General features: G+C 43.5%; 4 protein-coding genes, 1 non-coding gene and 2 pseudogenes across 27 annotated transcripts; 2 read left to right on the top strand and 5 right to left on the bottom strand.

Moving 5' to 3' along the window:
• Nucleotides 1–1,864: 1,864 nt before the first annotated feature.
• Nucleotides 1,865–7,103, bottom strand: RAB13 (RAB13, member RAS oncogene family). The gene is made up of 8 exons (XM_003817127.6): nt 6,313–7,103; nt 4,919–4,979; nt 3,725–3,785; nt 3,424–3,501; nt 2,924–3,013; nt 2,740–2,805; nt 2,596–2,649; nt 1,865–2,389 (listed from the first exon to the last, which is right to left on the bottom strand). The coding sequence occupies exons 1-8, from the start codon at nt 6,434–6,436 to the stop codon at nt 2,312–2,314; spliced, it is 612 nt and encodes a 203-aa protein (XP_003817175.1). The 5' UTR covers nt 6,437–7,103; the 3' UTR covers nt 1,865–2,311.
• A 3,827-nt stretch (nt 7,104–10,930) lies between these two features.
• Nucleotides 10,931–12,397, top strand: RPS27 (ribosomal protein S27). 2 transcript variants are annotated; one of them, XM_008970323.3, is made up of 4 exons: nt 10,931–11,048; nt 11,361–11,469; nt 11,814–11,924; nt 12,313–12,397. In XM_008970323.3, exons 1-4 carry the CDS (start codon nt 11,043–11,045, stop codon nt 12,339–12,341), a joined length of 255 nt encoding a protein of 84 aa, XP_008968571.1. In that variant the 5' UTR covers nt 10,931–11,042; the 3' UTR covers nt 12,342–12,397. The 2 variants fall into 2 exon arrangements, with proteins under 2 accessions (XP_008968571.1, XP_024785908.1); XM_024930140.3 differs by lacking the exon at nt 10,931–11,048 and adding an exon at nt 11,061–11,280.
• A 552-nt stretch (nt 12,398–12,949) lies between these two features.
• Nucleotides 12,950–174,037, bottom strand: NUP210L (nucleoporin 210 like). 13 transcript variants are annotated; one of them, XM_034936263.3, is made up of 40 exons: nt 173,763–174,032; nt 171,793–171,929; nt 162,489–162,620; nt 160,469–160,562; nt 158,844–158,994; nt 157,146–157,278; nt 154,843–155,001; nt 148,343–148,411; nt 146,370–146,476; nt 145,390–145,530; nt 138,141–138,278; nt 137,193–137,348; nt 123,456–123,654; nt 119,857–120,002; nt 114,784–115,005; nt 109,308–109,481; nt 90,110–90,302; nt 81,444–81,532; nt 80,790–80,894; nt 80,388–80,489; nt 78,411–78,539; nt 77,934–78,061; nt 76,667–76,799; nt 74,703–74,765; nt 74,161–74,340; nt 66,219–66,299; nt 65,999–66,130; nt 49,904–50,062; nt 47,543–47,634; nt 45,590–45,764; nt 43,176–43,351; nt 42,184–42,401; nt 38,999–39,135; nt 32,326–32,452; nt 30,216–30,365; nt 21,992–22,242; nt 21,108–21,312; nt 15,336–15,440; nt 13,264–13,338; nt 12,950–13,184 (listed from the first exon to the last, which is right to left on the bottom strand). In XM_034936263.3, exons 1-40 carry the CDS (start codon nt 173,963–173,965, stop codon nt 13,084–13,086), a joined length of 5,667 nt encoding a protein of 1,888 aa, XP_034792154.1. In that variant the 5' UTR covers nt 173,966–174,032; the 3' UTR covers nt 12,950–13,083. The 13 variants fall into 13 exon arrangements, with proteins under 13 accessions (XP_034792154.1, XP_054969430.1, XP_054969433.1 ...); XM_055113455.2 differs by having other exon boundaries at nt 66,219–66,302; nt 173,763–174,031; XM_055113458.2 differs by lacking the exon at nt 173,763–174,032 and adding an exon at nt 173,421–173,537.
• Nucleotides 15,835–16,374, top strand: LOC134730572 (large ribosomal subunit protein eL34-like; annotated as a pseudogene).
• Nucleotides 18,333–18,416, bottom strand: LOC117978159 (small nucleolar RNA U3; annotated as a pseudogene).
• Nucleotides 59,859–59,965, bottom strand: LOC112438278 (U6 spliceosomal RNA). Its single transcript, XR_003026733.1, has one exon. It is a non-coding gene; the product is annotated as a U6 spliceosomal RNA (small nuclear RNA).
• A 1,231-nt stretch (nt 174,038–175,268) lies between the features above and the next one.
• On the bottom strand, nt 175,269–204,494 carry LOC100977130 (tropomyosin alpha-3 chain). Of its 10 annotated transcripts, none has more exons than XM_034936310.3 (9): nt 201,816–202,054; nt 194,978–195,111; nt 191,962–192,079; nt 191,786–191,856; nt 190,905–190,980; nt 189,525–189,587; nt 189,276–189,345; nt 188,183–188,261; nt 175,269–176,627 (listed from the first exon to the last, which is right to left on the bottom strand). In XM_034936310.3, the coding sequence occupies exons 1-9, from the start codon at nt 201,945–201,947 to the stop codon at nt 176,624–176,626; spliced, it is 747 nt and encodes a 248-aa protein (XP_034792201.1). In that variant the 5' UTR covers nt 201,948–202,054; the 3' UTR covers nt 175,269–176,623. The 10 variants fall into 10 exon arrangements, with proteins under 10 accessions (XP_034792201.1, XP_057158467.1, XP_008968563.1 ...); XM_057302484.2 differs by lacking the exon at nt 190,905–190,980 and adding an exon at nt 190,290–190,365 and having other exon boundaries at nt 201,816–202,047; XM_008970313.3 differs by lacking the exon at nt 175,269–176,627 and adding an exon at nt 177,516–177,955.
• Between the last annotated feature and the right edge of the window lie 939 nt (nt 204,495–205,433).

Here is a 205,433-nt window from a genome sequence, read left to right as displayed (position 1 = left end):
ATTATATATTATATATAATTATATGTTATATGTTTATAAACATATATACATGTTATATATGTTTATTATATATTTCATATATATTTAATATATAATATATATAATTATACATTGTAATATATAATATATAATATAATATATATATACTTAAGGATGCTGTGCATCAAGCCTGAATTTTTTTTTTTTTTTTTTTTTTGAGATGGAGTTTTCGCTCTGTCTCCAGGCTGGAGTGTAATGGTGCGAACTCTGCTCACAGTAACCTCTGCCTCCTAGGTTCAAGCGATTCTCCTCCCTCAGCCTCCCAAGTAGCTGGGATTACAGGCACCCGCCACCATGCCCAGCTAATTTTTTTTGTATTTTTAGTAGAGATGGGGTTTCGCCATGTTGGCCAGGCTGGTCTCAAACTCCCAACCTGAAGTGATCCACCCACCTCGGCCTCCCAAAGTGCTGGGACTACAGGCATGAAACAACGTGCTCGGCCCAAGCCTGAATTTTCTTTTGCATTTCCAGTAGTTTTGCCATCTTTGTTATTCAGTAAAGAGATGTTTTTGTTTTCGTTTTTGTTTTTTTGAGACAGAGTCTGGCTGTGTCACCCAGGCTGGAGTGCAGTGGCGTGATCTCAACTCACTGCAACCTCTGCCTCCCAGGTTCAAGTGAGTCTCCTGCCTCAGCCTCCCAAGTAGCTGGGACTACAGGCGCCCTCCACCACTCCTGGCTAATTTTTTTTTTTTTTTTGTATTTTTAGTAGAGACGGGGTTTCACTATGCTGGCCAGGCTGGTCTTGAACTCCTGTTGTGATCCACCATGCCCAGCCAAAGAGCTGTTTTTGTTAAAATTTGCTTGTCCCAGGCTGGGCGCAGTGGCTCACGCCTGTAACCCCGGCACTTTGGGAGACTGAGGCAGACTGATCACTCGAGCCCAGGCGTTCAAGACCAGCCTGGCCAACATGACAAAACCCTGTCTCCACTAAAAACACAAAAGTTAGCCAGGTGTGGTGGCACGTGCCTGTAATCCCAGCTACTCGGGAGGCTGAGGCAGGAGAATCGCTTGAACCCGGGAGGCAGAGGTTGCAGTGAGCTGGGATCATGCCACTGCACTCCAGTCTGGGCGACAGAGCCAGACTCGGTCTTAAAAAAAAAAAAAGTCCTTGTCCCTCTGCTTGTAAGTACCACCAAAGGGCTATATTAACTGACTATTGTGGCCAGGCATGGTGGCTCATGCCTGTAATCCCAGCTACTTGAGAGGCTGAGGCAGGAGGCAGAGGTTGCAGTGAGCTGAGATCGCACTATTGCACTCCAGCCTCGGAGACAGAGCAAGACTCTGTCCCTAAAAATAAATGAATAAATAAATAAAATAACTGACCATTGTGCCTGGCACTTAGTAGATGCTCAATATATATTTAAATTGCTCAATATACATATATGAATAAATGAACTTCTCATTTTCCTCACTAATAAAAGCAGATATTAATGCCTATCAAATAACTAAATGGATTGCTGGCAGAATCAAAGAAGCTTGCACAAATCACTGGATAAATCACTAGGTGCAGTTATTTCCCTGAGGCTAGGACTGTTAGAGTTCTTCTCGCTGGGAATTTCCTGTGCTCAGGACAAGGTTCTGCCCACAAGGGCATCCGGACCCCATGGCGGAAAGAGGATATCCAGACCTTCAGATCACTCTACCTCCTGCTCTTTGCTATTTTCCTTACCAACAGAACAGCTAGGGAAGAGACAGCAGTAGGATTAGTCCTGGTTCCACAGAAACCCAGCCTGATTTGGGTAAATCAATCACTTTGAAGACACAATAATTGGATTTGAGTGGAGAACAATTCTGACAATAATCCAAGTTACCCAAAACAGGAACATTTGTGCAAATGGTGGCCTTTAATACCAAGAAAGACCATGACAAGTGACAGAACAGGAGCAAATTCCCTAGTGTAGTGCCGAGCTAGCCCTTTGCAGGACCCTAAAACCTGATCTAGTAACAGAATAAATCAGTGTATTTACATTTATGTTTGCCCTCAAAACCCAGGTAAGGTCTGAAGCCTGAGGCATCTCTCCTTCCTTTCCTCCTCCCTCTCTTCCTACCTCCTTGCCTTCTTTCACTTCCTCAATTCATTCCTCTCCCTTCTCCCTTCCTCTCTCTTCCTTCTTTTCCTTTCTGCTTTTCCCTTTTCTCCTTTTTTCCTCATTCTCTTTACCATCTACCTATGTGTCCCTCCAAGCCCCTCTGCTATTTCTCCCCTGCTCACTCCCTCTGCTGTTGTCTCCCTCAGGTTCAGCTTCCGGGGTGGGGAGGCAAGAAAGGATCCTCAGCCCAGGGAGCACTTGTTGGTGTTCTTCTTGTCACAAGTTTTCAGGTCAGTACTGGGAGGCTTGTTGCCGTTTCCCTAGAGGGAGAAGGGCACAGGGGTCATGGTGTGAATGGATGGTTAGGGTAGGAGGGTATAAACTGTTTAAAGTAAATGCACCCTCATGAGAAATCTTAGCATTGCTCCCCGTTTTTATCAACACCAACACACACACACACACACACACATACATACACACACACACACCCCCCAGAGTTGTACCTAGTCCAGCAAAACCAACTTACTGATCTCCGGCCTCCTGACTTGAGCAAGATGTCCCGGGCCAGGGAACTAAAAGCCTAAAGTGGGGAACAGAGTCAGTTTGGAGGGAGGAGAATCTACCTTCTAATACTTCCTCTCTTGGTCGGGGATGGGGGTGTGGATCTCACCTCATCCACATTCATACTGGATTTAGCACTAGTTTCGAAAAATCGGATTCCGTGCTCTCGAGCCAACTATAAGGGGTGAAGTGGGAAGAGAATTGAATTAAGGACAGCAGCCAAGTCCTCTGCAATGCAACCTATCTTGGCCCTCCCAGCCCAGTTCTAGAACATTGCTCAGCCTGGCCCTCACCTTATCGGCCTGCTCCTTCTGCACCTTCCTCTTGGCCTCCATGTCACATTTGTTCCCCAGCAAGAGGCGCTCCACCCCAGCCGAGGCATTCTGGGGGCAAAAGACAAGTAAAAGTTAGGTCCTGCCGGCCGGGAGCGGTGGCTCACGCCTGTAATCCCAGCACTTTGGGAGGCCAAGGCGGGTGGATCACCTGATGCAGGAGTTCAAGATCAGCCTGACCAACATGGAGAAACCCCGTCTCTACTAAAAATGCAAAATTAGCCGAGCATGGTGGTGCATGCCTGTAATCCCAGCTACTTGGGAGGCTGAGGCAGGAAAATCGTTTGAACCCGGGAGGCAGAGGTTGCAGTGAGCCGAGATCCTGCCATTGCACTCCAGCCTGGGCAACAAGAGCAAAACTTCATCTCAAAAAAAAAAAAGTTAGGTCTTGCCTATCCTGATGGACCCCTTCATTCTCCAGGTTCTAACCAGTTTCCCCATCTCTTTTGGAGGGTCCTCACCTCCTTGATGCTTTTCATCCAGTTCTGAATATTCTCGAAAGATTTCTCATCCGTGATGTCGTATACTAGGATAATGCCCTGGGAGATGACAAAATTCACCTTGGACCATGTTCCCATTGAGGCTTCCCACTGCCCTGTAAGTGACCCCGCATCCATGGGTCTAAACACTAGGCCATGTTGGGCCCTCTGCAACCCACACTGCACCCTCCCATTTTTACCTGCCCCAACCCCTGACCCTTTGTATTCATAATATATTCTGTAGCCTCATCCTTCATCCTTTGTTCACACCCACACTTCATACCATGGCTCCACGGTAGTAGGCAGTAGTTATTGTCTTGAACCGCTCTTGGCCAGCCGTGTCCCTAAAGAAGGAGAAGGTTTCATGGGATGGAATAGAGGGAAGAATTCTCCAATGGAATAATTCTTCCTCTCTCACAAGAATTTAGCTTTTGTAACATGGTGGGGCAACAGAATAAGGAAACAGTAAAGGGGAACGGGATTAAAGACAGTTGAGCTGATTTCCAGAGATGGTAGTGGCCCAAGAAACAAGATGTCTTTGCTTATTCATTGAATGTTTGCTATGTGTCAAGCACTGTGTATGTATCATTTTATCTAATCCTTACTCTTTCCTTGTAAGACATGTATTATTGTCTCTATTTTAAAAATGAGGAAACACGCCAGGTGCCGTGGCTTGCGTCTATAATCCCAACACTTTGGGAGGCTGAGGCGGGTGGATCACCTGAGGTCAGGAGTTCGAGACCAGCCTGGCCAACATGGTGAAACCTCGTCTCTACTAAAAATACAAAAATTAGCCCGGCCTAGTGGCGGGCACCTGTAATCCCAGCTACTTGGAAGGCTGAGGTCGGAGAATCACTTGAACCCAGGAGGCGGAGGTTAAAGTGAGCCTAGATTGTGCCATTGCACTCCAGCCTGGGTGACAAGAGCAAAACTCTGTCTCAAAAAAAAAAAAAAAAGAGGAAACAGATTTGGATAGGCTGAATAATTAATGAAGGTCAGGCAGGAGATAACTAAAAGAACCAGATTTGCGCACCAGTCTGCTCTTATATGTCATAGCATAATGCCTCCACTAAGCTTCATACCACTTAAACACCTTCAGGGTCTATATTTGGCTCTCTGGGCTCACCATATTTTGGAGAAAACACTAGACTTAGAGTCAAGTCTTAATTCTGCCTTTGCCATTTAACTGCTCACAGCCTGTTTCCATGTTATGGCTGAACAGTTGTTTGTTGTCAAATTAAGAGGATGCTCTGCAGCCAGAGGAGGCAAGAGTTACAAAAGAGTTGCAACTAGTTGGGAGAGCAGGAAGAGAGATGGAAGGACAGCTGAGTGCATCCGGAGAAATGCCAGAAGTGCTCCTTCTAGCACTTCTAGAAGGAGCAATGGGGAAAGGAAGAGAAATGAAACAAAATAGAAGGAAAAACGTGTAGGAGGTAAATGGGGAAGTCTGGCGAGGCATCCCAGAGGACTGACTTACCAGACTTGTAGTTTGATCTTCTTCCCCTCTATATCCACAGTGCGGATCTTGAAATCAATTCCTAGGGGTGGAAGGTATGCACTGAAGTTGAGACATGCATGCACACATGTAAAACTGTGTGATGGAAGGGACAGGAACGGAGCAGTGCTGGCACCAGAAATTCTGCAGGGGAGGCACTTGGGGAGCAATCTTGTTGGAAATGCCAAGCTAGGAGAATTTTCCCAAAGCTGTATTTGTATAGCAAGAATACTATTTTTACGTACATTTTATGGATTTTGGGAGGGAAAAGGTGACGAAAATTCTGCATGGAGGCTTAAAATCCTTAGGCTGCCTCTTGGGTCCATTCAGTTATACCAGCTGACAACTCTCTGAATTCAGTCTCTGTCTCCCCCCAGATATTACTTTCACATTCCTCTTCTCTGTTTTCTTAGAGCCCTCTACTCTTGGTATCCCACCTACCCTCCTAGTAGAGAGTAAGGAAAAAAGTAGCTGAAGCCAGTCTATGTGAATTAACTAGTGGGCCAAACTTGGCACTAGGAAAGTCTGAGGCTAAACAGGATTACTTTTGAGACAATTAGGAGAGAGGGGCATTTTTCCTTTTCCTTTGTAACCAGAATTGTCGTGAGACTCTTCCTGTCTATTTCCCAAGCCAGAGGAGATGAAGAAAGAAGAGAAGGGAGGAGGGGAGACAATGTTCTTCTTAGTAGAAACTTGGGCACCTCCCCCAAGCCTGCTGGGGGCCCCTGGGAGGAGGATGAGTCACCAGGCTGACTCAGAGACCCCAAAAGTCCCCTCATTTCCACGTTCCTCACCAAGCTGGCTGCATATTCATGATCACAGTCCTTGGGCCACCCTCCAGCACAACCAGCCACCTTGTTCCACCCTTCCCAAACCCTTGTTCAGCTGAGGTGCAGGGAGACTGGGGCAGGGAACCTGGGAAGTAGATGGTGAGGTGGGGACACAGTGGGAGAGTTTGAAGCTCAGCAAGACAGAAAGAGGCTAGCGGATCGGATCGGGAGAAAAAGATGTGGCGGACAGGGATACAGGAAACATGGAGAGTGGATCGAGAGAGTTCTAGGTGGTGGGGGTAGGGGAAGAGGGGAACAGAGAAAAATAGAGAAGAGTTCTTGTGGATTCGGGGAGACTAAGGCGATGGTACCAAGAAAATGAGGAGCTGGCAGCAGTTGAAGAGTTACCTGAAGGCCTCAGAGAGGTGAGAGGTTTGGTTACTATACAGAGACATGCATGGGGGAAGGGTCAGAGCCAGGGGTTGAGGGACTAGAATTTAGAAGCCTTACTCTAAGGGGACTGAAAAGTGGGGTCACTAGTAATCCGGGAGCCGGAGAAGGAGGTCACAGGAGAGTCGGGGTCTGGGACATGGCCAGCGGGCTCACCGATGGTGGAGATGTAAGTGTTGTTGAAGTTGTCCTCTGCAAAGCGAATGATCAGACAAGTCTTGCCCACCCCCGAGTCCCCGATCAGCAGCAACTTGAAGAGGTGGTCGTAGGCTTTGGCCATGGCGGACACCGGGGGAGCCGGGGGAGGGGTGGGGAGCGCCCGGCACTGGTAGGCGGGACTGGACGGTTGGCAAACAGAGCGGCACGGAGCCCAGGCCAGGAAGAAGTTTTCCTCCCTCTCCGCCCAGGCTCCGGGAAAGAGGAGAGGCGGCACCCCTCCGGGCTCCACCCCCTGCCCGCCCACCCTTTTGAGCAGGCCAAGGCTGCCAGCCCGGCCTCTGTTCTCTCGGTTTTCCCTTCCTAGCTTAGGCCGGCCTGTCTCTCTCGCTATTTTCCACAGCCTTTCGGTAATTGTAGCTCCCCTCTTAGGACCTTACTCTTCCATTCTGAGGCCAGAGAGGCTGGGGTGAAGGGAAGTAGAGGTTTAACCACGACGACCAGAAATTTTAGAAGAGAAATTTTAGAGGGATTAGGGGAAGAGAACCAAGAGTTTTGGGAATAAGGGTGAAGGTAGGGAGAGCACTAGAAATTGAAAAAAAAAAATGGGGCTGAGTTTTGGAGATGCTATTCAACGAAGCTAGAAGATGAGTTATCATCGGTTTCTGGGGCTGAGTAAAAGGCAGTCCTAGAATTTTACTGTTAGTTGTCCAAGCCCTTAGTTCTATGGGTCCCAATTCACTTTGAAAAAAGCGGGATGCGCAGAAGTAGGTTATTTGTTGAGTCAGTCTGCCCCCTGGTGGAACAGGGTGAAAACGTAAATTAGTTATACAGAATCGGCCCCACCACCCCAACACACACAGCCTACCTAGACACATCCTGGGGCTTCAGTTGGAACGATCTCTCTTATGGGGACCCATGTGTGATTTCTCTGACCAAATAGCTTAGGAAAACAGAGATTTGAACTAAAAATGTCATTCTTCATGTGGATCTTTTAATATGGCCCACTTAAGGTGCAGTACTCCTGAAATCTCACTCAATCGGCCATGAATGTGCAGCCTTGGTAACCAGGAAGCTGAAATGTGAACAACACGGGTATAAAGAAACAAGTTTGCCGGGCGCGGTGGCTCACGCCTGTAATCCCAGCACTTTGGGAGGCCGAGGCGGGCGGATCACGAGGTCAGGAGACCGAGACCATCCTGGCTAACACGGTGAAACCCCATCTCTACTAAAAATACACACACACACACACAATTAGCCGGGCGTGGTGGCAGGCGACTGTAGTCCTAGCCACTTGGGAGGCTGAGGCAGGAGAATGGCGTGAACCCGGGAGGCAGAGCTTGCAGTGAGCCGAGATTGCGCCACTGCACTCCAGCTTGGGCGACAGAGCCAGACTCCGTCTCAAAAAAAAAAAAAAAAAAAAAGAAAGAAAGAAAGAAAGAGAGTAAAAGAGAAACAAGTTTATCTCTGCCTTTAGAAAAAAATTATTCTTGCTATATGTGTGCTGGGGGTGGAAAAAAATACGAAACACGAAAGAAAGAAAATATTATCTAAGACCTGTTGCGGTGGCTCACACTTGTAATCCCAGCACTTTGGGAGGCCAACGTGAGAGGATCCCTTAAGCCCAGGAGTTCAAGACCAGCTTGGGCAACATAGTGAGACTGCTTCGACAAAAAAAAAAAAAAAAAAAATTAGCCATACATGGTGGTGTGGCCTGTAGTCCCAGCCGCAGCTACTTGGGGGACAGAAGTGGGCAGATCACTTGAGCCCAAGAGTCCAAGGCTGTAGTGAGCCACGATTATGATGCCACTGCTCTCCAGCCTCGGTGATAGAGTAAGATCCTGTCTCAAAAAAATTTTTGTTTATTTATTTTTTAATTAATTAATTAATTAATTTTTTTGAGACAGAGTCTTGCTCTGTCGCCAGGCTGGAGTGCAGTGGCGCAATCTCGGCTCACTGCAACCTCCGCCTCCCGAATTCAAGCGATTCTTGTGCCTCAGCCTCTGGAGTACCTGTAATCCTCTGGGATTACAGGTGCCCGACACCACGCCCAGCTAATTTTTGTATTTTTAGTAGAGATGGGGTTTCACCATGTTGGCCAGATGGTCTCGATCTCTTGACCTTCTGATCCGCCCGCCTCGGCCTCCCAAAGTGCTGGGATTACAGTCGTGAGCCACCACGCCTGGCCCTATTTTTTTTTTTTTTTTTTTTTTTGAGACGGAGTCTTGCTCTGTCGACCTAGGCTGGGGTGCAGTGGCGCGATCTCGGTTCACTGCAAGCTCCGCCTCCTGGGTTCACGCCATTCTCCCGCCTCAGCCTCCTGAGTAGCTGGGACTACAGGCGCCCGCCACCACCCGGCTAATTTTTTGTATTTTAGGTAGAGACGGGGTTTCACCGTGTTAGCCAGGATGGTTTTGATCTCCTGACCTCGTGATCTGCCCGCCTTGGCCTCCCAAAGTGCTGGGTTTACAGGCGTAAGCCACCGCGCCCGGCCTATTTTTACTTTTATTTTTTTAATTTTTATTGTTTATTTTGAGGTGGAGTTTCGCTCTTGTTGCGTAGGCTGGAGTGCAATGGTGTGATCTGGGCTAACCGCAGCTTCCGCCTCCCTGGTTCAAGCGATTCTCCTGCCTCAGCCTCGCGAGTAGCTGAAATTACAGACACCCGCACTACCCCCTGCTAATTTTGTATTTTTAGTAGAGACGAGGTTTCTCTATGTTGGTCAGGCTGCTCTCGAACTCCCGACCTCAGGTGATCCACCCGCCTCTGCCTCCCAAAGGCCTGGGATTACAGGCGTGAGCCACTGCGCCCAACCTTTGTTTTTATTTTTATTTTATTTTTTGAGACAAAGTTTTGCTCGTCACCCAGGCAGAAGTGTAATGGCTGAATCTCTGGTCACTGCAACCTCCGCCTCTTGGGTTCAAGCGATTCTCCAGCCTCAGCTTCCCAAGTAGCTGGGATTACAGGCGCCTGCCACGACGCCCAGCTAATTTTTTTTTTTTTTTTTTTTAGTCGAGACGGGGTTTCACCATGTTGGCCACGCTGGTCTCGAACTCCCGACGTCACGTGATCCGCCCGCCTCAGCCTCCCAAAGTGCTGGGATTACAGGCCTGAGCCACCGCGACCGGCAAAGAAAAAATTATTATTATTATTATTATTATTATTATTATTATTATTATTATTATTATTATTTGAGACGGAGTCTCGCTCTGTCGCCCAGGCTGCAGTGCAGCGGCGCGATCTCCGCTCACTGCAAACTTCGCCTCCCGGGTTCACGCCATTCTCCTGCCTCAGCCTCCCGAGTAGCTGGGACTACAGGCGCCCGCCACCGCGCCCGGCTAATTTTTTGTATTTTTAGTAGAGGCGGGGTTTCACCGTGCTAGCCAGGATGGTCTCGATCTCCTAACCTCGTGATCCACCCGCCTCGGCCTCCCAAAGTGCTGGGATTACAGGCGTGAGCCACGGCGCCCGGGCAAGAAAAAATTATTCAAGGGAGTCTCTCTCGAGCCTATTCTGGCTGCCTATAAAAAATTAAAGGCTGGACGCGGTGTCTCACGCCTGTAATCTCAGCACTTTGGGAGACCGAGGCAGGTGGATCACGTGAGGTCGGGAGTTCAATACCAGCTTGGCCAACATGGTGAAACCCCGTCTCTACTAAAAATACAAAATTAGCCGGGCATGGTGCCGCATGCCTGTAATCCCAGCTACTCGGGAGGCTGAGGCAGGAGAATCGCTTGAACGCGGGAGGCGGAGGTTGTGGTGAGCCGAGATGGCGCCATCGCACTACAGCCTGGGCAACAAGAGCAAAACTGTGTCTAAAAAAAAATAAAAATAAAAATAAAAAAAAAGAAGGCGTCTTTCACTTATCCCCATCACCTTCCGTGTCCATGCTTGTCCCTTCTCAAGCTAAACTATTCAATCTCTTTTTGTCCATTCTCTCACCTCTCATTATCTCCTTGAGTCTTCCCTATTTCTTTTCACTGACCAAACCATGTCTCCCCTGTTTATTTATTTATTTATTTATTTAAGACAGAGTCTTGTTCTGTCACCCAGGCTGGAGTGGATCTCGGCTCACTGTAACTTCCGCCTCCCAGGTTCATGCGATTCTCCTGCCTCAGCCTCCAGAGTAGCTGGGATTACAGGCACACGCCACTACGCCTGGCTAATTTTCGTATTTTTAGTAGAGACGGGGTTTCACTATGTTGGCCAGGCTGGTCTTGAACTGCTGACCTCAGGTGATCCACCCGCCTTGGCCTCCCTAAGTGCTGGGATTACAGGCATGAGCCACTGCGCCCGGCCTAAACTGTTAAATTAAACCAATACAAAAAGAGTTAAGAATATAGGTATTTAAAAAATAGGACGGAAGTCCTGGATATGGCTCCTTCTCCCTGGTGTTTTCCTCAACCTTTCCTATTTATTAGGCTCCAACTGTCAAGGTATGGCACAAAATTTTAAAAGTGTCCATTTATCCCTGGATAGTGATCAAACGCTGACCTCAAATTAGCAAGGTAACCCTCTCAACATGGTGACGCATATGTGTCACAACTAACAGTTAAAGACCTTCCGAAAATGGCAGCTCCCTTGTCTCCCCACTGCGGCGGATCAAAGTAAGACCTTCCAAACATGGTGGCACAAGATCCTTGCGTCATTTCCTGTAGTGTGCTCAATATAAGGGGCAGGATTTCCGCTTTCCCTCCTTTCCGGCGGTGACGACCTACGCACCCGAGAACATGCCTGTGAGTGCTTTGGTCCAGGTTTCGGCGGAGATCTCGCTGTTCTGTCCGAACTCTCCCCTCACGCTGATTTCGGATCGTAGAGGGTCCTCATTTACCCACTGCACTTCTTAGGACATTAACTCCAGGGACCGCAGCGGCCCACGGGCCACCCGCATAGACGGGAGCGGAGAGGAGATAAGATGGCGGCCCAGCTGCGCAGACACCAGGGGCGGCGAGGGGCGAGCTCTCCCCGGTGTGTGACAGTGGGGGCTATTTTCGACCATCCCATTTTCGCTGTTGGTTTCTAAGTCTCTGCATTTCTGTCCCTCTTAGCTCGCAAAGGATCTCCTTCATCCCTCTCCAGAAGAGGAGAAGAGGAAACACAAGAAGAAACGCCTGGTGCAGAGCCCCAATTCCTACTTCATGGATGTGAAATGCCCAGGTGAGGAGACGGCTTGCTGTAGTGGTGAAAGCACTGGACCTCAACAGTTGGAAAATGTTGTAGTGTTAGCTGTCTCGTATCCTTGAAGCTGTGCAGCAGCTTCAGTTTCTTCGCCTGTGGAAAATATTTTCCCTGATACTCTTAAAATTTGAATGTATGAGACTGGCAAAGTTTTGTATCTTAGGAGGAGTGATTCATTTCACCGTGATCTCTCATCACATTTCACATACAACCCCTACGTTTTTTTGTGTTGGGAAACAATGTAATGGAAGATGAGTTGGGCGTAAGTGCAGGAAAGAGACGGGTGTAATAGAGGAAAAAAATGTTATCTGCTTTTCTTTCAGGATGCTATAAAATCACCACGGTCTTTAGCCATGCACAAACGGTAGTTTTGTGTGTTGGCTGCTCCACTGTCCTCTGCCAGCCTACAGGAGGAAAAGCAAGGCTTACAGAAGGTAAATGGTTTACTAATGTGATTTGGGGCTTTGAGTTTGCTTTTTAGAAATGGAAACATTTCTCAGGATTTTTCGGTCTTACAGTGACAGGGATCATCTATAATGTAAATTTTTAGACAAGAAGTGTTGGATTTGGTTGTTTAGATACTACCAAAAGCTATGTATTAATCTCAAAACACTACTGTCTAAAGCGGGGATAAATGGGTGATAAAAGGGCTTAAGTTGATAGGAAGTAACCAAAGTGATACAAATGCGCAGGTAGCTAAGAGTTGAGAAAAATAAAAGATGTAGCTTTCTGTGGGTGGATCATCATGCATCTGCTTTTTTGGGAGAGGTGGGCAGAATACCTGTACTGATGACAGCTAATCTCTGAATCTTTTTCCTCCAGGATGTTCCTTCAGGAGGAAGCAGCACTAAAAGCACTCTGAGTCAAGATGAGGGGAAACCATCTCAATAAACACATTTTGGATAAATCCTGTTTATTGTCTTGTTTAAGTGTTAGGAAGTTCCTGTCTCAAGTATTCTGGGGCAACCAGGAAGAGGAGAATATTAGAGTCATTTGGGGCACGTAAGTGGCCAAGTACTTTAAAAGTCCCTTTGGGGGCATTTTTAACCACCTAGGCTCATTGGATAAATTTGTTTCTGTTTTTTTTTTAAACTGTGATACTATCTCAAGTGTTGTGTTTGGTGTTTTTGTTTTTTTTTTTTATAAGAGAGATGGAATCTTGCTCTGTTGCCCAGGCTGGAGTGCAGTAGCACAATCTTGACTCATTGCAACCTCTGCCTCCCAGGTTCAAGTGATTCTCCTGCCTCAGCCTCCTGAGTAGCTAGGATTACAGGTGTGTACCACCATGCCTGGCTAATTTTTGTATTTTTAGTAGAGACGGGGTTTCACCATGTTGGTCAGGCTGGTCTCAAACTCCTGACCTGGTGATCCGCCTGCCTAAGTGCTGGGATTACAGGCGTGAGCCACCGCGCCCGGCCGACAGTTAACTCTTTACAATACAGTCTGACATACCAGTTTCAAGAAACAGCTTAGGATGCTTTATTTATAGTTCTCAGAAGCCTTATCTGGAAACTTAATGTAGAAGTTGCTGTTAGGCTTCTTGTCGAGGACTAGAAATCTTCATTCCCCTGCAGGAACTTGTCCAAGCAGAGGTTAGTGCTTTATACTCCATAACCAATGTTGCAGCCGACTTTGGGCCAATGGAGGTTGTAGACTCATGAAGTGAGGGGGAGAACTTGTGGAGTTAAAAAAACCTAGAAGAAGAGGGAAAAGTTGAGTGAATTAAACGTGTGTATCTGAGCTTTTCAAAGATGAGGACAGAGGCTTTTTTACCTGGCTGTGGTGTTCCTAGAGTTGGTACATACACAACTGGAACTGTTTGTATCTTGTTTAGGAAGGCGTTGTATGCTGGAAAAAGGACAAAGGAAATGTCACAAGGCATATCTGAGGAAGGCCTTAAAGGGCAAAGTCAACTCTAGAATGAGAATATTGCTAAAAATAATTCTTAAAAATAAGTAATAGTAATGGCACTATTACAGGAAGTTTTTATCCCAATTTAACCCATTTTAGAGTTACTTTCAGCTTTTGGCTGAAAGGGGGGAAATGGCCGGGCACGGTGGCTCACGCCTGTAATCGCAGCACTTTGGGAGGCTGAGGTGGGCGGATCACGAGGTCAGGAGATTGAGACCATCCTGGCTAACACAGTGAAACCCCGTCTCTACTAAAAATATAAAAAATTAGCTGGGCGTGTTGGCGGGTGCCTGTAGTCCCAGCTACTCAGGAGGCTGAGGCAGGAGGATGGTGTGAACCTGGGAGGCGGAGCTTGTAGTGAGCTGAGATCGTGCCACTGCACTACAGCCTGCGCGATAGAGCCAGACTCCGTCTCAGAAAAAAAAAAAAAAAAAGTGGGGAAATGGAGTAGACAATAGTGTTGTGTTAATTTTTTTTTTTTTAGGCTGTGTGTGGTGGCTCACGCCTGTAATCCCAGCACTTTGGGAGGCCTAGGTGGGCAGACCACCTGAGGTCAGGCATTCAAGACCAGCCTGGCCAACATGCCACTAAAAATAAAAAATTAGACAGGTGTGGTGGCGGGTGTCTGTAATTCCAGCTACTCGAGAGGCTGAGGCAGGAGAATCGCTTGAAACTGGGCGATGGAGGTTGCAGTGAGCCAAGATTGCACCACTTCACACCAGCCTGGGTGACAATGGGACTCCATCTCAAAAAAATTTTTTTTTAGACACACAGTATCACTGGAGTACAGTGGCACAATCATGGCTTACTGCCACCTTGAATTCCCTGTCTCAAGCAATCCTGCCTCAGCTTCCCTAGTAGCTGGGACTAGATGTGTGCCACCACCACACCCAGCTAATTTTAAAGTTTTTTTGTAGAGATGGAGTCTCTCTGTGTTGCCCAGGCTGGTCTTAAATTCCTAGACTCAAGCCATCCTCCCACTTTGGCCTCCCAAAGTGCTAGGATTACAGGTGTGAGCCATTGCACCCAGTCTGTTGTGTTACTTGAATTATCCCTAACTATGAATTTCAGCAAAAGTAGCTGTTATACCTCAAGATTTAGTAGTGGTTTCCACTTCTGAGTGGTGTTTGCCAAATCCAGTTTGTTGCTTCTTGGTAGTAAGTTGAGGACCTTTTTTTTTTTAAACGGAGTCTTGCTCTGTCACCCAGGCTGAAGTGCAGTGGCACGATCTTGGCTCACTGCAACCTGTGTCTCCTAGGTTCAAGCACTTCTGCCTCAGCCTCCCGAGTAGCTGGGATTACAAGCATGTGCCACCACACTGACTAATTTTTGTTATTTTTAGTAGAGATGGATTTTCACCATGTTGGCCAGGCTGGTCTCGAACTCCTGAACTTAGGTGACCCACCTGCCTTGCCCTCCCAAAGTGCTGGGATTACAGGCATAAGCCACCATGCCCGGCTGAGGGGGACCTTTAATCCACCACGTTACTAGGACTAGCAAGGCTAACTTAGTTTACACTGCTTGTTAAAATTATATGTGATAAGTGGCTAATTTTCATCCTTATTTGTGAAATAAGGCAGTTTCCATCTGGGCGCGGTGGCTCACGCCTGTAATCCCAGCACTTTGGGAGGCCGAGGCGGGTGGATCACGAGGTCAGGAGTTCAAGACCAGCCTGGCCAAGATGGTGAAACCCCATCTCTACTAAAAATACAAAAATTAGTCGGGAGCAGTGGCCGGCGCCTGTAATCCCAGCTACTCGGGAGGCTGAGGCAGGAGAATTGCTTGAACTCGGGCGGCAGCGGTTGCTGTAAGCCAAGATTGCGCCACTGCACTCCAGCGTGGGCGACAGACTTAAACTCCATCTCAAAAAAAAAAAAAATAAATAAAGGCAGTTTTCATGTCAAAGTCTACGTTATTGAATATAAGGACTCTACCTAGGAAGATGGAAGCTGTTGATGCCAGCACTGCAAAGAGGGTCAAGAGCAGGATCTGGTAAGAGCCAGTGAACCGCTTGAGGATGGCGGAATCTTCACAGTGATCTATACATTGGCCATAACAAAACAAGATAATAGTTAATAGCAACCATGGGCAGATGCTGCATTTTTTAAATTTAATTTTTTTTGAGACAGAGTTTTGCTCTCACTCTGTCCCCCAGGCTGGAGGGCAGTGGTGCGATCTCAGCTCACTGCAACCTCCAGCAGATGCTGCATTTTAAAACTTATGACTAAAAATAGTAATAAGAGTATCTGCCAGAAGTATTCAAAACCCAGCCTTCTTAGTAAGAGAGAAGAGAGCTTCAGATGTGAACTATACTTGGCTCAACCGCGTCTTTTTGACTTCTTCCTATCTCCAGAGTAATACAACTCTCTAATTCTTGAGCTTGTTATTTCTTCCTCTTAGATTTCAAAGGATGCTTTAAATCCTCTGCTACTTTAAAATGCTGGTTACCACTTCTTCCTCTTCCGTGGACGTTGTCTGCAGGCACTCAGAATGGTCCAGCGTTTGACATACCAACGTAGGCTTTCCTACAATACAGCCTCTAACAAAACTAGGCTGTCCCAAACCCTTGGTAATAGAATTGTTTACCTTTATACCAAGATGGATGGGAAAGCACCAAAATCTGCATGTGGCATGTGCCCAGGCAGACTTCAAGGGATTCGTGCCGTAAAACCTGAAGTTCTTACGAGATTGTCCAAAACAACATGTCGGGTTCCATGTGTGCTAAATGTGTTCGTGACTGGATCAAGCGTGCTCTCCTTATCGAGGAGCAGAAAATTGTTGTGAAAGTGTCGAAGGCACAAGCACAGTCAGCTAAATAAAAAATGAAACTTTTGAGTAATAAAAATGAGGAGACTTAAAAAAAAAAATGCGGCCTGGCGTGGTGGCTCACACCTGTAATCCCAGCATTTTGGGAGGCCAAGGCGGGTGGATCACAAGGTCAGGAGATCAAGACCATCCTGGCTAACATGGTGAAACCCCGTCTCTACTAAAAATAGAAAAAATTAGCTGGGTGTGGTGGCATGCACCTGTAGTCCCAGCTACTTGGGAGGCTGAGGCAGAAGAATGGCGTGAACCCGGGAGGCGGAGCTAGCAGTGAACCGAGATCTCTCCACTGCACTCCAGCCTGGGTGACAGAGCGAGACTCTATTTCAAACAAAACAAAACAAACAAAAACATGCTGTTTACCTTTCCCGTGCACTTTAACCCCAGGTAACATGCTTCCCTTCACTAAACTTGTGATAGTATGCTGATTCCATTTATAATTGTAATCTCTATCTTGAAACCTTTTCTTTTTTTTGAGAGGGAGTCTCTGTTGCCCAGGCTGGAGTGCAGTGGCGCCATCTCAACTCCCTGCAACATCCGCCTCCTGGGTTCAAGCAATTCTTTTGTCTCAGCCTCCCTAGTAGCTGGCATTACAGGTGCCCACCACCATGCCTGGCTAATTTTCGTATTTTTAGTAGGGATGAGTGTCACCATTTTGGCCAGGCTGGTCTCAAACTCCTGACCTCAGGTGATCCACCTGCCTTGGCCTCCCAAAGTGCTGGAATTACAGGCATGAGCCGCTGCACCCAGCCAAAACTTTTTTTTTAGGTCATCAGTGACCACTTAAATCCACAGTACCTTTGTCCTACTCAGGATGTCATTTTTTGGGAGCACTCTGATTTGTATCTAACCTTATCCTCAATAAAACTGTAGACTTGCCTTTTTTTTTTTTTTTTTTTTTGAGACAAGGTCTCAGGCTGGAGTGCAGTGGTGCAGTTATGGCTTACTGCAGCCTCCTAAGTAACTAGGACTACAGGTGCACACCATCATGTCCGACTTTTTGAGATGGAGTTTCACTCTTGTTGCCCAGGCTGCAGTGCAATGGCATGATCTCGGCTCACCGCAACCTCTGCCTCCCAGATTCAAGCAATTCTGCTGCCTCAGCATCCTGCGTAACTGGGATTACAGGGGCCCGCCACCACGCCCAGATAATTTTTGTATTTTTAGTAGAGATGGGTTTTCACCATGTTGGCCAGGATGGTCTCGAACTCCTGACCTCAGGTGATCCAACCACTTCGGCCTCCCAAAGTGGTGGGATTACAGGCATGAGCCATCGCGCTGGCCTTTTTTTTTTTTTTTTAACACCTGGATAATTTAAATGTTTTTCTTTAACTTTTAATTTTTGTTAGAGATGAGGTCTCTCTATGTTGCGCAGGCTTGCCTTGAACACCTGACCTCAGGTGATCTGCCCACCTCAGCTTCCCAAAGTGTTGGGATTACAAGCGTGAGCTACCGCACCTGGCCTTTTGGCTGTTTTTCTTTTCTTTTCTTTTCTTTCTGTTTTTTTTTTTTTTTTTTTTTTTTTCCTGAAACAGCCTTTCTTTCTCACTCAGGCTGCAGTGCAGTGGTGAGATCTCAGCTCACTCCATCTCTGCCTCCCAGGCTCAAGCGATCCTCCCACTTCAGCTTTCAGAGTAGCTAGGACTGCAGGCCATCACACCTGGCTAATTATTTTGTATTTTTTGTAGAGATGGGGTTTTGCCATGTTGCCCAGGCTGGTGATTACTGTATTTTTTTTTTTTTTTTTTTTTTTGAGACAGAGTCTTGCTCTGTCCCAGGCTGGAGTGCAGTGGCGCGATCTCGACTCACTGCAACCTCCGCCTCCCCGTTCAAGCTATTCTCCTGCCTCAGCCTCCCGAGTAGCTGGGATTACAGGTGCATGACACTATACCTGGCTATTTTTATTTATTTTTTTTTTATTTTTTATTTTTAGTAGAGACGGGGTTTCACCATGTTGGCCAGGCTGGTCTGGAACTCCTGACCTTGTGATCCACCCGCCTCGGCCATCCAAAGTGCTGGGATTACAGGCATGAGCCACTGCACCTGGCCAATTACTGTAATTTTTAAGAGAAATATTTTTTAAATCTGGCAGTAGGAACATGAATATATCTGTGGATTCTTTTTTTCTCTATACATTCTGAGAAACTTCTCTAGTAATGAACTATAGAAATGATCCCTGAAAGTATAGTCAATGAATTCTGTTGGTGACAAAAGCACACAATACTGCTGATATTATGGTGGCTTGCTGCCTATATTAATAATCAGTGGAAGTGCTAACTTTAAGTTAGTGGTCAATTGAAAATAAAGATGCACGGCCAGGCACAGTAATTTACGCCTGTAATCCCATCATTTTGGGAGGCCAAGGTGGGTGGATCATTTGAGATCAGGAGTTCGAGACCAGCCTGGCCAACATGGTGAAACCTTGCCTCTACTAAAAATACAAAAATTAGCCGGGCGTGGTGGCGGGCACCTGCAATCCCAGCTACTTGGGAGGCTGAGGGAGGAGAATTGCTTGAACCTGGGAGTGGAGGTTGCAGTGAGCTGAGATGGTGCCACTGCACTCCAGACTGGGCGACAGAGTGAGGTTCTGTCTCAAAAAAAAAAAAAAAAGGAAAGAAAAAGATGCAATTTTTCTCCACTTGGGTAATGGACACCTTGAATTCTATCTATGGACCTTTGTGGGGATCCATGGTCTCTAGATTTAAAAACTGTGTTCCAATACATTCTGTGATAGTATCTAGAGATCCTTTTTTTTTTTTTTTTTTTAATTCCTGAGACAGGGTCTCGTTCTGTCACCCAGGCTGGAGTGCAGTGGTGTGATCATGCCTCACTGCAACTTCAACCTCCTGGGCTTAGGCAATCCTCCCACCTCAACCTCCTGCTAGGACTTCAGGTGCATGCCACCATGCCTGGCTAATTCTTTTGATTTTTAGTAGAGATAAGGTCTTGCTGTGTTGCTTAGCCTGGTCTTGAACTCCTGAGCTCAAGTGATCCTCCAGTCTTAGCCTCCCAAAGTGCTAGGATTACAGGTGTGAGCCACTGCGCCAGCATCTCAGTTTCCTCAGCTCTTGGGGAAAAATACCTACCTCCTAGAGTTATGAGAATTAAACCAAAAGCATATAAATGTGCTTAGGATAATGATCAATACAAACCAGATGCTCACGTAAACATCAGCAAAAACCTATTTCCCATTAGGAGATATACTATAATTTAGCTTAGATCGTTCCCAGTAATTAAGTAGCTTCCCTTGAGGGGTGGGGAAGCAGGCGTGACAAATACAATATAAGGAGACTGATGGTTCTCTAGCTTTTCTAACACCTTTTCGTAACTATTCCCATCCTATCCAATGTGGCATTATTCCTAAACTAGGTAATGCCGGGAATCAGGATTTGGGAAAGCTAAGTCTTGGTTCTAGGGTCAACATTGGCCCATTGCCTGATGCAAAAAGATTTAAATACTTTTGAAGACAACAAAACATTTATCAATAAGATTGGCCGGGTGCGGTGGCTCATGCCTGTAATCCCAGCACTTTGGGAGGCCAAGGCGGGTGGATCACCTGAGGTCGGGAGTTCAAGACCAGCCTGGCCAACATGGTGAAACCCCATTTCTACAAAAATACAAAAATTAGCAGGGCATGGTGGTGTGTGCCTGTAATCCCAGCTACTCAGGAGTCTGAGGCGGGAGAATCGCTTGAACTTGGGAGGTGGAGGTTGCAGTGAGCCGAGATCACGACATTGCACTCCAGCCTGGGTGACAGAGCAAGACTCTCTCAAAAAAAAAAAAAAAAGTTTAAAATAGGGCAAATAATATACTTACAAAGCTGGCAAACTCGTGTTAAACTGACTATTCTTTTTCCTTTTTTTTTTTTTGAGACAGGGTCTTGCTCTGTCACCAGGCTGGAGTGCAGTGGCACAATCACAGTTCACTGCAGCCTTGAACTCCTGGTCTCAAGCAATCCTCCTGCCTCAGCCTCCCGAGTAGCTGGGACCACAGGTCCATGCCACCATGCCCAGGTAATTTTTTTTTTTTGTACTTTTTTGTTGATACAGAGTTTTGCCTTGTTCCCCAGGCTGGTCTTGAACTCCTGAGCTCAAGGGATCTGCCCACCTCGGCCTCCCAAAGTGCTGGAATTACAAGGCATGGGCCATCATGCCTGGCTGACAACTATTCTTAAATATATAAGTTAAATATAAAATTTAGGTAGTGTTAAGAAAGCTACCTAAAGGTTGAATTTTGGGTAGGTTTGGAAGATTCATGCCTCAACTAGTTTGAGTAATCTTGGTCAAGTGGCTGAATGTTTCCCATTAACTAAACTGTGATAACATCTGTCCCCCCATATCTGTGGGGAATATGTTCCAAGACCCTCAGTGGATGCCACAGATAATATTGAACCCTCTACGTACTATGTTTTCCTTACTGAGTTGAGAACTTCCACTTTTTCACTTAAAGGAAGCACTTTCCAGCTTCTTTTTGGCATACCCGAATTGCAGGCATCACCACTCTTGTGCTTTGGAGCCATTATTAAGTAAAATAAGGGTTACTTGAAACAAGCACTGCACTGTGATACCTTGATACCAGTTGATTTGATAGCAGAGACTGCTCCTAAGTGACTAAAGGGCTGATAGTGTATACGGTGTGAACATGCTGGACAAAGAGATGATTCATGGTTGGGGACCAGAGCAGGACAGTGTGAGATTTCCTCATGCTATTTGGAACAGTGCACAATTTAAACTGTTTATTTCAGGAGTTTTTCGTTTATTTTTGGACCGTGGTTGACAGTTAAGTGAAATGCGGAAAGCAAAACTGCAGATGGGGGGTACTAATGTAATACATTCTTTCTTCTTTTCCTCTCTAGATTATAAATAGGAATCTCTGATGCTTACCTGCACCCAACTTATCTTTCATAGCCCTCACTACCACTGCCTCACTTTGACTGGTGAGTACACAGGAAATATTGATGAAAACAGGTGATGCCATTTGCTGGAAGGAAGTGAAGTTGACCACTCTTACAGAGTAGATGGCCAGGCCAGGAGTGAGGGGAGAGTGGCTATGGCCAGCGACCACTAGAACTGGGGAGCTGGAGATGACCTTGGAGAAAAGATAAAACCTTTTATTTAAAAGAAGAAAAATCAACTTTGTATCAGTATGTTCCAATCTGAAACATATACAGTACAATAATTGTCAAGATCTGGATTTCTAGCTAGCTAGCCGACAATCAAATCATTTACTTTTTTGTTGTGGTTGTTTTGAGAGGGAGTCTCGCTCTGTCACCCAGGCTGGAGTGCAGTGGCGCGATCTCAGCTCCCTGCAACCTCTGCCTCCCAGGTTCAAGCGATTTTCCTGCCTCAGCCTCCCGAGTAGCTGGGACTACAGGTGCCCGCCACCACGTCCAGCTAATTTTTGTACTTTTAGTAGAGAAGAGGTTTCACCATGTTGGCCAGGATGGTCTTGATCTGTTGACCTTGTGATCCACCCACTTTGGCCTCCCAAAGTGCTGGAATTACAGGCATGAGCCACCGCGCTCGGCCAATCATTTACTTTTTTTACTCCTTTAGGTATGTTGACAAAGCTTATGACCTAGATTTTGGACTCTGGGAGCCTGCCTGACATTATGAAGGAGATGGGTTTTCTTCATTTGATTTTGTCATTTCCTATGGTAATTTTTATTAGGTCACTCAGTAACTTCTTTTGCCCTTGAAGTGAGAATGAAAACTATCTTTTCAAATTCCTGATCTCTTGTTCTGTTTTGGTTCAGTTCTTAACATACCTCTAGCTTCCTAAGAACTCTGTCCACTCCCAGTACTCTTATCTCCCCGATATCTTGTTTGTGGCTAAGAACCAATTCTGACTGGTTAATATAAAAGGCTGGGATGAAAGGAATGAGGATTCGTTGCATTCCATTCTTGCTACGTTCACTGACCAGTGTAGCCCACCCATAGACTGAGGTGTCAGCCACACTGAGGGCCTGTAGCAGCTCCTCTGACTGCGGTCGAACCTTGATTATGCAGACATAAACCCCTGGAAAAAAAAGGAGGAAAAACTGAGCAGGAAGGTTCAGAGGCTCTATTGAGCCAACTGAATTAGGATAGGAAGGGAAAATTGTGACATGCAAATTCAGCAAAAGAGAAAATGTGAATTTAGTTTTGAGTATTCAATATCAGCACAATATTGGCCACTATGAGGAGGATGCCAAATAAAAAGAAAAATACTCCTAGAGAAACCACAACTAAACTTGTTTACTGAGAATACCATTCTTTCTTTTTTTTGGAGACAGGGTCTCGCTGTGTCGTGCAGGCTAGAGCACAGTGGCGTGATCATGGCATTCTGCAGCCCGACCTCCCAGGCTCTGGCGATCCTCCCACCTCAGCCTCCCGAGTAGCTGGGATTACAGGCATGAGCCACTGTGCCTGGCTAATTTTTGTATTTTTTAGCTGAGGTGGGTGGATCACAAGGTCAAGAGTTCGAGACCAGCCTGGCCAACATGGTGAAACCCCCATCTCTACTAAAAATACGAGGATTAGCCGGGTGTGATGGTGGGTACCTGTAATCCCAGCTACTTGGGAGACTGAGGCAGGGAAATTGCTTGAGATGGAGGTTGCAGTGAGCTGAGATCGCACCACTGCATTCCAGCTTGGGGACAGAGCAAGACTCCGTCTCAAAAAAAAAAAATTATATTTTTTATAGAGATGGGACTTCATTATGTTGCCCAGGCTGGTCTCAAACTCCTGGGCTCAAGCGATCCTCCTGCCTTGGCCTCCCAAAGTGCTGGGTTTACAGGCGTGAGAAACTGCTCCCTGGCTAAGAATACCATTCTTATTCAACATGTCAGGGAGTATTAAATGATATAACACAAGCAGGGCAATTAAGAGCTGGGGATATAGAATGAAGTAGTCAGTGCTGGTGAACTCAGGAAAGGGTTTGTGAAAGACAGACAAGCTTTGAGCATCATTAATAACTTATGTATCAGACCACCTCTTGGTGTCATTATTTTTATCAATGGTAGGAACTGTTTTTCCAGTTACCCATGATTAATCCTTAGCTGTCTTTTTTTTTTTTTTTTAAAGAGACAGAATTTCACACTGTTGCCCAGGCTGGAGTGCAGTGGTGCAATTCTACCTCACTGCAGCCTTAAACTCCTGGGCTCAAGTAATCCTCCCACCTCAGCCTCCCAGGCAGCTAGGACTCCAGGCATGTGCCACCATGCCTGGCTAATTTTTAATTTTTATTTATTGCTATTATTATTATTTTATATATATTTTTGAGACAGAGTCTCGCCCTGTTGCCCAGGCTAGAGTGCAGTGGCGCAATCTCAGCTCACTGCAAGCTCTGCCTCCCAGGTTCACGCCATTCTCCTGCCTCAGCCTCCCAAGTAGCTGGGACTACAGGCGCCTGCCACCACATCCGGCTAATTTTTGTATTTTTAGTAGAGACGAGGTTTTACCTTGTTAGCCAGGATGGTCTCGATCTCCTGACCTCGTGATCCTCCCACCTCAGCCTCCCAAAGTGCTGGGATTACAGGCGTGAGCCACCATGCCTGGACTATTTATTATTTTTGTAGAGACAGAGTCTTGCTCTTGCCCAGGCCGGACTGCAGTGGCACAATCACAACTCACTGAAACCTTGAATTCTTGGGCTCAAACAATCTTCCTGCCTCAGAGCTAGGGCTACAGGTGCGCGCCACCATGCCTGGCTATTTTATTTTTTGAGAGACAAGGTCTTGCTATGTTGCCCAGGCTGGTTTCAAACTCCTGGGCTCAAGTGATCCTCCCACTTCAGCCTCCTAAAACATTGGGATTATAGGCATGAGCCACTGCACCTGGCCTTAGTTGTCTTTACATCCTTTCCTTCATCCCTATATCCAATCATTTCCAAATCTTGCTTACTCCTTCTCTGAAATGTCTCTGACATCTGCCCCTTCTTAGTATTTCTCTATTAGTCTGGTCTAGACCCTTATCAATGCATGCTAGGATTATTGCAATTGGATAATTATGGATAATTAGTCTGGGCTAGACCCTTACTAGTCTGGTCCAGACCCATTAGTCTGGTCTAGACCCTTATCAATTCATGCTTGCATTATTGCCCCTTCACAGGTATCCTTGCCTGTTTTTTTGTTTTTTTTTTGAGATGGAGTCTCACTCTGTTGCCCAGGCTGGAGTGCAGTGGCGCGATCTTGGCTCACTGCAAACTCCACCTCCTGGGTTCACGCCATTCTTCTGCCTCAGCCTCCCGAGTAGCTGGGACTACAGGTGCCCACCACCACGCCCGGCTAATTTTTTTGTATTTTTAGTAGAGACGGGGTTTCACCATGTTAGCCAAGATGGTCTCGATCTCCTGACCTCGTGATCCACCTGCCTCAGCCTCCCAAAATGCCAGGATTACAGGCGTGAGCCACTGCGCCTGGCCGTCTTTTTTTTTCTTTTGAGACGAAGTCTCGTTCCGTCGCCCAGGCTGGAGTGCAGTGGTGCAATCTCAGCTCACTTCAAGCTCTGCCTCCCTGGTTCAAGTGATTCTCCTGCCTCAGCCTCCCACGTAGCTGGGATTACAGGTGCCCTACTAATTTTTGTATTTTTAGTAGAGGCAGAGTTTCACCATGTTGGCCAGGCTGGTCTTGAACTCCTGACCTCAAATGATCTGCCCACCTCAGCCTCCCAAAGTGCTGGGATTACCATGCCCTGCCGTTATTCCTCTTTTCTTTCTTTGAGACAGGTTCTCCATCTGTTGCCCAGGCTGTAGTGCAGTGGTGTGATCACGGCTCACTGCAGCCTTGAACTCTTGGGCTCAAGGGATTCCCCCACCTTGGCCTCCTGAGTAGCTGGGATTACAGGCATGAGCCACTGTGGCCAGGCTATTCCTCTTTTCTTTTTTTCTTTTCTTTTCTTTCTTTCTTTCTTTTTTTTTTTTTGAGATGGAATCTCACTCTATCGCCCAGGCTGGAGTGTAGTGGCGTAATTTTGGCTCACTGCAACCTCCACCTCCTGGGTTCAAGCAGTTCTCCTGCCTCAGCCTCCTGAGTAGCTGGGATTACAGGCGTGTGCCACCACGCCCAGTTAATTTTTGTATTTTTAGTAGAGACAGGGTTTCACCATGTGGGTCAGGCTGGTCTCAACTCCTGACCTTGTGATCCACCCTCCTCGGCCTCCCAAAGTGCTGGGATTACAGGCATGAGCCACTGTGCCCGGCCTCCTCTTTTCTTTTTCTTATCCATTCTACATACTGCCACTAAATCCTTAAAAACTGCCTTCATTCTTTATTTATTTATTTATTTTTTTGAGATGGAGTCTTGTCTGTCGCCCAGGCAAAATGGAGTGCAGTGGTGCGATCTCAGCTCACTGCAACCTCCGTCCCCCGGGTTCAAGCAATTCTCCTGCCTCAGCCTCCCAAGTAGCTGGGACTACCCAAGTAGCGTGAGCCACCAGGCCTGGCTAATTTTTGTATTTTTTGTAGATTCGGGGTTTCACCACGTTGGCCAGGCTGGTCTTGAACTCCTGACCTCAGGTGATCCACCGCCTTGGCCTCCCAAAGTGCTTGGATTACAGGCGTGAGCCACCGCGCCCAGTGTTTGTTTGTTTGTTTGTTTGTTTGTTGAGATGGAGTTTTGCTCCTGTTGCCTAGGCTGGAGTGCAGTGGTGTGATTTCAGCTCACCACAACCTCTGCCTCCCGGGTTCAAGTGATTCTCCTGCCTCAGCCTCCCGAGTAGCTGGGATTACAGGTATGCACCACCACGTCTGGCTAATTTTGTATTTTTGTATTTTTTTTCTTTTTTTTTTTGAGACAGCGTTTTGCTCTTGTTGCCCAGGCTGGAGTGCAATGGCGTGATCTCAGCTCACTGCAATCTCCGCCTCCCGGGTTCAAGTGATTCTCCTGCCTGAGCCTCCTGAGTGGCTGGGATTACAGGCATGTGCCACCACACCTGGCTAATTTTGTATTTTTAGTAGAGACGGGTTTCTCCACATTGGTAAGGCTGGTCTCGAACTCCCGACCTCAGGTAATCTGCCCACCTCAGTCTCCCAAAGTGCTGGGATTACAGGCATGAGCCACCGCGCCCCGCCCTAATTTTGTATTTTTAGTAGAGATGGGGTTTCTCCATGTTGATCATGCTGGTCTTGAACTCCCAACCTCAGGTAATCCACCTGCCTCGGCCTCCCAAAGTGTTGGGATTACAGGCGTGAGCCACCGCACCTGGCCAAAAACTGCCTTCATTTTTATTTTATTCATTTATTTATTTAGACAGAGTCTTGCTCTGTCACCAAGGCTAGGGTGTAGTAGCATTATCATGGCTCACTGCAGCCTCAACCTCCTGGGCCCAAGTGATTTCATCTTATCTTTGGAAAAAAAACCAAACCAAACCAAAACTAAAACAAACTTCTCTAGGGCCCTATATTGCCTGGAATGTCCTGTTCTCTTCACATCTAGTTCACTCTTAGTCATACTTCTAAAGGTCATTCCCTCTGTAAAACCTTACTTATTTTTGCCTCTAGGTTTCATGTAGATACTCCTCCTTTCTTTCTGCTTTATTTTTATTTATTTATTTATTTTTCTGAGATGGAGTCTCACTCTTACCACCCAGGCTGGAGTGAAGTGGCACGATCTCGGCTCACTGCAACCTCCGCCTCCTGGGTTCAAGCAATTCTCCTGCCTCAGCCTCCCGAGTAGCTGGGACTACAGGCATGTGCCACCACGCCCGGCTAATTTTTGTATTTTTTAGTAGAGATGGGGTTTCACCATGTTGGCCAGGCTGGTCTCGAACTCCTGACCTCGGGTGATCTGCCTGCCTCGGCCTCCCAAACTGCTGGGATTGCAGGCGTGAGCCACCATGCCTGGCCTCTTTCTGCTTTCTTACCATGCCATATATATACATATACACACACACACACACATACATACATACACATACATATGTATACACATATACATATACATATATATACACATATACACATATGTCTGTGTGTATACATATATATATATATATATATATATATATTTTTTTTTTTTTAAATGGAGTTTTGCTCTTTCACCCAGGCTGGAGTGCAATGGCATGATCTTGGCTCACTATAACCTCCTCCTTCTATTTCAATTGATTCTCCTGCCTCAGCCTCCCAAATAGCTGGGATTACAGGCGCCCGCCACCATGCCTGGCTAATTTTTGTATTTTTAGTAGAGACGGAGTTTCACCATGTTAGCCAGGCTGGTCTCAAACTCCTGACCTCAAGTGATCTGCCCCCCTCGGCCTCCCAAAATGGTGGATTACAGGCGTTAGCTACTGCGCTGGGCCTATATATATATATTTTTTGAGACAGATTTTCGCTCTTGTTGCCCAGGTTGGAGTGCAATGGTGCCATCTTGGCTCACTGCAACCTCCACTTCCTGGGTTCAAGTGATTCTCCTGCCTCAGCCTCCCTAGTAGCTGGGATTACAGGCATGTGCCACCATGCCTGACTAATTTTGTATTTTTAGTAGATGCCAGGTTTCTCCATGTTGGTGAGGCTGGTCGTGAACTCCCGACCTCAGGTGATCCACCCGCCTCAGCCTCCCAAAGTGCTGGGATTACAGGCGTGAGTCATCGCACCTGGCCTATATATTTTTTCTATTTATTTATTTATTTATTTATTTATTTATTTATTGAAACAGAGTCTCACTCTGTTGCCCAGGCTGGAGTGCAGTGGCGTGATCTCGGCTCACTGCGCTCCACCTCCTGGGTTCACGCCATTCTCCTGCCTCAGCCTCCTGAGTAGCTGGGACTACAGGCGCCTGCCAACACGCCTGGCTAATTTTTTGTATTTTTTTAGTGGAGACGGGGTTTCACCATGTTAGCCAGGATGGTCTCGGTCTCCTGACCTCGTGATCCGCCTGCCTCGGCCTCCCAAAGTGCTGGGACTACAGGCATGAGCCACTGCGCCTGGCCTTATTTATTTATTTTTGAGACGGAGTCTTGCTCTGTTGCCTAGGCTGGTGTGCAGTGGCATGATTTTGGCTCACTGTAACCTCTGCCTCCTGGATTCAAGTGATTCTCCTGCCTCAGCCTCCCGAGTAGCTGGGGCTACAGGTGCCTGCCACCATGCCTGGCTAATTTTTGTATTTTTAGCAGAGATGGGGTTTCACCATGTCGGCCAGGCTGGTCTCAAACTCCTGACCTCAAGTGATTTGTCCGCCACAGCCTCCCAAAGTGCTGGGATTACGAGCGTGAGCCACTGCACCCGGCCTGATTTATTTTTTCATCAATAAATTGAAGTCACAAACATATATGTGTCTACCCTGTAACTCATCACCTGGTAGGGTAACACTAAAAGTTAAAAGCTTTAGGCTGGACATGGTGGTTCATGCCTATAATCCCAGCACTTTGGGAGGCCGAGGTGGATCACTTAAGGCTAAGAGTTTGAGACCAGCCTGAGCAACATAGGGAGACCCTGTCCCTACACAAACAAACAAACAAGCAAACAAAATAAAGAAACAAAAATGGCTGGGCATGGTGTCTAACGCCTGTAATCCCAACACTTTGGGATGCTGAGGCAGGCGGATCACAAGGTCAGGAGTTCGAGACCAGCCTGACCAACATTGTGAAACCCCATCTCTATTAAAAATACAAAAATTATCTGGGCGTGATGACACGCGCCTGTAATCCCAGCTACTCAGGAGGCTGAGGCAGGAGAATACCTTGTAACCGGGAGGCAGAGGTGTAGTGAGCTGAAATAGTGCCACTGCACTCCAGTCTGGGAGACAGAGTGAGGCTCTGTCTCAAAAACAAAACAAAACAAAATAACAAACAAACCAAAAATTACTTTGCTTTTCTTTGTAACTTCACATCTTCTCCTGCTATCAGGTATTATAAACAGTTTGCTGAATGAACCTTCCTTCAGTGGTTGCTCATGACCCAAACCATTCAGACTGCCTGATCTAGCATTAGAGGTTCTCTCATGATGAAGCACTACCTTATTTATACCTTACATTTTTTTTTTTTTGAGATGAAGTCTTGCTCTTTCGCCCAGTCTGGAGTGCAGTGGTGTGATTTTGGCTCATTGCAACTTCCATCTCCCGGTTCAGGCAATTCTCCCTGCCTCAGTCTCTCCAATAGTTGGGATTACAGGTGCCTCCCACCACGCCTGGCTAATTTTTGTATTTTTAGTAGAGATGGGGTTTCATCATGTTGGCCAGGCTGGTCTCCGAAGCCCTGACCTCAGGTGATCCACCTGCCTCGGCCTCCCAAAGTACTGGGATTACAGGTGTGAGCCACTGCGCCTGGCCCTATACCTTACATTTGATATGAATCCTTTCATTTTTAGATAAGCTGATTTACATAAAGTCATCCTAACATCATGCCTATTTCCACTTTCCACTTGTTAATCCTATTCTTTTATTTGGAATATCTTTCAATTCAACAAAACATCCAAACACTGTGCTACATGCTGGGAATGAAAGATAAATGAGACACAATGCAGAGCCTCACAGAGTGAATGGGGACTAGCAAGAAAATAGTAAATTATAATAGAAAAGCACAGGATAGTCTAGGAGGCATGTGTTAAAACTTATTTGAATAGGGCTGGGGGCAGTGGCTTAACACCTGTAATTCCAGCACTTTGGGAGGCTGAGGCAGGAGGATTGCTTGAGGCCAGGAGTTTGAGACCAGCCTGGGCAATATAGGAAGATCACGTTGCTCTTAAAAAAAAAAAAAAAAGGCATGATGGCATGTGCCTGTAGTCCTAGCTACTCAGGAGGCTGAGGCAGGGGGATTGCTTGAGTCTAGGAGTTTAAGGTTACAGTGAGCTATGATCACACCATTTCACTCCAGCCTTAGGCAACACAGCAAGACCCAGTCTCAAAAAAAAAAAAAAAAAAAAGAGTTGAACGGGTTGAACAAAAATGTTGCCTGACAAAGATTCCACAGTTATATATCGGATGAAACTACAGATATAAATGCAATCCAATAAGAATGGGACAATTATACAAATAGATAAACAGAATGGGGAAACCAGATTCAACTGGTGTAACTTACCTTTCTCCATACTGAAATCTGAATGGACCTGAAAGACTTTACTTGCTGGAATGTCTAGCAAAGTATTACTGAACTGTACATGGCACAGCGTGAGGGTCGCTGGAAGAAGTACTTTTGTAATGGCCAAGGCCTGGTTTGGGGTACAGAATCCTGAAAAGCAGAAAAGAGGTAAATAGCTTTGTCACTAACAAGAATTTGTAAAAAGAGAGACCATTATATGGAGGCAATTTTGAAGCATAAAAAAAATAAGCAAGAAAGAGGGTCAGTTGTGGCTGGTTTGCCCACCTCTGCTTCAATCAAGGTGAAAGAATAGTGTGAGACCCTCGCATTCTAATTTGTGAATGACTACAGTGGGGCTTCCATTATCAATGTCATACATAGGTAGTGTCTTTTTTCAAAGATTTTTTTTGAAAAATCTTTGAGATGAAGTCTTGCTCTGTCGCCCAGTCTGGAGTGCAGTGGTGTGATTTTGGCTCATTGCAACTTCCATCTCCCGGTTCAGGCAATTCTTCCTGCCTCAGTCTCCCCAGTAGTTGGGATTACAGGTGCCTCCCACCATGCCTGGCGTCAGTGGGAGTAAGATAGATTACAGGGAAGTTAGAAATCTATTAAAAATAGGCCAGGTGCGGTGGCTCACACCTGTAATCCCAGCACTTTGGGAGGCCGAGGCAGGCGGATCACCTGAGGTTGGGAGTTCGAGACCAGCCTGACCAACATGGAGAAACCCCGTCTCTACTAAAAATACAAAATTAGCTGGGGGTGGTGGCTCATGCCTGTAATCCCAGCTACTCGGGAGGCTGAGGCAGGAGAATTGCTTGAACTCAGGAGGCAGAAGTTGCAGTGAGCCGAGATTGCGCCATTGCACTCCAGCCTTGGCAACAAGAGCGAAACTCCGTCTCAAATAAATAAATAAATAAATAAATAAATAAAAATAAAGCAGTACAGTTGGGAGGTAGCTTTTAGGTCTAGGAGAATTTGTTTTTCATATACAATGTTGTAATACAATTACAATATAATTCAAGCCCCAAATCCCTAGAACTTCATCACAAGTGGTGCCTTAAGAGGAATCATATAGACAGCAAGAAGTGGACTGTTGTTATCATTGGGTCAGCTGCAATGAGTGGCATTCTTGAAAAATCTTCAGCAAAATCAAAGGGACTGATGCATGAGGTTTCTCAGTAAAATAAGTAGTGATTTTAGAAAGATTCTGGGGAATAAAACGTCAGTCTGTTGGCCAGGCACGGTGGCTGGATTTTTTTTTTTTTTTTGAGATGGAGTCTTGCTTTGTCGCCCAGGCCAGAGTGCAGTGGCACAATCTCAGCTCACTGCAACCTCTGTCTCCCGGGTTCAAGCAATTCTCCTGCCTCAGCCTCCCGAGTAGCTGGGATTACAGGCACCCGCCACTGCACCCGGCTAATTTTTGTATTTTTAGTAGAGACAGGGTTTCACCATCTTAGCCAGGCTGGTCTCGAACTCCTGACCTCATGATCCATCCGCCTCGGCTTCCCAAAGTGCTGGGATTACAGGTGTGAGCCACCGCGCCTGGCCATCTCTGTTTTTTTTTTTTTTTTTGAGAGATGGGGTCTTGCTTTGTTGCCCAGGCTGGTCTCAAACTCCTGGCCTCAAGCGATCCTCCCACCACAGCCTCCTAAATAATTGGGATTACAGGCATGAGCCACCACTCCAGAGTCCTAAAATTATCTTAAGTTTTTTTTTTGTTTTTTTTTTTTTTTTTGAGATGGAGTCTCACTCTGCCGCCCAGGCTGGAGTCCAGTGGTGCGATCTCGGCTCACTCTAACCTCCGCTTCCCGGGTTCAAGCAATTATCTTGCCTCAGCCTCCAAGTAGCTGGGATACAGGCACACGCCACCACACCCAGCTAGTTTTTGTATTTTTAGTAGAGATGGGGTTTCACCATGTTGGTCAGGCTGGTCTTGAACTCCTGGTCAGGCTGGTCTTGAACTCCCGACCTCAGGTGATCTGCCTGCCTTGGCCTCCCAAAGTGCTGGGATTATAGGTGTGAGCCACCGCGCCCAGCCAAAGGGATAAATGAATTGAGGGAAAATGAGAAAGATAGGAACAATCACTGAAACCATGAAGAGATTCCTGACCTTTAAGATTGACACCATTTCTGCCAGTGGTGATGAAGAGCTTGAATACAGTTGAATTGAGGGTATTGGTGAGATAAGTCTTGAGGTCATAACTGAGCATTAATCTTGATGATGCATTGACCACCACCTGTCAGCAAATCAAAGGAAAATCTGCACCTAAGTTCCTAGAGAATCTGACTCCTTCCAGATCCACCCCTCATAACTTATTTAACCAAAAGTATCTGTTTCACACATGTACAAATTCCATCTCATGACCACATATTTGAGAACAACAAAATCTGTTTGCCTTTGAAGACAAAATAACTTTTTTTTTTTTTTTTTTAACCAGGGTCTTGCTCTGTCACCCAGGCTGGAGTGCAGTGGCATGATCATGGCTGACTGAAGCCTCAAATTCCTAGGCTCAAGCAATCCTCCTGCCTCAGCCTCTAGAGAAGCTGGGACTACACGTATGTGTCACCATGCCTAACCAACAAAAGACGGGGTCAGCCGCGCGCGGTGGCTCACGTCTGTAATCCCAGCACTGGGAGGCCGAGGCGGGTGGCTCATCTGAGGTCAGGAGTTCCAGACTGGCCTGACCAACATGGAGAAACCCCACCTCTACTAAAAAAAACACAAAATTAGCCGGGCTTGGTGGTGCATGCCTGTGATCCCAGCTACTCAGGAGGCTGACGCAGGAGAATCGCTTGAACCTGGGAGGCAGAGGTTGCAGTGAGCCGACATTGCGCCATTACACTCCAGCCTGGGCAACAAGAGTGAAACTCTGAATCAAAAAAAAAAAGACGGGGTCTTGGCCAGGCGTGGTGGCTCAGAGCGAGACTCCGAAAAAAAAAAGACGGGGTCTCACTATGTTGCCCCAGGTGGTCTAGAACTCCTGGCCGCAAGCCATCCTTCTACCTTGGCCTCCCAAAGTGCTGAGATTACAGGCATAAACTACCATGCCTAGCCCAAAATAACATTTTTTCTAGAAGGAAGTCTTGGGTCCAATTATTCCTTCAGACATATCTTCCCTTTGTATGACTCCCTATTAAAATGCCTTTGAGGCCAGGTGTGGTGGCTCATGCCTGTAATCCCAGCACTCTGGGAGGCTGAGGCGGGTGGATCACTTGAGGTCAGGAGTTTGAGACCAGCCTGGCCAGCATGGCGAAACCCCACCTCTACTAAAAATACAAAAATTAGCCAGGCATGTTGGAGCATGCCTGTAATCCCAGCTACCAGGGAGGCTGAGGCAGGAGAATTGCTTGAACTCGGGAGGCGGAGTCTGCAGTGAGCTGAGATTGTGCCATTGTACTCCAGCCTGGGCGACAGAGTGAGACTCCATCTCAAAAAAACAAAACAAAACAAACAAAAACAAAAAAACACACACAAAAAAACAAAACAACTGCAACTTTCTTTAGGACATTTTCTCTTTGTCTCTAGTTGCACATAATCTCAATCTTTTCTGAAACTTCAAAGTACATTGTTTTTTCTCAAGAATACTTGTACTATTCTGCCTTATATTGTAAGTTTTTTTGTTTGTTTGTTTGTTTGTTTTGAGATGGAGTCTTGCTCTGTCACTCAGGCTACAGTGCACTGGCGCAATTTCGGCTCACTGCAGCCTCTGCCTCCTGGGTTCCAGCAGTTCTCCTGCTTCAGCCTCCCAAGTAGTTGGGATTACAGGCACGTGCCACCATGCCTGGCTGATTTTTGTATCTTTAGTAGAGACGGGATTTCACCATGTTGGCCAGGCTGGTCTCGAACTCCTGACCTCAAGGGATCCACTGACCTCGGCCTCTAAAAGTGCTGGGATTACAGGTGTGAGCCACCATGCCCAGCCCTTAATATTTTAAATTTAAATGCAATATACTCTACATTCTCCTTAGTATTACCACAGGTTTTTTAAATTCAAGAACCTTAAAACCCAAGTTAGTTACATTAATGGCTTAATAAGGAAAGGAATTTTGTCTTTTTCATATTTGTATTTCTGGAGGCCAGCACAATGCCTGACACTTAATAGGCTTTAATGAGTATCTGCTAATTAGTGAATATTAAATGAGGATTCGATGAAGTACACAAATTAGAATAGGAATGACCTTTTGACTTCCCTGTAGCATCTAACACCACAACCATTTCCTCCTTTGCCTTCTATGACACTGTTTCTCTTTGCTTTTCTGGTTCCTAATCCCTTCTCAGTCTCTTTTTCTAGTACTCTTTTCATGCTACCTCTGTCCTTGAACCTCTTATCTGCTTATAATACAAGTTCTTTTTGGATGTTATCCAAATTTTCCCTCTCTGCCCTTATTAATTTTGTATTGAAGTTGCCCTGATTTATTCATTAGTCTTCAAACACAACATGCACTTTTATTTGCCTATTGTAATTATTTGTGCCATGTATGTAATTGTTTATGTCACCACCAGACTATGAGCTCCTCAAAAGAAGGCACCAGATACCATGTGCACACATATTGAGTAACTTACTCATCTATAAAGTTGGGGCCGGGTGCAGTGACTCACATCTGTAATCCCAGCACTTTGGGAGGCTGAGGCAGGCAGATCATTTGAGGCCAGGAGTTTGACACCAGCCTGGCCAACATGGCAAAACCCTGCCTCTACTAAAAATACAAAAATTAGCTGGGTGTGGTGGCACACACCTGTAGTCCTAGCTACTTGGGAGGCTGAGGCACGAGAATTGCTTGAACCTGGAAGGTGGAGGTTGCAGTTACCAGAGACTGTGCCACTGCACTCCAGCCTGGGCAACAGAGTGAGATTCTGTTATAAAAATAAATAAATAAAATAAAACAAAGTTGGGAAAATACTTTTTTTTCTTCAACTTTTATTTTAAGTTCCAGGGTACATGTGCAGGATGTGCAGGTTTGTTACATAGGTTAATGTGTGCCATGGTGGTTTGCTGCATAGATCAACCTATCACCCAGGTATTAAGCCCAGCATCCATTAGTTATTCTTCCTGATGCTCTCCCTCCCTCCATGCCCCACATATTTATTTTGCAGAGTTAAAAGTAATACAATTAAAAGTGATAGGTGTACTGGATGTTAAAAAAAGAAAAAAAAAAAGACTGGGCTAGATGTGGTGGCAAACACCTGTAATCCCAGCACTTCAGGAGGCTGAGGCAGGTAGAACACTTGAGCCCAGGAGTTCGAGATCAGCCTGGGCAACAGGGTGAAACCCCATCTATCCAAAAACACAAAAAATTGGCTGGGCACAGTGGCTCATGCCTGTAATCTCAGCACTTTGGGAGGCTGAGGTGGGCAGCTCACTTGAGGTCAGGAGTTCGAGACAAGCCTGGCCAACATGGTGAAACCCTGTCACTACTAAAATACAAAAATTAGCTGGGTGTGGTGGCAGGTGCCTGTAATCCCAGCTACTTGGGAGGCTGAGGTAGGAAAATTGCTTGAATCCAGGAGGCAAAAGTTGCAGTGAGCTGAGATTCAGCCACTACATTCCAGCTTGGGCGACAGAGTGAGACTCTGTCTCAAAACACACACACACACACACACACACACACACACACACACCACAAAATTAGCTGAGTGTGGTGGTGTGCACCTGTGGTCCCAGCTACTCAGGAGACTGAGGTGGGAGGATCACTTGAGCCTAGGAGGTGGATCTGAGTGATCTGAGATCACACCACTGCACTCCAGCCTGGGTGACACAGCAAGACCCTGTCTCAATAAATAAATAAATAAAAATAAAAAAAATAGATGGCCAGGCGCAGTGGCTCATGCCTATAATCCTAGCACTTTGGGAGGCTGAGGCAGAAAGATCACCTGAATCTACGAGTTTGAGACCAGCCTGGACAACATAGCGAGACCCTGTGTCTGCAAAAAAATAAAAATAATTAGCCAGGTATGCTGGCACACACTTGTGGTCCTGCTACTTTGGAGGCTGAGGCAGGAGGATGGCTTGAAACCAGGAGTTTGAGGCTTCAGTGAGCCATGATTGCATCATTGTATTCCAGCCTGGGCAACAGTGAGACACTGTCTCTTAAAAAAAAAAAAAAAAAAAGATGAGAAGTGCCAAGCCCATAGTAGATACACAAAAAGTTGTAGCTACCATGTTTGAGGAATGAAAAAAGAGGAACAAAGAAGTGCTTTGGGCAAAGAGGAAGGAGACATTACATATATTTAAGAAGGGAATAGAAAATATTTCATTAAAAAGATCCCTTTATTGTTTACCTATCTCACCTACTCAAGAATATTACTCCCTCCAGCAATCCTCTGACTTACATCAAATTTTCTGTTTCCACTGAATCATTCCCAATCCACTATTTCTCTCCTAAAAAAAAAAATCCACAAAACAAACTCTTAACCCCAACTCCTTAAAAGAGCTTTCTATATTCACTGTCTCCAAGTCCTTTTCTCCAATTCTCCAATCAAACATTCATTCAGGTCACTCTGTCTGGGCGCAGTGGCTCACGCCTGTAATCCCAGCACTTTGGGAGGCCGAGGCAGGCCTATCACTTGGGCTCAGGAGTTCGAGACCAGCATGGGCAACATGGTGAAATGCCATCTCTATCAAAAATACAAAACAAAACAAAACAAAACAAAAAAATTAGCTGGGCATGGCGGCATGCACCTGTAGTCCCAGCTACTAGGGAGGCTGCAGTGGGAGGATAGCTTGAGCCCAGGAAGCAGAGGTTGCAGTGAGCTGAGATCACACCACTGCATTTCAGCCTGGGCAATAGGGCGATACTCCATCTCAAAAAAAAAAAAAACAAAAACACACACACAAAAAAGCCTGGGTGCAGTGGCAGCTCATGCCTATAATCTCAGCAATCTGGGAGGCGGAAGCGAGCAGATCACATGAGGCCAGTAGTTCGAGACCAGCCTGGCCAACATGGTGAAACCCTGTCTCTACTAAAAATACAAAAATTAGCTGGGGGTAGTGGCACGTGCCTGTAATCCCAGCTACTCAGGAGGCTGAGGCATGAGAATTGCTTGAACTCAGGAGGCAGATGTTGCAGTGAGCCAAGATTAAACCATTGCTCTCCAGCCTGGGCGACAGGGCAAGATTCTGTCTCCAACAAAAAAAAAAAAAAAAAAAAGGGCTCAGGTCACTTTGCTGAAGCTACTCAACAAAGTCACTAGCACCAGAGTCTCCATACTGCAAAAACCATCAGTCATTTCTCAATTTTCAGCTTAACCCATTAATAGTAATGATGGTTGATCACTCCCTCTTTCCTTGAAATACTTTCTTCATTTGCCTTCCAGGATACACATATCTCTAGATTTTCCTCCCATTTCACTGGTTGTTTCTTTCTTTCTTTTTTTTTTTTTTGAGAGAGTCTTACTCTGTTGCCCCGGCTGGAGTGCAGTGGCGTGATCTTGGCTCACTGCAACCTCTGCCTCCTGGGTTCAAGCGATTCTCCTACCTCAGCCTCCTGAGTAGCTGGGATTACAGGTGTGTGCCACCACGCCCAGCTAATTTTTGTATTTTTAGTAGAGACGGGGTTTCATCATGTTGGTCAGGCTGGGTCTCGAACTTCTGACCTTGTGATCCACCTGCCTTGGCCTCCCAAGGTGCTGGGATTAGAGGCGTGAGCCACAGCACTAAGCCTGGTTGTTTCTTATAAGTCTTTCTTATTGGTTCTTCTCTCAGAGCTCCCTTTTTCCCTTTTGTTTCTTTCTTTTTCCATTTGCCACTAATCAAAAGGCAATCAGAACTCTTAAGATTGAAGTGCTCCCAGAACTTAGTACTTAGGTCTTTTTTCTCTTTTTTTTTTTTTTTTTTTTTTTGAGAGCGACTCTCACTCTGTTGCCCAGGCTGGAGTACAGTGGCTTGATGTCAGTTCACTGCAACCTCCACCTCCCAGGTTCAAGAGATTCTCGTGCTTCAGCCTCCTGAGTAGCTGGGACTACAGATGTGAGCCACCAGGCCCGGCTAATTTTTGTATTTTTAGTAGTGATGGGGTTTCACCATGTTGGCCAGGCTGTTCTCGAACTCCTGACCTCAGGTGATCCTCCCACTTTGGCTTCCCAAAGTGCTGGAATTACAGATGTGAGCCACCGCGCCTGGCCTTTTTTCTATTTTACATTCATTCTTTGGTGATCTAATGGCCTTAAATATCTCTATTCCAATGACTCCCAGACTTTTATATCCAGCAACCTCAACATATCCAGTTGACATTTAATAGACATACCCAATTTTACATATCCAAAGCTGACTGCTTTTCCCTCCAAGACTGTTCCACCTACAGTCTTCCCCATTTCAGTTGACGGTAATGCTGTCCTTTCAGCTGTTCAACCAAAAACCTGAATCATTCTGGATTTTCTTATGTTCTAGATATAATCTGTGAGGAAACTGTATTGGCTCTACCTATAAAATATACCTAGAATCTGATCAACTTCTTATCACCTCCTCTGTCACCACCCTGATCTGCCAACATATGTCACCTGGATTACCGCAGTAGACTCCCAAATGGTCTTTCAACTTCTACCCTGGTGTCTACTGTCTAGTGCCAACCAGTACCCACTGTGATCTCTTAAAACACAGGTAGTCATTCTGCTGGTTAAGAATCCTGAGCACTGTTTAGCTTTGTGTTCCAGTAAAGTTTGCTGGCTGGCTTTATATCTGTTTTATGAGTGTATTTCCTTTCCTAGGATGTATTTTCTCTATGCATATCCTCATATGTGGCAATAGTCACCCTAGTCTCTTAAACTCTGATACAGTTATGTTTACCTCTCGATATGTTTTCACTACTCCTGGGATGTCATGAAAAATCATTGCAGTCCCCGGACTCCTGGCCACTCCTACTCCAGTGACAATGTCTGTCTGTAGAATATTGTTGGCAGAAATCATCCATATCCCAGGTTCACCTAGGAAAAGACAAGAGAAAACACTTGGCTGAAGCCTTTGATATAAATCACTCTGGACTTATTCATACTCCAAATCAGTAAATTTTTCAAGCATGCAGATATCTCTTCCCAGGAGAAACAGCCAGCTTTGAAGATAACTGTTTTCTCAGTGTCAGGTTCCTCTTCGTATATCATGCCAGCAAAATAAAGAATCATAAGAAGAGCTACGTAGTTGGAGAATGTAACTGTTCTCCTTAGGAAAAAGAAAAGCTCTTTTTACATACAGGGATAACTTTCTGAATAAATTTTGTTTAGAAGCTACTAAGGACAAATTTGCTTTGATGACAGCAAGAAGACTGCAAAAAAGTGACCATGGCAAGAGAAAGGATTTGTTTATTTTGGCTTAAGTCTAAAGATGGCCGAGGAATGCCAAATACTGGGTTAGAGTTTGTACTTAGCCTGCAGGATTACTGATCCTGGCATATGGCTCTTTCCTTCATCACATGATGAAGCCTCCCAAAATTCCAGATTGTTAGACTATGGGACAATCCTGTCAAAAATCTAGCTAAAAAGAATAAAAAATAGGCCGGGCATGGTGGCTCACGTCTGTAATCCCAGCACTTTGAGAGGCCGAGGCTGGAGGATCACCTGAGGTCAGGAGTTCGAGACCAGCCTGACCAACATGGTGAAACCCCATCCTACTAAAAATACAAAAATTAGCCAGGTGTGGTGGTGCATGCCTCTAGTTCCAGCTACTTGAGAGGCTGAGGCAGTAGAACCACTTGAACCCAGAAGGCGGAGGTTGAAGTGAGCCGAGATCACACCATTGCACTCCAGCCTGGGTGATAAGAGTGAAACTCTGTCTCAAAAAAACAAACAAACAAACAAACAAAGAGAGGGTAAAAAATACTCTGCTTCATTGACAAGGGATTTATAATCAGGGGATTGTAACTCTCATTGCCAACCTTAAAGTAGGTTTAGCTCATTGGTCCTGGATTGCATGTTGGTAGTGGTTGTTTGCAAATCAGCTGTTATAGCATTGGGGGATTCAGCTGTATAGAGCCCCTTTGTATCAAGGTCCAAAATACGTATTAATGTTAAAGTCAGGTCCAACATTTACATCACTTTACCTAAACATATGTATCCATAGTTACCAGAAGAGGCTGCAAAGCCAAAACCATACATTACTACAAGCAGGTCTTACTTGGTTGGATGTATACATCCAGGCAGTGTACACCACTTTGGGATATGATATTTGGAAACCCGAAGAATTCATACTCATTTCCTAACCAAAGAATGATTTCCTTTTCTTTTTTTTGAGACACAGCCTGTCATCCAGGCTGGAGTGCAGTAGTGCGATCATAGCTTACTGCAGCCTTGATCTCCTGGGCTCATGCTATCTTCCCACCTCAGCCTCCCAATAGTTGGGACCAGAGGCATATGCCACCACACCGGGATAATTTAATTATTACTATTATTATTATTTTTGAGACAGAGTCTCGCTCCATCACCCAGGCTGGAGTGCAGTGGTGTGATCTTGGCTCACTGCAACCTGTGCCTCCTGGGTTCAAGCAATGCTCCTGCCTTGGCCTCCCAAGTAGCTGGGACTACAGGCACGTGCCACCATGCCCAGCTAATTTTAGTATTTTTAGTAGAGACGGGGTTTCACCATGCTGGCCAGGATGGTCTTGAACTCCTGACCTTGTGATCCGCCTGCTTCAGCCTCCCAAAGTGCTGGGGTTACAGGCGTGAGTCACTACACCCGGCCTTAATTTTTGTATTTTTAATAGAAACAGGATTTCACCATGTTGGCCAGGCTGGTCTCGAACTCCTGACTTCAGGTGGTCTGCCTGCCTCGGCCTCCCAAATGTTTTCTATGATTTTATTTTATTTATTTATTTTTTGAGATGGAGTCTCACTCTGTTGCCAGGCTGGAGTGCAGTGGTGTGATCTTGGCTCACTGCAACCTGTGCCTCCTGGGTTCAAGCAATGCTCCTGCCTTGGCCTCCCAAGTAGCTGGGACTACAGGCGTGTGCCACCATGCACAGCTAATTTTTGTATTTTTAGTAGAGATGGGGTTTCACCATGTTGGCCAGGATGGTCTCGATCTCTTGACCTCGTGATCCCGCCACCTCAGCCTCCCAAAGTGCTGGGATTACAGGCATGGGCCACCGCACCTGGCTTATGATTTTATTTTTAACTCAGTACTTAGGACAGAAATGCTTTGTTTTCAAGAGTATAGTTGGCCAGGGGCCAACCCCTTGTATAAAAAATATAAAAATTAGCCAGGCATGGTGTTGTGTGCCTGTAGTCCCAGCTACTTGGGAGGCTAAGGCAGGAGACTCGCTTGAACCCAGGAGTCAGAGGTTGCAGTGAGCCGAAATCATGTCACTGCCCACTGCCCTCCAGCCTGAATGACACAGTGAGACTCTGTCTCTAAAAAAAAAAACAAAAAAAAGTATAGTTTATCTGGGTAAAAGAAAAAACCTTATTACAATGATGATATGTTAGGACTTAGGCCTTCAAATGTGCCTCACAAAATAGCGTACACATAACTAGTTCTTAGAACTAAAGCCTTATTGCCCTTTCCTTCCTGTTATCCTTTACTGTCCTTCAATATAGTAATTACCCTCCTTCAAAAGCTGGGAATGGAGGAGAAGACACAGTACCCTGCACTATCTACATAATATAAAATAGAGCTATGTATCCAATAGACTCTTGATAAATATTACTGGCTGGCTTCTAATTGGCTGGCTATTGAGTGAAACAGGCATTAAGCTAAAAATTATCAGTAACATTACAAATAATAAAATACTCAAAATTATTTTCTTTCTCAGAGAGTCCCTCAGATTTTAGATAATTTGGAAAAAAATATTCTAGGGGATTAATTGCTTTCTTGAACTTCTGGCCTTAAGTGACCTCTCCAGCTTGGCCTCCCAAAGGGCTGAGATTATGGGTATAAACCACTACACCAGTCCAAGGGATTAATAACTGCTTTTTTTTTAAATAACTGCTTTTTAATCCCCACAACTATCAATTGTAAGTTTGAGAAAGGGAATGTATACATACCATGCTGGCTGACAAGGTGAGTACTGAAGCAGATGATATCTCCAACAAAGGTAAGCTTGGTGTCTGGCTCAATGGCATGCTCTACAGCAACAGGAATATAATCTGCCATGCCTGGATGTCTCCAGTCCCAAAGCCCCACAAGTGTCAGCCCTCTGTTCACAGCCTGGGCCATGTAAGTATAGTTCTTATTCCCTGGTCCAATATGCAGCAAGTCATCTCTGCAAGTAGACATTAAAGGTAGAAATCTTTAAAAAGAGACAATAGTTAGAAAATAGTTCTGGGGAACACCCTACCACATTTTATATTCAACAGCTCAGAAGTTCAGAAGGAATTCCACAATAAAGAGTAAGTAAGTATGGGCCAAGGATCAGTCTATTACCTTCATACGTATAGTTCCCAGGAAGGCTTTTTTTTTTTTTTTCCAGTAAAGCCTTTTGATAATAATACTCCAGTTAGCTCCCTATGGATCTTTTAGTGAATTAGAACTTGACAGATTTAAGATATCCTGCATTTTTTCTTAAGTGACAACTAATACTATTGCCTAAGTCTGGTCTTTTTTTTTTTTTTTAAGACAGTCTTAATTGGTCACCCAGGCTGGGGTGCAGTGGCGCAATCTCTGCTCACTGCAACCTCTGCCTCCTGGGCTCAAGTGATCCTCCCACCTCAGCCTCCCTAGTAGCTGGGACTACAGGCACACGCTACCACACCCAGCTAATTTTTGTATTTTTGTAGAGATGGGGTTTCACCATGTTGTCCAGGCTGGTCTCGAACTCCTGGGCCCAAGTGATCCTCCCTCCTCAGCCTCCCAAAGTGCTGGGGTTACAGGTGTGAGCCACCCACCTGGCCTCACTTAAAAAAAATTTTTTTAACAAAAGAAAGATCAACTTCCAAATTCAGAATGTGAGAGGAATTTACTGGAGCTGCTATATAATACTAGCCTAATATGCAAGATTTCTACCATAGTGTCAGTACCATTCCTTTGACTTCCATACCTGTTCAGAGCCAGATAAAGCTGGGTATTGTGTGTGTGGAATTTCTCTCCGATACTATTATAAAACTGAACAGTGAAGGTAAGAGACATGCCCAAGGGAAATGCTGACAGGGTCCTTCCTTGGGCTGTGTATAGCTTGGGTTGGCTGCTCACTCGCAGGTATGTCACCGGTGCTACCTGTGGGAGACAAAACCTACTGGTACAGAGAAAGATGCACTGGAGAAGTGCTGCAACCATATTCTGAGACTTATAATCAATGATAAAGAGTGATGTTTCTTTTCTGTAGGAAATAGCTTTTGATGTGAGATGACTTAAGTCAGAGTGAAAAGAAATATGACAGCATAGCAGCATAGGAAATTCTTTTCTTTTTTTTTTGAGACAGAATCTCACTCTGTCACCCAGGCTGGAGTGCAGCGGCATGATTTTGACTCACTGCAACCTCTGCCTCCTGCATTCAAGCAATTCTCCTACCTCAGCCTCCCAGGTAGCTGTGATTACAGGCATCTGCCACCACGCCTGGTTAATTTTTGTATTTTTTGTAGAGACAGGGTTTCACCATGTTGGCCAGGCTGGTCTCAAACTCCTGACCTCAAGTGATCTGCCCGCCTTGGCCTCCCAAAGTGTTGGAATTATAGGCGTGAGCCACTGTGCCCGGCTTGAAATGGGTTTTTAATTTTTTTTTTTTTTTTGAGACGGAATTTTGCTCTCTCGCCCAGGCTGGAGTGCAGTGGTGCAATCTCAACTTACTGCAACCTCCGCCTCCTGGGTTCAAGCAATTCTCTGCCTCAGCCTCCTGAGTAGCTGAGATTACAGGCGCCCGCCACAATGCCCGGCTAATTTTTTGTATTTTTAGTAGAGATGGGGGTTTCACCATCTTGGCCAGGTTGGTCTTGAACTCCTGACCTCGTGATCCACCCGGCTCGGCCTCCCAAAGTGCTGGGATTGGCGTGAGCCACTGTGCCCAGCCGGGTTTTTAATTTTTAAAGCTGTGGGAATGTGAAGAGAAGCTGGAGCTTTATGAGGAAAGGACTATAATTCATCCATTTCATGCAGAGTGCTCAATATTTATGGTTAAATAATCAATTACTTATCAGGAACACAATCTATATTGTGTTTTCACACTGTAAGAGAGCTGCGATACAGTAAGTGAATCATAGCTTTATCATTTCATAGCCTCATGTAACTTTTCTGGGTCTCAGGTTTCTTATCAGTTAACAGTTAGATGGGGATAATAATGCCTACCTCATAGGGCTTTTGTGGTAGTTAAAAGAGATAATATACATACAATGACCAACATAGTATATAGTAGATGTTTAATGTCTAAAATTTTTTTTCGTGTTAAGACTAACTTATCTCTGAGGTCTTTTCTCAATTTTTTAATTCTTGTAGCAAAGCTTAATTTTTTAAAAAGAAACAGATTGTTGCTTTGTTTTCCAGGCTGCAGTGCAGCAGTTCAATTGCAGCACACAGCAGCCTCGAACTCCTAGGTTCGTGTGATCCTCCACCTCAGCCTCCCAAGCAGCTAGGACTGCAGACATGTGCCACCAAGCCCGGCTATTTTTTTTTTTTTTCCATTTTTTGTAGAGATAGGGGTCTCCTTATGTTGCTCAGGCTGGTCTTAAACTCTTGGCCTCAAGTGATTCTCCTGCCTCAGCCTTCCAAAGTGCTGGGCTTACAGGCGTGAGTCACCCAGCCCAGCCAATTTTGATAGCAATCATTCTACACTCCTCCGATACCAACCCTTTTGCCAAAGCTGCTAGGAAGACAATCATATAAATTTAGGCTGATCTGTTTTTTTTTGTTTTTTTTTTTGTTTTTTGTTTTTTGTTTTGAGATGGAGTCTCGCTGTCGCCCAGGTTGGAGTGCAGTGGCGTGATCTTGGCTCACTGCAGGCTCCGCCCCCCGGGGTTCACGGCATTCTCCTGCCTCAGCCTCCTGAGTAGCTGGGACTACAGGCGCCCGCCACCTCGCCCGGCTAATTTTTTGTATTTTTAGTAGAGAAGGGGTTTCACCGTGTTAGCCAGGATGGTCTCGATCTCCTGACCTCGTGATCCGCCCGCCTTAGCCTCCCAAAGTGCTGGGATTACAGGCGTGAGCCACCGCGCCCGGCCAGGCTGATCTGTTTTATAACAAGGGCTCTAAAGTTCATTTTAATTTTATGGCTTATAACCATGTCAAGACTGGCCTCTTATAGGTTCATTTCTGACTCCCAGAGAGTTTCTTCTTCTTCTCCTTTTTTTTTTTTTCTGGTTCATGGTCTCTCATGATACAGAAGTTTCTAATTCTTTTCTTTTTCTTTTTTTCTTTAATGGCATGATAAGAAAATTTCTAGTTTTTTAAAAAAGAAACTCTGCTTTTTAAGGCCAGGGTATGACTTTTATTTATTTGTTTTTTTTAGTAAGTCCATGAACTCACCTGGACCCCAGTTATGGTTGTTTGGTTGACTCCAAAAGGTTCTATAGAAGTGACTTCCAATACAGCAGTACCTGCAATGGAACCAGCTTTCAGGAGCCCTTCACCATCCTCCTCAATGACGGATGAATTAGGGAAACACTTGAGAACACGAGAACTCACGAAGGCAGCTCCTTCCCTAGGGAACAAGGAAAGGAAGTGGCATCTTTTGGGGGTCCTGTCTGACCAGAGAGAAAAGAGTAAAAATTTCCAGGATTACTGTTAGGGGATGTACTCGAGAAAACTGCTTGCCATTCTCCATGTGTGTAACTATTTGTTCCTCAGGTAAAAGTCTGCCTTTGGATTATGCTTATTTCTTTAAAATCAAATCTTATTACATATTTATAATTAAAAAATTATTTAGGCCGGGTGTGGTGGCTCATGTCTGTAATCCCAGCACTTTGGGAGGCCAAGGCGGGAGGATCACCTGAGATCAGGAATTCAAGACCAGCTTGGCCAACATGGTGAAACCCCGTCTTTACTAAAAATACAAAAAAAAAAAATTTTTTTTTAGCTGGGCATGATGGCGGGTGCCTGTAATCCCAGCTTCTTGGGAGGCTGAGGCAGGAGAATGGCTTGAACCTGGGAGGCTGAGGTTGCAGTGAGCCGAGATGACACCATTTGCACTGCAGCCTGGGGGACAAGAGCAAAACTCCGTTTCAAAAAAATAATTATTCAGCCAAAACAATTGAAAGCAGGTATTCAGGTAAATACTTGCAAATGAATATTCATAGCAGCACTATTCACAATAGCCAAAAGGTGAAAACAACCCAAATTTCTTTTTTTTTTGAGACGGAGTTTCGCTCTTGTTGCCCAGGCTGGAGTTCAATGGTGTGATCTCGGCTCACTGCAGCCTCCGCCTCCCGGGTTCAAGTGATTCCCCTGCCTCAGCCTCCTGAGTAGCTGGGATTACAGGCATGTGCAACCACCCCTGGCTAATTTAGTATTTTTAGTAGAGTTGGGGTTTCTCCATGTTGATCAGGCTGGTCTCGAACTCCCAACCTCAGGTGATCCACCTGCATTGGCCTCCCAGAGGCCTGGGATTACAGGCATGAGCCACTGTGCCCAGCCCCAAATTTCTATTAGGAGATGAAATTATAAACTAAATGTGGTATTTCCATATAATGGAATACTATTCAGTCATAAAAAGGAAGAAGTACTGATACATGCTACAACATGGATGAACCTCAAAAACATTATGCTAACTTAAAGAAGCCAACACAAGGCTGGGCGTGGTGGCTCACACCTGTAATCCCAGCACTTTGGGAGGCCAAGCCAGGCGGATCGCCCGAGGTCAGGAGTTCAAGACCAGCCTGGCCAACATGGTGAAACCCCATCTCTACTAAAAATACAAAAATTAGCCAGGTGTGGTGGCAGGCACCTGTAATCCCAGCTACTCAGGAGGCTGAGGCAGGAGAATTGCCTGAACCTGGGAGGTGGAGGTTGCAGTGAGCTGAGATTGTGCCACTGTGCGCTGGCCTGGGCAACAGAGCGAGACTGTCTCAAAAAAAAAAAAAAAAAAAAGCCAACACAAAACGTTGTATACTGTATGATTCCATTTATATGAAATACATTCAGGATAGCTAATACCGTACACAGAAAGCAGATTAGTGATTGCCAGGGGCTGCGAGGAGGAAAGAAAGAAGAGTGACTGCTTCACAGGTATGGGATCTCCTTTGGTGGTGATAAAAATATTTGGAACTAGATAGAGATGCTGAATACACAATATTGTGAATGTACTAAATGCCACTGAATTTTACACTTTACAATAGTTTTACATTATGGGAATTTCACCTCACACAAAAAATTATTTGGGAAAAACCTCCTAGAAGGCAAAAGTGTTCTTTCTATGTCAATGTTTTACTGAAAATACTTAAGCTTAGATCCTGGCACTTCCTTATTCTCCCTTTTCCTTACCTGTTGGTATGGAGTTTGAGCTGAGAATTTATAGGCATCAGAATCTGCTCTGGTTGGCACTCTGGAGAGAAGAGTTGGAGTTTTTCAAACACCTATAATGAGAAAATGTTTTCCTCATTTTTGGCAAAGACAAATTATGACTTTTACTTACATATAGACTTCAGTATAATCTCGAAGAGATTACATGCAAATAAATGACAACTAGGAATCAACAGTCTGCCTAACTTCTAATTAGTCTAAAATCGTCCACAATACTCCTCTCCAAAATGAACCAGGCACTCAAAACGTAACTAGATATTCTAGAAGATATAACCTAATGTTAGCCCTGTTTCTGACTCTGAGGGACTCAGCATGTAGCAAAGCTTACACTTACCACATCTTCCATATTGCTTAGATATTAGGTATAAAAATACTTTGAAATTTCTAATTTTGGCTCTGGTAAAATGACATGAAGTTTGGGGAAAAGAACTTATAATATTAAATTAGCATGAAACAACATCCAGGTCTTCCACCTTCTAGTAAAGTGCTCTTTCCTCTACTTCACATGGAATCAGAGAACCAAAGCCAAAATAAAGGAAAAAATAAAACAGGAAAAGAAAAAAAAAGTCTCAAAATCAGAGGCAGTGAAACTTACTCGACCCATATAAGTGATAATTTGTTTTTTGAATTCTAAAAACAACAGAGCCATTTAGCTTTTAGCCCAAGAATATCTGTAGAAACTATTCATACTCTTACACCTTATCAAAAGTTAGAATTATGTTTTATCCTAACTGTGAATATATTTAAATGGACTTATATCGGCTGGACGCGGTGGCTCATACCTGTAATCCCAGCACTTTGGGAGACCAAGACGGGCAGATTACCTGAGGTTAGGAGTTTGAGACCAGCCTGGTCAACATAACGAAACTCCATCTCTACTAAAAATACAAAAAGTAGCCGGGCATGGTGGCGCATGCCTGTAATCTCAGGTACTCAGGAGGTTGAGGCAGGAGAATCACTTGTACTTGGGAGGTGGAGGTTGCAGTGAGTCGAGATCATGCTACTGCACTCCAGCCTAAGCAACAGAGTGAAACTCTGTCTCAAAATAAATAAATAATTAAATAAAAATTGTTAATGGACTTATAATATCTATGTCAGGTGGAGTGGATCAGAAATGAATCCCTCTCTAGTTACTAAGGTGTTCATATCCTGTGTTCCTGATATGGGGAGTTGAAGGGAGTGTGTGTGCTACAGTTTCTTTTCTTTTTTTTCCAGACTACTCACCTGCAAGTACTAATAGTTTCTAATGTCAATAGTATATAAAAGCGGCCGGGCGTGGTGGCTCACGTCTGTAATCCTAGCACTTTGGGAGGCCAAGGCGGGTGGATCACTTGAGGTTAGGAGTTTGAGACCAGCCTGGACAACGTGGCGAAACCCCGTCTCTACTAAAAATACAAAAATTAGCCAGGCATGGTGGTGCACGCCTGTAATCCCAGCTACTCGGGGGGCTGAGGCAGGGAGAATTACCTGAACCCTGCAGTGAGTGGAGATTGTGCCACTGCACTCCAGCCTGGGCGACAGAGTGAGACTCTGTCTCAAAAACAAAAAACAAGCCAGGCATGGTGGCTCACACCTGTAATCCCAGCACTTTGGGAGGCTGAGGCGGGCGGATCACGAGGTCAGGAGATCGAGACCATCCTGGCTAACACAGTGAAACCCTGTCTCTACTAAAAATACAAAAAATTAGCCGGGCATGGTGGCAGGCACCTGTAGTCCCAGCTACTTGGGAGAATGAGGCAGGAGAATGGTGTGAACCTGGGAGGAGGAGCTTGCAGTGAGCCAAGATCACACCACTGCACTCCAGCCTGGGCAACAGAGCAAGACTGTCTCAAAAAAAAAAAAAAAACAGGCCAGGCACAGTGGCTCACGCCTGTAATCCCAGCACTTTGGGAGGCCGAGGCAGGAGGATCACTTGAGGTCAGGAGTTTCAGACCAGCCTGACCAACATGGAGAAACCCCGTCTCTACTAAAATTACAAAATTAGCTGGGCTTGGTGGCACATGCTACTTGGGAGGCTGAGGCAGGAGAATTACTTGAACGCAGGAGATGGAGGTTGTGGTGAGCCGAGATTGTGCCATTGCACTCCAGCCTGGGCAACAAGAGTGAAACTCCGTCTCAAAACAAAACAAAACAAAAACAAAAAACAAAACTATATACAAGCAATTAGCAGGAATGATAAAGATCTAGGAAGTACAAACCTGTTCCAGGAATCGCTCTAACAATTATCTGTCTCTATCCAGACTAAGCTCTTTGTTGATGGTAAGAGAATATAACTTTCTTATCCTTAATATACGAAAATAAGATTTAGATTTGGAAGCTTACCAGGATCTGTACTTCATCAGAGAGTTCCAACAAATTCCCCTCAAACTGCCCAGAGGAACTGTTCATGCAGTGAACAGTGACCTTGATACTGGTCCTGCCTGCTGCTTTTGTATGGACAACCATGGCAAAGTTATGCTCTACTGGGAGCTGTAGAAAAACCTAGACAGTGAAGGGATAGATTAAGAAATATTCATCAATAAACATGGTGTCCTTCCTTTTTTTTTCACTTTTTTAATATTAAATTTTTTTTTAAATTAAAAATAAAAAGTCAGGAAAGGGTGGGAGGGGGCGAGGGATAGAAGACTACAAATAGGGAGCAGTGTATACTGCTTGGGTGATGGGTGCACCAAAATCTCACAAATCACCACTAAAGGGCTTACTCATGTAACCAAATACCACCTGTACCCCAATAACTTATGGAAAAATTAAAATTAAAAATTCACTCAGCCTGGAGTGCAGTGGAACAATCTCAGCTCACTGCAGCCTCAACCTCCAGGGCTCCAGTGATCCTCCCACCTCACTCTCCCTAGTAGCTGGGACTACAGGGGCACACCACCACACTCAGCTAATTTTTGTATTTTTTGTAGACATGGGGTTTCGCCATGTTGCTCAGGCTGGTCTTGAACTCCTGGCCTCAAGCGATCTGCCCACCTCAGCCTCCCAAAGTGCTGGGATTACAGTTAATTTTTTGTTTTTATTTTTAATCTTTGTGGCTACGTTGTAGGTATACATATTTATGGGGTACATGAGATACTTTGATACAGGCATAGAACCTGTAATAATCACATCAGGGTAAGTGGGGTATGCATCACCTCAAGCACACTTTAAGTTGAAACCTTTTTTGTTTTTTTTTTTTGAGACAGGGTCTTGTCCTGTTGCCAAGGCTGGAGTGCAGTGGTGAAATCATGGCTTCCTGTGGCCTTGACCTCCTGAGCTCAAGCAATCCTCCCACCTCAGCCTCTCAAGTAGCCGGGACCACAAGCATGTGCCACCATGTGCCAATTAGCCCAGCTAATTTAAAAAAAATTCTTTTTTCTAAAAACAGGGTCTCCCTACATTGCCCAGGCTGGTCTCAAACTCCTGGGCTCAAGTGATCCTCCTGCCTCAGTCTCCTAAAGTGTTGCAATTACAGGCGTGAGCCACTGTGCCCAGCTGCATTTATCCTTTCTGTGTTACAGACACAATTATACTCTTTTAGTTATTTTAGTTTATTTTGAGATGGAGTCTTGTTCTGTTGACCAGTTTGGAGTGCAATGGCATGATTTCGGCTCACTGCAACCTCCGCCTCCCAGGTTCAAGCAATTCTCCCTGTCTCAGCCCCCCAAATAGCTGGGATTACAGGCGCCTGCCACTATGCCCGACTAATTTTTGTATTTTTAGTAGAGATAGGGTTTCACCATGTTGGCTAGGCTGGTCTCGAACTCCTGACCTCAGATGATCCACCCACCTTGGCCTCCCAAAGTGCTGGAATTACAGGTGTGAGCCATTGCACCTGGCCTAGTTATTTTAAAATATACAATAAGTTATTGTTGACTGTATTCACCCTGTTGTGCTATCATATACTAGATCTTATTCATTTAATCATTTAATCTAACTATATTTTTGTACTAATTAAGCATCCCCACTTCCCTCCCACCCACCCACTACGCTTTCCAGCCTCCAGTAACCATCATTCTACTCTGTCTCCATGAGTTCAATTGTTTTCATTTTTAGCTCCCACAAATAAGTGAGAACATGCGAAGTTTGTCTATCTATACTTGGCTTATTTCACTTAACATAGTGTCTCCAATTCCATCATCCATGTTGTTGCACATGACAGGATCACATTCCTTTTTTTTTTTTTTTTTTTAGACAGGGTTTCGTTCTGTTGCCCAGGTTGAGTGAGTATAGTGGCACAATCATGGCTCATTGCCACCTCAGTCACCAGGGCTCAAGTGTTTCTCCTGCCTCAGCCTCTCAAGTAGCAGGGACTACAGGCATGCACCACTGCACCTGGCTAAATTAAAAACAAATTTTTTTTTTGTAGAGACCGAGTCTCACTATGTTGCCTAGGTTGGCCACAAACTCCTGGGCTCAAGCCCTCCTCCCACCTTGGCCTTCCAAAGTGCTGGGATTACAGGTGTGAGTTACGGCGCCCAGCCATCTCATTCCTTTTTTATGGCTAAGTTGTACTCCATTGTGTATATACACCTCATTTTCTTTATCCATTCATCTGTTGATGGACACTTAAGTTGCTTCCAAATCTTGGCCATTGTGAATAGTGCTGCAATAAATATGAGAGAGCAGATACCTCCTTGATATAATGATTTCCTTTCTTTTGGGTATATGTCTAGCAGTGGGATTGTTGGGATCATATGGTAGTTTTATATTTAGTTTTTTGAAAACCTCCGAACTATGCTCCATAGTGATTGTACTAATTTACATTCCCATCAACAGTATATGAGGGTTCCCTTTTCTCTACATCCTTGCCAGGATTCATTGTTGCCTGTCTTTCAGATATAAGCCATTTTAACTGGGGTGAGATATCTCACTGTAGTTTTGATTTGCATTTCTCTGATGATCAATGATGTTGAGCACCTTTTCATATACCTGTTTGCCATTTGTATGTCTTTTTTTTTTTTCGGTAGGGGTGGAATACATTCTCCCTCTGTCACCCAGGCTGGAGTGCAGTGGTGTGATCTTGGCTCACTGCAACCTCTGCCTCCCAGGTTCAAACGACTCTCCTGCCTCAGCCTCCTGAGACATACAGGCCAGGTGTGGTGGCTCATGCCTGTAATCCCAGCACTTTGGGAGGCTGAGGCAGGTGGATCACCTGAGGTTAGGAGTTCGAGACCAGCCTGGCCAACATGGCAAAATCCTGTCTCTACAAAAAATACAAAAATTAGCCAGGTGTGGTGGCATGTGCCTGTAGTCCCAGCTACTCCAGAGGCTGGGACAGGAGAATGGTGTGAACCTGGGAGGTGGAGCTTGCAGTGAGGCGAGATCACACCACTGCACTCCAGATTGCGCCACTGCACTCCAGCCTGGGCGACAGAGCAAGACGTCTCAAAAGAAAGAAAGAAGAAAAGAAAAGAAAGAAAGAAAAAAAGAAAGAAAAAGAAGGAAGGAAGGGAAGGGAAGGAAGGAAATATCTATTCCAATCTTTTGCCCATTTTAAAATCTGATTGTTATATTTTTTTCCTGTTGAGTTGTTTGAGCTGCTTATATAATAGATGTTAATCCTTTGTTAGATGGATAGTTTGCAAGTATTTTCTCCCATTCTGTGGGTTGTCTCTTCACTTGGCTGATTGTTTCTTTTGCTGTGCAGAAGCTTTTTAATTTTATATGATCCCATTTGTCAATTTTTGTTTTGGTTGCCCATGTTTGTGGGGTATTACTCAAGAAATCTTTGCCCAGTCCAGTGTTCTGGAGAGTTTCCCCAATGTTTTCTTGTAATATTTTCATACTTTGAGGTCTCAGATTTAAGTCTTTAATACATTTTGATTTGATTTTTGCATATGGCGAGAGATGGGGTGTAGTTTCATTCTTCTGCATATGGATATCCAGTTTTCCCAGCACCACTGACTGAAGAGACTGTTTTTTCCCCAATGTATATTCTTGGCACCTTTGTTAAAAGTGAGTTTCCTGCAGGTGTATGAATTTGTTTCTGGGTTCTCTATTCTGTTCCATTGGTCTATATGTTTGTTTTTATGCAAGTGTCATGCTGTTTTGGTTACTATAGCTCTGTCATATAATTTGAAGTCAGGTAATATGAGTCTTCCAGTTTTATTCTTTTTGCTGAGGACGGCTTTGACTATTCTGTGTCTTTTGTGGTTCCATATAAATTTTAGAATTTTTTTTCTATTTCTGTGAAGAATGTCACTGGTATTTTGATAGGGACTGCACTGAATCTGTAGATTACTCTGGGTAGTATGGGTATTTTAACAATATTGATTCTTCCAATCTATGAACATGGGATATCTTTCCATTTTTTGTGTGTCTTCTTCATTTATTTTATTTATTTATTTTTTTGAGATGGTGTCTAGCTCTGTCCCCCATGCTGGAGTTCAATGGCATGATCTCAGCTCACTGCAACCTCTGCCTCCTGGGTTCAAGCAATTTTCATGCCTGGCCATGAATAATCTTTTTAATGTGTTGTTAAATTCAGTTTGCTAGTATTTTCATGAGGGTTTTTGCATCAATGTTCACCAGAGATCTTAGCCTTTAGTTTTCTTTTTTTGATAGGTCTTTGCCTGTTTTTGTTATCAGGGTAATACTGGCCTCATAGAATGAGTTTAGTTGTATTCTCTCCTCCTCTATTTTTCAGAATAGTTTGAGTAGGATTGGTATTAGTTCTTCTTTAAATGTTTGGTAAAATACAGCAATGAGACCATTAGGTCCTGGGCTTTGCCTTGGTGGGAGACTTTTTTCTTTTTTTGAGATGGAGTCTCACTGTGTCACCCAGGCTGGAGTGCAGTGGCATGATCTTGGCTCACTGCAACCTCTGCCTCCTGGTTCAAGTGATTCTCCTGCTTCAGCCTCCCGAGTAGCTGGAATTAGAGGTGCCCACCACCATGCCCAGCTAATTTTTGTATTTTTAGTAGAGATGGGGTTTCTTCATGTTGGCCAGGCTGGTCTGGAACTCCTGACCTCAAGTGATCCACCTGCCTTGGCCTCCCAAAGTGCTGGGATTACAGGAGTGAGCCACTGTGCCCAGACTGCTTTGCTGGGAGACTTTTCATCATGGCGTTGATCTCATTACTTGTTATTGGTCTGTTCAGGTTTTGGATTTCTTCATGGTTAAATCTTGGTAGATTGTATGTATCTAGGAATTTATCTATTTCTTCTAGGTTTTCCAATTTATTGGCTCATAGCAGCCTTAATGATCCTTTGAATTTCTGTGGTATTGGTTGTAATGTCTCTCTCTCTCTCTCTTTTTTTTTTTTGAGATGGAATCTTGCTCTGTTGCCCAGGCTGGAGTGCAGTGGCACAATCTTGACTCATTGCAACCTCTGCCTCCCAGGTTCAAGTGATTCTCCTGCCTCAGCCTCCTGAGTAGCTAGGATTACAGGTGTGTAACACCATGCCTGGCTAATTTTTGTATTTTTAGTAGAGACAGGGCTTCACCATGTTGGTCAGGCTGGTCTCAAACTCCTGACCTTGTGATCTACCCGCCTCGGCCTCCCAAAGTGCTGGGATTACAGGCGTGAGCCACCACGCCCGGCCAATGTCTCTTTTTCCACCGCTGATTTTATTTATTTTGGTCTTCTCTTTTTCTTAGTCTGTCTAAAGGTTTGTCAATTTTGTTTATCTTTTAAAAAAATGACTTTTTGTTTTGTTGATCTTTTGTATTCTTTTTCATTTCAATTTCATTTATTTGTTCTGATATTTATTATTTCTTTTCCTCTACTAATTCTGGGTATGGTTTGCTCTTGCTTTTGTCGTTCTTTAAGATGCTTCATTAGGCTTTTTATTTTAATTTTTTCTACTTTTTTTTTTTTGAGATGGAGTTTCACTCTTGCTGCCCAGGCTGGAGTGCAATGGCACGATCTTGGATCACTGCAACCTCCACCTCCCGGGTTCAAGCGATTCTCCTGCCTCAGCTTCCCGAGTGTCTGGGATTACGGGCACTTGCCACCACGCCCAGCTAATTTTTTGTATTTTTAGTGGAGACGGGGTTTCACCATGTTGGCCACACTGGTCTCGAACTCCTGACTTCAAGTGATCTGCCCACCTGGGCCTCCTAAAGTGCTGGGATTACAGGTGACCGGCCTCTACTTTTTTTTGATGTAGGCACTCTTTGGTATCAACTTTTTTCTTTTTTGGGGGGATGGAGTCTTACTTTGTCACCCAGGCTGGAGTGCAGTGGCATGATCTCGGCTCATTGCAACCTCTGCCTTTCAAGTTCAAGCAATTCTCCTGCCTCAGCCTTCCAAGTAGCTGAGATTACAGGTACCTGCCACCGCGCCTGGCTAATTTTTTGTATTTTTAGTAGAGACAGGGTTTCACCATCTTGGCCAGGCTGGTCTTGAACTCCTGACCTCGTGATCCACTGGCCTCGGCCTCCCAAAGTGCTGGGATTACAGGCGTAAGCCACCGCGCCTGGCCTATGAACTTTTTTCTTAGTACTGCTTTCACTGTATCTCATAGGTTTTGTTGTGTTTCCATTTTCATTTGTTTCAAGAAATTTAAATTCTTAATTTATTCATTGACCCACTGGTCATTCAGGAGCATATTGTTTAATTACCCTGTGTTTGTATAGTTTCCAAAATTCCTCGTTACTAATTTCTAGTTTTATTCCATTGTGGTCAGAAAAAACACTTGATATAATTTCAGTGTTTTTAATTAATTAAAAAATTTATTTATTTAATGTATAGGACAGTTGGAACGTGTGTGTGTGTGTGTGTGTGTGTGTGTGTGTGTGTGTGTGTATAACTTTTTTTTTTTTTTTTTTTTGGAGTTTCACTCTTGTTGCCCAGGCTGGAGTGCAATGGTGCGATCTTGGCTCACTGCAACCTCTGCTTCCTGGATTCAAGCAAGTCTCCTACCTCAGCCTCCTGAGTAGCTGGGATTACAGGTGCCCACCACCGTGCCCAGCTAATTTTTGTATTTTTAGTAGAGATGGGGTTTCACCATGTTGGCCAAGCTGGTCTCAAACTCCTGACCTCAAGTGATCCACCCGCCTTGGCCTCCCAAAGTGCTGGGATTACAGGCATGAGCTACCGTGCCCAGCCAGAACATATATATTTTTAAGAGACAGGGTCTCGCTTTGTTGCTCAGGCTGGAGTGCAGGGGCACCATTATAGCTCACTGCTGGCTTGAATTTTTTGGACTTTTTTTTTCTTTTGAGACAGGGTCTCACTCTGTCACCTAGGCTAGAGTGCAGTGGTGCAATCTTGGCTCACTGCAACAACCTCTGCCTCCTGGGGTGAAGCCATCCTCCCACCTCAGCCTCCTGAGTAGCTTGGACTACAGGTGCATGCCACCACACCCAGCTAATTTTTGTACTTTTTGAAGAAATGCGGTTTTGACATGTTGCCCAGGCTGGTCTCAAACTACTGAACTCAAACAATCTGCCCACCCTGGCCTCCCAAAGTGCTGGGAATTACAAGCAAGAGCCACAATGACTGGCCAAAATTTTTTTAATTTTTAAAAACTTGTTTTGTGGCCTGTCATATTGTCTATTCTTGAGAATGAGCCACGTGCTGAGGAGATGAATGTGTATTCTGCAGCTGTTGAATAAAAGTTCTGTAAATATCTATTAGATCCATTTGGTCTATAGTGCAGAGTAAGTCCGAAGTTTCTTTGTTGATTTTCTGTCTGGATGACCTGTCCAATGCTGAAAGTGGGTTATTGAAGTCTCCAGTTAATGTTGTGGGGTCTGCCTCTCTCTTAAACTCTAATATTATTTGCTTTATATATCTGGGTACTCCAGTATTGGGTGCATATATATTTATAATTGTTATGTCCTCTTGCTGAATTGACCCCTTTATCATTATATAATGACCTTCATCTCTTTCTATAGTTTCTGTCTTGAAATCTATTTTGTCTAATGTAAATATAACCATTCCTGCTCTTTTTTGGTGCCCATTAACATGAAATATCTTTTTCCATCTCTTTATTTTCAGTCTATGTGTGTCTTTATAGGTGAAGTGTGTTTATTGTAGGCAACAGATTGTTGGATCTTATTTATTTATTTTTTAAATCCTTTCAGCCACTCTATGTCTTTTATTTTATTTTATTTTTTGAGATGGAGACTTGCTCCTCGCCCAGGCTGGAGTGCAGTGGCGTGATCTCAGCTCACTGCAGCCTCTACCTCCTGGGTTCAAGCGATTTCCAGCTAATTGTTGTATTTTTAGTGAAGACAGGGTTTCACCATGTTGGCGAGGCTTGTCTCGAACTCCTGGCCTCAAGTGATCCACCCAACTCGGCCTTCCCAAAGTGCTGGGATTACAGGCATGAGCCACCATGCCCAGCCACTCTATGTCTTTTAAATTGGAGCATTTAGTCCATTTATATGCAATGTTATTATTGATAAATAAGAACTTTTCCTGCCATTTTGTTATTCATTTTCTGGTTGTTTTGTGGTCTTCTCTTCCTTTTTTCCTTCCTTCCTGTTTTCCTTTTTGTGAAGGTGATTTTCTCCAGTGGTATGTTTTAATTTCTTGCATTTTATTTTTGTTTATCTGTTTTGGTTTATTTTATCTTTTGAGACAGGGTCTTGCTATGTTGCCCAGGTTGGATTACAGTGGTGCAATCTGGGCTCACTGTGACTTCTGCCTCCCAGGCTCAAGAGATCCTCCCACCTCAGCCTCCTGAGTAGCTGGGACTAGAAGTGCACACCACCATGCCCAGTCAATTTTTGTATTTTTGTAGAGACAGGGTTTTTTCTTTTTCTTTTTTTTTTTTTCTTTTTGAGATGGAGTTTCGCTTTTGTTGCCCAGGCCAGAATGCAATGGCACAATTTCAGCTCACTGCAACCTCCGCCTCCCAGGTTCAAGCGATTCTCCTGCCTCAGCCTCCTAAGTAGCTGGGATTACAGGAATGCACCACCATGCCTGGCTAATTTTTGTATTTTTTTAGTAGAGACGGGGTTTCACCATGTTGGTCAGGCTGGTCTCAAACTCCTGACCTCAGGTGACCTGCCTGCCTTGGCCTCCCAAAGTACTAGGGTTACAGGCGTAAGCCACCATGCCCAGCAGAGACAGGGTTTTTTCATGTTGTCTAGCCTGGACTTGAACTCCTGAGCTCAAGCAATCCACCTGCCTCAACCTCCTAAAGTGCTGGGATTATAGGTGTGAGCCAACGTGCCTGGCTTCTTGTAGGTTTTTTTGATTTGAGGTTACAATAATGCTTGCAAATAACATCTTATAACCTGTTACTTTAAACTGATGACACTTAACACTGGTTGCATAAACACACAAACTAACAAACAGGAAAGAGAAAACTAATAAAAACTCTGCACTTTATCTCTCCTGTTTTTTAACTTTTTGTCATTTCTATTATATCTTATTATATTGTCTTTGTCTTGAAAATTTGTAGTTATTTTTAGTAGGTTCATCTTTTAGTCTTTCTACTCAAGATACGAGTAGTTTATACACCACAATTACAGCGTTATAATATTCTGTGGTTTTCTGTGTACTTACTATTACCAGTGAGTTTTGTATCTTCAGATGATTTCTTACTGCCCATTAATGTCCTTTTCTTTCAGATTGTAGTATTCCCACTAGCATTTCTTGTAGGACAGGTCTGGTATTGATGAAATCCCTCAGCTTTTGTTTTTCTGGGAAACTTTTTTTTTTTTTTTTTTAGATGGAGTCTTGCCCTGTTGCCCAGGCTGGAGTGCAATAGTGTGATCTCAGCTCACTACAACCTCCGCCTCCCGAGTTCAAGCGATTCTCCTGCCTCAGCCTCCTGACTAGCTGGGATTACAGGTGCCTGCCACCACACCCAGCTAATTTTTGTAGTTTTAGTAGAGACGGGGGTTTCACCATGTTGGCTAGGCTGGTCTCGAACTCCTGACCTCAGACAGTCCACCTGCCTCGGCCTCCCAAAGTGCTGGGATTACAGGCATGAGCCACCGCACCTGGCCTGGAAACTCTTTATTTCTCCTTTGAAGGATAACTTCACTGGATATACTATTCTAGAATAAAAGTTTTTTCCTTCAGCACTTTAAATATGTCATGCCACTCACTCTTGGCCTATCAGATTCCCACTGAGAAGTCATCTGCCAGACATATTGAGCTCCTTTGTATATTGTTTCTTTTCTTCTGCTTTAGGATCCTTTCTTTATACTTGACCTTTGGGAGTTTGATTATTGAATGTCTTGAGGTAGCCTTACTTGGGTTAAATCTGCTTGGTGTTCTATAACCTTCTTACATTGGAATATTGATATCTTTCTCTAGGTTTGGGAAGTTCTCTGTTATTATCCCTTTGAATAAACTTTCTACCCTGATTTCTCTATCTCTACCTCTTAAAAAATATAGAACACTTCACGAATTTGCAGGTCATCCTTGCGCAAGGGACATGCTAATCTTCTCTGTATCATTCCAATTTTAGTAGGTATGTTGCCAAAGTGAGCACTACTATTTTTTTTAGAAACGGGATCTCGCTCTATCTATCACTCAGGCTGAAGTGCAGTGGTACAGTCATAGGTCACTGCAGCCTGGAACTCCTAGTCTCAAATGATCCTCCTGCCTTAGCTTCCCAAGTAGCTGGAACAACAGGCATGCACCATGATGCCTGGCTAATCTTTCCTTGTTTGTTGTAACAATAAGGAAAATGTATGTTGGAAATAGCTTTCTAGAAGAACTAGAGGAGCTGGGTGTAGTGGTACACCCTGTAATCCCAGCTGCTTGTGATGCTGAGGCAGGAGGATCGCTTGAGCCTAGAAGTTTGAGATCATCCTGGGCAATATAATAAGACCTTGTATCAAAAAAAAAAAAAGAAGAAAAGAAGAAAAAAGAAAGAATAAAGGAGAAAGAAGGAAGAAGAAGGAGGAGCAGCAGAAGAGGAGGAGGAGGAGGAGAAATAGTGTACAAGAGATTGTTTTCGTAGTGATTTCTTTTCATAGTCCCAGCAGCATAATTACCCCTAAAGTAACCTCTGTTTGTAGTGTTCAATTAATTCTGGCAAGCCTCCCTAAGATTCTTTCTTTCTTTTTTTTTTTTTTTGAGATGGAGTCTCACTCTGTCGCCCAGGCTGGAGTGCAGTGGCGTGATCTTGGCTCACTGCAAGCTCTGCCTCCCAGGTTCACGCCATTCTCCCGCCTCAGCCTCCTGAGTAGCTGGGACTACAGGCGCCCGCCACCACGCCCGGCTAAATTTTTTTTTATTGTTTTTACTAGAGGTGGGGTTTCACCATGTTAGCCAAGATGGTCTTGATCTCCTGACCTCGTGATCCGCCCGCCTCGGCCTCCCAAAGTGCTGGGATTACAGGCGTGAGCCACCGCGCCCAGCCAGATTCTTTCTTATGTTACCTCAAAGTCAAATTTTTTTACGAAAGAAGAATGGAAATGGTGGAAGCAGTTTCCTTTTTGTGCCTTTTTTTGAGAGACAGGGTCTCACTTTGTCTTCCAGGCTGGAGTGCCGTGGTGCAAACGCAGCTTACTGCAAACTCAACCTCCTGGGCTCAAGTGATCTTCCTGCCTCAGTGTCCCAAGTAGCTGAGACTACAGGTGTGTGCCACCACACCTACCTAATTTTAAAACTTTTTTAACAGATGGGGTCTCATTATGTTATCCAGGCTGGTCTCAAACTCGTGGGCTCAAGTGATCCTCTCACCTCAGCCTCCCAAAATGCTGGGGTAACAGGCGTGAGCCACCGAGCCTGGCCTTTGCCCTACTTCTCTCCTATCCCAGTTTCTACTGTCTGAACCAATTTTGTTTGTTTGTTTATGTATTTATGTATGTATTTATTTACTTATTTTATGTGACAGAGTCTCTGTCACTCAGGCTGGAGTACAGTGGTGCAATCTCAGCCCACTACAACCTCTGTCTACCAAGTTCAAGTGATTCTCATGCCTCAGCCATCTGAGTAGCTGGAATTACAAGCATGTGCCACCGCACCTGGTTAATTTTTTTATTTGTAGTAGGGACGGCATTTCACCATGTTGGCCAGGCTGGTCTAGAATTCCTGACCTCAAGTGATCCACCTGCCTCGGCCTCCAGGTGTGAACCACTGCGCCCAGCCCACACAGAAATATACTAAATGAAAACTAAAAAAAAAAAAAAGAAAAGAAAAGAAAAAAAAAACTGGCTGACCATCTTCCCACTTGCCTCTCTTATCATTACAGGCTAGACTGGATAGCGAGGATTAGAACTTGATAGACTTCTGATAATAGGGAAGGCAGGACCACCACTAAGGCAAATATTGAAGTAGGCATTTCAGGTCCTGTGTTCCCTGCCTTCTTGCTGTTCACAACCCTCAAAACTTTCCTTCTAGTGCTCTAGAATTACGACAAAGTCCCATGTTCCAAAATCACCTTTCCCCAGTCCCCTACACACACAAAAAAATCCCATTTCCTTTGTGCAGATTTCAATCAGTTATCTGGAAGAGTCTCATGCTAAAAAATGAGTGGTTTATAATTGTTTAATCCAAGTGAACCTCTCAATGTTGGCATTTCCACAGTGTAGGAAATCTACCCATTGGAGCAAGAAGGCCTTTCCCTCTCTCTCTCTCTCTTTTTTTTTTCTGAGACAGGGTCTCACTCTGTTACCCAGGCTGGAGTGGAGTGGTGCGATCACAGCTCACTGCAGCCTTCACCTCCCGGGCTCAGGTGATTCTCCCACCTCAACCTCCCTAGTAGCTGGGACTACAGGTGCATGCCACTATGCCTGGCTAATCTCATGTGTGTTTTTTGTAGAGACAGGGTTTCACTCTGTTGCCCAGGCTGGTCTTGAACTCCTGAGCTCATGCGATCCACTCACGTCGGCCTCCCAAAGTGCTGGGATTATAGCTGTGAGCCGCCGCACCCAGCCCATGAAGGCCTTTTTGTTGTTGTTGTTGTTGTTGAGACGGAGTCTTGCTCTGTCGCCCAGGCTGGAGTGCAGTGGCGCAATCTCTCCTCCCTGCAAGCTCCGCCTCCTGGGTTCATGCCATTATCCTGCCTCAGCCTCCTCAGTAGCTGGGATTACAGGTGCCCGCCACCATGCCCGGCTAATGTTTTTGTATTTTTTAGTAGAGACGGGGTTTCACCATGTTAGCCAGGATGGTCTTGATCTCCTGACCTCCTGATCCACCTGCCTCGGCCTCCCAAAGTGCTGGGATTACAGGCGTGAGCCACCGCGCCTGGCCTTTTTTTTCTTGAGACAAGGTCTCGCTCTGTTGCCCAGGCTGGAGTCCAGTGGTGCAATCTCGGCTCACTGCCTCTTGGGTTCAAGGAATCCTCTTGCCTCAGCCTCCTGAGTAGCTGGGATTACAGGTGCATGCCACTATGCCCAGCTAATTTTTGTATTTTTGGTAGAGACGGGGTTTCGCCATGTTGCTCAGGCTGGTCTTGAACTCCTGGGCTCAAGTGATGCACCCACCTTGGCCTCCCAAATTGCTGGAATTACAGCTGTGAGCCACCACACCCAGCCCATTAAGACCTTTTTTTTTTTTTTGAGACAGGGCCTTGCTCTGTTCCCCAGGCAGGAGTCAAGTGGTGCAATCTCAGTTCACTGCAACTTCTGCCTCCCGGGTTCAAGGAATCCTCCTGCCTCAGCCTCCTGAGTAGCTGGGATTACAGGTGTGCGCCACTATGCCCAGCTAATTTTTGTATTTTTGGTAGAGACGGGGTTTTGCCATGTTGCTCAGGCTGGTCTTGAACTCCTGGGCTCAAGTGATCCACGCGCCTCGGCCTCCCAAAGTGCTGGGATTAGAGGCGTGAGCCACTGCACTCCGCCTTTTTTTTTTTTTTGAGATGGAGTTTCACTCTTGTTGCCCAGGCTGGAGTGCAATGGTGTAATCTCAGTTCACCACAACCTCCACCTCCCGGGTTCAAGCGATTCTCCTGCCTCAGCCACCCGCGTAGCTGGGATTACAGGCATGCGCCACCACACCCGGCTAATTTTGTATTTTTAGTAGAGATGGGGTTTCTTCATGTTGGTCAGGCTGCTCTCGAACTCCCAAACTCCCGACCTCAGGTGATCCACCTGCCTTGGCCTCCCAAAGTGAGCCACTGTGTAATTACAGGCGTGAACCACTGCACCCGGCTTTTTTTTTTTTTTTTGAGATAGAATCTCACTTTGTCGCCCAGGCTGGAGTGCAGTGGCGTGATCTCGGCTCACTGCAACCTGCACCTCCTGAGTTCAAGCCATTCTTCTGCTTCCGCCTCTCAAGTAGCTGGGATTACAGGTTTGTGCCACCACACCCAGCTAAATTTTGTATTTTTAGTAGAGACGGGGTTACACCATGTTGGCCAGGCTGGTCTCAAACTCCTGATCCCAAGTCTGCCTCGGCCTCCCAAAGTGCTGGGATTACAGGCCTCATGAAGGCCTTTCTATTGCCCATTTCATTACCCAATTTGCCTATGCTAGATCTGAGGCAGGAAAAGAAAAAATCTGTGTGGCTCTCAATTATTTCTTCTGCTAGAGAAAAGAGTGATGCTTTACATAAAAAAAATTAAAGAAAGGGAGAAGCAGAATAGAGGCCAAGGCCTAGCCATTCCCTCCTTTCACACACTCCTGTCTGTTATTCAAGAAAAAAGCCCGCTGGGCATGGTGGCTCGTGCCTGTAATCTCAGCACTTTGGGAGGCCGAGGTGGGTGGATCACTTGAGGTCAGGAGTTTGAGACCAGCCTTGCCAACATGGTGAAACCCCGTCTCTACTAAAAATACAAAAAATTAGCCGGGCCTGGTGGCAGGCGCCTGTAATCCCAGCTACTCAGTAGGCTGAGGCACAAGAATCGCTTGAACCCAGGAGGCGGAGGTTGCAGTGAGCCGAGATCGTACCATTGCACTCCAGCCGGGGCAAAAAGAGGGAAACTCTGTCTCAAAAAAAAAAAAAAAGAAAAAGAAAAAAGCCAAATCCTTACATTAAATTGCATCAAACTAAGTACAGTTCCATTCTTCCACAATTCCAGTATAACTAGACTCTAGGAAGTCACAGACAGAAGATCTAACCACTAGAGTTTCCTTAAATTATAGATTAAGGATATTTTTAGAAAGATTACAAATTTTTTTTTACTTTTTCCAAAGTTCTCTTTTCTTTTTAGCTGGCTACCGAAATATCCTCCTAATTCTAGCTCCTGTAACCCCTCTATTATCTCCCAAGATATAACTCTAATTCTTTGTTCTCATGAGCACTGAATTGTGACCTACTGGGTATCACGGCCCCATGTCCTTTTTCCTAAGGTAAAACCCAGACCTAGCTGGTTGCCACTGTACTCAGACCACCTTGGGTGAGTTTCATTTAGGTAAAATTTGTCGGCAGCAAACTTTACATAGTTTCTGCCAAACTTGCTTTTTTTTTGTCTTTTTCAGGTTTCAGTGTGAGGTTTAATACTACATGCATCAAAACATCAAAGCTTTTTTTCAGAGAAATATACTCTCAAGTTGAACTGTGGATATCCTAGATGTCTATCCTGAGGTCTTCTGTGGTTCCAGACACAGCAGGTAGTGAATTGGGAGGAGCCAATACCACCAGATACCAAAGGGAACCACGGAGGGGCAGTTTAATTAATCACTGTTCTTAAATTTGTCGTTGATATAAGACACCCAGTCCAGAATCAGCTGCCCAGTTGATAGGCGACTACAGCTCCGTGGTACCCATGGTGCCTGACATGGGAATCCAGTTCTTCCCCAATTCCAAGTAGGGTGGGCTGGGAGCGTGCTAAACAAAGCAATGCCACCTACAGCCCTCTACATTTGCTTTTCTTACTATTAATGTAATCACCCAGCATGTAGCACAACCATGATTATGAATATAATCAAATGTGTCTGAACATGATAAAAAATAAAAATTGTATATTTAAACTCTATGCATATACTTTATATTCATAGTGTTACTCATCTAACATAGTCATCTGCTCACAAATACAACATTACAACAACATTAATAAATACAATATTAAAAGAAAGATCACTTTTGAGAGCTCTTTCCAGCAAAAAATAAAAATAATCATACAGTATTATCTGCATACTCAAATTTGGATTCTTTATTGCTTTGCAGGTTTCCAGAGTTCAGAGTTCAGAGAACAGTAGGAAAAGTAAATAAGTAATAATATTGTGTAGTTTAGGGAGTGAGTAATCAGTCTAAAACTTATGATAGGGTGAGCATGGTGGCTCACGCCTGTAATCCCAGCACTTTGGGAGGTCACAGTGGGTGGATCACCTAAGCTCAGGAGCTCAAGAACAGCCTGGGCAACAAGGCAAAACCCCATCTCAACAAAAAAATACAAAAAATTAGCCAGGCATGATGGCATGTGCCTGTGGTCCCAGCTACTCGGGAGGCTGAGGTGGGAGGATCACTTTAGCCTAGGAGGTGGAGGTTGCAGTGAGCTGAGATTGCACCACTGCACTCCAGCCTGGGGGACAGAGTGAGACCTCATCTCAAAACAAAAAGAAACTTATGATAAATTAAAATAAATTTAATATCAAGATCCCTAAGATAACACAATAAATAGGCAAATTCTTACCTCTGAATGCCTGGGCACTAGATCCAATACATCCCTTTTGCTCATAGACCAGTGGAATGTGAGCCCAGGATTAGCATTGCTGAAGGAGAAAGGGGTCTGGGTACTGGTTACTCCCATGACATAAACTGGCATCTGAAAATAAATAGCAGCATTGTGCTATATATTCTGCCCAGTTGCAATTATCAGAATAATGAGCCCTGAACAGAGCCATCATACTGACCTTGGTAGCTGTGATGAGCCGAGTTGCAGCTGCAAGGATCCTAACAGCCCTTAGCTGAACAACTTCAATCTGTACTTCATCCTGCTTAACAGGGTGGAGAGCAAGCTTAGGCTAAGAGGGAGTTTCTGTGGGGTGGACAGAGATGCTTTTGATAACTAGTTTGCTATTGTTTTTAACATTCAGTAAAAAACCTTGCCCATGCTTATTGCAGCACTATTCACAATAGCCAATATTTGGAGCCAACCTAAGTGTCCATCAACAAACAAATGGATAAAGAAAATGTGGTACATATGTACAACAGAGTACTATTCAGCCATAAAAAGAATGAGATCCTGTCATTTGCAACAACATGGATGGAACTAGAGATCATTATGTCAAGTGAAATAAGCCAGGCATAGAAAGACAAAGACAAACTTCACATGTTCTCACTTATATATTTATGGGAGCTAAAAATTAAAACAGTTGAACTCATGGAGATAAAGAATAGAATGATGGGCTGTGCATGGTGGCTCACGCCTGTAATCCCAGCACTTTGGGAGGCCAGGTGGATCACTTGAGGTTAGGAGTTCAAGACCAGCCTGACCAACATGGTGAAACCCATTTCTACTGAAAATACAAAATTAGCTGGGTGTGGTGGCACGTGCCTGTAGTCTTAGCTACTTGGGAGGCTGAGGCAGGAGAGTCATTTGAATCCGGGAGGCGGAGGTTGCAGTGAGCCGAGATCATGCCATCGCACTCCAGCCTGGGCAACAAGAGTGAAACTCCGACTCAAAACAAACAAAAAAGTAGAACAATGGTTACCAGAGGCTGGGAAGGGCAGTGGGTGGGTAGGGGGGCTATGGGGATGATTAATGGGCACAAAAATATAGTTAGAATGAAAAAGGGCTAGTATTTGATAGCACAGCAGGGTGACTACAGTCAACAATAACTTATTGTTTATTTAAAAATAACTAAAAGAGTATAATTGGATTGTCTGTAACATAGAAAGGATAAATGCTTGAGGTGGTGGATACCCCCCATTTACCCTGATGTAGTTAATATGCATTGTATGCCTATATCAAAATAACTCATATACTGTTGGGAATAGGCCCCCAAATCTGGCCATAAACTGGCCCCAAAAATGGCCATAAACAAAATCTCTGCAGCACTGTGACACATTTGTGATGGCCATGATGCCCACACTGAAGGTTGTGGGTTTACCAGAATGAGGACAAGGAACACCTGGCCCACTCAGGGTGGAAAACTGCTTAAGGCGTTCCTAAGCCACAAACAATAGCATGAGCAATCTGTGCCTTAAGGACATGTTCCTGCTGCAGATAACTAGCCAAAGCCCATCCCTTTGTTTCATGTAAGGAATGCTTTTAGTTAATCTATAATCCATAGAACCAATGCTTATCACTGGCTTGCTGTCAATAAATATGTGGGTAAATCTCTGTTCATGGCTCTCAGCTCTGAAGGCTGTGAGCCCCCTGATTTCCCACTCCACACTCTATATTTCTGTGTGTGTGTCTTTAATTCCTCTAGTGCCACTGGGTTAGGGTCTCCACGACTGAGCTGATCTCGGTAAGTGGTGCCCATACGTGGGGCTCCAACCTAGGTCAAAGGGTCATTGGAGCGACGGTTGGAGAACATGGAACTAAGCTGGAGGACACCTGAGTACTCTTAAGCAATCCCTGTGGTGAGTAAGAAGGGGAGCTTGGAAGCATCAGGGTAACAATGGAACAAGTGTGGGCTCTAGTTTGTTCCACCTTGGAACATTTTCACACTGATGATGTGGAGGAAGGAAAGTATATCGAAATAACAGAAGAGGTGAAAGAGCAGGTTTGTTTGCCAGCTAAAGCTAAAGTGGCAAAGAGGAAGAGGTTCATCCCTACCCTTCTGCACCCCCTCCTTATTTTGAAGAAAAAGAGTGGCCTGACCCTCCAGATCTTTCTTTTCCGGAGGACACTGGGCAAAAAGTAGTTGCCCCAGTGACTGTTCAAGTAGCGCCTCAAGCAACCGCTCTCAGTTCTATTCAGGCAGGAATCCAGCAAGCTAGAAGAGAGGGTGATATAGAGGCTTGGCAGTTCCCTGTTAGGATACACCCCCCAGATCAACAAGGAAATATTATAGCTATGTTTGAGCTTTTTCCTTTTAAAATACTTAAAGAGTTTAAACAGGCCATTAATCAGTATGAGCCACGTGTATGCCCGAAGTGTAAAAAAGGAAAACACTGGACTAATCAGTGTCACTCTAAGTTTGATAAAGATGGGAAACCGATTTTGGGAAATGCCATGAGGGGCCTATCCCGGGCCCTGTTCCAAACCAGGGCATTTCTGGCTCAGGCCACTCCCTCACCCCTGTACAATGTCTGTCCCCCACCACAGCTGGTAATGCCGCAGTAGATTTATGCTGCACAAAAGCTGTGAGTCTTCTGCCTGGGGAGCCCCAGCAAAAAGTACCTACGGGAGTCTGTGGACCCTTGCCAGCGGGGATGATAGGATTACTTCTAGGTAGATCTAGTTTAAATTTAAAAGGAGTGCAAGTACATACAGGAGTCCTTGATTCGTATTACAGTGGGGAAATTCAAATTGTTATATCTACTTCTGTTCCCTGGAAAGCAGAGCCAGGAGAGTGTATAGCACGGCTCTTGATTGTGCTGTATGTGGAAATGGGGAAAAGTGAAAAACAAGAGGATTTGGGAGCACAAATAAACAAAGCAAAGCAGCTTACTGGGTGAATCAAACTACTGATAAACATCCTCCCTGTGAAATAACTATTCAGGGAAAGAAATTTAAAGGTTTGGTAGATACAGGAGTGGACATTTCAATCATTTCTCTACAGCACTGGCCATCTGTGTGGCCAATTCAACCCGCTCAATTTAACATAGTTGGAGTTGGTAAAGCCCCTGAAGTATATCAAAGTAGTTATATTTTGCATTGTGAAGGGCCCAATGGACAACCTGGGACTATTCAACCAATTATAACTTCTGTACCTTTAAATTTGTGGAGAAGAGATTTATTACAACAATGGGGAGCACAAGTTCTAATTCCAGAGCAATTATATAGCCCTCAAAGTCAACATATGATGCATGAAATAGGGTATGTCCCTAGTATGGGACTAGAAAAATATTTGCAGGGTTTGAAGGAACCGCTTCAAACAGAAAGAAAAGTTCCTGCCAAGGGTTTAGGATATCATTTTTGATGGCAGCCATTGTTAAGCCTCCAGAATCTATAGCTTTAAAATGGTTAACAGACAAGCCAATTTGGATAGAACAATGGCCGTTAAGTAAAGAGAAACTGGAGGCTTTAGAGGACTTAGTTACTGAACAATTAGAAAAAGGACACATAGCTCCAGCATTTTCCCCTTGGAATTCTCCAGTCTTTGTTATTAAGAAAAAATCAGGTAAATGGAGAATGCTGACAGATCTTAGAGTCATTAATTCAGTTATACAACCTATGGGGGCATTACAGCCAGGACTGCCTTCTCCTGCTATGATTCCAAAAAACTGGCCTTTAATGTCATAGATTTAAAAGACTGTTTCTTTACTATCCCCTTAGCTTAGCAAGACTGTGAATGGTTTGCATTTACAATTCCTGCAGTAAACAACCTGCAGCCTGCTAAGCGTTTTCATCGGAAAGTGTTGCCAGAAGGCATGTTAAACAGTCCAGCAATTTGCCAGAAGTATGTAGGGCAAGCAATTGAACCTACTCATAAAAAATTTTCACAGTATTACATTATTCATTATATGGACGATATACTTTGTGCTGCCCCCACTCGAGAAATATTACCCCAATATTATGATCATTTACAAAATTCGATTTCTTGCACTGGTTCAATTATAGCTCCTGACAAAATTCAGACTACTACTCCTTACTCCTACTTAGGGACCTTAGTAAGTGACACTACAATAGTGCCACAGAAAGTAACCATATGTAGGGATCAATTGAAAACATTAAATGACTTTCAAAAATTACTAGGGGACATTAATTGGATATGACCTGCTCTAGGCATTCCTACCTTGCCATGAGTAATCTATTTTCTATCCTTAGAGGAGATCCTAGTCTCACTAGCCCTCGACAATTAACAAAGGAGGCTGAGGCAGAGTTACACCTGATTGAAAAGCAAGTCCATAAAGCTCAAAAGATAGAATAGATCCAGAGAAGACTCCAGATTTGCTAATGTTTTCAACTCAGCATTCACCTACTGGTGTTATTGTCCAAGAGCAGGACTTCGTAGAATGTTTTTTTCTTCCACATACTAATTCACAGACTCTAACTCCTTATTTGGATCAAATTTCTACCTATGATAGGAAATGGGAGAACTCAGATTGTCAAATTACATGGATATGATCCCAGAAAAATTATTGTCCCTCTCACGAAGGCATAAATACAGCAAGCTTTTATAAATAGTCTTTCTTGGCAAATCCATTTAGCTGATTTTGTGGGTATTCTCAATAATCATTTTCCTGAAACAAAATTATTTCAATTTTTGAAATTAACTAATTGGATTCTCCCTAAAATAACTAAATTTAAACCAATTGAAGATGCTGAAAATGTCTTCACAGTTGGGTCTAATAATGGTAAAACTTCTTATTCTGGCTCAAAAGGTAAAGTTTTTCAGATGCCCTATACTTCAGCTCAAAAAGCAGAGCTTGTAGCTGTAATTGAGGTATTGACTGCTTTTGATATGCCTATTAATGTGAGTTCCAGTTCTTCATATGGGGTACATTCTACACAGTTAGTTGAAAATGCTCAGCTACAATTCCACACTGATGAGCAACTGATGACTTTATTTACCCAATTGCAAATAGCAGTTAGGAGTAGAATGCACCCTTTTTACATCACTCACATTAGGGCTCATGTAACTCTTCCAGGACCTTTAACTGAAGGGAATCAAATGGCTGATTGCCTAGTTGCTACTACAATATATAATGCTAGACATTTTCACAATTTTTTTTTTGAGATGGAGTCTTGCTCTGTTGCCCAGGCTGGAGTGCAGTGGCGTGATCTTGGCTCACTGTAAGCTCTGCCTCCTGGGTTCACACCATTCTCCTGCCTCAGCCTCCCAAGTAGCTGGGACTACAGGCACCCGCTACCACACCCAGCTAACTTTTTTATTTTTATTTTTAGTAGAGATGGGGGTTTCACTGTGTTAGCCACGATGGTCTCGATCTCCTGACCTCGTTATCCAACTGCCTCAGCCTCCCAAAGTGCCAGGATTACAGGTGTGAGCCACTGTGCCTGGCCGATACTTTCACAATTTAACCCATGTTAATGTCTCTGGTCACAAAGCACAGATACAGCATTACCTGGAAAGAAGCTAAAACTATTATCCAGCGATGCCCAACTTGCCAGATGGTACATTTCTCATCTTTTACAGCAGGAGTTAATCCTCAAGGATTGAAAACTAATTCTCTTTGGAAAATGGATGTCACACATGTTCCCTCATTTGGGAGACTAGCTTATGTACATGTATGTGTGGACACCTTTTCTCACTTTTTCTGGGCTACAGGCCAATCAAGAGAGTCTTCTGCCTCTGTTAAACATCACCTTTTGCAGTGTTTCCTGGTGATGGGCATTCCAGCTTCTATTAAAACAGATAATGCCCCAGGCTATAGTAGCCAAGCTCTAGCTACATTTTTCTCTATATGGAATATTAAACACATTACTGGTATCCCATATAATTCTCAAGGACAAGCCATAGTGGAAAGAATGAACCTCTCCCTAAAATAGCAGTTGCAAAAGCAAAAGGGGAGAAACAGGGACTACGGGACCCCCGTATGCAACTGAATCTAGCATTATTGACTTTAAATTTTTTGAGCCTGCCTAAAGGCCAGATGCTATCAGCAGCTGAACAGCATCTACAGAAACCAGCTGCAAAGACAGAAGCAGAACAATTGGTTTGGTAGCGAGATCCGTTAGCAAAAAGTTGGGAAATAGGTAAAATAATAACTTGGGGTAGAGGTTATGCTTGTGTTTCTCCTGGACCAAATCAACAGCCGATTTGGATACCATCACGACACCTGAAACCTTATCATGAGCCAGATGCTGAAGAAGAGATTCTGGGAGAAACCCGAGGATCCCCTGGTTGCAGCCATGTCAAGACTGATGCTGAGGAGGACCCCAACTGTCATGAGCAACACCCGTCGAACACAGCCACCTACCCGGGGACAGATCAAGAAGCTGTCAAAGATGGAGGAAGAAAACCTGAGGAAAGTGGGACAACCAGTCACAATGAGTAATTTAACAATAGCTATGATAGTGGTGATCACCGTTGCTGTGAGTATTCCTTCAACAAGGGCTGACACAGAGAACAATTATACTTATTGGGCATATTTATCAATCTTGGCTGGCAATAATACCTGGATGTAATCACTCTATGACGCAGTTATGCATGCTTTCTGATCTCAGTATTTACCATAATAAATCTGCTCCTCTAATTGAGGCATACCGCCCTCAAAAACCTATTCGTAAACGGAATTGAATCTGGCCAGAAATAATGAATGTACTTGTTTGGGAAGATTGCACTGCAGAACAGGCAGAGATGCTGCACAATCATTATTGATTGGTCCCCAAAGGGGATGTTTAGCATGAATTGCACCTCCCAGTCTGTGTGCCATAGCCACACTATGTTCAGCTGGTCTGAACAAAATGGTCAGATGGTAGAAATGATAAGAAGTATGGCAAGAGTTCCTACTATCTGGAAACATGGCAGTATAGTGGCACTTCAACCTCAAATGATATGGCCCGCTCTAGGGGCTAAACATAAGGATTTGTGGAAACTATTAATGGCTCTTAGTAAGATCCAAATTTGGGAAAGAATAAAAAAGCATCTAGAAGGACACTCCGCAAACTTGTCTTTGGATATTGCAAAATTAAAAGAACAAATATTTAAAGCATCCCAGACACACCTGACCTTAATGCCAGGAACTGGAGTGCTTGAAGGAGCTGCAGACAGATTAGCAGCTGGTAACCTGTTAACATGGATAAAAACACTTGGAGGCTCTGTGATTTCGATGATGATTGTGCTTTTAATCTGTGTTGTTTGTCTTTGTATAGTCTGCAGATGCAGATCCTGACTTCTGCGAGAAGTAGCTCACCATGATAAAGCCGCCTTTGCTTTTATTGTCTTGCAAAAATAAAAAGGGGGAACATGTTGGGAACAGGCCCCCAAATCTGGCCATAAACTGGCCCCCAAAATGGCCATAAACAAAATCTCTGCAGCACTGTGACATGTTCGTGATGGCCATGACGCCCACACTGAAGGTTGTCGGTTTACCAGAATGAGGGCAAGGAATACCTGGCCCACCCAGGGCGGAAAACCACTTAAGGCATTCCTAAGCCACAAACAATAGCATGAGCAATCTGTGCCTTAAGGACATGTTCCTGCTGCAGATAACTAGCCAAAGCCCATCGCTTTGTTTCCCGTAAGGAATGCTTTTAGTTAATCTATAATCTATAGAAACAATGCTTATCACTGGCTTGCTGTCTCTAAATATGTGGGTTAATCTCTGTTCATGGCTCTCAGCTCTGAAGGCTGTGAGCCCCCTGATTTCCCACTCCACACTCTATATTTCTGTGTGTGGGTCTTTAATTCCTCTAGTGCTGCTGGGTTAGGGTCTCCACAACCAAGCTGGTATTGGCAATGTACCCCATAAATACATATATTGTTATGTATTACAAACATTTGGAAAAAACTTATTAGATAGACATATTTGTTTTTCTCTTCTTCAAAGCATTCTTTAAGGATGGGGACCATATCTTATAACAGTGCCAAGTACTCTGTGGGGTTTTCACTAAAGATGACATTTTCCATGCCTGGTTGACAGAATGCCAGGTGGGGGCACTCTAAGGCTTTTCCTGGGCTGCTGACACCCTCCTCATTACCACTGCCTCCCTATCTCCCACAGTATGGTTCCTCAATAGAAGAATAGAAGCAGAGCAGAGCAAATAACCAATACCTGAGAAAACACAATGACTTTGCCAGTATCTTCATTTACTGTCTGGATGGTGCCATGAACCACAGCTGTGCCAACAATCTTCCCTGTAACTTGCCCCCTCCTATTAACAACAGCCACGGTCTGATTACTGATGGAGAAGTGAATGATGGATTGGAGCTGGGGGCCACCTTCAGACATTACCTGGAATTTAAATATACCATTGAATGCCTAGAACATGAGGGAGAAATCATGTCTCTTTTCCCAAAATTTTGTCCAAGCAACTTGACTTCTTCATCTTCCCCCATTTCTTGAACAACATATCCCATATCAACTCAAACGCAGAAGAAATGGAAGTAGTGCAAATGATCCATGGGATTCCAAGAGAGTTTTTATATGATGTACATCATAGGTCAGGGAAAATACTAATCTTGTTCTTTATCAGATCCACTAGTACTTGGGTGAGAGTAAATAAGAGATCAATAGGAAGAGAGGTGTGTGTGTGCGAGAGAGAGAGAGAGGTAAGGAGAAAAGGTAAATCTTATTTTTTCTGCCTGTAAGTTCACCTGCATCATATTCATTGGAATCAGTGTCATTTTCTCTGGAAGAAGTCTGAATGGAGCAAACACCTTGAAGGAGAAAACCAAAAGGACAACAGTAACTAACTAGAGTCAATTTTATAACATATCATGGTCATTTAAATTTTTTTTTTTTTTTAGACAGAGTCTTGCTCTGTTGCCCATGCTGAAGTGCAGTGGCATGATCACAGCTCACTGCAGCCTTGAACTCCTGGGCTCAAGCAATCCTCCGGCTTTGGCCTCCTGAGTGGTTGGGACCAGAAGTGTGCACCACCATGCCTGACTAATTTCTTTCTTTCCTTTCCTTCCTTTCCTTCTCTTTCTTTCTCTTTCTTTCTTTCTTTCTTTCTCTCTCCCTCTCTCTTTCTTTCTTTCTTTGTCTCTCTCTCGCTCTCTTTTTTTTTTTGAGAAGGAGTTTCGCTCTGTCACCCAGGCTGGAGTGCAGTGGCGAGACCTCAGCTCACTGCAACCTCCGCCTCCCAGGTTCAAGTGATTCTCCTGCCTCAGCCTCCCAAGTAGCTGGGATTTCAGGCACCTGCCACCATGCCCAGCTAATATTTTGTATCTTAGTAGAGACAGGGTTTCACCATGTTGGCCAGGCTGGTCTCAAACTCCTAACCTCAGGTGATCCACCTGCCTCAGCCTCCCAAAGTGCTGGGATTACAGGCGTAAGCTACCACGCCTGTCCATGCCTGACTAATTTCTTAATTTTTTGCAGACATGGGGTCTCCCTATGTTACCCAGGGTGGTCTCAAACTCCTAGGCTCAAGTCATGCTCCTGCATCAACCTCTCAAAGTGCTGGGATTACAGGCATGAGCCACCAAACCCAGCCCATCATGATCTTATTCTAAGGAAAACTCTTAATTATCTACCAAAAAGTTACACACAAAGATATGTAATTTTATGTGTAATAGCAAAAAATTTAAAAGTATTTAAGTAGGAATACTTAAATAAGTTATATATCTACTCACTAGAGTAAAAGTGATCATTAAAATTATGTTTACAGTTAACTTTCTTTTTTTTGAACACATATAAAAGTAGAACAGCTGGGCTGGCGCAGTGTCTCACACCTGTAATCCCAGCTACTCAGGAGGCTGAGGCAGGAGAATCGCTTGAACCCAGAAGGCAGAGGTTGCACTGAGCCAAGATCGCGCCATTGCACTCCAGCCTGGGCAACAGAGCAAGACTCTGTCTCAAACGAACAAAAAAACAATGGTTGCCTCTAAGTAGTGAAATTACAGGTGATTTTCATTTAACACCTTTAAAATTTGTGCTTTCCAAATTTTCTTTTCTTTTCTTTTTTTAAGAGACAGGGTATCATTCTGTCACCCAGACTGAAGTGCAGTGGCACGATCATGGCTTATTTCAGCCTGGAACTCCTCCTGGGCTCAAGTGACACTCCTGTTTCAGTCTCCCAAGTAGCTGGGACCACAGGCATGCACCACTACACATGTTTTTCCAAATTTTCTATAAGAACTGTTTTATACAGAGAGACAAAACCCAAAAATACTGCATGTTGTGCAAGAGTTAGACACTATCCTTTTTTTCAGTCAAATGATTTTTTTTCTTGAGACAGGGTCTCTCTCTGTCACTCAGGCTGGAGTGCAATGGCACAATCACAGCTCACTGCAGCCTCAACCTCCAGGGCTCAAGTGATCCTCCTACTTTAGCCTCCTGAGTAGCTGGAACTACAGGCACACCATGTCTGGCTAATTTATTTTATTTTATTTTTATTTTTGTAGAGACAGAGTCTCACTATGTTGCCCAGGGTGGTTTCATACTCCTGGGTTTAAGTGATGTTCCCACCTCAGCCTCCCAAAGTGCTCACATGGTGGTGTGAGCCACTATGCCCAGCCAGTCAAATGATTTTTAACTTGTATAAACTAACAGAAAAAGACAAATGATGTTAAGCAAGAAAAAGTACAAATTTTGGATGAGATAATTTCCTTACTTCAATGTGCCGAGGAGTTGATGTGTATTTTCTTCCCATCTTGTCCTTGGCAATAGCCACAAGTGTGGTTTGCCCAATAGTGGTAGCTCGAAGAATATAATTTTCAGAGTATTCGTCCTGTTGCTCCATTGGTCTGCAAAAACCCATGTATTTTCAGGTGAGAAAGATTTTTGTTTTGTTTCAAGACAGGGTCTTACTCTGTCGCCCAGGCTGGAGTGCAGTGGCATGATCTCAGCTACATTGCAGCCTCAACCTCCCAGACTCAATGTATCCTCCCACCTCAGCTTCCTGAGTAACTGAGACTACAGGCACATACCACCACTCCTGGCTAATTCTCTTATTTTTTGTAGAGCCGGGGTCTCACTGTGTTGCCCAGGCTGGTCTTGAATTTTGGATTCAAGCAATCCTCCTGCCACAGCCTCCCATCATGCTGGGATTGCAGCATGAGTCACCACGCTTGGCCAAGATTAGCTTCTGAAAGTGGCCAGTGGTGCATCTTTCCAAGGTGCTTAACATTTTCTGCTCATTTTAACTCTGGTTAGGGGGAATTGCAAGAAAATAAATTTCCAGAGTGAAGACAAATTTCAAGGGAATGGTGGAAGGCTCCTGAGAGGCAAAAATTTGTTCTAAGGCTCCAGAGGAATAAGGGCAATATAAAAATAGACTGGTAAAATTGCAAATACTAAATTGCCTGAAATTCCTGAATTTCTCCTTTCTCAGAGGGGAATACCAGTATGTCTGCCTCTAAATATATTTTTAAAGGGTCCTCTATCCTGAAGCATCCCCAAAAGATATCATCCAAGGAGAGGTTTCAGAAAATGGAAATATTAATGACATGTGACCTTAGCCCCCAAACAAGGCATCTGAGGACCTCGAATGTGTGTGTGTGTGTGTGTGTGTGTGTGTGTGTGTGTGTATTTTAAGAGATGTAGGCCTTGCTATGTTGACCAGGCTGGAGTGCAGTGGCTATTCACAGGCACAATTATATTATAGTGTGCTAGAGCCTCCAACTCCTAGGCTCAAGTGTATCTCCTGCCCTAGCCTCCTGAGTAGCTGGGACTACAGGCATGTACCCTCACGCCAGGCTCAAATGGATATTTTTTAGAGAGCTGAATATGGGAAGAGTGTATGGGCTGAAATGTATTCTAACAGAAAAGGAATGGAGAAAATCTGAAATAAGCTAAGGTAAGGGAAAGCTGACCAGGTCACTAGGAGGGAGAGTCTTATGATATGCATAGTGGGAAGGAAGTATTGAAATGGTACTTACGTCAGGGTGACAATGGCAGAAGCCAACTGCAGTTTGAGTTCCATGTTTCTGAAGTATTTATTTTGGAATGGGCATTTGGAAGAGCCAAGAACCCTCACAGTCACTAACACAGTTTTGTCTATTTCAACCTAGTAGTTAAAAAGAAAAAGATTTTAGCAAAGGTGTCTCATTCACCAATGGCAGTCTAACTCTTAGAGGGCAGTGTACTTTTTTTTTTCTTTCATGCTAAATGATCCTGGTCAGCCTTCAATCAAATAAGCTTAATCTATGTGTATTGTTTTAAGTTGGTTTTTAACAGTCTATTTATCTTCATCTGTTTAATGTTGAAATGTTGTTCTTTAAGGGCAGGTATTTCCATTAACATTACCAGAAGTCCTGGTATACACACACAGTAGCTGAGCAGAGACTATATTAAGGAATGCTGGGGAGTGAGAATAAGGCTTGCTTAATTTCTGAGATAAAACAAACATGTCTCACCTTATCAATCAGATCAAGCTCCAGCTCTTGTATGTCTGACACCCTGAGGTGGGCTGTTGCTGGACCCAAGAAAGCCAAACAAAGATCATAGACCTCCAAGGTAAAAAATCCAGGATGTAATGGAACTAACTGGAAGTAAGAAGATGGTAGCTGGATAAAGAAGCAAACATGCTCCAAGCATAATCAAAGCAACTATTTTCACCCAAAGCAGAATAGAAAACATCTTGCTTTCTTTGAACTGGGAACTCTCAGACGTCACGTAACATTATTCAGGCATAGCATAATATGTACACTTAATGTGATGTTTCCGATTATGGCAAAATCTGTACTTTAACAAATATAGGTTGGGCGCAGTGGCTCACGCCTATAATCCCAGCACTTTGGGAGGCTGAGGCAGGAGGATCACTTGAGCCCAGGAGTTCAAGAACAGCCTGGGGAACAAAGCAAAATCCTGGTCTCTATAAAAACTTTTTTAAAAAATTAGCAAGGCTGGGCGTGGTGGCACATGCCTGTAATCCCAGCACTTTGAGAGGCTGAGGCAAGAGGATTGCTTGAGCCCTGGAGTTTGAGACAAGCCTGGGCAACATGGTGAAACCCTGTCTTTACCCAAAACAAAACAAAAATTAGCTGGGCACGGTGGTCCGTGCCTGTAGTCCCAGTTACTCAGGAGGCTGAGAGAGGATCACTTGAACTTGGGAGGTTGAGGATGCAGGGAGTTGAGATTGTGCCACTGCACTTCAGCCTGGGAAACAGAGTGAGACCTTGTCTCAAAAAAAAAAAAAAAAAATTAGCTGGGCATGGTGGCACACACCTATAATCCCAGCTACTCAGAAGGCTGAGGTGGATCACTTGAATCTAAGAGTTCAAGGCTACAGTGAGCTATGATCATGCCACGCACTCCAGCCTGAGCAACAGAGTGAGACCCTATTTCTACTGAACAAAACGAAACAAAAACAAATAGTAAAGAGCAGAATTTATGTTGATTGAATTCAAGCAGAATCCAACATACGTATTCAGCTTCTCAATTATAAATAGGGAAAGGATGTCATGAAGAAAAATCGCGTGCATTTATGCCACAATCACTAGTAGGGGGAGAAAGCATTAGGCCAACTAACACTGTTTTTTCTTTCTTTGTGCTACAGTTCCTGCACAATAGCATGTTTTTTTCACATCATTTGTACCTTAGTCTTCCCTTTTTAAAACATACATTATGACTAGGGTAAGTTAAATTACTTTAAGCTGTTAGAAAGGAACTATATACATATATTAATAGATGGTATTATTTTTATTACTATAAATCAACTAAAAACAAATCCTTTGGCATACTGACTATGGAGTTAGGTTAATGTTTTGAGTTGTCATGTCCTGGCTGAAAACATCATATATTCATGTTATAAAGTCAACAGTGGCCTGGCGCAGTGGCTCACACCTGCAATCCTAGCACTTTGGGCAGATCACTTGAGGTCAAGAGTTCAAGACCAGCCTGGCCAACATGGTAAAACCCTATCTCTACTAAAAATACAAAAATTAGCCAGACATGGTGGTGGGCTCCTGTAATCCCAGCTACTCAGGAGGCTGAGGCAGAAGAATTGTTTGAACCTGGGAGGTGGAGGTTGCAGTGAGCCGAGATCGCACCACTGCACTCCAGCCCAGGCAACAGAGCGAGACTCTATCTCAATAAATAAAGTCAATAGTATATTTAAATATTTAAGTATCTACACAGATGTGTGCTTTGAAACTTATAAAAATGAAACTTATTTTAACGGAAATCTTCTAACTGAGATCTCTTATACTGTCTCTGTTCAACCAGAAGCAAAAAAAGCACTCCCTTTTGGTTGAAGAATCTATATAGGTTAAAGAAAGAAAGGAAAATGTTACTTCTGTAACAAGTTTTAGACACAAAATGGAATTTTTCCAATCTCCTCAGAATGAGCTTTGGCCTGAGACCATCAATCTGGGACTGTCTCTAGAGCTCACCTCAACAGAGCTTTCTGCTTCCATGTAAGTGATGGTGACAACACCCTGCTCACTGCTGTTGACTAAAAAATAACCAGATCCTTCCACAAGGCTAAATGTTTCCTATGGAAAAATCAGACAAACAATATTCTGTTTGCTTCAGTTTATAAATAGCTCAAAGGAAATAATTTCTACCTACCTAAGAAAGAATATGGGATAAAAAGATTAAAGTGAATAGACAAAAGACAAAATACAATTATTAAAGTACAATTTTTAAGGACAGTGCAACTATTATATATGTGTTTTACATATATGTATCAATTATTTTCAACACATAAGTAAGTTTTTTAATTGTTATGCTATTAATTTTAATAACTTCCCCTCCAATATGATTCCATTTAACTAGACTCATACAGCTTCTACCTTTACATCAGGGTGGTTATAGATGGTGGCATTCTCAGGCACTACAGTTACATCATCTACCAGGAGCAGTTCCACATCTACAGATCTGGGCAAGTTGGAAATTTCCTAGAAATATAATAAGAACCACAAAAGTGAATATAAACATCTAATTCTTGGCCGCCCACGGTGGCTTACGCTTGTAATCCCAGCACTTTGGGAGGGTAAGGCAGGCAGATCACCTGAGGCCAGGAGTTTGAGACCAGCTTGGCTAACATGGTGAAACCCCATCTCCACTAAAAATACAAAAATTAGCCAGGCATGGTGGTGGGTGTCTGTAATCCCAGCTAGTTGGGAGGATGAGGCAGGAGAATCGCTTGAACCCGGGAGGCAGAGGTTTCAGTGAGCCAAGATCATGTCACTGCACTCCATCCTGGGTGACAGAGCGAGACTTCATCTCAAATAATAATAATAATAATTAATAATAATAATAATAATAAAGTCAATGTCCAATTCTTCAGCTCTATGGAAGAAGTTTCCAGGACTCTCTCAAGGGCCAAAATAACAGAATTACAGAGGTATATAGTCTCAGCTTTATGTAAGTTGTACAACTTTTAAAGAAGAGCTTTACATTCCAATTATTTAATTTATATTTCTTATATTATAATCTCCACTCACGTTTGGGCTTTTCTTCTCTGAATAGCCCACAAAATTGACTCCAATCAGTACAGTCCCTTTTATCTGATGTACTTTAAGGATCTGATGACCTGGAAACATGCAGAAAAATACCCTGTGAGAAACAATAACATGTAGAATACGCAAGTGTTTCTAGAAAACCACATTCTGCCAGTTTTTCCAAATGGTGCTTTATTGCAGGGGAGGAAAAACTCTCAATGGGGAAATACATAAGAAAAAACTGTTTTTTGTTTTTGTTTTTGTTTTGAGATGGAGTGTCGCTGTGTTGCCCAGGCTGAAGTGCAGTGATGTGATCTCGGCTTACCACAACCTCCCGGGTTCAAGCAATTCTCCTGCCTCAGCCTCCCAAGTAGCTGGGACTGCAGGCGCGTGCCACCATGCCTGGCTAATTTTTGTATTTTTAGTAGAGATGGGGTTTCACTATGTTGGCCAGGCTGGTCTCGAATTCCTGACCTCGTGATCTGCCCGCCTCGGCCTCCCAAAGTGCTGGGATTACAGACACGAGCCACCACGCCCGGCCTGAAAACTGGGTTTTTGTGCTGACCATGCCAATATGTACCCGTATGACCCTGAGCAAACACTTTATCTCTTAGTTCCTTTATTAAATGAGGGACTGGGCCAGGCGAAATCTAAAATTCTTTCTAGCTTTGATGGTCTATGAGTCCAAAAATAGGCTGACAAGTGTAATTTTTTGTCCAATTTACAAATGGAAGTGAGAAAGGGATAGTCCTTTGGGATCTTTCATCTTTCATTCTCCTAAATTGTCCTCTACATTTACATGTCATGTAAGTCACTTAGCAAAGTGTTTAAATGGCTAACTGTTCTTAATTAGATCAATCCAAACTCCTTAAACTTGTATTTGAAGGCTTCCATATTCTGACTCTGCTTTAATCATTCATTTTTCTTTCTCCTTCTTTTCTTTCCTCTTTCACTCTCACTCTTCACCTTTCTCTCTCTTTTCTTTTTCCTTTTTTTTGTGTGTGTGTGTGTGTGTGTGTGTGTGTGTGAGTGACAGGGTCTCACTCTTCACCCAGGCTGAAGTGCAGTGGTGCAATCACAATTTACTGCAACCTCTACCTACCCGGCTCAAGCAGTCCTCCCACCTCAGCCTCCCAAGTAGCTGGGACCACAGGTGCACGTCAACATGCCTGGCTAATGTTTTGTAGAGACGGGGTCTTGCTATGTTAACCAGGCTGGTCTTGAACTCCCGAGCTCAAGTGATCCTCCTGCCTCAGCCTCCTAAAGTGCTGGGATTACAGGTGTGAGCTACTGCACATGGCCTTTTTTTCTTTTTTTAATTTAACAAACATGAATCTGCCACTTCACTTAGGTCAGTTTTAATTTTGTCCTCAATATATAATCATGCCTAAATCTGTGAGGCAGTTTCTTGTGATGCCACATTCATTCAACAAATATTTATTGAGGGCCTACTACATGCCAGGTGCTATGTTAGGTAATTAGAATACAGAAATTAAGAAGAAAACACAATCCTTGCCTTCGAAGAAACCCATAGTTTAGTGAGGGGAGACTGAGTAGTAAACCAATCAATGCAATACAGTGTGATAAGTGCTATTATAGAAGTATGTACAGAGCACATATAGTATATAAGAGCACAAAGAAGGAATATTTATTTTAGACTGGGAATATAGAGGGACAGAAAACTCCTAGGTTCCCTAGAGGAAGATTTCAGCCCAGTGAAGATGCGAGAAAAGCATGTTTTAAGAAAATAGAACATATGCAATATATGCAAAGGAAAGAAGAATGACAAGCTTTGTCATAGTTAGGGATCTAAAGTTGTTGAGGGTGAGAAAAATATAGGATATGTGTGGATAGTAATAAGAGGTGAAACCAAAGAAGTAAACAGGGTCAGTCTGTTAAGCTACAACATACAAATTTTACCCTGAAAGAATGGGGAATCTCTGAAGACAATATGGTGACAGTATAGTCAGCGGTCAGGACTACAGGCTTTGATGTCAGGGAGTTTGCTGCTTCATCTATTTACCTTTGTAATCTTAGGTCCTAAAACTGAGCCAATTATAGTAAGAACTAAATAAATGTTTGATAAATCAATAAATTCACAAAATGGGGATAATAATACCAATCTCTCATGGTGGTTAGAAGATTATGTGAAAAAGTCTATAAAGTAGTTAGTGCAGTGCCTGGCATGTCATGAGAGCTCAGTAAATAGCAACCAAAAAAAGATTTTAAGAGAGATATTCAGACTTGTATTGTGAAGAAGAATCATCTTCCAGTGTAGAAGAAAGGGGTACAAAAGCTAACTTTTAGATTTCCGGGATGAGCATTTGGGTAGATGTAGAACCATTCAATGGAATAGGGAGCACTAAAGTACATATATTATATATATGTATGATATGGTATATTATACATAATATGTATATATTATATATAAATTATATAACATGTCTACATATTTTATATGCATAAATATATTAAATAATATTTTATTATTTTTTAATAGAGGTGGGGGGGGTCTCACTATGTTGCCCAAGCTGGTCTTGCACTCTTGGGCTTAAGTGATTCTCTTGCCTCAGTTTCCCAAAGTGCTGGGATTACAGGCATGAGCCAATGCACCTGGCCTAAACAGTTATATTAATGGTCCACAGTGAATCATGCCTGCTGGTATCCATGCCTTTGTATAGTCCCACCCACCTTGACTCTGGTTTTTGTCAGGTGACTTACATTAGTGAATGGGACATCAGCGAATGGGACATCAGCAAATATGACACAAGCAGAAGCTTAATAAGCACTTGGGCATGAGGGCTTGTTGCCTTTTTAGAACCTCATCTATGCCTCGTGCCTCTCTGACTTAGTCTCACTCGCCTTCTTAAGCTCATTCTTGCTATTTCCTCTTCCTGTCACCACTCCAGGTCTCAGCATAAATGTCACTTTCTCAGGGTAGCCTTCCCTGTTCAAGACGAGGTTAGGTCTCCCTGAAGCTCTCAAGTCTTCCTGTATTTGCACTTAACACAGTTGTAATGTTTAAAGTCTGGTTTCTCCAGCTATAGTCTGCCTTAGACTATAAGTATATGAGGGAAAAGCCATGTCAATCTCATTCATCATCTCCAGTGCCTAGCAGAGGACCTTACATGTAGCCTTTCAATAAATATTTATTAACAAATAAATAATATTAGGAAAATAGTAGGCAGTCAATACATTTTAAAATTGAGTCAGGCACTGGGCGTGGTGGCTCATGCCTGTAATCCCAGCACTTTGGAAGGCCGAGGCAGGCAGATCACTTGAGGTCAAGAGTTCGAGACCAGCCTGGCCAACATAGTGAAACCCTGTCTCTACTAAAAATACAAAAAATTAGCCAGGTGAGGTGGTGCAGGCCTGTAAGCCCAGCTACTCGGGAGGCTGAGGCAGGAGAATCGCTTGAAACCGGGAGGTAGAGGTTGCAATGAGCCGAGATTGCGCCACTGCATTCCAGCCTGGGAGACAGAGCGAGATTCCATCTCAGTAAATAAACAAATAAAATAAAATAAAATAAAATAAAATCAGGCACAATGGCTCATGCCTGTAATCCCAGCACTTTGAGAGGCTGAGGTGGGAGGATCACTTCAGGCCAGGAGTTTGAGACCAGCTTGGGCAACATAGTGAGAACCTGTCTCTACAAAAAATTTAAAAATTAGCTGCTCTTGGTGGCATGCACCTACAGTCCTAGCTACTAGGGCGGCTGAGGCAGGAGGATCACTTCAGTCCAAGAGTTTGAGGTTATAGTAAGCTATGATCTGCTCTACTGCTCTCCAGCCTGGGAGACAGAATAATATCCTGTCTCTAAAGAAAAAGAAATATATTTTAAAAATAATTTAATTTTATGTTCTTGTAAGAAATGTTGGCCCCTCAGCCCTAGCTTTGTAAACAAGGAAAACTACCTTCACATTTTCTAAAAAATACAAGAGTCAAAGATAAAAGGTGATACGTGATAAAATCTAAAATAAAACTCTTGCCCATAAGAAAATATTTAGGGCTGGGTGTGGCAGCTCATGCCTGTAATCCTAGCACTTTGGGAGGCCAAGGCAGGTGGATTGCCTGAGCTCAGGAGCTCGAGACCATCTTGGGCAACATGGTGAAACTCGGTCTCTACTAAAATACAAAAAATTAGCTGGGCATGGTGGCACATGCCTATAGTCCCAGCTACTCAGGAGACTGAGGCACAAGAATTGCTTGAATCCCGAAGGCAGAGGTTGCAGTAAGCCGAGATAGCACCATTGCACCCCAGCCTGGGCAACACAGTGAGACTCTGTCTCAAAAAAAAAAAAAAAAAAAAAGAAAGAAAGAAAGAAAATAAGTGTAGAAACACTCAGATATACGATTAAAAAACTCACTCAAAATCGCACAACTACATGATGGAAACTGAACAACCTGCTCCTGAATGACTACCGGGTAAACAACGAAATGAAGGCAGAAATAAAGATGTTCTTTGAAATCAATGAGAACAAAGACACAACATACCAGAATCTCTGGGACACATTTAAAGTAGTGGGTAGAGGGAAATTTATAGCACTAAATACCCACAAGAGAAAGCAGGAAAGGTCTAAAATTGACACCCTAACATCACAATTGAAAGAACTAAAGAAGCAAGAGCAAACAAACTCAAAAGCTAGCAGAAGGCAAGAAATAACTAAGATCAGAGCAGAACTGAAGGAGATAGAGACACAAAAAACCCTTCAAGAAATCAATGAATCGCTGGGCGCGGTGGCTCACGCCTGTAATCCCAGCACTTTGGAGGCCGAGGCGGGCGGATCACCAAGTCAGGAGATTGAGAACACCCTGGCTAACACGGTGAAACCCTGTCTCTACTAAAAATACAAAAAATTAGCCGGGTGAGGTGGCGGGCGCCTGTAGTCCCAGCTACTCAGGAGGCTGAGGCAGGAGAATGGTATGAACCCGGGAGGCGAAGCTTGCAGTGAGCTGAGATAGTGCCCCTGCACTCCGGCTTGGGCGAAAGAGCGAGACTCCGTCTCAAACAAACAAACAAACAAAAAATCAATGAATCCAGGAGCTGGTTTTTTTGAAAAGATCAACAAAATTGATAGACTGCTAGAAAAACTAATAAAGAAGAAAAGAGAGAGGAATCAAATAGACGCAATAAAAAATGATAAAGGGGATATCACCACCAATCCCACAGAAATACAAACTACCATCAGAGAATACTATAAACACCTCTACGCAAATAAACTAGAAAATCTAGAAGAAATGGATAAATTTCTGGACACATACACCCTCCCAAGACTAAACCAGGAAGAAGCTGAATCACTGAATAGACCAATAACAGGCTCTGAAATTGAGGCAATAATTAATAGTCTACCAACCAAAAAAAGTCCAGGACCAGACGGATTCACAGCTGAATTCTAGCAGAGGTACAAGAGGAGCTGGTACTATTTCTTCTGAAACTTTTTTCCAGTCAATAGAAAAAGAGGGAACCCTCCCTAACTCATTTTATGGGGCCAGCATCATCCTGATACCAAAGCCTGGCAGAGACACAACAAAAAAAGAGAATTTTAGACCAATATCCCTGATGGACATTGATGAGAAAATCCTCAATAAAATACTGGCAAACCGAATCCAGCAGCACATCAAAAAGCTTATCCACCAAGATCAAGTTGGCTTCATCCCTGGGATGCAAGGCTGGTTCAACATACGCAAATCAATAAACATAATCCATCACATAAACAGAACCAAAGACAAAAACCACATGATTATCTCAATAGTTGCAGAAAAGGCCTTCGACAAAATTCAACAGTACTTCATGCTAAAAACTCTTATTAAACTAGGTATTGATGGGATGTATCTCAAAATAATAAGAGCTATTTGTGACAAACCCACAGCCAATATCATACTGAAATGCACAAAAACTGGAAGTATTCCCTTTGAAAACTGGCACAAGACAGGGATGCCCTCTCTCACCACTCCTATTCAACATAGTGTTGGAAGTTCTGGCCAGGACAATCAGGCAAGAGAAAGAAATAAAGGGTATTCAATTAGGAAAAGAGGAAGTCAAATTGTCACTGTTTGCAGATGACATGATTGTATATTTAGAAAACCCCATCATCTCAGCCCCAAGTCTCCTTAAGCTGATAAGCAACTTCAGCAAAGTCTCAGGATATAAAATCAATGTGCAAAAATCACAAGCATTCTTGTACACCAATAACAGACAAACAGAGAGCCAAATCATGAGTGAACTCCCATTCACAATTGCTACAAAGACAATAAAATACCTAGGAATCCAACTTACAAGGGATGTGAAGGACCTCTTCAAGGAGGACTACAAACCACTGCTTAACGAAATAAAAGAGGACACAAACAAATGGAAGAACATTCCATGCTCATGGATAGGAAGAATCAATATCATGAAAATGGCCATAGTGCCCAAGGTAATTTATAGATTCAATGCCATCCCCATCAAGCTACCAATGACTTTTTTCACAGAATTGGAAAAGTTCATATAGAACCAAAAAAGAGCCCACATTGCCAAGACAATCCTAAGCAAAAAGAAGAAAGCTGGAGGCATCACACTACCTGACTTCCAACTATATTACAAGGCTACAGTAACCAAAACAGCATGGTACTGGTACCAAAACAGAGATATAGACCAATGGAACAGACCAGAGACCTCAGAAATAACACCACACATCTACAACCATCTGATCTTTGACAAACCTGACAAAAACAAGAAATGGGGAAAAGATTCCCTATTTAATAAATGGTGCTGGGAAAACTGGCTAGCCATATGTAGAAAGCTGAAACTGGGTGGGGTGCAGTGGCTCATGCCTGTAATCCCAGCACTTTGGGAGGCCGAGGAGGGTAGATCATGAGGTCAGGAGATCGAGACCATCCTGGCTAACATGGTGAAACCTCGTCTCTACTAAAAATACAAAAATTAGCTGGGTGTGGTGGTGGGCACCTGTAGTCCCAGCTACTCGGGAGGCTGAGGCAGGAGAATGGCGTGAACCCAGGAGGTGGAGCTTGCAGTGAGCCAAGATCATGCCACTGCACTCCAGCCTGGGTGACAGAGCAAGACTCCATCTCATGGATGAAATTGGAAATCATCATTCTCAGTAAACTATCGCAAGAACAAAAAACCAAACACCACATATTCTCACTCATAGGTGGGAATTGAACAATGAGAACACATGGACACATGAAGGGGAACATCACACTCTGGGGACTGTTGTGGGGTGGGGGAAGGGGGGAGGGATAGCATTAGGAGATATACCTAATGCCAAATGACGAGTTAATGGGTGCAGCGCACCAGCATGGCACATGTATACATATGTAACTAACCTGCACATTGTGCACATGTACCCTAAAACTTAAAGTATAATAATAATAAAATAAAATAAAAAAGAAAGAAAGCTGAAACTGAATCCCTTCCTTAGGCCTTATACAAAAATTAATTTAAGATGGATTAAAGACTTACATGTTAGACCTAAAACCATAAAAACCCTAGAAGAAAACCTAGGCAATACCATTCAGGACATAGGCATGGGCAAGGACTTCATGACTAAAACACCAAAAGCAATGGCAACAAAAGCCAAAATAGACAAATGGGATCTAATTAAACTAAAGAGCTTTTGCACAGCCAAAGAAACTACCATCAGAGTGAACAGGCAACCTACAGAATGGGAGAGAATTTTTGCAATTTACCCATCTGACAAAAGGCTAATATCCAGAATCCACAAAGAACTTAAACAAATTTACAAGAAAAAAATCAAACAACCCCATCAAAAAGTGGGCAAAGGATATGGACAGACACTTTTCAAAAGAAGACATTTATGCAGCCAACAGACACATGAAAAAATGCTCATCATCACTGGTCATCAGAGAAATGCAAATCAAAGCCACAATGAGATACCATCTCATACCAGTTAGAATGGCAATCACTAAAAAGTCAGGAAACAACAGATGCTGGAGAGGATGTGGAGAAATAGGAACACTTTTACACTGTTGGTGGGACTGTAAACTAGTTCAACCATTGTGGAAGACAGTGTGGCGATTCCTCAAGGATCTAGAACTGGAAATACCATTTGACCCAGCCATCCCATTACTGGGTATATACCCAAAGGATTATAAATCATGCTACTATAAAGACACATGCACACGTATGTTTATTGCAGCACTATTCACAATAGCAAAGACCTGGAACCAACCAAAATGTCCATCAATGATAGACTGGATTAAGAAAATGTGGCACATATACACCATGGAATACTATGGAGCCATAAAAAAGGATGAGTTCGTGTCCTTTGTAGGGACATGGATGAAGCTTGAAACCATCATTCTGAGCAAACTATCGCAAGGACAGAAAACCAAACACCGCACGTTCTCTCTCAGAGGTGGGAATTGAACAATGAGAACACTTGGACACAGGGCAGGGAACATCACACACCAGGGCCTATCATGGGGTGCGGGGATGGGGGAGAGATAGCATCAGGAGAAATACCTAATGTAAATGACAAATTAATGGGTGCAGCAAACCAACATGGCACATGTATACATATGTAACAAACCTGCACGTTGTGCACATGTACCCTAGAACTTAAAGCAAAAAACAAAACAAAACAAAACAAACAAACAAACAAAAAAACACTCAGGTATATGAAAAGACTTGTATATTTTCACAATACCATGTAACCGGGTCTGCCCACTGCCATCATCTTTTGCTACCATTTCCACTGATTTATAATCTTCGAAATGGGCTAGTGTTTCATTGGAGGATTTCCATTCTAGCATTAGTGAACTGAAATTATCAAACTTTCTCCTATGTTGATCAAACACTGCTAGTTCCAGGACTGTGTCCCTCAGTCTTGATACAGGAATCTGCATTAAAATAAAAAGTAATAAAACAACAATTTAAAAATCAATAGCCTAAGGGGTAGTAAGATATCTCTAAAGCTAGGAATCGAGTTTTCTCTCAATATTTTTACCTTAAAAATTTGCAAACTTGTAGCTATTGAAAGAACAATATAATAAATACCTATATACATACACTTCACCTGGATTCACCAGTTCTTAATATTTAGTTACATTGCCTTTTCTCTCTCTCCCTCTCCTTCCTCACCTTCCATATATGGCTGTTATTTTGTTTTGTTGATGTAGGCATCATTGCACTTCACCCCTAACTATTTCAGCATGTATCCTAAGAATACGAGAACATTCTGCTATGTAAGAAACAGGATATCACACACAATAATATTAACACTAATTCAATGTCAGCAAATGTATAGTCAATATTTCCATTCCCCAAAATGTCGCCCCAAAATATTTTTATATGTTTTTTAGTTTAGATCTAGAAGTTAATCAAGGTGTATGTATGCATTGTATTTGATTGTTTAACTTTTTGGTATATTTTAATCTAGAAAAGGCACATTTGCCCTTTTTTGTTATTGTTTTTCATGATATTGAATTTTTTGTAAAGTCCAGGCCAGTTTTTTTTTTTTTTTTTTTTTTTTTTTTTTTGAGACAGGGTATCTCTCAGTTGCATGGGCTGGAGCATAGCAGTGTGACCATGGCTCATTACAGCCTCAACCTTCCAGGCTCAAGCCATCCTCCCAATTCAGTTGCCTGAGTAGCTAGGACTACAGGTGCGTGCCACCATACCTGGATAATTTTTTTTTAATTTTTATTAATTTTAATTTTTAAATTTTTTTATTTCCGTAAGTTTTTGGGGAACAAGTGGTATTTGGTTACAAGAGTAAGTTCTTTAGTGATGATTTGTGAGATTCTGGTGCACTCATCACCCAAGAAGTATACAGTGGACCCAACTTGTAGTCTTTTATCTCTTACCCCCCTCCACCTTTCCCCCTGAGTCCCAAAAGTCTATTGTGCCATTCTTTTGCCTTTGCATCCTCATAGTTTAGTTCCTACTTATGAGTAAGAGCACACGATGTTTGGTTTTCCATTCCTGAGCTACTTCACTTAGAATAATAGTGTCCAATCCCATCCAGGTTGCTGCAAATACCATCAATTCATTCCTTTTTTTTTTTTTTTTTTTTTTTTTTGAGATAGAGTCTTGCTCTGTCACCCAGGCTGGAGTGCAGTGGCACAATTTCGGCTCACTGCAACCTCCGCCTCCTGGGTTCAAGCGATTCTCCTGCCTCAGCCTTCCAAGTAGGTGGGATTACAGGTACGTGCCACTATGCCCGGCTAATTTTTTTGTATTTTTAGTAGAGACGGGATTTCACCATGTTAGCCAGGATGGTCTCAATCTCCTGACCTCGTGATCTGCCCACCTCAGCCTCCCAAAGTGCTGAGATTACAGGCATGAGCCACCACGCCCGGCCCTAATTCATTCCTTTATATGGCTGAGTAGTATTCCATACGTGTGTGTGTGTGTGTGTGTGTGTGTATCACAGTTTCTTTATCCACTCGTTAATTGATGGGCATCTCAGTTGGTTCCACATTTTTGCAATTGCAAAGTGTGCTGCTATAAACATGTGTGCAAGTATCTTTTTCATATAATGACTTCTTTTCCTCTGGGTAGCTACCCAGTAGTGGGATTGCTGGATCAAATGGTAGCTTTACTTTTAGGTCTTTAAGGAATCTCCACACTGTTTTCCATAGTGGCTGTACTAGTTTACATTTTCACCAGCAGCATAGAAGTGTTCCCTGTTCACCATATTTACACCAACATCTATTATTTTTTGTATTTTTTTATTTTAATTATGGCCATTCCTTTTTTTTTTTTTTTTTTTTTTGAGACAGAGTCTCGCTCTGTTGCCCAGGCTAGAGTGCAGTGGTGAGATCTCGGCTCACTGCAAGCTCCACCTCCCGGGTTCATGCCATTCTCCTGCTTCAGCCTCCCGAGTAGCTGGGACTACGGGCGCCTGCCACCACGACCGGCTAATTTTTTGTAGTTTTAGTAGAGACGGGGTTTCACCGTGTTAGCCAGGATGGTCTTGATCTCCTGACCTCATGATCCGCCCGCCTTGACCTCCCAAAGTGTTGGGATTACAGGCGTGAGCCACCGCACCTGGCAATTATGGCCATTCTTGCAAACAAAAGCATAATGTGGGGAAATGACACCCTATTTAACGAATGGTACTGGGATAACTGGCAAGCCACATGTAGGAGAATGAAACTGGGTCCTCATCCCTCACCTTATACAAAAATCAATTCGAGATGGATCAAGGACTAAAATCTAAGACTTGAAACTATAAAAATTCTAGAAGATAACATTGGAAAAACCCTTCTAGACTTTGGCTTAGGCAAGGATTTCATGACCGAGAACCCAAAAGCAAATGCAATTAAAACAAAGATAAATAGCTGGAACTTAATTAAACTAAAGAGCTTTTGCGCAGCAAAAGGAACAGTCAGTAGAGTAAACAGACAACCCACAGAATGGGAGAAAATCTTCATGATCTATACATCTGACAAAGAACTAATATCCGGAATCTACAATGAACTCCAACAAATTAGCAAGGAAAAAACAAACAACCTCATCAAAAAGTGGGCTAAGGACGTGAACAGACAATTCTCAAAAGAAAATATACAAATGGATAACAAACATATGAAAAAATGCTCAGCATCACTAATGATCAGGGAAATGCACATCAAAACCACAATGTGATATCACCTTACTGCTGCAAGAATTTTTTTATTTTTTGTAGAGACGGGGTCTCACTGTGTTGCCAGGGCTGGTCTTGAACTCCTGGGCTCAAACAATCCTCCCACCTCGGCCTCCCAAAGTATGAAACCCACATCCCTACAAAAAATAAAAAAGATTAGTCACATATGATGGTGTGCACCTGTAGTCACAGCTACTTGAGAAACTGAGGTGGAAGGATCGCTTGAGCCCAAGTTCAAGGTTACAATGAGCTATGATTGCACCACTGCCCTCTACCCTAGGTGACAGAGTGAGACCATCTCAAATAAATAAATAAATAAGGGCCAGGCATCGTGGTTTATATCTGTAATCTCAGCACTTTGGGATGCCAAGGCGAGCGGATCACTTGAGGTCAGTAGTTCGAGACCAGCCTGGCTAACATGGCGAAACCCTGTCTCTATTAAAAATACAAAAATTAGCCGGGCATGGTGGTGCATGCCTGTAGTCCCAGCTACTCAGGAGGCTGAGGCACGAGAATCGCTTGAACCTGGGAGGTGGGGGTTGCAGTGAGCCGAGAATGGACCACTGCACTCCAGCCTGGGTGACAGAGTGAGACTCTGTCTCAATAAATAAATAAATAAATAAATAAATAAATAAATAAATTCAATGGTATACTGGAGCAGGCTCATAGGTAAGCTGATTGTTAGCATCTCTTGACAACTCTGAATAGTGATATCATATTGGTAACCTGAAATCGGCCATGATGGGAGTATTAACACCATAGAATTTGGCACATGTTACAAATTGGGTCCCCCTCAGTTTTTTTTTTTTTGTCGTTGTTTTTTGTTTTGGAGAGTCTGTTAAAAATTTACTTGCACATAATATCAGGTTGTACCACTATTAGTGATGCCAAATTTGATTATCTGCTGAAGGTGGTGACTGCCACTGGAGATCTCTCCAGTATAAAGGTATGGTTTCCCCTCTGTGGGTGATAATTTGAAATCTTAAGACTATCCCATTTCCCAACAAGCTTTCACTTACTAGTCTTAATATCCATTGATGATCTTTGCCAGGATCAATTATTACAAGGAGGATTACAAAATCATAAATTTCTAATTCTATGATTCATTTTATATAAGCTGGTATTTTCCTGGAAAAGAGCATCCTTTTTTCTCTTCCATCCCTCCTTCTCTTCCTTCCTCAATTTATTCTTCTTCTCTTTCTCCCTCCTTCTGTCTCTTTCTTCCTTCATTTTTCTCTTATAACCTTGAGCATCACTATGGGATCACGATTTTTTTTTTTTTTTTGAGACGGAGTCTCACTCTGTCACCAAGGATGGAGTGCAGTGGCATGATCTCGGCTCACTGCAACCCCTGCCTCCCCAGTTCAAGTGATTTTCCTGCCTCAGCCTCCCTAGTAGCTGGGACTACAGGCACCCGCCACTACGCCTGGCTAATTTTTTGTGTACTTTTAGTAGAGACGGGGTTTCACTATGTTGGCCAGGCTGGTCTCAAATCCTGACCTTGTGATCCACCTGCTTCGGCCTCCCAAAGTTCTGGGATTACAGGCGTAAGCCACCGCACCCCGCTGGGATAATGAATTTTAAGTTGATATTTCTGTCATTATTTTTTAAAAGATATATTTAAGGGGTACAAGTGCAGATGTCTTACATGCATGTATGACACAATGGTGAAGTCTGGGCTTTTACTGTAGTAAACATTGTACTCAACAGGTAATTTTTCAACCCTCTGCCATTATTTTTTGGATGCTCAAATTATCTACAATTTGGAGAGTAGGGGTCCCTTCAAGCCAGCTGCTTTTTGAGAAGTCACCATTACTCTTTGAGCACTTCTTTGTTTTCTAACGCAAGTTGTTTGAGACTCATTGTTCACTTTCCCTACTGAGCTGGAATCAACTAGTTCTCCAAGAGGCTCTGATTCCTTTAAATGGGGACTAGTATTTAGAAACCCAGATGTTTGTACATCACTATTGGGTTATAGGCCCTTTCAGTGAACAGAGCTTGTAAATAAAATTTGTTTTAAAAAAGTATGAGTTGTACAGCAATTTTAAAACATGTCTCTAAGCTCTCATATATATGTGAGACATACCCACGTATACATATATATACACACACATATACACATTCTTTGACAAGATAACTCAATGACTCAACATCATAAATATTCCACTTACTCCAAGTTAATAAATAAATTTAACATAATCTCAATAAAAATACCAGGAACACAAATAAATATTTGCCAATAATTAGCTGACCATGAAGCTAACTAAGCAGAGACTTTTAGTGGCCACATAGGTCAAAGAGTACAGATGTTACAGAACTAGTTCAGAAAAGACACTAAATAAATGTTCTCAGCAAAAACAAAAAACAAAAGCAGCCACAAAACCAGGGGAGGAGAAGAATCTGATTTCAGAGTTGCTACATTATATTATATAAAATGTTGAGTTTTTAACAAAAGATTATTAGAAATGTAAAGAAATAAGTATGGTCCATACATGAGAATAAAAGCAGTTTCCATAGAAACTGCCTTGAGAATGCCCAGACATTGAGCTTACAAGACAAATACTTCTTTTTTTCTTTTCCTTTTTTGAGATGGAGTCTTACTTCATTGCCCAGGCTGGAATGCAGTGATGCAATCATAGCTCACTGCATCCTCTGCCTCCTGGACTCAAGCAATCCTCCCACCTCAGCCTCCCAAGTAGCTGAGACTACAGGCATGCACCACCATGCATGGCTAATTTTTGTATTTTTGCAGAGGTGGGGTTTTGCCGTGTCACTCAGGCTGGTCTCGAATTCCTGGACTCAAAGGATCCGTCCACCTCAGGCTCCCAGAGTGCTGGAATTACAGGTATGAGCCACCATGCCTGGGCCAGACAAAGACTTCTTTTTTTTTTTTTTTGAAACAGAGTCTCACTCTGTTGCCAGGCTGGAGTGCAGTGGCACGATCTCAGCTCACTGCAACCTCCACCTCCCAGGTTCAAGCGATTCTCCTGCCTCAGCCTCCCTAGTAGCTGGGACTACAGGCGTGTGCCACCACGCCCGGCTAATTTTTGTATTTTTAGTAGAGACAGGGTTTCATCAGATTGGCCAGGATGGTCTTGAACTCCTGACCTCGTGATCCACCCACCTCAGCCTCCCAAAGTGCTGGGATTACAAACATGAGCCACTGTGCCCGGACAGACTTCTAATTAACTTTAATGTCCAAAGAACTAAAGGTATTCATGTTTGAATAACTAAAGGAAAATACAAAAGTGCTATCACATTACACAGAGAATACCAATAAAGAGATAGAAGTTATAACAAAAAAGAACCAAAAAGAAATTCTGAAGTTGAAAAGTACAATAATTGAAATGAAAAATTAACTAGAGGAATTCAACAGCAGATTTGAACAGGCTGAAGAAAGAATTGGAGAACTTGAAGCTAGGTCAACTGAGATTATCCAGTCTGATGAATAAAAAGAAAAAAGAATGAAAAAAAAGAACAAACATCAGAGACCTGTGGGACACCATCATACGTACCAGTATATGCAAAAACGGAGTGCTAGAAGGAGAGGAGATAGAAGAATAGAGGAAGAAAGAATATTTGAAGAAATAATGGCCAAAACTTACCAAATTGATGAAAAACATTAAACATTCAAGAAGCTCAAACAACATCAATCCATCAACATCAAGCAGAATAAATTCAAAAAGATCTACATCTAGACACATCATAATCAATCTGTCCAGAGTCAAAGACAGAATCATAAAAACAGAAAGGGAAGGGATTCACCCCTCATAAGGGATCTTCCATGGGATTAATAGCTGATCTTTCATCAGAAACCATGAGGACCAGAAGGCAGTGAGATGACACATTCAAAGTAAAAGAAAAAGGGCCAGGTGCAGTGGCTCGCGCTTGTAATCCTAGCACTTTGGGGGGCCGAGGCAGGTGGATTGTCTGAGCTCAGGAGTTTGAGACCAGCCTGGGCAGCATGGTGAAACCCCGTCTCTACTAAAAATCCAAAAAATTAGCCAGGCGTGGTGGTGTGGGCCTGTAGTCTCAGCTACTCAGGAGGCTGAGGCACAAGAATTGCTTGAATCCAGGAGGCAGAGGTTGCAATGAGCCGAGATCATTCCAGCCTGGGTGACACAGCGATACTCTGTCTCAAAAAAATAAATAAAAATAAAATAAAATAAAATAAAATAAAAAGACTGCCAGCCAACAATTCTATATTGGGCAGAATAATCCTTCAAAAATGGAGAAATTAAGACATTCTAAGATCCAACAAAAATGGAGAGAATTTATTGCTAGCAGACCTGTCTTACAAGAAATACTAAAGGGAGTCCTTCGGGCTGCAATGAAAGGTCACTAGACAATAGCTTGAATCACCATGAAGAAATAATCTGGAAAAGATAATTACATAGGTAAATATAAAGGACAGTATAAATGTATTTTCGGTTGTAATTATTCTTTTTTTCTATCTGATTTAAAAGAAAAATATATGGCCGGGTGCGGTGGTCCACGCCTATAATCTCAGCAGTTAGGGAGGCTGAGGCGGGTGGATCACCTGAGGTCAGAAGTTTGAGACCAGCCTGACCAATATGGTAAAACCCTGTCTCTACTAAAAATACAAAAATTAGCCAGTCGTGGTGGCATGCATCTGCAGTCCCAGCTACTTGGGAGGCTGAGACAGGAGAATTGCTTGAACCCAGGAGGCGGAGGTTGCAGTGAGCCAAGATCATGCCACTGCACTCTAACCTGGGCAACAGAGTGAGACTCAGTCTCAAAGAAAAAAGAAAAAAATATTTATAAAGTAATAATTATAGGCTGTGTGGTGGCTCAAGCCTGTAATCTCAGCACTTTGGGAGGTCGAGGTGGGCGGATCGCTTGAGCCCAGGAGTTCAAGACCAGCCTGGGCAACACAGCGAGACCTCATCTTTACAAAAAAAAAAAAAAAAAAAATTACAAAAATTAGCTAGGCACAGTGGCGTGCGTGTACCTGTAGTCCCAGCTACTAGGGAGGCTGGGGTGGGAGGATCCTTTGAGCTGGGGAGGTGGAAGTTGCGGTGAACCATGAATCAGCCAGGAAAACAGAGGAAGACCCTATCTCCAAAAAAAAAGGCCAGGTACAGTGGCTCATGCCTGTAATCCCAACACTTTGGAAGGCCGAGGTGGGTGGATCATTTGAGGTCAGGAGTTCAAGACCAGCCTGGCCAACATGGTGAAACCCTGTCTCTACTAAAAATACAAAAATTAGCTGGATGTGGTGGCACACACCTGTAATCCCAGCTACTCAGGAGGCTGAAGCAGGAGAATCACTTGAGCCTGGGAGGCAGAGAATGCAGTGAACTATGATCACATCACTGCACTCCAGCCTGGGCAACGAAGTGAGAATCTGTCTCAAAAAAAAAAAAAAAGAAAACAATATATATATTTACTGGTTTGATGGGCATAGTATATAAAAATGTAATTTATATGACAAAAACAGCACAAACAAGGGACAGGAAATGGGTCTATATCGGAGCAAAGGTTTTACACACTACTGAAATTAAGTTGGTATGATGCCAAACTAGGTTACTAAAGATTAAGATGTTAATTGTAATCCTTAGGGCAATAATTAATAAAATCACTCAAAACAACACAGCTCCCTAAGCCAACACTAAACAAGAAGGCCATGCAGTTCATCATGAAGCCCAGTGATGAAAAGCTGAGTAAGTTTGAGGCCAGCATTGCTCAGGCTTTTCTTATTTATTTATTTTGTAAGGAAAGAACTTTGGAGTACTTCCTTTCTTTCCTTTAAACAAAAATTTTGGCTGAGCATGGTGGCTCACGTCTGTAATCCCAGAACTTTGGGAGGCCAAGGTGGGAGGATTGCTTGAGGCCAGGAGCTCAAAACCAGCCTGGGCAAAAAATAAAAATTAGTCAGGCATGGTGCCTCATGCCTATAGTCCTAGCTACTCAGGAGGCTGAGGTGGGAGGATCACTTGAGCCGAAGAGTTCAAGGCTGCAGTGAGCTATGACTGCACCACTGCACTACAGTCTGGGTGATAGAGTGAAAACCTATCTCAAAAAAAAATTAAATAAAATAATAAAAATTTTACATTAAAATTTTTTTGAGAGGGGTCTTGCTATATTGCCCAGGCTAGGAGCAAACTCCCGGGCTCAAGCAAGCTCCCACCTCACCTTCCAACTAGCTGGGACTACAGGTGTCCGACACCATACCTGGCTTCTCAGGCTCTTCTTTAACCTGGAAATAAACTGGGACCTTAAGGCTCAGCTAAGGGAGTTGAATAGAACAGCAGCCAAAGAAATTGAAGTTGGTGGTAGTCACGAACTATCATAATGTTTGTCCCCATATCTCAACTGAAATCTTTACAGAAAATCTAAGTTCTAGCTAGCATGTGAATGGGAGAAAAAGTTCAATGAGAAGCACATTAGCTTTATTTGTTAGATGAGAATTCTGCCTAAGCCAATTCAAAAAAGCCATACAAAAAAAAAGCAAAAATGTTCCAGGAGGTGCATTCTAATAGCTGTACACAATGAACCATTGATCTTGGTCAAGGTCAAGATCTCTTGGTCAAGGTCAAGATCACTTGGTCTTCCCATGTGAAACTATGGGCAACAGAATATGAGCAGCGGGCTCATAAAGGTTCATCTGGACAAAGCATAGCAGGACAATGTGGAACACAAGGCTGAAACATTTTTGGTATTTATAAGGAAAGCTCACAGGCAAGGATGCTAATTTTAAATTCCTAGAGTTTCAGTTGTAAACAAAAGTGGCTAAGTAAAATATCATTCACATATACACAAAAATATAGTAAAAGAAAAAATAAAGCAGTTAAAATAGTACACTAGAAAATGTCTAACACAGAAGAAGGAAGAGGCGGGGAATGGTGGCTCACACCTGTAATCCCAGCACTTTGGGAGGCCGAGATGGGTGGATTACCTGAGGTCAGGAGTTTGAGACCAGCCTGGCCAACATGGCAAAACCCCATCTCTACTAAAAATACAAAAATGAGCCAGGCATTGTGGCGCATGCCTGTAATCCCAGCTACTCGGGAGGCTGAGGCAGGACAATCGTTTGAACCTGGGAGGCGGAGGTTGCAGTGAACCAAGATCATGCCATTGCACTCCAGCCTGGGCGACAGAGCAAGACTCCATCTCAAAAAAAAAAAAAAGGAAGAAGAAGGAGAAAGAAATGACTGGGCGCAGTGGCTCACACCTGTAATCCCAGCACTTTGGGAGGCCAAGGTGGGCGGGTCACTTGAGGTCAGGAATTCAGGAATTTGAGACCAGCCTGACCAATATGATGAAACCCTGTCTCTACCAAAAATACCAAAAAATTTCCCAAGCACGGTGGTGTGCACCTGTAGTCCCAACTACTTAGGAGGAGATTCTGAGGAGAATCACTTGAACCCAGGAGGCAGAGGTTGCAGGGAGCAGAGATGGCACCACTGCACTCCAGCCTAAGCGACCGAGCGAGACCATCTCAAATAAATAAATAAATAAACAAATAACAACAACAAAAACACCCAGAACTTTGGGAGGCCAAGGCAGGTAAATCAGTCAAAGTCAGGAGTTTGAGACCAGCCTGACCAATATGATGAAACTTCATCTCTACTAAAAATACAAAAATTAGCTGGGCATGGTGGCATGTGCTCTTGGATTCCCAGCTACTCAGGAGGGTGAGACAGGAGAATTGCTTGAACCTGGGAGGTATAAGTTGCAGTGAGTCGAGATAGTGCCACCATACTCCAACCTGGGCAACAGAGCAAGACTGTGCTTCCAAAAAAAAAAAAAAAAAAGAAAAGAAAAAGAAGGAAGAAATGGAAGAAGAGGAACAGAAAAGACATATGACATATAAAAAACAAATAGCAAAATGGCAGACATAATGCCTACCTTATCAGTAATTACATTAAGTGTAAATAAATTTTATGTTCCATGAAAAGTCTGATTAGCATAATGAAAATTTTAAATGGCCCAGCTATATGTTGTCTGCAAGAGACACTCATGGGTCACAAGTATAAGGATGGAAAAAAAAAAAAGATGTATCATGCAAACAGTAGCCAAAAGAGAGCTGAAGTAGTTACACTAACATCAGACAAAATAGACTTTAATACAAAAATTGTTACTAAAGAAAAGGTCATTTTATAATGATAAAATAATAATTTATAATAAAGAGGTTGTCCTCAGTTCCTGGGAGGTAACCCCTAAACCTTTGGAATTTCTTGAGTAATAGGATTGTGTCTGTTATTTATGGTGGCCCCCTTGGATAACATTTGAGTTTATGCTAATGAGATGACTCAGGATGGAGTTGGATAAGGACAGAAAGACCAATCATGTGATTAGAAGGATGAGGTTTTGGGTCAAGTGATAGCAGCCCCACCTCCAGGGAAAAGAGGAGGGCTGGTGATAGAGTTTAATCACGTGGCCAATTATTCAATTAATCATGTTTACATAACCATGTTTACATAATAATATCCCAATAAAACGCTGGAGCTGGGCATGGTGGTTCACACCTACAATCCCAGCACATTGGGAGGCCGAGACAGGAAGACTGCCTGAGCCCAGGAGTTCAAGACCAGCCTGGGCAACCCAGTGAGACCCTGACTCTACAGAAAAATTTTAAAATTAACTGAGTGTAATGGCACAGACCTGTGGTCCCAGCTCCTCTAGAGGCTGAGGTGGGAGGATCACTTAAGCCCAGGAAGTGAGGCTGCAGCAAGCCATAATCACGCCATTGCACTCAGCCTGGGCAACAGAGTGAGACCCTGTCTCAAAAAACAAAAAACATTGGACACCAAAACTCAGTGGGATTTCCTGTTTGGTAAACACATTGATGTGTTCCACCTGTTATGTTTTCACCAGATCCTAATCCCATGGAGAGGGCATGGACGCTGCGTGTCTGGGACTCTCTGAAGATTTTTCTCAAAAGGATACAAAATTATTTGTATCCTTTATAACAAAACTGTGAGTCATTCTGACAAATTACCAAACTTGTTGGTCATAAGAGTGGGTAGCCTGTGAGTCCCCCCATTTGCAACTATCATCTGAAGTGAGGGCAGTCTTGTTGGGAACTGTGCCTTTAAAACCGTGGAGTCTGAGCTAACTGCATATTGGTGTCAGAATTGCATTGTGGTATTGCCAAAGGTCAATCTATTAAAAAGATGTAACAATTGTAAATGCGTATGTACCTAATAACAGAGCCTCAAAATACATGAAGCAAAACCTGACAGAATTGAGGAAGAAATAGACAATTCAATAATAGTTAGAGCTTGTAGATAGTTGAACAGGTGGAGATTCCCAGAGGATGGCATGCTCAGTGAGGGCATGGAAGCTCCACGCCCCATCCCTATATCTCACCCTATGTATCTCTTCATCTGTATCCTTTACAATATCCTTTATAATAAACTGGTAAACATAAGTAAATATTTCCCTGAGTTCTATGAGTCACTCTGCTTCCGTAATTGGTTCCTTCCGGTGGGTTCCTGACCAATTACGGAACTGGTCAGAAACGGAGTTTGTTCCTTCAGATGTGTCCAGAGTTCCTTCCTTCTGGTGGGTTCCTGGTCTCGCTGACTTCAGGAGTGAAGCTGTAGACCTTCGCCTTGAGTGTTACAGCTCTTAAAGGTGGCACGTCTGGACTTGGTCATTCCTCCCAGTGGGTTCATCATCTCGCTGGCTTCAGGAGTAAAGCTGCAGACCTTCACAGTTAGTGTTACAGCTCTTAAAGGTGGCACATCAGAAGTTCTTCATTCCTCCTGGTGGGTTCGTGGTCTCACTGGCTCCAGGAGTGAAGCTGCAGACCTTCGTGGTGAGTGTTACAGCTCATGAAGGTAGTGTGGACCCAAAGAGTAAGAAGCAACAAGATTTACTGTGAAGACCAAATGAACAAATATTCCACAACACAGAAAAGCAACCAAGCAGGTTGCCACTGTCGGCTCAGTGGCCAGCTTTTATTCCCTTATTTGGCCCCGCCCACATCCTGCTGATTGGTCCATTTTACAGAGCGCTGATTGGTCCATTTTACAGAGTGCTGATTGGTCCATTTTACAGAGCGCTGATTGGTCCATTTTACAGAGTGCTGATTGGTCCATTTTACAGAGCACTGATTGGTCCATTTTTACAGTGTGCTGACTGGTGCATTTACAAACCTTTAGCTAGACACAAAGCGCTGATTGGTGTGTTTTTACAGAGTGCTGATTGATGTGTTTACAATCCTTTGGCTAGACAGTAAAGTTCTCCAAGTCCCCACCAGACCCAGAAGCCCAGCTGGCTTCACCTCTCAACTTCAGCAAATTAATTGAACCCAAAGAGGTCAGGGGAACCCCAACTAGAGGCCAGTTGGTCAGAAGTTCTGGAGGCCTGGATTTGCAACTTGTGTCTTAGGTGTGGGCAGTCTTGGTGACTGAGCCCTCAACCTGTGAGATCTGACAGTAACTCCAGGTAGATAGTGTCAGAATTGAATTGGAGAACACCCAGCTGGTGTCTGCTGCTTGATGTGTGGGGAAAAAAACCCATACGTTTGGTTACAGAAGTCTTCTTTTTTCTTCTTCCCTCTCTCATATTTTTCATGAAACAGAAATCTTCTGTGTTAACGATTGTTGTGGTGGTGTGAGGGCAGAGGAAAAACACAGTTTGAGAGTTTTTCCTGAACAATTGGTGTGATTGAGGTGGGATTTGATAGAATGGCACTGTGGCACAGAAACGGTGGTTTGGGATGAGAAAGGATGAAAGGGTGGGGGATGAGGAACCTTTAATTCCTGGGTGGCTACCTTGTCATGCATGGTATGAAACTGCAGCTGTGCTGTGTTCAGTTACTAAGGGTAAAAGTTAACCAGTGCAATTTAGAGATGGTGGTAGACTCAACAGGGTGGTAAACCCTGTTGTTTTTTCTTTCCTTTTCCTTTCTTTTTTTTTTTTTTTTTTTGAGACAGAGTCTCACTCTGTCACCCAGGCTGGAGTGCAGTGGCGCAATCTTGGCTCACTGGAGCTTCCACTTACCTGGCTCAAGCAATCCTCCCACCTCAGCCTCCCCAGTAGCTGGGACTACAGGAGCACGTTACCATGCTTGGCTAATTTTTAATTTTTTTTTTTTGAGACACAGTCTTGCTTTGTTGCCCAAACTGGAGTGCAGTGGTGTGATCTCGGTTCACTGCAACCTCCATCTCCTGGGTTCAAGCGATTCTCATACCTCAGCCCCCTGAGTAGCTGGACTCACAGGCATATGCCACCACATCTGACTAATTTTTGTATTTTTAGTAGAGATGGGGTTTCACCGTGTTGGCCAGGCTGGTCTTGAACTTCTGACCTCAAGTGATCCTCCCACGTCAGCCTCCCAAAGTGCTGGGATTAGAGGCATGAGCCACCGCACCCGGCCTTAAATTTTTTGTACAGACAAGGTCTCACTATATTGTCCAGGCTGGTTGAGACCCTGCTTTATTTTTTAAAAATTTTTGTCTATTTATTTATTTATTTATTTTGAGACCAGGTTACAAGACTGGCTAATTTTTGTATTTTTGGTAGAGATGGGGTTTTGCCATGTTGCCCAGGCTGGTCTCCAACTCCTGGGCTCAAGTGATCCACCTGCCTTGGCCTTCCAAAGTGCTGGGATTACAGGCATGAGCCACTGCATCCAGCTGGGACCCATATTTCTTTAAAAAAAAAAAAAAAAGGCTGGGGTTGGGGGGAGGATTTAAATTTAAAAATATGTTCTCTAATCACAGTGGAGTGAAATTAGAAATCAGTAACAGGAAATCTGGAATATTCACAAATGTGTGGAAATTAAAAACACTCCTAAATAACCAATGAGTTACCAGCCACAGTGGCCAGGCTGGTCTTGAACTCCTGACCTTAGATGATCCACCCAATTCGGCCTCCCAAAGTGCTGGGATTACAGGCGTGAGCCACAGCACCTGGCCTAAAAATAAAACTAAAGGCCAGGTGCAGTGGCTCACTCCTGTAATCCCAGCACTTTGGGAGGCTGAGGTGGGTGAATCATGAGATCAGGAGCTTGAGACCATCCTGGCTAACAAGGTGAAACCCTGTCTCTACTAAAAATAGAAAAAAAAAATAGCCAGGCTTGGTAGTGGGCGCCTGTAGTCCCAGCTACTCAGGAGGCTGAGGAGGGAGAATGGTGTGAACTCAGGAGGCAGAGCTTGCAGTGAGCCGAGATCGTACCACTGCACTCCAGCCTCGGCGACAGAGCAAGACTCCATCTCAAAAAAAATAAATAAATAAAATAAAATAAAGAAAAAATTCCAATTATGATAGCATCAAAAAAGCAAAATATTTAGGAATAAATCTAATGAGTATAAAACTTGTATACTCTAAACAGGAAACATTGTTGAAAGAAATTAAAGATACCAATAAACAGAAAGATATCCATGTTCATAAATCAAAAGGCAATATTATCAAAATGGCAATACTCCTCAAACTGATCTACAGATTCAATGCAATCCCTATCAAAATCTCTGCTGGCTTTGACAAGCTGACCCTAAAAATTTATGTGGAAATGCAAGGGACTCAGAATAGCCAAAATAATATTGAAAAAGAACAAAGTTGTAAAATTCATACTTCCCAACCTCAAAACTTACTACAAAACTACAGTGATCAAGACAGTGTGGTACTGACATAAAGATGTATAGATTAATAGAATAGATTTTAGAGTCCAAAAATAAACTCTCATGTTTATGGTTAACAGATTTGCAACAATAATGCCAAGACAACTCAAGGTATAAGAAATAATCTTTTAAACAAATGGTGCTGTGTCAAGTGGATACCAACATGTAAAAAAAATGAAGTGAGGCTGGGCACAGTGGCTCATGCCTGTAATCCCAGCACTTTGGGAGGCCAAGGCGGGCAGATCATTTGAGATCAGGAGTTTGAGACCAGCCTGGCCAATATGGTGAAACCCTGTCTCTACTAAAAATACAAAAATTAGCCAGGCATGGTGGCGGGCACCTGTAATTCCAGCTACTGGGGAGGCTGAGCCATGAGAATAACTTGAACCCAGGAGGCAGAGATTGCAGTGAGCCAAGATCACACCACTGCACTCCAGCCTGGGCAATAGAGTGAGACTCAGTCTCAAAAAAAAAAGAAAAGAAAAGAAAAGAAAAAAACAAAACAAAACCAAAACACAATAATGAAGTTAGATCCCTACCTCACACCATAAAAATGAACTGAAAGTGGATCAGAGAGCTAAATGTAAGAGTTAAAACTATAAAACTCATAGAATAAATCAAAGGCATAAATCTTCATGCCCTTGGATTAGGCAATGGTTTCTTAGATTAGATATGACACCAAAAGTACAAACAACAACCATAGTAACAAAATTGATAAATTGGAATTCATCAAAGTTAAAAACTTTTGTGCTTCAAAAGATGTCATTAGAAAAGTGAGGCCAAGCATGGTGGCTTATGCCTGTAATCCCAGCACTTTGGGAGGCCAAGGCTGGAGTATCATTTGAGGCCAGGAGTTTGAGACCAGCCTGGGCAATATAGTGAGACCTCATCTCTACAGAAAAAAAAAAATTAGCTGGGTATGGTGGCATGTGACTGTAGTCCCAGCCACTTAGGAGGCTGAGGTGAGAGGATAGTTAGCTTGAGCCCAGGAGTTGGAGGTTACAGTGACCTATGATCATGTCACTGCACTGCAGCTTGAGTGAAAAGTGAGACCCTGTGTCTTAAAAAAAAAAAAGTAGAAGATAACCCATGTGATGAGAGAACATTTTTGCAAATCATATATCTGAAAAGAGACTTGTATGCAGAATATATGAAATGAAGAACTCTTGCAACTCAATAAAAAGACATATAGTTCAATTAAAAATTGGCAAAGGATCTGAATATACATTTGTCAAAAGAAGATATACAAATGGCCAATAAGCACATAAAAAGATACACAACATAGGCCAGGCAGAGTGGCTCACGCCTGTAATCCCAGCAGTTTGGGAGGCCGAGGCGGGTGGATCAGTTGAGGTCAGGAGTTTGAGACCAGCCTGGCCAACATGGTGAAACCCCGTTTCTACTAAAAGTACAAAAATTAGCTGGGCGTGGTGGTGCATACCTATAATCCTAGCTACTCAGGAGGATGAGGCAAGAGAATCATTTGAACCCGGGGGCTGGAGGTTGCAGTGAGCTGAGATTGCACCACTTCACTCCAGCCTGGGCGAAAAGAATGAAGCTCCATCTCAAAAAAAAAAAAATGTGCAACATAATTAGACAGTGGAAAATACAAATCAAAACCACAATGAGATACCACTTTACACCCACTAGGAAGGCTATAATCAAAATGACAAATAATAGTAATTGTTGGCAAGGATATGGAGAACCTGGAAGCCTCACACACTGCTAGTGGAAATGTAAAATGGTGCAGCCACTTTGGAAACAGCTGGAAGTTCTTCAAAAGGCTAAGCATGGAATTAACATACAAACCACCAATTCCACTCTTAGCTATATACTCAAGAGAAATGAAGACATATACTCACAAAAAAACTTGTGAGTTCATGGCAGCATTATTCATAATAGCCAAAGGTGGAAACAACACATATATCCATCAACTGATGGCTGGATAAACAAAATGTAGTATATCTACACAATGGAATATTACTTAGCCATAAAAAATGCACTACTGATACAGGCTACCATATGAATGAAACTTGAAAACATGCTAAATGAAAGAAGCTAGGCACAAAGGACACATAATTGTATTATTCCATTCATATGAAACGTCAGAATAGGCAAATCCATAGAGACAGAAAGTCTATCAGTGGGGTTGCCGGGGCTAGGAAATGGAGGAAATAAGGAGTGACTGCTAATGGGTATGGAGTTTCTTCCGGAGAAAATGAAAATGACCTGAAGTTAGATAGCACCGATGGTTGCACAACTTTGATTTGAACACTTTAAAAGGGTGATCTGCTGGGCGCGGTAGCTCACACCTCTAATCCCAGCACTTTGTGAGACTGAGGTGGGTGGATCCCTTGAGCCCAGGAGTTCGAGACCAGCCTGGGCAACATGGCAAAACCCCATCTCTACTAAAAATACAAAAAATTAGCCAGCATGGTGGCACACACCTATAATCCCAGCTAACTGGGGGGTTGAGTTGGGAAAATCACCTGACTGGGGAAAGTTGAGGTGGCAGATGGTGCCATGTGCTCCAGCCTGGATGACTGCAGTGAGATCCTGTCTCAAAAAAAAAAAAAAAAAAAAGGGTGAATATATGCTAGTGTATGTCAATAGGGTGATGGAGAATCATGTCTGTAACTCACTCTCAAATAATTCAGGGAAAAAAGTTCTTTTCTTGCAACTTGCCTGTAAATTTGAATTATTTCAAATGAAAAGAAAAATGCCATTGAATGACAATGATGTTATAGGGGTAACTTTTATTCTACTCCACTCAGAGTGCTTTAAAAAAATAGTAACTCCTTCATAAACTTCAAATAATATTTGATGTGAAGTCTGACTCAAAAAAATGGGTTCACAACCTGTAACATCCCATACTGTTGTTCTTCATAATAAAAGGCAGTATGGCATAAATAACATGTACTTTGGAGTCAGACAGAATGTGTTCCTTTCTAGCTTTATGACTGGGAAAATTAATCGACTTTTAGGAGGCTCGGTTTTCTCATCCAGAAAATGGGAATAACTAATTGTTCTGTATAGGTTAAGTAATGACTTCTATGCTCCCAAGCTTGGACCTGTACTCAACATTGTTTATTATATAATATGATGTTCTACTTTCTAGGATAGATAACTCATTTATTTTTCATACCCTGTTGCCTACTTAGTAGCTACATTATTGTTTATCACTATTCTTCATGATTGGTTTGGAGAAGAGGTAAATTTTATTATTTATTAATATTGTTAATAAAAGATTTGGTAGCGAAGGATATCAGCAAAATTTGGAAGTTATGTAGTCAGATCTCAAGTGTCTATTGCCATTATCACAAGCTGATTATGTACTTAAGTATAGTAAACAAGTGTAGCCAATTCTAATCAGTTTAATCACCTCTCCTCAGACACTATCAGAAAATGAGTAATGAGTAAAATAGTTCATTCAATGTTGATAAGTGGAGAAATGGGAACCCTTGTGCACTGTTGGTAAGAATGTAAAATGGTACAGCTGCTGTGGAAAACTGTATGGCAGTTCCTCAAAAAATCAAAAATAGAATTACCATATGATCTGGCAATTCTACTTCTGGATATATACCCCAAAGAATTCCAGACTCTATCTCTAAAGCACAGAAGATAAAAGTGCCAACTTAGTTGGAAACATACTCTGTACTTACCAGCCATTTGTTGTGCTGTGGCAGAGGACATGGCTGGGCACCAGCTGGCACCTTGTATACTGGAGTTACTGACATACTGGCAGGGTGGGCACAAATGAAGCGAACCTGCAAAACCTCTACAGCTGGACTAGGGTTCAGGACACCTGGATGATTTCCAATTCGGAATGTGAGAACCTTTAAGGAAGTCACAGAGGAAGAGATAATTGTGGGTAGATACTTGATGTCAGTCATGCCAATATAAATGTGTTAGAATTATTCAAATTCCAGTATAGAGAGTCCCTTTCACATTATAATCCGTCAAATCCCTTAAAGACATTATAGTTCTTAATTATCTATGCTAAAGGGCATTAATAATATCATGAAAATTTGAAAACAACTGGAACATTAAAAAAATCTAGGTCAGGCACAGTGGCTCATGCCTATAATCCCAGCACTTTGGGAGGATCACGAGCCTAGTTCAAGACCATCACATAGTAAGACCCCATCTCTACAAAAAATCTAAAAATTAGCCAGGCATGGTGGTGCACACCTGTAGTCTCAGTTACTTCGGAGACTGAAGCAGGAGGATCGCTTGAATCCAGGAGGTCAAGGCTACAGTGAGCCATGTTCATGCCATTGCACTTCAGCCTGGGCAACAGAGTGAGACCCTGTCTAAAAAAAAAAAAAATCTAACTTTGACTGGGTGTGGTGGTGTGTACCTGTAATCTCAGCTGGTTGGAAGTCTGAGGCAGGAGGATTGCTTGCGCCTAGGAGTTCAAGACCAGCTTGAGCAACATAGTGAGACACTGTCTCAGGAAAAAAAAAAAAAATCTAACTTTGACCAATTATTTCAGTCTTTTCCTCCACCAAATATTTTGTTACAAGTTGATAAGTGAAAAAACTAATTTGTGTTTCCACTCATCTCTAGTAGAAGTAGTAATGAATAACAGAATGTGGAAACAAAAAGAAGTTAGGAAACTTCAAATGAGGGTTAATCAGACCTGAAATTACTAAATAGCTCACTCAAAAAACTAGGAAATGAAGGAAACTATCTCAACATGATAAAAGCCTTACCACAGTTAACATCATACTCAATAGTAAAAGACTGATTCAAAAAATGGGCAAAGGCCCAGCGCGGTGGCTCACACCTGTAATCCCAGCACTTTGGGAGGCTGAGGTGGGCAGATCACCTGAGGTCAGGAGTTCAACACCAGCCTGGCCGATATGGTGAAACCCCGTCTCTACTAAAAACACAAAAATTAGCCAGGCATATTGCCACACGCCTGTAGTCCCAGCTACTTGGGAGACTGAGGCAAGAGAATCACTTGAACCCGGGAGGCGGAGGTTGCAGTGAGCCAAGATCATACCATTGCACTCCAGCCTGGGTGACAAGAGTCAAACTACATCTAAAAAAAAAAAAAGAAAGAAACTGAAAATAACAAGTGTTGGTGAGGTTCTGGAGAAATGGGAACCCTTGTGCACTGTTGGTAGGAAAGTAAAATGGTACAGCTGCTGTGGAAAATAGTACGATGGTTCCTCAAGAAATTAAAAATAGAATTACCATATGATCAAGCAATTCCACTTCTGGGTATATATACCCAAAACAATTAAAAAGCAGGATCTTGACAGATAGCTGTATTTGTTGACAGCATTATTATTATTATTGCTGTTGTTATTATTATTATTATTATTTGAGAAAAAGTCTCACTCTGTTGCCCAGGCTGGAGTGCAGTGGCATGATCTTGGCTCACTGTAACCTCCGCCTTATGGGTTCCAGAGATTCTTGTGACTCATCCTCCTGAGTAGCTAAGACTACAGGCACGTGCAACCACACCCGGCTAATTTTTGTATTTTCAGTAGAGACAGGGCTTTGCCATGTTGGCCAGGCTGATCTCGAACTCCTGGCCTCAACTGATCCACCTGCCTCAACTTCCCAAGATGCTGGGATTACAGGTGTGAGCCACTATGCCTGCTCAACAGCAGCATTATTCATGATCACTAAAACCTTACTCTAAGCAACCCAAGTGTCCATCAATGGATGAGTGGATAAGCAAAATTTCTTTTTCTTTTCTTTTCTTTCTTTCTTTTTTTTTTTTTTGAGAGTGACTTTTGCTCTATTGCCCAGGCTGGAGTGCAATGGCATGATCTCGGCTCACTGCAATCTCCACTTCCCAGGTTCAAGCGATTCTCCTGTCTCAGCCTCCCAAGTAGCTGAGATTACAGGTGCCCACCACCACGCCCAGCTAATTTTTGTATTTTTAGTAGAGATGGGGTTTCACCATATTGGCCAGGCTGGTCTCGAACTCCTGAACTCAAATGATCTGCCCGCTTCGGTCTCCCAAAGTGCTGGAATTATAGGCGTGAGCCACTGCGCCCGGCCACAAAATTTCATATATACATATATATGTATATAATTTTATATGTACATATTTTATATATACATATGCAGCCTTAAAAGGAAGGAAATTCTGACATATACTACAGTGTGAATAAACCTTGAGAACATTATGTTAAGTGAAATAGGCCAGTCATAAAAAGAAAAATACTACATGATTCCATTTATGTGACGTACTTAGAGTTGCCAAAATTACAGAGACAGAAAGTAGATTGGTGGTTGCCAGGGACTGGGGTGAAGCAGAAATGGGGAGCTATTTTTTTTTTTTGAGACGGAGTCTCGCTCTGTCACCCAGGCTGGAGTGCAGTGGCATGACCTCAGCTCACTGTAAGCTCCGCCTTCCGGATTCACGCCATTCTCCTGCCTCAGCCTCCTGAGTAGCTGGGACTATAGGCACGCGCCACCACGCCTGGCTAATTTTTTTTTTTTATTTTTAGTAGAGATGGGGTTTCACCGTGTTACCCAGGATGGTCTCGATCTCCTGACCTCGTGATCCGCCTGCCTCGTCCTCCCAAAGAGCTAGGATTACAGGCGTTAGCCACCGCGCCCGGCCTTTTTTTTTTTCACGCAGTCTCACTCTGTCGCCCAGGCTGGAGTGCAGTGGCGCGATCTCAGCTCACCTCAACCTCTGCCTCCCGGGTTCAAGCAGTTCTTCTGCCTGAGCCTCCTGAGTAGCTGAGATGACAGGCACATGCCACCATACCCGGCTAGTTTTTTTGTTTTTTTTTTTTTTAGCAGAGATGGGATTTCATCATGTTGGCTAGGCTGGTCTCATACTCCTGACCTCAAGTGATCCACCTGCCTCAGCCTCCCAAAGTGCTAGAATTACAGGCATAAGCCACCACACCCAGCCAAGAGTTATTCTTTAATGGGTATAGAGTTTCTATATGTTTTGTTTGTTTGTTTTTTGAGATGGGATCTTGCACTGTCACCCAGGCTGGAGTGCAGTGACTAGATCATAGCCCACTGTAACCTCAAACTACTGGGCTCAAGTGATCCTCCTGCCTCAGCCTCCCAAGTAGCTAGGACTACAGGTGTCTGCCATGACACCCAGCTAATTTTTTCTTTTTAAGTAGGGACAGGGTCTCACTATGTTGTCCAGGCTGGCCTTGAATTCCTGGCCTCAAGTGATCCTCCCGCCTTGATTCCCCAAAGTGCTGGGATTACAGGCGTGAGCCACTGTGCCCAGCCTTTGAGTTTCAGTTGTATAAGATGAAAAGAGATGGATGGTAGTGATGGCTGCACAAGATTATGAATGTACATAATACTATTGAACTGTACATTTTAAAAAAATGATTAAGATGGTAATTTTAGGCCGGGTGCGGTGCCTCATGCCTGTAATCCCAGCACTTTGGGAGGCCGAGGTGGGCAGATCACCTGAGGTCAGGAGTTTGAGATCAGCCTGACCAACATGAAGAAACCCCATCTCTACTAAAAATACAAAATTAGCCGGGTGTGGTGGTGCATACCTGTAATCCCAGCTACTCAGGAGGCTGAGGCAGGAGAATCACTTGAACCCAGGAAGTGGAGGTTATGGTGAGCCAAGATTGTGCCATTGCACTCCCACCTGGGCAACAAGAGCGAAACTCCATCTCAAAAAAAAAAGATGGTAATTTTACCACAATAAAAGATTGAGGACCAAAATAAGTAATTAGCCCTGAAATTACTGATAGCTAGTTATATATACAGTAAAGTTCACTACAAATATTAGAAAGAAACCTATGTAGTGAGCTACGATTGTTCCACTACACTCTAGCCTGGGCAGCAGTGTGAGAACCTGTCTCTAAAAAATAAAAATAAATAAATAAAATAAAATAGAATGAAGTTCAATGGATTACAGCACAGTTCTTATCAAGTTAAAATCTTACATTGATTCCCTTATGTGCTGGTTAGCTGTGCTGTTTCACAGTCATACCTTGAATTCTCAAGCCCAGTAAAACTGCAAATCTTTGTTACTGATTTTGATAGAAGTACAGCACAGCTGTGAATGAAAACTATGCAAATCCATCAGTACCTCTAAAAATAATTAAAACTCAGCTGGGTGTAGTGCGTCATGCCTATAATCCCAGCACTTTGGGAGGCCAAGGTGGGTGGATCACTTGATTCCAGCAACTTGAGACCAGTCTGGCCAACACAGTGAAACCCTGTCTATAGAAAAAAACAAAAATGGCTGGGCATGGTTGCTCACGCCTGTAATCCTAGCACTTTGGGAGGCCGAGTTGGGCAGATCACAAGGTCAGGAGATTGAGACTAGCCTGACCAACATGGTAAAACCCCATCTCTACTAAAAATACAAAAAATTAGCCAGGCGTGGTGGCGTGCACCTGTCATCCCAGCTACTCAGGAGGCCGAAACAGGAGAATCTCTTGAACCCGGAAGGCGGAGGTTGCAGTGAGCTGAGATTGCACCACTGCACTCTAGCCTGGGCAACAGAGCAAGACTCCATCTCAAAAACAACAACGACAACAACAACAAAAATTAGCTGGGCATGGTGGTGTGTGCCTATAATCCCAGCTACTCAGGAGGCTGAGGCATAAGAATTGCTTGAACCCGGGAGGCAGAGGGTGCAGTGAGCCGAGATCGTGCCACTGCGCTCCAGCTTGGGCAACAGAGTGAGACCCTGTCTCTAAATAAATAAATAAAAATAATTAAAAATAATTCAACTGATAGAGATAAAATATATTTATTATTCGTATCAGTGTAGCTCTAATTAGTTCCTCAAAATTGCTAACCATAGATGATACTTCAAAGTTTCCCTTCCTTGAATTCTTAAAGTTGGGAAACCAAATATCCTAAAGTCTACAAAACAAGGAAGTGAATATAATGATAATGTGATTGCAAATAATGTGAAATAAGCTCATTACTACAAAAAGATCTTGTTAATTCGTGAACTGCTGGAATTCTTGGATGAGCAAATTGAAACCTCTGGGTATATTTTAAGGATAATAAGGTTTTAGAAAAAACAATCATTTGATCAATAATTAGAATTTTCCTATTTAGTCCATAAACTAAATTCAGCGGAATCTGAAAAGGAATGGCTGGAAGTACAAAGGATTTGGAGTATTACACTAAAGAAAATGTTATAAAAAACTGTTTTCCTACTTGTTCCCCTAAATCCAGGCATTGGATCCGGTAGATGTACTGGTTCTGTTTTCTCTTAGATGGCAGCCACACTTGTGCTATTCCAATCTTCTCTGTCTTCTCCGCATTCAATTCCAAAAAAAATCGGGAGGGCTCCAAGATCCATGGACGAGGACCCCCTTCAAATACCATTTCCTTCACAGACTGCCATGTCACCAATGCCACTTCCACAGGATTTAAAGCCTGATGATATTTAAAGAAATTAATTCCTGATAGGTTAGGGAATTCAATAATTTTCTAAAGTGAAACACTAGTTATCTGAATATGCTGCAAATGACATTAAACTTAATTCCCAAATTAAGAGATATGTATGCCATGCCTCTCACTTGGAATGCTTCTCAACCTAATTTGGATCCTACCTATCATTTGAACCTAACTATTATGTTACTTTATCCATTAATTTGTGTCCAGTCATTCTAGACCACACCACTTCTGCATCCTCTAAGCTCTTACAGTATTTATCTGTACCATTCATTTGTACCCTGTTCATTTCCTAATGTTATTATATGTGTGTCAAATGCTATGTATAAATCTAATAATTTTTGTTGTTTTCTCTAGTTATATAAACTCCTTAAGAGGAGTCAGTATCTTATACCTAATTTGTTTTAGTATTTCTCTTCTTCACTGGGATTTAGTACAATGTTGTGTGCAGAAAAGGTATTGTATAAATAACTGCATAAGCATTTTTTTCAGGCTAAAGAGTGAAAGATAAGATGCATAAGCATTTTAAACTGATATTTTACTAATGTATCAAAGAACTTCTGCCCTAAAAATATAAAAATAATACATCTATACACTTCACCATATTTCTCCAAGAACTTTATAAGCTAAGAAGTAGACAAGATAGGTATTACTCAATTCAGTATAGAGAAGTTGTATCCCATTCACAGATGAGGAAACTGGCATTAGGGGAATGAAGTATTCTCAAAGTGTAGGTTATTTTTGTATGGCACACAATGTCCACAACAGTGACTAATTTTTTTTTATTTTACTTTAAGTTCTGGGATACATGTGCAGAATGTGCAGGTTTGTTACCTAGGTATACATGCGCCATGGTGGTTTGCTGCACCCATCAACCCATCATGTACGTTAGGTATTTCTCCTAATGCTATCCATTCCCGAGGCCCCACCCCTTTACAGGCCACAGTGTGTGATGTTCCCCTCCCTGTGTCCATGTGTTCTCATTGTTCAACTCCCAGTACAGTGACTAAGTTTTAAAACGAAGTAGAGAGTTGAAGCAATTATTCTAAAAATGTAAGCAAACTATGCTTTCTTTTCAGAACTGTTCAGTCATATTTATTATTGAGTACTATTAAAACTGAACATTTCTATCCCTGATGGTAGTATTCTCTTAAATAATGTATATATAATTCAATAAATATTCACTTATGAGGATACAGTAATAGAAATCCAAATAAAGTCTTGTCTCACAGGGGAGCTCACAATCTGGGAGAGACAGACTTAGAGTAGGTAAAGAGTATAATAAGTGTTACAAAAAGACATGTGGCCAGGTGCGGTAGCTCATGCCTGTAATCCCAGCACTTTGGGAGGCTGAGGTGGGTGGATCACTTAAGGTCAGGAGTTTGAGACCAGCCTGGCCAACATGGTGAAATCCCATCATCTCTACTAAAAATACAAAATTAACTGAGCATGGTGGTGCACGCCTGTAATCCCAGCTACTTGGGAGGCTGAGGCAGGAGAATCAGTTGGAGGCAGAGGTTGCAGTGAACCAAGATTGTGCCATTGCACTCCAGCCTGGGCAACAAGATCAAAACTTGGTCTCAGGAAAAAAAAAAAGACATGTTACACAGTGCCATACAAGTTTTTGGCCAGGTGTGGTGGCTCATGCCTGTAATGCAAGCACTTTGGGAGGCCAAGGCAGGCGGATCCCTTGAGCCCAGGAATTCGAGACCAGCCTGGCCATCATGGCAAAACTCCATATCTACTAAAAATACAAAAATTAGCTGGGCATCATGGTGTGCACCTGTAATCCCACCCACTTGGGAGGCTGAGGCACAAGAATCGCTTGAACCTAGGGGGTGGAGGTTGCCGAGATTGCACCACTGCATTCCAGCTGGGGCAACAGAGTGAGACTCTGTCTCAAAAAAAAAAAAAAAAAAGTTTTTGACAGAAGAAACGAATGGAAAAAATAAACACAGAGGTCTCATAGATGGCCTTTCTGAAAAAGCAAAACAAATGATTCCTTTTTCTTAGATGTATAGTCAAAAACTAACCAGATGAACCGAATTGAGCTGATAATATAAAAGGACAAATTGAGAACTGTACCATGTACTGAAACATAGTAATGATAACAAGGGTAGAACACACATATTTTTAAACAATTTGTTTTTCATCAGGCAAGGGGAAAGACACGTGACTAACATACTAGGTAGAAAAAGAAAATCATCATCACTTCCTTTCCTTTAAGGACGACTTTCATTCAGGGGAGATCTGATTTGTGGACACTCAATATATATAAAATAAGCCTAAGGACAATGATAAAAGTAAGAAAAAACCTAATGGAACTTTACAATGAGCCACAGCCAAGCACTTGCATTTAATTAGGCAAGAAGGAGGATTCACCCACCCAGGGAACTAGTGAAATATACTTGAACCATATATTTAATATATATGCTACACAATGTACAATGAGGCCAACTTAAAATGCAAATTTGAATGAATAATTTATCTTTTTTCTTTTACCTTACTTTACTTCTTTCATTAGTGTTAACATTTTTCCCTGTGGGTGCTCCTTATTCCAAGAGGCATTGAGTCAGGATTTGTCAGTATCTATCAGCAAGAACTTGTAGATACCAATTTTAGCTACTGCTGGAATCAAATAGGATGTAGAAACCATGCCAGTCTCTATCTACTTTTATTTTGAACTGTTGCAGGATCCTTAGGGTGTCGCTTTTCTGGCTGGAAACCTCTGTGGCTGGTGGCACCTTTGCCCAAGTTTTGTTTGGGCCCACTGGGCTCATTCCATCCACTCGGCCTGGCAGGCTGTGCTTGGCTCATGCTACCAGCCTGGATCTCACACCTGCCAAGGGTGAGCCAGGCATGGAGTCAAAACAGGTGTGTGAGTGAGTAAGCATGGGGTCCAGCCACTGCAGTCAGGCACACCAGTTGCTGCAGTGGGACAGGCAGCTCCAGGTGCCGGCATGGGCACTGGCTCTCTGCAAGCCTGTGGCTAGATCAGGTGCACTGCAAGCAGCTTCCACGCTGCTACTGGGGAACACAGTGGTGCCTGGAAGCTTAGAGACTCCAGGAACCACAGGGCCCCAAAGTGGGAGTCACAGCCCTGGCTTGGGGAGCTCCCAGGTCTCGGCTCCCTGAAGAGTCACAGTTCTTCTCTCCTTCTCTTCACCCACAACGTGGTGAGCAAGGGGCATGTTTCAGCCCTGTTTGTGTTATAGCTCTTTCAGCCCTGCCATTGGGAAGGTCCCAAGTTCTTGTCCTGCATCCAGGAAGAATAAGATATGCAGAACAAGTGGAGGGTGAGCAAGGTGAAGAAGAGCTTTATTGAGTAACAGAATAGCTCAGAGGAGGCCCTGGAGTGGGTAGTACCTCTCTGCTGCTGGTCATCCCAGTGTCTGCAGCTCTCAGCAGAGAGGAGGCCCTGGAGTTGGTAGCTCCTCTCTGCAGCTGGTTGCCCAATGTCTTCTGCCCAGCTCTGGCTGAGCCTGGAGCTTTTATGGGCATCAGAGGGGAGGAAGTCCACACTGATTGGTCCATGGGCAGCCATGGCTGGGTCTGGAAAAGGCATCACAAGTTCCCACTCTGGTCTGCGGGACTGGCAGCCTGGACCCCAGGCTTCAGGCCCTACCTGGCCTGAAGGTAGGGCCTCACCAGGGACTGCACCTTCTGCCCAGGAACTTGTCTGCCTCCTGCCGCTGTTCATGGCACCGAGGCTGTAGGTGCCAAGGGGCACCTGCGGGCCAGTGCCGAGCTGCCCTCAGCTCCTCTTTGGCTTCCCTCCTATGCTTATTGGTGCCCAAAGTCTGGAGGGGGCCAAGGCAGCAGGGGCCTGGCATGTTAAAATTGCCCCAAGCATGTGCTCATCTGGCCAGATTGTGACAGCGCCCAGGATTGGCCCAACTTTGTTCTGAGATTGGAGTTGGTGCTGACAGCAGGAAGAAGCCAGGCAGCGGGAGAGTGCAGAAGGGGCCTTCCTGGGTTCCCAAGAGTACAAGGATGCCTGGGTCCACAGCTGCCATTTGAGTAGCTGCAGTTTCATGGCAAGGGGGTAGTGGGGCTGGGGCAGGGGTGCATCTCCTGCCTGCTCGGTGGAGCAGGAGGCCTGGGTCCGCAGTCATGACTTGGGCAGCCAAAGCTGCACCCAGGGAGCTCCCGCCCCACCAGCTCAGAAGGAGTGGGGCTCCTGGGGCTCCCACTTGGCGTCGGTTCCAAACGGCTCCACGGAGTGTGCAGCCCCAGCTGCATCTCCCTGCTGCAGCTGGTGTGATGGCAGCAGCTGCTCCAGACAGGCTGCCACTGCCATCAGAACCACTTATCACACTATCTTCATTATAATGAACCAGTCCTTAGGGCTCAATATAATGGCTTCTGTGCTTAAAATCCATAAGTATATAGGGTAAAAGATGATTGACTTCCTTCCATAGGACAGAAATTATCTTTCAGGGTTCTTCAAAAGAGAGTACACTAATATACTAACTTTGGTATTTACAGAGATATATGCACATGTAAAAATTCAGATAGCACCTTAAGATTAGTGTACTTTATGAACTTTTCTGTACATATTTTATACCTCAGTAAAAAAGAAGAAAGGAGAACATCTAAAACTTTCTGATACAACTTAAAGATATTCCTGTGACAGAAGCATGAGGGAGTAAACTCCCTGGAGACTTAGGTTTGAGGAGAGAGCTGTAGATCTAAAAACAAAAAAGTGGCAAGTAAAGAGAACATAAATGTCATTGATCCTTAGTAGGGACCACAGATAGCTAGTAAGCCCATAAGCAGACATAGTTGAGTCCATTAAAAGAAATGCCAGTTCCTTACCATGAAATATCTTACCTTTAGGGGTTCATAAGCAGCAAATGTAGCACTGCTCTCCAAGTACTTGTCACATTCATTCACACTTACTGTTACCAGAGTATGGCCGAGAGATTTAGCTGCGATATGTGTACTGGAACAATGCATTGGTCCAGGTCTTTGAATACCTGTGAATCAAAAACCATGATTTTGGCAGGGCGTGGTGGCTCAGGCTTGTAATCCCAGCACTTTGGGAGGCCAAGGCAGGCAGATTGCTTGAGCTCCGAAGTTTAAGACCCGCCTGAAAAACATGGTGAAACCCCGTGTCTACAAAATATTAAAAAAATTAGCCAGGCATGGTGGCGTGCACCTGTAGTCCCAGTTACTCAGGAGGCTAAGGAAGGAGGATCACTTGAGCCCAGGAGGTCAAGGCTGCAGTGAGTCATGATTGCACCACTACACCCCAGCCTGGGCAAGAGTAAGACCTTACCTAAAAAAAAAAAAAAACCCAAAACAAATATGATTTCAGTGGGGTAACAAGCAGTTAGTTTTTGGTTTTGTTTTTTTTTTTTTTTGAGATGGAGTCTCGCTCTTGTTGCCCAGGCTGGAGTGCAATGGTGCAATCTTGGCTCACTGCAACCTCAGCCTCCTGGTTTCAAGCGATTCTCCTGCCTCAGCCTCCTGAGTAACTGGGATTACAGGCACCTGCCACCATGTCTGGCTAATTTTTTATATTTTTAGTAGAGACAGGGTTTCACTGTGTTGGCCACGCTGGTCTCGAACTCCTGACCCTGTGATCCACCCACCTAAGCCTCCCAAAATGCTGGGATTACAAGCATGAGCCACCGCACCCAGCCACAAGCAGTTAGTTTTAAAGGAGATTAAGCTACGAAAATATAAGAATTTTAATATATTAAAAATACCATCTTGGGCCAGGCACAGTGGCTCATGCCTATAATCCCAACACTTTGGAAGGCCGAGGCGGGTGGATCACCTGAGCTCGGGAGTTCGAGACCAGCCTGACCAACATGGAGAAACCCCGTCTCTACTAAAAATTCAAAATTAGCCAGGCGTGGCGGTGCATACCTGTAATCCCAGCTACTCAGGAGGCTGAGGCAGGAGAATCGCTTGAACCCAGAAGGCAGAGGTTGCTGTGAGCCGAGATTGCGCCATTGCACTCCAGCCTGAGCAACAAGAGTGAAACTCTGTCTCAAAAAAAAAAAAAAAAAAATTTGGCTGGGGGCGGTGGCTGATGCCTGTAATCCCAGCACTTTGGGAGGCTAAAGCAGGTGGATCACCTGAGGTCAGTTCGAGACCAGCCTGGCCAATATGGTGAAACCCCGTCTCTACTAAAAATACAAAAATTAGCCAGGCGTGGTGGCAGGCACCTGTAATCTCAGCTACTTGAGAGGCTGAGGCAGGGAGAATTGCTTGAACCCCGGAGGCGGAGGTTGCAGTGAGCCAAGACGTGCCATTGCACTCCAGCCTGGTGACAGAGTGACACTGTTAAAAACAACAGTTGTATGTACAGTGGGAATATATATATATGAGCAAAGATCATGACCTCAAGCATTCATAGTTTCAAGGGGAAAGTGAACATGTAAATAATTCACTTAAAACATTAATAGAAAGTGGTAAGTATTATAGAAATCTAGAAAATAGAAAGATTATTTCAAGCTGGAGAGATCAAGGAAAGTTTAAAGTATCTTAGGCTGAGAAAACAGAATGAACAAAGAAATACAAATGAGATATAAATGAGAATATGAGAGATATATATGAGAGAATTTAAAGTAGTTGATTTAGCCAGGCATGGTGGCTCACGCCTGTAACCCCAGCACTTTGGGAGGCCGAGGCAGGTGGATTACCTGAAGTCAGGAGTTCCACACCAGCCTGGCCAACATGGTGAAACCCGGTCTCTACTAAAAAATTCAAAAATTAGCCAGGTGTAGTGGCACGTGCATGTAGTCCCAGCTACTCAGGAGGCTGAGGGACAAGAATCACTTGAACCTGGGAGGTAGAGGTTGCAGTGAGCCGAGATTGCACCACTGCACTCCAGCCTGGGTGATGGAGTGAGATTCCATCTCAAAAAAACAAAACAAAAATTAAATAAAAATAAATAAATAAATAAAGTAGTTAATTTAGCTAGAACCACATATGAAGCAAAAGTATGAAATAATGAAAAGTAGGTTGGGTTATACTGTAGAGTGGTCTTGAATACCAAACTAAAAGGATTTTGGCTCCATTCCACTGACAATGAGAAGTCTCAAAACTTTTGAGCAGAAAAAGTAATACCAAAGTTGAGTTCATGAAGCGCCATCTGATAGCCACGATGACCAGAGGTAAGAATAGTCAGGAGGATTTTGTTGTCCTACATGGGAAATAAGGGGCTAAAAATTAAAATACTCTGAGAGGAGGGGAAAGATCACTTGAACCCAGGAGTGAGGGTGTGTCTATATGTATGTATGTATGTAGTATAATGAGCAAGGGCAAAGCAAAAGTCCAATTTGATACCAAGCTTATAGATATAAGAATTAAATAGTTAATGTATAAAAAGTATTCAGAACAGAGCTTGGCAAAGAGTAAATGCTAAGCAAATCTTAGGTGCCACTACTGTCATTATATTGATGAAAAAACAATGGGGATCAGGATCAAATAAGAAGTTCAATAGCAGGAAAGGATGTTGACCGTTATTCATATTTTCTGTTTTATTAGAAAGAGATATTTTATCCTTTTTCAATAAATTGAATGTATGCATATATTAAATGGCTCTACATTCCTCTTAAAAGACATATGATATATATATAAGGGGAAGAAAGAAGAAAAGAGCTTGAGGCTAGAAATGGAAAACCTTACTGTGAACTAAAATCTGATATTGACCTTGCACTTGTAATCCCAGCTACTTGGGAGGCTGAGATAGCAGGATAGCTTGGGCCCAGGAGTTCAAGGTTACAATGTTCTATGATTGCACCACTGCACTCCAGCCTGGGTGACACGGTGGTGAGACCCTGTCTCTAATAATAATAATAATAATAATAATAATAATAATAATAATAATAAAATAAAAACTGGCTGGGCGCAGTGGCTCACGCCTGTAATCCCAGCACTTTGGGAGGCTGAGGCGGGCAGATCACCTGAGGTCAGGAGTTCAAGACCAGCCTGGCCAACATGGCAAAACCCTATATTTACTAAAAATACAAAAATTAGCTGGGCATGGTGGTGGACATCTGTAATCCCAGGTACTTGGGAGGCTGAGGCAGGAAAATCGCTTGAACCCGGGAGGTGGAGGTTGCAGTGAGCCGAGATCGTGCCACTGCACTCCAGCCTGGGCAACAAAAGCGAGACACTGTCTCAGAAAACAAAAACAAACAAACAAAAAACTGATATTGGCCAGCTGCAATGTTATTCAGTTTCTGTGCCTGTGTTTCTACATCTGTAAAATGAGGAGTATAACACTTACTACAAGGCATTTGACAAAATAAAGTATTATAAAGAAAAGTAATATGTGAACTTAGACTATAATTGGTAGTTTCTGAATTGTTGATTGCTTCCTTAAAGACAAAGAAAGTAATCTGTCACAGTGGTAGAGTTAAAGATAAATAAATAAAGACAAAGGAAGGAGAAGATAAAAAGGCTACTTTTACCTTCTTTGAGAAGAGTAAAGACTCCTTGTTTATCCATGTTCAGATCCAAGGATAAATGAGAGCAGTCTGTGAATGCCATGGCTTCTTTGGTCTCTTTATTTATGTGATACATTGCAATGGGGATTTCTATAATCTGGCCAATCTCCACATCAGCATGAAATGGTAACAGTTCCATTTTGTTCAGTTTCAGGACATGTATCTGGAGGGGAAAAATTCATCTTTCAAGAAAGTTATGTTAAAAAAAAGTCTTAGGAGGAGGAGAAGCAAGATGGCCAAATAGAACCCTCCAGTGATTGTCCTCCCTGCAGGAACACCAAATTGAATGACTATCCATACAAGAAATCACCTTCATAAGAATCAAAAATCAGGTGAGCAATCACAGTACCTGGTTTTAACATCATATCAAGGAAGGAGCCACTGAAGGGGCAAGAAAAGAGTCTAGAATTGCCAACATCACCTCTCTTCCTTTCCCAGGCAGTGGCAGCAGCCACATGGGGCAGAGAGAGAATCTGTGCACCTGGGGAGTACAGTGATTGTGGGACTTTGCATTCCACAATCACTGCACTCCCCAGGTGCACAGATTTGGAGCTCAGTGCTGCCTACTACAGTGGAAAGCAACACAGGGCAGAATTCAGTCAGTGCCTGTGGAAGGAGCATTTAGACCAGCGCTGTGGAAGGAGCATTTAGACCAGCACTAGCCAAAGGGGAATTACCCATCCCAGTGGTCTGAACCTGAGTTCCAGCTAACCCCGACACTGTGGGCTAAAGCACTCTGGGGTCCTAAATAAACTTGAAAGGCTGTGTAGGCCACAAAGACTGCAATTCTTGGGCAAGTTCTGGTGCTGTGCTGGGCTTGAAGCCAGTGGACCTGGGATGCATATGACCTAGTGAGACACCTGCTGGGGTGGCCAAGAGAGTGCTTGTACCACTCCTCCCCACACCCCAGGTGCACAGCTCATAACTCTGGGAGAGTTACTCCTTCTTCCGACTAGAGGAGAGGAGAGGAGAGGGGAGAGTAAAAAGGACTTTGTTTTGCAACTCGGATAATAGCTCAGCCACAATAGAGCATGAGGCAGAGTCACAAGGCCCCCATTTCAGACACTAACTCCCTGAAAACATTTCTATACACACCCTGGGGCAGAAGGGAACCTGCTGTCTTGAAAGGAAGGACACTGTCCTGGCAGGATTCAACACTTGCTGATTAAAGAGCCCTTGGGCCTTGGCCGGGTGCAGTGGCTCATGCACGTAATCTCAGCACTTTGGGAGGCTGAGGTGGACAAATCACCTGAGGTCAGGAGTTCAAAACCAGTCTGGCCAACATGGCGAAACCCTGTCTCTACTAAAAATACAAAAATTAGCTGGGCGTGGTGGCGGGCACCTGTAATCCCAGCTATCAGGAGGCTGAGGCATGAGAATTGCTTGAACCCGGGAGGTGGAGGTTGCAGTGAGCCGAGATCACGCCACTGCACTCCAGCCTAGGCGACAGAGCAAAAATCCATTAAAAAAAAAAAAGAGCCCTTGGGCCTTGAATAAACATTTGGTGGTTTCCAGTATTTGATACAGGCCTTAGGTGACATTCAGTGCCATGCTGGCTTCAGGTGTGACCCAGTACATTCCCAGCTGTGATGACCATGAGCAGAGACTTCTGCTTAAGAAAAGGAAATGGAAAAGTAAAGGGGACTTTGTCTTACAGCTTGGGTACCAGCTCAGCCATAGTGAGGTAGAGCACCAAGTGGGCTTCAGGGGTCCCCAATTTCAGGCCTTGGCTCCTGGATGGCATTTTTGGACCTGCCCTAGGCCAGAGGGGAGCCCACTTCACTGAAGGGAGAGACCCAGGCCTGGTAGCATTCACAAGCTGACTGAAGAGCCTTTGGACCTTTAATGAACATTGGTAGTAGCTAGTCAGTATTTGCCACGGGTCTGGGGCAGTTGTGGCCACAAAGAGAGACTCCTTCAGTTTGAACAAAGGAGAGTCAAGAACGAGAAGGGGGCCGGGTGCGGTGGCTTACACCTGTAATCCCAACACTTTGGGAGGCCGAGATGGGTGGATCACTTGAGGCCAGGTGTTTGAGACCAGCCTGGCCAATATGGTGAAACCCCATCTCTACTAAAAATACAAAAATTACCCGGGCGTGGTGGTGCATGCCTGTACTCCCAGCTACTCGGAAGGCTGAGGCAAGGGAATCGCTCGAACCCAGGAGGCAGAGGTTGCAGTCAGCTGAGATCATGCCACTGCACTCCAGCCTGGGTGACAGAGTGAGACTCCATTCCAGAAAAACAAATAAATAAATAAATAAAAAGATTGGGAAGGGCTTTGTCTTGCAGCTTGGGTGCCAGCTTAGTCGCAGTAGAATAGAGCATCAGGTAGATTTCTAAGGTTCCTGACTCCAGGCCCTGGCTCCTGAATAGAATTTCTGAACCTGCCCTGGGCTGGTGAGGAGCTTCCCATCCTGAAACGAAGGCCACAAGCCTGGCTGAATTTGCTACCCACTAACTGTACAGTCCTTAGGCCTTGAGTGAACACTGGCAGTAACCAGGCAGTGGTCACTGAAGGACTTGGGCAGGACCCAGTGCTATGCTAGCTTTGGGTCTGACCCAGTGCAGTCCTAGTGGTGGTGGCCACCGAGGGGCTTGTGTAACCCCACCCCCAGCTCCAGACAGCTTAGCAGGGAGAGAGAGAGACTCTGTTTGGGCAAAAGAAAGAGAAGGAACAAGAGTCTGCCTGGTAATCCGGGGAATTCTCCCGGATCTTACCTAAGACCACCAAAGCAGTACCTCTACAAGTCTGCAAGAGTCACGGCTTTACTGGGCTTGGGGTGCCGCCCAATGCAGATATGTACTGCAGTGACCAAAGACTTAGATCACAACACTCAATTCTCTCTGAATACTTGGAAAGCCTTCCCAAGAAGGATGGGTACAAACAAGCACATTGTTCAAAGACTACAATTAATACCTAACTTTTCAATGCCCAGACATCAATGAACATCCACAAAGATCAAGACCATACAGGAAAACATGGCCTAAATAAGGCACCAGTGACCAATCCTGGAGTGACAGAGCTATATGACCTTACAGACAAAGAGTTCAAAACAGCTGTTTTGCATAAGTTCAATGAAATTTAAGAGAAGGATTTCAGAATCCTATCAGACAAATATAACAAAGATACTGAAATAATTTTAAAAAGCAGAAATCCTGGAGCTGAAAAATTCAATTAACATACTAAAGAAATCCCAGCACTTTGGGAGGCCAAGGCAAGCAGATCACGAGATCAGGAGATCGAGACCATCCTGGCTAACACGGTGAAACCCCGTCTCTACTTAAAAGTCAAAAATTAGCCGGGCGTGTTGGCGGGCGCCTGTAGTCCCAGCTACTTGGGAGGCTGAGGCAGGAGAATGGCGTGAACCTGGGAGGCAGAGCTTGCAGTGAGCTGAGATTGCACCACTGCACTCCAGCCTGGACAACAGAGTGAGACTCCGTCTCAAAAAAAAAAAACAAAACTAAAGAATGCATCAGTCTCTCAACAGTAGAACTGATGAAGCAAAAGAAAGAATCAGTGAGCTTGAGGACAGGTTATTTGAAAATATAGTCATGGGCCAAGTGCAGTGGCTCACACCTGTAATCCCAGCACTTTGGGAGGCCAAGGTGGGTGGATTACTTGAGGCCAGGAGTTTGAGACCAGCCTGGCCAACACAGTGAAAGCCTGTCTCTACTAAAAATAGAAAGAATAAGCTGGGCATGGTGGCGCATGCTATAATCCCAGCTACTTGGGAGGCTGAGGCATGAAAATCACTTGAACCTAGGAGGTGGAGGTTGCAGTGAGCAGAGATCATGCCACTGCACTCCAGCCTGGGTGACAGAGTGAGATGTGGCCTCAAAAAAATAGAAAAGAAAGAAAATACAGTTAGCAGAAACTAAAGAAAAAATAATAGAAAAGAATGAAGTTCTAGAAAATGGCCACAAAATGGCAAATCTAAGAGCTACTGGCCTTAAAGAGGAGGTAAAGAGAGAGATTTAAACTACTGATACCTTGAGTAGAAAGACTAAAAGAAGAACCTATAAAAAGGAATAACTATAACAACTATTCAAGACATAGACAGTATAAGATATAAATAGAAACAACGCAAAGTTAAAAAGCAGGGGAATGAAATTAAAGTGTAGAAGTTTTTGTTTTTGTTTTTGTTTTGAGATGGAGTCTTGCTCTGTCACTCAGGCTGGAGCGCAGTGGCGTAATCTCAGCTCACTGCAACCTCGACCTCCTAGGTTCAAGCAATTCTCCTGCCTCAGCCTCATGAGTAGCTGGGATCACAGGCATGCACCACCACACCCGGCTAATTTTTGTATTTTTAGTAGAGACAGGGTTTCACCATGTTGGCCAGGATGGTCTCGAACTCCTGATCTTAGGTGATCTAAGGTTATCCACCCACCTCGGCATCCCAAAGTGCTGGGATTACAGTCATGAGCCACTGCAACCAGCCTAGAGTTTTGATTAGTTTTCTCTTTGCTAATTTGTTAGTTTGTTTATGCAATCAGTGTTAAGATGTCATCAGTTTAAAATAATGAGTTATAAGATCTTATTTGCAAGCGTCATGGTAACCTGACAAAAATAAAACACAAGAAATTAAAACATACCACCGGAGAAAATCACCTTCACAAAAAGGAAGAAGGCAGGAAGGAAGGACAGAAGGAAGAGAAGACCACAAAACAACCAGAAAACAAATTAAAAATGGCAGGAGTAAGTTCTTATTTATCAATAATAACATTGAATTTAAATGGACAAACTCTCCAATCAAAAAAGATAGAGTGACTGAATAGATTTTTTTAAAAAAGGCTGAGCACAGTGGCTCACGCCTATAATCCCAGCACTTTGGGAGGCCAAGGCAGGCAGATCACCTGAGATTGGCAGTTCGAGACCAGCCTGACCAACATGGAGAAACCCCGTCTCTACTAAAAATATAAAATTAGCTGGGCGTAGTAGCACATGCCTGTAATCCCAGCTACTCGGGAGGCTGAGGCAGGAGAATTGCTTGAACCTGGGAGGCAGAGGTTACGGTGAGCCGAGATCATGCCATCGCATTTCAGCCTGGGCAACAAGAGTGAAACTCCATCTCAAAAACAAAAGCAAAAACAAAAACCCAACAATCTGTTGCCTACAAGAAACACGCTTCACCTATAAAGACACACGTAGACTGAAAATAAAGAGATGGAAAAAGATTCCATGCCAATGGAAACCAAAAAAGAGCAAGAATAGCTATGCTTATATCAGACAAAATAGATCTCAGGACAAACTATAAAAAGAGAAAAAGAAGGCCATTATGTAATGATAAAGGGGTCAATTCAGCAAGAGGATATAACAATCATAAATATATATACACCCAATACTGGAGGATCCAGATGTATAAGGCAAATATTATTAGAGCTTAAGAGAGCTATAGACCTCACTACATTAATAGCTGGAGACTTCAACACCCTACTTTCAACAATGAACAGATTATCCAGACAGATAATCAACAAAGAAGCATCAAACTTAGTCTACAATGTAGACCAAAAGGATCTAATAGATATTTACAGAACTTTTCATTCAATGGCTGCAGAATACACATTCATCTCCTCAGCAAGAATGAGTATTCTTGATCATATTCAAGAATAGACTACGTTAGGCCCAAAACAATTGTTCAAAAATTCAAAAAAATTGAAACTATGTCAAATATCCTCTCTGACTACAGTATACTAAAACTAGAAATCAGTAACAAGAGGAATTTTGGAAACTATACAAACACATTGAAATTAAACAACTTGCTCCTGAATGACCAGCATATCAATGAAGAAATTAAGAAGGAGATTTTAAAATTTCTTGAAAAAAACAAAAATGAAAACACAACATAACAAAACCTATGAGATACAGTGAAAGCAGTACTAAGAGGAAAGTTTATAGTAATGAATGCCTACATCAAAAAAGTAGAGGCCAGGTGCGGTGTTTCACACCTGTAATCCCTGCACTTTGGGAGGCTGAGGCAGGTGGATCACCTGAGGTCAGGAGTTTCAGACCAGCCTGGCCAACATGATGAAACCCCATCTCTAATAAAAATACAAAAAATTAGCAGGGCATGGAAACGTGCACCTGTAATCCCAGCTACTCAGGAGGCTGAGGCAGGAGAATCACTTGAACCCAGGAAGCACAGGTTGCAGTGAGCCAAGATCACGCCACTGCACTCCAGCCTGGGAAACAAGAGCAAAACTCTGTCTCAAAAAAAAAAAGGTAGAAAAACTTGAAAAAAACAACCCAATGTTGTATTTTTTTTTTTTGACAGTCTTGCTCTGTTGCCAGGCCAGAGTGCTGTGATGCAATCTCAGCTCACTGCAACCTCCGCCTCCTGGGTTCAAGCAATTCTCCTGCCTCAGCCTCCTGAGTAGCTGGGATTACAGGGGCACGCCACCATGCCTGGCTAATTTTTGTATTTTTAGTAGAGACAGGGTTTCACCATGTTGGTCAGGATGGTCTCAATCTCTTGATCTTGTGATCCACCTGCCTCGGCCTCCCAAATTGCTGGGATTACAGGTGTGAGCCACCGCACCCAGCCGAAGTATCTTAAAGAACTGGAAAAGTTGGCTGGACACAGTGGTTCATGCCTGTAATCCCAATACTTTTGGAGGCTGAAGCAGGTGGACTGCTGGAGCCCAGGAGTTCAAGACCAGCCTGAACAACATGGTGAAACCTTGTCTCTACAAAAAATACAAAAATCAGCTGGCGTGGTGGTGTTCACCTGTATTCCCAGCTACTTGGGAGACTGCGGCGGGAAGATAACTTGGGCCTGGGAGGTAGTGGCTGCAGTGAGCTGTGATCTCACCACTGTACTCCAGCCTGGGCAACAGAGCAAGACCTTGCCTGAAAAAAAAGAAAAACAAAACTGCAAAAGCAAGAGCAAACCAAAGCCAAAATTAGTAGAAGAAATAATAAAGATCAGAGCGGAAATAAATGAAATAAAAAAATACAAAAGATCAACAAAATGAAGAGTTGGTTTTTTGAAAAGATAAACAAAATCGACAAACCTTTAGCCAGACTAAAAAAAAAAAAAAAAGAGAGAGAGAGAGAGATGACCCAAATAAGTAAAATCTGGCTGGGCACGGTGGCTCATGCCTGTAATCCCACCACTTTGGGAGGCCAAGGCCGGGAGATCACCTGAGGTCAGGAGTTTGAGACCAGCCCGGCCAACATGGTGAAACTCTATCTCTACTAAAAATACGAAAATTAGCCAGGCGTGGTAGCAGGCGCCTATAATCCCAGCTACTCGGAAGGCTGAGGCATGAGAATCACTTGAACCCAGGAGGCAGAGGTTGCAGTGAGCCCAGATCGCACCACTGCACTCCAGCCTGGGCGACAGAGTGAGATTCAGTCTCAAAAACTAGATAAATAAATAAAATATATAAATAATAAATAATAAAAGTAAAATCTGAGATGAAAAAGAAGATATTACAACCAATACCACAGAAATTTAAAGGATCATTAGGGGCTACTATGAGCAATTATACACCAATAAATGGGAAAACCTACAAGAAATGGATAAATCCCTAGACATATACAACCTACCAAGATTGAACTATGAAGAAATCCAAAGCCTGAAAAGACTAATAACAAGTAATGAGATCGAAGCTGCAATAAAAGTCTCCCAGCAAAACAAAGCCCAGGACTTGATGGATTCATGGCTAAATTTTACTAAACATTTAAAAAAGAACTAATTCTAATCCTACTCAAAGTATTTTGAAAAATAGAGAAAAGAATACGTCCAAACTTATTCTATGTGGCCAGTATTACCCTGATACAAAAACCAGACAAAGACTTATTAAAAAAAAAAACAAAACACTACAGGCCAATATCCCTGATGAACATGATGGAAAAACTCTTGACAAAATATTAGTAAACAAAATTCAACAACACTTTTGTTTTGTTTTGTTTTGTTTTGTTTTTTTCAGATGGAGTCTCACTCTGTTGCCCAGGCTGGAGTGCAATGGTGCGATCTCAGCTCACTGCAACCTCTGCCTCCCAGGTTTAAGCAATTCTCCTGCCTCAACCTCCCGAGTAGCTGGGACTATAGGTGCGCACCACCATGCCTGACTAATTTTTTGTATTTTTAGTAGAGAAGGGGTTTCACCATGTTGGCGAGGATGGTCTTGATCTCTTGACCTTGTGATCTGCCTGCCTCGGCCTCTCAAAGTGCTAGGATTACAGGCTTGAGCCACTGCACCTGGCCTCAACAACACATTTTTTAAAAAAATCATTAATGGCCAGACACAGTTGCTCACTCCTGTAATCCTAACACTTCGGGAGGCTGAGGTGGGAGGATTGCTTGAGCCCCGGAGGCCAAGGCTGCAGTGAGTCATGTTCCTGCCACTGCATTCAAGCCTGGGTGACAGAGCAAGAACTTGTCTCTAAAAAAACATTGCTAAAATAACTAAAATAGTATAACTGGAATGTTTGTAACACAAAGAAAGGATAAATTCTTGAGGTGATGTGATGGATACTCCGTTTACCCTGATGTGACTATTATGCATTGTATGGCCATATCAAAATATCTCATGTATCCCATGAATATATACACCTACCACGTACACCTGAAGATTAAAAATTACAGCACTTTGGGAGGCCAAGGCGGGAAGATCGCTTGAGCCCAGGAGTTCAAGTCCACCCTGGGCAATATAGGGAGACCCTGTCTCTAAAAAAAGTTTAAAAATTAGCTGAGCATGGTGGTATACATCTGTAGTCCCAGCTACTTGAAAAGCTCAGGTGGGAAGATTGGATGAGACCGGGAGGCGGAGGTTGCAGTGAGCTGAGGTTGCATCACTGCACTCCAGCATGGGCAACAGAATGAGACCCTGTCTGGGAAAAAAAAAAAAAAAGGCCAGGTGCAGTGGCTCATGGCTATAATCCTAGCGCTTTGGGAGGACAAAGCAGGTGGATCACCTGAGGTCAGGAGTTTGAGGCAAGCCTGGCCAACATGGTGAAACCCTGTCTCTATTAAAAATACAAAAATTGACTGGGCATGGTGATGCATGCCTGTAGTCTCAGCTACTTGGGAGGCTGAGGCAGGAGGATTGCTTGAGCCCAGGAGATGGGGGTTGTAATGAGCTGAGAGTGTACCACTGCACTCCAGCCGGGGTGATGGGAGAGAAACCCTGTCTTAAAAAAAAAAATATATATATATATATATATATAATTTAAAACTGTTAAGATAAAGAAGAAATCATTCCTTAAATATTTACATACACATGAACATATATAAATACATTATATATATATATGTTATTTACTATTATACACAATGTAATGGTCCAGGTCTCTTTTACATACGCACACACACACATAAACACCCCACAAGGTGCTAAACATGTCACTCTACATTTTTAAATTTATTGATCTCTTTAAAGCATCTAACTCCATGTAGGAGGGGTCTGGCAAACTACGGCCTGTATACAACCTGTTTTTGTACAATGAGCTAAGAACAGTTTTTACATTTTTAAAAGGTTGTAAAATAAAACAATAACAACCACAAAAAAGAATATGAGATAGTGACTATATGTGGCCTGTAAAAACTAATGTATTAGGCCAGGCGTGGTGGCTCACGCCTGTAATCCCAGCATTTTGGGAGGCCAAGGCGGGCAGATCACAAGGTCAGGAGTTCAACACCAGCCTGGCCAATATGGTGAAACCCCATCTCTACTAAAAATACAAAAATTAGCCAGGCGTGGTGGCACGTGCCTGTAATTCCAGCTACTCAGGAGGCTGAAGCAGGAGAATCGCTTGAACCTGGGAGGTGGAGGTTGCAGTGAGCTGAGATCTGGCCACGGCACTCCAGCTTGGACAACAGAGCAAGACTCCATCTCAAAAAAAAAAAAAAAAAAAGCCAGGTGTGGTGGCTCACACCTGTAATCCCAGCACTTTGGGAGGCTGAGTTCAGAAGTTCAAGACCAGCCTGGCTAACATGGTGAAACCCCGTCTCTACTAAAAATACAAAAATTAGCTGGGCGCGGTAGTGGGCGCCTGTAATCCCAGCTACTCGGGAGGCTGAGGCAGGAGAATTGCTTGAACTCGAGAGGCGGAGGTTGCAATGAGCCAAGATCGCACCACTGCACTCCAGCCTGGGCAACAGCGCAAGACTCCATCTCAAAAAAAAAAAAAATTTGCCAGGCGTAGTGGTACACGCCTGTAGTCCCAGCTACTTGGAAGGCTGAGGTGGGAGGATTGCTTGAGGTCAAGGCTGGAGTAGGCCACGATCGTGCCACTGCATTGAACCTGGGCAACAGAAACCCCATCTCAAAAAAATTAATAAATAAAATAAAATAAAATAAAATATCTTTTATTTTGTCATTTTTGCCACTTTCTGTGTTTCTTCTGCTAGTTCCTCTTCCTATGTTTCTTAAAGTGACATTTACATTACACAGGATCCATATGTTCTTCCTGGGAAACTTATCCAGTCCCAAAGCTTCAGTGACTAACCATACGCAAACTCTACAGCCCTAATCTTTCAGTTGAACTTCAGACCCCTATTTCCAATTAAAAACATCCACTTAGATACTCCATAGGTGAATTACGCTAAATGTATCCAAAACTAAATTCATCATCTTTTCCATTTTTTTGTATTTTCTTTTCTTTTTTTAAAGACAGGGTCTCACTCTTGCCTAAGCTAGAGTGCAGAGGCGTGATCATAGTTCATCGCAACCTCAAACTCCTGGCCTCAAGCGATCCTCCTGCCTCAGTAGCTAGGACTACAGGCATGTGCCACTACGCCTGGTTAATTTTTTTTTTAAGAGATGGGGGGGGTCTTGCTTTGTTGTCCAGGCTGGTCTCGAACTCCTGGCCTCAAGCCACCCTCCTGCCATGGCCACTCAAAGGTGTTGGGATTACATGTGTAAGCCACCACTCCCAGCCTCTTGTATTTTCTATCCACCCCGCTGGCAAAGTGAGAAACCTCCACATCATCTCTGTGGCTTTAAATGTTTAACTCTTCCCTGCTCAATCAAATCGGATTGATTTACCTGTTAAAAAAGATTCTCAGTTGGTCTATTTCCTGCTATTCTCAATACCATCTCACTAGTTCAAGCTTAACTGAAGTTTTTGCCTTCACTTTCTCCCTTCAATCCATTCTAATCTACTAGTCTATAGCACCAGCAAGTATCTTTTGTTTTTTAGTATAATGGCTGTTATTGTCTGATTATAAAAATAATTAGATATCTTTCAGAACAGAGACCTTACCATACCATTGACCTGTTAAAAGCCTGTATTGGTTCCCCATTGTCTACAGCAAGGATTGGCAAAGCTTTCTGTAAAGAGCTAGATAGTAAACATTTTAGACTTATTGAGGCTACACAGTCTCCGTGGTAACTACTAACTCAGCAGTTGTGGCTTGAAAGCAGCCACAGACAATATGTAAATGAATGGGAGTAGCTGTGTTCTGAAAAAAGTTTATTTACCAAATAAGGAAGCACTCTAAATTTGACCTTTGGGCCTTACTTTTATTCCATCCTCCAAAAGTCTTATTCAAGTTCCCACCTCTTTCATAATAGTCTCTGATAGTCCCATACACAAGGATTTCTCTTTTACAAACTAATAGCACTTACTGTACAATTCAAGTAGTTCTCAGTCATACAGGGCTTTAAATATCTCACATATCATTTTCTTAAAATGTTATTTGACTTTTTTCATGTCAATATATCTTCCTAGTTATACTTTAAATACTTTAAGATAGGGATCATGTGTTATGTATCTCTGAATGTCCAATAATACCTATGAGATAATAAATGTTCACTGAGTGATGGCAAACTATTAAGTCCTATAGAGAACAGCAACATATATTAAAAATGGGGCTGGGGCTGGGCGCAGTGGCTCATGCCTGTAATCCCACCACTTTGGAAGGCCGGGGTGGGAGGATCACTTGAGGTCAGGAGTTCGAGATCAGCCTGGCCATAATGGTGAAACCCCGTCTCTACTGAAAATACAAAAAATTAGGCCGGGCGCGGTGACTCATGCCTGTAATCCCAGCACTTTGGGAGGCCGAGGCAGGTGGATCACGAGGTCAGGAGATAGAGACCAGCCTGGCTAGCACGGTGAAACCCCATCTCTATTAAAAATACAAAAAATTGGCCGGGCATGGTGGCACATGCCTGTAGTCCCAGCTACTCGGGAGGCTGAGGCAGGAGAATGGGGTGAACCTGGGAGGCAGAGCTTGCAGTGAGCCAAGATCACACCACTGCACTCCAGCCTTGGCGACAGAAAGAGACTCCATCTCAAAAAAAAAAAAAAAAATTAGTTGGGTGTGTTGGCGGGTGCCTGTAGTCCCAGCTACTCAGGAGGCTGAGGCAGGAGAATTGCTTGAACCTGAAAGGCAGAGGTTGCAGTGAGCTGAGATCACGCCACTGCACTCCAGCCTGGGCAACAGAGTGAGACTCCATCTCAGGGAAAAAAAAAAAAAATGGGGCTGGGTACAGTGGCTCACACCTGTAATCCTTGCACTTTGGAAGGCCAAGACAGGAGGATCACTTGAGGCCAGGAGTTTGGGACCAGCCTGGGCAACACAGTGAGACCCTGTCTCTACAAAAATAATAAATTAACTGTGTGGGGTGGTGCATATCTGTAGTCCTAGCTACTTGGGAGGCCAAGGCGGGAGAACTGCTTGAGTCCTAGGAGTTTGAGGCTGCAGTGAGCCATGATCATGCCATTGTCCTCCAGTCTGGGCAACAGAGCAAGACTCAGTCTCAAAAAAAGAAAAAATAAAGGAGAAAAATAGGAAAATGGTTACATAATATACTAAAAAAGAGTTTTCAATCTTTTAGTAACAGATTGACAAACCAAAATATGACACTAAAGTTACTATAAAGGCCATTTAAAAATCATATGTATAACTATAACAAAAAAGTTAACATTAATTAAATATTAAATATATGCCAAGCACTGGAGTAAACACTATCTCATTTAATCCTGACAACAAAGACTATACTTTCAGTGATCATGTCTATAGTTCATTACAAGGGAAGTTTCTCTGAACTTGTAGAGCACTGTAACAAATGCTTAAAATGTTACCTATTACTGTTTTCAGTTTTACATGTGTTTTTATAATTAGTATAATAAATACAGAATGCATTTCATCATTTTTTTCCTCAAATTTTCCAGTTTAAAACATTTTTCAATAATTCTGATAATAACCTTCGAGGTGGATACTAACATCATCCTATGAGGAAACAAACATAGATGTTAAATAAGTGACTATTAAGTGAAGCAAGATTCAACCTAGTTATAGAAATATTTTTAAAATATGTATTTCTGGCTGGGTGCAGTGGCTTATGCCTGTAATCCCAGCACTTTGGGAGGCCGAGGCAGGCGGATCACCTGAGGTCAGGAGTTTGACACCAGCCTGGCCAACATGGAGAAACCCCACCTCTACTAAAAATACAAAAATTAGCCAGGTGTGGTAGTGGGCACCTGTAATCCCAGCTACTCAGGAGGCTAAGCCAGGAGAATTACTTGAACCGGGGAGGCAGAGGTTGCAGTGAGTGAGCTGAGATCTTGCCACTGCACTGCAGCCTGGGAAACAGAGCAACATCTGTCTCCAAAAAAAAAAGTATTTCTTGACTGAATGTGAGTAATATTTTTAAATAGCCATGTTGGGCTCTTTTTTTAAAGTGTGTTAATTACTTAAATTTAGACAGTAGTGTTGTAGGGGTAATAAGAATATCTGGAGAGTCGTTTACCTTAATTTCTCCATATCGAAAGGGATTTTGTACATCTCGGGCCAAAACAGTACTATTCCCCCTGACCTGACCTGCAGTCACCACTCCTTTCGTGGTTACTATGACCACTGTTTCATTAGAAGAAGTCCAGGTAAAGTTGCCACTGCCACCCTCTACCTGTGAAAACACACATTACATTTAATTACAATCGGAAGAAAATAAAATTTAAGTGAAAATGTAAAACTTGACTGGTGAAATAAAGTTTACAAAATAATAACATAATATAATAAATTATTTTTGGACACATTAGAAACTGTGACACTAGGCTGGGCATGGTGCCTTACACCTGTAATCCCAGCACTTTGGAAGGCCAAGGTGGGTGGATTACCTGATGTCAGGAGTTCGAGACCAGCCTGGCCAACATGGTGAAACCCTGTCTGTACTAAAAATACAAAATTAGCTGGGAGTGGTGGCACATGCCTGTAATCCCAGCTACTCCGGAGGCTGAGGCAGGAGAATCGCTTCAACCTGGGAGACAGAGGTTGCAGTGAGCCGAGATTGCACCATTACACTCCAGCCTGGGCAACAAGAGCAAAACTCTGTCTCAGAAAAAAAAAAAGAAAGAAAGAAAGAAAAGAAACTGTGACACTATAGTAAAGTACCTTAACAGGCAAGAGAAATACTAAAGGGAGGCAAAGTAATGGTAGTGTCACAAAATGTCAAAAAAAGACACAACAGAACTTTACAAAACTCACAAGGAAAGGATATTGGGAAGAGAGACAGAAAGCATCTGTAACCAAGTCTTGTTATAGATGACATTTTTCAAGAGTATAATTTTGGTTGTCACCAAAACCCAAGTTATACTTTTAGGATTGGGAGGAAATAAATGTAACATTAATCAAATTTCAATAAATTAAGCTATTAGAGAAACCGGCTTATCTCCTTGTGAAGCCTTATAGGACACCATACCTGTACTTTATAACGATATAACATTCCCATAGGATGATAAGGAAATGCCAGAAATTTGGGTGTAAGCATGATGGGAAAATAAATCTTCACTTCTTGTTGGTGTTTGATTAGAAATTTTATAGGCTGAATATCTTTATTCTATAAGAGCAGGAAAAAAGGAGCAAAATATATTTATAAGGACTATTCTTATAATACACATTCATATACTCAAAACATCAGCAAAATGGTATGCTCATAAATTACTCAACCAGTTTCTATCTATAAAAGAAATAAATAAATATTTCTCTTCACTAAATAAGCATAGCTGCTATGGTTCAATAATAATGAAAATGAAATAATAATGAAAAGGGTTTTGCTAGACCTAAACTAATTATCAGAATCAGGGAAAATAGCTTAAAATTCCCTGAAATAAAAGAGGTTTTTAAAAAAATCAACATAGTAAGGGAAACCATACTTTCAGAAGAAAGACCCCTGGACATCCATAAACTGTAAACGCAAAGGGATACTATAAGCTATTCAGAAGAAAATGAGAACATTTAAAGGTGCTAAGGTAAGAAATTTGCCTCATACTTAAAAACAAGCAAAACCCACCCATATATAGAGGGCCAACTTTTTGTGTAAGGTTCTACAGGGCTGGCTGGGAGAGGTGGCTCATGTCTATAATCCCAGCACTTTGGGAGGACGAGGTGGGTGGATCACCTGAGGTCAGGAGTTCAAAACCAGCCTGGCCAACATGGTGAAACCCCATCTCTACTAAAAATACAAAAAATCAGCTGAGCGTGTGGTGCATGCCTGTAGCTCCAGCTACTTGGGAGGCTGAGACAGGAGAATTGCTTGAACTTGGGAGGCGGAGGTTGCAGTAAGCTGAGATCACGCCACTGCACTCCAGCCTGGGCAACAATAGGGAAACCTGGTCTCAAAAAACAAACAAACAAACAAAAAACCAAATAAATAAATAAATAATAAGGTTCTACAGGGCTGAATGTAGGACTTGAGTATGTGTGGATTTTGGTATATGTGGGGTCCTGAAACCAGTTCCCCACATATACTGAGGGACAATTGTATTTAGAAGTGCATTATCCATGGTGTATATGTGCCACATTTTCTTAATCCAGTCTATCACTAATGGACATTTGGGTTGGTTCCAAGTCTTTGCTATTGTGAATAGTGCTGCAATAAACATACGTGTGCATGTGTCTTTATAGTAGCATGACTTATAATCCTTTGGGTATATACCCAGTAATGGGATGGCTGGGTCAAATGGTATTTCTAGTTCTAGATCCTTGAGGAATCGCCACGCTGACTTCCACAATGGTTGAACTAGTTTACAGTCCCACCAACAGTGTAAAAGTGTTCCTATTTCTCCACATCCTCTCCAGCACCTGTTGTTTCCCGACTTTTTAATGATTGCCATTCTAACTGGTGTGAGATGATATCTCATTGTGGTTTTGATTTGCATTTCTCTGATGGCCAGTGATGATGAGCATTTTTTCATGTGTCTGTTGGCTGCATAAATGTCTTCTTTTGAGAAGTGTCTGTTCACATCCTTCGCCCACTTTTTGATGGGGTTGTTTTTTTCTTGTAAATTTGTTTGAGTTCTTTGTAGATTCTGGATACTATGCAGCCATAAAAAAGGATGAGTTCATGTCCTTTGTAGGGACATGGATGAAGCTGGAAACCATCATTCTCAGCAAACTATCGCAAGGACAAAAAACCAAACACTGTATGTTCTCACTCATAGGTGGGAATTGAACAATGAGAACACTTGGACACAGAAAGGGGAACATCACACCCCGGGGCCTGTCATGGGGTTGGGGGAGGGGGGAAGGATAGCATTAGGAGATATACCTAACGTAAATGATAAGTTAATGGGTGCAGCACACCAACATGGCACATGTATACATATGTAACAAACCTGCACATTGTGCACATGTACCCTAGAACTTAAAGTATAATAATTAAAAAAAAAAAAAAAGAAATGCATTATCCGAGGCGGGCAGATCATGAGGTCAGGAGTTTGAGAACAGCCTGGCCAACATGGTGAAACCCCGTCTCTACCTAAAGATACAAAAAATTAGCCAGGCATGGTGGCATGCACCTGTAATCCCAGCTACACAGGAGGCTGAGGCAGGAGAATCACTTGAACCCATGAGGCGGAGGTTGCAGTGAGCTGACATCACACCATTGCACAACAGCCTGGGAGACAGGGCGAGACTCCGTCTCAAAAAAAAAAAAAAATTAGTGCATTATTAAATTTATAAATATGTACTTTAAAAATCCCTTTATTGTTGATTTTAATCACATGATTGCAGACAAGGTATAATAATCTGGTAGTGAGATCTTCTTCAGGGATAGTCAGAGAAACTTTTAGCTCTCTTATGGGGAATCTCATGCTGGGAATTTAAAGCCCTGATGTAACCATTTTCTTTCCCCACACTATCCAGCACATTTAGCAACAATGATCAATCATATTAAATCCCTTACTTTCACTGTAATGTTTTATGGGAGCAACCAGTTGGTGACCTAAAGCTTTGCCTTCTCTATGCACTTGACTGGAGTGTGTCTACGGGTAATAATTTAAACAGTTGTTTTGCTATTGCATGCCATGGAATACCAGTGCTCACTTTATTACTGGAAACAGGTTCATTAAATCATTTAAGTCTAATATCAGGGAACCCAGAACGAATTTGGAGCACCTATCTATGATAACTAGACTAAAAGATGGCCCCCAAAGATTTCTGACTCCTGGTATTCATCCCCTTGTGTAGTCCCCATTATGTAGTATACATTGTCTTAGGATTGGTCTGAATAACCAATAGAATATGGCAGAAGTGCTTACATTAAAAAAGAAGAAAGATATAACCCAATGATCCATCATAAAGTTCTTCCACCATAAGAAACTTTAAAGGCTGAAAGCAGTGGCTCACGCCTGTAATCCTAGCACTTTGGGAGGCCAAGGCGGGTGGATCACCTGAGGTCAGGAGTTTGAGACCAGTCTGGCCAACATAGTGAAATCCCGTCTCTACTAAAAATACAAAAATTAGCTGGGCATGGTGGCGGGCGCCTGTAATCCCAGCTACTCGGGAGGCTGAGGCAGGAGAATCACTTGAACCCGGGAGGCGGAGGTTGCAGTGGGCCGAGATCGTTCCACTGCTCTCCAGCCTGGGCAACAGTAAGACTCCATCTCAAAAAAAAAAAAAAAAAGAAAAGAAAAATAAACTTTAAAAAGAAAAGCAAATTAAATCCAAACGAAGCAAAAGAAAGAGAATAATACAAAAGCATAAATGAATGAAATAGAAAACAGACAAATAGAGAAAAGTCAATGAAACCAACAGTTGCTCTTTGAAAAACTCAATAACATTTATAAACCTCTAGCCAGACTCAGAAAGAAAACAAGAGAGACATAAATGACCAATATCAGGAATTAATAAGGGGACATCACTACAGATTTTATAGACAACAAAAGACTAGTAAAACAATATTTTGAACAACTTTATGTGATAAATTCAACCACTTAGATAAAATGGACAAATTCCTTCAAAGATACAAACTACCAAATAACATGAATGGCTGTATATATATTTTTAAAATTGAATTCATAGTTTAAAAACTTCCCATACACTGATCATTAGGAAAAGGAAAATGAAAACTACAGTTAGATACTACTTATTACCCATTAGGATGGCTATTATTTAAAAACAAAACAGGCCCGGCATGGTGGCTCATGCCTGTAATCCCAGCACTTTGGGAGGTCGAGGCAGGCAGATCATGAGGTCAGGAGATCAAGACCATCCTGGCTAACACAGTGAAACCCCGTTTCTACTAAAAATACAAAAAATTAGCCGGGCATGGTGGCAGGCGCCTGTAGTCCCAGCTACTCAGAGGCTGAGGCAGGAGAATGGTGTGAACTCAGGAGGTGGAGGTTGCAGTGAGCCGAGATTGTGCCACTGCACTCTAGTCTGGGAAACAGAGGAAAACTCCGTCTCAAAGAAAACAAAAGAGAAAATAACAAGTGTTGACAAGGATGTGGAGAAATAGGAACACTTATACATTGCTGGTGGAATGTAACATGGTGCAGCCACTGTAGAAAACAGTATGGCAGTTCCAGGGCCAGGTGCAGTGGCTCACACCTCTAATCCCAGCACTTTGGGAGGCTGAGGTGGGTGGAGCACCTGAGTTCAGGAGTTTGAGACCAGCCAGGGCAACATGGTGAAACTCATCTCTACAAAAAAATTAGCTAGGAGTGGTGGAATGCACCTGTAGTCCCAGCTACTCAGGAGGCTGAGGTAGGAGGATCACTTGGGCCCAGGAGGTCAAGGCTGCAGTAAACCATGATGGTGCCACTGCAATCCAGCCTGGGTAACAGAGTGAGACCCTGTCTCAAAAAAAAAAAAAATCCACAAAAAACTACTAGAGCTAATAAACTAATTCAGCGAAGTTGCCATATACAACATCAACACTCCAATGTCAGTTGTATTTCTTTTTTTTTTGAGACGGAGTTTCGCTCTTGTTGCCCAGGCTGGAGTGCAATGGCACAACCTCGGCTCACTGCAACCTCCGCCTCCCAGGTTCAAGCTATTCTCCTGCCTCAGCCTGCCGAGTATCCGGGATTATAGGCACGCGCCACCACGCCCAGCTAATTTTTGTATTTTTAGTAGAGACGGAGTTTCACCATGTTGGCCAGGCTGGTCTCAAGCTCCTGACCTCAAGTGATCCACCCGCCTGGGCCTTCCAAATGCTAGGATTACAGGCGTGAGCCAACTCGCCCATCTGGATTTGCATTTTCTTAATGACTAATCATGCTGAACATCTTTTAATGTGCTATTAGCCATATGTACATTTTCTTTGTCCTATATACTATTTTTGCAACTTCTGGTAAATCTATAATAATTTCAAAATTAAAAGTTTAAAAAGTTATTAATGGGCCAGTTTCCATGGCTCACTCCTATAATTCCAGCACTTTGGGAGGCTAAGGCGGGTGGATCACTTGAGGTCAGGAGTTCGAGACCACCCTGGCCAACATAGTAAAACCTTGTCTCTACTAAAAATACAAAAATTAGCCAGCCATTGTGGCATGATCCTGTATTCCCAGCTACTCGGGAGGCTGAGGCAGGAGAATCGCTTGAACTCAGGAGGCAGAGGTTGCAGTGAGCCGAGATCGTGCCACTGCACTCCAGCCTGGGTGACAGAGTGAGACTCTGTCTCAGTTAAAAAAAAAAAGAGAGAGAGAGAGGCTGGGCACGGTGGCTCATGCCTGTAATCCTAGCACTTTGGGAGTCCAAGGTGGGCGGATCACAAGGTCAGGAGTTCGAGACCAGCCTGGCCAATATGGTGAAACCCCATCTCTACTAAAAAAATTACAAAAATTAGCCGGGCTTGGTGGCACACGCCTGTAGTCCTAGCTACTTGGGAGGCTGAGGCAGGAGAATCACATGAATACAGGAGGCGGAGGTTGCAGTGAGCTGAGATCGCGCCACTGCGCTCCAGCCTGGGCAACAGAGTGAGACTCCATCTCAAAAAGAAAAAAAAAAAAGAGAGAGAGAGAGCACAACCGGGATGGTAAAAAAAAAAAAAAATAGATTTGACGGGCATTTAGAAGAATTGACATGGCACTTAATAATGTGTTGAATACAGAAGCTGAGGGAGAAGGCAGAGTCAAGGGTGACTTTGGATTTTGTCTAAACTGAGTGAAAGGAACATTGGAGAAAAAGTAGGTTTGGGAGAGGAAAGCAGGTTTGGCAGGCTAGTAAAAATCAGGATACTTATGTATTTTGGAGGCATTAGAAACAGATTCATTCCTTATCCCTTTACTCAATAACTCCATTTCTGTTGTTACACAGTATGGAAATAACCCAAAAGAAAAAAAATGTACAAAGATACTCAGTTATGCCATTTACAACAGTAAAAAAAATGGAAATAATGGAAACATTCAATGTTTGGGGTATGGGTAAATAAATTGGCATATTAAACCTTTGGATTTTTAGAATTAATAGTACTCTATGCACCTGGTAGTGGTGGCTCACACCTGTAATCTCAACATTTTGGGAGGCCAAGCCAGGAGGAACACTTGAGCCTAGGAGTTTGAGACCATTGTGGGCAACATAGCAAGAACCTGTCTCTACAAAAAATATAAAAATTAGCTGGGTGTGGTGGCACACGCCTGTAGTCCCAGCTACTTGGAAGGCTAAGGCAGGAGGACCACTTGAGCCCAGGAGGTCGAGGCTGCAGGTGAGCTATGATGATGCCATTGCACTCCAGCCTGGGTGACAGAGTGAGACTTGTCTCCAAAAAAAGAAAAATAAAGTACGCTCTGTGGACCTGATGACACATGGAAATGTGCATATGAAATACATCATGGCTGGGTGTAGTGGCTCACACCTATAATCCCAGCACTTTGGGAGGCTGACATGGGAGGATCACTTGAGCCTAGGAGTTCAAGACCAGCCTGTGCCACACAGTGAAACGCCTTCTTTACAAAAAATTTAAAAATTAGCCAGGTGTGGCCGGCTGTGGTGGCTCATGCCTGTAATCCCAGCACTTTGGGAGGCTGAGGCGGGTGAATCACTTGAGGTCAGGAGTTCAAGGCCAGCCTGGCCAACATGGTGAAACCCTGTCTCTACTAAAAATACAAACATTTGCCAGGCATGGTGGTGGATGCCTATAACCCCAGCTACACAGGAGGCTGAGGTAGGAGAATCGCTTGAACCCAGGAAGCAGAGGTTGCAGTGAGCCAAGACCACGCCACTGCACTCCAGCCTGGGCAACAGAGTGAGACTCTGCCTCGAAAAACTAAACAAAAACAAAAATTAGCCAGGTGTGGTGGCATGTGCCTGTAGTCCCAGCTACTTGGGGGGCTAAGGTGGGAGGATTGCTTGAGCCTGGGAGGTCCAGGCTGCAGTGAGCCATGAGTGCACCACTGCACTCCATCCTGGCTGATGAAATGAGGCCCTCTCTGAAAGAAAGGAAGGAAGGAAGGAAGAAAGGAAGGAAGGGAGAGAAATGTTTTTAATGAAACCTGAAACCCCAAATGATATATACACAATGACCGCAAATGCAGATATTTTAATGTACAATAACATAGATTAGAACAGAAAATTTGTAGAGGTATACACTTACGAATTTGCTGTTTATCTGTTTATTTTTCTGAAAGATAAAGGTGGTATATGCTATATATCTGCTTGCAAATCAACAAGTCAGCCAAGCCTCTTCAGTGTTCTTAGAATACAAACACTGTCTGTTTAATTCCTACCTGGTAAATGATGGAGGTCAGGGATGCATTTATTAGCACAACACCATCTTTCAGGGCTTTTACTATATGGTAAGATCCATTCACGGTAGTTAGTTGCTCTTCAAAGTACTCCTTAGGAAAGTCGTGTGTAATCCTGAGATTCTGAAAATCAGCCCCACAGTAACAAAAACCTGAAGATATGTTCTTTCCCTGAAGTCATCTTAATCCCAAAGCATCTATAAAACTGTAGCTATGCATTCATGGAATAAAGAGATAAAAACAAAACTTTTGCTCTCCCTCATAGAAATTAAAAGTTGGGGAGATATAATTTTAAAATGGGACTAGTTTTTGAAAGATCTATCAATGGCAAACATCAGGAATAGCAAGAGTCAAAGCTTATGCAAATTTTAGTGTAATTTTTACCATTTTATAAATTGACAGTTCTCAGGATGAAATAAGGACCCTAGAGAGTGAGTACAATACTTCACATTTGATATTCATATTACTACTCTCACCACTACAAAACTCTGGTAACCATCTAGGATGTGAAGTTGTAGAATGAGGACACCCTCCAAAGTGTTATCACTGGTACTCATTTCACCTCTTTTCTATAATTCTGACCAAATTATATCTTTTACTTCTGATTTAGCATTCCTCAAGAACAGAACTAGCTGGGCATGGTTGCTTATGCCTTTAATCCCAGCTGAGGCAGGAGGATTGCTTGAGCCCAGGAGTTGGAGGCTGCAGTGAGCTATGATCACACCACTGTACTCCAGTCTGGGTGACAGAGCGAGACTGTGTCTCTTTAAAAAAAAAAAAAAAAAGAAGAAAAAGAAGAAGAGAATTAATGATAATAATAAATTAGCAACTTGCTTTTCCAAAGGTAAAAATCTAGAATCAAAGAAAGAAAGAGGGCTTTCTAGCTAGGAAGATGGTCCACTTTACATCTTATGTATCTTATCCCTACAAGGAGCTCAGAAAAATAAAAAAGACTGACTCACATCTGAAATATAGACCTTTGTGCTGCTTTTATCAAAGACGTCTACTGTAATGACATATACCTGTCCCACCTCTAGACTCCATCGGTTTCCAGGTTGGACAGTGAAACCTATACACAAATCAAGAAACAAAAATATTAGAAGAGGCTAACATTTTTCTACAACGAATTTAAAAATACAACCTTTATAAAGCTGTTCAAACAGCAAAATTTACTAATAGATGGAGATGCTTTCCAAAGTAGGTTCTTTTTTTTTTTTTTTTTTTTTTTTTTTTGAGAGTCTTGCTTTGTCACCCAGGCTGGAGTGCAGTGATGATTTCGGCTCACTGCAACCTCTGCCTCCTGGGTTCAACTGACTCTTGTGCCTCAGCCTCCCAAGTAACTGGGATTATTGGTGTGCGTTACCATGCATGCTCAGCTAATTTTTGTATTTTTAGTAGAGATGAGGTTTTGCCATGTTGGCCAGGCTGGTCTCAAACTCCTGGCCTCAAGTGATCTGCCTGCCTCAGCCTCCCAAAGTGCTGGAATTACAGGCCTGAGCCACTGTGCCTGGTCTAAAGTAGATTTTTTTGTTGTTATTTTTTGAAACAGGGTCTCACTGTCACAGATGCTGGAGTGCAGTGGTGTCATCATGACTCACTGCAGCCTCGACCTCCTGGGCTCAGGTGATCCTTCCACCTTAGTCTTCTGAGTAGCTGGGACTACAGGCTTAGAACACTGCGCCTGGCTAATTCTTCCATTTATAGTAGAGACAGGGTTTCATCATGTTGCCCACACTGGTCTCGAACTCCTCAGCTCAAGCGATGTACCAGCCTCAGCCTCCCAAAGTGCTGGAATTAGACATGAACCACTGCACCCAGCTCTCCAAAGTACATCTTTTAGTTCCTTCTCTCAAATTGTATAAGGCTTGGCCTGGTGGCTCATGCCTATAATCCTAGCACTTTGGGAGGCCAAGGAGGGAGAATTGCTTGAGCCCAGGAGTTTGAGACCAGCCTGGGCAACACGGCAAGATCCCATCTCTACAAAAAAATTAAAAATTAGCTGAACGTGGTGGCTCGCGGCTATAGTTCCATTACTCAGGAGACTGAGGTGGAAGGATCATTTGACCCCAGGAATTGGAGGCTACAGTGGGCTGTAGCCCATTGCATTCCAGCCTGGGCAACAGAGCCAGACACTGATTCAGACCAAAAAGAAAAAATTGTATAATAATTTAGGGTTCCAAAGATCCTGGTTTAATTTAGCTCATCTCAGGTATAAAGAAACACTTTAGGCTGGGCATGGTGGTTCACACCTCTAATTCTGGCACTTTGGGAGGCTGAGGAGAGCAGATCGCTTGAGCTCAGGAGTTTGAGACCAGCCTGGGTAATGTGGCAAAATCCCATCTTTACAGAAAACAAAAATCAGCCAGGCATGGTGGCGCACCTGTAGTCCCAGCTACTTGGGAGGCTAAGGTGTGAAGATTGCTTGAGCCTGAGAGGCAGAGGTTGCAGTCAGCCAAGATCACGCCACTGCATTCCAGCCTGGGTGACAGAGCAAGACCCTGTCTCAAACAAAAACAAAAACAAACACAAACAAAAAAAAAGAAACACTTTCACTTATATCTGTAGACAAGAAGAAACCATACTTTCAGCTCATTCCTAATGTGTCAGGCAATATTTCAGCTTCTTTCAGTCAGATTCATTGTTTCATATGGCCTATGAGCATTAAGATTCTTTTTTCCTTGTATAAAGTTTCTTTTCCTAACCTCAAAATTGTATTATATGGATTTTCATATTTTTTTCACAATCTGTTTCAACATGCTTCACTCTTGTGATAGCATTTAATCAGAACAATTTGATAAAACATGTCAAAGTAAGGTTGAATTTGAAATTAAGTCCCAGAATGAAAGTTGAAAGTTGAAGAAATGCTGTATAATGCACTCATTTTAGTGAAATCATTTAAGCTATCCACGTTTCTGAAAAGTATGATCTAAAATACCTAAAAATCCAGGCTCTACAACATATATGGTGCAATTTGGGAGTCCAGACACAGATCGCATATGAACATCTTAATTTTTGCTTAAGGAAATCATGTGAGCCAGAGTTGGGTGAAAAGGTGAGGTACCAAAGGAGAAAAACAAACAAACAAACAAATGCACAAATGAAAACAAACAAAAATCCTATCTTTTATTATCCTTTGGAAAGCCAAAACTTAAATGTGTATACTTCTGCAAAAAGTCTGAGGGACTCTTAGTCATCTTATGAGTCAGATATTCTTGAATTTCAATTTGAGGAAGATAGAAAGGGAGAAAAAAGATCATGCTTTGTGCTTTTAATATTAATGTAGCTGCAGACCCCTTTCTCCAAATAAATACCTACATAGGAGCCCAGTATGGAAACAGGACGAAGTGGCTCCATTCTGGAGGAAGAGACCTTCTGGCTGAAAGGATGAACTGTTGATGGAGGCAGAGGGAGAGGCATGACTTGCCATCCAGCAACATGCCTAGAACTCCACAGATAGTTTCAAAATTACTAGTTGATTTTCTGTTATTTGCAGTAAATGTTTAATACCAAAATGTTCTCTGCTTGCCATCAAAGATACTTCTGGGTCACTTATACCTCATTCTACCACTACCATTTCAGATAATCCTGGCAGAAATATAAATTTATTCCAGTATCAGTCTATATACAATCTAATTAAGAATATGCTTTGTTCTTAAAAATATACTACATCCAAAAGCTAAGAATAAATTACTTCTGCTCTGAGAAACACATAACTGGCCAGGCACGGTGGCTCATGCCTGTAATCCCAGCAATTTGGGAGGCCGAGGTGGGTGGACTGTCTGAGGTCAGGAGTTCAAGACCAGCCTGACCAACATGGTGAAACCCTGTCTTTACTAAAAATACAAAAATTAGCCAGGTGTGGTGGCAGGCACCCGTAATCTCAGCTACTCAGGAGGCTGAGGCAGAAGAATTGCTTGAACCCAGGAGGCAGAGGTTGCAGTGAGCTGAGATTGCGCCATTGCACTCTGTCACCCAGGCTAGAGTGCAACAGCATGATCTTGGCTCACTGCAACCACTGCCTCCCATGTTCAAGCGATTCTTCTGCCTCAGACTCCCAAGTAGCTGGGACTATAGGCGCGCACCACCTCGCCCAGCTAATTATTGTATTTTTAGTAGAGACAGGGTTTTGCCATGTTGGCCAGGCTGGTCTCGAACTCCTGACCTCAGGTGATCCACCCACCTCAGCCTCCCAAAGCGTTAGGATTACAGGCGTGAGCCACTGCGCCTGGCCCCAATTTTTTTTTTTTTTTTTGAGACAGGGTCTCACTCTGTCACCCAGGCTGAGTGCAGTGGTACAATCACAGCTCACTGCAGCCTCTCTAACTCCTGGACTCAAGCGATTCTCCTACCCTCAGGCCTCTGAGTAACTGGGACTATAGGCCTGCACCACCACATCTGGCTAACCTTTTACTTTTTGTAGAGACGGGTCTCACTATGTTGCCTAGACTGGTCTTAAACTCCTGGACTCAAGCAATCCTCCTGCCTCAGCCTCTCAAAGTGCTGGGGTTACATGCATGAGCCACTGTGCCCGGCCTAAAGCAAATCTTCTAAATACTTTATGGTAACTCTGTGCCAAACTTAGGTTTAGTTCTGATATGTACTTTACCATAATATTCATAAAATATAAGAGCTAGGGCCGGGCGTCGTGGCTCACGCCTGTAATCTCAGCACTTTGGGAGGCCGAGACGGGTGGATCACGAGGTCAGAAGATTGAGACCATCCTGGCTAACACGGTGAAACCCCGTCTCTGCTAAAAAAAAAAAAATACAAAAAATTAGCCAGGCGTGGTGGCAGGCGCCTGTAGTCCCAGCTACTGGGGAGGCTGAGGCAGGAGAATGGCGTGAACCCGGGAGGTGGAGCTTGCAGTGAGCCAAGATGGCGCCACTGCACTCCGGCCCGGGGAACAGAGCGAGACTCCATCTCAAAAAAAAAAAGAGCTAGAAGGAAAGTCAGCAATAACAACATTCACTTCATTTTACAAATGAGGAAACATCTCAACAGATCTCTAAAACAATTCATTCTTCTGATATCGGAATAAGATATCAGAATAAGATCTAAGCTTTCCATCTGCATTCCAAATCTCATTTTCTGTTGCCTCTCAGAAAACATGCTCCATCAACTGGCTCTCCTTTCTCCCTTATCTCTGCCATCTTTCTCTCTTTAATTAAGAGAAATATTAAGAGAAATGTTCAAGTTTTTCCAATCTTAAAAAAAAAAGTATTCGTTGTGTCTTTTTCAAACTTCTTTGTTTTTGTCCTTATGAAAGCCAAGCTGTTTTTACTGACAAAGTGACCTAAGACCTCCTAGTTACTACAACCTTTCAGTCTTTATCTTGACATCACTACCATATTTGACCTGTTGAACAGTTTTCTCCTCTTTGTAAATTCCTAATTTGGTTATCAGGAAACTCCTCTCTCTGGTTTTTCTTTCTTTTTTTTTTTTTCTTTAGTTGAGACTCAGTTTCACTCCGTCGCCCAGGCTGGAGTGCAGTGGTGCCATCTCGGCTCACTGCAACTTCTGCCTCCTAGGTTCATGCGATTCTCCTGCCTCAGGAGTTCCTCCCGAGTAGCTGGGATTACAGGCGTGCATCACCACGCCCTGCTAATTTTTATATTATTAGTAGAGATGGGATTTCTCCATGTTGACCAGGCTGGTCTCAAACTCCTGACCAGTGATCCACCTGCCTCAGCCTCCCAAAGTGCTGGGATTATAGGCATGAGCCACTGTGCCCATCCTTGGTTTTTCTATAATACTACATTTTAAGCATTCCTTCAGATCCTCCTCACACGTTCTCTTTTCCCATACGAACCTTAAAAGCTAGCATTACACAATTTTGTCTTTGGCCAAATTCTCTCACTGTATATAATTTCCCTAGGTGATTTTGTCTACAATAGCTCCAACTATCACCTATCTATAAACCAACTTTCAAATATCTATCTTGATCCTCAATCTTTCTTGATCCTTGAGGATCTATCTTGATCCTCAATCTTTCTCCTCCGGAGGCATAATGAAAATTTCTGCTTGGATATCTATCCCACAGTTTCGATGTTTTAATTTAACATGTGAAAAACTGAACTCACTATCTTTTTCCTTAAAACTGCTCTTTCTCTTATATTCTCCATCTCCATGAACAGTTCCACCAGCTACTCTATGCCAGGTGCTGGGACACATTATGAATAGTCACCATCCATGTCCTCAAAAAAGATATATAAATAGATAAATACAATGTATTTTAATATTTGATACTTTGGAAAAAATAACAATATGAACTGAAAATATGGGGGAAAAAAAGAACATTTAAGTTCACCTGGGGAATTCAGGGAAGTTCCTGACACACAGTTGGGGATCAATAAATATTGAATAACTTAATTTATTTTGTAGGTATGATTGTATTTGTTGAAAAATGTCCTAGGTACCTTAAAATGACTAAAAAGCAAACAACATTGGATCAATAACTCTCCTTAATGTGTGTTAGACAAATAATATAGGCTGCTAACTAACAATATTATACAAGAAATACTGTACCTTTCAAGTCTGATAGAATTTTTTTGGTGTTGGCAACTTTTCTTGAAGTGGAGTAGCAGAGGTACTGCTCCTTTTGGAGCAGGGCTACGCTATAGACAGTGTGCCCAAAGTAGAGACATTCTTATTCGGAGTAAGCCTACTAGGCCCTACCTAATCTGCCCCTCCCCTACTCTATTACTTCTACTATTTCCTGATTCACTGCACTTTAGCTTCACTGTCTTCCTTACTCTTCTTTAATCATGCCAAATATGTTCCTACTTCAGAACCTTTGCCATTGCTCTTTCCTTTCCCTAGAAGTCTTTCACCAATTATCCACATGGCTTATTGTGCCAGTGTCGCCTCATCAGAGAGGACTTTTCTAACTATGCTAGGTAAAGACTGGGTGTGGTGGATCACACCTGTAATCCAAACACTTTGGGAGGCCTAGGCAGGAGGTTCATTTAAGGCCAGTAGTTCATCCAGCCTACTCAGCCTAGCAAGACATGTCTACAAAAAAAGACACAATTAGTATGGCACGGTGGTGTATGCCTATAGTCCCAGCTACTCAGAAGGCTGAGGTGGGAGGATTGCTCAAGGCTACTGTGAGTTATGATCATGCCTCTGCACTCTAACCTGGGCATCAGAGTGAGACTCTATCTCTAAAAAAAAAAAAAAAAATCTGGCTGGGTGTGGTGGCTCATGCCTGGAATCCTAGCACTTTGGGAGGCCAAGGCAGGTGAATCGCTTGAGTCCAGGAGTTCAAGAGCAGTGTGGGCAACATGGCGAGACCTTGTGTCTATAAAAAAATACAAAAATTAGCTGGGCGTGGTGGCACGTGCCTGTGGTCCCAGCTACTTGGGAGGCTAAGCTGGGAGGATCACTTGAGCCTGGGAGTTTACAGGTTGCAGTGAGCCAAGAGCCAAGATTGCACCACTGCACTCCGGCCTGGGCAACAGAGTGAGACCCTGTCTCTACAAAAATAATAATTTTTTGGCCAGGCACAGTGGCTCATGCCTGTAATCCCAGCACTGTGGAAGGCCGAAGTGGGTGGATCATCTGAGGTCAGGAGTTCAAGACCAGCCTGGCCAACATGGTGAAACCCCGTCACTACTAAAAATACAAAAATTAGCCGGGCATGGTGGCGCACACCTGTAATCCCAGCTGCTTAGGAGGCCGAGGCAGGAGAATAACTCGAACCCGGGAGGCGGAGGTGGGAGTGAGCAGAAATTGCGCCACTGCACTCCAGCTTGGGCAACAAGAGCAAAACTCCACCTCAAAAAATAATAATAATAATAATAATAATAATATTTTAAGAAACTAACTATACTGGACAAAATGGCAATTTGTATACCCAGAGCTTAGAACAATGTTGAGCATATAGTAGAAATATAATAGATATTTGCTGAATGAATTTCTTTCAGATTAAAATATTCAAAAAAAATACCAAATAAAACACAGAGAGATGGAGTCCAAATCATGTTTCAATTTTCTGAGAATTTAAATCTCCATTCTCTTCTGTTTTCATTGACTATTACAGATCTCCGTGTACCTTTTTTTTTTTTTTTGAGATGGAGTTTCAGGCCGGGCGCGGTGGCTCACGCCTGTAATCCCAGCACTTTGGGAGGCCGAGGCGAGCGGATCACAAGGTCAGGAGATCGAGACCATCCTGGCTAACACAGTGAAACCCCATCTCTACTAAAAATACAAAAAATTAGCTGGGCGAGGTGGCGGGCGCCTGTAGTCCCAGCTACTCGGGAGGCTGAGGCAGGAGAATGGCGTGAACCCCGGGGGCGGAGCCTGCAGTGAGCCGAGATCGCACCACTGCACTCCGGCCTGGGCGACAGCGAGACTCCGTCTCAAAAAAAAAAAAAAAAAGATGGTTTTGCTCTTGTTGCCCAGGCTGGAGTGCAGTGGTGCGATCTTGGCTCACCGCAACCTCCACTTCCCGGGGGTTCAAGCGATTCTCCTGCCTCAGCCTCCCGAGTAGCTGGGATTACAGGCATGCGCCACCACGCCCGACTAATTTTTGTATTTTTAGTAGAGACGGGGTTTCTTCATGTTGGTCAAGCTGTTCTCGAACTCCCGACCTCAGGTGATCAGCCGGCCTCGGCCTCCCAAAGTGCTGGGATTACATGCGTGAGCCACCACGCCCGGCCTCTGTGTACCTTTCTTTGTTCAATCCTTGCATAGCAGGTTTAGTGAATTTTTTAAAATTGCTCTCAACACAATAAAAATATTAGTTAAACATCTACTGGAGACAATAGCATATTTTCTCAATTATCATGTACAAATAGAAAAGAGAATTAAATAAAATTCTCACATGTTCTTCCAAACTCCGTTTTCCCCATTCCCCAATTGCAGTTTTTTTATTTCCCTAATTACAATTTGACTGAGGTTGCAAATAAGCATTGAAGTTAGTAGATCCCAAGTTCCAACTATACTCCTTTTCTCTACTTACTCTGCTAGAAATTATGACAGTAATAACTTATAATTCTTTATTAAAAATAAAACCTATAGGAAAACACTGTAGTAGTATTATAATCTTTTTTTTTTTTTTGAGACGGAGTCTCACTGTGCCGCCCAGGTTGGGGTGCAGTGGCACGATTTTGGCTCACTGCAACCTCTGCCTCCCGGGTTCACACCATTCTCCTGCCTCAGCCTCCCGAGTAGCTGGGACTACAGGCGCCCGCCACCACGCCTGGCTAATTTTTAGTATTTTTAGTAGAGTCAGGGTTTCACCGTGTTAGCCAGGATGGTCTCGATCTCCTGAACTTGTGATCCGCCCGCCTCGGCCTCCCAAAGTGCTGGAATTACAGGCGTGAGCCACCGCGCCCGGCCATAATCATTCTTAATAAATTATTTTACCAAAGAACATGTCTAGGATGCTCAAGGAAGTGTAGACTGGCAGCTAAAACTTGAACAAAAGGATACTTTTATGGACAAAGACAAGATTAGTCTGGCCCAGTTGTGAGGCAGTCACCATGGCTGTTTTGTCATCCAGTATAGCCACTTTCTCAGAATGAGACCCATTAAGTGCAACCCTATGGTCTTGCAATTCCAGTACATAATGTTCCAGGGGAAATTTCACCTCTGTAAGACATGAAAGATACATAAATGTAATGACAGCAGCCATTCCAGTAGATAATGATGTATTCTTGATCATAAAGGAATGATCAGGAAGCAGACATAAAATAAGAGTATGATCTGCTTCTAATGTTTTTCCTGCTATGATGAATTTCTACATGTAACCATTTGGGGGGAGTATATGAGTTAAAATATATTGCTGGAGGCTGGGTGTGGTGGCTCCGCCTGTAATCCCAGCACTTTGGGAGGCCAAGGCGGGCGGATCACCTGAAGTTAGGAGTTCGAGACCAGCCTGGCCAACATGGTGAAACCCCGTCTCTACTAAAAATACCAAAATTAGCCAGGCGTGATGGCGTGTGCCTGTAATCCCAGCTACTCGGGAGGCTGATGCAGGAGAATCGCTTGAACCTGGGAGGTGGAGGTTGCAGTGAGCTGAGATCAAACCATTGCACTCTAGCCTGGGCGACAAAGCATAACTCCGTCTCAAAATAAATAAATAAATAAATAAAAATTAAAAAATATATATATAGAGAGAGAGAGAAAGAAAGAATTGGTTTTGCTTGTATTCTTAAAAACTAGTGAACTGAGTAGCAGGAGGGGTCATCATTAGTAAGAAAAAGATTAATGTTAATGGAGCCAATATATACTTTAAAAGCTCAATGTAACTTTTAGGTCGGGTGCGGTGGTTCACGCCTGTAATCCCAGCACCTTGGGAAGCCGAGGTGGGTGAACCACGAGGTCAGGAGTTCGAGACCAGCCTGGGCAACATGGTGAAACCCCATCTCTACTAAAAATGCAAAAAATTAGCTGGGCGTAGTGGCGGGCTCCTGTAATCCCAGCTACTCGGGAGGCTGCGGCAGGAGAATCGCTTGAACCTGGGAGGCAGAGGTTGCAGTGAGCCGAGATCATGCCACTGCACTCCAGCCTGGGCGACAGAGTGAGAATCCATCTCAAAAAAAAAAAAAAAAAAAGCTCAATGTAACTTTTAGTATCAACAGAATATTAAGCTTTCAGTCGATGAATTGAGTTTCTCAAGAAACAACTTTTGCAAAGATCATTGCAATGATCATTCAGGTCCCTTCTGGTAAAGTGTCTTAACCTGCCCTTCAAAAGCTAGTAAAGCTTTAATTGTTTTATTTATTTAGTTATTTTTAGAGATGAGGTCTCAGCTTGGCACAGTAGCTCACACCTATAATCTCAGCCCTTTGGGAGGGAGGCCAAGGTGGGAGAATCACTTGGGACAAGGAGTTCAAGACCAGCCTGGGTAACATAATGAGATCCCATCTCTAACAAAAAAGAAAAAAAAAAAAAGAGGCCGGGAGTGATGGCTCACGCCTGTAATCCCAGCACTTTGGGAGGCTGAGGCAGATGGATCATGAGGCCAGGAGTTTGAGACCAGCCTGGCCAGCATGGTGAAACCCCGTCTCTACTAAAAATATAAAAAATTAGCTGGGCATGGTGGCGCACACCTGTAATCCCAGCTACTCGGGAGGCTGAGGCAGGAGAATTGCTTGAACCCAGAGGTGGAGGTTGCAGTGAGCCGAGATCATGCCACTGCACTCCAGCCTGGGTGACAGAGAGAGACTACATCTAGAAAAAAAAAAAAAAAAGAGCTTGATATGGTGGCAGGAACCTGTAGTTCCAGCCATTCAGGAGGCTGAGGTGGGAGGATCACTTGAACACAGGAGTTCAATGTTGCAATGAGCCATGATCATGCCACTGTACTACAACCTGGGCAACAGAGTGAGACCCCCCATCTCAAAAAAATAAAAATAAAAAAATAATAAAGATATGGGGATCTTGCTCTGTTGCCTAGATTGGTCTCCAACTTCTGGCCTCAAGCAATCTTCCTGCCTCAGCTTCCAGAGTAGCTGGAATTACAAGTGAGAGCCACCATGCCTGGCTAGTTGTTGTTTTAATAGAGAATTCAGATGCCTATTGGCACCGAAGCTAAGCAGCCTAACTATGCCATTAATATGTTCAAGATATGGGGCTATTTCTGTCTAATATTAGTTAAGTACAGCAATTAACACTTTACCACAAAATCTAAAAACACAAGTATTTTTCATATGTAATGTGGAGTTGCTGATCTTGTCAACAGAAAAGATTTGGGAAATGTGAGTCATAGGAGAAAAAATAAATCACCTTACCTGTCACTCTCCCTTGAACCATTTTTGCAACTTGGTATTTAATATATGTTCCTACTAAGAGATAAATATCATGGGATGGTATAAGAAATATATTCTCCAAAACAAGCAGACGTATTAAGGCTGCTGCCACTTTCTAAAAGAGGGAGGGAAAGAAAAAAAAAACAGTTTCCATGGACGGAATCCTCACAGTCATCTTTCTTGTTAAAAGCTTACTTCTTTTAAACTTCTTTTAAAATTTTTTATAAAGATTTTTTTAAAAGCTTTCCTAATCACAAGTCATAATTTCAGCTAGCCTTAAAAAGTGATTATGAATCTTAATACCTTATTAACTTTCTAAGGTACTCAGACTTAGAACAAAAAAGTCTTCTAAAAGAAAAAAAGTAGGTAAATAAAAAGTCAAGTATGCTGAAATGAGAAAAGGTAAGACTCAATTGTAGACACAGAAATTCTTTTAGCCAACCTCCAATTAACTGACTTGCCAGATTAAGTTACTTTCCACTCTCTGTTGAACACATTGATTTTTATGAAGATTTACCCAATGCAAGGTTGGTAGGCTTCTCTCTAGGAGGTCCACACACTCATGTTCTTGCCATTGAATTAAATGCTTACCAAAAAACATTTGTTTTTCCCAAACCTATTTATGCAAGTTGTGCTTGTAATTATAATCACATTAAAACAAAAACTATAGATGTGAAAAGAGAACTGTTATTTCTATTAAAAATTTAAATGTGTCAAAAAAGTTAAAGGCAAGCTGCTAATATATACTATCAATTAGGTATAAGTGAGAAATGTAAAATATTAGGGAAAATCCTTTAAAATATAAATTTCTGCACTCAAATTCTTCCTGCATCTAAATTTTTACTTGACTAGAAATTAGGGCCGGGCGTGGTGGCTCACGCCTGTAATCCTAGCACTTTAGGAGGCCGAGACAGGTGGATCACTTGAGGCCAGAAGTTTGAAACCAGCCTGGCCATCATGGTGAAACTCTGTTTCTACTAAAAATACAAAAATTAGTTGGGCATGGTGACACACACCTGTAATCCCAGATATTCGGGAGGCTGAGGCACAAGAATCACTTGAAACCCCCCCACCCCAAAAAAGGAAGAAATTAGAAACTGTAGTTTATTGGAGAAAGTGTATGTAGATTTCAAATCAGTGAACTCATGGTCAAAGAAAGGCCTTGCACCTACATCAAGGATTGGTGAATAAAATGTAGTTATATATTTTAAGAGAAAATGCCAGTCACATTTGTAATTGTAATCAGGCAATAAAATGTTTAAGATAATTGTTTAATGCTTACCTACTTCAAATAACTTTTTCAATTAAATGACCAACTATTGGCCCAAATCACATCAGACTAGAGGGCTTCTACTATAGATAAACATAAAAAACTATATTTTCCATAGGCAAGACTATTAAGTGAAAAATTTATAACACTGGCCAGTTGTGTGGGCTCACGCCTGTAATCCCAGCACTTTAGGAGACTGGGGCAGGCAGACTGCTTGAGCTCAGAAGTTTGAGACCAGCCTGGGCAACCTGGTGAAACCCTGTCTGTCTCTACAAAAACAAACAAACAAACAAACAAACAAAAAAAAAAAACCAGGGCGGGTAGTGCATTCTTGTAGTACCTGGGCAACGGAGTTAGACCATATCTTGAAAAAACAAGTAAGGAAAATTTATAGCACACAAACTTTTTACCTTATAGAATGGTTCATGAATTCGAACTTTTACAACAGCAGCACCAGTTCTAATCCCAGACACTAAAATCACATCTCCTTGTTTCTCCTCTTTTTCCATCTCAGCTATATATATTGGGGGAGCATATTCTGCTTCGGAGTATTTAAGAATCCTAAAGACATAAAATAAAACGTGTTTCTAGCAGAATTAAATGAAGTGTTCTTCCAAAAGTCCCTAAGAGACTTTAAACATAGTTTCTTCAATGTCTATAGAATGTAAAACACTTTTGGCTGGGCATGGTAGCTCACGCCTGTAATCCTAGCACTTTGGGAGGCCAAGGCGGGCACATCACTTGAGGTCAGGAATTTGAGACCAGCCAGGCCAACATGGCAAAACTCCATCTCTACTAAAAATATAAAAATTAGCCGGGCGTGGTGGCATGCGCCTGTAATTCCAGCTACTTGGGAAGCTGAGACAGGAGAATCACTTGAACCCAGGAGATGGAGGTTGCAGTGAGCCAAGATTGTGCCACTGCACTCCAGCCTGGGTGACAGAGCAAGACTCCGTCTCAAAAAAAAAAAAAAAGAAAAAGAAAAAGATAAAGGCAAGGCGCAGTGGCTCACGCCTATAATCCCAGCACTTTGGGAGGCAGAGGCGGGTGGATCACTTGAGGTGAGGAGTTTGAGACCACCCTGGCCAATATGGCGAAACCCCGTCTCCACTAAAAATACAAAAATTAGCTGGGCGTGGTGGCAGGCACCTGTAGTCCCAGCTACTCAGGAGACTGAGGCAGGAGAATTGCTTGAACCCAGGAGGTGGAGGCTGTAGTGAGCCGAGATCGTGTCACTGCACTCCAGCCTGAGTGACAGAGCAAGACTCCATCTCAAAAAAAAAAAAAAAAAAGAAAAGAAAAAGAAAAGGCCAGACACGGTGGCTCACGCTGTAATCCCAGCACTTTGGGAGGCCAAAGTGGGCAGATCAGGAGGTCAGGAGATTGAGAACATCCTGGCTAACACAGTGAAACCCTGTTCTCTACTAAAAATACAACAACAACAACAAAAATTAGCTGGGCGTGGTGGCGGGCTCCTGTAGTCCTAGCTACTTAGGAGGCTGAGGCAGGAGAATGGCGTGAACCCGGGAGGCAGAGGTTGCCGTGAGCCAAGATCACGCCACTGCACTCCAGCCTGGGAGACAGAGCAAGACTCCATCTCGAAAAAAAAAAAAAAAAAAAGAAAGGGATTTATGAGCCTCTGGCTAAAATTGTGGTGGGAGTAAAACTTGGATCTGAGATCTACTCCTTGGTACTGAAGACAAAATTTCATACTATCATCCTTCTCCCTCTACTCCAGCATGTGCAGGTAGCTTGAACAAAAAGAATTTCCAGAAGATATACCTGGCTCAAATAATTGTGTAGTACTTAGCCCATGAACTCCTCCATAGTAACTCAGATTAAGCGATCATAAAGGTACCTACATCTATGTCATATTTCATTCTATCAAAGACATTTCCCTCAGTAATTTATCAGTTTCAAAAAAGTAGATAGCAGGGTCATCAAAGTCCACACAAATGGTTGCTTGTTCAGCATGCCGCTTAATGGCAGATGTCTTCTTCATAGTCAGATGATTTATGTTTGGTTTCAAGTTTACCTAATTTTGCTAGACAGTTCTTCTCTTGCTGACTCGTTGTCCTGGGCAATGCTCCACTCAAACATCATCCCTGCCAAACTACTAAAAGTATTTCCTGTAGAGCAAGCCAAAAGCAGACAAGATAGGATCACGTATTTAAAAATATTCAGGTATTTACAACAAGAAAGGGAAACCTAACTAGAAAATTACTTTGAAGCCTCTTTCATTAAGAAATAGAAAGCACTATCATTAATGAATTAAAACATATATATGAGAAAGTTCCCTACACAAACAATAAATGATGTTGCTGCACAAGCTGTCTGAAAGTAAAAAGGGCTCAAGCTGATTAACTTCTGGTTGACAATAATTATGCCATGCTCCTTCTGTTCCTTTCTACATAAAGGCCACCTCATGGTTGACAAGGCATCCTTAATCCTGGTCCCCTCCACACAAATTTTTGTAAAAACTTTCCAGCCAGGTGCAATAGCTTGTACCTGTAATCCCAGCACTTTGGGAGGCCAAGGCAGGAGGATCGCTGGAACCCAGGAGTTTGAGACCAACCTGGGCAACATAGTGACACCTGGTCTGTAAAATAAAAACTTAGCCAGTCATGGTGGCCTGCACCTGTAGTCCTAGCTACTCAGGAGGTTGAGGTAGGAGGATTGCTTGAGCCTGGGAGGTCAAGGCTGCAGTGAGCCATGCTTGTGTCACCGCACTCCAGCCTGAGTGACAGACTCTGTATCCAAAAAAAAAAAAAAAAGCTTCCAGAATTCCCGAATAGTTCATTTTTCAGATTAAAAAAACAAATCACTCAAGTAATTAACAAAGAAAGTGGCAATACATTATAATTTTTTTTTAATTAACCATGGGAAACTTGGCCTCACAGGATACTTCAACCTCGGCCTCCCAAAGTGCTAGAATTAGAAGCATGAGCCACCACGTCCCACCTAAATTTTTTTTTTTACTACCTAAGTGTTTTTTAATACCTCATTATAGCATTAATATAGTATACAGTATTAAAAGCATTAAAGATTAGATCAAGATTGTAACTTTTTTACAGATTTACATTTAATTCTCCTGGTCTATAGAAAGTGGATTGATCAAACAGAGCTAGCAATAAATTCCAAAAAGTGTTCTTAATTGTTGATCTAGGGCCCATCAACAGAAGCTCAGTGGTAGATTTGGGTATCTAAGAAAAGTTCGGAGGCCAGTGCGGTGGCTCATGCCTGTAATCCCAACACTTTGGGAGGCCGAGGAAGGCAGATCACTTGAGGCCAGGAGTTCGAGACCAGCCTGGTCAACATGGTGAAACCCGTCTCTATTAAAAATACAAACATTAATGGGTGTGGTGGCGCGTGCCTGTATTCCCAGCTACTTGGGAGGCTGAGGCACAAGAATCGCCTGAACCGGGAGGGCAGAGGCTGCAGTGAGCCAAGATCGCACCACTGCACTTGAGCCTAGGCAACAGAGCGAGACTCCATCTCAAAAAAAAAAAAGAAAGTGGCCAGGCGTGGTGGCTCACGCCTGTAATCCCAGCACTTTGGGAGGCCAAGGCGGGTGGATCACCTGAGGTCAGGAGTTCAAGACCAGCTTGACCAACATGGTGAAACCCCATCTCTACTAAAAATACAAAATTAGCCGGGAGTGGTGGCGCAGGCCTGTAATCCCAGCTACCCAGGAGGCTGAAGCAGGAGAACTGCTTGAACTCAGGAGGCAGAGGTTGCAGTGAGCCAAGATCATGCCATTGTACTCCAGCCTGGGCAACAAAAGCAAAACTCTGTTCCCCTTCCCCTGCCCAAAAAAAAAAAAAAGAAAGGAAAAGTTCTGAGATAACTAACAATAGCAGAAATATTTTATGAAAACGTGTAGTTAATACATTAAATTATACTCAGAATTATTATTCATCTATGAGCTCCAAATGAGAAAATAGATATTACTTCTAATCTACTTTTGCCACTCAAGTTTTTGTTTCCAAGTGCTAAACATAAACAGATATTACTTTATTTTAGGTAATTTTGTTGAATCCTCTGAAGTTCTTTACCTTCAGCATCCAATGCCCTCACCATCAGTTCCAGTGGCGAATCATCTACATAAAGTTCCCGGGCCCGAGATACAATTTCAATGCTGTTTATCACATCAACCTTAACATCACAGCGTAGCTCATGGTCAGTCACTACAATGAACCCAAAAACTGAGTATTTAATTCAATAGGTCATGAATCTATTAAATGTCTCAAATACTCAAAACTGTATTCTAAAGATTATGAAAAAGTAAGACTATGACTGCTGCTTTTACCTATGGAAGAAAATAGCATAATAACAAGATATAAGAGCCTTTCTTTATAACAAGAGGCACTAGACCAGAGATTCCAAAACACTGATCTATGATGTTTCTACTCATCCATGGAAAAATAAGAAAAATAAAAATTTTAATATTTTTCTCCAAATTCTTCAAGATCTTGATAACAAATAAAAATTTTAAAATAGCGAATAATAGGCCATGCATGGTGGCTCATGCCTGGAATCCCAGCACTTTGGGAGGCTGAGGTGGGCAGATCACAAGGTCAGGAGATCAAGACCATCCTGGCTAACACGGTGAAACCCCGTCTCTACTAAAAATACAAAAAAATTATCCTGGCGTGGTGGCGGGCACCTGTAGTCCCAGCTACTTGGAAGGTTGAGGCAGGAGAAGGTGTGAACCCAGGAGACAGAGGTTGTAGGGAGTCGAGATCACGCCACTGCACTCAAACCTGTGCGACAGAGTGAGACTCTGTCTCAAAAATAAATAAATAAATAAAAAATAAAAAGTGAATAATAAAATAAAGTTGTAGTCATATTAAAGGATTATACTTTATTCTACGTCTTACTTTTAAAATGGTAAAAAATTTTCTTTTATGAAATAATGGTGTTAGTAGATTTTTTTAAATGTATTTATTTAGGAAAGTAAAACGGTGGCAACTGTAAGTCAGTCCTATCAATAAACTTCTCTGTCTCTTTCTGTCTTCCTTTCTTTCAGTTATTTTTTCTTGTGGGCCATGAGATTAAAAAGCCTGGGAACCACCGTATTAGATCTAGCTAGAGTCCCAGTCCAACCAGAGTTCTAGTCAATATACCCATAATGAAATTCAGAAACACTAATTGAAACAGTACAGAATAAAATGAGAATGAAATAAAAATTGTTTTGTACCACTATATTTTAACAGCACTCTTTCCTACCACATTTGCCATGTATTTGAGAACTGTCTATATAGCTGTTCCATTCTACTATTGTAACATTTAGTTTTAGCTTCATCCAAAAAAACCAAAAAGCAAAGTTACGACCACTTTCCAATGACCCCAAATTACCAGTAAACATCAGGGATAAACTCTGTCCCTAACCATAGATCTGCTTTTAAGGAATTTTAAAATCAAAGGAGAGGCCGGGTGCAGTGGCTCACGCCTCTAATCCCAGCACGTTGGGAGGCTGAGGCAGGGTAGGTGGATCACCTGAGGTCAGGAGTTTGAGACTAGCCTGGCCAACATGGTGAAACTCCGTCTCTATTAAAATACAAAAATTAGCCGGGCATGGTGGTGCTCGCCTGTAGTCCCAGCTACTCGGGAGGCTGAGGCAAAAGAATTGATTGAACCCAGGAGGCAGAGGTTACAGTGAGCTGAAATCATGCTACTGCACTCCAGCCTGGGTGACAGAGTGAGACTCTGTCTCAAAAAAACAAAAAATTAAAAATTAAACATTGGCTGGGCATGATGGCTCACGCCTGTAATCCCAGCACTTTGGGAGGCCAAGGCGGTCAGACTGCCTGAGGTCAGGAGTTCAAGACCAGTCTGGCCAACATGATGAAACACCATCTCTACTAAAAATACAAAAATTAGCCAGGCGTGGTGGTGCACGCCTGTAGTCCCAGCTACTCGGGAGGCTGAGGCAGGAGAATTGCTTGAACCTGGGAGGCAGAGGTTGCAGTAAGCCAAGATTGTGCCACTGCACTCCAGCCTGGGTGACAGAGCGAGATTCCGTCTACAAAAAAAAAAATTAAACATTGAAAAAAAAATCAAAGGAGAATGTTAATAGGATAATACAGGTAAATGGCCCTCAACAAGGGCTAAGATGCAATAAAGTATGCTTATTTCAGGAAATGGCATGCTTCCTTTCAACAGAAACATTAAAAATTGAATTACTCATCCTGAAATTACTTTATATAGACAACAGAATTGAACAAATAAGTAAATACGTCATAGATAATGAAAGTCACTTTTCTCCCTGTCAGAGAAAGAAGTTACAATAAGCAAGGTGGGAAGGCTAGAATAAACCCTAAGGTGCAAGATTAGAATTGAAGATACCAGTATGAGCTCATGTTTATTTTAATATCTATGCAGATAGATATAGAAATAAGTGTAGACATATGTGTATACAGGAGTTAGCATATATACATATATTTCCTAGTTATGTTGCTGAGAGGGCCTAGAAGCAGTGGATACACCAGTAGCAACAAGCACACTGGCACCCAGATCTTGGTTTCTAAATATAATTCTTGTTGTTGTTGAGATGGAGTCTTGCTACGTTACCCAGGCTAGTCTAGAACACCTGGCCTCAAGCGATCCTCCTACCTCAGCCTCCCAAACCGCTGAGATTACAGGCACTAAATATAATTCTTTAATATAAAGAACCAGGACTCCTTGAAGAAATGGCTAAGATGACCCTGGCCCATCTCATAGAACTAAAAAGTAAGAAAGCACAATCAATCAATCAATCACAAAAATTAAAGAAAAGATAAGGACAAAGGACATAGGAGCCAACCTGAAAGAGCCCCCAGTGGCCAAAGCTGGAAAAACCTGAATAACAGAATAAATTATAACATTGAAATATAGCCCCCAAATTAAATAAATACTCATGAACCCATACTGACATAAATAATTGAATAAATTAACTGGGAAGAAGTTGTTTGTAAGATGTAAGACATCTTTCTTTCAGAAGAATACTAGTTAATAAGTATGGAATATATGAAGGAAATCCCTTAAGCCCAGGAGTTCAAGATCAGCCTGGGCAACATAGTGAGACCTCATATCTACAAATAATAAAAAGAATCTAGCCAGGTATGGTGGCACACATCTATGGTTCCAGCTCCGTGGGAGGCTGAGGTGGAAGAATCGCTTGAGCCTGGGTGGTCAAGGCTGCAGTGAGCTGAGTCCATGCCACTGCAAGAGCAAGATCCCATCCCCCCTCCGCCCCCCCAAAAAAAGAGCATCACAGTACTAAGATTCATGGATAAACACTAAAATCAGTGGGTAAAGCTTCAAGGAGAAACAGGATACATGAAAGTATCTCCCTCAAATATTTATTAGTTATTGCAGTGGTTAATACATGTGCACAAATCCTTTGGCACTCCTCCTTCCAAGAGGCAAAGGTCAGTTCTCCTTCCTTTATTTTTGTTTTGCTTTTTTAAAAACAGGGTCTCACTCTGTCACCGAGGCTGGAGAGCAGTGGCACAATCATAGCTCACTGCAGCCTCGAACTCCTGGGCTCAAGTGATCCTCCCACCTCAGCCTCCTGAGTGGTTGGGATTATAGGCGCATGCCACCGCACCTGGCTAATTTTTAATTTTTTAGTTTTTTGTAGAGACAGGGTCTCACTTTGTTGTCCAGGCCAATTCCCCTTCCTTTAAATTGTGGGCTAGGCTTCATGACCCCTTTTAATGAATAGCATATACAAAGGGGAAAATGGTAGCTTTACAGTGGAGAAACCTGACAGGTACCACCACCTTAACCAAGTGATCAAGGTTACCACCACCAGTGATAAATCATACTGATATCATGAACCCCATGAAATAATGCAATGGGAAGGGCCCTTCAATTCTATGTGGGTTTTTTCCCTGAAAATCATAACCCCAGGCTAATCATGAGAAAACATTAGACAAACCCAAATTGAGAAACATTCTATATACAACATCTGACCAGTACTTTTTTTTTTCCTTTAAACAAGGTCTCTGGAGTGCAGCAGTTTGATCATGGCTCACTGCAGCCTCAAACTCCTGGACTCAAGCAATCCTCCAGCCTTGGCCTCCTGAGTAGCTGGGGTTACAGGCACGTACCATCATGCCTGGCTAATTTTTTCTTTTTTTTTTTTAGTAGAGACTTGGTCTTGCTAATGTTGCCCAGGCTGGTCTTGAACTCCTGGGCTCAAGTGTTCCTCCTGCCTCAGCCTCTCAGAGTGCTGGGATTACAGGCCTCCGGAGCTAGTGCCCTTGGCCCAACACTGTTTGTTTGTTTGTTTGTCTTTGAGACAAAGTCTCTCTCTGTCGCAATGCAGTGGTGCAATCCAACTCACTGCAACCTCTGCCTCTGGGGTTCTGGGGTTCAAGCAATCCTCGTGCCTCAGCCTCCAGAGTAGCTGGGATTACAGGCACACACCACCATGCCTGGCTAATTTTTTGTATTTTTAGTAGAGATGGGGTTTCACCATGTTGGCAAGCCTGGTCTCAAACTCCTGACCTCATGATCCACCCGCCTCGGCCTCCCAAAGTGCTGGGATTACAGAGGTGAGCCACCGTGCCTGGCCACCCAACACTCTGTAAGTGTCAAGGCCAGGCACGGTGGCTCACACCTATAATCCCAGCACTCTGGGGGGCCGAGGTGGGTGGATCACTAGGTCAGGAGTTCGAGACCAGCCCGGCCAACATGGCCAACATGGCGAAACCCTGTCTCTATTAAAATACAAAAAATTAGCCAGGCATGGTGGTGCGCGCCTGTAATCCCAGCTACTCAGGAGGCTGAGGCAGGAGAATCGCTTGAACCCGGGAGACGGAGGTTGTAGTCAGCCGAGATTGCACCATTGCACTCCAGCCTGGGCGACAGAGCAAGACTAGGTCTCAGAAAAAAAAAAAAAGCATCAAAAGTGACTAAAAGGCTGAACATGGTGACACCCCATCTTTACAAAACTTAGCTGGGCATGGTGGCGTGTGCCTGCAGTCCCAGCTACTGGGGAGGTTAGGGTGGGCAGATCACTTGATACCGGGAAGCAAAGGTTGCAGTGAGCCCAGATAGTGCCAGTGCACTCCAGCCTTGGTGACAGAGAGAGACTCTGTCTCAAGAGAAAAAAGTGACTGAGAAACTCACAGATTGGAGGAGACAAAGGAAACATGACAATTTGGTTTAGCAATGTGTATCTTTAATTGAATCCTAGAGAAGATTAGTGAAACATTAGAGCAAACTAGGTAAAGGGTATATGGGAACTTTCTGTATTATCTTTACATCTCTTTTGTAAATCTAAAATCATTTTTAAATTAAAAAGTTTTAAAATTAAGTTAGCCTTCTACTTGATTAACATTTAACTGACAAACAGAACCCCAAGTTAAAATAATTAAAGACAAAGACATGGGGGTCTATGAACAAAAAACAACAAGGTAAGTTGAAATCTCACAGGATCTGCTGGTAGAATTACCACTAAGGAAGTGTTTCAGGATGGTGAAGGAAGGAAGGAAGGGAGGGATGGTAATCTTAGGTAATCCGTAACTTGATAATCAGGCACTGAGTAATCTAGCACTTGTCAAATGAGAAATTAAAGCCCCCTTTTCAGTAGAGAAATGTGTAGCACAAGGGCAAATAGAAGCAGCTGTGACCTTACATAAAAAAGGAAAAGCCTTGTGCACACAATGCTTACTCATCTGACTACTTCAACAGCAGAAAACTTTTCTTTTCTTTTTTTTTTTTTTTTTCCTGAGAAGGAGTTTTGCTCTTGTCGCCCAGGCTGGAGTGCAATGATGCCATTTAGGCTCACTGCAACCTCCACCTCCCGGGTTCAAGTGATTCTCCTGCCTCAGCCTCCCAAGTAGCTGGAATTACAGGTGCCCATCACCACGCCCAGCTAATTTTTGTATTTTTAGTAGAGACGGGGTTTCACCATGTTGGCAAGGCTGGTCTCGACCTCCTGACCTCAGGTGATCCACCTGCCTTGGCCTCTCAAAGTGCTGGGATTACAGGCGTGAGCCACCGTGCCCAGCCTAGAAAACTTTTCAATATAAGGCCATTGACCATAAAGAAAAAAAACTGCCCAGTACAATGGCCCAAGCCTATAAGCTCAACACTTTGGGAAGCTGAGGCAGGATTGCTTGAGCCCAGGAGTTCAAGACCAGCCTGAGCAACCCCACTACCATAGTCTTACAAAAAATAAAAAAAACTAGCCAGGCCTGGTGGTGCCCCCCTGTAGTCCCAGCTACTCAGGAGGCTGAAGTAGGGGGATCACTTGAGCCCAGGAGGTCATAGCTGCAATGAGCCATGTTTGTGCCACTGAACTCCAGCCTGGGTGACAGAGTGAAACCCTGTCCCAAAAAATAAAAATAAATAATAAATAAATGAAATTATTTTGGATGATTTACAAGTAAATTTAGAATGAGTAGGAGAAATATCAAACATTTAACTTTTAAAGTGAAGAGAATACAACTTTATTAAATAATATAACGGATATTTTTATTTACAGGTCCACATTACTACAGGTACACTTCAGTTGTCCAAACCAGTTCTTCATCTGCCCTGTGAACTTTTTCACCTAAAATTATGCTCTCAGCCGGGTGTGGTGGCTCATGGCTATAATCCCAGCACTTTGAGAGGCCAAGGTGGGTGGACTGCTTAACTCCAGGAGTTTGAGACCAGCCTAGGCAACATGGCGAAACCCCCACCTCTATAAAAATTACAAAAATTTAGCGGGGCAAGGCCAGGTGTGGTGGCTCACGCCTGTAATCCCAGCACTTTGGGAGGCTGAGGCGGGCAGATCACCTGAGGTTGGGAGTTCGAGATGAGCCTGACCAACATGGAGAAACCACATCTCTACTAAAAATACAAAATTAGCTGGGAATGGTGGCACATGTCTGTAATCCCAGCTACTCGGGAGGCTGAGGCAGGATAATCGCTTGAACCCGGGAGGCAGAGGTTGCGGTGAGCGGAGATCACGTCATTGCACTTAAGTCTCTCACCTCAAGTCTATCCATCATCTTTGTCATGACCACTTTCTTTACTACACTATCACCAAAACCATCATAAACAAAATTTTATAATAAGCACTTAAGGCCGGGTGCGGTGGCTCACGCCTGTAATCCCAGCACTTTGGGGGGCCGAGGCGGGTGGATCACTTAAGGTCAGGAGTTCAAGACTAGCCTGGCCGACATGGTGAAACACCATCTCTACTAAAAATACAAAAATTAGCCAGGTGTGGTGGCGCATGCCTGTAGTCCCAGCCACTCAAGAGGCTGAGGCAGGAGAATTGCTTGAACCCAGGAGGTGGAGGTTGCAGCGAGCCAAGATCGTGCCATTGCACTCCAGCCTGGATAACACAGCAAGACTCCATCTCAAAAAAAAAAAAAAAAAAAAAGGACTTAAATGCCAATGGCAAGCTTACATCTTTTTACCTTTATATATGCCTTATAAAGTAGGCAACTCAATAAATATCTGTCCAAGGAATTAATGAACAATTTCTCTTAGGCATGCACTTCTCTTTCAAAATGCCCAATCCCACCCCTTTCCTACTACTTGCTCCCATTCAGATGCTCCTAGTAGGACACCAAGACTGGCCCTTACCACTGGGAATCTCATCTATGTACACAATTGTATTAATAGTAAAATTGGGAAAGTTGATTTAAGGATACTTAACTTTGGAAAATTGGTCACAAGTCAGATGAAGTTAAGCTGAGAGCAAGATTTGACATTTTTCCTAGTACTTCTGTGAATTTTTTTATATCAGAATGAATTTGTGTAGTTAAAAATGATTACATTTTAAAAATCGCATATGTGACCAAATCAATGTTTTTTGTTTTTTCTGACTTTCGTATCCTTCTCTATCCTTTTTAGCTACCCTGCATGACATGGTCTTCAAAGATTCTTATGTTTGAGAATATCATACCATATTTCATTGATTCTTAGACACTCGTTTTTTATCTTTTAACATCTCTGCAATTGGGATTTATCTTATAATTGATGACATCTTACAAGTCCTCTCAGCCAGGCAGCAGTCAAGATATGGTTGTCATTGACTGCACATGTGAGAACATTAAGAGGGCCAGTAACAAAATTTGTAGAATAGGTGTTAGTAGTTGGAAAAAAATCTGGTGAAAAATAGTAGAGGACTCTTATTCCCTAGGAACCAAAAGGTTAAAGGGAGTGGGGGAAAAGTGACGACTCAGCTGTACTAGGAAATTTTCCAAAGCTGGAAACAAAAACAGATTAGTTCTATCTAATTGCAAAGTCCACTTAAGAATAGGTTTTAGGTGGTTTTTAAAAATTCTTTAATTTATTTATTATTATTGTTTTGTAGCGATGGAGTCTCACTGTGTTGCGCAGGCCAGGCAGGATGCAGTGAGCTACTGTCGTGCCATTGCACTACAACCTGTGCAACAAAGCAAGACCCTGTCTCTAAAAAAAGAGAAAATGCCGTCCGGGCACGGTGGCTCACACCTATAATCCCAGCACTTTGGGAGGCTGAGGCAGGTAGATCACCTGAGGTCAGGAGTTTGAGACCAGCCTGACCAACATGGAGAAACCCCCTTTCTACTAAAAATACAAAAATTAGCCAGGCGTGGTGGCAGTGCGCCTGTAATCCCAGCTACTCAGGAGGCTGAGCCAGGAGAATCGCTTGAACCTGGGAGACAGAGGTTGCAGTGAGCCAAGATCGCGCCACTGCACTCCAGCCTGGGCAACAAAAGCGAAACTCCGTCTCAAAAAAAAAAAAAAAAAGAAAGAAAGAAAAAATGAAAATCCTGCCTAATACTCTTCATTTTTTTTATTTTATTTTATTTTATTTTATTTTATTTTGTTTTATTGAGATGGAGACTCCCTGTGTCGCCCACGCTGGAGTGCAGTGGCACAATCTTGGCTCACTGCAACCTGTGTCTCCCGGGTTCAAGCGATTCTCCTGCCTCAGCCTCCCTGAGTAGCTGGGACTACAGGTGTGCGCCACCACGCCTGGCTAATTTTTCTGTATTTTTAGTAGAGACAAGGTTTTACCATGTTGGCCAGGCTGGTCTCAAATTCCCCACCTCAGGTGATCCACTCACCTCGGCCTCCCAAAGTGGGGGGATTACAGGCGCGAGCCACCGCCCCCAGCCATAATTTTTTTTTTTTTTTTGTAGAGATAGGTCTCACTATGTTACCCAGACTGTTCTTAAACTCCTGAGCTCAAGCAATCTTTCCGCCTCAGCCTCCCAAAGTGCTGGGATTAAAGGCGTGAGCCACTGCAGCCAGCTAGGAATCATTTATTCTCCCTTTAATCATTTGAAGCCAACACCATTTGTGTTAACTATCTATACAAAATACCAGATTATTCTACCCCAGAAGAAGTGATACATAGTGTTTTTGCTCTCAACATACCTATTTCTCGAGCAAGAATAATACTGCTGAGGCGTATCGGTTGCGTAGATTCAGCAATGAGTACAGCTTTTTGGGAACACAAGGTGCCATTTTCATATAAAGGCTCAACAGTAACTGCATCATGATGGGTGGAATGCCTGCCAGAACAAAATTCTTAAGAGTGTGAAATAGGTGGGTTAAAATTAACTTTTAGTGGAACATAGATTCTCACTCTTCTTCCATGTTACATACTACCAGGTATATGTAAATGACACTTTTTAAAGCAGGAACATTGCTTAGGGATGCGATAATTAAACTGAGAGATTGATGAGAACTTTCCCAATGATCCCTTGAACAAAGTCTCAGAAATATCCCTCCCTCAATTTTTTTTAAAAGATTTTTATATTCTTCCCTCAGTATGCAGAAATAGGACTGATGTGTTTCTAGTAATGAGAGGGGACTTTCTCATACTCTGAGGAAAGTTTCCTTCAATCCTAGAAACCAGGCTTCTGATATCTAGGATGGAAAAGGTGCCTAAATTATGAGGTGTGAGTCCAACTCAAAATACCAAAAACATTCATAAATATTTTTATTCTTATTTATTATTATGTTTTTGAGACCGAGTCACTTTGTTGCCCAAGCTGAAGTGCAGCAGGGCGATCTCAGCTCACTGCAACATTCGCCTCCAGGGTTCAAGCGATTCTCCTGCCTCAGCCTCTCGAGTAGCTGAGATTACAGGTGTCTGCCACTATGCCCGACTAATTTTTGTATTTTTAGTAGGGATGGGCTTTCATCATGTTGGCCAGGCTGGTCTTGAACTCCTGACTTCAAGTGATCTGCCTGCCCCGGCCTCCCAAAGTGCTGGGATTACAGGCGTGAGCCACCATGCCTGGCCTCATTAATATTTTTGGAGTGATAGAAGAAATGGCTTTCAATGCTGGAAAGATGCCTTGCATCACCCTCACGGTCAGGAAACACACACGTCACACTGGATCATCTTACAAGCTCACTTTCCTTATACTTCCTCATAAAATGAGAGGTGAATTTATACTCGGAACAAACCTCATTGCTTCTCCTAGGAGATGGCAAAGGGGTATCTACTCCATCTAGGATGAATGCACTGGCATCCTGAAGCTCACTTCGGTTAGGTTCTCTCATACCTTAGGCAACCACATAACCCATCATTGGGTCCTCTCACACCAGAAAATCATGTCTCTTCATCTTCAGTCAGGAAGTCATTATCCCGGAGTTGTGTGTACCCCCTGTCCTCACACTTCAAGCGGGTACCCTTTTATAAATGGGGCAATTTTGATAATACAGACAGATCTCATCTCCACCCACGATAAATCTTCTCATATTCCCAGAAGTTTACACTTCATAGTCTCTGGGCCTCACTTTCCTCGTCTGTGAAATGGGAGTAATAGTACTTACTTCATAAGACTGCAAAAAGCGAATGAGTTAACACATGTAAAGTGCTTAGTTAACCCCCAATACTTGGCTGTTGTGTTTTAAGTCCTTCTCACATTGAATACCTCATCTATAGTTAGTGGGGACCCTCGCACCCCAAGTTTTCCTGTTCCTACAGAAATTTCCTCAGATATGGGGAACTTCCTCTTACTCTAGTTGTTTACATTGAAAGTCAACAGTACCTGTGGCCTCCAACACAGGGCTTCCCTTTACCCTGACGGCTGCTCATAGTGACCACCCCTTCCCAACACACACAGAGAAGAGGCCAGTCCCACATCCCGAGAATTCCTCACACGTCTGGAAGATCGTCACACAGCTGGAGGATATACCACATGAGTAGGACACGCCACACCCAAGGGTCTGCTCCTCGCCACCTTCACTGACACCACACTCTCCTCCCCTACCGGCTAGGCCCCTTCACGCGGCCCCACACGGTATTCCTGTGGGATCTTACAGAGGGAACCCCCCTCACCCTTACTGGATGGTAGTGAGGGTGCATATCCTTGTCACCCACCACCCCTCACCAAGTGTAGCAGCCCCGCTGGGCCTCCAGCAGGAAAGGCACCCGGCCTGGCTCCCGGCCGAAGGGTAGCAACACCTGTGGCACGTTAAGTTTGTTGGCCAGGGTCCCACGCAAAACCAGAAACAACAACAGGAGGCGGTGTAGACGCAAGAAGAAAAAGAGGCCGAAGCCTCGGCGTCTTGATGACGCCGGACAGCCAGTCATGGCGACTGCCAGGTCTCGGGTTCCCGCTCAACTACAGCCGGCTCACAGCTCCATCAGCCAATCCACAGGCGTGACGTCAGCAGAGGGGGATGGGACCTGCTTCTTGCTCGGATGTGTGGGCATTTTTAAATGCAGTCCTTCAGCAAGCCAATATAATGGAAACTTTTGGCACAAACCCAGCTAAAACACCTCAAACTCTCTTAAAGGGCTTTCCTAAATACTGGATGGCAGACCTTTTTAACAGTAAGGAACAAGCAGAAAAGTCTAAAAAAAAACCTTTAATTTCTTCCAGTTTTAATTTCTTCTGTTGCACACTGTTTATCTTAACACCACACCCTCCGCCCGACAAAAAAACTTTACAATGATTTCCAGTTAGCATTGGTCCATGCCTATAAACGGAAAATTGTGCAGTCTCTGGGATAAACAGCTCAACTTTGTCAAGGGAACCGTGTATTTTTACTAGAAGTCAGATTCACGTCCGGCCTCCAGGCCAGAATGCAGGAAATGCCAGACACTGGCGTCTCAAAAGCAGCTTTCAAAGTTATCCACTCACACAGCCGGCCTCTAAGCAAATACTCTGAGAGCACTTGTTGTTTTCTCCAAATATCCAAACAGAATATAAACTCAAAGCTGTTTCAGTACAGTTGGTTAAAACCACACATTTATAGTAGTGATCAGCATTATATATTGTTTTAAGGAGCATAAATCCATAGTTTATAAGGATTGATATGGTTGTGAAGGAAAATGTATATAGTTCAGCCTGAGATGTCAGTGTTAACCTATAAAAGGCCCAGCACATTAAGTGTTCTTTCTAATCTTCATGTTTACTCTGACAATACTTATCTCCATTTTACAGATGATAAAACTAAACATTTGCTCTATATTAAATCCTGTTGCTCCAGCTGGGTGCGGTGGCTCACGCCCATAATCCCAGCATTTTGGGAAGCCGAGGCAGGTGGATCACCTGAAGGTCAGGAGTTCGAGACCAGCCTGGCCAACATGGTGAAACCCTGTCTCTACTTAAAATATAAAAAATTACCCGGGCCTGTAATCCCAGCTACTCGGGAGGCTGAGGCAGGAGAATCTCTTGAACCCAGGAGGCGGAGGTTGCAGTGAGCCGAGATCGAGCCATTACACTCCAGCCCAGGCAACAAGAATGAAATTTCATCTCAAAAATAATAATAATAAAGAATAAATCCTGTTGCTACCACCCACAAAGATGCTATTTTTAACCCAAACCTCATAGCTTCTGTGGAGAAAGCACATTTAGTTTTAATAAATAAAAGTCAAATAGGTCTGAGGGTTGGAGGGACTGGTTCTTTATTTCAAAAAGACACTTGACAATATTCAGTATCAAAACAGTTGCACTATTGATTTCTCTTTCTCCCAATCGGCCCCAGAGACCACATAAAAGGAGAGTACATTTTAAGCCAATAAGCTGCAGGATGTACACCTAACAGACCTCCTAGAAACCTTACCAGAAAATGGGGACTGGGTAGGGAAAGAAACTTAAAAGATCAACAAACTGCCAGCCCACGGACTGCAGAGGCTGTCACAGCCAGATGGGGTGGCCAGGGTGCCACAAACCCAAAGAAGCAAAGTTTCAAAATAATATAAAATTTAAAAAGTTTTGTACATAAGCTATTCAAGATTTCTCCAGCACTGACTGATACAAAGCACAATTGAGATGGCACTTCTAGAGACAGCAGCTTCAAACCCAGAAAAGGGTAATGAGATGAGTTTCACATGGCTAAATCAGTGGCAAAAACACAATCTTCTTTCTTTCTTTCTTTCAAGGAGGCAGGAAAGCAATTAAGTGGTCACCTCAACATAAGGGGGACATGATCCATTCTGTAAGCAGTTGGGAGGGGGTAGAGATGGGACAAAATTTTGGTCTCAGAGGTCTTACCATCTTAATTTGGTAACTTCTAATGAAAAAAATAAAAAATAGAAATAACATTATCCAAAGATATCTTAAAGCTGAAAACTTGAACAGCACATTTTTTGTTTTTGTTGTTGTTTGGCTAACTCCTCCTGGAATCACCTTTCTGGTTTAGCTAGTACTTTGTACAGAACAATGAGGTTTCCCACAGTGGAGTCTCCCTGGGCTCTGTTTGGCTCTCAGTAAGGCAGGCCTACACCTTTTCCTCTCCTCTATGGAGAGGGGAATATGCATTAAGGTGAAAAGTCACCTTCCAAAAGTGAGAAAGGGATTCGATTGCTGCTTCAGGGCTGTGGAATTATTTGGAATGTTTTACAAATGGTTGCTACAAAACAACAAAAAAGGTAATTACAAAATGTGTACATCACAACATGCTTTTTAAAGACATTATGCATTGTGCTCACATTCCCTTAAATGTTGTTTCCAAAGGTGCTCAGCCTCTAGCCCAGCTGGATTCTCCGGGAAGAGGCAGAGACAGTTTGGTGAAAAAGACACAGGGAAGGAGGGGGTGGCGAAAGGAGAAAGCAGCCTTCCAGTTAAAGATCAGCCCTCAGTTAAAGGTCAGCTTCCCGCAGGCTGGCCTCAGGCGGAGTCTGGGTCAGAGGGAGGAGCAGCAGCAGGGTGGGACTGGGGTGTTCTACATCTCATTCAGGTCAAGCAGGGTCTGGTCCAGCATCCTTTGTGTACAGAGGTGCTCCTCTTTGGTGCATTTCAGTTTATCTAATGGGGGTAAAGGAGAGAAGTTACAAGAACTAGAAGTAAATTTCAAGGTCTACCCGCTCTTTGAGACTTGCTCCTGTTGCAGAGAAGCTGCAGACTGATAAAGCAGCTGCCTTCTCAGCCACAGAAGTGAGCTATTACATCACCCAGTTTTGTAGGGCCTTTGGCTTGCCTACTGAAGTTGTAGGTGTTGCTGCACTTCCTGGGTGAGGGAGTTAGGGCCCTTATCAGCCATTTCCTCTCCCTCCCACACCCAACCAACACTTTCAGCTTTCAGTCAATGAAAGAGCAAGCCTTAAGCATCAGCCATCCACTTTTCTAGGTTTTGCCCACATAACAATACCCTCTTGAAATGGCTCACTGGAGTTTGAACATTGCAAACAATAGAAACATCAGAATCTCAGATTATAAAGAGCACAGGAAGATCCTCATGCACTACATGTTTTTTCGAAAAAGTAGAGGCCAAAGTAATAACTGATGGGATAAATAAAAGGGCGCTCACAGTTAAGTCAAATAATCTCTAAAGAAAACAAAGCCAAGAATACTACTGAAACAAGTAGTTGTAAGCAAACCTTGAGATTGCTGCAGAGCTATTGAACAGAACTAGCTTGTGACAGTTACTTGAAATTAAACATAAAACCAGAAAAAGGATGCAAAAGTCAGAAAGAAAATCAGCAGCTGAACATTAAGGAGAATCTAATCTGTCTAGCAAGCAAACCACTCTGACTGCTCTAAAGAGGTGAGGAAAATACTCAGATCTTCAACTCAGAGAAGGTGATGGCAACACAGACCCATATTCATATCCCACAACTTTTCTTTCACTTCCCTTTTTTCCACCCAGTCAGAAGGACCCATCCCTGGGCCTGCCGATGAAGCAGTTACAACAACTTGTCAAGTCAGTCCTTTTATTGTTAAAAACATCCATGCAAGGGAACATATCCTACAGTCAGTGCCCAAGTGAAAGAGCAGCAAATAAGGGTGGAAAACAAAATTCTCGCAAGTTTTCTCACTATAATCTCTCAGGCCCCTCCCTTCTTCACCCATAATCTCTTCTAAAGGGACAGAAACTTCACAATGGTCAACTTCACAATGCTGTTAGGAAATCAACATTCTAACTGCCCCAATTAAAATGCAATTTGCTCAGGGCAAAATAATAACTTTTAAAAAGACAATCAGCTTTTTGTTGGGGTCCAGGTCAGTGGTGTGAGCAGTAAGCTCAGTTTAATGGGCATCATTGAGCCCTGCCCATCAGTCACACAGATCATGCAGCGTTAGCTTCAGCTCATTAGAAAGCAGGCGGTTTCGCTCAAGTTGGCTGTAGAGACGCTCTGCAGCAGCAACGGAGAGGAGGGGAACACAAGAGAAGGAGAGGAAAAAGAGGAGGAGAAAGAGAAAAAGGGAAAGTTAGTAGAGTACCAGAAGTAAATTATGAGTCTTTCAACTAGCTGGTATATATAACATGCATCTGTAAGGCAGGGTGGATGCAAGGAGGATTCAGATAGAGGGCAATAAGAGTCAGTCAGTTGGTGGAAAGACCAACAGAGGAAATTCAGACTGACAAGTTGGTAGGACAACATTTTGAGGGAGAAAAAATGCTTCCTTCACAATATTTATTCCCTGGGTTGAGAAACTGAAACAAGGGAAATGGCAAAGGAAGGAATACAGTTGGCTTCGAAGAAATGTGTTCACAATAATCAGGGTTTGAAAGGAATGGAAGTGAACAGCTGAACATTTTTCTGTGAAAGCATTCAAAACAGCATTATAAACAGTATACTGGGAGAAATATCTCCACACTCATTCACTCCTATACTTTCTAATGCTTTGTGTTACAGATATTGTGTGATAGACCCATTTCAGTGGCCTAGCCAATAAATATTCAATTTCTTCTTCTTCTTTAAAAGAACCCCAAACCTGTTAGAGTCAACAAATAGTGTGCCTAGTCCCAGGGAAGGCAAATTACTGGTATAAGCTACTCAAGACTATCCTGTTGTTTTTCAGCCTCCCTTGCAGCTAGGGGTGATCATATGATCCAGTTTTAACCAATGAGATGTAGAAAGATAGTCTGCTGGGGGCTTCTGGGAAAACTTTAGCTTTCCCTCTTGCCTTCAACATGGATGTGATGACCAGAGTTGCATATTTCAATCTTAAAAGACCAAGAGAATCATGGAAAGCCCAGCTACAACAGGCCACAGTTGCTCATGGCTAGATATATGTGATTAAAAAACAAATCCCATATTTATTTAAGCTACTAGTAAGTTATTTCCTTTTTTTTTTTTTTTTTTTACAAATCAGGCTAAAGGACAATTTAGCAAGCATTCCTGATACAAGCAGCTAAGTGCTCAAATCTAATAGGTTTATCTGGATTTTCTATTTGAAGCACACTTTAAAGAGATAGTGGGATATGGAAGATTCAAATACATCTGACTAGCACAGGGATAATACAAGTTTGGGGACAGGAAAACCAAACTCTTCCTGGTATACTCCTAGTATCAACCTCTGAAATTCACAAATAAGTTTCTCCCTATATTTTACAGCCCGTTTCAAAATGGTCTCAGGATCTCAATATGAAAAAGATACTTTTCTGTCCTAAAATCATCTGCATATGTGAGCATTGCTCAGGCACCCTGCCTTGTGGGCTGAGGCTCTCCCCAGATTGACTGGGAAGCTAGAGACCAGTATGGTCCCAGTAATACTTGCCACTTTACGTACACTATCAAAACAGAAAGCATATATGTGTAAAAAGCCTGGGAGGGAATGACTAAAAATAATAGCTGTATTAAACAGTAGAATCAGGGTGAACCTTTAACTTGCACTTCCCATTAAACCAATGGTTCTCAATAGGGGTGGTATTGTGCACTCTTCTCTCCGAGGGGAGATTTTGAGTATGTATGGGAGGTTTTGATATCACAGTGACTAGAAGGCCCATACAGGTATCTGTTGGGCAGGGGACAGCAATACACAGGATTGTTCTGTACATCAACAGAACTGTCCTACTCTAAATGACAAACGTTCACCATTGACAAACACTATACAGGCTGAGAACCCAAATCTGAAAGTCCAAAATCCAAAATGCTCCAAAATCTGAAACTTTTTGAATGCCAACATGATGCTCAAAGAAAATGCTCATTGGAGGATTTTGGATTTTACATACACATACAGATGTGTGTGTTTGTGTGTGTGTGTATTAGAGACAAGGTCTTACTGTGTTGTCCAGGCTACAGTGTGGTGACTATTCATAGGCCTAATCATAGTGCACAACAGCCCTGAACTCCTAGGGCTCAAGCAAACCTCTTGCTTCAGCCTCCTGAGTAGCAGGAACTATAGGTGTGCATCACCATGCCTGGTATAAATTTCTGATTTTCGAATTTGGGATGCTCAACTGGTAAGTATAATGCAAATATTAAAAAAAAAAAAAAAAAAAAGCAAAAATCCGAAACACTTCTGGTCCCAAGCATTTTGAATAAGGAATACTCAAAACTATACTAATGGTATATAAGCTTCATGAGGCCTGAGATTGGACCTGTCTTATTCACTGGGGCGTCCTTGTCAAAGTAACAGGTGTTGAAATTTGTGAACTAATCTCTCAAATTTCCTGTGATGTTACATTACATATAAATCTCGTGAACAGCCTGAATTTAGATAATACCTATAACCAAGTTAGTTTGTGTGATTCTCACTTGGGAAAGAAGGATGTTATCAGGATCCTTTTTTTTTTTTTTTTGAGTTTCACTCTTGTTGCCCAGGTTGGAGTGCAATGGTACGATTTTGGTTCACTGCAACCTCCACCTCCCAGGTTCAAGCGATTCTCCTGCCTCAGCCTCCTGAGTAGCTGGGATTACAGGCGCCCACCACCACGCCCAGGTAATTTTTGCATTTTTTTTTTAGTAGAGATGGGGTTTCACCATATTGGCCAGGCTGGTCTTGAACTCCTGACCTCAGGTGATCTGCCCGCCTCCCAAAGTGCTGGGATTACAGGCATGAGCCACCGCACCCAGCCGCATTATCAGGATCTTTATCCCTCAAAGCAGCCTGGTCAATTCTTTTCCATTTAGGGAAGAAATAAAGAGACAGAGAAGGAGTGGGAGCATTTTATTGCCTGACTAAATCACAGAACACAGAGTTTCCTAGGAATTGCTTGAGGTCAGAAAGACAAATGCAGCTGTTCTCTCACTTTGAACTTAGTTTCTAACTCTGCTATCTCTAGTTATTAAAAATTAAGACCAGTACTAGCTCCTTAAAGTTTTTGGTTCCCTGATAATAGCTAAAACAAAACAAACGAAAAGGCAAGGCAGAGAACCTATTTGGTCTAGCGTTCTTTTCAGCTATATCTAATTAAGAAACAACCCCATGGCCAGGTGCAGTGGCTCAAGTCTGTAAACCCAGCACTTTGGAAGGCCGAGGCGGGCAGATCACGAGGTCAGGAGTTTGAGATCAGCCTGACTAACATGTTGAAACCTAGTCTCTACTAAAAACACAAAAATTAGCCGGGCTTGGTTGCACGTGCCTGTAATCCCAGCTATTCAGGAGGCGGAGGCAGGAGGATCACTTAAACCCAGGAGGCGGAGCTTGCAGTGAGCCAAGATCATGCCACCACACTCCAGCCTGGGCAACAGAGCAAGACTCCGTCTCAAAAAAAAAAAAAAAAAAAAAACAAAACACAAACCAACCCCATGGAGTTGGATAGTATTCAACCAATACCATGTGAAAGGAAGAGATTTGGTTGGGGCTAAGATAAAGCTGCCAAACAGAATAGGTCAGTTGTACCTATCAGATAACATGGGGTTACTACATCTTATTCCTCATCTCAATGATGGTAACAAGGAAGGGCAAAATGGGCCTGTGGTTCTTAGAAATTAAGAGGAGGGGGTAACATTAAGGGGACAAATGTTTTACTCTGATGCTTGACTTCACCCCAATACTAGTCCAGGCTCAAGTAACACAGGATGGCTTCTGCAAGGATATTAAGCCTTAAACAAAGGAATGAATTTAGCATTAGCACTAATTACATAGTACTTCATTGTCCACTTTGCTACCCCAGTTTGTTGGTCTCTATCCTTGCTCACACTAGTCATACCACAAGGAAAACAGGAGATATCACAGATCAGAGCTATAACACCTTACTTTTCTCCCAATCTCCCTCTTATTTCCTTCTTTTTTTTCTCTCCTGCCTCAGCCTCTCGAGTAGTTGGGACTACAGGCATGTGCCACCATGCCCAGCTAATTTTTGTATTTTTAGTAGAGACAGGTTTTCACCACGTTGGCCAGGATGGTCTTGATCTCTTGACCTTGTGATCCACCTGCCTCAGCTTCCCAAAGTGTTGGGATTACAGGCGTGAGCCACCATGCCCGGTCTACTTCCTTCCTTTCTAAGAAGTCTTTCTTCATGTCAAAGCCAACTTCTGCCCAGGATCTGAATATTTAGAAATGCGTTGTCCAATATAATAGCCACTAGCCACAGGTAGCCAAATTTAAATGAACTACAATGAAATACAATTAAATTTTAGCCCCTCAGCCACACTAGCCATGTTTTGAGTGCTTGACTGCCACATGTGGCTAATGTACTAGACATCATTACCAAAAGTTCTGTTGGAAAGCCCTGCTCTAAAGTAAATTATATTGCCTATATAATCTTCCTACCAATACACTCTTTTGCCCCTGAAAATGACTCCTCCTCTTCACTTCTTAACACTCAAAATGTACCCTCAAATTACTAAAGTATCAATGCATGTCCCATTTTCAGTTATCTTCCTTCTTAGCCTCTCTGTTGAAAAACCACTAGAAAGCATCCAACCCGGAACTTTTTAAAGAACTACTCAACCGTCTTCTTTCCCTCCAATCAGTTCCATTTGGTTCCTCCTCTTACATAACGTTTTCCTCATTGTTTAATTTTTTTTTGAGACAGAGTCTTGCTCTGTCACCCAGGCTGGAATGCAGTGGCACAATCTCAGCTCACTACAAGCTCCGCCTCCCGGGTTCACGCCATTCTCCTGCCTCAGCCTCCCAAGTAGCTGGGACTACAGGTGCCCACAACCACGCCCAGCTAATTTTTTGTATTTTTAGTAGAGACGGGGTTTCAACGTGTCAGCCAGGATGGTCTTGATCTCCTGACCTCGTGATCCGCCCACCTCGGCCTCCCAAAGTGCTGGGATTACAGGCGTGAGCCACCGTGCCTGGCCTCTTTTTTTTGTATTTGCAATTGTCCTTCATGGTTCTAATTTACCTCCATGGCATAAACTACCTGTACCCCATATGGATTCCCAACTCTCTTATGTCAACCTCTCTGCCTGAAGCCCTAGAATTTTGTTTTCACCCAGATACCTGCCGGATTGTCAGCCGTATCTTCTTTCCCTTCCCCCAGCTCCCCAAACCAGGACAACATGATCTCCCTACACCTTTAACCCCACCACTTTCCTACTCTTTTTTTGGGGGGGGGTCTCATTCTGTCACCCAGGATGGAGTGCAGCAGTGTGATCACAGCTCGCTGCAGCCTCAGACTCCTGGGCTCAAAGGATCCTCTGGCTTCGGCCCTCCAAGTAGATAGGACTGCAGGCACGCACCACCATGTTTGGCTAAGTTTTTATATTTTGTAGAGACAGGTTCTCACTTTATTGCCAGGCTGGTCTCGAACTCCTGGATTCAAGAAATCCTCTCACCTCAGCCTCCTAAAGTGCAGGGATTACAGGCATGAGCCACTGCACCCGGCTAATTCTCCTACTCTAAAAACCAGTCATCCTTGTCTTTCCTCCTCACATCAAGTGGCCAGGCCTTTCACAATGCCTGACTTTATTTAGTGCTATCTCTCCTGCCACTACTCTAGCTCAGACCCTGATTATTCTCTCCTAGAAAACTAAATTAACCTAACCCAATTTTTTCCAAAGTGTGGTGTATTCACTGCTATAGTTACTTTAATGTGATTAGGAAAAAACACTAACACATCAAACCTTTGATTTCAAAATAGAATTGTGTCAAGTAAGAACAAAATAAATCTGGAAATGAGTAGATCTGAAGAAAACAATGTAGGCAGCAATGAATATGGAAAAAGCCATCAAAAATGGTAACGTAAATGGCTGAAATGTGAGAAACACCATGTTAGTGAATCACTTTGCTAATCTGCAAATTAGTTACCAAATTAATTCTTCTTATATGTTATTCAGATCACAACATATCCTATTCAAAATCTCCAGTGGCATCCCCATTAACTCCCAAGTAAAATTATAACTCCTCAGCCTCATTTTAAGACACAACCTGTTCGCTACTCTGTCTAAATCTACCTTTAGAGCTATTGTGGCCTTCTCATCTCTATCAATGCCTTTATTATTTTGTTTCTCTTTAAATGGAATGCTCAGGCCAGGTGCAGTGGCTCACACCTGTAATCCCAACACTTTGGGAGGCAGAGGCGGGTGGATCACTTGAGGTCAGGAGTTCGCGACCAGCCTGGCCAACATGCTGAAACCCCGTCCGTACTAAAAATACAAAAATCAGCTGGGCATGGTGGTGGGTATCTGTAATCACAGCTCCTCGGGAAGCTGAGACAGGAGAATCGCTTGAACTCAAGAAGCGGAGGTTGCAGTGAGCCATGATCTCACCACTGCACTCCATCCAGCCTGGGTGACAGAGCGAGACTCCGTCTCAAAAAGAGAAAAATAAATAAATAATGGAATGCTCAATATTCACTATCCCACAACCCAACTCTGCTTGTCAAAAATCCACTTTTGGAACCCAATAAAAATGAATATGCAAGTTTAACATGTTGGCCGGGCGCAGTGGCTCAAGCCTGTAATCCCATCACTTTGGGAGGCTGAGGTGGGTGGATCACTTGAGGTCAGGAGTTCCAGACCAGCCTGGCCAACATGGTGAAACCTCACCTCTACTAATAATACAAAAATTAGCTGGGTGTGGTGGCAGGCGCCTGTAATCTCAGCTACTCGGGAGGCTGAGGTGGGAGAACTGCTTGAACCCAGGAGGCAGAGGTTGCAGTGAGCTGAGATCAGGCCACTGAACTCCAGCCTAGGTGACAAGAGTCAAACTCTGTCTCAAAAAAAAAAAAAAAAAAGAAAAAAAGAAAAAAGTTTTAACATGTTTATGAAGTACCCATTACATGCCTTCTTCCATGAGTTTTTCCAATTCATCCCCACTAGGATCAATCTCGTCCCCTCTACTCAATTCCCATAACACTATTATTTGTGGCATTCATCACACAGTATCTGTAGCTTTATGTATGTTTTCTCTCCTAGTAGATTCTAAGCAACTTGAGAGTAGGAATGGTGCCTCCATCTTTATTTCTGTCTCCATCTTAATATCCTATACCTAGAAGATACCAGGAAGTGTCAGCTGAACAAATGAATCTGAACCTTAATCTCAAAGGCTATGCGGCAGTAAGAAATGGAATGGACAAAAGGAAACCTGAATTTGATATGACTTAAAGTTTTAGATTAAGGAAAACTTCCCTACCTGATTATATCTGTTTAAAAGAAGAGCAAAAGTGTTTTTAACAGATGGAATCTTGCTGTGTTGCCCAGGCTGGAGTACTACAGTGGCTATTTACAGGTGCAATCCCACTACTGATCAGCACAGGAATTTTGACCTGCTCCATTTCCGACCTGGGCCAGTTCACCCCTTCTTAGGCAACCTTGTTGTTCTCCACTCCCAGGAGGTCACCATACTGATGCCAAATTTAGTGAGGACATCTGACCTGCATAGCACACTACAGTGCAGAACTCCTGGGCTCAAGCAATCCTCCTGCCTCAGCCTCCCAAGGAGCTACAGGCACTACAGGCAAGTGCCATTGCACCCAGCTAAAAGAAAAGCAAATTTTAAATACATACCCTGCTGGGAAACTAAAGTACTAAGTGAACAACACTTACGTGCTTGGATTAGTATAATTCACAGTTATACTATTAAGAAATCTCTGCTGTGTAAATTGGAATGCGAATTCTTTTTTTTTTTTTTGAGATGGAGTCTCTCTGTTGCCCAGGCTGGAATGCAGTGGCGCGATCTCCGCTCACTGCAACCTCTGCCTCCCAGGTGCAAGCGATTCTCCTGCCTCAGCCTCCCGAGTAGCTGGGATTACAGGCACCCGCCCACCATGCCCAGCTAATTTTTGTATTTTTAGTACAGACGGGGTTTCACCATGTTGGCCGAGCTGGTCTCGAACTCATGACCTCAGGTGATCCACCTGCCCCGGCCTCCCAAAGTGCTGGGATTATAGGCATGAGCCACCACGCCCGGCCTATAATGGGAATTTCTAAAATGTTGATATTTAATTCCACAATATGAACCAAGGAAAATTTTACTAGCAGAAATTTATGTATGTAATAAATCATTAGCCTCATATGCACATTATTTGAAATATGCATGATTGGTCATTTTAGTTTTCCCAATAATAATTTATCACTTATCTTATATCCCACTAGTCACACACTAGCAGGCAAATGGTAGCAAGTCTCAAATATGTAAGAAAGGTTTAAAGAAGAAAAAGTAAAAAAACCGTCGAGAATTCTATCCATTGTGTATTTTTCTGTGACTGGAGTTGACATAATTAGTCAATCTTAGCAATAATGTATTGGGTTCACTGGGTGTTCTGAGGATGCACCATTTGAACCACGGGTAAAAGGGTACAGAATGTGTATTGAGAGTCACTTCAATGGCTTCTCAATGACACCACACCAAAGGAGGAATACCTGAAGAGAGAATGGAAACACTGCAGGCAGGATGATTTAAGAACCTGGAAATAAGGAATTTAATCTTGTTCAGCTTGAGGAGTATAACTAAAATTACTATCCTGAGTAACCTGTACTAAATCCATCACTCTGGTAGAATCAGATCAGCTGAGTTTAAATGTCAAGAAAAAATAGACACACACAAAAGTGGCTTTGATTACATAAGTCAGAGGAGGGGGAGCCTACAATAGCTCTTCCCCACATCACACCCCCAAGGCTCCTTCTTAGGGACAGCAGCAGCTTTGTCAATGACACAAATGCAGGGTGGCATGAGGTTTCCAGCAGCTTAACATTTTAATTTGGGGTGGGGGTGGAAGAAAATACATAAGTTGCTTTTTGCTCCCCCATCCTAATGCCTTGGGGACCAGCCAGGCTGACCCAAATGGAATCCAGAGCGAGAGTGGGGCCTTGGGTTCCCCGAGGAGTAAAGGGGGCAGATCCAGAACAGAGCAGAAACGGTGATAATTATCTGTATGAAAAAGTAAGGATACTCTAGGTGAGAAGGACTAGCATCAATCTAGATAGCAAATTGGGAGAAAGGAAGAGGAAAAAAAGGAAGAGGTGGCAGCAGGAATAATAAAAGAGAGCCAGACACTTCAGCCTGAGAAATGTGGCTTCTTTTCAGGGTTAGTGGGAAAGATACAAAGAGGCAGATTAGCATCAAGGATCAGGGATCCACAGCAAACAGATGAAGCCCCAACAACTCTTTTTGGTGCTGTTTATCACTTGGCTTGCTTCTGGGACTCAGCTCAATTCTTAGGTGAATTTGGTATTTCCCATCTTGGGTAGTTCCCTGAACTTTAATATCAGGGAACCAATTAAACACACCCAGGAGGCCTGAATTTTGTCTTAATGTGTCAGGGCCCAAGTTACTGGCTCTGTGGGCCCTATTTCCTTAGTTGTATGGATTCTACCTCTAGCAGTATCCCTTCTGAGAAGACTAAATTTGAGAAGCAAATAGAAAAATCACAGTGTAGTGAAGAAACTATGAATACAAAATATAAAAATTACAAGTCAGTCAGGGTTCTCCTTCTGATCCAAGATTAATTGCCTCCAGAGCTTTTTTTTCTTAGACAGTCTTGCTCTTTAACCCAGACTGGAGTGCAGTGGCATTATCTCGGCTCACTGCAACCTCCATCTCCTGGTTTCAAGTGATTCTCCTGCCTTAGCCTCCCGAGTAGTTGGGATTATAGACATGCGCCACCAAGCCCAACTAATTTTTTAAATATTTTTTAGTAGAGACAGGGTTTTGCCATGTTGGCCAGGCTGGTCTTGAACTCCTGGCCTCAAGTCATCCGCCCACCTCGGCCTCCCAAAGTGCTGGGATCACAGGTGTGAGCCACTATGCCTGGCCTTTAATGTTTTTCTTTTTTTTTTTTTTTTTTGAGATGGGGTCTCACTCTGTTGCCCAGGCTGAAATGCAGTGGCGCATCTTGGCTCACTGTAACCTCTGCCTCCCAGATTCAAGCGATTCTCCTGGCTCAGCCTCCTGAGTAGCTAGGATTACAGGTGCACTGCCACCATGCCTGGCTACTTTTTGTATTTTTAGTAGAGACGGGGTTTCACCATGTTGGCCAGGCTGGTCTCCAACTCCTGACCTCACGTGATCCACCTGCCTCGGCCTCCCAAAGTGCTGGGATTACAGGCGTGAGCCACCGCGCCCGGCCATGCCTCCAAAGCTTTTGCCAAACAAATAACCAGCACCAATGTTTCAAAGATAAGGGTGGAAATTCTAGTTTCCAAAGGATAAAACCAAAGCACACCACTATGCATAGCTTGTACCCCCATCCACCCACAAGCCAAGATCCCAGCCCCACTCTACTGTCAGATAGTTACATAGAGGTCATGTCATTGAGGGCGTGGTCCAGCTCCTCGCTAATGGCCTTGTACTTCAGTTTCTGGGCATAGAGCTCATCTGGACAGGCACAGGAACCACAGGGAGGAATGAGGGGACAGAGTGAAAGGTTTCAGAAGCAGATGAAGAGAGGGAATCATTAGAAATTAGGAAAGTGTGACTGTGGGTCTAATACCACAGTTAGGAAAATATCTACTCTGGCAACCATGACTGGACATTTTCAGATCTACTCTTTCCTATGACCAACTTCCTTTCCTGATACTCCAAATCAACTGCAGCAAGGGCTGAGAACCTGGGCACAGTCATAACTAGAAATTCCTATTTCCAAAAGCACTTAAGAGGATACCACTCCCATCCAGGTACCCAATTCCTAGCAGTGATAACACTTAATTGAACAAAAATAGCAAAGGGAGAGAGTATATATCCATATTCAGACACTTCTCTGCCTACAAAATGTGAACCTATTAGTGGCCCCTCTGCTCCACAGGCTGCCCCTGCAACTCTGCCAAGAGAGTGTACCAAAGGAGCATACATCAGAGTTCTCAAAGCAAAGAGTACGTTCCCTTGTCAGGGTGGATGGCAGTTACCAACTTGCAGGGACAGAAGTATTTAGAAAGCTCCTGACATTGGTCAATGTTCAGATACGGTTATTCCACAACTTCATTTATTGGATAAATACCCGACAGCTTGAGTGGCAAAAAGAACTGTGGAAAGTAGCCATGAAATGACATACATCTTGCCCTTCTGAAATCATGGCTTCCATTTAAACCCACAGACTAAAGGTTTAAGACTAATAAATTGGAGGTAAATGCAGCCATTATCATTCTCCTCAAAGGGAAGGGTACAAATTGCAGACTATTTGGTAAAGTCTTCTTAAAGGAAAAGATTAAATTTAAAAAACCAATTCTAGAGTTTGACCCACTTTGCCTAGCTGTGGCATAGGACAGTGCACATGATATTAATACATGCCAAGTCACTACCAACTTCCTTTGGTGTACAGAAAAAGAGATTAATGGTTAATGGGCAGTCTTCCTCTATATTTCTCTATTTCAATCCCTACTCCAGGTTCCATACCTTCCAAGTCATCAATTGTCTTTTCCAGCTTGGCTACCGATCTCTCAGCAAACTCAGCACGGGTCTCTGCCTGGGGGAAATATGAAATTAGTCAGAACCAGAGATGAAGACAAAGAAGAACAATCTCTATTTCTTCCACCTTCTACTTCTGGACCTTTCAGAACCCAAACCAGCCAGTTTAAATCCATATTAATGCCTTATATACCTCTAAATGTTTTGGGTTCTGCCCTATAAATCCCCTCAGCTCACCTCCTTGAGTTTATCAGTAAGAATCTTGATTTCTTCCTCATATTTATCTTCTTTTTGAGAGTACTGTAAGATAAGTAGATTAAAAATTTCAGAGTAGAAATTAGTCACACAGGCAATACCTCCCCTCTACATTTAACTCTTACATTGAATATCCTCTTGCACTAAATGTGCTGAATGGTCCAAGAGTAAGAGCAAGGCCTGGCTCTGGACAATAGGTCCTTGAAATTCAGAAATCTATGTCTTTAGAGCCATGAGATCCTCAGGTTAAAATTCTCCATGACTTTTTAAGATGGATCTAAGCTTTGATATTATTCAGATCAACCCAAGGAGGTGTTTTTCCTTTCCCCTGCTTGATGAGCAAGAATAGTAGCACCCCAAGGTCACATGACTGAAACACACCCACATGATGGCAAAGTGAAGTCATCTGTCTTGATTGCTCATTAGGTCTCAGAGCTGATTCTGTCTGTTGCCCCCATCTGTCTGCTAGAAAGCCTGTTAGGGCCCTTGATTATTGCTTTTCAGCACAGCAGTATCAGCCTAAGGAGCACATGACTCCAGTAACCTGAGACCATGAAGTTATTTTAATTAAAGCAATCAAAGTGCACAGAAAGTAGCATTAAACCCAGAACCTGAATACATGGTAAGGAGGTAGGAAGAGGACACGCCTCACTGGATTATATATGGAATGCGTGTCTCCAGTCTTTCATCAAGGGCAGGGCTGGGCCCAGGCCCCAAAGCCTGTCACTTTCACAAACCAGCCCCTACCTTCTCCGCCTGAGCCTCAAGAGACTTGAGGTTGTTGGTGACATTCTTCAGCTCCTCCTCCAGCTCAGAACACTTACTGTGAATATTTTAAATACCACAGGAGAGGAAAAGGGAAAAGGAAGAGAATAAAAAAAGGGAGAGAGACACATAGACGTGAATTGAACCTATATGTAGAGAGAGTTGGAAGGCATACTGGGGAAGAGATGTTCCCAAGTAACCTGAGCAAGCATCAACCCTCCTCCCTCTACCATAGAACGTGTCAGGAGCTAGACCTTCCTGGGCTCAAAATGTTTGAATACTAATAAAGCACTTGAGAGAAATTCACTACCAGGAACAAGTCATAACTGCTACCTGGGGTGGAGGTGGGAACAAATGCCCAACCCAAACAGTCCCCCAAATCACCCAAAGGAAGGAGACCCTGTGGAGAGGCAGTGAAGCAACTAGGAAAGAAGAGATGAAAGATGCCAAGTAAGTGGAAAAGAATGGAGCATTCCATGAAGAGATGAGACAGCACTCAACAAAATCAAGTGGAGGGGAGGCAGCTGCAAAACAAAAACAAAACAAAACAAAACCACACCATATATATAACCTTGCTGTGGGCTTAATGGTTAGTACCTTTTCTTCAGCAGCACTCAGACACTTCAGGTTCTGGTCCATCAGTCTAATCTGCTCATCCATCTCTCGGCAACGGCTGTTAGTGATAGTCACGGGGATGGCACAAGCCAGGTTGTGGGGAGGGAGAAAGGTCAAAAAGGAACACAGCAAGAAAACAAGCAGCAAAACGAAAAAAAAAAAAATTCAAAAAATGGGAAGAGAACACCACCATGGTCATGATATGTTATGTCTGGCAGACGGGAATGTAAGAGGGAAGCACAAATACATATGCATTCAGCACTGACTTTGTTAATCAAGGCCCAGAAGGTACCGATGGGAGAGCAGTTAATATCTACCCTTGCCCTAAGGTTCCCTAGCAGATTGGCAAAGTGGCCAAAACAGACACCAGATTTTTTTTTTTAATTTATTTGTTTTAGGGACAGGGTCTCCCTATGACGCCCAGGCTGGCCTCCAACTCCTGGGTTCAAGCAACCTTCCTGCCTTGGCATACTAAGTAGCTGGGACTACAGGTTTGAGCCACCACACCCAGCCAGACACTAGATCTTAAATCAGGATAGCCACTTTGATGTCTTCCACCCCAGGTGGAAGGACCCAGTAGGATCTTCCAGTTAACTGTTCACCATGTATTAGTCCTTATTTGCTCTCAATTTGTAAACCCTACCAACAAAAAATAAGAAAGCCTCTTTTGTCACTTGTCACTAGTCAGGAGAATAAGGAAGCCTAAAACCATTCTTGGGCCTAAAAAAGCACTATAGATGACTCCCATTCCCTAGGCCCTGTTTAACAAGGTTGAAGGAATGCTAATTTATTCATATTAGTGCCCAAGCCAAAGGGGAAGGGACAAATTGGTAATGACAAGATTTGGGGAGCTAGATACTCACGACTCTGCCAGCTCAGCTCGTTCCTCTGTGCGTTCCAAGTCTCCTTCAATGATCACCAACTTACGAGCCACCTACAGGAAAAGATCCCAGTATAGCTTAGTGAAGCAAAGGAGCCATTTACCGCATTATGCTTTGTAAAAGGCTGATACGAGAGGGACTAACAGAAGGTCACTTACCTCTTCATACTTCCTATCTGCCTCTTCTGCAATGTGCTTAGCTTCTTTGAGTTGGATTTCCTGGAGTTCCATCTTTTCTTCATCTTTTAAGGCCCGGTTTTCAATAACCTTCATACCTCTGCCAGAAATAGGACAAAAGCAATACTGACACCCTGAGCAGTGTGTCGTCAGCTCCACTCCAAGGGTCTCAGAACTGTACTTTTAAAAGCCCACTCCTCTCTGTCTGCCCCTCAAATGGAAATTCCATGTTACTACTCCCACACCTTAGTTTAATTATTTCATTTAAAATTTTTTGTTATGGCTGGGCACAGTGGCTCACGCCTATAATCCCAGCACTTTGGGAGGCTGAGGCGGGCAGATCACCTGAGGTCGGGAGTTCAAGACCAGCCTGACCAACATGGAGAAACCCCGTCTCTACTAAAAATACAAAATTAGCTGGGTGTAGTGGCACATGCCTGTAATTCCAGCTACTTGGGAGGCTCAGGCAGGAGAATCACTTGAACTCAGGAGGTGGAGGTTGCGGTGAGCCGAGATCGAGCCATTGCACTCCAGCCTGGGCAATAAGAGCGAAACTCCGTTTCAAAAAAAAAGAAAACAACAAAAAAAACTTTTTGTTATAAAGGTAATACATCCTGGCCAAGCGCAGTGGCTCACGCCTGTAATCCCAGTACTTTGAGAGGTCAAGTCAGGTGGATCACTTGAGGTCAGGAGTTTGAGACCAGCTGGCAAACATGGTGAAACCCTGTCCCTACTAAAAATACAAAAATTAGCCAGGCGTGGTGGCAAGCACCTGTAATCCCATCTACTGAGGCAAGATAATCACTTGAACCCGGGAGGCAGAGGTTGCAGTAAGCCAAGATCGCACTGCTGCACTCCAGCCTGGGCGACAGAGTGAGACACCGTCTCCTCCACCACCCCCAAAAAAACTTATTAAGAAATTAAATACTAAAATATTAAATAAAAATATGGATATATACGGCTGGGCGTGGTGGCTCACGCCTGTAATCCCAGCACTTTGGGAGGCCGAAGCCGGCAGTCACCTGAGGTCAGGAGTTTGAGACCAGCCTGGTCAACATGGCAAAACCCTGTCTGTACTAGAAATACAAAAATTAGTCAGGAGTGGTGGCAGGCGCCTGTAATCCCAGCTACTTGAGGGAAGCTGAAGCATGAGAATGGCTTGAACCCGGGAGGTGGAGGTTGCAGTGAGCCGAGATTGTGCCACTGCACTCCAGCCTAGGGGATAGAGTGAGACTCTGTCTCAAAAAAATAAATAAATATTATTTAAATATATGTATATATATATATACACACAAAAAAATCCCATCCCAGCTTCCCCAAAGTAATAATATACTAGACGGTTCTGCAACTTGTTTTCCACACTTTTTTTTCCCCCCCGGTATTCAGCATGCAGCTATCCTCACTTTCTTTCTTTCTTTCTTTTTTTTTTGAGACCAAAAAAAAGAGGGAGGCTCACTGCAACCTCCGCCTCTTGGGTTCCAGTGCTTCTCGTGCCTTAGCCTCCTGAGTAGCTGGGATTACAGGCGCGCCCCACCACGCCTGGCTAATTTTTGTACTTTTACCAGAGACTGGATTTTGCTGTGTTGGCTGGGGTGGTCTTGAACTCCTGGCCTCAAGTGATCGTCCACCTCAGGCTCCCAAAGTGCTGGGATTACAGGTGTGAGCCACTGCACCCGGCCCCCACTTTCTATAATTTGCATGCTACTCTAATAGTATACACATAGCTGCCTCTTTCATTTTCACAGCTGCACAGTAGTAACGTACCCTTAGAAAGGCACTATTTATTCTGAAAACCCTTAGTTGTCAAGCACCTCTGTTCTAGTTTAACTCACATGTGGCAAGGAGACAACTGGCTATTTTCAAAAACATGAGTTATAATTTGTTTCAAGGGCCATGGTTCTCAACCCTAGGAACACATTAAAATTAGCTGGGGAAGGCCAGGCGCAGTGGCTCACGCCTGTAATCCCAGCACATTGGGAGGCCGAGGTGGGAGGATCACAAAGGCAGGAGATCAAGACCATCCTGGCTAATACGGTGAAACCCTGTCTCTACTAAAAATACAAAAAATTAGCCGGGCGTGGTGGCGGACACCTGTAGTCCCAGCTACTTGGGAGGCTGAGGCAGGAGAATGGCGTGAACCCGGGAGGTGGAGCTTGCAGTGAGCCCAGATTGCGCCACTGCACTCCAGCCTGGGCTATAGAGCGAGACTCTGTCTCAAAAAAAAAAAAAAAAAAAATTAGCTGGAGAACTTTAAAAACATCAATGCCCAGACCCCTCTTCCAACTGATTCTAATGGAACTGGGATGAGATCTAAGCATCCAGTTTTAAATTCCCCAGTGATTTCCCCCCTCACCCCTACCTATGATTCTAATAATGCAACCAGCGTTGAGAAGGCTTACTAAAAACAGATTGCCAGGCCCCACATCCAAAGTTTCTGATTCAGCAGATCAGCATAGGAGCTGAGAATGTGAATTTTTACCAAGTTCCCAAGTATTGCTGATGCTGCTGGTCTGAGACCTTACTTAGAGAACCTCTGTTTTAGAGAAATTAATCTCACAAATAGAAGCTTATGATCCAGAAAGTAGAAGTCATACTGGTGATCCCATTTTAAGGATCATTAGGCCAATTTGTAAGGAAATACCAATTACAAAAGGGTCACAACATCTAAGTTACCCTTACTGTCTTCAAGGGGACAGAATATGCAGAATAGAAAGGAGATCCTGTGTGATGGAGTTAGTATTTTATTTTTATTGACTGATTGACACAGGGTCTTTCTCTGTCACCCAGGAGTGCAGTGGCGCAATCACAGCTCACTGTAGCCCCAACTTCCTGGGCTTGAGCCACCCTCCTGCCTCAGCGTCCCAAAGTGCTGGGATTACAGGCATGAGCCATCACACGCAGCCAGAATTGCTATTTAGAAAACAGGTCTATAAGGAAATCTTGATCAGAACTATTATGAACTTTTAAAATCCACACTCCATCAGGCTTCCCTACACACCTCTCACTCTCATCAGCAGCTTTTTCAGCTTCTTCCAGCTTTTGCAGGGCAGTGGCCAGGCGCTCCTGAGCACGGTCCAGCTCTTCTTCAACCAGCTGGATCCTACGGTTCAAGGAGGCCACCTCAGCCTCAGCCTGCATTTGAAGGAAAGAATGGACAAGGGAAGCAGAGGCATGGAGAAAAGAAGAAATAACTATGACATTAAGATCAGGGTTGACTACCATGAAAAAGCCAGAGTCTCGCAGGGTAGAACTTGTCTTAGCTCAGCTGTTAAAAGATCTAGCAGACATAACTTTATATATATATATTTCCTCCCTTTCCCATCAACGAACTCCCATATGTTCCACAGGAAGAGTGTTTTAAAACTCAGTTCCTTGCCCAGCCCAGTGAGTTAGTACCACCCACTTCCTGGACTCAGTTCAAATTCCTCAACACACTGGAGTCAGAAAAGAAAGTCAATGAAGGGTTCCTTCTGCCTGAGCTCTGGCTTGGAGGCATGTCTCATCCTCAGTAACCTTTCAAGTGTCTCATAAAGCAGAAAAAAAAAAAAAAAAAAAAGCAAGGTTTCTTAAAGAGGGTATCCTGACTGGGTGTGGTGGCTCATGCCTGTAATCCCAGTATTCTGGGAGGCTGGGGCAGGCGGATCATGAGGTCAGGAATTTGAGACCAGCCTGGCCAATATGGTGAAACCCTGTCTCTAGTAAAAAATACAAAAATTAGCCAGGTGTGGTGGCGCGTACCTCTAGTCCCAGCTACTCGGGAGGCTGAGGCAGAAGAATCCCTTGAACCCGGGAGGCAGAGGTTGTACTGAGCTGAGATTGCGCCACTACACTCCAGCCTGGGCAACACGGTGAAACTCCATTTCAAAAAAAAAAAAAAGAGGGAATCCTGGATTACCTATTAATTGCTGCTTAACTCAAACTGTTATTCCTATGATCACTTTACCCTAACACATCAGAAGAATAACTAGCCAAGGGAATGTCTTCCAGAATAGCCTTCCAGACTGGAAAGCAAAAGAATGGAACATTGTTGGGATGCCTACTCACCAGCCCTTCAACTTGTGCCCCCGTACTCCTTTTTTAAGTTGGCTACAAGGAGCTGCTTCTGGCTAAAATTATCTGCTTTGATAGCTTTACAAAAAAGAAAGAACATTTCCACCACACCCACTACCATTCCTCCAAATTTCTGAATCGTCTCCTTTCTATTCCTCCAGCCATCCCCTTAGCTTCACCCTCTAATACAGCTTATGACAATCTTCCCCCTGGCCTCCATCTCACAATGAAGTATAGGTTAGAGTCCAAGTAAACCCATCCTGGATGGGTTTTCTCTAAGAAACAAGGAAAGAAGGAGGCAGCCTGCAGGTGGATGGATAAATTCTAATGGTAGGAAAACCTCTTTCCATGACTGCCTCCCCGCTACCTTTACTGGTGGGAGGTACCCTGACTGCAACAGTATACAAGAATTTAATATGCCCAGCACACCACCCAGTTCAGATGCTTATCCAAGTGCCTGGTAAACACGATCTCTCTTCTATAGCCCAGATTGTGCATGAATTCTATTACCCTGATTTCTTCCTGGCAGGCAGGAGTTGGTGCAGCTATAGAAACAGCCTGGGCCACTAGCTCCGATGAGGAAGAATATAGACCAAAAGACTCCTTTTTAACCATCAGGTCTGGCACAAAAACTTCCACATACAAACATGAGAAGCTGAAGAGACTAGGAAGGGAAGCAGAGGGCTGGGGCTACAATCTAGCCACCAGGCAAAGAAAATCGAGAAGTCAACATAAGCTGAAATTATTAAGAAACCATTTGTGCCTCTACACTACTCAAAACACCACAAAGACAAGTATTCTCTGCTTCTGCCTCTTCCAGAAAAATAGATGTTCTCTGTAACAACACACATTTCTCCTCACAAACCCAACAAGGCCATGGATCAAGAGCAAGTCAGGCTATCAGGCAAGACCTAGGAGACACTGCTAGTAAAATGACTTACCCCCCTCAGACGAAAAATACAACTAGATTTAGAGGAAGCTCATGAAATGTAAGACATCATGCAGCTCACCAGTAGTTACCCAAACTGGAGTAGAAGATAACAGGCTATGGGGCGGGGGTGTACAGTTGCCATGACAGCAAGCTGGCTCAGGCAGTTTCTCCCACAAATCAGCATTTACAATAGAATTCTTAGCAAATCTTGGTGCCCTCCTAAGAGCATGCACACATGAACAAGCCTGTATCAAAAGCAGAACCTGAGATGGGAGTCCTAGAAAAAGCTTCAGAGACCCCCTCCGGGGTGGAGTGGTAGGGAATGGGACCTTGCCTTTCTCTTTTCTCCTAGCACAGAGGATCAGTTCTCTTTACAATGAAACAAAAGCCTGCAGAATCAAGATCTGATACTTTGTTTAAAGGAACAAGGAAGACAAGCTGACTTTTCCCTCATGAGTCTATGCACAGTGCCTGTCCCTTTCAGGTCAAATAATACCAATGGGTACCAAGAGATTGAACAGGCCTACTTTTTGCAGACCAGGCTACCTGTGGCCCTGGGAAACGTTAAGCTCTGCACTTTCCTAATCATCTTAGTAATTAGCATGCCCATCCAGATGCGGTTTTGGTGTTTCAGCTGACCTGTCTCTGCCCAGTGTGGAGGATATACAGTACTCTGTGGTTCTTCCCTTCAAGTAATAATAGGATTCTCCACTGCCCAGGAAGCAAAGATCCTGGGTGAGGGATTGGGGAAAGAGTAGAATGCAGCAGCAACTCAGTCACATTACAAGATGGCTGACAACAGCTTCGGCTATCCTCCACTCCAAAGAGATTTCCCAAATATGTCAACCCTTCCAGGCAAGAAACTGACAGTGTGATGGTACTCTCAGGCAGAACAGGGCCAAGGACAGAAGGGGATTAGCCTAAATCTGGCTTTCTGCCACACTGGGGTTTCTCTTATTAGATAAAAGCCACAGATAAAATTCAAATGAAAGAGTATTAGAAAGTTAGGCTTGAGCCCTGTGAGTAAAGGACTATTTGAGTTCACTGTGCTCACAAATGCATTACCCAGGGAGATACCGTGTCCTTGGGGAATTTAAACTTCACCAAAGGGGAGGCAAGTTGGAAGGGAGTAGAGCTATCTGCCCCACAGTAAACAAAGGCGGAGCCTAAGCAGGGGTAAAGGGCTATCTGCCTCTCCCCTGTGAGTGTGTGTTCTAGTACTGGGGAAAGAGAAAGGAAAGCAAAGCAACCAAAGAAAGGTTGCTTAGTCCACCAGGCCCACGAATAGAAGAGAACCACACAACAGTCAAGCATTCTAACCTCTCCAGAGACTAGGAATTTAGGATTAAGGCCAGAATCAAAGCCCACTCCCTCGGTAGTACTCTTAAGGTTTTTATTATTACTTTTTTTTTTCTTTTTGAGGCAGAGGTAGTGTGCTGACCTTACACTCCCGCAGTTGACCCCTCACTCCCCCAGTGCCGATACTCGCCCAGGCTGGAGTACAGTGGCATGATCCAATCCTGGTTCACTGCCACCTCCGCCTCCAGGGTTGAAGCAATTCTTGTGCCTCAGCCTCCCAAGTAGCTGGGATTACAGGCATGCGCCACCATGCCCAGCTAATTTTTTGTATTTTTAGTAGAGATGGGGTTTCATCAGATCCACAGGTGGACCTCAGATCCACCCGCCCAGGCCTCCCAAAGGGCTGGGATTACAGGTGTGAGCCACCGCACCCAGCCTCTTAAGTTTTTTAGACTAGAAAAAAATTAAAAAGAGAAAAATATCAGGGACAATTAGGAGAGAGGTATTAAAAACAGATAAGGTGAACTGTACATTTATAAATGGTTAAAATGTAAATTTTACATGTATTTTTATCACCACTACCACAAAAAAAAAGAGATAAGGAAAAAGACTGCATTTAAACATTATGTTGCCATCTGTTTCCATTTAGACAGAAGTACAAAGGAAATGCAGAACTGAAAGTAAATTTGACAAGGTGCTACATTATAAAAGACCAATTTCCAGGCCGAGAGCAGAAAAGAAAGATGGATCCTAGAACACCAGTGTCTCAGTTTTAGACTCATCTAGCTTCCCAACAAGGGTGGCTTGGATGTTCACACAAAGTAACCAGGAAAATAATTAAGTGACAATCCCACTAACAGCATGAGATACCATCAGAGAGTGCAGTTTCCCGCTCCAGAGGAGGGAGGAGTCTGCAAAACCCACATTCCAGAATGCCTTAAGAGGATAACAGGTAGCCCAAGCAACCCCCCTCCCTTCCCACAGGTGTCTCCTCCTCAGTAGGGGTTCAAAGTTCAGCAGAGCAGAAAGTCAAAAGATTAAGCTTCTTCAGGCTGGGGAGTAGAAGAAATGATTTCATCAATATTTAACTATAACTCTACTTCCCCATTCTGAGGACTTCCTTACTAGACCTCAGCTCAATAAGCAAATTTGGCAGGCTCTGAGTGAAAGTAGCTTAAGAAACATCACCCCAGGATGGGCGCAGTGGCTCATGCCTGTAATCTCAGCACTTTGGGAGGCTGAGGCAGGCAGATCACTTGAGGTCAGGAGTTTGAAACCAGCCTGGCCAACATGGTGAAACCCCATCTCTACTAAAAATAAAAAAAAAAAAAATAAATAAATAAAAATCGCCGAGTGTGGTGGTGGATGCCTGTAATCCCAGCCACTCAGGAGGCTAAGGCAGGAGAATCACTTCAGCCTGGGAGGTGGAGGTTGCAGTGAGCAGAGATCATGCAACTGCATTCCAGGCTGGGCTACAGAGCAAGTCTCCATCTAAAAAAAAAAAGAGGGGGGATGGGAGGCAGGAATCACCCACCTTAGAACTACTCCTAGAATGTCCATATTTAATACTGAGCCTAAGATTCTGCAGCTCAACACATGGCCAGTTCCTCTGTCTTCCCCTTTAAAGCTATCTGGTCTCCAGAACAAAGGAGATGAGAAAGTGCCACTGGCCATAAAGAGTCACCCAGCCAGTCCATCTCACTTGCACAGATAATAAGAAGTTGTTGGCAAACTGAACAGAGGAAAAAAATCTACCTAGAAAAAGGTGTCTGAGGAAGACAACAAGCTCCCATCCCAGCATCTCCATGACCACTTATAAAAATAAGTGAGTATTCCAACAATCTTTAAGTATTTAACCTGGAGGGCAGCTGTCCCCCAATTACCATCCTTTTCTGAAATCCACCCCTCCCCCTCCCAAAAACATTCTCAGTTATTTCCCAGAGGAGCAGCCAAAAAGAAAAACAAAAACAAAAACTTACCAAGGGAAAGAACAAAGAACAAAGAATAAACCACATGAGTACTTTCACTGGATCTTAAATTTTAGCAACAGTTACTTTACTCTCTCAAGATCCTCCAAAACAAAGCCTCAACTGCTATCAGCTCCATCTATTAGACTGCACCCTAGACCTTGGAAAATCTTATGGCTTACACTAAAACTAATCAGCCACTTTTAAACAGAAAGACGTTTAAAGAAATCACTAGAATAGGCTGGGCACGGTGGATCACACCTGTAATCCCAGCACTTTGGGAGGCAGAGGTGGGTGGATCACCTGAGGTCAGGAGTTCGAGACCAGCCTGGCCAACATGGCGAAACCCCGTCTCTACCAAAAATACAAAAAATTAGCCAGACTTGGTGGCGGGCACCTGTAATCCCAGCTACTCAGGAGGCTGAGGCAGGAGAATCACTTGAACCCGGGAGGCGGAGGTTGCAATGAGCCGAGATCATGCCATTGCACTCCAGCCTGAGCGACAGAGTGAGACTCTGTCTCAAAAAAAAGAAAGGAAGAAAGAAATCACTAGAATCACCGTTCACTCCACCAACATTTTACGTTTCCACTTTCAGTTGAACAAATATTCCACTAGAGTCACCTGGAATTCATTATTGTCTCCACCAAATTGCCCAAGTCAATCAGAAACCTTGAGACTGGCACACCATCTGATTCTCTGCCATACACTCGCTTATCAGCTCTGCTCGGAAGAAATGTTCTTAACCAGTTCGGCTTGCACTGATCACACTTCAGCAATAAAGGCCTGAATCTGACAGAAGTTCCTGCCTTCCAGGTCATTGTGGGTAGGGCCAGGCAAGTTTGGTTGGCTCCTACATTTGCACTAACGTTGAGAGAAGTACTATCCCCTCCCCTGCCGTTTCACGTAGATTCAGAGAGTAGGTGTAGCAGCTGCAAGAGCACCCCGTAAGAGGAAAGGGCCCCTGGCCAGAGGATGAGAGGCGGTCCTGTGGCCTCGAGCTCCTCCAGGGAGGGAGGGCACCGCGCTTCCTCTCAGCCAACTGCTGCCTCATTTCCTGAGCAGGAGGAGGGAGCGGAAAAGCTGCCAGCAGGCAGGCCGGGGTCTTTCCGACGGTTCCCACCCCACAGCCCTCACCATTTCACAGAAGGTTCAGTACTGCCCCTCCCCGAACAGAGAAGCACCCACCCACTCTTACCCCCTGGGCAGGAAACCTCAAGCCAGAGCAAAGTTCTCCCACCCTCCATGGGGAAGTGGGGGAGGGAGAAGCCGCTGAGCCCCTCCCACGGCCGCGCCCGGATCGGAGGCACTGAATGAATGAGGTGGAGAAAAAAAGAGGAGGAAAGCCACACCCCAAACCCCGTAAGGCTCAATTTCTTCAAAGGTCAAGCCTGCTCGCCCGAGCACTGTTTCCCCCTCGTCCGCTTGCTGTCCTACTGGTGCTGAGCCCCACCCATCCTCCGAGATCCCAACTTCATCTCCGAGCCCGCCGGCCTTCAGAGGACCGTGCTCCACGGCAAAAGGGACCTTATTCCGCTTACCGGATACTCCAGCGCCTGCCCCTCCCTCATGAGCCTCACCATCTCCGTACCTGTTCCCGGGCCCGCCTTTCTCCCTCAACTTCTCGCTGGAGGCGCTCAGCTCGCTCCTCTGCATCATCTGCCTGCTGCTGCAGAACCTGGATCTTGCGCTTCACCGCCTCGATGGTGGTGATTCCAGCCATGGTGCCCACCCAGCTACTGCTCGCGCTCCGGTTCCTGCCTCCTCCGCTCGGCGTTGCAGCCTCCTCTCACCCTTACTTCCGCCTGCTACGCCCTGAAATACCGGAACTCACCAACCCGCCCGGATGTGACGTCCCTCTGCCGCGCCCTCCCACCGCCAGGCAGGCGGGAAGGCAGTCCACTGGAGGGAGAGCCGCGGTAGGGAGTGGATCCTCCCAGTCGCCCTGGGGTACGGCTCCCGGCCTTACCTTGGGCCAGTAAACTGGGACGGGGTTGGGACGAGGGAGTGTTACCATGGTAACTGGGCGGCGCTTCGTGCCCTAGCCTCTCCCGCCAGGCTGGCTGCCCACAATGTTTGGCCCCTTTGCAGGTATTCGGCTGACCTTACACTCCCGCAGTTGACCCCTCACTCCCCCAATGCCGATACCCGTCACCCCTCACTATATAAACATCCTACAAGTCTCTGCTTCCACTCACCCCACGACAAACTCCAAAACCAAGTTATAAGAAAAGTCTAAAAGACTTTCTGGGCCTCAGGTTCAAAAGAGCCCCACTCAGTCTCCTTTCAAAGTCGGCTCAGGTAGGTAGGTTCTCTCTCCCGTCTCCTGGAAGTCAATGAATGGAACTGTCGGAGTGGAAGGGATGGGCAAGATGGCACAAATTCTCATTCTATTTGGCATGGTATGAACTTAAGTGTTCTATTTAGAACAGACTTTTCTCCTTTTTTTTTTTTTTTAAGAGACAAGATCTCGCTCTGTTGCTGGAGTGCGGCAGTGGCGAGATCACAACTCACTACAGCTCGAACTCCTGGGCTCAAGCGAGCCTCCTACCTCAGCCTCCGGTGTAGCTGGGACTACAGGTGCACGCCACCCCGTCAGGCTCCCTGTTATTTTATTTATTTTTGTTTTGTTTTTTATTTTTTGGGACGGAGTCTCCTCTGTCGCCCAGGTTGGAGTGCAGTGGTGCGAACTCGGCTCACTGTAAGCTCCGCCTCCCGGGTTCAAGCGATTCTCCTGCCTCAGCCTCCCGAGTAGCGCCCTCCACCGCGCCCGGCTAATTTTTTTTTTGTAGTTTTAGTAGAGACGGGGTTTCACCGTGTTAGCCAGGATGGTCTCGATCTCCTGACCTCGTGATCTGCCGGCCTCGGCCTCCCAAAGTGCTGGGATTACAGGTCCCTGTTACTTTTGAGAGTCATCATGCACCAAATTAACCAACCTTCCAGCCCCTCCAAACCTTGGAATGATTCAGGACTTGGCAATTTAATCATCAGCTGGGCGTGGTAGCTCATGTCTGTAAGTCTAGGATTTTGGGAGGCTGAGGTGGGAGGATGGCTTGAGCCCAGGAGTTCAAAACCAGCCTGGGCAATGTAGCAAGACCTCATCTCTAAAAATAAATAAATAATTTAATAATCACTTACAATTCCTTTTGTAGATAAGAAAGATATGCCCCCATTTTATCAGGAAGGAATCCTCTATTACAGACCACTGTCAGCCAGGCGGGGTGACTCATGCCTGTGATCCCAACATTTGGGAGGCCAACGCGAGAAGATCACTTCAGCCCAGAGTTTGAGACCAGCCTGGGCAGTATAGTGAGACCTCGTCTCTACAAACAATTAAAAAATTAGCCAGGCTTGGTGGCAGCACGTCTGTAGTCCCAGCTACTTGGGAGGCTGAGGTGGGAAGATTTCTTGAGCCGGGAAGGCAGAGGTTGCAGTGAGCCAAGATTGTATCACTGCCTCCAGTCTGGGTGACAGATTGAGAGCCTGTCTCAAAAAAATAAAAAACAGACGACTGTTACTAGATCCTTCATGCAACAGCCAGACATGAGTGCCTGTAAACTGTACTATAGAATTGAGCCTCCATTCTGTTACAACTTTTAGCAATTTCAATGCCACTGTACTTCCAAGTACCCCCAAGGAACTGTTTATGAGTTAGAAACTTCCCTTTGGCCAGATGTGGTGGCTCATGCCTGTAATCCCAGCACTTTGGGAGGCCACGGCGGGCAGATCACCTGAGGTCAGGAGTTTGAGACCAGCCTGGCCAACATGGCAAAACCCCGTCTCTACTAAAAATGCAAAAATTAGCCGGGTGTGGTGGTGCACACCTGTAGTTCCAGCTACTCAGGGAGGCTGAGGCAAGAGAATTGCTTAAATCCGGGAGGCAGAGGTTGCAGTGAGCTGAGATGGTGCCACTCTACTCCAGCCCGGGTGACAGAGTGAGACTCTGTATCAAAAAAAAAAAAAAAAAAAATGGCAAAACAGACCAGGCGCAGTGGCTCACGCTTGTAATCCCAGCACTTTGGGAGGCTGAGGCAGGTGGATCACGAGGTCAGGAGTTCAAGACCAGCCTGGCCAAGATGGTGAAACCCTGTCTCTACTAAAAACCACAAAAACAAACAAACAAAAAACTAGCCAGGTGCAGTAGCAGGCGCCTGTAATCCCAGCCACTCGGGAGGCTGAGGCAGGAGAATTGCTTGAACCCAGAAGGCAGAAGTTGCAGTGAGCCGAGATCGCGCCACTGCACTCCAGCCTGGGTGACAGAGTGAGACACAACCTGAAAAAAAAAAAGAAAAACAACAAAAAAAGAAACTTTCCCTACAGGCACTGCCATGCAGGATTTCTGGAAGCACAATAGTAAAGAGACTTGAGAACGTTATCTTCCCTCTTATTTCTTTGTATTCCTCCCACCTTCCCAGTAGGTAATCGTGATAAATTTTTCTTCTGGGACAGCTCTCTTTTCTCCTAGAAAATTAGGACGTGGAACAGGACTTATAATGAAGAGTCCTAATCCCTGAAAGGAATAGTAGGCAAGACAGTTGCTGCCCTCAATGTCTAGTTCTAAGAATGCTCCCTGCAGAGCTTCTGTTTTCCTATCACCTTTTGGAAATACCGAGCAATGAGACTATTCAGAAGAAACAACTTGGATAGATAATAATTTTCTCAATAGAGTAACCTGCACACTGATTTTTCCCCCAGAAATTAGGAAGGAAGATCAGGGTTCTGACTCTTAATAGACTCTACCCTGATGGCCTAAGAATTTTTCTAACTTGCTTTGTAGAAGTCTGATCAAGATGTGGCAGAAGTGACACTTTGTCATCTGGGTGCTGCTCAGCAGGGGGCACTATTGTACCTCCCTGTGCCCTGGTAAAGCAGCAGAAGACCTCATCCTAGCCAAACCAAGAGGGTATTGAGAGCACCACTGCATTTCTGAGACTGGTAGATTTGAGCAGATAATCTCCTCTTAATGCAGGGAAACAGATGGACTGACTCATGATAGCCTTTAGAAGCACAATGGATAGACAGCAAGGGGCCCAGTGCTATTGTGTTCCTAGTAACCAGCAATACAATATATCAACAGGTGTATATGTCCATCGTTGTCCCTTCTCTCCCCATCCTTCCTGCCACCTGTCCCTAAAAATGGTGTTATGACTCTATGTCCTAACAATGCACTCCTCTTTCCCTTTATTTCTCCCTAAACAGCATCTGATTT

The sequence above is a fragment of the Pan paniscus genome, chromosome 1, assembly GCF_029289425.2.
Source record: "Pan paniscus chromosome 1, NHGRI_mPanPan1-v2.0_pri, whole genome shotgun sequence".
Lineage (NCBI taxonomy): Eukaryota > Metazoa > Chordata > Mammalia > Primates > Hominidae > Pan > Pan paniscus.
Note: the sequence above shows the minus strand (reverse complement) of the source record. Positions and strands in the feature narration are given on the sequence as shown.

Excerpts from the sequence above, each read along its gene's own strand:
- RAB13 (XM_003817127.6), bottom strand. The coding sequence starts at position 6,436 with ATGGCCAAAGCCTACGACCACCTCTTCAAGTTGCTGCTGATCGGGGAC. Across the intron at positions 3,786-4,918 it reads AAGATCAAACTACAAGTCTG|GGACACGGCTGGCCAAGAGC; the intron begins GTAAGTCAGTCC and ends CTCCTTCTTTAG. Across the intron at positions 3,014-3,423 it reads GGATGAAAAGCATCAAGGAG|AATGCCTCGGCTGGGGTGGA; the intron begins GTGAGGACCCTC and ends TTTTGCCCCCAG.
- NUP210L (XM_055113455.2), bottom strand. The coding sequence starts at position 173,965 with ATGACTGGCTGTCCGGCGTCATCAAGACGCCGAGGCTTCGGCCTCTTT. Across the intron at positions 148,412-154,842 it reads TCTTGTCTTTGTCCATAAAA|ATGTTCATATGCGATCTGTG; the intron begins GTATCCTTTTGT and ends GCAAAAATTAAG. Across the intron at positions 43,352-45,589 it reads CAACCATAACTGGGGTCCAG|GTAGCACCGGTGACATACCT; the intron begins GTGAGTTCATGG and ends TGTCTCCCACAG.
- RPS27 (XM_008970323.3), top strand. Across the intron at positions 11,470-11,813 it reads CATGGATGTGAAATGCCCAG|GATGCTATAAAATCACCACG; the intron begins GTGAGGAGACGG and ends CTTTTCTTTCAG. Across the intron at positions 11,925-12,312 it reads AAAAGCAAGGCTTACAGAAG|GATGTTCCTTCAGGAGGAAG; the intron begins GTAAATGGTTTA and ends TTTTTCCTCCAG.
- LOC100977130 (XM_008970313.3), bottom strand. The coding sequence starts at position 201,947 with ATGGCTGGAATCACCACCATCGAGGCGGTGAAGCGCAAGATCCAGGTT. Across the intron at positions 195,112-201,815 it reads AAAGGCGGGCCCGGGAACAG|GCTGAGGCTGAGGTGGCCTC; the intron begins GTACGGAGATGG and ends CTTCAAATGCAG. Across the intron at positions 177,956-188,182 it reads CTCAATGACATGACCTCTAT|AGCGTCTCTACAGCCAACTT; the intron begins GTAACTATCTGA and ends TTGCTGCTGCAG.